Source organism: Mesoplodon mirus, assembly GCF_964341445.2.
Source record: "Mesoplodon mirus genome assembly, chromosome: 13".
In the NCBI taxonomy this organism is placed as follows: domain Eukaryota; kingdom Metazoa; phylum Chordata; class Mammalia; order Artiodactyla; family Ziphiidae; genus Mesoplodon; species Mesoplodon mirus.
Window position 1 is genome coordinate 35,590,496 of NC_138989.1, and position 288,358 is coordinate 35,878,853.

The 288,358-nt window shown below is 37.7% G+C and overlaps 4 protein-coding genes and 1 pseudogene across 6 annotated transcripts in view; 2 read left to right on the plus strand and 3 right to left on the minus strand.

The window, feature by feature from the left end:
* The window catches only part of EMILIN2 (elastin microfibril interfacer 2), a gene marked incomplete at its 5' end in the record, with an annotated part of 52,906 nt that extends 40,501 nt beyond the window's left edge, over nucleotides 1–12,405 (minus strand). The window contains 2 exons of the mRNA XM_082640412.1: nucleotides 11,612–11,734; nucleotides 12,272–12,405. Of these exons, the coding sequence (XP_082496538.1) occupies nucleotides 11,612–11,734; nucleotides 12,272–12,405 (257 nt within the window). The remainder of the gene's footprint in view (nucleotides 1–11,611; nucleotides 11,735–12,271) is intronic.
* A 21,201-nt stretch (nucleotides 12,406–33,606) lies between these two features.
* On the minus strand, nucleotides 33,607–159,780 carry SMCHD1 (structural maintenance of chromosomes flexible hinge domain containing 1). The gene is made up of 48 exons (XM_082640411.1): nucleotides 159,230–159,780; nucleotides 150,538–150,613; nucleotides 149,500–149,661; nucleotides 144,560–144,642; nucleotides 143,768–143,898; nucleotides 128,439–128,553; nucleotides 128,198–128,317; nucleotides 124,116–124,282; nucleotides 122,063–122,153; nucleotides 121,149–121,359; nucleotides 118,658–118,778; nucleotides 118,391–118,574; nucleotides 116,284–116,478; nucleotides 114,435–114,548; nucleotides 113,752–113,858; nucleotides 112,938–113,020; nucleotides 112,630–112,743; nucleotides 108,088–108,165; nucleotides 107,889–108,008; nucleotides 103,657–103,801; nucleotides 98,350–98,446; nucleotides 96,900–96,972; nucleotides 94,769–94,908; nucleotides 94,001–94,135; nucleotides 91,967–92,194; nucleotides 88,921–89,069; nucleotides 87,905–87,993; nucleotides 87,189–87,307; nucleotides 84,500–84,667; nucleotides 81,254–81,379; nucleotides 79,020–79,099; nucleotides 78,636–78,793; nucleotides 76,185–76,300; nucleotides 75,080–75,144; nucleotides 69,835–69,922; nucleotides 68,831–68,962; nucleotides 67,787–67,936; nucleotides 62,852–62,978; nucleotides 62,563–62,682; nucleotides 61,508–61,593; nucleotides 60,754–60,876; nucleotides 58,859–59,049; nucleotides 56,956–57,065; nucleotides 56,501–56,571; nucleotides 50,196–50,367; nucleotides 41,612–41,770; nucleotides 41,217–41,319; nucleotides 33,607–34,663 (listed from the first exon to the last, which is right to left on the minus strand). Exons 1-48 carry the CDS (start codon nucleotides 159,404–159,406, stop codon nucleotides 34,639–34,641), a joined length of 5,994 nt encoding a protein of 1,997 aa, XP_082496537.1. The 5' UTR covers nucleotides 159,407–159,780; the 3' UTR covers nucleotides 33,607–34,638.
* Nucleotides 159,781–162,887: 3,107 nt separating this feature from the next.
* On the plus strand, nucleotides 162,888–163,399 carry LOC309814600 (chromobox protein homolog 3-like; annotated as a pseudogene). Its single transcript has one exon. The product of its transcript is annotated as a chromobox protein homolog 3-like (transcript).
* A 26,659-nt stretch (nucleotides 163,400–190,058) lies between these two features.
* On the minus strand, nucleotides 190,059–252,390 carry NDC80 (NDC80 kinetochore complex component). Its single transcript, XM_082640539.1, has 17 exons — nucleotides 252,265–252,390; nucleotides 250,844–250,953; nucleotides 249,395–249,472; nucleotides 243,207–243,330; nucleotides 242,930–243,102; nucleotides 242,131–242,233; nucleotides 227,762–227,851; nucleotides 225,465–225,558; nucleotides 223,672–223,778; nucleotides 222,770–222,914; nucleotides 220,161–220,366; nucleotides 217,065–217,217; nucleotides 214,102–214,191; nucleotides 206,393–206,485; nucleotides 205,488–205,618; nucleotides 204,549–204,651; nucleotides 190,059–192,136 (listed from the first exon to the last, which is right to left on the minus strand). The coding sequence occupies exons 2-17, from the start codon at nucleotides 250,942–250,944 to the stop codon at nucleotides 191,999–192,001; spliced, it is 1,929 nt and encodes a 642-aa protein (XP_082496665.1). The 5' UTR covers nucleotides 250,945–250,953; nucleotides 252,265–252,390; the 3' UTR covers nucleotides 190,059–191,998.
* A 180-nt stretch (nucleotides 252,391–252,570) lies between these two features.
* On the plus strand, nucleotides 252,571–285,024 carry METTL4 (methyltransferase 4, N6-adenosine). Of its 2 annotated transcripts, none has more exons than XM_082640132.1 (9): nucleotides 252,571–253,003; nucleotides 253,261–253,654; nucleotides 255,141–255,203; nucleotides 264,203–264,572; nucleotides 266,709–266,778; nucleotides 270,680–270,854; nucleotides 273,223–273,329; nucleotides 273,715–273,806; nucleotides 279,588–285,024. In XM_082640132.1, exons 2-9 carry the CDS (start codon nucleotides 253,268–253,270, stop codon nucleotides 279,731–279,733), a joined length of 1,410 nt encoding a protein of 469 aa, XP_082496258.1. In that variant the 5' UTR covers nucleotides 252,571–253,003; nucleotides 253,261–253,267; the 3' UTR covers nucleotides 279,734–285,024. The 2 variants fall into 2 exon arrangements, with proteins under 2 accessions (XP_082496258.1, XP_082496259.1); XM_082640133.1 differs by having other exon boundaries at nucleotides 252,571–252,813.
* The last annotated feature ends 3,334 nt before the right edge of the window (nucleotides 285,025–288,358 follow it).

Consider the following 288,358-nt stretch of genomic DNA (forward strand, 5'->3'; position numbering starts at 1 on the left):
CTCTAGGTCCATCCATCTCACTATAAATAACTCAATTTTGTTTCTTTTTATGGCTGAGTAATATTCCATTGTATATATGTGCCACATCTTCTTTATCCATTCATCTGTCTATGGACACTTAGGTTGCTTCCATGTCCTGGCTGTTGTAAATAGAGCTGCAACGAACATGGTGGTACATGACTCTTTTTGAATTATGGCTTTCTCAGGGTATATGCCCAGTAGTGGGATGGCTGGGTCATATGGTAGTTCTATTTTTCAAAATGCACTTCTATCTTTGGTCACTGTATCCTCCCAATTACACCAAGCCATTTCTTAGAGCTGTGTAACATGAACCCTCCCCAAATCAAAGCTATATCATTCTTCACCCAGAGAGTCAATGTACGCTTACACCTTGGTAAAAAAGCTTTCCAAGGTCACAATGAGATGACCAGTTCAGGAAGCTAAACGACAATGTACATCATTACTTTGCTTGATTTAACTGGAGTCTATCATATCACAAATCCTCATTTAACTGCAAGCCACTGTATTTTCATTTATCATGAACAATCATTTCAAAGACTATACGTATGTCACAATTTCCATTTTAAAAACACAGCCACGGACAGTTGTTCAAACTTATGGTCTCCAGGTCTGAAACCTGAAAACCAAACTCAGCACATATGAGTCTTAACAATGGGAGGAAAAACAAGCTGAACCTTTCTCTCTCAAGAATGAATGCTAATGCAAACTATGGGCTCTGAGTGATGATGTGTCAGTGTAGGTTCATCAGCTGTAAGAAATGCACTGCACTGGCGGGGATGTCGATGGTGTGGGAAGCTGTGCATGTGTGGGGACAGGGGTTTATGAGAAATCTCTGTACCTTCCCCTTGGTTTGCTGTGAACCTTAAACTACTCCAAAAAATATAGTCTTAATAAAAAAAAATTCACATGCTTTCTCTTTCATCCACTCATTCAGTAAACAACCTTTGGGTGCCCACCAGGACCACACTATGGCTTTCCTTGGGCCACCAGTATCTACTATGGAAGAATCATACTTGGCTGGAGCCCATATACTCCTATTATCCATAACAGTCACTGTTCTAGTGCCAACTCAGCCAAAGACCAGTTACATCAGACAGGACATATATAATTATTTTTATCATAAGGCAAAAATTTGCAATAAGACTAAAACTATGGGCTGCTTCTATAAGAATAGACCCAGTTGCCCACATGCAGGATTAGAGTTGATTCCTGATCATCAAAGGTGGTGAACAGTGAGGCCGTGATCGTTCTGTGGATAAAGGCAATACTGCCATAACCTCCAAACAACAGTCCATGAACGAATTCACCTTCTTTCACAAGGTACGGTCCTTTTTATCCACACTGTTGACAACGGACTAACAGATGCTCAGAGACCCTAAATCTCAGCAGTGCTACTGTGCGTGAAGCACGGTGAAATGGTCACCTGGCCGTTCCAACTCGGTCACTGCTCACCCCTCCATGGCCAGACCCACTTCTCCCACCACATCTGCCTCAGCACTGCCCACCAGGGACCCCGGCCAGGCTCCCAACAGGGCCCCTCCTGCCGTCCCCCAGACCCATCCATCCTCTCCCCTCTCAGACCCATTTTGCACAAATTGCCAGATTAACATTTGGAAGCTCTGTTGGTGTCCCTGATCTAAAACCTTCCATGACTCCCCTTTGCCTAAACGATAAAGCCCAAACTCCCAACCCTGGGTTATGGCTTGAATTCTCTGTCACCCCCAAAATATGTTGGAGTCTGAATCCCAGTACCTGGGAATGTGGCCTTATTTGGAGGTAAGGTCTTATAGGGGTAAGCAAGTTACCATGAGAGCATCTGTGTGGGCCCTAGCCCTCATAAATAAGGGGAATTTGGACAGAGACATACAGGGAGACAATGACCATCTACAAGCCAAGGGGAGAGGCTGGGAACAGATGCCCCTGCACAGCCTTCAGAGGGACCAGCCCTGCGGACACTGAGACTTACTCTTCCCTTCACCCCCTCCTCCAGGCCCTGGCTAACATTCTCTCTTGGCCTCTGCTGGTATCCTCTCCCATATGCATATATTTTCAACTGGAACCTACCTTCAAAGCCCTGCTAGGATGTCACCACCCACAAACAAGTTCTCAGATTCCTCCTGGCTGGAAACAGTTTCCTCCACCTCTGAACATCCTCAGCTGTTTGTGCTTCTCTCATTGAAATTCTCTTGCCTACCTTTTACTTTGTAATTATTTCTGTTTATGTCTCATTTCACCTACTGGACATGAACTTCTGGAGGGCAAGAGAGAGGTCGGGTTCCTTGCTGTGTCCCCATGGGGCCTAGTCCTGGGCCAGACAGAGGCCATGACCAAAAATATTTGTTTAATGAAACCAAGGAACCAAGACTCTTCAAATAATAAGTCTACTTTAACCCTACTGAGTTTTGTGCCAATTCGAAATGGTGTATGCTAATTACGCAGCCTCAATCCAACATTTCCCGGGGCGAAAATGTGCAATGTGTTTTTCTTACTCCATTATGTTTTATCCAGCATTCTACATCTGTTATGTATTTACCATCTCAATGGGTCTTCGGAAAAATCAGAGCAGTAACCTTACTATCAGTATAAATGAGTTTCCACACTGTATTTCACCAGGAGTCCTCAGCTATAAAACAACTGTATACAAATGGTGGTGGACACATACAAAGGAACCCTACTGAACAATACAAAGTAATCAGCTATCGTTCCATAGTACAACATGGATGTACCTTAACATAACCATGCTGAATGAAAAAACCTAACGTGATACTACAGACTGTATGACTCGACATAAATCTCTAGAAAATGCAAACTCATCTGCGGTGACGGAAAACAGATCATCAGTTACCTGAGGAGGGAATGTGTGTGGGCAGCTGGAGGAAAGGATTACAAAGGGGTGTGAGGACATTCTTGGGGGTGATGGAGATGCTCCATATCCTGGTGTGATGTTGGTTTCACAGGTACAGACACATGTTAAATTATACAACTTTAAATATGTACAGTTCATGTAAATTATAACTCCATAAAGCTGTTTTATATATATATATATGTACATTTTGTATATAATATACGTATTTTATATATAAACATATATTTTATATATAACATACACCTTATATATATATTTTTATGCATTCAGGTACTTTAAAATCTCATCAGGGACTTCCCTGGTGGCACAGTGGTTAAGAATCCGCCTGCCAATGCAGGAGACACAGGTTCGAGCCCTGGTCAGGGAAGATCCCACATGCTGCGGAGCAAGTAAGCCCATGAGCCACAGCTACTGAGCCTGCGCTCTAAAGCCCGCGAGCCACAACTACTGAGCCCATGTGCCACAACTACTGAAGCCCACGTGCCTAGAGCTTGTGCTCCCAACAAGAGAAGCCACCGCAATGCGAAGCCTGCACACCACAAAGAAGAGTAGCCCCCGCTCGCTGCAACCAGAAGAAAGCCTGCGCGCACAGCAACGAAGACCCAACGCAGCCAAAAATAAAATAAAATAAAATAAATTAAAAAAGAAAAAAATCTCATCAGAATTGCAAAAGCAAAGTGCTAGATAGTCTTGACTATCTGATTATATATCTCAGTGAAGAGAAAACCCAAACCAGCATTATTAAGTCTTTTTCAGAGTTTCAAAATGAGGATTTAACTAAAGTTTTGTTGTTTTGAGTTTTTTTTAATGTATCAGATTACTGTTCAGACACACAACCAATTGTTTTATCTACTGGGAACTCAGGCCTAATATTTATTTTTGTACTTTTGAAGGTATGGACCAATGATTAAGGAAAATAAAACAGAATTTTCCTTTTTATAGCCACCTTCAAATTGCCATTTTGTATAAAATAACACAAAATGTCAAAGATGTAGATGAACATTTTAGACATATGACAAAGAGTGGCTCCTCACCGGTATGGTTATTTCCCACTGTCGATTCTGCTAAGGAGGGCTTAGAGGGCGCCGTGCAAATCGGTTCAGGAAACAAGCCATGAATGGTATTTCTGCCTTCCCTCTCTCCTGCACCGTCAGTGAGCAGGGAATCTGGGTTACATCTTGCTAGTTGTTTTCTGCAGTGATGCAACAGAACGACTCCCAGATACCTTGAGAGTGGCCAGAAGATGATGCAACATGTTGGGATGAGAACAGACACATCGTTTATCATGACGGAGCCAGGGCCCTGACGCTGCACTGTGGTCCTGGAAAGCTGCTGCCCGAGCAGACAGCAGCTGGGGAATCTCCAAGGTGGGCCACCTGATGTATAAACCAGGCCTGAGCACCATCAGGGCCACGGCCGGCCTAGAGATTCTGTAATGTTCAAAATATCCAGACAGGCTCGCGAGGCCTCCCTGCACAAGGCTGTCATCCCCCCAGCATGTGAGAGCTCTTGGGGTTGAAACCAACAAGAGCCAGAGAATCACTTTATTGGTGAAAAGATCTCTAGTGAAGGGCTGGATTGTGAAACTTGTCCCTGCCCTGAGCTCTGTTGCAATCACCACCACAGCTTTCGGACTCCGCTTTCAAGATACACGGAAAAGCTTCAGTTAGCAGAACACAAGTTGCATTTTCACCACCATGGTTTAGAAAAAAAAAAAAAAAAAAATCTAGGTCCTTCTCTCACGATCCTTTAACAGCATCCGGGCTGGGCACATGCAGGGAAGCAGCTTTCAGCAAGAGGGAAATCTCTAGTACTTCATAGTGGACTGTGAGCCAATCTCAGAAAAGATAATCTAGTAAGCCCACACGTTTGGCAGACCCTAACAATCACAAACGTGGAGAAAGATGGGAGAAGTCAGGGAAAAGCTGAGAAGTCTCACGGCAAATTCCCTTTCGTCGGAAGATCAGCTTGAGAAGACTTCATCTAAACTACCTGTCTCAAATTTCTTTGAACCAAATGCTCAGCAAAATACACTGTCCTGAAAGGCTGATGCTGCAAAGAATAATTTTTAGGCGTATTCCTTAATCTTCTAATATTTTTTTAGGTGGAAAAAAAAAAGGGCAGCTGGGTCCTGACACACCCAGAAAAGTTTGCTTCCACGGCATTTTCAAACCAGGAATTTGGTAAGTTTGAACCCTCCCTACTTTTTTTCAGCACCCATCGCTACTTTAAAACAGGAAGGAAAGAAAAAACTTATTGGTGAGCTTCATTTTCATCATTTCATTATTTTTTCTTCAGTGTGAACTGCTGTCGTACTGAAAACTACTCTGGTCCTCTCTTGATCCTCGCAGGAAAATCGTTCATCAGGCAAAGTCACGCTCATGTCGTTTTATCAAGTGGGTCATTGTTATTTTTAAGTCCAGAAAACTGCTTCATCAAGCACAGAAGCAGTTAATTCTGAGTAGTGAAACAGTCATGTAACCAACAATAAATCAGAACATTTGGGTGACAGTCTGGAAGTAATCTGAACACTGGCAGGCAGCTTTCGGCTTTAAAAAACAGTATGTAAAACACTGGGTAACTGTCATACACAGTACCTGCCTCATTATTCACATTCAGTAAACATGAATAACATCTTAATGTTCCCAGCACAAGGAAGAGGAGCTTTTCCAAGAGCAAAGAATTAAAACAGCGTGTTCTTGGCTGGATGCAAGATGGCTGGGCCTCAGCAAAGGCATCCTTGAACACCCAGCTGACCTCGCTCTACGGCCCCGCCATGGACACCCAAACACCTGCAGAACCAGGAACCAAGGTTCCCATGGCAACCAGAGCACTTATTTAAATCAACTGTAACCACTTGCGTGCTTTCCCCAAAGAAACTCTACGACTGGCTCTGCTTCCAAAACAACCTCTGAGTTTAACTTCACATTGAAAAGTCGATTTCAATCATTTCCTTTTCTTAATTATTATCTTAGCTCACTGAATGTATTTATTTCATTCTTAAGCACCTCAGCCGTTCTCTAACTTGGCGGGAAAGTCAAAGCCTTCAAAGAGGAGACCACCCGAGAAGCAACAAATGGAAACAGTGAGAACAAGGACTGTTCGTTAGACATGGCTAGTGAGCGTACCTTACAGCTCTGTCGCCTCCCCCGTAATGTAGAGATGAGGAAAACGCACCTCAGAGAGGCTGAGTGACTAGCCTGAAGTCACACAGCTCAGCGGTGGTAGAGGTCAGGCCAGAAGCCGCATTTTCTATCTCCTCTTCCAGAACACATTGGCCACACCAGCCAGCCTCGAGGGACTACCTCAGGGGGACACCTGCCCCCTGACCTTCCCCCGCCATCTCCCCTTTTCTCGCTGTCTCAGAACTTTAATTCAATGACCAAGTGCCAAAGTGGTGGAATCACAGATCGTTGGAGGAAGACCAGTTAATGGGAATAACATGAGGTTTCACAAAAACAAACTCCTTTCCTTAAGGCCATAAGCGTTATGTGAATTCTATTCATTCTTTTCCAAGATAAGAAAGCTAGAAAGTATAGCCCATAAGCATAAAGTTCTCTTTCGAAGACCTCAATCTCTGCCCTATCTAATCTCCTGGCTGAGCTTGTGATGAGAATAAAATAAAATAATGAATGTGAAAATGTTCTGGAAACACCAAAGGGCTCTACAAACACAGCATCTTATCTACTGGGACCCTAGGAAGAGGAAAAGAGCAAAAAAAGCAAAAGAGCAAAGCAACTTGAAAGGAAGGCCTGAGAAGCCCAGGGAAGCAGAAAAGACTGGTGAGGACAGGGACCCGAAGAGGGGGATGCAGCAGGGCCCTGAGCAGCTCTAGGCACCTCTGTGCAGGTGCTCCTTCCCCAGGGCTTGATCTGGGGTCCCTCGGTACCAAGGAGCAAGGCTCGTCACAGCCAACAAATCGCAAGATGTTGGCTAAAAAACAGAAGGAAGAAACACTCTCTCAAAGCTATACACAGAAAAGGCACATTTTGAATGGAAAGGAATTCTATTTCTGGAGACATAAAAAACGTAGAATTGGCTCTAGAAGAGGTAAGCCCTCATTTTCCGCCCCCAGTCTCAAGTGTTTTTCTCTTTTTAAGCTTTTCCTGGCTGAGATTGCTCCCTAATAGAAAACGTTTCTTCCAAATGAATGACCATCTGCTCCCCCTAGAATCTAAGGATTAGAGGAGTTTTGGAAACTCGGCACTCAGAACTCACACCTGCTGCAAATTCACAAATTCTCCCTCTGTGTTATCATAGCAGCACAGGCTCCTCGAGTGGGCCTCACCCAGCTCCCCTGCCTGACTGATGAGTTGGTTTTTTTTTTAAGAGCTATTAGGAAAAATTTCACCAAGATTCTACACACCCAAGAAAGGGGGTGGGGGCCGGGCTGGGTGGATGCCGATACACCCCAGTGAGTTTGCAGTATCAGAGGGAAGTGAATACAGGGGAATAACCCTGCCTTACATTTGGGGTCCTCCGTGTTCTTACCAGCAAGGCAGCTGTTCTGCACACTGGACGCCCCCGAACGCCTCAAATACTAACGGCAGTCAGCTGGACCAAGCTGAGTGGGAGGTTTGGACCTATCTGGAATTACAGCCATGAGGCATGAATGATGCATGAAAGGAACAATGCCTAGTCCAGGAAGGAGAAGAAAGACAGTGCTGTTTTCCACCAGCGGTGCACACAAGCATGGCCAGCCCACATGGAGGGGGTTCTAAGGGAGCTCAGGCCCTCCCCCCCCATCACACCAGGGCTGTCAGTGCCACAGCATCACACATGGTCACTCGCACACGTGTGTGTGCACACGCACACACACACACACCCTCGGGCCGCTCCTCACAGGGTGTGGGTTTAGACAGCAAGGGGGTGCAGGGGTGTGGGGTGGGAAGAGCCTAAGGCTTAGAAATAACAGACCTGGATTTGGGTCCAGGCTCTGCTACTTCCTGACTATATGCCCTCCTGTAAAATTGGGATAATGCCCCGGGGTTGCTGTAAAGATGGAAGCTAATGAACATAAAGGGGCTCATCACGTTCCAAGGATGTGCTCTGGGGAGAGATTCTCACCAAGTCAGCCCTGGACACTGTATCAATCCTCCCAAGAACATCAACCTGCCCAATTCCCACCCCACAGAAAGAATTCTAAGTCGCCCACATCCCCATGTCTCCCAAAACGTGTCCCTAAAACCAGCCCATGACCAAGACAGATCCTCTCCATGCTCAGGTGCCGCTGTGGAGAACCCAGACTCGGATATGGATCCTCAGGGACCATCCCAAGTGCTACGTGGTGGGTGTGTGTGGGGGGCAGTGTGACAGTGACAGTCTACCAAACGGGCGGAACTGCCAGAGGTTTTTTTTTTTTTTTTTTTACAATGAATCAGAAAAATTCTTCAATGCAATGAAATTTTAAAAGATTTATGCCTTTCTTAACATGGAAGTGTAAAGTGAAACAATGATCTCAGAGGGAGAAAACATCCTTAGACCCATCTTAAGAATTAGGAGTAAATGGTAAATCATGACCCAACTTTATGCTACTTTAGAGTCTACAGCAGCTGCCCCTCCTCCTCAGCGGATAATTATCACCAGATAATTCCCCTTATCTCCTCTTCAGGTCCAATCAGCCACCCTTAGGAATTAGCTGAGGGAAGACAAAGCGGTGTCTGTTGACACAATCCTGTGCCTTGGGGATCCAGACCGCTCCTCACATCTGGTGCACAAGAGACACAGACCGACAGGGAGAGCCCTAATTTTAAATTGCTAGTGACAGAAAAGTCTTCATAAGAATTAAGAATTCTCTGCACACAAGAATGGTATCACTACCTCACAAGCATCAGGACACGAGCTTTGAATGGTTTTTCCAGAAGCATACTTTTACCTCCATCTCCTGGTGACAAGTTTCAAGGTGGTGGCTCAGCCGGGGGGCACAGGTGTGGCTCCCCCAATGTCTCAAGCTCCACCACTCCAGCCTCCCTAGTAGCATCCTTTAAACAACCAGCCTAACAACCCAAACAAAGAAAGCAAATCGGCCAGTGTTTTCATAACATAAGAAACTGCACAGCATGGTGGACAGTGTGAAAAATGATGTGGTCCACTGCATCCTCACAAATGACCCCCGGGAAAGAGAGTAAAGCACACGGGCGTGAACACACGTGCACATGCTTGCACACAGACCAACGATGCTCACTCACTTTTATATGGGAATTGCCTTCCATGAAAGAAGGTGGAAATGTTCCTAGTAGTTGGGTAGTGTGCTAGCGACAGAAGGCACACACTCAAACACACACACATACACACTCTCTCTCTCTGTCTGTCTGTCTCTATTGTTACAGGGACAGAGGCCGGTCCACAAAGGCCAGGGTTGGAGGCAGCTCAGCCACTTACCTGTCATGCAACCACAAGAAAGTCAGGGAACTTCTTGCCTTGTTTATTCATTGGTAAAATGGGGACAGTGGTATTCATCTTGAAGGGATGTTGCAAGAATTAAACTAACATATGGAATGAACAGCCCTAACACAGTGCCTGACACACAGAAGGTTCTTTACGGCTTCAGGAAAGTGATTACTCAAAATGTCCACAAATCACACAGAAACTCTCTCTGCTCCCAGTTTCACATGACGACACCCAAATTCACAGTCTGGAATCTAAGTCTCTCCATATATGCAAACGGAGCATCGTCTAAACCTTCTGGGAGCATACCCGTGCTAGGTCCCCACAGCCCATGGCGGCTGAGCGCCCAACGCCTCGCCAGGCTCGGAAGTCCTCTCGTCGCAGGACTTCCCCATCGAACCCCTCGTTTCCCTGCCGATTTCCCCTCAGTCTCAGAGCATATTCAGTCTCTCCCTTTGGCTTTTTCACTTCTGTCCTAAAACATGCCGAGTTTTCTAATTCTTCACCTGCTCAACTTCCTTTTTCCACCAAAACCTTTGCAACACATTTGATTCCTGGTAACGGGGTTTCCTCACGACCCCCGTCCTGAATCTCACACAAGTTACAAGGCCTCTACCCCCCGCTGACCTGAAATTGTCTCCTTCTGCATGAGCAAATCTTCCTGCTGACTAAAAGCCCTGGCCTTTCTGGACCCCTCAGCCTTCTGGGCTTCTCCTCCCGGGGTCTCTAAGATGGCGCTCCCTCCTCTGAAGTCTTGGCTTTGCTCCCTCTCCTCTCCGGGCTTCTCTCCCTCCACCGCCCCTAACAAGTCATCTCTGCTCCGACTCCGTGAAGTCCTCACGGGCTCCTACCTGCTCCTCCCAGACACTCGACTGTCACCAGCGGCTAAACTTCACTCCTCACTCAAGCATCTTGCCAGCCTGCACGTCCCACACCCGGAAAGGATCCCTCAGTAACTCCAGGCTGAGTTTCCCAAGAACCTTCACTTCCACAGGTCTCAGGTTCTAAGGATCAAGTAATGAAAACCTGACAACACCTGTGAATTGAGAGGAGTTACTCAGGCTCCTGGACTCATCAGAAACACCTGGGAAATTCCATGTTAAATGCCCCTTCCAACCAGAGACACAGGCAGTGTGACAGCACTGCGCCCTCTGACAGGTTACACAACTCAAGGTGACAGGCAGCAATTCAATTTCGACCTCATGCTCTGCTTACAGCAAGTGGGGAATCTCTTCTAAGTTTCTGCTTGTTTTGTTGGGAAGGGGGGTTGTTTGTTTGTTTTTGCTTAACAGGAATTATCCCTTCCCCGTTTCAGTTCTCACCCCAGCCCATGTGCAATGATCCAGGGACCACTACCACCTCATAGGCCTGAAGGCTCATCTACTGCCTTCTGGAATAAGGTTTCCTGCAGCACAAGTTCCAGTCTGTCCCTCTGCTTTGCCAAACACAGATCCGCCTACTGGCTATTCTTTGCTGTAAAGACAACTGTGCTCTAAGACAAACAGTTTATTCTTAGGGGAAAACAATTAATTTCAACCATCACATGCGTTCCCCAACAGCCAATGATTCACATCAGCTCATCCTCTGATATCTGGCTTACACAAAAACACAAAGACTTGCCAGATGACAACTGAATGAACGTGATGTATGTAACAAAATCTGTACTCTGTTGCTTTGCTTCCTCTTTTTTTTTTTTTTAAGATAGTGAAACCTTTATAAGGAAAAAGATTAATTCTTCCCCTGGTCTTTAAGGACCATTCTCTCCTGACAACCACTTAGCTGAATCCCCCAAATCTAACTTGAAAAAACAACAATCGCACACTTTCAAGCAAGTTGTTCCTGGGGACTTTAGAAATCTACAACACCTACAACTGAAGAGGTCAGTTTTATGGGGACATTTGGACAAAACTCGCCTGTTCTAGAACACTGGCTAGAGCAAACCTTTCAGCTAATCCTACATGTAAGTTTTTAGCAGTATACATTTTGGAATCTTCTCTGTGCCCCAGAACACACAATATGGATCTAATTAGGTCCAGCTGCCTTACGTTAGTAATAAAATTGAAAGAAAAAGAGAGAGAGAAGTGGGGGTCGGTGGCTTTGTTTGTCCCCTCCTATGCCTGGCGATCGCCAGGCCAGAGCATCCTCAACGCTGACTCCAGGCAACACACGTTCCTTAAATACCCCAGCGAGCCTGGTACCCTGCTCAGCGCTCAAACTTTTCAGCTGTTGAGTTTTCACCCGCTGGAAGAGATTTACTGAGCGGCTGGAGCCCCGCGCTCTGACCCCACCCCCGCGGCCCCGGCGCGCCCCGCCCGCCCCTCGGCTCCCGGGACTTACACGAGCGCGGACGGACAGGGCATCTGGTTCCAGGCACAGTTGTACTGAGCCTGAATAAAACTCTCACTTCCTTCCAGCACCGAGCAGCTCACGTTCTTGTTCACGATGTAGGCGCACCAGTTCCTGGGGTGGAGAGAGTGGGAGAAGGGCACGGTATAAACCGGGAGAACAATGAGGCTGGGGGAGAGGGGACAAGCCGACCCGGCGGCTGACCGCGCGAGGGTCGGGGAGCCCGTCGTCCCCGCGGAGGCGGGAGCAAGACCAGCAGATATTCGGACGGTGCGCGGGTGCGCCTTTGGAGAGAGTGCACTTTTATCCCACAAAAGACAGACGGGAAGAGCCCCCACGGTCCCAGGGGCCCCAGTAATTCCCGGGGGGGAGTTTCCTGATCGCCCTGCTCTGCGGGACACTCTCTGCGCCCCACGGCCCCGGAGGCAGCACAGCTGGAGGCGAGGGAAAGGTTGCCCGGGACGCCCCGCGCCGGCCACGGAGCGCGCGGCCACCGCGGAAGAGGCGCCGCCCCGGCGGCCCGAGGGGGAACCCCGGCTGCGGCTCCTCGCCTCGGCAGGGCAGCTTCGGGGCCGGCGGCCGGTCGGGGACGGGCAGGCGGGGGCCCACGGCTGTGGGCCGTCCTGGGGCAAGGAGAGGCCGCGCACTTACTTGTTCCTGGCGCTGGGCCGCGCGGGGTGCCTGGGCTGAGGGCCGGCGTGGCACAGCCCTGCGCCGCCCAGGGCCAGCAGCGCCAGCGCCCAAGGCCAGGGCGCGCGGGGCCGGGGCCGTGTCCGCTGCCACATTCTGTGCGCGGCGGGCGCGACCCGCCGGCCGGATCCGGAGCGCGGGTCGGGCGAGCGCCGGGAGGCTGCGGGCTGCCCGGGCACGGCCGAAGGCAGGAGGCTCGGGCGCTGCGCGGCGCCCCCACCCGCGCTCCGCGGCCGCCCCCTGCGGCTTCTCGCTCCCACTTCTCCTTTTCCGCCCCGTGCGCCCGCGCTTCTCCCCCTCAGTGACGCACAGGTCCCCCCGGGTGCCGCCCTCTTTATTTCACTTCCCTCTCCGGAACGTGACTCTCGCTCCACCACGTCTGTCTCCAGTCCTCTTGCTTCTCGGCAGGGGGTTGGGGGGGTGAAAGGGCTGTAGGGTTTGGGAGAAGGGTCTCTGTTACAGAATTTCCAATTACTCATTCCTTTGGTCTCATCCCAGGAGCGGGGCAACTCCGCCTCCCACCTTCCAGCAGGCGCGCCCGGCCCCTCGGGAAGGGCCGCCGTCAGCGAGTCTGGCGGTCCACACGTCGGGCCTGGGTGCCGGCTTCCCAGGGCGAAGGAGGAACATCTTTATCAGTCCTTTATCAGACTCGGATTTCCTCCTCTGGCAAGACGCGGCCATTCCTCCGCATTTGAACTTAAGAGTTTAGGGGAAATGAACGCGGGTCCCCTTCTCTTTCTTTCCCTTACGCATCCATTAGATAGTTTCTAAGTCAACGTGCGGGGCAGCAGGGGACACTGGAAGCGACAGCCCCACAACTTCCCAGCAGATTCTGAAGCACAGCATCAGGCTCTAGTATACAGATCATCTCTCGCAGCCTCTGCTTCTGATGTCCTATTCTGAACTTTCTTTTTCTATCAATATTAAAGACATTTACTCCACAACAATCGCCTTTGCTTCTAAACAATTCAGACACTGCTAGACATTTGTCTTTTCACTTGCTTGCATATTTTCTGCCTATTTTTTGGGGGGGCAGTTTTCAATCCTGTTATTTAATATGATTATATAATGAGCCATAATTATAATTTACCATAGATCTTAAATTTTCCTTTAAAAATACTACTTAATGGCTATATAATATTCCATTTTATTTCTGCCTATTTTTGAGTTACACTAATCTCTACCAATTTCTTTTGGGGATGAAGCAACTCTGCAGAAGAATGTTACATAAAATCCCCACCAGAGTTTTGTGTTCTTGGGGTGAGGAGAGAAATATATATTGATATTTGAGTTAAATTATTGCATCTAATGAACCGGAGTGGGGTTATTTGTAGACTGCATAGATTAACTGCAATATCTGTGAGTTGACGGGACACTGTTGGCTGTGAATTGTGATGTGGACCGTAACACTTTGCTATGTTCCCTACTGTAACTAGATGAAATTAGTGGTCCATTTTACTTGATATGCTTTGATGATGTTGTAGGGCCTTTTGATTTGCAAATAGAAGAAAATTCCCTAAGTAGAAACTTCACAAGAGCCAAGCAGAAAAATATACCATGTAAGGACATAGTCTGTCCATGAACTCTCTAAATGGAAGATCATGCAAATAATGGACTGATGTCAACCCTGAGGGGGAAGTAACAGAAAGGGATAAAAAGCTGTCTTGCGTAACCCGATCTCTATCTTTCTGTGTGGCTTCCCTATGCTTCCCATCCTAACACTATTTTTGTCCATGAAGTGTCATAGGGAAGAAGCGGAGCACAGAAATGAAGGAGAGGGACAGAAGGGAAAAAAATGGAGGAAACACACAAGTTGTGTATGTCTACAGCTGACAGCTAACAAACCACAACTGCTCTTAAATACTGGTAATTCTCAGACTTGAGAGTGAGTCAGACTGATCAAATCACATCTAGTTTTCTCATTGACTCAAAGTTACACCAGGAAGCTGTCTTCCAGTCCAAGAGTTGGAGGACAACTTTTTATTGAGATGACCACGACACCAAATTTAATCAGCTATAAATGGCATTTATCAGTAAATAAATGTTATTCTGAGCATCTGTTACATGCGAGGCACCTTGCAAAAATAGTAAGTCATGGGTGAGTGAACACGGACGGGGGCTCTGTGTTTACAGAGCTCCCAGGCCTTCCTGTGCAACGAACCATGTGACGTTTCTGATGTGTAGTCAGATAAGTTAGACAATATTTGTCCCATGCGTCTCTCTAGACACATCTCCCCGGGTACCCACTGTGGGGCTGCTCTGGGAAGATGGAAGACTTGAAGCCAAGATCTCAAAAGACCCTTTTCTTTTTCTCTTCTCTAGCCAAAGGAAGGGACCCTTCAGACTCAGGAAACAGAGAGCCTTCCAGAAGAAGCAAAGCAGGAGAGACTTCCTGAGGAGAGAGTGGAAGCACCTCAAGAAACAGTCCAACTGGGCAGATCATCTGGTCCCAGTCATAAGCAATAAAGTGGAAATGATTGGCAGAATGCTGCAAGTGTGAATTCTTTATAAGCCGCCAACTTCCTCAAATAAGCACTTGAAAGCTGTCAGTTTCCTGTAACAATCCAAAGTAATTTCTTTCTCTTTTAAAACAAACGTGCCCCATAGTGATTTATATTCTTGATTGTGTCACCAACTTACTGAACTGAACTTGGGTCTGCTCGCCCAATGAGCAGCAAAGCCAATCTACTGACACCGGGTTGTGGTGAAGGAAAGTACAGCATTTATTGCAAGGCACCAAGCAAGGAAAACAGGCAGCTCATGCTCAAAAGACCCGAACTCCCCTTTGGCTTTCAGGGAAGGGTTTTAAAGGCAACATCTGGGGTGAGGGTCACAGGATGTGTGATCAGCTCGTGGACTTTCTTTTGATTGGTTGGTGGGGAGGTAACAGAGTGATGTGGCAGGAAGCTTAAGCATCAGTCCTCTGGTTCCACGTGCTTATGGTCAGCATCCTCCACCTGGGTTGGGGGGTGGGGGTCTTAGTTCCTGCAGAACAACTCAAAAATATGTGTCAGATTGTTGTGTACATCCCTTGAGGAGGAACTAGGACTCTGTTTTATTGCTCAACTATTGTTTAAGCTACCATTACGTTTCTTGCTTGACTGCTGTTCCTTTGTTTCTGAATTCCCTCACTTCTCTAATTAGTAACTGCTTGAGTCTGCTCTTTGGAACACAGGCAAGGCCTGAGAGACTAAAGCCTTTTTCTCTACAAAGAAGAAACAGTGAACACAGAGGGGCTTTTGTACCCAGGGAGGAATCACAGGGTCCTGCTAGGTTTCAATCTCCACTTTTCTTTCTTTTTTTAAAAAAATAAATTTATTTATTTTATTATTTTTGACTGTGTTGGGTCTTCGTTGCTGGGCGTGGGCTTTCTCTAGTTGTGGCGAGTGGGGGCTGCTCTCCGTTGCGGTGCACGGGCTTCTCATTGTGGTGGCTTCTCTTGTTGCAGAGCACGGGCTCTAGGCACATGGGCTTCAGTAGTTGTGGCACGCGGGCTCAGTAATTGTGGCTTGTGGGCTCTAGAGCGCAGGCTCAGTAGTTGTGGCACACGGGCTTAGTTGCTCCGCGGCATGTGGGATCTTGCCGGACCAGGGCTCGAACCTGTGTCCCCTGCATTGGCAGGAGGATTCTTAACCACTGTGCCACCAAGGAAGCCCTCCACTTTTCTTGGTATGTCTCAGTCTTGAAGGGAACAGGGACTGGACAAGAAAGGGAATAAGGTTTTGTTTATTTATTTTTGGCTGCAAGTGGGCTTTCTCTAGTTGCGGTGAGCGGGGGCTACTCTTCGTTGTGGTGCGCGGGTTTCTCATTGCAGTGGCTTCTCTTGTTGTGGAGCACGGGCTCTAGGCACGCGGGCTTCAGTAGTTGTGGCACACGGGCTCAGTAGTTTTGGTTCGCAGGCTCTAGAGCGCAGGCTCAGTAGCTGTGGTACACGGGCTTAGTTGCTCCGTGGCATGTGGGATCCTCCCGGACCAGAGCTCGAACCTGTGTCCCCTGCATTGGCAGGTGGATTCCTAACCACTGCACCACCAGGGAAGTCCCAAGAAAGGGAATAAGGTTTTGGACAGAGAGGATAATCATAAACTCAGTAGGGGAACTCGGATTTAGGGGGACTCAGTCCCACTAACTAAAGCAAAAATGCAAAGTAGAACTGTTTCATAAAATCCATTCCTTCACTATTGGTCATGACAAAAGAGCTCATCAGGCTCTGTACTTGGGAGGTACTTCTCGTGAAGCAGTGAGCCTGCTGGACCCCTACCACACCCAGACTCCCTTCAGTTGCCTGGAGGAGGAGAGTGGGTGATCATTACAGAGGCAGCAGGCGGGTTCATTGCCTCCACCCCACCACCAGTCATCTGGGCACAAGACATTTGATCAAGATGAACCGATCTGCATCTAGGATGTGGTCAAGAGTCATACGACTTGGCCTGGGTGTCCCAACCTACTCATTCCTCATCTTTTGTTTTCTAGAACTCAAAAAAATGTCTCCCCTGATTTCTAGCTGTAATTTTAGGCGTCTTAACTTCTTTGTGCTGTTTACTAATGATGAAAAATGAAAGTCCTTGAAGATTAGATATCTTGCATAAATTTTGATTGCAAAGCATTTCTAACCTAATACACCCTAAGAAAATGTCTTACACATTCTTAAGTTAGTGATAAGACGTCCTTCATCTTTGTTTGCTTGTTTTTGTTTTTTTTAAGTGCGGTTGGGTAGGGAAGGAGAGACAGAAATGTCTCCAAGGAAAATGAACTGGCTGCACCACGTAGCTTGGTCTCTGCTTTGGAATGCCAAGATTTGGTTGATACAATTTTGTGTAGCTCCATTCGCCACAGGCACAGCATTTGACAAGGCACCTTTGGAAGGAAGTCAGTGAGTCCCCAGACTTCAAAATTTACAAACAAGAGCTACTTTCCCATCTTGTCAAAGGCTTTGCTCAAATAGACCCAAACTGAACAAAGAACAGTTGCTCTCTTCATTTTTTCCTAACTGTATATTTGCAAATATCCCATCAGCTAAAGATTCAAAATCTCTTTATCTTCTGAACCCAAGATTGATCTTATTTATCAATTGATTGATTTGATAGCAGTGTGAAGGATTATGGCCATTACGTTAATCATCTTTCTTGAGAGATGCCAGGAGCACACCTCCCTTTATTGGTCAGGGGTGTGTGCCTTAATACATGCTAAACTATCATCTGAGACCTTCAAAACTGTGAAAAGTTGAAATTATGCCTGAAATCACACATGAAAAAAAATGTTTAGGAGCTCATGCAATGGACTTAGCATACTGTTCAAAACTGGGAACCCTCACCTCCTGAGCAGAATGATGGGGACAAATCAAAGCCTCCCAATCCCCCATTTCCTCTTCTGGAAAGGGGATGCCTCATGTAGCTGTTGGGAGGGTGCATTGTGTTACCACATGTACACTGTTTAGCACAGTGCCTGGCACAGGGTAAGTGGAGGATAAATTTTCACAACCGTTATTGTTACCACTTTGGTACTGCAACGAATTTGCAGTCAGGTCCAGGAGCTTTGTCGTCTTTTTGTTGTGTCCACTGATGTGGGAAGCTGACCATCTACTGCAGTTCTTCTTTCCAAATAAGAAATATATATCAAGAGGGCACGTGCACAACTCAATCAGAATGACTCTAAGTGTGATCGTCAGGAACAGAACACTGGGTTCTTGACTTCTCGCTCAGTTTTCTTTCTACTGCTCTCCAAGAGAAAACGTATAGCTCAGCTGATTGTTTAGGAGATTTCACCCTCTACTTTGCAAAGGAATTTATTTTAGGACAATTCAATGAAATCTTTGGATTAATAACTCTACAAAAATAAACTCAGATCATCAGGCAATTTGATAATAAGTTTATTCTTCTTCCTCAAAAAGATGAAATTAGTAACTTATTCCATTTCCTTTAATTTTTTTCAGATGTTGCTTAGATCTAAAAATGCTTCCTATAGCTAACTGTGGGCCATATACTGCATTTGAGAATTCAGTGCTGTCACACTGATGGTGTGGTTTTAAACACATTTTTTTCCTCATAAGAAATATGGCAAAAATAGGCTCTTAGAATTTTGTTTGTTTCCAAGAGAATTATAATAGCTTAGGCAATAATGCTTTCATATATATGAGTCACATCAAACTATGTTGTATAGTTCATCATTTATTTATGGAATGAGAGTCTGGAAACAACAGAGTATTTTAAATAGGCAGAATGTGTTTGATGATTGTAAAATAAATAGTTAAATTTTAGGACAATCTTGGTCCATACTCATTAGAATAGTATTCATGAGCAAATGAACTCTTCCTAGTATTTCAGGTTGTGCAGTTCTAAACCATGTTTCAAGTATTTAAGTATAGTCAGCTCTCATTATTTGGTGTCGTATGTTCTATTTAGTTGCTGCAAACACTGAATTCATGAATACTGAACAATTGCTTGCAGAGGAAATACAGGAGTAAGAAGCCTCTGGTCAAAATGTTTTTGTCAACCAATCAATACATAACCTTCTTTTCTGTGTGTTTCTATTTAAAGACACCTTGTTTGATATTTATTATTGATTCATTGACAGTGAACTCACAGCCAACTGCACTGTAACCTGTGCCTGAACTAAGCTTATCTCAAACACATGTTTTCTTCATAAGGCACATCACAACCTTCTTGTGCTAAGGAACACAAGACAGCGCTTCAGCACTGCGCTTGGGGGCCATTTTAAACAATGAAACCACCAACAAAAAGCACAAAAATGCAAAAAGCATAGAATTCAATTTTCCATGAAAAGGACACTTCTTTACAGTATGAGACCTAAAACAAGAAGGCGGAGCACTGCCTTGCTGGACCTCAGCTGGAAGTGTGCACAGTTGGGCAAGTCAACTTTTTTGCCACTCTGCTCAGGTCCACCAATGGCCACGAAAGTGCTGTAAGTATTGCTTTTGTAGTTAAAAATAAATTCCGTGAAGAGGCAACTGCACAAAATATAGAATCTGTGAATAATAAAGATTGACTGTATTTCAACTTAAGTCTGGGAACAGTAAGAAAATATTACATCGGGGGGGGAAAAGGCAAAGTTCTTGGAATTTTGTGACCATCAAAAGATTTGTTTCATCAGTAAGCATATTGAGGAAGTTCTGCATATGGAACACTGCCAGGCAATATGTGAGCCAGAGAAAAAAAGATTTAGTTCTTTACCATCTTAATTGGCTGGAAAGCAAAACACACATGTATGAAATGACCTAACACGTACAAAGTTACATTCAGTAAATAAAATATTGCAAAGTAAAAACAGTGTACCTAGGTTATGATAAAGAAACAGAGCTTGAGGAAATCAGAAAAGTTCAGTATTAATTAGGAAAGACCGGGGAGAAATGTGGGTTTGAGTTGAGTATTTCATTTTTTGTTTTGTTTTGCTCTGCTTTAAATCAGCTACAATATCAAAACCGAATGTGATTTGCAAGAGAGGAAGGAGCAATTAATGTGACCTTGTACACTGTATGTGTTTAGTAAATAAAGACAGGGACCAGCTTGTAGATTAGCTAAGCCAAAGCGTGTGGCCTTAGAAGTAGCCAGGAGGTTGCAGCAACATGAATGGACCTAGAGAGCATCAAACTAAGTGAAGTCAGTCAGACAGAGAAAGACAAATATGATGTCACTTATATGTGGAATGTAAAAAAGAATGATACAAATGAATTTACTTACAAAACAGAAACAGACTCACAGAGATAGAAAACAAACTTATGGTTACCAAAGGGGAAAGGGAGGAGAGGGATAAACTGGGAATTTGAGATTAACAGATACACACTACTATACATAAAATAGATAAACAAGGACCTACTGTAGAGCACAGGGAAGTATATTCAATATCTTATAATAACCTATAATGGAGAAGACTCTGAAAAAGAATATATATTTTTTATTTATATATAACTAAATCACTTTGCTGTACACTCGAAACATTGTAAATCAACTATATTTCAATTTAAACAATTTAATTAAGTAAAAAAAAAAAAAGTAGCCAGGAGATAGGTGAGGTGGGGAGGCCAGTTGGGATTGAGGGGTAATGAACACGAGGAAAAGGTGAGGACGTGTCACTGTTAAAAAGTACAATATACGTTGGTGGAAAAAACAAACAAACCTCTAGTTCTTTTTTCCCCTCATCTAAAGAGAGGTAGGGTGACCAGATGTCCCTGATTTGCCCGAGCCAGTCCCAGGTTACTCCTGTTGTGGATTAGTTGACACTGTTAATTATCCTTAGTGTCTCCTTTCATCTTCAAAAGTGCCTGGGTTTGGAAAATAAATTATATGGTCACTCTAAGGACCTAAAATGAACTGAAAATCACAACTCTGTTTAACACCAACATAGTGTTTATAAAAGCTGAATAAAACATTAGTAAATATCAATGCAAATGACAAAATCAGAAAATAGGAATGAATTGGACTGCTGTAAGTCATAACTTTACTCAGGGCAAGTGCTTCTGTTCTGTTATTGCCTCATGCATTTTATTTATTTATTTATTTATTGGCTGCTTTCGGTCTTCGTTGCTGTGCATGGGCTTTCTCTAGTTGCGGTGAGCAGGGGCTACTCTTCCTGGCGGTGTGCGGGCTTCTCATTGTGGTGGCTTCTCTTTGTTGCGGGGCACAGGCTCTAGGCACGCGGGCTTCAGTAGTTGTGGCTCGCGGGCTCTAGAGCACAGGCTCTGTAGTTGTGGCGCACGGGCTTAGTTGCTCCATGGCACATAGGATCTTCCTGGGCTGGGGCTCAAACCCATGTCCCCTGCATTGGCAGGTGGAATCTTAACCACTGCGCCACCAGGGAAGTCCCTGCCTCATGCATTTTGGTGACGTATTATACTTTAGAAAGTTGATTAGGCACTGGAGACTTGGTTTGTTTAGTTGGTTGTTGATGAAGCTGGTTATTATTATTATTATTTTTTATGGTACGCGGGCCTCTCACTGTTGTGGCCTCTCCCGTTGCAGAGCACAGGCTCCGGACGCGCAGGCTCAGCGGCCATGGCTCACGGGCCCAGCCGCTCCGCGGCATGCGGGATCCTCCCGGACCGGGGCACGAACGCCTGTCCCCTGCATCGGCAGACGGACTCTCAACTACTGCGCCATCAGGGAAGCCCATGAAGCTCGTTATTTGCATGAACTTTCCTTGGCTCTGTCTTCTCAGACGTAATCGCTTTAAAACTCATCCCCAAGAGCTACGGAAGAAGAACACAGTGCTGTGGCTACATTCTGCGTAAATGCTCCGGCCCAGCCACAGCTCCTTTAAATAGTGCAGAGCAGGGAGGACCCTACTCAAGGGCGGCTCACAACTTAAACCCGCTGACATCTTTGAACACTTATTGGTTGAAGAGACTAAAACAACATAAATAATCAGCCATGAGCAGGTAAAATTTGCTAATGTCTTTTGACTAACGGTAACTACAATGTGAGACCAGAGTTTCACATTCAGAGAATGTTGAGGGGTCAAGGAAGAAACTGCCTTTGTTTTTTATTGCATTCTCACATGTTTTTCCCCATCTTTTAAAAATATCAAAACAAAATACGGGACTTCCCTGCTGGTCCAGTGGTTAAGACTCCGCGCTCCCAATACAGGGAGCCTGGGTTTGATCCCTGGTCGGGGAACTAGATCCAGCATGCCGCAAATAAAGATTCCGCACTCTGCAACAAGATCCTGCATGCAGCAACAAAGACGCCGCATGCCACAACTAACAGCCAGCGCAGCCAAACAAACAAACAAATAATAACATCTAATTAAAAAAAAAAACTTTATTCCCTGAGTATTCTGAGGTTATGCTTTCCAAAGTGCTGTTTGGGGGCAAAGTGGTGCCAGGATTCCTGGGAGAAATAGGAAGGACATTAGAAAACAGGCACCAGAATTCAGTTCCTATGTTTTTCAACCCGGAGAGAATCTTCACTTTCCTGCTGGGGATTCCAATTTCATAAAGGTTTTTAAAAAATAAATATTTGTAGATTGTCGTTTTCTAATGTAAATTTTATCAAAGGATAGCATTCTTGCCAACAAGTACATAAAATGTGATAACTGAATTTTTCACAAAGTGAAGGCAGCCACATAAGCAGCACCCAGATCCTGAAGCAAAACATGCCTTCAGGGCCCCTCACAGTCCCTGCAATCATTAACCCTTCCTTCCCCAAAGTCACATCAATTCTGACCTCCAACACCATCACTTAAAGATTTGTTGAAGAAAAACTATTGATTTGTCTTATTTTGTCCATAATAACTGGCACAGTGCCTGGCACATAATACTTGTTTAATAACTTGTTTAATACTTGTTGAATGAATGAAAGAAAGCAAACAGTGTCTAACTTTTATAAGACAGTGGATCAAATTAACATACATAATATACTAGGGGGAAAGGGGCATTACATTGGGTGAGAACTGGGATCTGGGGATGCTAACTTGGACAAAAGTTGAAAACTCAAACTTTGAACAGAAGAGTACATTTTAGTTTTATCTTTTAACAAATGTAAACAATTTGAATAAATCTAATCCTCTGCAATTTTCCTTGGGCTTTAATCAACTCCGCTCACATCACATCCACTGTAACTGGTGAGGCCAACCTCCGGAGATCTTGTTTCTCTTTCTCACTTGTAAATGGACCCACGCAGCCAAGAAATGACTATTTTCAGCCCTTCTCCACCCCACTCTGAGGCCCAGTCAGTCAGAAAACAAAATAAGAGTCACCCTCTTCCTCAGCCAAAGCATGTGATCTCTGGCCAGAGCCCTTCCCGCCCTAATGAATGAGGTAATGAGGGGCCAAATAAGGTTTCATATGTATGTCACCTCAGAATTACAGTTTATCTTCACTGTGCTTTTAAAAAGCTGGAATTAAGAATCTAGCGCTGCCAAATCACAGCTTAGAGAGATCTGTCAACTCTAGAGATAACAAATAAAAGGAAAATCCATTTCAAGCTTTGAACTGCTGCTCCTAAATGATTCCCAGGGAAACACAAATAAATTGTCTTCAGAGGACAGATTCATTATGAAAAACCTCATTAAGTTGGGGTTTTAAACATTTCTTTAAGATACTTCCAACCTTTAAAGGAAGCAAGTCTGGAAATGGAAACTATTTTGCTTAGAGGATGAAACCCTCCAATTTACACCACCCCCCCGCCCCTGAAATAAGTCATGCTTTATCATAGATGAACCTTCAAAGGCAAGGTGCAGAGATAAAGGCCAGACTGGAGAAACACACAAATCCACCAAATCCATTTAGTCTACATTAAAACTAGCCTTCAATATCAGGAGTGTTCGATCCAGAAACAAATCTAATTTGCCTGAGGAGGAAGAGCAGGTCTTTTCCCTTTTTTACTTTTTTTCTACTTATTTTGATTGGAGGCCCGTAAGCAAGTATAATCTTTGCATAAACTGTTCTCTGTGTGGAATTTTCTCCACGCCTGGAGAACTTCACCTATGAGACCCTGTCAGTCATTCGTTCTCTGAAGCTTTCCAGGTGCCTCCGAGCCCTCTCACATGTTGCAACATATAACTGATAAAGAATTGATAGAGGAATTGATTTAACAAATGAACAAATCAACAAGAAAAAGAATCCAGGGTCTTCCCTGGTGGTGCAATGGCTGAGAATCCGCCTGCAACTGCAGGGGACACAGGTTCGAGCCCTGGTCTGGGAAGATCCCACGTGCCATGGAGCAACTAAGCCCGTGCGCCACAACTACTGAACCTGTGCTCTAGAGTCCACGAGCCACAACTACTGAAGCCCGTGCGCCTAAGAGCCCGAGATTCGCAACAAGAGAAGCCACTGCAATGAGAAGCCCATGCACCACAAGGAAGAGTAGCCCCCGCTCACGGCAACTAGAGGAAGTCCACGGGCAGCAATGAAGACCCAAAAACAAAGACCCAATGCAGCCAAAAATAAATAAATAAATAAATAAATTAAAAAAAAAATAAATAAGTTCCCTCTGAGGAAGTGACATTTAAAAAAAAAGAAAAAGAAAAAGAATCCAATAGAAAAATGGGCAATCTGCCCTTCACAGAAGAGGAAACTCAAACGGCCAATGAAAAATATGTTCAGCCTCATTAATAATCATGGATGTGCAGAGTAATACCTAATTAATTAATTAATATTGAATGCAAATAGATACCACTATGTACTACCAGATTAAAATTTAAAAGGCTGACAATACCAAGTGTTAGCGTGAATGCGGAGAGAAATTCTCCCTCACTGCTAATGGGAGTGTAAACTGGTACAACTGCTTTGGAAAACAGTTCTGGTGCTTCCCTTGTAGCGCAGTGGTTAAGAATCCTCCTGCCAATGCAGGGGACATGGGTTCGAGCCCTGGTCTGGGAAGATGCCACATGCTGCGGAGCAACTAAGCCCGTGCACCACAACTACTGAGCCTGCTCTCTACAGCCTGTGAGCCACAACTACTGAAGCCCACATGCCACAGCTACTGAAGCCTGCGCGCCTAGAGGCCGTGCTCCACAACAAGAAAAGCCATCGCAATGAGAAGCCTGAGCATACAATGAAGAGTAGCCCCCACTTGCTGCAACTAGAGAAAGTCCATGTGCAGCAACAAAGACCCAATGCAGCCAAAAATCAATCAACCAATTAAAAAAAAAAACAGTTATGCACTACTTTTTACATTTGAACAGTCACATACCCTAAAACCCATCAACTGCACCCCTAGATGCATAACCTAGAGATGGATGAAATAATTGGGGCTGCCAAGGGGAGAGCCTCAACGTTATTCTTTTCATTTCAACAAGCCCAGAGTAAGCAGCAAACCCTATGCCATAGTGATGGTTCTATCTCTGTGCACAATTACTATTGTTCTTTTCAATGAATTAAAACAGTTTCACAGTGCTGTGATTAGAAATAATGGAATATGTTTAGCACAGTTTCTAGGAATTTGTCTATTTCATCTAGGTTATCCAACTTTTTCACATACAATTGTTCATAGCAGTCTCTTATAACCCCTTTTATTTCTCTAGAATCATTAATAAAGTCCTTTCATTTCTGATATTAGTAACTTGTGTCTTTCTTTTTTCTGTAGTCCATCTAGCTAAAGATTGTCAATTTTGAACCAATTTTTGATATCATTAATTTTCACTTTTTTTATACTCTATTTTACTTATCTCTACTCTGGTCTTTATCATTTCCTTCCTTCTACTAGCTTTGGGTTTCATTTGTTCTTTTTCTAGATCTTCAAGTTGTAAAGCAAGAGCGTTGATTTCAATCTTCTTGTTTTTTAATATGAGCATTTATAGCTATAAATTTCCCCCCTCAGCAGTGCTTTCATTGTGTTCCATGTTTTGGTATGTTTTCATTTTCATTAGTCTCTAAGTATTTTCTGATTTCCCTTGTGAGTTTTTCCTTGATTCATTGGTTGTTTAAAAATGTGTTGTTTGGGCTTCCCTGGTGGCGCAGTGATTAAGAGTCCGCCTGCCGATGCAGGGGACACGGGTTCGTGCCCCGGTCTGGGAAGATCCCACATGCCGCGGAGCGGCTGGGCCCATGAGCCGTGGCCGCTGAGCCTGCATGTCCGGAGCCTGTGCTCCGCAACGGGAGAGGTCACAACAGTGCGAGGCCCGCGTACCGCAAAAAAAAAAAAAAAAAAATGTGTTGTTCAATTTACACAAATTTATGAATTTTTAGTCTTCTATTTCATTTATTTTTAAAATTGAATTATAATTCACATACTATACAACTGACCCATTTAAAGTTTACAATGCAGTGGGTTTAGTACATTTACAAACGTGCAACCATTACCACAGTCATTTTTGGAAACTTTTTTTTTTTTTTTTTGCAGTATGTGGGCCTTTCACTGTTGTGGCCTCTCCCATTGCGGAGCACAGGCTCTGGACGCACAGGCTCAGGGGCTATGGCTCACTGGCCTAGTCGCTCCGCGGCATGTGGGATCTTCCCGGACCGGAGCACGAACCCGTGTCCCCTGCATCAGCAGGCGGACTCTCAACCACTGCACCACCAGGGAAGCCCTGGAACCTTTTTATCATCTCATGTAGAAACCCTATATTCCTTAGCTATCACCTCTGGTAGTAGTTTCCTAGGGTTGCCATTATAAAGTACCAAAAACCAGGTGGCTTGAAACAACATAAATTGTCCCCGTTTTGGAGGCCACAAGTCTGAAATAAAGGTTTTGGCAGTGCCGTGCTCTAAGAATCTTCTGTTTTAGTCTCCTTAGGCTGCTATAAGAGAATACCACAGACTGGGGGCTCATAAATGAATTTATTTCTCACAGTTCTGTAAGCTGGGAAGTCCAAGATCAAGGTGCGGGCAGATTTGGCATTTGGTGAGAACCTGCTTCTTGGTTCACAGAAGGCCATCTTTTTGTTATGTCCTCACATGGTAGAAGGGGTAAGGGATCGCTCTGATGTCCCTTTTATAAAGGCACTAATCCCATTCATGTGGGCTCAACCCTCATGACCTAATCACCGTCCAAAAGTCTCACCTCCAGGGCCTCCCTGGTGGCGCAGTGGTTGAGAGTCCGCCTGCCGATGCAGGGGATACGGGTTCGTGCCCCGGTCTGGGAGGATCCCATATGCCGCGGAGCGGCTGGGCCCGTGAGCCATGGCCGCTGAGCCTGTGCGTCCGGAGCCTGTGCTCCGCAATGGGAGAGGCCACAACAGTGAGAGGCCCGCGTACAGCAAAAAAAAAAAAAAAAAAAAAAAAAAGTCCCACCTCCAAACACCCTCACGTTTGTGAATAGGTTTCAACATGTGAATTTGAGAAAGACACAAACATTCAGTCTGTAACACCTTTGTCGTCTCTTCTAGCTTCTAGTTCTTTGGTTTGTAGATGCATCCTTCTCATCACATGGCCATCTTTTGCCCACGTGTCTCCACACGATCTTCTCTGTTAGTGTCTGTGTCCAAAGTTTCCCTTTTCATAAGAACATGTTACACTGGGTTAGAGCCCACCTTAATGATCTCATTTTCACTTGGTTACCTCTGTAAAGACCCTATTTCCAAACAAGACCAAATTCTGAGGTACTAGGGTTTGAACTTCAGGATCTTTGGGGGACATACAATTCAATCCATAAGGTTAACTCTGTATCCTTTGGCTATCAGAACCCTACTCCTAGACACCCCCCACCCCACCACTAAGCAACCACTAATCTTTGTTTCTATAGATTTTCCTAAATTTTCATAGGAGTGGAATCATACAGTGTGTGGTCTTTTGTGACTGGCTTCTTTCATTTAACGTTTTTGTAGTTCATCCACGTTGTAACACGTATAGGTACTTTCTTCATTTTTATGGCCAAATAGTATTTCACTGTGTGGATGTTAAAAATTTTGTTAATTCCTTGATGGACACCTTTTAGTTATTATGAGTAATGCTGTTATAACATTCATGTACAAGTTTCTCTGTGGGCAAATGATTTCATTGCTCTTGGGCATATACCAGGAATGGAATTACTGGGTCATGTGGTAATACTATGATTAATCATTTGAGAAACCACCTGATTCAGATTGTTCTCCAAAGTGACTGGATCGTTTTACATTCCCACCAGCAATGCATGAGGCTTCTAATTTCTATACCTTCTTGACAAAATTTGCTGTTATCTGACTTTTTGATTATAGCCATCCTAGTGGATGTGAAGTGGTGTCTCATAGTGGTTTTGATTTCTGTTTCCCTGATGAATAATGAGGTTGTACATCTTTTCATGTGCTTGTTAGGCATTTGTGTATCTTCTTTGGAGAAATGTCTATTCATATCCTTTGCCATTTTTAAATTGGGTCATTTATATTTTTATTATTCAGTTATAAGGGTTCTTTATATATTCTAGGTATGCCCCTTATCAGTTATATGATTTGTAAATATTTTCTCCCATTCTGCTGTGTTGTCATTTCATGTTGATAGTATGCTTTGAAGCAAAATTGTCTAATCTTGATGAAATCCAATTTATCTCATTTCCTTTTGTTGCTCTTGATTTTGGTGTCATATGTAAGAATTCTTTGCCAAATCCAAGGTCATGGAGATTTACCTCTATGTTTTCTTCTAGGAGTTTAAAATTTTTGCTCTTCTATTGAGGTCTTTGATACTTTTTGAGGTAATTTTTGTACATGGTGTGACGTGGGATCCAACTTAATTTTTGCTTGTGACTGTCCAGTTGTCTCAGCACCATTTGTCAAAAAGACGATTGTTTTCTCTTTGGTTGATTCTTGACACCCTTGCTGAAAATCAGTTGACCATAGAAGCATAGGTTTATTTCTGAACTCTCTTTGGATAACCGTTGCTTTCTAGAAAATTGTGAAACTGAAAAATACATCTGCCTACTTCATTGTTGCACATTTTCTCTTAGCCTCTGCTCATTTTTCTTCATTCTTTTTTTCTCTGTTCAACCTGCATAATCTCTATCCATCTATCTTCAAGTTCACTAATTCTTTCTTCTGCCAGTTTAAATCTACTGTTGAGTCACTCGAGTGAATTGCTTATTTGTTATTATACTTTTCAACTTCAGAATTTCCATATCGTTAACATTTTTCTTTTTATTGATATACTTGATAAGACATTGTCATTGCACATTTAATTCCTCAAGTTTTCCTTTAGTTCTGTGAACATATTGATAATGGCTAATTCAAAATATTTTTCTGTTATATCTGACAACTAGTAGCTCTCATAGGCAGTTTCTGCTGCCTTCATTATTTCCAGTGTAGGAGTCATACTTCCCAATTTCTTTGCATCTCCTAAGTTTTTTGTTGGAAATGGCACATTTTAGATAACATATTGTAGTAACTTTGGGTACTGGTTCACCATCCTCTGGGGCTTATTTCCTTACTTAGTGACTGGTTGGATTATTTTAGTGAAATCTGTGCCCCACCCCATCCCCCAGTGTTAAGTTGGATGCTCCTCTTCAGCGAGGCACAGCTCTAGGTGTGCCCCACAGTCACTCTGGGAGAACAGTGGTGGTGTTAGGGCTCTCTTCTCTTTCCTCGATCCTACAACCAGCTGTCAAACTCCATTAATAGCTGGTTGACTGCTCTATTATTTATATCAATGCCCAGAGCAAAAATTCCTGCACAAACTAACTTAATCAAAGTATGGCTTTTTTGATGGGGATGGAAGTTTCTGAGGTGTTTGATATTTGTTCTAACCCAAGGTGGGCTTCTTCCAGGTGTCTTATTGCTCCGTTCTCTCCTGAAAACTAGCCAGCCTATAGACTATATCTTCATTAGTTCCATGGACCTCTTCCCAATTCCCTATACAACCTCCACTATTTTTGAGAATGCTCTTAGGTTTAGATTTCTCTATGTTGTGAACGAAGCCAGTTCCTTTGCGAAGTGATTAGGAGCTATTTGTTTGACATGTTTATCTCCCCTCCTCCCTCCCAAACAAAATCTCAGAGCCAGGGCTCTGGCTGGGAATGATGGCAAACTTCTGAGTAACACCTGTGCCCTAGGAGCTAAACGTGGTAGAGGCGGCAGTAGCCCAAGATCCTCTTGGCTTGCTTCTCCTGGGGTGGAACCACCACCTCATGAGCTAGAGGAAGAGCTATCAAGGCTCCACTATTCTCAGCATGCCAGGTCCAAGGCAGAGCCTCCATCCCACAAGTGGGGCCAGGGAGGAAGGAGACAGCCCACACTTCTTGACCACACTGACCTGGGACTTAGCTTTCAGCAAAACGCAGTTGTGGGCATGGTAAGAAACCACTGAAGTCTTGCTCCTCCTGGAAAGAAAGCCCTCTGGCTGGGAGATGGAGGGTCAAGGGAGCACAGGGTTCTTGGCTGCAGCAGTCTGGACTGGGGTCTCTGCCTTGCTGAGCTGAGAGGTCGGAGGGGGACAATGAGGTTTGCTTTAAAATGCCACAGATCCTAAACTTTCTTACAGAATTTTCAGAGATTTCCTTGAATAGATATTTCTTCATTTACTGTTTGTCCTTAGGACCATTCCAAGAGGCTTTAAATGACTGCTTTTAATACTTCTCACCAGCTACTGAGGAGCAGGGTCAGCAGAGCTCCTCAGGCTGTCTTAGCAAAAGTTGATCTCCCTCCACAATTTTTTTTAAACAAACATCACCATGGAATTTCTTTTCTTTTTTGACCACACTGTGCAGCATGCAGGATCTTAGTTCCCTGCAGGGATTGAACCCCCGTGCCCCCTGCAGTGGAAGCACCAAGTCCTAACCACTGACTGCCAGGGAATTCCACTTTTTAAAAATTTAGTTTTTGGCTGCATTGGGTCTTCGTTGCTGCATGCAGGCTTTCTCAAGTTGTGGTGAGTGGGGGCTACTCTTCACTGCGGTGCGCGGGCTTCTCATTGCGGTGGCTTCTCTTGTTGCAGTGAACGGACTCCAGGCTCGAGGGCTCAGTACTTGTGACTTGCAGGGTCTACAGCGCAGGCTCAGTAGCTGTGGTGCACGGGCTCAGTTGCTCCGCAGCATGTGGGATATTCCTGGACCAGGGCTCGAACCCGTGTCCCCTGCATTGGCGGGCGGATTCTCAACCACCGGGCGACCAGGGAACCCCTTCCCCCCCGCCCCCCACTTAATTCTTAAAGCATAGGTTTGATTAGGACTGCTGGAAAACTTGTAGTTACTTGTACTGATTCAGTATTTCCTTAAAAGCCCAAAGTTTTAGAGGTCTGCTCCCAAATTAGATCTAATTTTATTTCCCATTGCACTCGAGTCAGACTGAGCTCCTTCCAAAGACATGCTCTTTTGTCTCATTGTCTTCGCTTATAGTGTCCTTTCAGCTCCTCCCTCCTTGCCCAAACTGCAGCATATATAAATCCTACATACCCATCAAGGCCCAGTTTCAGTGTCACATGCTCCATCATCTCTCTGCAATTCACTTACCTCTAGTCAGATTTAGTGATCATATTGTCTGTCCATGTAATTGCCTAACAAAGGGAAGAAAGTGATATCCATTGGAAACTCACCAAATGCCAGACCCTATACTAATCATTCAACTAACTGTTTCATTTGATTATTAATCAATCTTACAAAATAGGTACAATTATCATTTTTAAGATGAGAAAAACTGAGATACAGACAGGTTAAATAATTTGTCCTAGTCATAAAGCAGGTAAGTGTTAAAGCCTAGATTAGCATAGGCAGAGCTTACACAATGCTTCTTTAGCTTGGGGATCAAACACGTATGAAAAGAATATATATAAATGTTTTACTCGGCATATAGAAGCTATTATCTCCTTTCACAGGTCAGATACACTGGTTTGCAAAAAGCACATATATGTATTTGCTAAATTAATGAATTTATGAATGTTCCAAAAAAAACCATTCTGTATTTCAAACAACTAAGGCCAACTACTTTATAATTTTACATTTTGAAACATCCCAATAATCATACTTACAAATGTCTTATGAAACTGGCACTCCATTCTAACCAATAGGATAATCTATATTCTATTATAAAAACATCAGGCAATCAGCACATGAACATTTAACACAAATGTAGCCAAAGCTCAATATATTATTACTTTTAAACACATATGACTGGTTTTTTAAAAATGATTTTTGACTTTTCATTAACATTTGATACAGGGATCACAGGTGAACTGTCAGCAGTCCTTTTTTTCCTTTTTTTTTTTTGGCTGCACCCCACAGCTTGCAGAATCTCAGTTCCCCGACCAGGGATTAAACCCAGGCCACAGCTGTGAAAGCCCAGAATCCTAACCACTAGGCCACCAGGGAAGTCCCAGCAATTCTTCATACAAGAGATTCACTCTGCAAAACTAATGAAGAAGAGAAGTATGCAATATGCTTAACAAATCAAGACATAATTCTAGTCTATGAAAACATGGAAGTAAATTTTTTCACTAAATTTGGTAGTCATTTATCAATATATCATAGCACTAGTGAAATCAGAAGAAATACAAAGTAAAAGATTTCTCTTTTAAATATCATCCTATAATTTCTAGCCCAACATAACAAATGGTCTTGTATAAAGCATAAAAGTGAATTCCAATTATGTTTAATTATACCTAATAAAAAATTCAATTCTTCACCAGTGGACTATCAAATAAATAGGTCAAGGTACGTAATTTTTTATTTCCACTAAAGTGAAAACATAGAAAAATGAAATGCTATGTTCCATTTCCACCAAGAATTTAACAAGAGGTTAAGAATAACTGAGGAGAAACACAAGTGGAAAAGATGTAAGCAAATTCTATTAGTAAGATTTAAATATGGTACTACATAAAGATATAAATATTTTCTAGTCCATGTTATTTGTTTTATTGGAGTGTGGTCTAAAGAATCAGAACACTAGGAATTTATATTATCAGACATTATTTTACTTTGAAATTAGGCTTCCTAACATTAAAAAAATATAACTAATGTCTCTTTATTGCTTGTCACTTGGGATAGTGATTCTTTTTTTTTTGCAGTACACGGGCCTCTCACTGTTGTGGCCCCTCCCGTTGCGGAGCACAGGCTCCAGACGCGCAGGCTCAGCGGCCATGGCTCACGGGCCCAGCCGCTCCACGGCATGTGGGATCCTCCCGGACCGGGGCACGAACCTGCGTCCCCTGCATCGGCAGGCGGACTCTCAACCACTGTGCCACCAGGGAAGCCCGGGATAGTGATTCTTTAACACTAATTTGATCTCTCTCCAAAATACTTAAATAGTATTTTCAGATACTCAAGTTATTGATGAATTCATAAATGAAATAACTGCTTGCATAAGGTGAGATGTGGAGAAACTTTACCTTATATTTAAGATAATTAATATTTTAAGGCCAAGTATTCTACCATGAATTTTAATGCTGCTAACGTATCCCTAAATATATACCTGCTAAAAAGAAGCAACCTCTTTTTGAAGTCAAAAGAGGTATTATGTGTTCAAAAAAAAATGAGAAATATGAAATTAACATGTATAAAAGTAAATTTATAAATATAATTACATAACCATGAAGAGATGATACCATGAAAATGTTTAGCAGATATAACTGAAAAGACATTATGACAGTAGAAAAATGATAGAAATTAAAAAGTTTTTACTAAAAAGTATTATGTGGAAGTTACATACTAAAAATATTAATCCTACTCATTTCATAATGACTGTAAGAAACCAAGTCATAACCTCAAGAAGTTAAAAAACTCAGAAGGTGAAACTTACCTTTCTGTCATTAATATTTAACAGTTAATAAGTAGTAGTTTTACTTACAAGAAATCCAATCTTTCTTTCAGTTAATTCTTATTACTGCCATTTTGTTTCTTTCTTCAACAAAACAGTTAAATGACTTCAAATTATAAAGAGAGGTTAAATATCATAATATTTTACCAAGGTAACTTTTATGGAGCTTTAAATTTTAAAAAAGGAAAACGCACCTATTCAACAGGGAAGAAACAATCTTCTTTATTAACCTCACTGTATAGTCAGAAAGGATTAAAAAACACACAAATTTCCTGGGCCACAAAACTGTACCAAAAGTATTTCCTTATAAAATAACTTCACAATCCAATAGTCCTGGACTGACACAAAGACATATATTGACGTACATTAGCATGAATTAATACAAATTTAAATGTTTTTGCAGCAACTTTCTAGTAGACCCTTATTCCCTTAACGAGGGAGTGTACAACTTCTCTAACCCCTTAAAAATAGTAATAAAAAATTACAAAATAACGTAAACATAGAATTAAGGCTGAGACTATATAATCTAGCATTAATAAAGTCAAACAATACTTATAAAATTGCTGCTGCTGCATATTATATATATATACACATATATATACAGGGTAAGTCTTTAGAAATTTAAAATGCTACTGCTGTTGTCACAAGTCCACCCATCACTTTAATGTTTTTCCATATATCTTAACATTTGAATTCCCAGATACCTGTGCTTGTCTACATTTATTCTGAATTCTTAAAAGTTTCCTTGCATATTTACAATTAAATACCTAACCTCTAGAACTTTCCTTAAACACAAAAGACATAACAGTTATGTTAAATAAATTCACACAAAAGTAATAAAAAGGTTTGCTTTCAAGAAATAGTTGTAGCATATTTATGATAAACATACTGAAAAATAGTACATACACTTTTCTTCAGGATTAATAAATGCTATGTGTCAGTTTTGCAGTCACTACCATAGTTGCATATCTCTGACACACCTGCAAGATAATGACAACCAAAGGGCATGATGACTGGAAGAATTCCAGTAAACCCATATTGTTCGGAGATTCACAAAACTGAATGGTTGTTTCCAGCGCCATCTGGCTAGACATGGAAATACACGTCTAGATACTTGTTATCATCCCCAGAAGTGTTCGTCTGTAAGTCACCCTCTTGGTCTTCTGAAACAGAGCTGCAGAAGGCAGGGCATTCTTAGTGAGACCATAGGCCCCCTCTTCTGTCACCTCTCACACATCTGTTTTGGTCATAATCCTGATCAAAATGGAAAAAACACAGTAAATTTTATGTACCAAAGTTTTCCTTTCCTGTAACTCCCTCATCAGACCTGGACTGTTAAGTATCCAGTGGAACTATGTTCTACTAATTATAATAATTCTTGGTATAAACAGACAATTAAATCCTTGTATATAACCACTTCTTTCACATGTATGCAACAAACAAATAAAAGCTTAACATAAAAACAGTAGTTAACATATACAGAGGAAGGGGTAAGTAATTTGTAGCACAGTTCTCTGGAATGGTGTATCCCAGACCCAAATTCTGCAGATTTTTGCCTATTTTCCCCTTTCCTAAAATGAAATGACCATTTAAAAAATTAACAAGAGTTACAATGCTCATTAGAGAAAAGTCACAAAGACAAGCAAAAGGAAAAACACTTAAAAATACCCACAATTCCATTCACGTAGAGATGAACAGAACGAACATTTTAGTATATATTTATGCAGATATTTCCTTATTCAGATATACTTTATTTTTTATTTTTTTTGCGGTACGCGGCCCTCTCACTGTTGTGGCCTCTCCCGTTGCGGAGCACAGGCTCTGGACGCGCAGGCTCAGCGGCCATGGCTCACGGGCCCAGCCGCTCCGCGGCATGTGGGATCTTCCCGGACTAGGGCACGAACCAGTGTCCCCTGCATCGGCAGGCGGACTCTCAACCACTGCGCCACCAGGGAAGCCCTATACTTTATTTTTTAATAATAGTTCCCTGAACTGCCATCTCCAAATAGAAGACACACAATTTTGATAAAGAGCTATTTTGTAATCTTTATTAGTAGAAAATCAATTAGAAAACTGAAGCCTCTACTGAAGAAAATGAGTCTATTGCATAGTATATATTGCTAAGTATATTTTGTTGACTCTAAAATCCACATTTTTTCCACATTTAACATCTCTGAAATCTACCTTATAATGTCATGAGTTAATTTGCAGTGTTTTAACGTTTCATGAAAAATGGTGTTTCTAATAATTACTGACATCCTACAGTTGATGAAATATGGTATATAATCCCTATAAAAGCTAACAATAAATATATAAATAGGTAATAGCCACATATTAATATAAATAATAACATATAAACACACACACATTATGTTACTATTTCCTACTACTGAATTTGTTTCCAATTGTATGGATGAAATATATCACTATTTCAGTACTGTTAAAGACACTTTAATTTCAAGTGCTCTAACATTTTTGATATGGTGTGATTTATGGAGAACAGGCAGAGACTGGGGCAGAGGCTGGGGATGAGGAAATTACTAATTAAACGGTGACTTAAATTTTAAACTGAAATTTAAAGTGATTTTAAGTTTCCCAAAGGTAAGCAGGATGCAAAAGGGAAGCCATAGGCTAGAATACACCAAATTTGCAACTTAAATCTTCTCACCTGCCACCACAAAGCTAGACGTTTGTTTTCTGTGTGCCCAAAGCTGTACTGACAATATGGTCTCTCTCTATGAAAACATTTACACTCCTTCTTTTCTTGATATTCTACAGTTTTGCTATGAATTATCTTGGTATATCTTTTGTCAGTCATTGTGCTGGGCGTTCAATGGACCCTTTCATCCCTGGGAATTCTCTTCCACATGATTTTTCTTCTCCATTTTCTTCTTTCTAGGATTCCTGATAGTCTCAGTTGGTTCTCTACATCTCCTCTCCTTTCTCTTCACATATTTTCCCTATTTTTCTGGGAAGTTTCCTTTACTTTAGTCCTTTGAATTTTTTTCCCCCTTCTCGCCTGGCTTCCCCCACCCATAGTCCTTTGAATTTTTATATTTCAGCAACAGTATCTGTAATGTGTAATCTTGTCCTGGCTGTTTTTTTCTCCTAATACCCTCTTAGTTTCATGAATATAAATCCTTCTGCAATCTAATCAGGAATTATGTACAGTTTTTTTAAAAGAGTTCGGTTGAATCATCTTCCAGGGTTGGTTTTGCTATTTATCTTGGATTTCCCCTCACATGTTGTTGACTCCCCTCATATGCCACCAAGTACACCAGAAGCCAATATACCAACATTTAACTAACTAATTACCATCATTATCTAACTTCCTGGTGGGAGCTTTAATACCTGGAACAAGGGAACAAAGCTCTCAAAGTTTGAGGTTGAAAATTTGGCATGTTCTAGGCTAGGTTTCCTCTCCTTTTCCATTCTGCTCCCATCCTTCCTGTTTTGGGCTGGACTTCCCTGACTGAGTCCAGGGTTCCACCAGGCACTGTGTCCCACTGTCTCTCGACTATTCCCAGTACCTTCTCCTTTACTATATTCCAGCCTTGTTTCTATCCTGTAATTCCCAGAAAACCTCAATCAAATGTGAAGGCAGAAGGAAGACCGTTTCAGACATGCAAGGGCACCAGTTTCTTTCTACACACTTTTTCATAAGGAAGTTATGAGAGAAAGGAAGACAAGGAATCCAAGAAACAATGGATTCAACCCGAGAGAGCAGCCAAGGAGGACCCAGAAGGCCTACATGGTTACTAGTTACTAAAGCAGGTGGAAGAATACATGATCAAGTTACATACTGAAGGAAAAAAGAAAATTAGAAACTCCACAGAAGTTAACAACATCCAAGAAACAGTCTAAATAAGAACCGGATTAAAATTTAACATGATTTTAAGAACTGATACAATACAGAAGATTTATTTGACTTTCATGCTTGGAACACTGACTGGCGGCCTAAGTAAGTGTCATGACGTTAGAACCTTACAGAGAGGGAAATGTAATCCTAGTACACACTTTGCCTACACTAAATATTTACATAGCCATAATAATACATGTTGTTTATCACCTTCTACCTTTGAAAAAAGCATGGAGGACTGGGTTGATGGTTACAGGAGAGAATATAACTAAATAATCACGAGAAAGGGTAAGTTCTAAAATAATTCAGAACAATTTAGTCCAAAAGTCATGAGGTGGGCCAGGCAAGACAGACCTCCACACCAAGGTGTTGGGTGGGCTGTGCTGTCTGAAAGCTGATAAAACAAGACCAACATAATGTATACAAAAAATGGAGGCAACAACAGAATAACCAGAACAGTTAAAACAAAGGTTGCCTCTGGGAAATGGGACAGGGTAAGGATACACAGGAGCAAGATTTCATCATCATAAGCTCTTTCAATACCTGTGCTGTCCAATCTGGTAGCCACTAGCCTTGTGTGGCTCCAGAGCACTTGCAATGTAGCTAGTCCTAATAGAGATTTGCTGTCTTCTGAATTTTGAAGACTTTGTATGAAAAAAGAATTTTAAATATCTCATTAATAATTTACTATTTGCAGTATGTTGCAATGATAGTATTTTGTACACTGTGTTCAATAAAATATACTATTAAAATTAATCTCGCTGTTTCTTTTAAAATGGCTCCTAGAAAATTTTAAATTACATGTGTGGTTCACATTTTACAGTACAACACTAAATCTATACACCAATTCATTTATATACATGTATTACTTTAATGAAAATGATACTATTACTAACAACTTAAATATAAACTGAAACTAAAAAAGAAACTAGCCCATACCATCTCTGAATTGCTACAAAATCTTAACTAATAAGATCCAAATTAATGACATCATTTGTAGTTCTGTAGAACTGTAAGGTCCTAGGCTAATTCAGTGCTGAGGCTGCAGGGTAGCCTCAAGAATATGTACTTTAAAACTGCCTGACAGGAATTTCCTCACTTGGTCTTTTAAAAAACTGGAAAAATGTTTCCCATCTTCCATAAAACACTTCTTTAAAAATTCTGGCAAACCTACAGAAAAGCAGAAGAAATAATATAATAACATTTTGCCCACTCTTATTTTGATATGCTGTCACTTTTTTTTTCATCCTGTAGTGTTTTAGAGTATATCCCAGACATCATGTTATTCAACTGGTAAATACCTCAGTACACATTTCTAACTGTATATTTATCTTATAAACTCTATGATGCTATTATACACAAAATTCACAATTCCTTAATATATCTAATATCCAGATGATTTAAAAATTTCTCCAAATTTTTCCAAAATTGCATTTTAAAGATTCAAATCCATATCCAAACAAGGTCTACAATTTGCATTTGATTGTTATAACTTTCAGTTACTTTTATTCTATAACAAACAGTTCATCCTTCTCCCTATGCTGCTTTTTTTTTTTTCTTTTTGCGGTATGCGGGCCTCTCACTGTTGTGTCCTCTCCCATTGCGGAGCACAGGCTCCGGATGCGCAGGCCCAGCGGCCATGGTTCACGGGCCCAGCCGCTCCGCGGCATATGGGATCCTCCCAGGCCGGGGCATGAACCCGTATCCCCTGCATCGGCAGGCGGACTCTCAACCACTGCGCCACCAGGGAGGCCCCCCTATGCTTCTTTTATGTCATTAATTTATTAACAAAACCAGTCATTTGTCCTGTACAATGTTATATTCTTGACATTCTAGATTTGGCTAATTGCTTCCTGATGGCATCATTTAACTTGTTCCTAAATTTCCCTTATTTCCTGTACACTTGGAGTTAAATTGAAGGCCCTTCTCAAATTCGTGAGAGATTTAAGCTTTAATACCTTAAGGTATCTATTGTATGCAATGAATTAACCTCCTTCCTGTGCATCTAGAATGTTAGATGAACTACCCTGGGGAAAAGTCACCCAGTTTTCTGCAGTGCTTATTTCCTGCACAGAACCCCAGCTGAGAAAGGCTGACTGGAAGCTTCATTAGATTCAGGTTATTTCTCTACTGAATCACATAATAGCAAATATCCTGCTTTTTAATCAGTGGGTTCAGGAATGTCCATCTGATCTTTCCATTATTATCATTACTATTATTTTTTTTCAGGCAAGGCTTTATTGGGGCCCCTCCTACAGCAGGGGGGCCATTATTATTAAGTTTCCCCCTCAACTTTTTACCTAATCATTTGGGTATCCATTGATTATTATTTCCTAAATCTATTATTTTATTAGGAGTGGCCAAAATGTGATGTTTTAATTCTATCATGCTTCTTATACTTTATTCTTATATAAAGAACTTTATAAAGAAGACCTTCTATAAAAAACTTTCTCCAATTATTTGGTTACCCTGAAAGTTCACGTAAGAAAGAATGAACATGTCTTTTCTATATGAATATATCAATGAGTTGGTGTCATGATCTCACAATTTTTTTGCAAGATATTATTTTGGGGAGGGGAATACTATGGCTTCAGTTTACCTCTCCAACCACGTCTTGGGACTTTCTCCCTCTTACCCACTATATTTTAGACTCACAACCATCTTTTCAGTTCCTCAAATATGCCAGGCTTGTTATTTTCTCAGAGCTTTCATACCTATTCTCCCTCTGACTGAAACCAGTCCCTACATGGATGGATTCTCATCCTTCAGTTCTCTGTTAAAATGCATCCATCCCAGCAACCAACATCGTTTTCCCATTATTCTACATCACTTCATCCTTTGTTCTTTTTTTTTTTTTAATTTATTTTTGGCTGTGTTGGGGTCTTTGTTGCTGTGCGCGGGCTTTCTCTAATTGCTATCAGCAGGGGCTACTCTTCGTTGTGGTGTGCGGGCTTCTCATTGAGGCTGCTTCTCTTGTTGCGGAGCACAGGCTCTAGGCAGGTGGGCTTCAGTAGTTGTGGCACGCAGGCTCAGTAGCTGTGGCGCACGGGCCTAGTTGATCCGCTGCATGTGGGATCTTCCCGGACTAGGGCTTGAACCCGTGTCCCCTGCACTGGCAGGTGGATTCTTAACCACTGCACCACCAGGGAAGTCCTATCCTTTGTTCTTTTGTAAAACTTAACATTATTCTATATTTTTATATATAGAAAAAGGATTACTTTTTTGAATTCTTCTTCTGCAAAGGATTGCAGACCTCCCATGGGGGCAAGAACCATGTCACTTTTATTTACCTAGCAACATACAGCACAAAATAATCAAATGGTTACTGAATAAATGTAGAATATGTAGATGGACAGGGCATAGAATACCAATTCTAAATACCACGGTCTCAAAGGAACTCCTCAAAGGTCAATACGAGAAACTTATTCAGGCAGAGTCTATATTTGAACCTTTTGAAATAATGTATAATAAATCCCAGTACTATGGTATCTTTCTGTGGGATGGCCTTACTAGCATCTATTCTGAAACAGATAATTTTCTTCACTGAGTTAGGATGCAGATGGCTTTGGTGGCTTCTTGGTGAGCTATATAAATGGTATCTGATTTTCCAAACCACATATCATAAGCAACTTTTATATGAGTAATGTACAAATGATTCTGCATATTCTATATTCTATACTTAAGTTGCTGATCCTATGAAGCAGAATGCAGTGTATTAGAAAGTTTCCAAATTATTTGCAAAAATCATTTAGAAAACTGGAGCATCCTAGGAGAAACTAATGATTACATCTTATCTTCATTATCCATCATCACTCAGTTCAGTTAAAAAGAAACAAAATTAATTCTGGTTCAAGGTGGGTAAAATACCCTCATGCTATATTTAAAGTATAAAGAGCCAAAACCTTGACAAACTAAGCAATCGTAACTTTCGGGTCATAGTAGACTCACCTATTTTGTCTTGTAACTTCTCTTCTCATTCTCTTAGGAGGAACTGGACATTCTGTCATTGGATGACGCAGTGAGTCATTACACTTACGTGTGGGAGTCATACCTGTAAAGACAGAAAATGTAGAAAATTATCCTTTAAAAGATTGGAATTATTATAAGCAATAAAAGTGAATGTCTTAATTTATAGAAGAGTAATTAATAAATAATACTGAGAATGATTCTTACTACTCTTGCTGACCGAACAGCTTACAAACATTTGTCAGTTAACTTGGAGGTCAAGAGTGTCTGTAATTTAAGTTCTGGATCATTTGCATGCTTTTTTCTTGTAGCTGAACTCTCTCTAATCAGGAACACTACCTTCATGCAGAGAAAGATGTTAAAAGAAAGTACAATACCTAGTTTTTGCTCTATCAGTTTGAGATTCTTCTCTTGTTCATCAAGTTCCTGTTTTTTCTTCTTCATATCTGGAGTGTGAAGGTATTCCAACTGCCCGTTAAGGTCCTTGTTCACACTGCCCAACCTGCACACAGCAGTGCGGTACTGCTGAAGAAGATCTGCAAAGAAACCAAAGACATTCGATTAAAAGTACTGATATCTTATCAAAGCAGTGTTTTAGAAAAGAAGAATCAGTAACACTGAGTGTTGTTATAGTAACATGTGGGAACTACTTTTAACGTTCGGTGTAAACAAATAAAATAAAAAAGCACAGTTTAGACCCCAGCACAAGACTGGTGCTTGCTAAATATTAATTTTCTTCAGCTGCTTGACTTTAATAAATTTCTGTGTCAGGAAAGTTTTCTATATAAAAGCACTCTGAATTAAATCACTCTCTCAGTCAGTGTTTACATCCTGTTTGATACTCAGTTTTCAATCTAACGCCACAGAAATTTGTGAGAAGGGGAAGAATGCACTAAATATAGAATTATTAGAAAATCCCTGCTTCCCAGTACTGATGAACATAGTGGCAGGGCAGGAATAAAGATGCAGACGTAGAGAACGTACTTGAGGGCACGGGGGGGAGGGGAAGCTGGGATGAAGTGAGAGAGTAGCTAACATATATACACTACCAAATGTAAAATGGATGGCTAGTAGGAAGCTGCTACATAGCACAAGGAGATAAACTTGATGCTTTGTGACTATCTAGAGGGATGGGATAGGGAGAGTGGGAGGGAGGCTCAAGAGGGAGAGGATATGGGGATATATGTATACATATAGCTGATTCACTTTGTTGTACAGCAGAAACTAACATTGTAACAACACTGTAAAGCATTTATATTCCAATAAAGATGTGAAAGAAAAAAAAAGAAAATCACTGCTTCCAACAGACATGATCATTACCTTAAACACGGCTTTCAAAAACACTCTTGGATACTTAATTTTCAGAAAGCTTAACTTGCATTACTTTGTTAAAAAACTTATTACATTGGTCAAGTTTGAGACTATTTATTGCCTGTTTGTATGATTTATTAGACACCAAAAATAGAATACATTGACTATACTTTAGTCCAGGGGTCAGCAAACTATGTAGTCTATGGGCCAAGAATGGGTTTATACAGTTTTAAATGATTACATTCTAAATGGTTATATAAATATGTTTATAACACCCTCAATTTTGCCTCCTGGCTCACAGAACCTAAAATATTTACTATCTGACCCTTTGAGACTCTAGTCACACAAAGATTATCAATATTCATGGGAATGGGCATACAAACACCCAAATGTTTAATAAACATATACAGTGGGTTTACATATAAAACTGTGGAAGAAATTATTTGAGTCAGGGTACACGAGATATGAGATATTCTATACTTTAAGGGTCAATAACAGTATTTTTAAAAAACTATCAAGCATTCTGGGAATGAGTGAACAAACACACACCTGTGAACACTTATGAGACTATTCATATATTTAAATATGAATTCCATATGTGTAACTGAGTGATGACAAGGTCCTTATGTTTCTTAACTCTTTATGATTTATTGGGAACGCAAAGGTAACTAAAAATGTCTGGTTTTCTGGTTTGATAGTATTTCTAATTTCATGTTAAAGTTATGTTTTCTATATGCATAAAATTATATTTATTTTGTATGTGAATGAATTACAAAATTATGTGCAGATCCATATGTCAGGGATGCTGCCTAATTCAGAAGATGATACACAAAAATTTCAAGTCGCTAACAGTTGAAATCCTACTTCTTAACATAAGTTAGTTATGAGGTTCTTTTACCTTTTAAATACTCAAGAAAAAGTATGTTCAAAAGCTTTAACAGAACATTAAGTCAACTTGTTATTTATAAACTGAAAGATGGATTATTAAATACTTCCTATTACATGGAGCACTAATATTAAGTTCATATTTTATGCATAAGGTGGACAGAAGCAACTTAATTTAATATGCCTTAGCAATTCCCAATTTTTTGTATATGAAATGTAGTTTCTATTTACCATAGGGTCTATAAAAGTCTTTTCTAAGTCATTTAATAAAATTTTGCCAAAGAGAAAAACTAAAAATTCATATTTAATTCTGTTTATAAATGATTTTAGAACTCTAACATTATGTTGTCTGAAAATTTGAATTATCTAGGAAAAAAATTAATGATGCTTTACTGTGAAAACAGCAAAATACTTTAAAATAAAAAATTAGGGACTTCCCTGGTGGTCCAGTGGGTAAGAATCCACGCTCCCAATACAGGGGGCCGGGGTGCAATCCCTGGTCAGGGAACTAGATCCCACATGCATGCCACAACTACGAGTTCACATGCCGCAACAAAGACCCTGTGTGCTGCAACTAAAACACGGCACAACCTAAATAAATACATAAATATTAAAAAAAAAAAAGTTAGTGTAGCTTAAAATTAAAATAAAATAAAATTAAAAATTAGTTCATGTAAAGGGACAAAAGCTCAAATTACAGTGTGTTTATTTCTCTATGCTATGTATTAAGAAAGATATATAGATTATTTCAATGTATCCAGGGGTAGACTCTTTGGGAACAAATCAGAGCAGAAGTTCTTGTAAATTTTGTCACTTAATTTTTAGGTGACACATTGTTCACTGAGGCAGATCTGGAAAAATATATAGAAAAGGATAACAGAGAAGTAAATTATCTCAATTATGTAATTCAGGAAAAAACACATTTTTCTTTCTACTCTTTTGTGTCACTGTGTAAATGAACACATACACTGTCCTGAACTTGGCAAAGTTATCCTTTTTTTTTTTTTAAAACATCTTTATTGGAGTATAATTGCCTTACATATCTAACATTATGAGGTTGAAATTCCTCATCTGTAAAATGAGAACAGCAGTAAATGAAATAATTCAAGTGACAATCTTAACAATGTATGTGGGACATAATAAGCCCTCAAATAGTAACTATTATTATTCTCTTGAAAATCGCTTATTCATGTTATCCACCCATTTTTCTATTAGTCTTTGTCTTCTTTCTTGATTTTTAAAGGTTGCTTTTAATAATAAGACTATAACACCTTTGTCTACCATATATGCAATTTTCCCCAGTTTATCATTTGCCCTTCCATTTTCTTCAAGGTGCTTTAAAATTTTTATGTAAACTTAAAAAAAATTAACTATAAAATGTTTTCTCACATGTGCCAGTACTTGTCTGTCAAAAAGCCCTTCTCTCCAAGGTGGGTGTTTCTATTTTAGATAGGCTGATCAGGAAAGTCCCTGAAGGTGTGACATTAAAGTATAGAACTGGAAGGAAAAGAATCAAGCCATGAACATATCTGGGGCAAAACCATTGTAGATAAGGGAACATTAAAATAAAAGTGTTCCTTTCAAGATTAAACTTTCTTATTTCTTTTCAACTGTGCTAAGAACTTCCTGAACACAGCTGAAGAATGATGGTACTGTAAGTTTTCTTTGCCTGTGCAATTTGGGAAATAGGTTTGTTATTAGTTTCATAAGATGCCCTGAGTGATCTCCATGTTTATCTATACTCTGCAACAAATTTTATTTGAAATTCACTTATGAAAAACCTATACGATGGAGTTAACTTTTCGAACACTTCTTCAGGCAATGGTCTGTATAAGTTTTCTTCCTTATTTAAATCAATTTTGTTCATTTGCAATTTTCTAGAATTTAGTCCACTTTATTTGGACATGCTAAATGTATTTATAATTTTATGAAAACCTAAGAAATCTCTATATCTGAATGCATCCTTTGAGCCATTACTCCTATTGTATTTATTTTTGCCCAAAGACTGTCTTTACAAATTATATATTCAATACAAGGGTTTTCTATTTTGCAATCCATTTGGTTGTACTTGTTTCCTTTTTTTTTTTTTTGGGTAGGAGTTTTTTATTAATTTATTTTTATTTATTTTTATTTTTTATTTTTTTTGCTGTGTTGGGTCTTCGTTTCTGTGCGAGGGCTTTCTCTAGTTGTGGCAAGTGGGGGCCCCTCTTCATCGCGGTGCGCGGGCCTCTCACTATCGCGGCCTCTCTTGTTGCGGAGCACAGGCTCCAGACGCGCAGGCTCAGTAGTTGTGGCTCACGGGCCTAGTTGCTCCGCGGCATGTGGGATCCTCCCAGACCAGGGCTCGAACCTGTGTCCCCTGCATTAGCAGGCAGATTCTCAACCACTGCGCCACCAGGGAAGCCCTGTACTTGTTTCTTGAGATGTATTTTTTCCCATTTCAGTTGAATGGTTAATTTGTTTTTCTCATTTAATAAGAAAAGTGTTAAGCCTGTAGGTTTACATCTGATCTCAGCTGTCTTCATGCCTCCTATGTATAATGTGTAATATTCTCATTCTTTTTAATATTTAAACTTTTTTTTGACAAAATAGTTGTTTCTAAATATCCACTATTTGAGCTTACTTTGGGAGGAAAGAAATAAGTTTTTTAGTTCTGTTACTATCCTAAGTAAATTTTGCTTTTTGTAATTTGTAGTCTCATTGTAATTGAGTAGCAATTTGATCAACTGAATTTATGGCCATTTTTTGTGACATATTACCTTCTTACCTAAGAAGGTACTGGTATTACAACTTATTAGGTAGAAAATTCCTTGTTTTTTTACTAACGACCTGTCATGGATTAATGGTTTCTCATAACAATATTTCTGCCTGTATAATCAACAGTTTTAAGAAATTTGATTATATAATTTATTGCATCAAGTTAATTAACTTTTGGACCTCTAGTATGGAATATATCTGTTATCAAAATGAATCTATCTTTGTCCTTTTAGTGTCATTGCCTTGAAGTTAACTTTGACACTAATACTGTTACTTGTAATTTCGTCTATTCAATGTTTACATTTCATCTTTGTTAATTCTTTAATTTTACACTGTATTGGTGTAGAAGGGTTTCTTATAAAAGATATAAAGCAGTGTCATGGAGAGATTAGCCTTCAGGTACAGCTGCTCTGGGTTTGAGTTCTGTTCTATGGCTTATGGACCATGTGGCTTCTCATGTCATTTAAATTTCCACACTTCTCAAAAAAGAAAAAAAAATTCCACACTTCTCTTTACTCACTTTATTTAACTTTACTTCCTGGCACATGTTAAGCACTCAATAAATGGCAGCTATTTTTAATATATCCTAGTACTAGATTTTTAAAATCTGAATGTCTTTAAATGAAAGAACTTCATGTATTCACATGTTATTCAAGGTCTTATTTCTAATCATCTTATTTTACAACGTGTAAATACTCGTCTTTTTCTTCTGTTTTATGCTCTATATTTATTTGCTCTTACTTCATTATCTCATATCAAATGCTATAATGCAAAACACGGTCTAAGCAAAATTAGAAGACACTGCTTTTTTTTTTTCTTTTTTTGTGGTACGCGGGCCTCTCACTGTTGTGGCCTCTCTCGTTGCGGAGCACAGGCTCCGGATGCGCAGGCTCAGCAGCCATGGCTCACGGGCCCAGCCGCTCCGCAGCATGTGGGATCTTCCTGGACCAGGGCACGAACCCGTGTCCCCTGCACCGGCAGGCGGACTCTCAACCACTGCGCCACCAGGGAAGCCCGACACTCTGCTTTTAATTGTGCTAGTAAGCAGGCAATTTTTGTGGTGGTAGTCTAGTTCAAAATTGCTTTTTCTCTGCAAACAATCCCATGATACACAAGGAAGAGTTTCCTCAAAGCTCTGTTCTATCTGATCCTTACTATGGCTGGCTGATTCCACAGGGAACTTCTATCTCCTAGGAGTTGCGGGCTCTGAGTCATGTTAAGAGATGCCCTTCTAGGTGAAGATGCAAGGAGCTCAGGCTGCTGAATGTCCCAGAGCCATCCTTGTTTTTGTCTTGGCTGTTTCCAATCTCCTTTGAATGTGTGATTTCCTCCACTTTCTTTCCAATACATTCCTGTTTCACTTAAAAGTGGTCAGGCCTGGGCTTCCCTGGTGGCACAGTGGTTGAGAGTCCGTCTGGCAATGCAGGGGACACCGGTTCGTGCCCCGGTCTGGGAAGATCCCACATGCTGTGGAGCGGCTGGGCCCATGGCCCATGGCTGCTAAGCCCGTGCATCCGGAGCCTGTGTTCCGCAGTGGGAGAGGCCACAACAGTGAGGGGCCCACATACCGCAAAAAAACACAAAAACAAACCAAAAAAAGTACCTTATACATATCCAGTAATCTTAAATTGTCTCATTTGATTTTTCAAACCGTTTGTCTAATATTTGAGTGCTTATTGTTGAATCATTAGTCTGTATGTGGAGTGTATCTTTGAAGATATTTATCAAGAAGAAAAAGTAACTGTTATATTTTTTAAGTCCTTGCATTATCTGTTAACTTTACATGTTTGACAAACCAATAGGGGACAGAAATCTTTAATTATAATCTTTTCATCCCAAAGATCTATAGATAAGGCCTTACTGTTATACTGACAGTCAGATGCCCAGGTAAACTGGAAATTCTGTCAAAAATACCTGTGCATTTTTAAAGTTCCACAGGTAATTCCTTTTAGTTTGGGATCCACTGCCATAAACTGTAGTGCTGGAGTGGTAAGGGTTGAGGGTTTGTATGCTGATTCACTGCCTCTAACTAAATTGTTTTCTCTTATTTCTTAAAAGTTTGTTTAGATGTTCACTTATTTTCTATAGAGAAGACTTTTTCATGCATTCACTGCCATCATTAACAGAAGTATGAAACTCTGTATTGTTTATAATTTAAACTTTCTGTATATTATGATGTTTTGACATCTTAAAAAGCCTTTCTGGCTGGCGAGAATTGCCTTGCCTGGGACAAGCCAATTCTTAGAGATAGCTAAGGGTCTAGCATACCTTTTATACACAAACTAACCAATCCAGAGCCAAGCTTCCCCTATCTGGCACCTGCACCCCAAGGAGTAACATTCCTCTGCCTTAATCATCTCAGAGCCAGGTACCAGGCAACTAGCTAGAAACCACGCCTAGAGCCCAAAGACCACTGCAATTATTCAAGCAGGTCAACCCTAAACTGTTGACCTTGTCATCCCTTTGCTGCAGAGACCCCAGTAAAGGCTGTGGCTGAAGTACTCTCCTTGTTCCTGTCTTCTGCCTCCTGACCACCCTGGTGTTCTTCCATATGGCCCCTGTATGGCAGGCTGTGCCTCCTGTCCCTAGGACCTGTGAGTATAATAAACTTTGTTTTCCTGAGCCTCTCGTGTCTCCTCTTGCAGCTGCACCTGACTATCTCATAAAAGAAAATATGAGATATCCTACCATCTTTCTCAATTACTATTTTAAACATTGCTGGGGGCTGAAGTAATAACGCCAAACTGGATACTACCCAAATTCTTCAACAGCAGAATAATAAAGAAATAAACTGTGGTATATGTACACAGTGGGATACTATCCTGCAATTAAAATGAACTACAACTACATACACAGTGTTGAACAAAGCCAGACACACAAAAAAGCATGGATTGCATAATTCCATCTACAAAAAGTACAAAAATGGGAAAAACTAATCTATGATCTTTTAAGTCAAGAAAGTTGTTATCCTTTGGAGAGGGGGTCGGGCTGTGACTCGAAGAGCCCTGAGAAGCCTTTTGTGGGGCTGATAATGTTCTATTTCTTAATACAGAAGCAGTGTTCATTTTGTGAAGAACCTGTATATTTATGAAATGTGCATTTTTCTCTATGTATATTACACTTAAAAAAATTAACAACAAAATGTGGTATATACACACAATAGAATATTATTCAGTCTTAAAAAGAAATTCTGACACATATTACAACACTGAAGCGCCCGGAGGACATTATACTAAGTGACATAAGCCAGTCACAGAAGGGCTAAGACTCTGATTCCACATACATGAGGCGCCTACAGGAGTCAATTCACGGAGACAGAAACCTGGGCAGTTGCCAGGGGCAGGAAAAGACTTCTGAAGATTGGCGGCAGAGGAGTGTGAATGTACTTAACACTAGTGAACTGTACATGTAAAAAAAATTAAGATGATAAACTTTGTTATATGTATTTTATTACAATTTACTATATATTTTAAAAGTTAACAACAAACTACTTTTTGCTGGAAAAGTAGATATCCAAGTGTATTAGAAGTATATAAAATTAAGAGCAAACAGGCTCTTAGATGATGGCCTGCAGGGGACCCTCCTGTAAAGTATAAGCACTTCAGAGCACAGACGTACAGACAATTATATTGGTCAACTAGAAACAAGGGGACACAGCCTGCAGAAGGGAAAATGGGGGAGGGAGGTCACATGTCACACACACTAAAAAAGATATATCTAGATAGTTACCAACTTTGATATAAAAAGAAGTATTATGATTTGATGACATACTGGTTTCCTCAACAAGGGAATCTTTTACTTCAAGATAAGAATGAAAATATGAAGGAAAACCTACTTCCTATATACGTATTTCAAAACTATTTGGTGTAAGAAAGCTGAAAGTACTGGACAAAAACATCTTATTCATATCTGTTACTGGTTACCTTTTGATGTTAGAGTCTCGATAAACAAGGTCCAAATAAAGGGTTAAAATCAAATGAGAAATTATTAAGTACTTATTTAACCTACCTATTTGTTCCCCTAAGATCAGGCACTGTTTTGGTACTGGAGCTCCAAAGACCATTCCCCGAAGTTTATCCATTGGAGGAGCTTTATTCTGAAGGCCCCCAAACTTTCCATTACTTCGAATGCGATCTCCATCTCTGGTCAGCAGTGTAGGACAGTGTGTAATTTTAACAACCTATTGTAAGTAAATGGATATTAATTAGCGAGTCTATAAAACTTATTTCAACTGCTCTAAGAGAAATCACTTAAGGGTTCTGAGATAAGAAATGACATGATCATGGCAGTATTTTCACAAAATTAATTACCTAGTGATGTGTAAGATGACTGGGGGAAAAAACAGAGGCAGGGAGATGAATTAGACTACCTCTCAAGTGTTAGCCTAAACTAGAATAGTGACAACACAAATGGAAAAAAGTGAAATTGATGACCTGATTGATGGCTTGATTGATAAGAGGAAGGAAGAGAGAGGGTCAAGCCAGAGACCTGTGTGCTTCTGAAACCCAAGGCAGTACCCAGCCTGTATCACTAGCTCAGTTTCCTTCTGTTAGACATAAGTTTTCCAGATGACCAAAGGCTAGCAAAAAGGATATTATATTAGACCGAAGAGAATACAAACTCAAAAGCAAAGGGACAAATCTTCAGAGGACAATACTATGAGTTCAGTTGCAGGAGGAAAGAGAGCTAGTGTGTTGAGAATTGGGGGAACTAGAATTATATAGTAAAACCTAAGTCATGGAAAGGGAAGTAGAAAGTGTTAGTCAAGAACTAAATTCTTCAGAGAAGTCAGAGAATAAAAGAAAAACACTAGATTTAGTATTTTATTATCTTCAAGAATATTCTTTCAAATAAAGGTCTAGGATATACAAAAATAAAACGTTCAACTTCACTGGTAACCAGAAGTGGAAGTGAAATAACTTGAAGTAGAATTCAAATGAGATATTTTCACTACTCAAAAATGTTAAAATACATACACACACACACCACAGGATGTTGGAGAAAGGGTCTTCTTGTACTAATCTGCTCTGGAACAGTCTTTCTCAAAGCAAATGTGACAAGTGTTTAAAAGCTTAACAGTTAGGGACTTCCCTGGTGGCACAGTGCTTAAGAATCCGCCTGCCAATGCAGGGGACACGGGTTCGTGCCCTGGCCTGGGAAGATCCCACATGCCTCGGAGCAACTAAGTCTGTGCGCCACAACTACTGAGCCTGCACTCTAGAACCCGAGAGCCACAACTACTGAAGCCTGCGCGCCTAGAGCCCGTGCTCCCCAGCAAAGAGAAGCCACATCAATGAGAAGCTCATGCACCACAACAAAGAGCACCCCGTTCGCCACAACTAAAGAAAGCCCACGCACAGCAATGAAGACCCAACGCAGCCAAAAATAAATAAAATATATATATTTAAAAAAAGCTTAACATTTTGCATGACCCAGCAATTCCACTTCTAAGAATATTCTGAAAAAAACATCACAGATGTGAACAATGTGCACTGAAAACATTGTTTTAATAATGAAAAATATGAAACTTGCACGTTTCAATAAGTTACATAAATAAATTATGGCACATCCACATAATGAAACAGAATGCATACATTAAAAAAATGACTAAAGAAGAATAATTTAATAACATGTAAAAACACCTAATCCAATCTAATACTGTGGATTAAGTAGTTTCTGAATTATAAAAGATTAAATAAAATATAATTTTTAAAAATGAAAAGCAATAGGACATGTAATAGAAAATCATGACTAGTATTTACTCTTTTAATATAATTCCAAGGTAATTTACAAGTATTTTGCCATCAAACTGGATACTTTTATAAAATTTAAATGCAACAGAATGTCTATTTCAAGAAAATCTGTGGTGAATTCTTTGGTGAAATGAATCTTTTAGTAAAACAAACTATCACACCTTACTTTCTTAGTTTTGGTTTGGATTTGTATGTTTCCTAAAAGTGAACATTAAAAATACAGACTAAATTAATGTACTATTACCATATTATTATTATTAAATTGTATAATATATAGTAAATTAAATTATTCTTATTAAATTATCAAATTTCAGGCAATGTTTTTACAGATTTATTAGTACCATCTTAAATAACAAACACACTCAAATTTCTTGTCTATTTTCTTGTTAACACACTCACTGACAGTATGAGTTACAGGCCTCTGGCAGAAGGGACAGTTTTTCAATTCTCAAATGGCATGGAAGAAAGGGGAAACGACAAGTTGCTATCTAATGGGTACAGAGTTTCAGTTTTACAAAAAGAGAGTTCTGCAGATTGGTTGTACAACAATGTGAATGTAATTAACACTACTGAACGGTACACAAAAATGGTTTAGATGGTACATTTTGTTATATGTATTTTACTATAATTTACCATTAAAAGAAACTTCAGTCCTCACTAGGCACTATATTAGGACAAAAAAGATCATGACAGCTTTTACAAATTCAGTGAGTGAACAACAGTGCTACAGTTCTGGGCAATACTTATTCACAACTACTGTAAGGATTAGCAAGGGATGGAATCAACAAGGGGTTGAAGTAGTATAAATGGCATGAAGAATTTAGGAAGAGAAAATGATAACAAAGACTACTGAAACCTAACAAAATCACCAAGAGATGTCATAACAGCCTTTTCTTAGAAGAGCTTTAAAACAATATTTAATAGGTGGAGTGACCTCATTAAAAACTTTGGAAGCAAAGAAATCAGTATGTGCTGTTCCAGGTGTCCCCAACCCCCAAGCAGCACAGCAGAAGGTGAACAGTGGGCAAGTGAGCGAAGCTTCCTCTGCCGCTCCCCATCACTCGCATTACCGCCTGCACCATCCCCTCCCTCCCAACCCATCCTTGGAAAAACTGTCTTCCACAAAACCGGTCCCTGATGCCAAAAAGGTTGGGGACTGCTGTGCTATACCAATTATGAGGAACAAATGCTGTCTCCGCTTTTGTCACATATGCTGTTACTTAAAAAAAATTTTTTTTTGGATGTGGACCATTTTTAAAGTCTTTCTTGAATTTGCTACAGTATTGCTTCTGTTTTTGGTGGGGGTTTTTTGGCCACGAGGCATGTAGGATATTAGCTCCCGGACCAGGGACTGAACCCACACCCCTGCACTGGAAGATGAAATTTTTTTTTGGCTACATCAGGCAGGTCTTAGTTGTGGCACGTGGGCTTCTCTCTAGCTGTGGTGCACGGGTTTCTCTCTGGTTGTGGCGTGCGGGTTTTCTCACTCTAGTTGTGGCACACAGGGTCCAGAGCGTGTGGGCTCCGTAGTTTGCAGCACGCAGGCTCTCCAGTTGAGGTGTGCGGGCTTAGCTGCCCCGCAGCATGTGGGATCTTAGTTCCCCGACCAGGGATCGAACAAGCTTCCTCTACATTGGAAGGCATATTCTTTACCACTGGACCAGGCAGTCCCTGAAAGGTGAAATCTTAACCAATGGACTGCCAGGGAAGTCCCTCTTACTTTTTTTTGAAGCTATGGATTGGTGTCTTTCATCAGTTCTTAAAAGTTTTCAGCCATTAGTTCTTCAGGTATTACCTGTGATCCTTTTATCCTCCTCTTCTTGGCACTCTGTTTAGACTTTTTAAAAAGATTTTCTCATTCTATCCTTAGTGACTACTCAGCCTCTTTCTCTTACATTCCTTCTCTCTGGGCTGCAGTCTGGATAATTTTTCTGACCTATCTTCCAATTCACTAAATTCTCTATTAAGCTGTTAAGTCTGCCCAGTATTTAATTTTTATTATATATTTTTTTTTTTTTTTCTTTTTGCGGTATGCGGGCCTCTCACTGTTGTGGCCTCTCCCGTTGCGGAGCACAGGCTCCGGACGCGCAGGCCCAGCGGCCATGGCTCACGGGCCCAGCCGCTCCGCGGCATATGGGATCCTCCCAGACCGGGACACGAACCCGTATCCCCTGCATCGGCAGGCGGACTCTCAACCACTGCGCCACCAGGGAGGCCCTGTTTTCTCTTAAGTAACTCACTTTCAGCTATAATAATTTGCAAGCCTATAGTGATAACATACATGTTTATCACCTATTTCCAAGTCCCTAACACCATATTAAATGTAATACTTCTTCTGTATCAAAGAATTCAAAGACCTCTGGATTTCAGATCCAAAGAGACCATTCCTCTACTGAAATTTTATTCTATTTCTTATTTTCTTATTTTATTCAATCTTTACATCAGCCCTCTGAAAGGTGTTTCTTCACAGTAGATTGCCTTTCTTTTCTCATTAAGTAAAACTTAGAATATAGAAGCGATAATCTTTCTTAATATATACAACAGTATACAATATATTCTCCCATCTTGTTTAAATTACATAAGCTTATTTTTAAAAGGGCATCATCCTATATATTATCATTTGGCAACTTTTCAACAAAACAATATATTTTGTACGTCTTCCTTATTAGGACATATCAATCTGCTTTATGTCTTTTTAACAGCTACATACTACTCTATTGTATAAATTACTGTAGTAGAGTTGTGCAATCCCAACTGATGGACTTCACACTGCTTCCAAAGTGTCTTAAAAATTCTTAAATATTCTAATGAATATTATTTTTTTAAACATGTTTATTGGAATATAATTGCTTTACATCTAATGAATACTCTTGTACATATCTTTATATACTTGTGGGAGCATGTCTGTAAGATAAATTATTTTAATACGTTGTGATGGTACAAAGATGGCGGCAACTTCTTTGACCCTCCCATGGAGAGGAAAGAGTCTATTTCAAACTCCCCACTCCCCAATGTGGGTCTGGGCTGGCCAGATTCTGAACCGAATGTACTTCCCGACGCTGGGACTTAAGAGACCTGCAACTTCTGCCATCACTGCTCTAACTTCCCTTCTTAGGTCCCAGATGCCATTTGAAAAAGCCCCAGCAACCACAAGGAGAGGTCTGCATAGAGAGATCTAAGTCTGCCAGCCTACCAAGTGCCTAACCAGTAGCCAGTATCAACTAGCCAGTATAGGTGGGAGATAAACTAAGTAGGAACTAATTCATTTTCAAAAATAATTTCAAGGAAATATTTCCAAGCCAGAACTTGCTGGGTTGGACTGTTTTTCCTCCCCAGCCTGTTCAGCTAACAAAATGTTCTTGAAAAAGAAATGGAAAGCCTCAGGGCTAAGATCAAATCCAGGGTACAGCCAGTAAAATGTAGCCTCAAAGTCAAAAATCAAGTGAAGGATGCCCCTAAGTTAAGACCTCAGAAAGATTTAAGGCACTACTTTCCAGATCCTCTTAGCTAGAAAAAGGTTTCTAAAAGCCTTAATGGCATCATCTCACACACCTGTGAGTGGGGGTGAGAACAATGACCCCAGCAGACAGCACCAGCTGAGCCTCTAGCCAACTCTAGCTGAATCCCAGATGGCTACCAGCATCAACTGCCAGCTACGTGAGTGAGGCATTTTGGAGCTTTCACCATCTCAGTGCAACTAGCTAACACTACTGGGAGAAACCCACAGAGAAACGAGTACTATATATGTTGTTACTGTTTAAAGCCACTAACTTCTGAAGTGTTTGTTATGTAGCAATAGATAACGGAAACATTTATATTGCCAAACTGCTCTCCAAAAGTATTATGGGTTGAACTGTATCCCTCAAAATTCCTATGTTGATGTCCTAACCCCCAGTTCCTCAAAAATGAGACCTTATTTGAAGACAGAGGTAATCAAGTTAAAATGAGGTCATAACAGTGGGCTCAAAGCCAATGAGTAGTTTCCTTATACAAAAGGGAAATTTGGATACAGATATGCATAGCTGTGAACAGCCACAGGGAGAAGATGACCATCTACAAACCAAGGAGAAAGGCATGGAACAGACCCTCCTCTCACAAGCCCTGGAAAGAACTGACCCTCTCACACCTTGAATTTCGGTTTTAAGCCTGCAGAACTGTGAGACAATACATTTCTACTGTTAAGCTACCCAGTCTGTGGTGCTTTGTTACAGCAGCCCTAACAACTAATAAACAAGGGCTAAGTCAAATTACATTTCCAACAACATTATCTGAGTGTACTCTTTTTCAATACCACCATCAATAACAGCTATTGATTTTGAGTCTTAGGACAATTTCATAAACATCTCATTTTAATTTGCATCTTGGCAAATTCATTCCTATATTTTGCCCAATTTTATGCTGCTTATCAATCTGTAGGATTTAAATTGGTTTTGACAAGGTTACTTAGTCATTTGCACAAGTATCCTAAAATAAAATTATTTCTATACAGAGCTATATATTAAAATTTTAAAGTACACATTAAAATTGGAGCTACAAATTAAAAAAAATTCAAATACATACCTCTTTTCTATAATGATTAGCAGCATCCAAATTATCCAAAATAATGGTGTCTCCTAACAGCATACCAAATACTAAAAAATTCAGTTAACAAATTATTAAAATTATGACATCTTTTTTGGTTATATTAAAATATTAACACAAACTTCTGGTGGTGAGCATTCTGTTGTGTACTCAGAAATTGAAATATAATGATTGTGCACATGAAACTTACTTTTTAAAAAACTGAGATATTTAAAAAAATCTTAACATAATTACAAACTTTTATTAGAAATAATGCTAATAACATAAGAATTTTATTCAATATTTTCCTCTAACAGGAAAAATGAGAGAAGTAAATATTAATAAAACTATCACATATAAACTAAATAAGAACACAATTTTCCATAGTCAGTAATTTATGTATCTGGATCACAAATGTAACATCTGTATAAAAAAGCCATCATAATTTCCTTTACCTGTTTCACAATGTTCTATGTTATCTGGAAATGTTAACAAATCTCGGGCAAAGATGGGATCTCCAATGGGTTTAAAATATAATTTTCCATTTCGGTAATGAGGCAGAGGTCTGAATTTAAAAAAAATTTAAACAAAACATGTAACTTTTAATCAAAAAATATATATATATACTATGAAAAACATATGAATATACTGATTATCTTTGTGATCATTTAATCATCTCCCTATGCACAAGTAATAATCCTAAATTATTAACCGTTATGCCTTTAGAAATGAAAACAATATTTACCATATAAAAATATCTTACTGTACTGCTATTGTAAATTAGTTTGTAAAATCAATATAAACTAACCTTTGTTTAGTTTGACAAGGAAAGGAGAGAAGCAGCCTCTCAAGCTGGCCCTAAACAAGGATGCCAATGATATGACTGTCTCATGTGGAGAGTGGCCCTAGAATAGATGGGGGGAAGGGGCAAGGCCCAAGACTGAGCATACGAGAGGGAAACAGCCCAGTACTCTGGCTGCCTGTCCTCTGACACACTGTACAGAATGAGCAACGCAAGTCCAGGGATAACAATGAGATTCAAGAGATGGAGGCTGACTGGGGTGTCAGGGCTTTCCCCTTCCACATACGGTAGCTTTTCCCAAATCTTGTAGGTAGGGGATAGAGGTTGGGGTGGCTTTAAGAGCTAGTTAACTCAATCCCAATAACAGGCACAATACCAGAAAGAGAGAATAACTAGCTTTTAGAACAAGCATTAGCCTTAAATACCAGATTCATGCTTTCCCTAAACCAAGAATTCTTAACTTGGTCCTCAGGGATTATGAAAAAAAAGAGAGGATCTCCTGGAGATAAAATTACTTTTACAAAAATTATTACCCTTATAAACACAGTCATTATGATTTGACAGGATTTCCCATGTTGTTTAAAATGGGTGCTGACTGGTAGCAGAGAAGGAGATTTTAGAAGCAGATAGATTTGAGTTCAAATTCCAGCTGTTTCCTGAATCTATTTTTAGATTACAAAGTGAAATAAAATGTTAGTTTAATGACACAGTAAGCTCTTAATTTTAGTTTCCATTCTCCTTCAAGTACCCATACCTACCCAACTGTACACCTTGCAAACTTTGTTTAAGAATCTGAGAAAATTATTGGTCAATACTCTGTTATACATTTTAATTTTTTTGTTTTGTTACTAGCATTTCTTTTAGTCTTTTAAGGCAGATTTTTAAAAATAGCCAAAAATTAGAGAACACATAAAATATTTTAAATTTTAGATTAAAAATGCCTAATTGGTTTGCACGGTTATTTCCTAAAAACATATTTTGAAAAGTAAATGGGAAAACACTTAAAGAAACCAGATTTATATTAAAACAAAGATGTAACATCCTTAAAAAAAAAAAAAAGGGTAACATCCTAAGTAGATGGTCTCTTATATTTCAACTTTGCTAATGGCAGTTCCAATAGAGAAACCTTCTCTACCTAAATGATGGCTGCTTATTTTCACAGGACATAAATAGGACAAAAGACATGAATCTATACTCTTACTCCAAATAAAGGTGTTCCATATTCTGTTAAGGATAATGACATCTTACCATCCTTCCTGTTGCAAAGGCCAAAAATTCGCTTTGGTTTTGTGTGTTTGTGTGCTTGCATGTGTATCTCTCATACATACAAATAATTTAATTGGCAAATTAAACTTGGCCAGCATATATGATCAAATACACTGCAATACTGATCTTAACGAAGATCATATTTGTGATGAAGGCAAAAATAATGCAGATACTTTGAGTCACTTCTCTGTTTTTTAAGCATCTTTTAGAGAAATTTTAAAATTCGGCGATTTGATAAAAAATAGAAAAGAAATTTCTGAAAAAATTCATTACTTTCACTTTTTTCTAACCTTTTCCAATCTGGAAGAGTCTTCTTATAAATAGAATCAAGGGGCAACACCTGCTGACGACCTTGGGTTTCGTCATAGATACGACGTGCAGCATCAGTGGTCAGGGTGACCACACAGTCCATGTCACTTGCCAGATGCCAAGAAATAACCATTGCAGCTCTATCATCTTCAATTTGTGCCAGGTGTGCAATCTATAACCCATTTTAAAAATCAAGTTAAAAAGTTTTAAATATATATAAATTTGACATTAAATATTTTAAAAGCCCAAGTCTAAAGCAAAAACACTTTTTTTGAAACACTCACATAAATTAACAAAAAAAATCTCAAACTGTAAAAGCTTACTGGCTTAAACATATTAAACTGTCTCTTCTGCTATTAAATTTTAAAAAACTCTTCCACAGGGCTTCCCTGGCGGCGCAGTGGTTGAGAGTCCACCTGTCGATGCAGGGGACATGGGTTCGTGCCCTGGTCTGAGAAGATCCCACATGCCATGGAGTGGCTAGGCCCGTGAGCCATGGCCGCTGAGCCTGCGTGTCTGGAGCCTGTGCTCCTCAACGGGAGAGGCCACAACAGTGAGAGGCCCGCGTACCGCAAAACACAAAAATAAAACAAAACAAAACAAACTGTTCCACAGATTAAACTACAGTAAATTTTGCAAATAACCAAATAAAAATATTTGGAATATTATCAGCTAGGTGATGTACTTTTTCCCCCACATTTAATATCTCTACTATTGGGGTGTGTCAACTGATAAAGTAATCATAAAATACACTTAAACCTAAATATATTTATATACTATACCCTTCTAAGTAGATCTTTTACTCAGATGACTTCTCAGAAAACAAATCTAAACATCACAGAGAAGAATCATTTCTTCTGCTTATATAAACACTTTAGAGCTTAGAATTAACAGTCACTCTCCTATTTACAAATACAGTTGACCCTTGAACAACGTGGAGGATAGGGCCACTGACCCTCCAAGCAGTCGAAAATCTGCATATAACTTCACAGTCGGTCCTCCATACCCACAGTTTCACATCCGAGGATTCAACCGTTAGGCAGCACTGTAGTCGGTATTCAGTTAAAAAAAAAAAAAAACTGTGTATAAGTGGACCCTCACAGTTCAAACCCATGTTGTTTAAGGGTCAACTGTATAGCAGTCCATCAGTATCCATAGAGGACTGGTTCCAGGAACCCCCTCAGATACTAAAATCTGTGGATAGTTAAACCCTTTATATAAAATGTCATAGTATCTGCATATACCATCTTGTACACTTTAAATAATTTCTAAATTACTTGTAATACCTAATACAATGTAAACGTTATGTAGTTGCCAGCATATGACAAACTCAAGTTTTAGTTTTTGAAACTTTCTGGAATTTTTCCCCAAATATTTTCCATCTGCAGTTGGTTGAATCTGATGATGCAGAACTTGTGGATACAGAGAACCCACTGTATTTTAGTCACAAGCTTGCTCAAAGTCCAACAAGGTTGAAATGTTGTGGCAGATTTCAAAACCTCATTTATTGCACTGATATGGTCACATCTACCCTTTATTCTTACCTGATCTGGTAGCAAAAGCCTGTCCTAGCAATGAGAACATCACAATGTCTACTCTTGTACAGTAGTCCCCCCTTATCTGTGGTTCCTCTTTCCCCAGTTTCAGTTACCCACAGTCAATGGCAGTCTGAAAATATTAAATGAAAATTTCAGAAATAAGCAATTCATAGGTTTTAAACTGCACACCATCTCAGTAGTGTGATGAAATCCCACTCTGTCCTGCCTGGGATCCCCAAATATCGATATCGTCATAGCTCCATGAGCTAGGATCACCCAAAGCAGGTAGAAAACAAGATAATAAAATGTAATGCCTCTTAAAAGGCTTAAACACAAACCTTTCCCAAAACATCTCCACTGCCTTTAGTATAGTTTGGAAGAGTACATGATCTTCTGGGTTTTTTCTTTAGTTCTTCCTGTTCTGATACCTTTTTCTTCAAAAGTGCTTCAATTTGTGGCATCTGTAATTTAAAAAGAAAAATGAGCTGCAAGGCCAATTACAGTTACTCGTGTACCAGGCAGAGGAAAGAGCAGAGAAAAACCAACAATTTAGACAACTCGAGAACATAAAGTTACAACTCAAGAACATAAAAGTTACTAAGTAGCCATTCCTTTCTTATAAGAATACGATCATAGTAATGTAAAGAGTCAACCTCACTGATTCTTTTTCTTCTTAGTTAAGAAATATATAACGTATAATAGGACTTACGAGTTATACACATAAAGAATGTAAGCTTTAAAAAAAATCTATTGTCTTTTGTTACTTTCCCTCATTTTCTTTGCCACAACATATACTGATTACCACTTAGGCTTCTTCAATGCAAGTTCTCAAGTTGGTGTATTATTAATTTAATTTACTGGTGTCATTAGATTAGAAACACAAACTGCAATTTCTTTGAAAAGAGCACTCCATCATTGTTAGCCCATTTTAATGTCTAGTAAGTGGCTAGATTATAATCCATATATGGCTTAGTACCCTAAAACAACAGTGTACATAACATTCCTAATAAAATATGAATGGTAAAAAAAAAAAATTATAGGTTAGAATTTAATTAAAAAGAAAAAACTTTCACATATACTTGGAAACTGTACCTGTTGTGTTGTAGGAATGTCAATATTGTGTGTTTTTAGTTCATTTCGCAACTGGGCCTCTTTTAATTTTGCTTCTTCAACTTGGCCTAAAATTAAAAACAAACAAACAAAAACTATCAATTTGTGATAGCCCCCAAAATACAGTTTTTGAAGAACGTTTTCAATCCCTTGTTTTTTTCCTTTTAATGATTGATGCTAAAATGCAAAATGAAGAGTATTATAGAAATTTTAAATTAAAATCTAAAATTAAAGTTCATTTCTAATACACATAAATAAAAAACAAAATTAATGAAGCTAAGGGAGGTATTATGATATGTTGCAAACCACAAGTAATCCTGGAAAAGCTATTTAATTCTAGTCCACATGACTATACATAATTTATACATAATTGCATAAGGTTATTTTAAGAAACAAATAGGACTTTTTAAAAACAAATTTTCAGTGCTACCAATTGTGTATTATTTCATTACTCTACTTAGTTCCTATTATCCTCTAAATATCCTTGACCTGTGAAAAAATCCGACAAATAGAGCACAACTCAGCAAATGCCTTGTCTTAAACAGTATACAGTAACATTATTAAAAATTGTAGCAAATATTCCGTGTATTTATTAAAAAATAAATTACATATTTCTTGATTTTTTTTGCTGCAGATATTTTAAAATTGAACTACACACAGTCACATGGCTCAAACTAAAACTTAAATTACATATCACTCTTCAGTGATACTGTCATCCAATGTCTTTTGCCAAATGCTAGAGCTAGATATAAACCTTATTACTGTTATGTCAAAACCTTTAAATTTCTATAGATTCAGATTTCTAGTAAAAGTTTCAAATTTTTGTAGGTAAACAAGATATACATTTATTTAAAATGCAGGAATACTTCATCTTAAGAAGATCGAATGATGAGTAATATAAACCATCACTACCACCTTTCTGCCGTGTCCTGCAGTTTACTTCTAAGTTCAGGAAATTAGACAATGTTTGTGTCTCATGGCCTCAACCTTCTACCTCACCATTCCCCAAAGCATCATTTGAACACAAAATGACTTACACTTCATCTCATCAAGAAGCTGTTTGCTGGCATCAAATAAACTTCTATACATTATAATAGACTTAGATAATTGGTCCTTTTCTTTTGTAAGTGCTGCCATTTGTTGCTGCTTCTTAACATCTAAGAAAAAATATTCAGATAATTTACTTCAATTTTTAAATTGTGACTTTTCCAAAATGTCATAACATGATTAGATAACTAGTAAGCACCATGTTAATGGAGAGCAAAACGAGGTTATATAAAGTACCACAAACTTAAGAGTTTATCCTCTATTTTCCTAGAAACTTACCATTGTAAAACATAAATGGTAGGATATATGATTCTAATGTTCTTGATAAGCCTGGCAGCCGAGGCTCAAACACAATAAAATACTCAGTGCTATCCCTTCCAGGACTATTTTCTGCCAGAACTAGACTCTGTATAAAGAAAAAAGCAGTAAGGAAAAACGAGATTTAAAAAGGTATTTGTAAATGTATAAATGTTATATATCTCATTGTACTCTGTTTTCAAGTAAGTGGTAAATTTTAAAGGCAAAAGGCAAAATTGACTGACCTGTGAGATTCATTAAGCATTCATTAAAACATCAGCAGCACCATCCAAGACATAGAGCTCTTTACCTTTTGTTATTGGTTTGAAAGTCAAATTATCTTATCAATAAATAGCTTATGCAAAAATTATATACAATGGAAAACTATAAGAAAAAGTATCTTTCCAGGCCAGAAATATCAATGGCCACTTATATCCTGACTAGAAGTATCTTCCTGATTCCAACCTTTAAGTTCAAGCAGCGTAAAACAGCTGACGGTATGAAAGTTATAAAAATAATCACAAAGAAATGCACAAAGCCCAATGCTGAGTTTAAGTTACAGCTGTTACCATGGAAGTAGACCCAACCAGTCCCAGGTGACCAAACAAAAGGTCCTGAAAAGCTCTGAAGATTTGTTTTTTGTCTTTTTTAATGTATTTGTCTTCATTAATGAGCGCGCACACACACACACACACACACACACACACAAACTTCTGATATACTTTGAGACCATAACATATAACTAGTAAATAATGCAATATAAATATTTATATCCGAAATAACTTTTTCAGTCTTACAAGGAAACAATAGGTACTAGTTGTTTTGTTTTTTTAGACCACAATAAAATTCAGATGTAAAATTTAAAAAAATCTAAATTGATAGAACACTGTAAAACAATCCACGAAATAATAAAATTATAAGTCCATCATTAAACCAAGCCCCAATCCCACCACTTAGTTTCTGAAAGCTGTTTTCAATGTATTTACCTGAATATAAACACAAAAATAAAACTGTTTGCACTTTAAAAATAACATATACTTTACACTGTAGCAATTTGCTTTCAGCACTCATTTTGATCTGTCAATCAATTCAAGTGAATGTTTAAATACCAATTTTTTACATTTATGCATAATATAGATACAATATGCTATAATATCCTTTCACTGGGTGATGAACATTTCATTTAAAATTTTTTAGCTATTATTTATAATACAGCAAAGAAAGTAGCTTTCAGTACTTCTTGGTGTGTTCTCTAGAATAGAGAAATATAATGACTTTTTCCCCCATAAATTTATCTATCTATCTATCTATCTACGGCTGTGTTGGTTCTTCATTGCTGTGTGCGGGGTTTCTCTAGTTGAGGTGAGTGGGGACTACTCTTCTTTGCGGTGCGTGGGCCTCTCATCGCGGTGGCTTCTCTTGTTGCAGAGCATGGGCTCTAGGTGTGCGGGCTTCAGTAGTTGTGGCTCCCGGGGCTCTAGAGCGCAGGCTCAGTAGTTGTGGCGCACGGGCTTAGTTGCTCGGCAGCATGTGGGATCATCCCAGACCAGGGATCGAACCTGTGTCCCCTGCATTGGCAGGTGGATTCTTAACCACTGAACCACCAGGGAAGTCCCTATAGTGACTTATTGAAAGTTTATTTTAATAGGTAGTATCAAATTTCCCTTCAAAAAGGCTACATCAATTTATCCTCTCACCATCAGTGTATAAGAATATCCAGTTCCCCTGATGCTTGGCCAACACTTACTATTAATCAAATACTTCTTTCTTCTAAAACGATGTATTAAAAACAACCAGTCATTATTGTTTTAACTAGCATTTCCCTGATTAGTACTGAGGTCATGCTTCCTGTTTATTAGTCATTTATACCTTCTCTTCCATTAACTGCCTGCTTCTGTTCTTTGGTCATTTATTTTTCTACTAGATTGTCTTTTTTCTCACTGATTTGCAGGAAGTTCTTTAGGATGTTTTAAAAATATGTTCAATATACTGTACTAGTATATTGTTACACCAATATATTATTAATCCTCTATTTATATATATAGTTAAATATAAAATCTTTTCCTTTATGTCCTGTTTAAGGAGGCCTTTCCTATCTCAAAGTTTTATAGTTTGTAATCTGTGATGTACAGTTTACCAAGATACATGGAATAACAGAACTGAAGAGAACTGAGGAGTCCAAAACTGCATCCATACACAAATGGCAATTTGGAATATGAGAAAAGGATAAATATATAGCAGAATAAAACTTAGACATCTCTTTCAGAAATTCCCAGATCAAGTAGGCAAATAATATAAAGAATTTGAATAACACAATTAACAAACTTGAATAATTATAAATTTAGATTAAAACTTTAAAGAAAGCAGTACAAGTTCTTTTTAAGCAAACGGAACATTTACAAATGATTGTGTTTTATACCAGTGTTTCCTAAACGTCCCTAATGATAAGAATCACCTGCACAAATCAGATTCCTAAGCCCTGCCCCAGACCTACTAAATTAATGTATGGGTCAGGAGCCAAGTAGGACCTGTGAGATTTCTGCTTATTCAGTGTGATATCAGGAACCTCTAGTGGAAATTCATATGCATGACATGAAGCTGAGATTCCATATGCAGCTGTGGGGGAATAGCTTAAGTCACCGTCTTAGCCTCAGAAATGTGTACAGCAGGGTAACTAATTTCAAATGCCTGTGGCGGGGCCAAGGAAATAGGACAGAGGTAACCAGGATATAGGTAGTGGGCTACGCGTGTTCTTCCAATACAAACCAACTCTGCATGTTCAACATGTCTTCCCCACCCTTCTTTGTTTTTCAACCTGCGGTTTTCATTACCTAATTTTTGTTAGGGTACAAGAAAATGTCACTTTACCCTCCACTATGATAAAAATAAGAGAACAGGGCCTCCCTGGTGGCGCAGTGGTTGAGAGTCCGCCTGCCGATGCAGGGGATACGGGTTCGTGCCCCGGTCTGGGAGGATCCCATATGCCGCGGAGCGGCTGGGCCCGTGAGCCATGGCCGCTGGGCCTGCGCATCCGGAGCCTGTGCTCCGCAACGGGAGAGGCCACAACAGTGAGAGGCCCGCATACCGCAAAAAGAAAAAAGAAAAAAAAAAAAAAAAATAAGAGAACAAGTGTAAATATAAGTAGCAACTGACACTTGTTCTCAATGTCAAGAGATGAAAAGAAGTAGCATGGATGCAGCTGACCGGAAAATCCTGCTGCTTTAAGAGATCTTGGCCCCGAACTGCCAAGTCTTTAGAATTCTCCAAGTAAATCAGGAATGCAAATCTCTTCGTGAAAACTCCAGAATTTTAAAAATGTTGAGAACTAATTAAAATGGAAATGCTGTAATGTTCGGTTACTGCCAGACCAACCAACAAGTTGAACTGTAGGCCAGGTACAAGCTGGCAGTTTCCCCAATTGTAAGCCTAATATTGCTAAAACAATGTGATTTTAGCACTGGATTAGATAAAAAGATAAACACCGACAACAACAAAAAAATACAGAAAAGGTGAAATTTCATATTTATTGGTACAGGAAGAATTATTCAATAAATGATACCCAAAAATTTAGTTAATGAATTTGAAAAAAAGATAAAAATAAAATCAAGACCAATAAAAAAATTAAAGGCCTAAGAATACAAGAGCTATCACTGTGAATACAACTATTCCTCCTGCCCTGATATAAACAAAGCTAAAATCTAAAAGACAAACTCAGGAAAATGCTACTTATACACAAAAGAGCATTAACATCTTTAATATAAAATTAAGAAGAAAATGATGAATCTCCCAGAAGAAAAACAGTTAAGGAATTTAAAGCAATTATACTCCAATAAAAATGTTAAAAAAAAAAAAAGAGTTAAGGGCCAATCCTACAAAGGTCAAAACCATGAAAAACGTTCAAACCTTCCTAGTAACAAAGAAAATATTTAACAATAGGAAGAGTGGTTGAATTTTAAAAACCATTCTATTCAGGGTTGGTAATATGAGAATGTACACGTATTTCTGGTGGGAATATAAACTGAAAGGCAATTGGCAATAACTACCAAAAGGCTAAAAATGTACACTCCCTATCTCCAATTCTATTTCTAGCAATTTCTTAAGGAAACAGATTTGTGCAAAGGATATACATAGAAGAAAGCTGATGGAAGCACTGTTGAGAAAACTTTGCAAAGAAACTAAATTTTCACTTAGGATTGATCAGATAAATTATGATCAATACAATGATGTAGGTTTATACTTGCTGGTAAAGAAATGTATCAAGGATGTGTTAAATAAGAAAAGAAGATTTTCATGAAAGCAGAGTTCTATTATATTAATGAAATTTTACACCCTCCTCCATGTCTATATAAATCATACTCACACAGGACATCCATGAAGTGTCAGTGCATACACAGAAAAGTGTGGAAGGTTATACACTGAATTGCTAATCATCAATATCTCTGAAGGGTGATAATATAGTGATTATTTTTGATGTTCTTGCACTGTGTTATTTTTTATAGAAGTAAAGCTATTTCCATTTTGGAAAAAAAATGAATAACAAAGGTAAGCTGGTTTTACTAAACTTTCCCAGATACATGTACATTTTACCTGGGCTATGTTTGATTCTATTTTTATCCACAGAATGGTAGCTTTTCAATGAAACATGAATATCAAACTGTCACTGAAGTTAAAATCACTCCAGTTACAGAAAACAGTCATCCACAGGGGAAAAGAGGGTCTTTCTAATAGTAACAATGATCATGGGTTCACTGTGTAATAGCTTAGAGCAAAATCTCAAAATATTTTAGCTGACTTTCCAACTTAATGCTGTAATTAGGACATCTTCATAGCTATACATACAAAATAACAGGTGTTGTAATACTGTGGTTTAAAATATTAAATATAGAAACCTTATCTACCGGAAGACAAAAATATTACCGTGATTTCAGCTGAACCTTTCACAAAGGGAAATTCAAGTGTTCTAACTTTCCCAATAAAGAGTGGGGTGTCATCTTCCTCATTAGAACCTTTGATGGTAGCCATTACAGTGCCAAGCAAATCAGTTCCAGTATGATTGTTGTAGTCATCCTTAAAGCAAATAACAAAAAGTAACTAATTAGAAGAAGTAGAAAAAGACTAAACCCAGAGAAGGGCATGGACAAATCAGAAATATGACCTATTTATAAAGCCCCAAATATTAAATCATCCTGATCCTTCTTACTCCAAACACAAAATTCAGTTTCAGAGTAAGTGCTCCACAGGCAGGAAGTAAGCCCAGAAACCATGGAAGAACCATCTAATACAATGGCTTCCAGCTAATACAGTGGCTCCCAACTCTATTAAAAGGACTCCCATTTAAAAATTAGTTATGTACTATACCTTCAGCATCTATATATGACCTAGGGAAGACCAGTTGAAGAACAACTCATGTGTCTAAAACAAGAAAACACACTGAAGGATTAAGTACTCTATCAGCCAAACTTTTCATAAAAATGAAGTGCCACTAGTGTGTCTCACAAGTGTTTGTTAATATTCTTAGCAGCACTACTGCTGCTTACCCTCTGGGTAACTGGAAGCTTTGAGGAGCTCATTATGATCAGCCATGAGAGCAGATCTCTTCAAAATAAATACTTTAACTACTTCCCGCCCCTCAGTGAAACGGACATTGAAGAATCAACTTACTTCACACATTCATAAATGCATATATAAGATAGTGGATTAAAGACATATTAGGAAAGGTAGGCAGATTTCTGCATTTTTGAATATACTTAGTATATCTGGATTTTACGTATAATGTTAAACATTCTCTCTTTGTATTCAAGTATAAAGATATTGATAGGTATTGCATTTATCTTCACAAAGTTTTCCTATAAACTTAAACTGAATAATCCAGATATGATTCTATAACAACTATCTTGTACCCTAAAACTAGGAATAATTTTTCTTGTTACCTTGTGTAATTTGGAAGTAAATAAACATTACCGTGATACGAAGATATAAATCTTTGACCAAGGTCCTACTGGCAACTGAGCGAACATTTGAAACAGCTGGTGTAGCTGGCTGAATTTCAGGAACTAACTTCACAGGTTGATTAGGTAGAACATCCACTATAATCTAACAAAAGAAGCACTCTGATTAACAATACGTTAATGGTTTAGTATTAAAGATGAAGAGAAGAAATAGAGAGCATATACTAAATGAAATGAAATATTACCTTCTAAAACGTATTTCCATTAAATTCTTAAAACTAATCAACTTGTGGGGCTTCCCTGGTGGCACAGTGGTTGAGAGTCCGCCTGCCAATGCAGGGGACACGGGTTCATGCCCCGGTCTGGGAAGATCCCACATGCCGCAGAGCGGCTGGGCCCGTGAGCCATGGCCGCTGAGCCTGCGCGTCCGGAGCCTGTGCTCCGCAACGGGAGAGGCCACAACAGTGAGAGGCCCGCGTACCGGGAAAAAAAAAAAAAAAAAAAAAAAAAAAAAAAAAAAAAAAACTAATCAACTTGTAAAAATTGAGGATAAAAGGCATATCAGATTAATTTTTGAATGTTTACCATCTAAAAACAAATTTAGAAACACTTAAAAATATACGTAATTAAAAAAATTTAGTGCAGTAGCAATAATGAAGATAATGTATGTTAAACTACCTTAAACTTCATTATCTAGAATCTTAGTACCTGAAATGTTATTAACTGAAACATTTTCATGTACAATTGATAGGAGCAACCTTACCATGATATAGATTAAAATGTTTACTAACTGAGTCCTCGATATAAAGAGGGATGGAAAAGTAACTTCTGCATCCGGTCAAATTTAATCAACATAATTTAAGTATGTACTATGCTAAAATTCCTGAAGATGGCATTATTTATACCTTTCAACCAATAATTAACTCACTTGTAAACAAAACAACACACTCCTCAACCAAGCAAGAAAATGTGAAGCTAACTAAAGCTAACTGCCATGCATAAGAAGAATAAACAAACCTGCTCACTGTTAAGGATATTTGCTTTATCCATCATAAAACCAAACTGGATACAGTATGTCCCCACTTTGTTAGGAACTGCTTTATCCCTAAGTTAAAAAGAAAGAGACAAGATCACTGAAACCTTTTAAATAAAAGGGGAAGAAATTCAAAACATTAACATTTCTTTTCCTTCCACAAAAAGTAAATGAGTAAGAGGAGAGTTACTATTACTACATTCACCTTCATTCACCAAATATTTCCTGCAATATCAGGCTTAATTCCAGATCCCTCTTACCTGGACATTCCATCCCAAAACATCTAGAACACAAACTCTGTGTTCAAAAATGAACACAGTGGCAAAAAATGAAAAAACAGGAATACAAAGTTGACAAAGTAAACACAAAAAATGCTGAATTATATATCAAGTGAATTTTGCTTCATTTCTACACAAATTTCCTACTCAGTTTTACATTGTGAATTTATAGATTATCCAGCTGATCTTTTTATGTTGCTTTGTTTTCCATTTATATATTCTAAATATATAACTATATATATAGAATATATTTATTGTGATTTAATTATCAATAAAGAACTCAGTACCTAGTAAGAGGTAGACTTGCTAGACTATTTTGGTCACAAACACAATGCATATATAAACGACAGTCTACGGTATACCTTGTCTGATACGTGCAATGTGGTTCATGACCTCGAAGTTGGCTCTGCCATGTCATTCATATTCTCAAAATATTGGCATAATGTAGTAAACAAAGGCTGTGAACACACATCTGAATTGAAATTCTGCCTATAACATACACACAACCTTGGAGAAAATTATGTAACCTTTCTCTAGGTTGTGTTTTCTCTGAGGATAATTCCTAATAGAGTTCCAGTAAGAATGAAACAAGACTTCTGCTCCCAAATGGCAGACCAACACTTCCGGATGAAGGTAACCATATTAAAAAAGACATCTGCTTGAAAATGTTTGAGAGATAATAAGCAAAAGTGAAAAAAATGACTCAGAAGGATACAAGATAGCATGGAGACCCTGGGAAGTGAGTTTCATATTTAAGGTTGCTTGACTCCTGGGAGAATATCTTAGGAGTAGAGGTGGACCTAAAGCAGACAGGCTCCCAAGGGAAAAGCAACTGAGCTTAGAATTATCTCAATCTCTGAAAACGGACCAAAATGATAATAGACTGCTAGTGTCTATCCCAGACAACAGACAGAAGCAAATGTAAACTCCATCTGGAGAAAGAGAACATCTTAGACTTCAAATTATTTCTATAAATATGCATAAATAAAAAGTATGGTAAAAAAAAAAAAAAACCCAAATAAATCGGTACATGAAGAGGCAAGAGAATCAGAATGAAAGCCAAAAGAAACAAGAGACAATCAAAACAGACCAAAATGAACTCCAGATTTCAATAAACTCTGATTACTGCTCAAGGTAATAAAAGACAAGACTGAAAATTCCAACCGAGAACTGGACCTTTAAAAAAAAACTAAAAATACCAAACAGAAATTAATAATTCAAAGATGAATTTAATAGCAATTAGATACCACTGAACAGAGAGAGATTAGTTAATTGAAGGTAGCTGAAAGTATCTAGAATGAAGAAAGACAAAAATATGGCAAATAGAGAAAAGAGGGTAAGAGAGAATACTATAAGGACTAAGAGCATGTAAATAAGAGTGTAAGGAGGAGAAGAGGAAAAGAATAAGGCAGAAGCAGTATTTGATGAAATAATGGCTGACAATTTAAAAAAACTGAACAAAGACCACAAAATCAAAGGCTATGAAAACCAAACAGGATAAATTTCAAAAAATCCAAACATAGGCACATCACAGTAAAACTGCTGAAAACAAAATTCAAAGCAACCAAAAAGGAGGGTAAATGATGACTTTTCAAAGTAACAGCAGTTAAAACTGATCGTTAACTTCTCAACAGAAATGATGGGACAGTGAAAGATGGCTTGGAAGTACTGCAAGAAAGAAATGGCCAACCTAGAAAATCATGTCCAGAAAAATATTTTTCAAGCATGAAGATGGAATATATTTTTAGGTAAAAATTAGATAATCTGTCACCAGCAGCTGTGCACTCGAAAATATTAAAGGAACTTCCTCAGATGAAAAATGATCCCAGGTGGAAGCCCTGAGTTGAAGATTAACAGAAAGGATAAATGAATTACAGTCTAAATGAACACTGACTATATAAAATAATAATGCCATGAAAGACAATATACACAACAACAAAGGCATGTTAAGTTGGGAGAGAGAAAATGGAACTTAAGTGTTCTAAGATTCATGCACTGACCAAAAAGAGGGTACAAAATGTAAATTGCCATTTAGACACTGATATGTCAACTATGCATGTTGTAATCCCTAAATTAATTAATTTTGAAAATAAACAGAATCACTTAGAAAATAGTAAAAAATTGCAAAACTACCAAGTTAATGAGGAATAGAAAATGAAAATAAAAACAATAAATTTTTTTAAAAAAAGAAAGTAACAAAGAATAGTTGGATCAATAAAAAACAGTAAGATATAGACTCAAAAAGCAAGCATTGGATCATTCTCAATGGTGAAAAACTGAAACTATTTCCAATAAGATCAGGAACAAGACAAGGTTGCCCACTCTCACCACTATTATTCAACATAGTTTTGGAAGTTTTACCCACAGCAATCAGAGAAGAAAAAGAAATAAAAGGAATCCATATTGGAAAAGAAGAAGTAAAACTGTCACTATTTGCAGATGACATGACACTATACATAGAGAATCCTCAAGATGCTACCAGAGAACTACTAGAGCTAATCAATGAATTGGGTAAAGTAGCAGGATACAAAATTAATGCACAGAAATCTCTTGCATTCCTACACACTAATGATGAAAAATCTGAAAGAGAAATTAAGGAAATGATCTAGCTTAAGGAACTAAAAAGGGTTGTTTATAGATGTTGATTTCAATGTTATTTATAATAATGAAAATGGAAATAATCTAATTAGCCCAAAATATGTGAATAGTTAAGTATATTATGATGTATTTTCAAAATAAAATAATCTCTCTATTAAAAAAAAAAAAAAAAAAGTAAGCATTGGACTTCCCTGGTGGTGTAGTGGTTAAGAATCCGCCTGCCAATGCAGGGGACATGGGTTCGATCCCTGGTCTGGGAAGATCCCACGTGCCACGAAGCAACTAAGCCTGTGTGCCACAACTACTGAGCCTGTGCGCTAGAGCCCATGAGCCACAACTACTGAGCCCATGTGCCACAACTACTGAAGCCCACGCGCCTAGAGCCCATACTCCACAACAAGAGAAGCCACCGCAATGAGAAGCCCGCACCCCGTGACAAAGAGTAGCCCCTGCAAGCCGCAACTAGAGAAAGCCTGCACATGGCAACGAAGACCCCCCAAAATAAATTAACTAATTTTTTAAAAAGGCAAGCTTTTTTCTTTTTTTGCGGTACGCGGGCCTCTCACTGTTGTGGCCTCTCCCGTTGCGGAGCACAGGCTCCAGATGCGCAGGCTCAGCGGCCATGGCCCACAGGCCTAGCTGCTCCGCGGCATGTGGGATCTTCCCAGACCGGGGCAAGAATCCGTGTTCCCTGCATCGGCAGGCGGACTCTCAACCACTGCGCCACCAGGGAAGCCCCAAGGCAAGCATTTTTGAAATACATAATAGCTAAACTTTTCAATTAAAAATTATTATCATTATTATTATTTTTTGGCTGCACTGGGTCTTTGCTGCTGCACACAGGCTTTATCAATAAAGAGAGAGAAAACTTAAAAGGAAACCAAAAACAAATTCTGCAGCTGAAAAGTACAGTAACTGAAGTGAAAATTTCACTACAGGTATTCAAAGGCAGATTTGAGAAGGTAGAAGAAATAGCAAACTTGAAGATAAGACAGTGGAAATGACAGTCTGAGGAACAGAAAGAAAAATGATTGAAGGTAAGTGAACAGAGCCTAAGGGACCTGAGATGCTATCAAGTGGACCAACATACACATTGTGGGAGTTCAAGGAGAAAAGAGGGAAAAGGGGGCAGAGATCATGTTTGAAGAATGGCTGAAAAAAAACTTCCCTAGGTTGATGAAAGACATGAATATAAGTATAAAGATGCTCAAGGAATTCCAAGTAAGATAAACTCAGAGACCCACACCAAGACACATTATTACAAACTTTCAAAGGACAAAGAAAAAGAAAATATTAAGAGCAGCGAGAGAAGAGCAAATCATTACATACAAGGGATCCTCAATAAGATGATGAGATTTCTCATCAGTAAGTTTGGAAGCCAGAAGGCAGTGGGCCAATGTTTTCAAAGTGCTAAAAGAAAGAAACTGTCAACGAAGAATCCTACATCTAGCAACTGTTCCTCAAAAGTGAGGGAGAAATTAAGACATTCTCAGATAGGAATTCCCTGCAGTCCAGTGGTTAGGACTCTGCACCTCCACTGCAGGGGGCACGGGTTCAATCCCTGGTCAGGGAACTAATAAGATCCTGCATGCTACACAGTGCAGTGACATTCTCAGATAAACAAAAGCTAAGGGAGTTCATTACCACTACACCTGGCCCGGAAGAAATATTCATGGGAGTCCTACAAGGTAAAATGAAAGAACAAGACACAGTAACTTGAAGCCACATGGAAAAATAAATACCTCAACAAAGGTAAATACACAGGTGATTGTAAATGCTGGTATTATTGTAACAATGATTTATATCTATACTTGTACCTTTTGCTTTCTATATGGCTTAATAAACTATACACTTAAAGAAATAAAACAAAGCAATTATTAGTCTAAAAGGAAAGAAACATTTCTAATAAATAAAAGAAACCTTAGACACCATCTCTCAAAAACCATTTTCAGATTTCAAAGTACAGGTCCAGACTAAAGAAGCAACACTCAAAGTCACATAGTTAAACAATAAAAACCTAGTTCAGCTTTTTTACTTCATAAGATCTTAAGTTTAGAATTACAGAAATGTTGTATAGAATAAAATATAAAGTGCTCTGATGACAGAATTCTTCTGATGTTTTTGATAGTTTTGAAAACAAATATATCTATCACAACAATCTTTCCCCAAACCGTTTCACAAAGTTTGCAAACAAAATATTTTCTCAAAAAACTTCCTGACCAAAAAATTAAGAAAGTAACATTTTCTATTCAATCATAAATTATTTCTCCCTAGCTCAGCAGGCAAATGTTGCCAAGGCTGATTAACTTCATAACAAAATATGCATTAAAATATGAAACAATTTGAGAAATACCTGAAGTAGAAGCAGCCATCTTCCTTGTCATTATCCTTTATTTTATTACAACTAAATATTTCTGCCTAGAAGGAAAAGTAGGAAAGAAGGGGGAGATGGAGAAACATTAAACACAGTGTATTTACGATAAAAATTTATTTTTCCTTTCACCAAGTGTGAACCCAGATCACATCTGGATTGATAAATACACACAAACACACCCCTACATGTATATATCTTTACCATGCATGTATGACACAAAAGTGAGATTAGTTACGATGGAAAGATATACCATTAATTATTAAAGGGCACAAAACAGATCTTAAAGGTGGTGACATAATTTTAAGGTAAAAGCAGCTTGATGGGACTGATGGTATAAATTCAGGAAGCTAGTTTCCTAAACAGATGACTAAACTGAACCATAAATCCTGAAAGATGTCATTAAATCAGGACCCCTGATATAGCTTGGTTTAGTTTCCAATTTGAGATTTATTTTAGATTGGCACTGTCTGTTATGGTAGCCAATAACTACATGTGACTACTGAGCACCTGAATTGTGACTGGTCCAAATAGAGGTGTTGTAAGCATAAAATACACACCAAATTTCAAAGACTTGGAAAGATACAAGAATGTAAAATATCATTATTAAATTTTAAAGTATTGAGTTCATGGTGAAATGGTAACTTTTTGTATATTAGTTTAAAACTATATTAAAATTAATTTTATTTCTTTTTATTTTTTAATGTGGCTACTAGCAGAATTCAGAATTTGAGTATCACGTGTGGCTGGTATTATATTTCTATTGGACTGTGAGGCTTCGGACTCTCAAACTGTTCTCTCCACTCTACCCCCTTCTTTAATTTACTCTGTAGTCTATCAATCACTCTCCTTTTCTCACTTTCTGTATTATCTCTTAGTGGTATTTAGTTTTTTGCCTTGTGCTACTGTTCTTTAGACTTAATTCTGAAACATACTCTGAAGCATCTTTTAAAAATCCTAAGTGATGGAATGGGTTACTTTCTAGTTCTCCAGGATATACACACTGCATTTTTATATTAAATTACATTTAATTTTATGTTAAATGTAAGAGCTACTTTTAATTTCTAAAATGCTTTCTATGACTCACATTTGCTGGTGGTCGGTTCCCACTGTTTGACAGTTTCCACATTTTCATGGAAATACGTGCTGGATTAATATTTTTAATGATACTGTCATCTTCAGAAATAACAGTAATCATAAAATCTGTAATGATCAACATTAAAAAATTATTTTCTTTCTAGTTCAATTAGTGGATTTGGCTAAATAACTGTATGTCTTAAAGCATACATCTTGTTTAAGTGTTAATAATAAAATTCTAATGAAGAAATAAAACTATTCTTTAATTAGTCTTCCCCAACAATTTGTCTACAGAACTTAATCATAACAGGCTCCAGTGCTCAATCTCCCACAAAAATCTAATAAATACATCTTTGCTATTAATAATCCTTTGTCTTATCTTCACAGTCTGCCAAGCAAGACCAAAAAGGTTAGACTGTGTTATTTGTAGCACAAGGAACTATATTCAATATCCTGTGATACTATTGGGCATATACCCTGAGAAAACCATAATTCAAAAAGAGACAGGTACCACAATGTTCATTGCAGCACTATTTACAATAGCCAGGACATGGAAGCAACCCAAGTGTCCACTGACAGATGAACGGATAAAGAAGATGTGGCATATATACAATGGAATATTACTCAGCCATAAAAAGAAACGGAATTGAGTTATTTGTAGTGAGGTAGATGGACCTAGAGTCTGTCATACAGAGTGAAGTAAGTGAGAAAGAGAAAAACAAATACTGTATGCTAACACATATATATGGAATCTTAAAAAAAAAAAAAGGTTCTGATGAACCTAGGGGAAGGACAGGCATAAAGACGCAGACACAGAGAATGGACTTGAGGACACGGGGAAGGGTAAGGGTAAGCTGGGATGAAGTGAGAGAGTAGCACTGACATATATACACTACCAATTGTAAAATAGATAGCTAGTGGGAAGCAGCTGCATACCACCAAGAGGTCAGCTCTGTGCTTTGTGACCACCTAGAGGGGTGGGATAGGGAGGGTGGGAGGGAGGCACAAGAGGGAAGGGATACGGGGATATATGTATACGTATAGCTGATTCACTTTGTTTTCCAGCAGAAACTAATACAACATTGTAAAGCAATTATACTCCAATAAAGACGTTAAAAAAATATATCCTGTGATAAACCATCATGGAAAAGAACATGAAAAAGAATGTATTTATATGTATAACCGAGTCACTCTGCTGTACAGCAGTAATTATCACAACATTGTAATTCAACTATACTTCTATAAAAAATAAATTTAAAAAAAGGTTAGACTACAGATATTCAGCAATCTAGAATAGGCCAAATGGTTACAAACCTATATGCTTTATGTAGTCTGAGAATACAATGTTTACTTTCTTTTATGATTTTCAATAGCATACAGTAGCTAAACTATTATTACTTGTAATAGTCCCTTATATTTATCACCTGTAATATTCACTTGTCACCTATTACAGTTTTTTTTTTTTTTTTTTTTTTTTTTTTGGCAGTACGCGGGCCTCCCACCACTGTGGCCTCTCCCGCTGCGGAGCACAGGCTCCGGACGTGCAGGCTCAGCGGCCATGGCTCACGGGCCTAGCCACTCTGCGGCATGTGGGATCTTCCCGGACCGGGGCACGAACCCGCGTCCCCTGCATCGGCAGGCAGACTCCCAACCACTGCGCCACCAGGGAAGCCCCACCTATTACAGTTTTTAATCACAAGAAATAGATCTTATCTCCCTTAACAGATTTCAAAGGCTATAATTATTTAAAATTATTGTTAATATTTCAATCTTAAATATTTCTGGTCTGCTTCTTTCACTGCTTGTAACTATGAACAGGAATTCATCCTCTCAAGAAAACCAAAGTCTTCAAGAAAATTACCTATACAAAGCAAATACGATTTCCTATTGACTTGGCTCCTCCCATATTACACTGAAATCATTTGCTTACTTGATTATCTCCTACATTAGACTGAACTCATTGAAAACTGTCATGTTCATTACTGGAATTAGGAGTCTAGCATAGTGGATGGACATAGCAGGTGTTCAGTAAATGTTTGTTGTTCTGAAGTATCTTTAATTGTAAATTATGATGTGATGCATTTCCATCCAAATTAAGCTGAACAGTCCTGGTTCTGTCTGGTTTAACAGTGCAACAAATTTAGAACATACCCCCACAGTTTTGCCATTTAGCAGTTCATACTTTTGCAGAATCTCACAATTCAGCGAATGAACAAACACAAACTGATTATCTTAAGCTATCAGTTTATATATGAACTTTTAGTTCATTCTTGACCGTTAAAGGAATGTAGGATATAGGGGAGAGGGAAGACATAGCTAAGTCAAGTGTACTTTCTTATTTGAAAGGCCACAACATGCTTGCTTTTTTATCATGCTGAACACCCAGGATAAATAATTTATTCCACTAATGTAAGAGGTAAATTAATACTACAAATTTATTTTAAAACTGTGAATTACTCACCAGTGAAAATACCCCCTGCTAAAAAGGAAGCATCTTTGTCATATTTAACATTGAGACGAATGGGTTTTTCAGGATCTGGAAGAATCATTAACTTAATTATGGGTCCTTCTATGGTATTCTTGTTATAAATGGCTTTAACCTGCATAATATGTTCTCCTCTAAAAAGAAAAAAGGGGAAGGGGGTTCAAACTTCATTAGTTATAACTAAAAATTCTGAGACAATTTATACAAAGTTTAACTCATTTAGGAAACCTCTCTTCTCCTGTTCCATTCCAACTCCTGACTATCACTAAATAGAAGGCTAGTTATTACTCTTAACTTAATCAAGTAATAACAAAAATCAACCTCTATAATACCAATAACTATCAAACTTTCAGTTCTTACCTAGGGGCATAAACACTGAACACTCCCAAATTAGCCCTGCCCCTTTCATCGGTTTTATGCTGTTGGTTTGAAGGAGTGAGCTAAAAACAAAACAAAACGGTTAATTAGAAAATTTTAGGAATCAAATTCTTTTCCTCTATTACTATTTAAAAAGCTACATTTGCACACAGTCTAAAATCTAAAGTTGTCTAATTTGAACTAGTTGAAATGATATAATACGTAATCACATAATCCAAAGGATAATAATCACTCATACTCAATTAAACTAGAATTTTGTGTATTTCAATTAAGTTGCAGAATTCAATGTTCAGTTTCAATAACGCTGATATATCAAGTGAAGTTTGGTCACACAAACACTGAAGGTATATTCCAAAACTGGGGGGTTGTGAGAGTCAGCGCAGGAAAAATAAACATAAATACACATACATAATTTCAAGTCAAGGCATAATACCATGTCCATCATTAGTTACTTCATCTTTCTCTTAATATTTACTCAGATGTGCTTCTTAAATCTTTGTTGAAATACTACTTTTGCATTGATAACCAAGCTTTTACTTTTAAGTGATTAAGAATCAGTGGCCACATTTCCTAATCATTGGTTAGAAGAGTCTTTCAGTCTTTTGCAGATGCTTCTCTAAAAAACTAGGATCATACTCTTATTACCAGTAGAAAATAATCACTATTTAACTCTCTTGGAAGCAAACATTAAGAACAAAAGTAAATGTGAAGACTGTAGAAGCAGGAAAATCAGACTCTCTCCTAAATCCTAATACCCAATTTCTGTTTAATGGAACCTGAAGATTAGGTAATTATGGTACATGCAGACCAAAAAAAAAAAAAAAAGCAATAGTTGGTGAGACAAAAGTGAGAGAGTAATTGAACTGCTAGAATAAAACCCTATATTTGTACCTGTCTCATTTACCCTCCAATCCATCTTCTCTCAAACTTATCTTTCTCAAAGTCTTTCTTCCATCTGGGTCCTAAATCTGTTGCTAAGCCAGAGAAGTAAGCCTTCTATTTCAGGCTATATAGCAGCAATAGTGTAGTCTTTTTTTGACAGGCTAAGACCTCTGACCCTTTCCACTTTACTCTGAAAATAAGTTCATGTGGATCACAAGTCATTCTTGGCACTTTAATCTCCTGTATAGCTTTTATTTATTTATTTTCATTTATTGTCTTTTGGCCACGCACATGGCATGCAAGATCTTAGTTCCCCGACAAGGGATTGAACCTGTGCCCCCTGCAGTGGAAGCACGTAGTCCCAACCACTGGACTGCCAGGGAATTCCCTCCTGTATAGCTTTTAAGATAAACTTGTTGAGTCCTACAAAATCCCCACTGGGATTCTTAATGAACTAATGGATTAATTTCAAGTGAACTGTGTATTTACATAATACCAACTTTTTGCATCCACTAAAATTATAAAATTTGTGGAGGGATACTCAAGCCTGGCTAAAGATAACTCCAAGAACTCGCTTCTGTGTTGCCTGGCAACAACCTGGCTGGGACAAATGAATTCCCTTCAACCAACAGGAGAGACTTGTGAAAATATAACTTTGCAAGGGACTGGCAGCTCCTTTCCTTCCCCCTTGCAGGAGGGCATAAACTTTGTGCCAGGCATCCAAAGTCCCCCCTACATCCTGGTTACCCCAATACTAATGTAAACACTTGGTACCTAATCTTGGACTTCCCAGTATCCAAGCACTATGTCTGTGCCCAAACATTACGAGGCCATGTTCATGTTTGCTGAATTCCCTAGAACACAAGCCAGTATAGGTCCAACAGCTATGCCCAGGCCCTGGTAGCTCTCCAAAAGGTAGGTGGAGTACAGCTACTCGCATGACTCTTTTCCCTCACCCTTAGGGCTTGTAAGTTTCCCCAATAATACGTTTCATAACCCATACTGCAGGTCATTGTATCTGCCATCATTCACCTGACGTCAGCATTATCTATTCTTAATCTGAAATCCAAATATTATTAATATTGTGTAATAAACACTCAGACATAACTGCAGAATGTTGCCCCTTGTTACACTGTTTGCAAGATATAAACTATACTTCCTCAAACTAACTATTAAAAATTTTAGGTTAACTTAAACTAAGCAATAATGAAGATTATATAAGACTATTTAAAAAAAAAAAAAAAAAAAGAAATGTGACACCTAAAGACATGATCCTGAGGATGAAAGCCAGAATTTTAAGTAAGTGAAAATATTTAAGAATGTTTAAAACTTACCTTTAAATTGTTAGCTTTTATAAGATTTATTTTAACCTGTGGCACAAGTGCTGGATTATCCCACTGATCACAAAGTTGAACAATGAGAGGATTCTGTAGTTCTCTTCCGTTAATCACTGGAATGGACTAGAACAGATATAATAATTTTAAGAAGCACTAAAACATATAGGCCAAACAATATGATTACTATTTAAGTGAAACAATCACTTAATATATCTGTTTTATTTACAAATAGCTCCTTTCATCAATTAAAATAAACTTCTGAAAGTCAATCATGTTGTCACAAATGATCCTCTTCTTAGAGAAATGATTGAAAATTTGATAAACGGGAAAATATCATTTGACATTACTGGCTTCTAGAGCCAGTCAAGAATTCTAATATTTACATATTAGAAGGACTTCCTTGGAAACAGAAGCTTATCTTAGGTTCTCATCTTTAGCACTGTCATCTACAGTTTAACTCCTCCATCAATTGTCAGCACTCTACCAGTCTACACGAAGCAATAATGCACAGCTTTCCAACTCTTGGTTAAACAGGACTAAGTCACAGATAATCTACACCGTCTTGTTGGCTTAAGATGTTTCTTGCTTTTCCATTATTTCACGTAAGGCCTGTGTAACTCTGCGAATTTGTGTGCCAACATATGAATACTGGATATATCAAAAGAAAACACATTGTCAAGCAAGAAACCTGTGAAAGTCCAATCCTCTGTGTCAGATTTTAAAAGTTAAAAAAAAAAAAGAAGATAGTAAAGATATAACTAGCGAAAAAGGAAAGCTGATTTATCATCTCTCTCCTACTAATAATGTTCCCTCCGCTTCCTCCACCCCTCACCTTACTTGAGGAAGCTGTTTACCAAATTACATTAGGAGGTTGCTAAAAGTGGGAGAAAAATTAATAATGTGTTAGGGCTAGAACTTTTTTTTTAAAAGATACCCTTGAAGCTGGTTCAGTTTAAATGCTAGACTACCAAAAGATATTCATGGCTAGACTGTATTTTACCTGCAAAAATTTATAAAAAGCTTGAATATATAAAAAGTGCTGATGTTTCCAAATGTAAACACTACAGGGTCTTTATTCCTAATTACATAATTGTCTATCCATCAAATAGTAACTACTTTTAAAGAATATCTTTCAGTAAATGACTTGTAGCAAAAGCTTTTAGTTGAACATTTTTCTGGGTAGTAGTGGGGAAAGCAAATATCCAAAATCAAATGTTCATGAATACAAATCTGCCCTTTTCCACTTTGCCACTTTTTAATACTGTCGTGTAATGTAATATTTCAGAACTTGTTTCCTATTTATAAAGAATGATAATACATCATAATGTTGCTGAAGATTAAATGAGAGAATATATGTGTATATTTAATATATTTTTTCTGTTTATCATGCTTAGGTGTTAAATCAGTTCCTCTTTTCTATTAAAGATCCTATAGGGGGACGGTAGGTCAAAAATTAAATTAGGAAATTCTAGGAAAACCACATATTCAATGACTACGTTTTCAAGCTCACCTACATATAATGTATCTCTTAACAGAATGAGAAATTCGTTTTAGGTTTCATTTTTAAAACTGTTGGATTTCAATGGTATCTGCAAATAAATCTTGTAATAAGTTTTTGAGTTAACAAGCTGTCATTATTTTTTATATTCCCCTCCTACAAAATCATATAAAAACATGAACATGTAAAGATTTTTTCCACCTCAAATGTATACAATTATTCCATGATACAGTCAACAAGTCCTTTATTGACATCATTAGGCACAAAGAATGTATTGATTTATGCAATATATGTGCTTCCAGATAAAAAATAAGTACACTCGCCTTTCACTGAAATCCTTCAGTCAACACAGTATTACAAAAAAAATTGTTTTTAAAGGACATTCATATACTAGTTTATCTGTTTTTTTAAACTCACAAATCAAAAAAGGGCAATCTCAAACTAGGGCGCAGTGTATGTAAGCTTTTCTTAGATGATCAGTTCCTTTACAGGATAATTTCATTTACTACCACGGTCATGTGAGATCATTTCCCATTAGAAAAAAATAAGCTTTCATACCAACAGATAAGGCCCTGCCACACCATAACTGAACACCAGAATGTGAACATTTTAAAATTAGAATTCTAAAAATTGAATGAAAACTGAAAGGTAACAGATTTGACAGACATTTGCAAAATTAGTATTTAAGTATTAGTAATTAGTATTTAATTCAAAAAGAGTCATGTACCACAATGTTCGTTCCAGCTCTATTTACAATAGCCAGAACATGGAAGCAACCTAAGTGTCCATCGACAGATGAATGGATAAAGATGTGGCACATATATACAATGGAATATTACTCAGCCATAAAAGGAAACGAAACTTAGTTATTTGTAGTGAGGTGGATGGACCTAGAGTCCGTCATACAGAATGAAGTCAGAAAGAGAAAAACAAATACCGTATGCTAATTCATATACATGGAATCTAAAAAAAAGGTTCCGAAGAAGCTAGGGGCAGGACAGGAATAAAGAAGCAGACGTAGAGAGTGGACCTGAGGACATGGGGAGGGGGAAGAGTAAGCTGGGATGAAGTGAGAGAGTGGCATGGACTTATACATACTACCAAATGTAAAACAGATAGCTAGTGGGAAGCAGCCACACAGCACACGGAGATCAGCTCAGTGCTTTGTGACCACCTAAGGGGTGGGATAGGGAGGGTGGGAGGGAGACGCAAGAGGGAGGAGATACGGGGATATATATATACGTATAGCTGATTCACTTTGTTATAAAGCAGAAACTAACACACTATGGTAAAGCAATTATATTCCAATAAAGATGTTAAAAAAAAAAGATTTAACTATTTGCATAGGAAGGCAAACTGAAGTTTTTATGGATATAATGAATGACTTGATATCTGGTATGCTTTTAAAAATTCCAGCAAAAACATTTTTTTAGTAAGTCAGTGAGAGAGAACAATGAAATAAAATTGGGCAAAAATCAGTAACTGTTGAAACTGGGGGTTTATTATACTTCTTTTACTTTTATGCATATTTAAAATTTTCTATTATAATAAAGTACTTATAATTTGAAGTATTACACTTTTTTAAACAAATGAGGGCACAGTGATGAATTAAATAATGAAGTATTAAAATTCATATTACTTTGTCCTTTTGTTACTGTTATTACTTCAACAACAAAATGTAAACATTTTGAAGCAATAAGTCATGTGATATTAAATTCTGTCAATCAAAGCAGGAAGGTACTTACCTCCTTTAACTCTGGCCAGTCTACAAGGAGAAGTTTGGCTGGTGGCCCAGAAATTAGCTGCACTCGAATAAAGTCAGAAAACTCACGCCAAGTAAAACAAAGATCCTTATTTCCAGGGGGACCTGGAATAAATTTGATGCCTCTCACACTTATACTTTGTGTATTTTCCTAATGAGGAAAAGCACATTGAAAAGAAACAGGGAGATAATGTTTGGTTTCCAGAAAAATGAAAGAAAATGTTGTCACCACCCACGTGCATACAGATGTGTTTCTGGTATAACAACAGCAAGTAACTTACACATATGTCAATACTGGAGTTCCTTGAATTTCATCTCCTTGAGAGGAGAAACTGAAATTCTTTTTTGTGAGGGAGAAATCTAGAAGGTTCAAGCTATGTCCTTTTTCCTGATATTTTCCTAATTTCCCTCTTATTTACAGTTGCATTGTCTCCTTTCTATTCCCCAAATAGCCATGTACATGCTTTTCCAACACCCTTTGCACTCGCTCCTTCCCTGTGATTGCAACTTTTTTTTTACCTACATGGCTTTTCTTCAGGTTTTTGCTCACAGAATACCTTAACCAGAGGGGTTTTCTGTGACTACCCTATATGATGGTACCCTATTCCCACAGCCCACTTTAATTTTCTTCCTGTCACTCATTTCCTACCTGTTATATGCTCTCCCATTACAAGGTAATCTCTGAGAAGGCAGGGGCTTTGACTTGTCACAACCCCATCGCTGGTACTTAGAATGCCTAACATCTGTCAATGGGAATCAATGACACTAGCCTATAATCTTTGCCAAGTGACTGAAGTAGATAAACTGATTCCATACTGGTATGAGCACTGTAGTATTCGCATTTTAATAGTGACCCTTAATGATTTCATCATCTTAAATTTCCATTAAGTACAAATATATTCCAGCAGATTTAAAAAATCAGTTAAAATGTCATGTTTTATGATCTGAAACAACTGTTTGTAGAACATTTTCTGTAAAAAGACATTGCAAAACAATAAAAATTAATCTCCCCCCAAAGCCCACTGAGTGCAGGGGTGTTTTTTCATTATTTGGAAAACAAATTAAGCATTCATTAGTACAACATATTGAGAAGTTCAAAATATGTGAAGTCTATAGAATCCCACATTTATTAGTGAAACACCAAATGCCCTTTTTTTTTTTTTTTTTTTTGCGGTACGCGGGCCTCTCACTGTTGTGGCCTCTCCCGTTGTGGAGCACAGGCTCCGGACGCGCAGGCTCAGCGGCCATGGCTCACGGGCCTAGCCGCTCCACGGCATGCGGGATCTTCCCGGACTGGGGCACGAACCTGTGTCCCCTGCATTGGCAGGCAAACTCTCAACCACTGTGCCACCAGGGAAGCCCCCAAATGCCCTTTTGAAGAGGTGATGTCTTAAGTAATCTTGAAAGTTATTCTGGTTTTACCTCCTATCTTAAAAATAAAATTTGCATGCGCATTAACAAATTGTAGATGAGTATAAACAGAATTAAACACAAAATTCTGAAAGGCACTCTCTACGGTCTAATGTTGATATTATCAAGGGAATGTACTTCAGAAGAGCAGTACATTTTATGAGGATGTGGAGATGATTTTAAGAAACAATGGCATATTAAAACCAGTTTTTTATTTTATTTTTATTTATTTTTTTTGCGGTATGCGGGTCTCTCACTGCTGTGGCCTCTCCCATTGCGGAACACAGGCTCCGGACGCTCAGGCTCAGTGGCCCAGCCACTCCACGGCATGTGGGATCTTCCTGGATCGGGACACAAACCCGTGTCCCCTGCATCGGCAGGCGGACTCTCAACCACTGCGCCACCAGGGAAGCCCCAAACCTGATCTTTCACAGTAAACAAAAGACCATTAAAAGTTCCTCAGCAGTGCTAAGATATAGTGAAAGTGGTATTCTGAAAACTAGAAAATAATAGCCCAGCAGATTAGTGGAAACAGAAATTCTAGGTGGGAGGGGCAACAAGGAGGCTATTATGATCATTCTGTCGGGTAAAAGGTATAATGGAGGCTCCAAAAGGAAGAACAGTTTTAAAAACAATTAAATGCCTTAAATGGATTCAACTTTACTTGGGCCTTAGAATTCCTTCTTTTTGACCTACTTGAGCCTGGTAGGTTCCTTGAAGGCTCAACTCCAACATCTTTTCTCGAAAACTGCCTTTAATCTCTCCAAGAAGAATACATTGTGTTTCCTTGCTTGTTTTAAACTGAAATAATTCCACCAGGGTTCTTATTTTTCAAGCTAATCTCAATTAACTGCACAGCTGCAAACTTTCACCACTAGTTTTCTCCCAGGCATTCTATTTAATGCAAGGACTGAGCACCAAGAAATTTTACTCAAATAGCTACATGAAAAACTATCTTTATATTCATATCAAAATATTTAAGGATGAAATGATATGATGTATGGAATTTGCTTCAAAGTGATAGATAAGGAGGAAGTGATGAATGTTGAAGCTGACTGATGGGATCATGGGAATTACTTATACTATTTATTCTATCTTTGCCTATGTTCAAAATTTTTCATTATAAAACTTATTTTAATGCCTTTTATAATTTCTCATTGTAAACACTGAAATCAAGTCTCTCTTATTTTTGTTTTTCCCCTAACTTTTTGTTATATATAAACTGAACAGAATAAGCCAACTGTTATGGAAAACAGCCATACCTGAAAAGTAGTTTGCAAATGTGAGCTATCAAGTCCAACCCCAGCAATTCCCAAGGCAGATAGAGAACTTGGTGAAAATGCTTGAATCTGATTTCCATATTGATCTGTAACTATTATAACTATAAAAGGGGGAGGAAGTTTAATTTTAAAGCATCAATAAAATATACAAATATCCATAAACACACTTATATACTTAATTAAAATTATACTTAGAAACTCATTCTAACTTTGTTCTTGTGTATTTTTTTGGTAAAAAGTAATTATAATCACTTCTTTAATAATCACTATAAACATAATAAGAATACACATAAGTACACTTATATTTACATATTTAACATGATGCTGAGGTTAATCAAGTTTTTTACCATGAACATTTGAAGAAAATAATTTAGTATTATGTAATATTCTAGATATAAGAAAAATACAGGATACATATGAACCCACTAATATATTTACTTTTCACTCTTAATATTAACTATTATCATTTCTAACAAAAGTCAACATTCTTTTCAACAAACTATTTTTGCCAAACTGATTTCACAGTTAGGTCAGCATACGCAAAGACAAGGAAAATGCTTCAATCTTTCCAACAATGGAATTTAAACCATAGACTGTATATAAATCCCAAGTTTTCCTTTCAGATTATGTATGCCAAAACATGAACGTAAGGAAATATTATAGAAGTGTTTTAAAGAAAGAAAGCAGGCCATACTAACCTATTTCTCCTTGAAGCTCTTGGCCCATCTGTACTGTTTTTCCTCCTTTTAATTCACATTTTAGATGTTTAGGTTCATCAGGAAGTGGTCTGCAATTGATTAACAAGTTAAAGGCCCTACTTGCACCATTAATTGTAGAAAAAAATTAGTTTAAACATGCTAAAGAGTAATAAATACAACACTCATTTTCTAAAACTTAAATAAAGTAACACCCCTCTAAATACCTCCATTTATATAATGTAACTATTAACCCAAAAGGAAACAGAGAACATATAGCTTGCAAAGAGAGTAGAGAATACTGACAAAAAACAACAACAACAAAAAAAACACATGTGTTAGATCACAGTTATCTACGCTGGATTAAAAGGAACTTACGCCATGAGAGCACTGAGAAAGAAAACAGATGGGTCTGTAAAAATGACTCATCAAGAGATCTGTCTCTGGCTGAAGAGTTGTACATCTTACAATTTTATCTCAAACGTGGAGCTATTCTAAGTGTTGGAATAGTATGGAAATGTGTAGAGGAATTAAAGTGAAAAAGGTTATTAAAAAAGAGGCAGCCGAGGAACTGACAGGCCAGGGTGAGGACAGGTTTTCAATATAGTTACTTAAATCTTCCCCTTTTCTATCAGGTGGACTCAGCTTTGAAAATCATCACTAACCAATGAAAACATTCTTCCTTCTGAACAACACACTGATCACACTGTATCTTTTGGACTTTTCATGTCTGTCATTCTGCATGAGTTTTCACTGTTGCTTGTCCTAGGAGGGCTTTCCTTTATCAAAAGTTCTAGTTCTGACAGATACTAGAGGGTCAGTTAAGCAGAAGCTTGTAACGATATTAAGAATTAATCACTATTTTCAGTGAAGCTTTATTCCGAAGACAACCTATTTCCAAAAAATTGTGAAAATTTCTATATTAAAGAACAACTTTGGCATGTGTGCTTTGGAGAAAAGCACTTTTGTCGCCATATGCTGAATTTTGAAATACCTCAAAATATAATATGCCCACAAACCTTACTGTAAATGCACTTTCCAAAGACACATGATCATCTTGGAATGAAACCTGGCAATAGCGCATATCTTTTACAGATGTTGGTACTTGTACATCAGGAAGCAGACCCTGTAGTAAGTGCTCTTTGTTAATCTCAGGAGTCCAATTAACCTAGAAGAAAAATTATATACTTAAGAATAATATAAAGCTTAATCTAATGCCGTCCAACTGCCACTTATCTTACCAAAGACTCTTAAAATTATAACCCATCCTCTCCACCTCTAAGGAAAAAGAAAAGCCCCTTATGACCAGAAATGATGGTCGTTCATATATTACTATAATAAAAAAGTATCTTCCTCATTGTCTTTCCTGATAATGTTGCCACCATATCTTTCAATGCAATAAAATAAATATTCCTAAGTCATTTCTTTAGCTTTTGCCTCAAGATTATCACTGTGGTCATTATAGTTTTAAAAAAACCATGTTGATCAAATCATGTGATCAGTTCTGAGAAGTAACAGTCAATCTTTTTTTTTGAAAAGAATCTTATTAATACAGGTTTTAAATGAGATCTAAGTGGACCTGATTCAGCAAGGTGAGAAAACAAGTTAAATCCACTAATGTAATTACCATCCTGGCCACATCTTGATCTTAATCCACTCTGGAATGTTTTCAGCTCTAATTTTAACTTTACATCTCTTAAATTCCATATTTTGTTATCTGATCCATTTTTTAAGTTGATTACCCTAAGCTATCCTTTTAAACTTCCAATCCTTTCTATTTAAGAATTTTTACCTCAACTTTATGCTTTTAGCCTTCTACAGTTGTGATTCTTAAATCATTGATATTCTAATATTTTAATCCTAGTTTATGCTGTTCTTTCTTAGTTACCTTTTTTTAAAAAAAAATAAATTTATTTGTTTATTTTTGGCTGCATTGGGTCTTCATTGCTGCGCGCAGGCTTTTCTCTAGTTGTGGCGAGCGGGGGCTACTCTTCGTTGTGGTGCACAGGCTTCTTGTTGTGGTGGCTTCTCTTGTTGCGGAGCATGGGCGTTATGCGCGCGGGCTTCAGTAGTTGTCAATCGCGGGCTCTAGTGAGCAGGCTCAGCAGTTGTGGCACACAGGCTTAGCTGCTCCGCGGCATATGGGATCTTCCAGGACCAAGGCTCGAACCCATGTCCCCTGCACTGGCAGGCGGATTCTTAACGACTGCACCACCAGGGAAGTGCTCTTAGTTACCTTTTTATCTTTTTAAACCGTCTTTTTCTTCTTTATCATACCTTTTCTTCATTTTTTTTAAATAATGGAAGCAGCAAGCAGGAGTTACACAAAAAGGCTTTCTTCTCTCACCCTAGTTGTGCTCTCTCTTCCATGAATTCCTAGGTCAGTTTGGGTTGACTTTCCTCAATACTGGCGAATTCTCTAAAGACTACAAAACCACTTTAAGCATATACATTTAATAAAAAGTATTTAATATCCTTTATTATCAATAAAAGTGCATGTTTTAAAATCTTTGGAACCCAAGAAATATATAACTACTAGAATTGAGGCAAAATGTGTCAAAAGCTGGCCATGAGCTTAGAGAATGGCAAAAAGAAGGCTATATACAGAAAAAGGCTCTGAAGTCAATGTTTCTCCTTACCCTTAACATGAAAGTAAACTGTGGAAACATTACGAGAAAGCAAGGAATCAGTTCAGAACCTAGGTTGCTGGTACCACTTTTAAACTACTTGCCTTCAAATCTGCTGACACAGATAAAAATGGCTTGCCTCCCTTCCAAGCAGGATAAGGATTATTTATCTCGAAATCCTCCCTTCCCTCGTTATGGAGAGGTAAATAAACTGGCTGGAGCAAGGGTTATTCCAAATAATATTTTAAAAATAATGTCAGCTGAATCCTGGTAAACAATTCTTTTAAAATATCAGATCCTATATTTGGAGACTCAGGATGGCTACAGAATACAGCAGTGCAAAAGAGCGGAATTCCCTGGTGGTCCAGTGGTTAGGACTCCACACTTTCACTGCCGAGTGCCTAGGTTTGATCCCTGGTCGAGGAACTAAGATCCCACGAGACACATGGCATGGCCAAAAATAAATAAATAAATAAATAAATAAATAAATAAATAAATAAATCTAACCATTTTGATTTGGTCCTCTGTTAAGTGAGCTGTTAACGTTTCAACATATAGATTTACCCTATCAAGATACAAATGATACATTTAGATAGCAAGTCTATATGAGGACCATCTGAAGCTACTGAGAACTGACAAAAGCATTGTCTAAGGATCACACTTTTAGAGATTGCTATACCAATTTCAAATGGCCAAATCAGGAGTCTGTAGTTAACAATACTGTTTTACCATTTTCTTTTAACAGACTTTATATTTAGTGTCTTCAGAATAGCTACAAAAACACTGCTTTGCTTGGGGACTTCCCTGGTGGCACAGTAGTTAAGAATCTAGCTGCCAATGCAGGGGACACAGGTTCGATCCCTGGTCCAGGAAGATCCCAAATGACACAGAGAAACTAAGCCCGTGCGCCACAACTACTGAGCCTGCACTCTAGAGCCTGCAAGCCACGACTACTGAAGCCCGTGCTCTGCAATGTAGACAAGCCACCACAATGAGAAGCCCGTGCACCACAACAAAGAGTAGCCCCCGCTCACCGCAACCAGAGAAAGCCCGTGTGCAGCAGCGAAGACCCAACACAGCCATAAATAAATAAATAAATAAATAAAATTAAAAAAAAAAAAAAAAAAACAAGACAAACACTGCTTTGGTCAAGTGGTGATCTTGATTGTGAGTATAGAAATACAGTTCATCAGGACTGGAATTTTGTTTAGGTGTCAAAATCATTTTTCTAAGCATGAATTTGTCACACATGAATCATTCAACATTTCAATCTAGTGCATGAAAAAATATCTTATTTAGCCCGGGATTTTATATAACAGTACTATTTTTCTTTGATAAGCTTCTTCTTAGAGGATAGCCTATAAAACCTGTGCAGTGTCTTCCAAGCAAAAAAGTGAACAGAATTCTTGCAAATAAACAATCTGTTTGAGATACTTACTTTAATTTTCTCTGCTAAAGCTGATGTTATATGGATTTCTCTTTCTCCTTCATCATACATTTGAAAAATAAGGTTATGCATAATATCTCCTGCTATCCAATTAACCTCATCCTGATGTTTGATCTGGATTGCCTTTTGTCCTTCTACACTGAGTATCTGTAATCTTGCAACATGGCTACTGGGAAGCAACTTAATAGTCTTCTCCACAGGTGCCACATCTTTACAACTCTAGGAAGAGAGGAAAACACAAATATATACTGAATGACATCTGTACTGAAAACACAGTTTTTGGCTTTAATGGTGAATCTTCCATATTGCTTAAGAATTTATTTCCAATATTATGGGAGATCATCTTATATACTGTTAACATTCATAGATTTTCTCATTAAGAGGATTCTACAGTATTAATAATTCCATATTTTATACCATCAAGTTATAAATAATGACAGTGGCCACATTCTTAAAACCAAAAACTAGCATATTTGGACTTAAAAGAACTTCCTTCCCTTTTATTTGTAAATTTACTTAAAAGTGTTGCAAACCTGTGAAATTTTAATCATATGACACAGATTTGGTGACCAGCATTTATTAATAAAAATAAAGGTGTAACAAATTAAAAATTTTCCATAAATTAAAGATAAATATTGCCATAAAATATATTATTTAATGAGCTTCTAGAGCTTTTTCAATTCATTTTACATTGGAGTGAGTGGACAGAGTTGCTTGTAGCTAGATGAGGACTCTAGATGCCCCTAAAGGTTGAGCTGGCATATTTATAATTTGTTATGGGCACATCAGCATTCCAAAGATCAGTAAAGATGAGCTGGCATCATTTTACTATAGCCCATTCACATGAACAATGACATATTCAAAATTCCTACCTCACAGAGTATCAGGCAAATAATCCATCCCTTATTATAAGCACATCTTATTTGCCTGGCTCAAACTTAAGAGTCACTGTTTTTGGATAATATGTTCTAACTGCAGGTTACAAGATATACCTTGGTCTTTGTCTTAACTGACCAGGACTCTTGGTGTTCTGCCTGTTGCTGCTCTGCAGTATTTACATAATTATATGTAAATGCTCTCCTGCTCTCAAGCCCAGATTTCTCCCTAACTCCAAGTCTTTTTCCTGAATCTCCTGATCTTTTGCAAGATGGTATGTTCAAAAATATGTTGCCCACATTATTGAAAAAAGGAAATGTGTAACAAATATTTGAAGATCATCAAATATAACCAGCTTCAAAAGAAAGGAATTAGAGTAAAGTCGAATCATTTCATTCTAATGTAAAAAAATTAAAGCTTTTACTCTTTTGAGACTCAAGATATGTTAGCTGATATATACTTAGTAGGAAAAACATTGGTTAATCAACTGATCAGGTAATTTATCATCTACTAACAATAACAATTATGAAGAAATCACATTTAGGTATACTACTTGTATAAGTATTTGTTATCCCAGTTAGCAATCTTAGGAAACCAAATGCTTATATCAACTGCGTGTCCTTCTCTAGGCTGGCTTCACCTTCAGCCATGATGTATATCCAATAACCAGTATCCTACTGGCACATTAACACAGCAATCTCTTTATAGGAAAACACTAATGAAAAATCATGTATTTATTTTGTTAATTTTACAAACATATTAAATGTTCATATATCTTTCCGTGGTGGTTCCATAGGGACATTTACCAAACTTTCTAATAAACAAGTGTAAACTGTAAGAAATAAGAAAATAAAATAAAAGTGGTAATTGTCACATTTTAATATAGGAAAAAATCAATTTTAGGAACATGTAATCAATAATAGCTATAGATATTATAAACGGTTTGATCAAGAAAATTACTAATATTTGATACAAAATGTTATTTACTATATACCATTTCATTTTTGCCTTTTCTTCCCTCTGGCTAAAAGAATCACAAATATCTCATTTTAAAAAGTCAAACAACTTTACATAAAATATTATAAAGCTGTTAAAGAATATTTGTATAAACACTCAATATAATACCAATGAATAACAGTAACAACTTACAGGTATTTCAATTTTTGCTTTAAGCGTCTGGTCTTTTTTGATATTCTGAACTTGAATTGCTGGTCCTGACAAAATACTGGTTCCAGAACTACTGCAATCCACAACATAGAGTGGAAGGTTTGGAGCACCTGAAAACTATTGGAAGCATACAAAATAATTTAAGACCCCAATCAAATGTAACTTATTATTCAATAACTGTTATTTAAATTTTCAAGCAATTTAGTACAGCTACTATTTCCGGCTATAAATTAGAAAACTGTAAATATAATTCACTAATATACTAGACAATTTCTGAATGAAAAGAGTAAGTTTCTACAATTCTAGGTAAAATTTGTTGATTTTGGAAGAAAAACCAACTTCCTCAACCATTATTCTTTCTTTTTTTAACTCCACCTATTTGGGTTTTCCTTTCCTTTTTGTGCTCTTTTACTCATATTCATTTATCCATCCATTCCCATTCCTAAAGGATATTTCCATCATCCTACTCATAAATTAAACACTTCATCCGAAATGAGGAGGATGGACTAAGGAAGGAGAGGGGAGGAATCTGCAGTCCAATACTTGGCACAGCTGGCATCATTACTGGCTTAGGGATGCTGAAAACTATTGACAATGAGATAGCCCACAAATTTCTCCATGGAATAATCATTACACAATCTATACATAGATAGATATAATATAAGGCTTACTATGAAGGAGCCAAAAGATATAGTGATTTCCATTTAGTACCACAGGACTCAAAATCTACATATTCTTATAACAGCTTACCTTACAATGAACAATCAATTTTGGTTGTGCTGTTATATTGTCTGATTCATCCAAAACTTCTACCTGAAATGGGAAAGCTGTTCCATTTTCTATAACTAAAATTTCAGAATCAGGTTTCACTTTCAATCGATGAGGGGGACCTACCAGAAAATTATATAATAAAATAGAGATTCAAGTTTCTAAAACTGAAATGTTAAAACATCAAAAGAAACAGCTTTTAACATTTCAAGTTTTAATATCTTTTAAATAATGCCAAGAGAGAAAAAAGAAATATCCATGTTTAATCATTTCTATCCCCCAAATGCATATATTCTATACATCACGAGAGTGATCTCAATCATATTAAAATGTTTGATGTCTAGACTTAGTTTTATGTAACAAGCTAAGACACGGTGATAACTCATGTTAGAAATCACCCAAACATGTGAAATACTAAAAAGATCCTGGAAAAAAGTATTCAAGAATAAAAATAAAAGTTTATTAAACTACTTTTTAATTTACTACTTTTAACTTTACACAATGAGACTGATTTCTCAGGCACAATACATACCTGTCTCAGGTAATTTTGTTCAAAGGATCAGTTCATATAATGACATAACCAGATAACTTACTTGTTAGACTGACCACAACACTTTGATATCCTAAGCAAGCTGCAGCACAAGTTTCCTCTAAACTAATAAAAGAGGGTTTATACTTCTGCAGCAAGATGACCTGATGTACCCTATAAACACTGATATTTTAAAATACAATTTATGCTAAATACTGGGAACACAAGTTTACAAAGAACAGTTATATCAGTTAATATTTGTGTTTTTACCATATGCCAACTCTGTTCTCAGAATCCTTACAATGATCTTGATCAAGAAGGTAATATTATTATCCCCATTTTATGGATGAGGAAACTGGGACCCAGAGAGATTAAGTATTCTGTCCAGGTCACATGGCTACTAAATGGCAGACTCAGGTTAGATCCTAATTTTGTAATTTGAAACCTCTAGACCATTATCACTACACAGTCCCACTTCCTACTTTACCACCTTCACTCTCAAATTCTAAAAAAATATTAGAACTATCTGGTTAGTAAGAATTTCCTTTGAGTAGATTTGAGTAATCCATACGTTTTAGCTAACCTCTTAAAATAAAAGCATTGTAAGTAAGTATTAACACGTAACAATTTTTTTCTTATACTTCTACCAATGGGCCAATCTTTACTTCTGAATCAAATCATGTCTCAGGGAAAGCTCAAACTACACGAATTTGTGAAAGGAAATAGCTATTGTTTCTTTTCATTAAAACCAGTACAAAAGGTCATATATGGACAAAGATATGATCACAGTATTGTTAGTATCACAGCTAAAACTTTCATAACAAGTCCTGTTCTAGGTGTTGTACAGCATATGCACTTCTCACTCTGCATAGTACTGTGTTAATGAGAACTCAGGCATATTGGAAGTGTATCCTCCACTCAGTTACCACCGAAACCATGCAAAGTAAGGGCTGCCCATATTAACTCATTTAATCCTCACAAAAACCCTGTGAATTACGTATTATCTCATTTTACACATGAGAAAACTGAGGCACAGAACAAGTGTACCTCACTGGGAAGTGTCAGAGCTTAGATTTAAACGCAGAAGGGCCGATGCCAGAATATACTCTTTGAACCTCCACAAGAGACTGATTCTCAAATTAGCTGGCTTTTTCTACCCTAACTTTACTGCAACTTCATTTTCGAGTTGATAAATCATTATTCAAATTAACAACATAAAAGCGTAAGAAACTTTTCTTCTTAAAATATTAAATATTTAGTTATATCTGAAAAAGTAAAGGACAGATCCAGTTCTAACGTAAGTCTAATTAGTATATCCTTAAGAACAGTTCCCCAATATAGTTTCAATATTCACATTTTTCTCCCAAGATTATTTTTAGAACTTCACTCAAGTCTTTCTAAACGTTTTCCTGTCTTTTAACTGGTCATTTCTGTTAGCACTATGTTTGTCATTCAAATGTATTTTCAAGATTTGTACCATAACCAAACCAAAAAACACTTCACCTTTATAAGTGTCATTATATTTTATCATAAGAATATTATTTAAAAGGTAAATATTAGGAATATTTCTTAAAGTAATATTACCTGGCAGTAATCTAATTTTCAGAATCTGTGAGTCTTCTTTTAAACCCGGAAGAATAACCTTCAGATTAAAATTCTGTTGAAAAAATTATTTTAATTAAATTCAAGTCCTAAATAAATACTTAAGTAATTTACTACCTCAATTCTGATTTACTTTTTGCTTTTCATTTTCATACCATTATAGAAATCTACTCAGCAAATTTATATTGACTAAAATTATCATATATATGTATGAAAGAGATGCAGGTGAAAAAACTGATTTATATTGCTTCTTTATAGATAATACTATCTTTGAATTCAAAAGGCATAACATAACCTCTGAATAATTATCAGAATTAGGATGGGCACTATAAAAAATGTGGAAAGTAGTGAAATGGAAAGAACCCAATATCTAGACATATCTAAATACAATGCAGTGTTCTAGATTAGATCCTGGAATAGAAAAATAATAGTGGAAAAACTGGGGAAATGCTAAAGCCCAGAGTTTTGTTAATAGTATTATATCAACGTTAACTTCTTAGTTTGGATAAATATATAATAGTTGTATAAGATGTTAGTAGAGGAAGCTGGGTGAAGAGTATATGTGAACTCTCTATACCATCTCTGAAACTCTTCTGTAAAACATAATTATTTCAAAATAAGAAGGTTTTTAAAATCTAGAAATCTTTTTAGCAAGTTTATCTTACTAAAGTCAAATTTTCCATGCATTTCAAGTTCTTTTTCCAGAAAAAGCTTAATTCAGAAAGATGTACAGAACTTGCTCTTTAATATGATTTGGTTATATAATGCAGTATAGTATACAGTACTTAAACTCACATGCTCTATTTTAAAAATTATTTTGATAGGGAAACTTTTTAAAATATATATTGAAGGTAATGATACAATGGAAAAGAAGTAACATAATACTTGAGTTACTAGCTACAGTGTTCATATTAGTCATATTAATCTATTACCTACTTTATATACTTAACTGAAAAATTACCTTATTGGAGTTCGTCTTTATTAACTCTAACCTTATTCCTCCCAAAACACTTCCCTTATCCAAATACCAAACCCAATACTTTTACAGAAGTGAGCTAAAGTTTCTCATATTTTTGTTCCTATTCTAAGAAAAACATTGAAAAATGGAAAAACTTACAGAGAAAAAAGAAGCAACATAGTACTAGATAACTGTTGTAAATGGCTTTGAATGCAAAAAGACTGGAATGAAAATGAAGACAGTTGAAAATATTTAATTCATAAACATTTAACAAACAACAGCAGCAAATATGCTGGGCTTCTCAGAGATGTAAATGGTAATGGTATGTCGGGTGACATGATCCTGATTAATTCCTAAGAACTTGACATTACTGTCATCTTGTCACAAAAATAGGTTATTCAATTTTAAATTTCCAGTTTCATTTTTACCATATAAGAAATAACATGCATTATAACATTTATGTACAATGCTTACCTTGCCTTGACAAGAGTTTACAGGGCCCTTAGCTGTAACACCTCGAATGACACAATTTGGTCCATTGGTTATTTCTTCATAATGTAAAGATAAACCACTGGAAAAAATAAATTATTTTTAAACTTTCCCTCCATTACCTACAAATAAGCTGCAAATGTTCTTTTATCTTTTCTTTCTTTTTTTTTTTTAGCTGTGCCACATGGCTTGCAGGATCTTAGTTCCCTGACCAGGGATTGAACCTGGGCCCTCAGCAGTGAGAGCATGAAGTCCTAACTGCTGGACTGCCAGGGAATTCCCGCTGCAAATGTGTTTGTCTTCTCATATGACATTCTTATTTTTAATTCGTTTTTCTAATAAAATTGTATTTTTTTAAAAGAGAGAAATAAATGAACAGAAGCAAATTCCCATGAGATTTTTACAAAGAAAAATGATCCAACAAGTATTAATAAGTGATACCATTCGTGCAGTGAGTAAAGATACAAGGTAGGAAACAATCAAATGCTAGACCATGTATACAGGCCAAAGAAAATGAAACATCCAAATCGGTCAGGCTTAAGGATGTCTTCAGACTTTGCCCTGGATTCTTTCAAATCCTTCACCCACAGGGATTTTAGAGACTTTCTGGCACCTATTATTAAACTAAATGGCAATTTTAGATAAAGTCCAAATAATTAAGTACAGCCTTGTGCTAATGTAACCTTGCTAGAATGTATACTGAGACCCTCTAATCTACTACCATGAGCAATGTGATTCCTAAACCACCTTTGACCACCTGTAGATCCTTACAGTGTCAACATTTTACTCTGTAAGGAGTAAGGTGATAAAAAAGGAGGAAAGATATACCATGATAGAGAAAAGACCTAATTTTTCTGAAGAATGAAATTAAATATTTAGATATTATCTGAATAAGTTGTAAAAATTAAATAACATGGCTTGTTTGAAAAAAGCTGTAAAGAGGCATGTAAGGTAAAATAAACTCCCTGAGAAAGATGGACATTAACCACAGACATCTACTTTCATTATCTCTTAAAGCCTCACTAATATAAGAACGAAGGGATTCCTTTTATTTACTTTTAAAGGCAAAGATATGGGAGGTGTGGAAGAAGAGACAAGGACAATAGAACTTATCTGCTAGAAAAAAGGACAGACAAGTGGCAAATGACCTAGTATCGTCCCAAGAAAACTGAACTGTGAAACAGCAATGGAAGAAGCTCAAAACCAATATATACCACAGAATTCCCAGGTACCATTAAGGAACTGGTGTTACTAGGTACCCCTAGAAGCAGGGCCAAAAAAGAAAGCCCCCACCCCAAAAAGGGGGGGAGTTGATTACAATTTCGATCCTCAGATCTCCCCTCTCCACCTCTGGCAGATGACTGGAAAATTATTCTCTGAAAAGGTTTAAGCAAAGAATCTGTGAACCTAGGCACAAAAAGTAAGTTGCAGGAAAGGGTAAAATACTAAAAAGAATACAAGGGTAATCCTGAACGGACTGCATATGGATACTGAGACCTTTTCATTCCCATTCCTACCCTAGTCTTGCTCCTGGACTGGCTAGGAACCTGGACAGCCAAATTATTCCCCTCCAGGCAAGAGACTAAAGATTGTTCTTTGAGCAAACTACCCAGCCCAAGAAAAAGACCTCAAGATACAACAGGATTTCCCCCAACAAAATGTTACAGACAGATCATCCTGTAGTGGAGTTCACACTCAACAGCCTCTCCCAAACTCTCAGGATCTCCTATGTGCATTTTAGTTCTCCATCAGATATAAAAGGAGATGACCAAAGATTAACCAGATATATGAAGAAAGAGATCAAAATCCAACTAAGAAAAAGCAACTAACTTGGAGACAATAAAGACTATCAGTGTAGGTAACTTTTTAAAAAAACTACCATTTATTTATCAGCAAAAAACAAAAAAAATGTATTACATTCATAAAACAAGAACAGAATCTACAAAAGAACATTCGGAGAACCAGGAAGAACACTTGGAAATTAAAAATATAGCAAAAGGACAAACTCAATGGAAAGATATAAACATAAAATTGAGAAAGTCTGTCCAAAAGTAAAACAAAAACACAGAAAGATTAAGAAAAATGGAAAAATTAGGAAAATCAGAGAACCAGTCCCAAAGGTACATCATCAAATAAATAAGGATCCCCCCCTCAAAAAGAGAAAACCGTGATGATGGAAGGTAGAAAATGAAGTACTTCAAATAATGAAGAGACCTATACAAAGATGTACCATTATAAAATTTTGCCCTGTTGAGAATTAAAAGTGGGTCCTATAAGCTTCCAGACAGAATACGTAGGAAACATAAAAAGGAAAATTAATCAGAACAAGTTTAAATTTATCAGCAACAGTAGAAGCTAAAAGGCAAAAATGGAGCAATGTTTTTATAATTTCGATGGGAAGTAGTGTCCAACTTTCAATTCAATCAATCAAGTAGAATAGAGACATTTTCAGAGCAATAATTTTATCTTACATGTAAATCCTTTCTTAGGAAACTAGGGAATAATGTACTCCAGCAGAAGGTGAAGGACAAGGGATTCTTTCAAAATTGGAGACCCAGGGAAGGTTAAATGCTAAATAAAATAAGCTACTTAACAATCTCACAAATTCAGGAATGTTTCCTCAAGGACCTGAGAGCCAACTCTACGAAATTTAATCATCAATGAAGGTAAACTCCTATCTCCCAGTTTCCTGGGTCTAACTTCTGATCAATTGACTCCAAATTGCAAACTCTACTCCCAGTCATAAAGATACTTAGCAATTTTTCTTGAAAACATGAATGTGATAGATTATATTCACTTACCCATGTAACAGAGTAAGATTTCGTTCCTTGCAATCTCTATCAGATTGTGATGAGAATCACATTCTAGTTTACTAATTATTCAATCATAAAATTGTTTTCTTTCTCTTCTACCTTTGTGAAGAAGTTTTCTAGCTTTACAGTAGGTTTTGTTTTTACTGTATTTTCCCAACACGAAAGACAAAGGGAATTTCCAGGATGAAGGTGAAGGAAGATCACAGAAGGACAAATGTAACAAGTGTAAGAACAACTGATCCAGACCAGAGCACATGGCAAAGTTCCAAGAAAGATGTCTACAAGAGTATGAAACTGAGGGACTTCACTGGAGGTTAAGAATCTGCCTGCCAATGCAGGGGACATGGGTTAGAGCCCTGGTCTGGGAAGATCCCACATGTCACGGAGCAACTAAGCCCGTGAGCCACAACTACTGAGCCTGCGTACCACAACTACTGAGCCTGCGTACCACAACTACTGAAGCCCGCGCGCCTAGAGCCCATACTCCACAACAAGAGAAGCCACCACAATAAGAAGCCCACGCACCGCAACGAAGAGTAGCCTCCACTCGCCACAACTAGAGAAAGCCCACGTGTAGCAACGAAGACCCAATGCAGCCAAATATAAATAAAGAGAAAAAAATATGAAACTGATAGGTTATCTAGGTACCAAGCATCTTGAGAAGAGACCAGACAAGTGGCAGACAGTTACTTAGCAAAGAAAAAAAGAACAACAGTTGTGCAATGAAGAAAGTAATTAGCACTTACATAATTATAATAAAGCAAGCACTAAATACTGATCAAGCCAGAATACAACTTTATTGAAGAATGTGGGAATAGGAAGGTTTATTTGTAATGTAAGTGGCAACAAGAGAGTGTGTCCTCATCTTCCATAAGTCAAGAGATAATGCTTAAAACTGAAGAATCAAGAAGTAACAATATGAAAGTTACTTAGATATGTGGCAATAGGTACCAAAACATTCAAGTAAGAAAGCTGAAAGTGGTTCTGAGAAGTGGATTGTGGGTGGGGTGGAGAGGGCAGAGGAACTACTCTTTTTTTATATAAGCCTCATCTAACTATTTGATTCCTTAGGCTATATGTGTGAATGATTTTTTGTTTAATTAACACTGAGAAAAAAACAAACAAATAAACAAATTTACTGAAGGTAAATTCACATAGCCAGGCCACCAAGATTTTTTTTAAGCCCCAAATCTTAATTACCAGTATGTATGTGTGACAGAGACTTTGTGTGTAAGAATGTCCTATCAAGGATAAGAAGGAAGTTATAATTGAAAACAGGGGTCAACTAATGCACGAATATTTTCCATTTGTGACTAGACATTACTTTTAGTGTTTTTTATTAAGCACATAGATGCTTAAGTATTCAACTCTTCCATTATGGTTTAATATTCAAATGAATATAATATGTCAAAATCACTTTTTGCACAAGAACCACTTTTTGCAACTTAAGAGAACATTTAGAAAAACTCATTTTCAATATTTTTTGTAACTCTGTTTTGTTTTTCAGGAACTTAACCATGGTATAACTCTGGACACTAGTCTGTGAGCTTCTAGAAGGCAAATGCTATGCTCTTATTCACTTCTATATCTCCAGCTGGCAAATGCCTGGAATACAGTACACAGTCAAACGATTAAAAGAGTAAATGATTACACCAACAGGGGTAAAAGGTACACGGCGATAGCAAAAGAAAGCATACACTAAAACGTGGGCCCAGGGACTTCCCCGGCAGTCTAGTGGTTAAGACTGCGCTCCCGCTGCAGAGAGCACGGGGTTCAATCCCCAGTTAAGGTATGATCCTGCATGTCTTGCAGTGCAGCCAAAAAAAAAAAGTGTCTCCAAAAAGACAAATTTGGCAGAAATTTGAAAAATAAGAATTCTTCGTAGGCACCTCAAAAAAAGGTAATGGAAAGCAATGAACATCCTCAATTGTATAACTGGACACATTGTTTTTCAGGGCTATTTTTTAATATAAGCCAATCATATTACTCTATAGAGCTATTAAGTAAAGGCAAATTCTAAGGAAGGACCAAATTTCCATGGAAAGTGTAAACTTTATTGCTACGGTTTTAAAAGCAAACCAAAATAAATTTTATTAGCAGGTTAAAAACCTACCAGTAGGTAACCACTAAGTTTAAATGGCCATAATTTCTAAGCAAACAACAAAATAAACATGGTATGGTTTATAGAATTGCCAGGAGAAGTCATATCATACTTGCAAAAAGAAATGGACTAAGACAGAACTATATCAGTCTCACCTAAACAACTGTAACAGAAAATTCAGTCAAAACAAACTTTATTGAGGTAATGTACAGCCACAGAGAATAGATTGGGACTAAACAAATCCCCCAGATATCATAAAATATCCACTAAGCATTTTAAATAATAATAATAATAAATCTGAAGTTAACCGAACATAAATAATTTAAGCTAAAAAAAAGAAAAAAGTGAATACTTAGCAAATATGAAAAGTCAGATTACCTTGCTTCAAAAACTGGCTGAATATCAGTTGATAGTTGACTAGTATGACCAAATTCATCCTGAAACTCCACAGGGATATTGAATGGGACTCCAACACGAAAAGGAGGATCCAAAAGACCAAATGAAAATTTCTCTGGTTTACCCTCTTAATAAAAAAAAATAAACATGAAAAGAAAATTCATCAGTCAGAAGATTCATTGTAGGTAGAAACATCCATTATATATATGGAAGATTAGACTACAATAAAGATGGCATTTTACATCTGTGCAAAGTTTATATAAATTATATCTATAATCCACCTGTGAAAATAATAAAGTTGGAACTTTATCTCACACAATGTATAAAAGTCTAGAGATAGAGATAAATGTGTTTTTAAACTATGAAATTTTCGAATATAATAAAGGAATATGTCTATGATTTTATCGTAGGAAAAACTAAGGCAAAACACAATACTCAATAGCTATACAACGATGTATTTGATAAAGTTTAAAATATTTTATTAGATACAAAGTTAACAGAGAAGCTCTATATGAGAAAATACTTGCAACGTATGCAATAAAGGATTAAAATCCACAATACATTAAAACTTCCTATAAAGATAACAGTTTCAAGTCATCCCCTGGGAAATTATTAGAAACGCAAATTCGAGGGCTCACATCATCCTACTGAGTCAGAAACTCCAGGAGTGAGGCGCACCAGTCTGCATTTTAATAAGCCCAGCAGGTGGTTCAGGTAAAACTTAAATTTGAGAACTACAGCTTTACACTATTAAAATAGGCATAGTAGGCAATTCCCTGGTGGCACACTGGTTAAGAACCTGCCTGCCAATGCAGGGGACATGGGTTTGGTCCCTGGTCTGGGAAGATCCCACATGCCGCAGAGCAACTAAGCCCGTGTGCCACAACTACTGAGCCTGCGCTCTAGAGCCTGTGAGCCGTGACTGCTGAGTCCAAGTGCCACAACTACTGAAGCCGGCACGCCTAGAGCCCGTGCTCCACAAGAAGAGAAGCAACTGCAATAAGAAGCCCGTGCACCACAATGAAGAAGAGCCCTCGGCTCCCTGCAACTAGAGAAAGCCCATGCGCAGCAGCAGCAAAGACCCAGCACAGCCAAAAGTAAATAAAATAAATTTAAAAAAATTAAAAATAAAATGAAATAGGCATAGTAAAGGAACAAACTGTCACAGATGACAATGTCCAATAAAGGCTAGAAGAGGTATACACAACCTAATAATTAAATAATTTAACCACCAACTAGGCTAAATATTACAATATAGGTTAGCCAAGAATGAGCATAGGGAAACAGGAACCCTCAGTCTGCTGATGAGGGTACAAAACCTTTTGGGAGGGCAACTTGACAGTAAATATGTATAAAATGTTAAAGCACACACATTGCAGCTTGGCAATTCTATTTCTTGGTATCCACTCTAGAGATCCTCAAGCACTTGTACACAAAGCACCATAAATTTTTTCCGTATAGAAATGTGATTTGTAACAGCCAAAAACTTGGAAACACATGCAACGTTCATCAAAGAAAACTGCTAAACTACAGCATGTCCATACTGTAGAATGTTCCACAGGTGTATTTAAAGAACATGATAGATCTGTATGTACAAAAAGGAACACTCCCCAAGGTGGTCGTCTGACTAGAGAAGGCAAGATAATCACAGGCACTTAAATCAGCTCTCTAAAACCCCATAAAGATGTGGCACTACAGAGATTTTTTTTTAAAGAGGCCTAAACCTACAAAAACAATGAAGAAAAAAGACAACAGTAACAGAATTTGAAAGCTGGAGAATGGGCAAGTATATGGGCAAGTATAACTGACTTAGCAGAAAGACTCAAGAAATCAAATCCTCAATCATCAACAAAGCAAGCAGGGAGCCAATTTAATTCATACTCAGAAGTCTCAAGAATGGCTCTATCAAGTAGGAGTGAAACTGAAATAAAAAAGGAAGACTCGTTCAAGTTTGTTTGAGAAACAGCTCCTCAGATCCCCACCCCTCAACACACAGAGCCAGTCAACTGCCTTCCTCATCTTCAGCAACATCTGGAAGGTTTCTTCTCCAGGGAAGGTTAAGAGTAGGTCCAAGGAGTAAGGGACACAGCACTACTGAAAGCATTACAGTTTACTGAAAATAGGAAAATCAAGTGAAAGATCAATACTGAATATGAGCAATCCCACTACTGGGCACATACCCTGAGAAAACCATAATTCAAAAAGAGTCACGTACCACAATGTTCACTGCAGCTCTATTTACAATAGCCAGGACATGGAAGCAACCTAAGTGTCCATCGACAGATGAATGGATAAAGAAGATGTGGCACATATATACAATGGAATATTACTCAGCCATAAAAAGAAATGAAATTGAGTTATTTGTAGTGAGGTGGATGGACCCAGAGTCTGTCACACAGAGTGAAGTAAGTCAGAAAGAGAAAAACAAATACCGTATGCTAACACATATATATGGAATCTTAAAAAAAAAAAAAGGTTCTGAAGAAGCTAGAGGCAGGACAGGAATAAAGACACAGACACAGAGAATGGACTTGAGTACATGGGGAGGGGGAAGGGTAAGATGGGACAAAGTGAGAGAGTGGCATGGACATATATACACAACCAAATGTAAAACAGATAGCTAGTGGGAAGCAGGGGCATAGCACAGGGAGATCAGCTTGGTGCTTTGTGTCCACTTAGATAGGTGGGATAGGGAGGGTGGGAGGGAGACACAAGAGGGAGGAGATATGAGGATATATGTACACGTACAGCTGATTCACTTTGTTATACAGCAGAAACTAACACACCACTGTAAAACAATTATACTCCAATAAACATGTTAAAAAAAATATTGAATATGAAACCTCTAACAGTCTTCCCCAGCTTGGCTCCCCAAATGCTGGCACCCAGGTGTTTACACCCCACTCTGGGGAATCTGAACAGCCAAAGAGAAAAAACCCTAAAATTCTCTTATCATAATCTCCCCAAATGATATAAACACTCTCGAATGTTCTATTCTTTTTTTTTCCGGTACGCAGGCCTCTCACTGCTGTGGCCTCTCCCGTTGCAGAGCATAGGCTCTGGACGCGCAGGCTCAATGGCTCACGGGCCCAGCCGCTCCGCGGCATGTGGGTTCTTCCCGGACTGGGGCACGAACCCGTGTCCCCTGCATCGGCAGGCGGACTCTCAACCATTGTGCCACCAGGGAAGTCCGAATGTTCTATTCTTAACTGTGTGCAAATAACTAGTAATGTAAGAGGGTATCTAATTGGAAGGACCCAGAGCAGACGTGAAAAAAAAGCAACATGGAGGAAACAAGCTATGAATAAAGTTTGAAAGAGTCAAGAAAAAATGCCACTATTGTTAATAGCCTCAGAGAATTAATAAAGATACTGAATCCATGAAGTCTGAGAAAATACTTTGAAAAGGGAATAACCAGAGAATATTTCAGAAACTAAAAAAATTATAGCAGAAAGGAAAAATTCAATAGAAAGCGTTGAACATCATGTTAAAGAAGTCTCTTGGGCTTCCCCGGTGGCGCAGTGGTTGAGAGTCCGCCTGCTGATGCAGGGGACACGTGTTCGTGCCCCGGTCCGGGAGGATCCCGCATGCCACGGAGCGGCTGGGCCCGTGAGCCATGGCCGCTGAGCCTGCGCGTCCGGAGCCTGTGCTCCGCAACGGGAGAGGCCACGACAGTGAGAGGCCCGTGTACCGCCAAAAAAAAAAAAAAGTCTCTTGTAAAGTACAGAAATAAAACCAAGAGATGTAAAGCAGAAAAAACAGTATTAGTACACCAGTCAAGAGGTCCAACGTCTTAACACTAGATGTTGTACAAAGAAAAAACAGAGTAGGAAATCAAAGGAACTCAAGAAAAATCCCTAGAATTTAAAATTTCAGAAATTGGGACCCCCCCCTACAAAAAAAAATTATCCAAACTTCTGGGGATTGCGGAAGAGGGAGGATAGGGGCGGTTGGACTGGTAGTGGAGGGTGTTTAACATGCAAAAGTTAGGAATCAGAATAACTTTAGACTCTACCAGTAACAAGGGAAGCTGGAAAACAATGATGTTTTCAAAAGTTTATAAGGAATATGATTATCAAGCAGAATTATAAAGCCATTCTAAGACCAAGATGGTTATACAATTGGTCAAACATCTTTTATTAAATTACCTGTTTTCTTCTTGATTTAAAATGCCACCTTTAGCATACAGAGTTACATACTGGTGTTTTGCTTACCTTTGACAGAAAATTTAATTGCTTTAGATGGTAGTGGTCTTCCTGCATAAGTGTCTGCATTACTTTCATTCAGTACAACTTGTAATTTCAATGTATAATTCCCCAACTTTTGAATATTTTCTGGACAAATTAAGAAGAAATTAAAATTCAAGTAAATGTAGTAGTGATATAATTTTTAACATTCAGAATAATAACTCACCCATTTTTTTAAACCAGTAAGGCCATTTTCCTCCATGTTGACTAATATGTGAAATGATTTCTTTATTTCCACTTGGAGCTTAATAAAAGAAAAAATTTTATATTTTGAGAAATTAAATATAGAACATGAATAAGAAATGTCACACTGGCATCAAATGTCTACCTGCTATACATTTTTTATGGTAGTTTTGAAACCTCAAAAAATCTAAAGCTATCCTATTCAAGTCAATAGCATAATGAAAATTTACTCATTCAGCTGATTAAAATTCCTTTATTTCAATTCTTAAAAATGTATCTGTAAATAAGCTTAACTGGCACAAACAAAAGAATATAGAGATAATTTTCTTTTGATATTGAAAATCATTTCTTTAAAAGTTTTCTTCAAGAGGAAAATAGCATACTTTATTTACATAGAGTAATCTCTAAGACTTAAGTGCTCTATTAAGAGAAAAAAGCAAGACCTAAAGTAGAAGAAAGAAAACAAATAGAAGGATTATATTACTTCTCTGAAATATTCCTTGCTATTTATTTTTGACTTTGGAATTACCTGACTTAAAATATTCTCAAAATAGAAGTAAAATAAAGCAATTCATAAGCAAAACCAAAATGTAGGTAGGCTATATAACCATATTAAAAATTTTTTTTAAATTATTTCAACTGACTTCAACTTTAGAATATATAAAAACTTTAAGGACAAATAGCGCTTCAAAGAAGTCAAATTTAATCTAATAGTACTATTAGTAATTTTATAAGTATCACTATTTTGAAACTATATTATAGGATAAAGCAGTAAGTAACTGTTAATGTTGTTAAGAATCAAGATTTTCAACATAAAAGAAATGAAATAAAAGGATAAAATCAAAGTGGTTAAATAAAAACTCAGAATATCGATATGAATTCATTTTTTTTCTTTTCCAAAAATATTCATGTTTAGCTATCGATCGAAAAAGCTTAGAAACAATTTCGCCCAGTGGCCATGAGCAATCCTAACACTCAGGCCTCTAAATGCCATTCCCCACTGAAAGGAGCTGGGACAAAGTTAGAAAGTGGCATGTACATATATACACTACCAAATGTAAAACCAATAGCTAGTGGGAAGCAGCTGCACAGCACAGGGAGATCAGCTCGGTGCTTTGTGACCACTTAAGAGGGGTGGGATAAGGAGGGTGGGAGGGAGATGCAAGAGGGAGGAGATATGGGGATATATGTATATGTATAGCTGATTTACTTTGTTATAAAGCAGAAACTAACACACTACTGTAAAGCAATTATACTCCAATAAAGATGTTAAAAAAAAGAGTAATGGGTGAATCGAGGTTTAGGGTAAACATGTACAAGAAGATTCTAGGATGTCTTGAGCCAGAAAGGAAGAAAGCTCAAATCAAAGATAAAAAGGGTCTTATCAAGAGGACAGAGGGGCAAACATGAAGGCACATCAAAATCAAAGAAGCATGTCAAATCTATAAAACCCCATACATTCACAAAAACACATTTATGAAAATCAAAAAAAGTCTCTGAGCACCACAGTACTGTACCAATTCCTGACTGGTAATTTGCAATTAAAGAAAAAGGATTAAGCCTTTATACTGCCTTTCCTATAAAAGCTGTGTTTCAGAGTAAACCAATGACCCTAATTGAAATTAATTACTAACAAATAAACTAGGAAGGATAATAAACTGGGATAATAAATTAGGAAGAAATAAAAGAATGGGAGGATCACCATTTTGCATACCAAATAACTAAGCAAAAATCATTAATGGATGAAACCATTACATCATGGATGAAAGGAGAACTTTATAATCATATTAGCCAAGTGAATTCAATAATCCATTTTAGCAGCATTAAAAGTAGGACAATTAATTACAGTCATCAAATGCCTCTTTATGTAATACCCTAAGAAACACAGATTCACTATGGAGTATGGATTCTTGCTTTAGGGGGGAAAAAGTGGTGAACCTAAATCTGTTTAAGCTTTTGGGGTAATTTCCAGTCTTCAGGAAATAGAACAAACAATGGAACAAGTTAAATGACATTCCAAAGAAACAAATATGTGAAACACTCTACAGCAAAGTGTACATTTAAAAAATAATTGAAATGGTAAATCTATTATATATACTTTAACAAAAAAAATCTTCTAATTAAAAAAATATATATATACAGGCAGACCTTAGAGATATTGCAGGTCTGGCTTCAGACCACCACAACAAAACAAGTATCGCAATAAAGCAAATCACATAAATTTTTTCATTTCCCAGTGCATATAAAAGTTGTTTATACTATACTGCAGTCTACTGAGTGTGCAAGAGCATTATTTCTTTAAAAAAATAAAATGTTCATATCTCAATTAAAAAGTACTTTATTGCTAAAAAATGCTAACCTTCACCTGAGCCTTCAGCAAGTCGTAGTAATAACATCAAATATCACTAATCACAGATCACCGTAACAAATATAATAATGAAAAAGTTTGAAATGTTGCCAGAATGACCAAAATGTGACACAGAGACATTAATTGAGCAAATACCATTGGGAAAATGGCATTAATAGACTTGCTCAACACAGAGTTTCCATAAACCTTCAATCTGTAAAAAATGCAGTATCTGCAAATGGCAATAAAGCAAAGCACAATTAAACAAGGTATGCCTGTGTGTATTTTTGTTTTTGTTTTTAAATAAGACAGAGGCAGGAGGGGTCAGAGTCACAGAGAGGCTGGAAGATGCTACACTGCTGGCTTTGAAGGTGGAAGAAGGGGCCACAAGCCAAGGAATGTGGGTGGCTTCTAGAAGTGGAAAAGGCGAGCCTTCCCTAGAACCTCCAGAAGGAACACTATCCTGCTGACACTTTGATTTTAGCACAGTGAAGTACACCTGGGACGGACCTAGAGAACTGTAAGATAATAAACATATGTTGTTTTAAGCCATCAAAAAAAGTTGGAGAAATATAGAGTGTCACAGAGGCCAAAAATAAGAGTACTGCAGTAAAATTAGTCAAACTGTTCAATGCTGCCAAGGCTAATAAGACATTTATACAATGAAAGTATACATTACCACTGACTAGTTTATAAATGTTGGAAATAAACGCATAGTGAATAAAACATCTTTAAAATCCATGGACCAGACATGCAATATATAGTGACAGAACAGATTATTGAAAATATAAATTGAAAATACTTTCAGGCAGTCAAGACAAAAACAAGAGACAAAGAAAACCGTAATTCAAAAAGAGTCATGTGGGCTTCCCTGGTGGCGCAGTGGTTGAGAGTCCGCCTGCCGATGCAGGGGACACGGGTTCGTGCCCCGGTCCGGGAAGATCCCACATGCCGCGGGGCAGCTGGGCCCGTGAGCCATGGCCGCTGAGCCTGTGCGTCCGGAGCCTGTGCCCCGTAATGGGAGAGGCCACAACAGTGAGAGGCCCGCGTACCGCAAAAAAAAAAAAAAAAAAAAAAAATCATGTACCACAATGTTCATTGCAGCTGTATTTACAATAGCCAGGACATGGAAGCAACCTAAGTGTCCATTGACAGATGAATGGATAAAGAAGATGTGGCACATATATAAAATGGAATATTACTCAGCCATAAAAAGAAACGAAATTGAGTTATTTGTAGTGAGGTGGATGGACCCAGAGTCTGTCATACAGAGTGAAGTAATAAGTCAGAAAGAGAAAAACAAATACCATATGCTAACACATATATATGGAATCTTAAAAAAAAAAAAGGTTCTGAAGAAGCTAGGGGCAGGACAGGAATAAAGACACAGATGTAGAGAATGGACTTGAGTACATGGGGAGGGGGAAGGGTAAGCTGGGACAAAGTGAGAGAGTGGCATGGACATATATACACAACCAAATGTAAAACAGATAGCCACTGGGAAGCAGCCACATAGCACAGGGAGATCAGCTCGGTGCTTTGTGACCACCTAGAGGGGTGGGATAGGGAGGGTGGGAGGGAGGGAGGCACAAAAGGGAAGAGATATGGGAACATATATATATGTATAGCTGATTCACTTTGTTATAAAGCAGAAACTAACACACCATTGTAAAGCAATTATATGCCAACAAAGATGTTAAAAAAAACAAAAAACAACAGACAAGAAAGTTAACAAACAAGGTGATTCAAGTTAGGAAAATACAAGATGAGCAATAATATGTAGTTCTTTTCCTTTACCAAAGAGTGGGCCAGGATTCTCATCTGAAACAAGTACTTCCAGCCCATAGGTTCAGAGACACAGTATTTTTGATATAGAAGGGATCTTAAGGATTATCCAATCTAAATTCCTATTCAGTACAAACTACTACATGTATGCACATCATATCTTTATTTTAGCCCATAGCTACCTACATAGGAAAATTCAGAATAAAATGTTAAAAAAAACCCTCAGAAAACAATTGATTTTTTTAATATGAATTATTCACACTTTTGAAACTCCTAACTTTAAACAAATGCACTATCTATCAGATTGCTAGCTCATAATTACACAAAGATATTAAAACATATGTTATATATTTAAGAACAACAATAAAGATCCAAATTAGTTTGTATACTTACAGTGTAGTATAACTTTGAGCTCGACCAGGAGTTTCTTTGACCCTCCATGACTTGTTCCTGGAAGCTTTTGCATTGCTTCCCCCTTTTTATTCAATATTTCAATTCTTAATGCACCTATCAGTCCAAAATTAAAAATAAGAATGTCTGAGTTACACCCAAAGAATCTGATGAATCTGCTAGGTCTTCACACAGCACTTTAATTTTTCATGGTCTTTTACTATGAAATGTAAGATGTAAGAAAAGCATTTTTCAGTATTTAAAAACAAACAAACAAAAAACAAACACACACAAAAAACCCAAAAACATACCAATGGGGGTTCCAGCAGGCCTAATCTCATTTGGCAATAATTCATCTCCTTCAGGCCAAGTTACTGACAATCTATCAGGGAGCCTATTAGGAAACCAGCATATTAATGATTCATGAACTGTGTTAATTATGGTCTTATTTTTAAAAATAAAAGTTACTAGAAATTTTAATATTTATTTCTATTTTTTTTGACAGGTTAAATCTGAAATCCTGTATGATTAATACTGTAAACATTTCCTTCTCCTCAACCACTGTTGTGGCTACAGAGTAAGACAAAATCTCCTGGTGTTAACAGCCAGGAACTGTGCTTTTTTTTGAGATTTTTCTATTCGTTTATAGTACAAGCTACCTTTGGGAGACAGGATAAACTCTACCAATAAAAGAATTACCAGTGAGATTCAGTAGGAATCAAAATGACAGCATCATTAGCTATACAAGAGCCACAAACCGTTTTGTTTTTCGATTTCCTTTTACTTCTTTTGTACTAATCTTTACCTCTCAGCAGTTACTACCATTTTCCTCTAGATGTAGGCCAAAGTTTTTTTTTTTCTTTAACAAACTTAATCATAGTGCTGATAACAGTGATACTGTAGATATAAGATTTCCTCATTTTTCTATGAAATACAGGATTCTGTTTTTATAACAGAGAGCTCTCAGGTTTTTTTTAACAGCAAGAAGTTTGTCACAATACACACATCTAAGACTACAAGTGCCCAAATAGAAGAGCGTAACGATACACTCAATAACTGCTAAAAGGACAACTCCTCTTGATTTTTCTTGTTATTTTTTACCATGCATCTTGGAATGTAAATTACCTTGCCATTTCATCTTCTACATATTTTTTCACAGCTTTCTCAGCAACTGTCCTATCCAGCTTTGCAATTGGCACAGTTTTTATTTCATCATACAGTGCCTGAGGTTCCTGAATAAATAAAATTTATACCAACATTTCAAAAAAACTACTTAAATTTAGCTGCAACAAGAACACTTCTTCCAAAGAAACATATTTTTACCCTAATTAAGTATATAAATCATATTAGCTATTATTACATTATACCACAGTGTTTACTTCCATTTTTCATGTAAACTCCTTAGGCCTAATTAAATAGGCCTTAGGCCATTCAAATTTTAACAAGAGCATAGTATAAGGATAAAACCAGCTCTAGTTTTGAAGTTTTTCATTCTTGAGATAGAAGTCTGGCTCCAATGTTTATGTTTGTGGGCCTTGGATGAAATGTGCACTTTACAAAATTACTGTGTTAACTAGCAATAATATATGTAACATTTATTAAACACCGGGCACACAGATGTTAAGTTCTATAGATTATTAAAAACATCAAATATGAAACATAAAAATTCATGCTACCACTACTTTAACCAATGGAAAAGCCAAAGACAAGGCAAAATAGAATACCGTATCTTTATTTTAACAATTAAGCAAAAGAAAGTAGTACCAAGAGACTTTGAAGAAATATTTTTTGTTATTTGGGGGTCTTACCATTGCAATTTGAACCTCTCCTCCTGTAGCATATACTTCTCCATCATGATCACCATAAAGAAAAAATTTTACAATGCTTCCATAAAAGAGAGGAAGTGTCTTGATTGTCTTGACCTAATATTTAGTTTTAAAACAAGGATTTAGTATTAATATTTACTTTTAGAAAAACAGGTTTAACAATACTTAACAGAACTACTTTATGCAAGGGGAAAACTCAGCATCTATCATTAGAAAAATTAACAAAAAAAAGCATTCTAATATTCTAATGAAGTTATATTTGTGAAGTTCTCCACTTATTTGTAACATATCTTTGAAAAGACACAGTGGCTTCTTCATACAAAAATGTCACAGCTATGCATGTGTCTAAAATGCCCAAAGCCTTCCAAAGTCAATTATTATTAATGCAAATTATCTCAAACCCCCATAAATGTTGCTTGCAGACTGTGAACGGTGACTTACAAAGTTATCATTTCTTTCAAATAAATTAGCTCAAAACTTGCCTATAATGTATTTCTTCCCCTTACTTGGCTTGAAAAATCTAAGGGTAATTTCCATTAGTCCAATTCAAAACTTCCCAACTACAAGGACAACAAAAATTTACACCCAACCTACCTTCCAGCCTCATTTCATTTCTGAATTATTTCTCCTCACACACACAATAGGTTGCAGCAACCCAACTCTGTTGCTTGCGGTTTCCCTGCATTTACCTGTTTTTGTCTGTGCTCAGATTATCTTCTCTGAGAAAGCATTTCACTTGACTACCACACAGAATTTGACAAAACTGATCACTCCCTCCTTGTAACTCTTCACAAATACCTTATTCTCCTGGTTTCCTTCTATCTCACTGTCTTATCCCTTTCAATTCTCCTTTGTCAGCTCCTCCTCTTTGTTTTCCTAACCTCTAAATGTTGGAAAAGCAAGCTGTAGCTACACATACTACTTCGAGGTGACCGCATCTGATTCCAAAGCTTTCGATATGTGATGATGAGAGTGTCACATTTGTGCATTTATTACCTTCATAATTACCTCTGCAAACCTGAGCCTTTACCTCTTTCAAGTTCCATACAAATGCCACTTCATGCACAAAGAATTGCATGATTTACCCTCTTCTCCCAGGCCAATCCGAAGTCAGAAAATTCTCTCCTCCTAAACTATGAGCACTATTCATTCTCTCTTTTCATAGCACTTACCCCCTTCTTACCTATGATTATTCTGCTTAGGTTATCTCTGTTTTCAGGCTGTAACAGCCTGAAGGACAAAGGACATCCCCTAGATCTCTGCATTCTCCACAATGCAGTCAATAGCACAGTAACTCACGAGCAGCACTCAATAAAAATTTGCTGAAAAATAATTTCTCCATATCACAATTAAAAAAACAAAACGGAATTCTCCATTTGAGTAAATTTTAGTGCAAGAAACAATAAAAACCTTGTTAATTGAGCCTTTGGCAAAAATCAAGTTTTTTATAAAATGTCCTGTTAAATTACGTAATTAAAATCCATTTGGGGCTTCCCTGGTGGCGCAGTGGTTGAGAGTCCGCCTGCCGATGCGGGGACACGGGTTCACGCCCGTCTGGGAAGATCCCACATGCCGCGGAGCGGCTAGGCCCGTGAGCCATGGCCGCTGAGCCTGCGCGTCCGGAGCCTGAGCTCCGCAACGGGAGAGGCCACAACAGTGAGAGGCCCGTGTACCGAAAGAAAAAAAAAAATCCATTTGGCCTTTTTGTTCTTTTCTGGCTCCTGAGGAGCCAAGAGTAAATATATTATTTTTGGTTGTTGATAAATTCTAATACATCTAATTTAGTTTCAAATTCTACTAAAAATTAAATCTAAAAATAAGTTAAACTTACCAGCTGTCCTGCTTTGTATATTTTTCCATCCCATTCTATTGCTGAATAAGTCGCCCAGGGGCCCTGCTTTTTAGAAGGAAGATCAGGACGTGTAATTATTCCTTTAAAAAGTGTAAATTTTATTTGTTTGTCATACTTTTCATGACAGTCCTTCAGCCATAAAGCAAATTCTCTGTCAATTTTCATTCGCTGCTCCTGTAAAATTTTAAAATGTTCTATGAAATACAGCTACTAGTAAACAAATACAACCACAGACACTTCTCATTCATTTCATTTTTCCTTCCACATACCTGCCCACCCCAGAATACCTAATAAAAAAACTAAAATATTTTGCTGGATCCTTCTCCCATATGAATTTCGATTTCTATCAAAGACATTACTAAAGAAAGAAAAATCTTTGCTACTTCCTTGGGTTCAAGGTCTCAACGGTCATTATCAACAACGATTTGCTTCCCTGTTTTAAATCCTAGGATATACCAAAAAATGACAAACACTGGCTGCCTAGGATAAGGAGAACTAGCTGATTAGGGGAAAAGGGTAAGTGGAAGCCTTCTTACTGTGAACGATGCACATTCTCAATAGGGCAATAAAAATATCTTTTTATGTGTCAGGCACAGATTTAAATACATATTGTACTTAAACATATATATGGTATATCTATGGTATTAAAATGTCATTGGGGGAGTGATTAGGGGGAGAAAAGGTCAAAAAAGCTCTTTTATATAGTGAAAAAAAGGTTGAGAAACATTTCTATGCAAAACACATCTTTCCTTTTAATTATGTATTATATATCTATATTTATTCAGAAAATAAATCATAAAATAAAAATTGTTTTCTAATATATAAGAAGAAAATGTGCTATTGCGTATCATTCTTCACCCTGATGGGAGACAGTATAGAGATTTACATTCCAGCATAAGGTGCTATATACTTGTTTAATGCCTATCTTTAGGAGAATGAGTAGGGAAGATAATCTTTACATCACATGCTTTCACAGAAGACTTTGCATAAAGTTATAGAAGTTCATTTCCCCCTATATACCTTATTCCACAATATACCATTTCCAAATGAAAATGGGGCAAAACTAAAACTGATTTCAGCTTAAGTTTTTGCAGCTGATAGTCAAAGGGCCAGTATGTTAACCATTAAAAAAAAAAAAACTTTGGTTTTAAAAAGTTATTTGAATAAGTAGTAACATGTACATGGTAAACACTCAAAAATGGCACGTATCTTCAAGGAAATCTTCCCCCTAATCTGTTCTCAGAACTCCTTCCTGAATCAGCAAATTACTGTTATCTCTTTGTCAACTTGACAAGAATATTAAAATTATTAACTAGGAATGGGACAGTCCGTCTACCAAATTTTTATGCTGTAATTCAATGTACAGCCCTTGTATTCGATAAAATTACATAAGATTCAGTATCTTTTTTATTAAGAGCAAAATGAATTTCAACATGTAGGGATGACTGACTATAAATACTGTGTGTCATGTATTGTGCTTATTGCTTAAGCAATTTTAAGTTCAGAATAAATGCATCCATCTCTTGGCAACTTAACATTAAACTACTGAAAGAGTAGTATCAAGTAAAAGTTTCTGAGGTGCTTAGGTAGAATAAAAGTACACTAGTTCTATCCTACTTTTTAAAAAATTTATCATTCTTTTTCTATTGATTAATGCAGATTTTAATACTGATCAATCTCACAGCACCTTTTAGCCCAAAGTATTTCATAGTTCTACCTCAAGTTTACCCCCAAGATTAGATTAAAATTGCATATGTAGGTTATTAAAATATAAACACAGCTTTTGTATTAGATAAAATTGTTCTTATATGCTCTTATCAAATGGACGTGGTTCTGTAGCTTCTATTTACTATGTTAAGGTACTGATGAAGATCTGACAAAAGATCTGTAAATGTTACCTGAACAAGATCTAATCAGTTTGAAATTTTTGAGTGAACACATAAATGCTCATGAATGAAAATTTATACTCCTGATTAAATAAAATGAAAAGTATGCAAATTGTCAGTACAAATCTACACTAGTGGCTTTCGTTGTACTTAAAATAGAACACTTGCAAATATTCAAATTTTGATACTTAAAACCATACCTGTCCATTTAAAATCCTTGTAAAAAGGGTGTTCTTATCTTTCAATTTTAGCTCAAGATCCATAAAGGTCAGTTTATTTGTGCTGACCTGGAATTTGTCATTAGTGAATAATGCACCAGATATCCTATTGTAGCACTCAATCGGTGCAAGCCCTCTCTTCTTAGGAGGAGTACACCAGTCAAAGCTTGAACAGAACAAAACAAAGTATTAGTTAGTAAAAAGATTAGATCACAAAACAATATAATTTCAGTAAAAATCAGAACTTACTCTTCAACAGATGTATATGGTATTAGTCGTCCATTCCAAAAACATTCAAAAATAGGTCTTTTCCCTCTTGCTGCTTTCTCAAGTATCAAACAGTCATCATCATCATCTTCATCTTTTAATTCTAGAACAAAGGAATATTGGAACAAAATATTTATTGCTATAAAGTATATGCAATTTTTACCACTGAGAAATCAACTTCTGTAAGTGAAACGTTAAAGCTACTTCAGAGAAATGGTAACAAAAATTCTTATGATCTTTAACATTGCATTCTATAAAACCTAAAGGTGGCTTTATTCTGTTTGCCCTCAAAAAGGCAGATTTTCAAAGTGGTTCCACATTACCAATAGTGTTTCTCATTACAAAGTCAATAATTACTTACATACTAATCAATCTGTGTTAGGAGTACTATACTAGATACTGAGCCTGCAATCTTTAAAACCTATTTATAAATATGGGAGCTTGAATCCTGTACCTAAACCACAAGCTTCACAACTCTGTCAGAACCAGTTTACTTACATAAAAATCATCTGGAAAATCTACAGTATCTAGCAACAGCAAGTTTACCTAGCTTGGACAAATTAATAACACTGAATGTAAGTTTACTTTATGATACAGCTAGAATTATAACCTATGTTATAAAGAGCAACTGTCTACATTTTTATGTTTGTTAGTAACACATTTTCATATATTCAGATAAATTAGATTCAAACGTTATGATCCTGACATAGTAAAACCTCAGTTATTCTGGCATTAAGTCATTCCCCCCACCCCCAATAAAGCCTTCTTCTCCCAAAAAACCCTCACAAGTCCATCACAAGTAAATATTCCTTTCAATCACACCATTTCACTTGCTCTTAGAGAACCCCTCTGATCTCATTCAACTTACTGGCTATTATTTTAAGACATCATTTGAAGAACTTTATCTTTTTGTCTATAAGCATGCAAAAATTACAAATGGCAAATGCTAGAGACTTCACTGGAGGGAAGGTCACTAAGTAATAACATATATGAGCACTTACTAAACAAAGTCGGGCACTATTCTGAGGACTTGAAGCAGTTTCTTATTTAACCCTCACAACACGTCTATGAGGCAAGAATTATTACCCCCCCATTTCACAGATACTGAGGCAGGCAGTACTTTGTCAAAGTTTACACAAAATGGCAAAGATAGGATTCAAATCAGGAAATCTGGTTCCAAAACCCACAATACTAAGGCTATACTAAAGAATTATTCTGAATGAGAAAATTTAACATTGTTAATCTATGAAAATTCAGTGCAATCCCAATAATACCACTAGGATTTTTTTAAAGTGAAAGTACAGTACAAAGTGATTCCGAAGTTTATCCAGAAGAGCAAAAGATTAAGCATTAAGAATTTTCTCAAAAAAGAACAATAGTGTCTTGCCCTATAGATATCAATATACAGTATAAAGGACAAGAGAGTATCATTACTCATGTATAAAAACACAAAATAGGGACTTCCCTGGTGGCACAGTGGTTAAGAATCCGCCTGCCAATGCAGGGCACACAGGTTCGAGCCCTGGTCCAGGAAGATCCCACATGCCGCGGAGCAACTAAGCCCATGCGCCACAACTACTGAGCCTCCACTCTAGAGCCTGCAAGCCACAACTACTGAGCCCACATGCCACAACTACTGAAGCCCACGCACCTAGAGCCCGTGCTCCACAACAAGAGAAGCCACCGCAATGAGAAGCCAGCACACCGCAACAAAGAGTAGCCCCCGCTCACAGCAACAAAGACCCAACACAGCCATAAATAAATAAACAAATAAATAAATTTATAATAAATAAATAAAAACACAAACTAGATCAATTCCTTACAGTAAAAATCCAGATCTATGCACTTATGGGAACTTTATATTATTATGAAAGTGGTATTTAAACTATTACAAAAATCATAACGTTCAATAATTGGTGCTAGGAAACTGGAAACCCACATGGAAAATATTAAGTTAACCCACACGCAAAAAAAGATCAGAGATGTGTTAAAGATGTAAACATAAAATGATTAAGAAAAAAACCACAGGATCTTTTTTATAATCTTGAGGTATAAGATACCTTTCTATAGCAAGGCAAAAATCAGAAAGCATAAAGAAAAAGCTAGTATGACTAAGTAAAGTTTAAAACTACTTTATAAATACCTACAAAGATAACAGGAAGACAACATGGAGAATATATAAAGGATTACTATGCAGTACATAGCTAAAAGTGTAGTTCAGGAAGAGATCTATGATAAAAGAATATATAATCTTTCTTAAAGCCACTGCTTTATTCATCTGGAAATGAATATACACAAAAATTAAGAATTATAAAAATTATAAATACTTAATAACTTAAGATTTGCATGAGGGAAAAAAGTTTCTAAATTTATCTAACCTCAACAGCCCAACTAATAATTATTATTAAGAAAACAAATCACTATCCTAAATCACAACTTCACATTTTGTAGCTAAGATAACGGATTAACATACTTGATGGAAAGCATGGATCATCAGGATATGTTTCTCTATCATATAAAAAAGGGTGATATCGGATAATCCCTTCCACTACACCATCTCCTTCAACATGAGCCTTGAACTCAAAACTATCGGCTGCTGTATTTATATACAACGTCTGCATGTCATCTTGTATTTCCCTTAGGTTGATAATCTTAGGTGTCTTCCCCTTTTCAAACATAGAAATCTAAAATAAAAATAAAACAAAAACAATTAAATTCTATAGTGACTTTACTTTTGTTCTCAGCTATGATCCAACAATAGAACAGGCAAAAACTACTTTTATTTGTACAAGTAATCATCTAGCTTATTGAAATACATATATATTTTTATTTGGATTAAATAGCTTTAAGTAGCATCTCAAAAAAAATATACTACAAAAAACTGAAAGTAAGCAAAGAAAGAGCAAAGCAGAGCTGAAGGATATATTAAGTGATGAGTACATTTAATTCAAGGTTTCCTGCTAGAGGTAGGAAGTGGGATAAAGATGTACATGAAATTCTTCCTGACGTGTGGGCAAGGATACTGAGAACTCAGCACTCAAATATTCTTTTCTTCTAAATCTTACTTTACCGTTATAAGACTTCTGTGAACAAAGGAGAAACTATTTCTTTTCTTCCCTGCTTTTGAGACATGATATTTAGTAACAGCTCATATCTCTAGAGAAGACAGAGAAAGGAAAAACCATATACTATAGTAAACAAAGGTTCCACAAAAATACATCTAGGAATAATCTCTTTACTTGGATATCAAATTAGGGAAGTGTTTTGGTAAAAGACAAGGACAGAGAAGTTGCCTATTTACTGACTGAGTTTTCTTGTCCAGAGTTACTTGGAACTAGAACAGATACCTAATAATTCACAATATTTTAAGAAAGAATTTTATCTTACTTCAATATCAATGTTGTTGAAAGGTCCAACTTCTTTTGATGTACATTTTTCATTTCCTTTTGGGCCATGAATATAGTAATGATAAATATGCCTAAAACACAGAAGAATAACTTTACACTTTTAATTCACATAAAATTACAGTTCATCTAATCTTCTACCAAAAAAAATTCTATAACTACTATTTGGCAGTACCTACTAGGTGCCAAGCACTATATTAAGCATCTTTACACAGAGTAAACCATTTAATGGTAAAAACAATCCTGAGATTCAGGTATTATTACCCTTCATTTTATATAGAAATTGGAATGCAAGAAACGTATATAATTTAATTTACTTAAGGCCACAGAATTATAGAGTTGGGGGGAGGCTTCAATCCAAGTCTTTTCAACTTCAAGGCCCAAATACTTTAAGTACAGTTTATCAGAAAAACTAAAACTAGAAGTTAAGAGGCTGTAATTCTACTTGTTAAGGATGTTCTACAAAGGACTCAAATATCAGGGAGTATACAGGATTGAATATCTTTAACTTATGTCCCCAACATGAGAGTATCATTCTGTAACTCTCATCTTTCTTCTCCTATGACACTGAAACAATCTTATGCCAATACTCCTAAAACTAATAAATTCAACATTATCCCATCAAAAACCACCATTTCAGAAATCTTTGTTATTTTATTTTGGCAAATGTTTCAAAAGATTTTATTTGGAGGAGATTTTTCACCTCTCTCCATATCCCGTATCACATGTGTAATTATTCCTCAAGCAGGAATTTAAAATATTCCTTCATATGAATTTTAACTTTTTAAAATTACATTAGTTGTCCTAGTTTAAAACACTACTAAGATAAAAGGAAATCACTGAAAATCATGAGATCTTTCTTCAGACATCTCAAAAGTGTTAACATTATAGTCAACAATAAGTTTACAACCATACATTAAGAAAGAATGCTATAAATAGCTTAGCAAGTGTCTATTTCAAAGAATGGTTAAAGTTATACGTCATTCTTTTTAAAAGCAAGAGTTAAGTTATAATTATGTCATTAATGTACACTGAATTCCTTCAGTTAAGAGAAATAATAAAATAACTAATAAAAGATGTTCTTAGAGAAGAAACATTCCAAAGTCCTATTTAAAACTCTTGTGTTACAGAGCCAATAAACATCAATATTCAAGAAAAAAAGGCATTCCTAAAATCAAATTTATTTCCCCATAAAAAATTTTAATTGTTTATATATATGTATAAAATAGAGAATCTCAAAGTAAGTACAACAGCCCTTTGAAAAAATAAGAAAAGATACTTTCTTTAAAAACATGAATTTTGTACAGTATACCCATTTTTGCAAGACTAATTAATTCAGGCTAATACAAATTACGGAAACAATCCAGTCAAAGGTCTATACTGTGTAACTACAGAGGAAAAAACTTAAGAGCCATTAAATATATATACTTCTGATTTGATCTAATGGAATATATACTCCCTAAAAGTTTTCCTGGAATAGATACACAAAGATTTATTTTCAGTATTACTCATGTCATACAGGCACATACAGATTTTTTTTTAATTTTAATAGACTCAATACATTCATTCAGTAAACTTTTATTGAGCATCTACTATGTAACAGGAAACACTGGGATACAGCAGTGCATAAAAAATGACAGACATTCCAAGGTAGAAGGCAGACAAAAATATAAGTAAATTGTGTGGTATGGAAGATTATAATACATGCTACACAGCAAAAGCACAAAAGGGGGATCTGGGAGTGATGAGCTGAATTGGATGAACTCAAGTTTATTTTAAATGTTATCACAGTTGTCAAAAAGCATGGGCCTCATATTTGTATTTGTAATGACCAATACATTACCGGTGATAGGTACATTATTTACAGAATACAGAACCATTTTAACACTAACATCAGAGTAATGATCCCTGTACTGAAGGGAAGGAAATGGGATAGGAGTAAAGCAGACAGCCAAGAGGCTTCAGTATGTCTGTAATATTTTCCATCTTAAAAAAGATAAGAAGAAACATGTCCTGAATCAAATGTAAATACTTACGCTAACTGTCTTGTCCAAAGAAGGAAATAATTTTTCAAGTACTGTATGTGTTCTGGTTGTACTCCTGTGATAACCACAGCAGTAAAGCTATCTTTTTCCTTCTCCTCTGAGATAAGATGATGTAGAAATCTTTCATCATCATTTGTAATGTGAACAGAATCAGACGGCTATAAGAGTGAACATAAAGAAAAACACATTACATGCACCTTAATTGTAATTAACAAATAACATTTACATCAACCTTTAATGTGATTCACTTGGATAATTTCAAATACAGGCTTCAAAAATCTTTTGGAGGAAAATGGCCAATTGCAAATCAGCTGAGTGTGTGACAATGCTGTGAGGAGAGGGAAACTTTTACATAGATTGCTAAACTGGCACACATCAAGGAGAATGCTACACCATAATGCTACACGGATTGGAGAATCATAAAGAAAAGGGTAAAGAAAAATAAATACTGAGTTTAAAACTGCACCCCAAAATTGAGAACAGTTACCCTAAGGTTAAGGTGGAATGAGTCCTTGCTTGGGGTACCTACCACTTAACTTGGTCAGGACCAATGCCCAGCCAGCCCTCCAAGTTCAGGAAAACGAGGATGCAGCCTGAACCCAGCTGGCTTAGCCCAAAGGCACTCTGTTTAAAAGGGAGTAAAATCATCCTGGGCCCCAGTCCACTTTAAGAGGGAAGTGGGGAGGGGGGAGTGGGGGAATGTTTGAGGATAAGAATTACAAACTTCTCAGTTTTTACTATGAGTCTGTATGTTAAAAATTGCATGCATATATGTATATTATATAAGCTGTACACATAAAACCTTATAAGGATAAAGATACACACTAAACTATTACGTCTAGGAAACTGGTTTTCTTTTTTTAGTAAGTGTGCATTATTACTTCCTCAAAAAAAATAAAAACCAATGCTCCAATACGATTCCAATGCATCCCTACACACTAAATTACTAATATTATAGCTACAATACATAATACATAAGTAACATTTTATACAGTTTGAGAGTTAGTAGATTAGCTTGGGTTTACTGATGATGCAGGTTCATTATCCAAATATTTGGATAGCACCTTCTAAGCCCTATGACTCAACTTGGGCATGAGGAAAATAGGGTTCAAGATAAAAGAAAGAGAGCATCCTTCCTCGCTACAAATTCCATCTAATAGATGAGAAACAAATGATTATAAAACAATGTGCCATTAGAAAGCTATAAGCCAAGAACTACAGAGTTAAAAAAATAAAAATGGGGTGACATTCATCCAGCAGATGACTTAATAAAAACATCCCAGACCAATGAGAACATGAAGGATTTGAGACTATAAGGGATACAAGGTAGTTTAGAATATATGTTAAACATATGATGAAGGACGCAGCTGGAAAGGCTGAATCAAGCAGTGGAAATGAGTGGAAGAGAGGATAAATGAAAGGAACTATTTTAAAAGAAATAAATGTGGTGAATGATTAACAACAAGGATTACAATTACTACTATACTGTTAATAGATGGAGGAAAGGGGAAGAAAATAAGAAACGCTTATAGATATTTGATTTCAGATGTACCAAAAGGGAGTTATTTACAGAACCCATGGAGAGGGACATCTAACTGAAACTGGAAATGCGTATGCTAGATAGCATCAATTGGTATTCAGCTGCCATTTGTACCACCTTATGTTGTCCCCTCCCGGGCTGCAGAGGATGGAAAGAAATCCAAAAACGTCTATTTCTCAGACTCTTAAATTTTTGCTTGTGGATGCAAATTAGGTTTCCTCAATTAGATGTACTAGCCAAAGATTTAGAAGGGAAAAGTGAGGCAAAGGCCATCTCCTGAGGTTTCTTAAAAGTTTTCTGTTACCATGCAAGGTACTGAAAGACCAGTATCCAGGTTCCAGCTTAAGCATCAGCACTGATACAGCACTAGTAATGGCCAGAAATTCTGTGTCCACTGTTGGAGCAATTGTGGCAGCAAGACTTTTCCAACTCCTGGATCAGAGGTAAGGTACTGTGTTTCTGAATTCCAGATCCAGCTGTGGTCCCCCAGCTACCCGACTACAGCAGATGTTGCAGCATCCCTAGAAGGTCAGTTTGGAATATCCTGGCATCATTCTACAAGACTCAGCCTAAAGATCATTCCTTCGGCTCTTCCAATAATCATCTAAGCATCTAATTCCCTTTATGAAATCCTTTTCTGTTTAAAACGGCCAGAATGGTTTCTTCCCTTTAAGGAGTCCAGCCTGATTCAATGTTTCAATCTTAAGAAGAAAGTCTTGACAAGAAATACATATTTGAGAACTGTTGGTATTAAGTGGTATATATAAGAATGAATATATATCTATGGGGGGGGGCGTGTGCGTGCTAGCCCCCACAGATCAAGAACTATCAACCCTACGCACACCGTAGTAACTGATAACAGCTTAGGAATAGAGGAAGAGCCCCCAAAAAGTAGGCTGGAAAGGACAGGTGAGAAAAAGAAAAGGACTAGGGACCTACTGGTACCCATGAAATGTTTGCTGGGATGAACTAAGCACAAAACACAGGAAAAGCTGGAAGAAATGATGACCCAAGAGACCTCAGTACTATCTAAGCTTTATCATATCTATACAGTTCTGAAAAAAAATCACTTAAATTCTCTATTTCTATTTTTCACCAGTTTTAACGCGGCAAATAATATTTCCACCAATATACTTTATAAGGCTTTGTGATTTTAAGATAACACAGAAAAGATAAGACAGAATACTGTTACATAAACAATATATTAAGGTATGTAAATTGTTAAATAAATGCAATAAATTTAAAGAGGAAAAGGTGGAATAAGCAAAATGAAGAAGTTTCTCGGACAGAGTATAATGTTCAGTTATAAAGAAAGTAAAAGTAGCTAATAAACATGAAAAAAATTCAGCCCACTACTGTGAAAGAAAAGGTATTATTTTCACTTATCAAACCACTAACATTCTGCTATCATTCTTCCCTCCCTGCTTTGTTCTTTTGAAAAATAAGGAAATGATCCAACAGGCATTTCCAATATACCTTTGTTGGGAGTGTATTTGATTTGGGTTCAACCTTTCAGAAAAGCAACTTTGTAATATACACCATAAATATTTCTAAGTTCAAATTCCTTATAACGGTTATAAAAATTCTAACAATTTATATGAAGAAAAAACTGCAATTCAGGCAAAATGTTATGCAAAGATACTAATGGCAGTGTCTTTACATTTATAATAAAATCCTTCAAGTAAGCTAAATGCTTAACAGAATAGTCAAATTACTGTACATTTAGCCAAAGATACTATGAAGCTATTAAAAGTGTGTTGTGTACCAAAATACTTTCTAAAATGAAGAAATACTCAAAATATTAATAAATCAGAGCTCAAAGCATAAGTATATGATAAAGTTTAAACTAGAAGAAAGTTCAACTAAATATGTCATAAGTACTTTTTTCTGGCATTTGAGACTATTTTTATTTTCTTTATAAAATTTTTTACAATTTGCTTTATAAGCAGCAAAGAATTTTTTAAATCTTACTTTTAAAAAAGGTTTTAAAAAATTTAAAAATTCTAAAATATTTCAAACAGAGAAAAGTTGAATGAGTAATACAACAAATACCATGTGCTCACCACCAAGATTCAAATTTGTGAACACTCTTATTAAAATGAGCATTTGAATGCAAATTTATAACAGAAATAAGTTTCTCATTTACTTATTTCTCTGGAGCTCAGATTTCTTAAAAGTCTATTACCCTATCACTGTTTTCTACTCTGCTTCTATGATTATTATACAACAAATATTTAAAAACTCCAACTCAGTTCAAGGAAAAAAGTTTACAATCTTATGAACAATTTCCAGAAAGCTTACTTGGCTTTATGAGAAAATCTGTTTTCTGAAGACCTCAACCTGAGAAAGCACATAAATGATCACTTTTTCTATTCACATAATTAAAAGAAAAAAATGAAAATTTAATTTGAAAATTCCATATCTTCAAGTTTTTAAAATGACATTAGTATCTTAGAAAATGAAAAAAAAGTTCTTGTCCTATCATCCATCCAAAGTAATGAATCCACAATTACTGAGTTAAAATGTATTGTACCTTTCTGTTTCTAATATATCCGCTATATATTGCCTCTTTATTTTTCTCCTTCTTCTCAAAATCTTCTTTAGAAAGTACAAGTTCATGAACATCCTGGGAATCTGCAGGTTTGCTTATCATCTGTTAAATATTAAAAAGAGTACTTTATAAATTCCCACAATTTAAACTGGATAACACATTTAGAAAGTCAACCTCAAAATATTTTGATCAACTTTCACTTTTAAGAAATATTTTTACTTACTCTGGCTGATTGTCCAACAAAGAAAACAGCCTGCTTGCCCCCAACACCAAAATAGGAAATATCACTATTTAAACTGCGTGGCACTGGTAGTGGTCGAACATATCCTGAATGATCACTAAAATAAAACATTACATTAATGCAATGATGTTAAACAAACTACTCAGGTGCTAAAGGAAATTGTTATAGTAGTTTTATTAAGTGTTAATAAAATGATCCCCGAGCCAGATAACACCCCTATTCAAATGTAAAAGAATTAGAGCCAAAAGCCAAAACATCATCTAGTCCAATGGCTCTCAAAGTTTATTACCCAGACCAGCTGCATCAGCAACACCTGGAAATGCTAAGAAATGCAAATTCTTGGGCCCACCCTGATAAATCAGAAAATCTCAAATATCTGTATAACTCTACAATCTTCCCTTCAAAATTGTTTACTCCTTCAAAACTCATGAAAATATTGCCTCAATACTAATGGGAATTACAGCAAAGAGATTCTTATTTCCATGTATCATGACAAACAAAGAGCTCTGATTGAACCTCCTACTGCAACATAACAACACTCTGGAGAGTAGGCATCCCTGGTCTCTCGAAATATAGGCAAGATCGCTAGGGACACCATTTCCCAGTATCAGAAATAAACAGAATTGGGGATGAGGCTGGAACCACTATTACACCAAATGAAAAGGTTAGAGAGCAGATGCGGCATGGCTGGAAAGATTTAGAGAACACAGAGATACGTTCAAAAACACTTACCCATAAGAAACAAAGAAGAAAAGGAATGAAAAACATCAAGGTGGGACTAAAAACATGAACGACTGAAGGATAATATCTACACAAGTTCAAATGTACTTGGAGAAAGAGAGGAGAGAATAGATAAAAGCTGCAAATATTCTCAAACCACTAAAAGGCATAGATCCACAGATTCAGACTAAAAGAGCCCAAACAGGATACATAAAAAGAAATCTGCATCACAGTGAACACTGAAAACAAAACAGAAGAACTAATAAACAGACTGAGAGAGAAATGGCTTTGCAGGCTTTGACAGCAACAGTATAAGACAGTGGAATATTATCTCCAAAGGGCCAAGAGAAAAGGTCAATGTAGAACTGCGAACTAGGGCTAAATTAAGAATTTACAGACAAAATCCAAGGGAATTTACCATTAAGAGATTTGCTCTAAAGGAATGTTCCTACAAGCACAATCTGACATACAAGGTTATCATAATATGCTAAGTACAAAGGTAATTTTTTAAATATGTGTTAAAAAATTTTAACGTGGTGTTAGAAAAAATGGTGAATATAATTTGTGGGATTTCCGAAGTCAGACTTGAAATACTAGACAACAAAAGTATAACTTTGGGAAGGAAGTGATCAGAGATAAAGTGTTCCAAATTTTTTAATATGGGCGAAGGGAGGTGTTTTTTTTAAATTTTGAAGTCTGATGTTAATATGCATTTTTAAATTTCAAAGACAACCAGGAAAACAAACAGATAAATTCTGAAATATTAAAAGAGAAAAAAAGGTAGAACAGCATTTTCAAAAGCAACAACAAAAAGATGCAATGAATTTAAAAACAGAGAAAACAAAACAGAGGAATAATGGGATAAATAAAAATATTTTAATTGGTATAAAAAGTTCTCACCCATATATCAATAATCAAAATAAAGACAACAATGACCAGGTAAAACACTGTAATACCAGACCTACAAAACAAAGCACACAAAAAATAGCCCCCTGACAACATACAAAGCAACCGCCATACACAAACCCATCTCCACACAACAAAGACACAAACATGCCCCCATGCAAAAAAGCATGCATATACACAAACACCCCACACAATACACAAACCACACAACATGCATGCACATTTACAGTGCTCCCCCAACACAAACACACAATGTATACAACACCAACTACAAAAAGAACATCTTAAAAGAGTCAGAGAAAACAGACACCATACATTCTGAGAAACAAAGATAAGAATGACAATGGATTTTTCATTGTAAACTGTGCAAGTCAGTAGAAATGGAGTAGCATTTTTAATATACTGAAATGTTTAACAAAGTCCACCTAAAATTCTATGCTCAACAAAAATGTTTAAAGGGGGAAGGAGAGTAAGGAATAGATCCAAACTTTATCAGACATACAAAAGCTGAAAAAATTCACTGAGAGCAAACATGAATTATAAAAACTGTTAAAAGACCTTTAGGAATGAAAATGATACTATGGATTTAAACAAAGGAATGAAGACCACCAGAAATGGTAAATATGTGGGTAAACATAAACTGACTCAGGGACTCAAACTAATACTTATATATGAATGTTCATAGCAGTATTATTCACAATATACAAAAAAGGCAGAAACAAGACAACCATCCATTAACCTATGAATGGAAAAATGTAGTATAGCTGCATAATTCAGCCATAAAAAGGGGTGAAGTTCTGATAAAATCTACAACATGGATGAACCCTGAAAACATTATGGTAAGTGAAATAAACCAGAAACAAAATAACAAATATTGTATGATTCCTCTTAAATGAAGTACCTAGAATAGGCAAATGCATTGAAACAGAAAGTAGAACTGTGGTTACCAGCAGCTGGAGGTGCGGAGAATACAGAGTTATCTTTTAATGGTTACGAAGTTTCAGTTTGGGAAAGATAAAAATCTTTGAAAATACATAATGGTAATGGTTGTAAAACACTGGGAATATAATTAATGCCACCAAATTATACACTTTAATTTAATGTTATACTTTTTTTTAAACCACATTTTTAAGAAAACAACCGTTAAAAAGAGAAACTCATAGAAACAGACAGTAGAAAAGTGGTTGACAGGGAATGGGGAGTGTGGGAAATAGGTAGAGGTTGGTAAAAGGGTACAAAATTTCATCAATAAGATGAATAAGGTCCGAGGAGCTAATGTATAACATCATTAAGTACAGTCAATAACACTACTGTGTAACTGAAATCTGCTAAGAGAGTAGAACTGTGATAAATTAAAGATGTATACTATGAACCACAGTTGCCAGTAAAACAACAGAACAGAGTAGCAGCTAATAAGTCAATGAAGGAAACAGTGGAAGCGCGCACACACACACACTCTATTTGAAGTAAGGCGGAAAAAAGGGAAATGTGGGGAAAAAGGGAAAAATAAACAAGTAACAAAGATGGTAACCAAGCATACTGATAATCACATTACATGTAATTGGTCTAAACATTCCAATTAAAAGGCAGAGATCATCAATTTTAATACATAACCAAATGCTGCCTAAAAGAAACACTCTTTAAATATAACGAGACAGTGTGTTAAAAGGTTGGAAAACGAGTTACCAGTTCAATACTTATGAAAACAAAGCTGGAGGAGATATATTAATATCGGACCAAGTTAATATAAGAATATTACCTGGGAATAAAGAACAATGAAACAAATATGCACATAAATAAAATAGACTACCTTTCTCTGCTTGAGTTTTTAAAATTATGTTAGACTGTTGAAATAAAAATAACACGGTCTGATATGGTTCTCAATATATGTAGAGGTAACACTTAAAACTAAATTATAAATGGGAGAGAGTTAAAATACCTAAATAATTTGGTGAGATTTCTGTAATTCACTTTAATTGGCAAAATGTCCATACTAAGAGACTGTAATACAGTATTCCCTGGAGCAGCCATTAATAAATAAATAAATAAATAAAAGATATACTCAAAAACCACTATAAAGAAAACAGTGTAGTAAAATATGTTCAAGTAAACCACAAAAAGGCCAGAAAAGACAAATGCAAAACAAAGGGAACAAATAGAAAAGTTAAAACAGGACATATGAGTCCTAATGTACCAATAATTAAAAATAAGTAAATGTAATAGTACAAATACACTAAATAAAACTGACAGAGTGAATTAAAAACTGACCAAACCAGGGACTTCACTGGTGGTCCAGTGTTTAAGAATCCACCTTCCAATGCAGGGGACGTGGGTTCGATCTCTGGTCAGGGAACTAGGATCCCACGCACCGCAGGGCAACTAAGCCTGCAAGCCGCAACTACTGAGCCCATGCAGTCTGGAGCCTGCGCGCCACAACTACAGAGCCCATGAGCTCTGGAGCGTGCATGCCACAGCTAGAGAGAAACCCATGCACCACAACTACTGAGCCTGCGTGCCACAACGAAGATCCCGTGTGCCACAACTAAAACCTGACACAGCCAAAAAAAAAAATAAATAAATAAATATTCTAAAGACTATAGTCAAAAAAAATTTTTTTAATAAATTTAAAAAAATTTTTAAATAAAAAATGACACAACCATATGCTGTCTACAAGAAACTCATTTTAAATATAATGATATAGGTATTTTAAAAGAAAATGGATAAGAAAAGATATACCATACAAACATAAACAAAAAGAAAGCTGGAGTGGCTACAGCATCAAATAAAATACACTTCAGAGCAAGAAATTATCAGGGACAGAAGCATTATGGGAACTTCCCTGGTGGTGCAGTGGTTAAGAATCCGCCTGCCAATGCAGGGCACACAGGTTTGAGCCCTGGTCTGGGAAGATCCCACGTGCTACGGAGCAACTAAGCCTGTGAGCCACAACTACTGAGCCTGCTTGCTGCAACTACTGAAGCCCACGCGCCTAGAGCCTGTGTTCCGCAACAAGAGAAGCCACCGCAATGAGAAGCCCACGCACCACAATGAGAACCCCACGCACCGCAACTAGAGAAAGCCCATGCGCAGCAACAAAGACCCAACGGAGACAAAAATTAATTAATTAATTAAAAAATTTTAAAAAAGGCATTATGATGAAAGGGTCAGCTCACTGAAAAGTCCTAACAATCTCAATTATGCATACAAAAAATAACACTAGTTAAAAATACACAGAGCAAAAATTCAGAGAACTGAAAAGTTCAGCAAACGTGCAAATAAGTGGAGCTCTTCAATACTCCTCTCTTCGTTACTGCTACACAGAAAATCAGCAAGGATAAGAAAGAACTGAAAAATGTTATCAACAGATGGAATCTAATTGAGATTTACAGAACACTCCTCCCAGCAACAGCAAAATACACATTCTTTTCAAGGACACAGAAAATTCACCAAAATACAGATCATATCCTAGGTCATAAAACAAATCTCAACAAATTTAAAAGAACTGAAACCATATAGAGTATGTTCTCTGAATATAATAAAGTCAAACTAGAAATCAACATAAAGACAAAAAAATCTATTGGAAACATTTGGAAATTGAACAATACATTCCAAAAAAGATCCATGGATCAAAAAGCAAATTGCAAGGGAAATAAAAGTTACACTGAACTGAATGAAAGTGAAATTACAGCATATTAAAACTTGTGGGATACAGCAAAAGTAGTCTTGAGAAGAAAATTTATAACACAAAATATTCATCTTAGAAAAGAAGTAAAAAAAAAAATCTGTAAGATTCCACATCAAGATACTACAAAAAGAGTAAATAAACCCAAAGTAAGAAGGGCATAAATAATAAAGAGCAGATATCAAAGAATTTGAAAACAGGAAAACAGAAAATTTATCAAAGCAAGCACTGGTTCTTTACAAACACTACCAACAACTATATGCCAATAAAATTGAAAATTTAATGAAATGGACTAATTCCTACTAAAATATAACTTACCAAAGCTAAATCAGTTAGAAATAGAAAGCCAAAAGCAATAGTTAAAAATTCCTCCTGCAGGGCTTCCCTGGTGGTGCAGTGGTTGAGAGTCCGCCTGCCGATGCAGGGGACACGGGTTCGTGCCCTGGTCTGGGAAGATCCCACGTGCCGCGGAGCGGCTGGGCCCGTGAGCCATGGCCACTGAGCCTGCGCGTCGGGAGCCTGTGCTCCGCAATGGGAGAGGCCACAACAGTGAGAGGCCCGAGTACCGCAAAAGAAAAAAAAAAAAAAAAAAATTCCTCCTGCAAAAAACATACCACACCCAAATGGTTTCCCAAGAGAGTTTTATCAAACTTTCATAAGTGATTAAGGTATAAATTAATACAATCACTCTGGAAAATAATTCACCATTACCTTGTAAGTTGGAACATTCATTTTTATATCCTACAAATTCCCTCCTAGGCATATACCAGAAACTTACGTAGATTTGGACCAGTAAACATATATAACAGAATGCTACACACATATCCCATATATAAGATAGTACTCCTAACAACTGCTAAAACTTGGGGGAGAAAGCCAAATGCCCACTGACTGGAGACTGGATAAATACAGTGGGATTACTTTTTGGTATATACTAAAGATAACATGGTTATGAAAATGAATGTACTACAGACCCACACAAATATGCAATCTTAGTAACCTAATATTAAATGAAAATGCAAGTCCCTTGTAGATCAACATATAGTATGATTACACTTTTTCATATTATCAAAAACAAGCAAAATTAGATATATACGTTTAAAAAAAGGAAATAGCTAACACATATATATGGCATCTAAAAAAAAAAAAGGTTCTGAAGAACCTAGGGGCAGGACAGGAATAAAGACACAGACGTAGAGAATGGACTTGAGGACATAGGGAGCGGGAAGGGTGAGCTGGGTCGAAGTGAGAGAGTGGCATGGACATATATACACTACCAAATGTAAAACAGATAGCTAGTGGGAAGCAGCCACATAGCACAGGGATATCAGCTCGGTGCTTTGTGACCACTTAGAGGGGTGGGATAGGGAGGGTGGGAGGGAGACGCAAGAGGGAGGGGATATGGGGATATATGTATACGTACAGCTGATTCACTTTGTTATACAGCAGAAACTAACATACAATGTAAAGCAATTATACTCTAATAAAGATGTTTAAAAGAAAAAAGTAAACAAAAATAATTCAAGATACTTGTTAACTTTGGTGGCGGGGATGAGGAGGACACAGATGTAAGTTACAGTATATTCTACTTACTGGATTGGGTGGCAAATTCTGGTTATTCAGCTTGTTAAACTTTTCAATAAATAAACTTTAAAAGGGCATGTCCTGCATTGATACATTGTCATAAACCAAGAATTAATTAAATTCTATGAACAAAATGTCTATTAAGAAAAATAAAGAGTAAATAGGTTCTAAGACTTTAATTACTATGACAATACTTCTAGGAAATATGCTGAAAATACCCTCCCCTAAATATTCTCCTTAAAACACATATGGGGAAGTATATTAAAAGTTTGGGAGGGCAGAACTCAGAGATAAAACAATATATACATACTTAATCTGATTCAAAACTAAGGAATTCTGTTCACTGATTAGGAATGGACACACTTAACGACCAGGCAGTAAGTTTCCTTTTTCAAACTTTTCCCTAAGTTTCCTTTTCCATTCATGAAAGCCTAACCTAAGCAAAAACCCTAATACAGCAAATAAGGCTAAAAATACTAATTTCCAGTAGGTTTTAGATTTGTGTAAATGAGTCCAGAAAATTCCTATATCCACACTCACGGGCTATATAGATCTCCCTTCATGAAGATAAATATAATCTAAGATCTTAAGAAACAATTTTGCATCACAGAAGGAATCCTCTGGAGAATTTAGAAAGTTGCCTCCCTCAAAATAAGTTTCTATCACAGTCTAAAAAAGTTTCAGAAACTATCTCATTCTTATTCTTCATACAATATGAGGACACTATATCTTTGTGAAACAATAGTATTTACTAGAAAAGAGAAGCAAAATCTGCATGAAAATGTATGATAAAAGGTGTAGAAGGTAAGAAAAAGGAATAGGAGAGACGATCAAATTAGTAAAAAGAAACAATGTAAGTGACTGCCAGGAAATATGGTAGAGAGACTATGTATATATATTTAGATCACACTATCTCCAATCTATCACAGGGAAAAAAAATCAGCCACAATGAAGAAAGTGACAAATGGCCATAGGTAACTAACTGAGCTTCTGGAATACACGTGTCTCATCATCTCGATACAGATGTGTCTCATCTGTGAGACACAATGGAAATAACCAAATTAAAGTAGGATGCCTAAATCTACATTCTCTAAATTCAAGTAAGTACAAATATCTACTTGAAAGTTCATCTTAATTACAGAAAAATACTAAAGACATTTGAGCTTTTTCTTTAGGAAAATTAGGGAAAATCTTGTTGGGAGTCCATTTCTACAACCTAAAAGTGGCATGGGAAATGGGCCATGTGGCATGCTATTTTTATCTTCCCAAAAACAGCTGACTGAGTTGAGAGCATTTTAATTGCTGAGCAAGTTTAAAGTGCAGAAAGTAGCACTGATCCAACACACATCTGAATTATGGCCACCCAGCTGGCCTAACTGATGTCACCCTTCTTTCTTCCACAAAATAATTAAATGAACACATAGTATTACAACAAAGTTCTAGGTATCTAATTTAACTTATGATTGTAACAGTGCCTCAGTCATGAGCAAATTTCCTAGGTCCAGGTAATGTTCTTTATCTTAGGGGTTTGGATTAGACCAGTGTATGCACTTGTCAAAAATCAGTTAATTGAGTGATCACTTCCAGAATGGCAAAGTAAGAACCTATGAAAATCCACTCGTTGATAAACACAAAAACAACACCCCAAAAAATTGTCAAAATCAACTTTTTCAGAACTGCAAAAATTAACTTAAGTCTTGCAACAATCCAAGGAGTGTTTACTTAAGACACATTGATGAGTTTTGGTAAAAACTGCAAGCTCTGTTACGTTTTAACATACCCTCTCCCATTCCCCTCTCACCAGCTCCACAGAAGCCTTGAAAACCAACAGCCCTGCAATCATGTTGAAAACTAACAGCTTAGGAGTCACTGGGATGTGTTTGGAGTTCCCCAAAAGCTCCTTCCCCGTAGAATTGCCATTATTGGATCTGACAGTTCCATAGAAACTTCCATTTGCAGGGTTTGTCTTTATTTGACCTAACTCAGAACTTGCTCACTGTGAAAAGCATTTTCCTTGGGTCATTTGTCAAAAACAATCAGTGGCAGATGTTTACCATCAAAGCTGACTAAGGTAATGAAAACAGTGGGAGAAAACAAGAATCTGGGCAAAAACTTAGAAAAAAAAGCTGGGGAATGAGAGGTCCATAGTGATTTTTAAAAGCTCCAACACAGTCATGAGTATCAAAGTCACACTCATGTGCAGGATTGTATACATACTCAAGAAAGAACTGAGAAGGCTCTAATCTCTTATTTCTGGTTGACTTTGAGGTTTGGTGCAACCAAGAGTTAAAGGCTAAGGCAGAGCTGTAAACTTCCTGCTGGAACAATAAAAACAGCCCAGTGGGGCTTCCCTGGTGGTGCAGTGGTTGACAGTCTGCCTGCTGATGCAGGGGACATGGGTTCGTGCCCCGGTCCGGGAAGATCCCACATGCCGTGGAGCGGCTGGGCCCGTGAGTCATGGCCGCTGAGCCTGCACGTCTGGAGCCTGTACTCTGCAACGGGAGAGGCCATAACAGTGAGAGGCCCGCGTACCCCCCCCCCAAAAAAAACAGCTCAGTATGCACACAGAACCCCTTGGCAAAAGCTGTAAGACTTAGTGGTTCCAGACATTCAAGGAAATGTCTGATCACTAGTTGACCACAAAATTAACTGAGCAGAGACTTAAGGGGCAACACAAGATGAAGAATACAGGTTTTACAGAATTAGTTTAGGGAAGTCACTACACAAACAACAAAAAGACAAAAGCAACAGTAAACCCTGGGGAGAGAGATAAATCTGATTTCCAGATTTGCCACACTATATAATTTAAAATGTCCTATTCTAGGGACTTCCCTGGTGGTCCAGTTAAGATTCTGTGCTTCCAATGCAAGGGGCACAGGTTTGATCCCACATGCCAGGCGTGGACAAAAAATAAATAAATAAAATAAAATGTCCTGTTCTAAACAAAAAAACTATGTGCCACACCAAGAAATATTAAAGTCTGGCCTACACACAGGGAAAATAGCACTCAGCAGAAACTGTCCCAGAGAAAGCCCAGGGATTAAGTAGACTTACCAGACAAAGATTTAAGTCAGTTTTTCTATAACGAATGCTGAAGAGGGTGTGGAGGAAAGGGAACCCTGCTATACTGTTGGTAGGAACGTAAGTTGGTGCAGCCACTATGGAAAACAGTACGGAGGTTCCTCAAAAAACTAAAATTAGAGTTGCCATATGATCTAGCCATCCTACTCCTGGACATATATGTGGATAAAAATATAATTCAAAAAGATACATGCACCCCTATATTCACAGCAGCACTACTCACAATAGCCAAGATGTGGAAACAACCTAAATGTCCATCAACAGATGAACAGATGATGAAGATGTATACACACACACACACACGCGCGCGCGCAATGGAATACCACTCAGCCATAAAAAGGAATGAAATAATGCCATTTGCAGAAACATGGATGGAACTAGAGATTATCATACTAATTGAAGTCAGAAAGAGACAATTACCATATGATATCACTTATATGTGGAATCTAAAATATGACACAAATGAACTCATCAACAAAACAGAAGCAGACTCACAGACATAGAGAACAGACTTGTGACTGCCAAGGGTGGGGGTGGGAGAGGGATGGAGTGAGAGTTTGGGGTTAGCAGGTGCAAACTAGTATATATAGGACAGATAAACAACAAAGTCTTACAGTATAGCACAGGGAGCTATATTCAATATTCTGTGATAAACCATAATGGAAAAGAATTTTTTAAAAAAGGAATGTTATATATATGTATAACTGAATCACTTTGCTATGCAGCAGAAATTAACACATTATAAATCAATATTTCAATTTAAAATTTTTTAAATAAATCAGCTATTTTAAATACATTCAGTGAACTAACAGAAATTATGTCTAATGAAGTAAAGGAAAGTATGAGAACAGTATTTTACCAAACAGAGAATATCAGTAGAAACAGAAACTACAAAGAACCAAACAAATTCTGGAATTGAAAAAAAAAAACAACTGAAATGAAAAATTCAGTTAGGTGGCTCATGAGCAGATATGAATTGGCAGAAGAAATAACCAGTGAACTTTAAGGCAGGTTGATTGAGATTATTCAGTCTGAGAAACAAACTGAAGAAAAAAACTCCATCAATGGAGGGGATAAGATGAGCCACAGAAGGACAGGAGAGGAAGAATATTTGAATAATGGCCAAAAACTTCCCAAATTTGATGAAAACATTAACCTAGACATCCAAGAAGCTCAACAAACACCAAATAGTATGAACTCAAAAACTAGTCATGCCACAAACCATTAAAAGCCAGAGAAAAAAGAGAATCTTGAAAGCAGAAAGAGAGAAGTGACTAGTCACATACAAGAGATACTCAAGATTAACAGGTGATTCCTCATCAGAAACTATGGAGTCAGAAAACAGTAGACTAATGTATTCAAAGTGCTGATAGAAAAAGACTGTCAACCAAGAATTCTTCATTCAGCACAAGTAGCTTTCAAAAGTAAAGGAAAGAGATTAAGACATTCACAGATGAACAAGACCTGAGGGAATCTGTCATCAGCAGATCTGCCGCAAAGTAGCTACTGAAGAAGAGTCCCTTGGACTAAACTGAAGAGACACTAGAAAGTAACTTGAATACAAGAAAAAATAAAGAGTAAAGCAGAGATAACTACATAAATAGAAAAAGACAGTATAAGTGTATTTTTTATAACTCTTCTCCTGATTTAAAAGACAGGTGTATAAAGCACTAACGATAAAACTGTGTTGACAGGGTTATAATGTATAATGATGTCCTTTATATGAAAATAATAATACAAAGGAGCGGGAGGGGAATGGAGCTATATAGGAGCAAAGTTTGTATTACTATTATTATTATTAATTTTTTTTTGCAGTACGTGGGCCCCTCACTGTTGTGGCCTCTCCCGTTGTGGAGCACAGGCTCCGGACGCGCAGACTCAGCGGCCATGGCTCACAAGCCATGTGGGATCTTCCTGGACCAGGGCACGAACCCGTGTCCCCTGCGTTGGCAGGTGGACTCTCAACCACTGCGCCACCAGGGAAGCCCTGTGTGTATTATTGACATTAAATTGGTGTTAATCCAAAGTGGACTGTTATATATTAAAATGTTAATTGTAATCCCTAAATAAACAACTGAAGAAGTAGATTAACAACTATTCAAAGTATATTAGTGATTGCAACGAGAGACAAGATTGACTACAAGTGGTTACAGGGTTTCTTCTAGAGTGATGAAAATGTTCTGGAATTACTGGTGATGGCTGCACAACTTTGTGACTATATGAATTACATTACCATAAAAAAAATTTAATGAAGATATACTTAAGACAGATGTGAGCATTTCAATGTAAATTTTACCTCAAAAAACCCCCCTGAATTCTACATAATGATACCGATACTTAAAGCAGCAGGACAAAGTTTACTGACATCTGTAATTTATTTTGAACTGAATCAAAAAATGAGATGACCCGAAGGTTAGTCGGATAAAAAGATACGTGGTAATGCAACTGTCAGTGGTAGAAACTTAGTATGAGTATCTTGGGTGCTAACTGTAGAATTTCAACTTTTCTGTATATTTGAAAATATTCATAAAATTTTGAGGAAAAGAATAGTGTTCAGTAAACATTCAGATCCAGCTTGTGGACTGTTCTACAACTAGCCTGAACTCTACCAAAAAAAAAATGACAATTTCATGAAAGACACAAATGTGGGGAATTATAGAATAAAGGAGAAAAGAAAGACATGACAAAGGGGAAAAATCTGAATATGGACATTAGATATTTTGAATTACTGAGAAATGTCTTGGGTATAAAGGTATTATGGCTATTTATGAGAACATCGCTGTGAAGGAAATAGATGCTACAGTATTAAGCAGTGAAGTATCATAAAGGTTGCAACTTACCTTCAAATGATTTAGGGAGAGAAAGTGTGTGTGCACGCATGTGCACACCCACACATACATGAACAGACAGAAGATAACTAATGTGGCAAAATGTTAACATAAATCTAGGTGAAGGATATATGAGTGCTAATACTGCTCTTTCAACTTATTTGCTGGCTTTTTATTTGAAGTTTTTTCAACTTATTTGTTGGTTTATTTGAAATTTTCAAAATAAAAAAGTGGAGGGAAAGGTAGTACCAAGGTGGGTGAGAGTTATAAAGAATATTGCCAAGTTAGAACTCTCACCTCATCTCCCTCTACCCTCCCCTTCATATGCACTTAACCACACTGGTCTCCTTTCCCTCTTTCAAACGAAACAAGCTGATCACAGTTTCAGGGTCTTTGTATTTGCTGATGTTCCTTCTACTTGGAATACTCTTCGCCCAGATTTTCGCTTGGGTGTTTTTTTCTAATCATTCAAGCCTCAATTCAAATGTAACCTCAAAGAGGCTACCCTCTTTTCTAGTCACCTTACCTAAAGGAGATGGCCATCAGGCTCTAACATATTACTCAATATTTTCTTAACAATCAGTAACTGAAGTGCTTATACATTTTTTGGTTTACTTTTGGCTTTTCCTCTACTACAACATAAGCTACAGTCAAGATAGTCAGCTGTTTTGTATTTGTAGGCTGTCCTTCCTTTTCTTCCACAACCTGTCTCCTACGATACCTATCCTTATATCCAAGAAAAAACTAAATTGGAAGCAGTAAAACAACTGATAATTTTTTCTAAGGAGTAGAAGCTAGAGGAGTGAGGGGGGTACAACTGATGCTAACAGAAACTGGAGTGGGTTAAGGGGCTGATACTGGACTCAAAGACAGTATGAGTACATAACAGCTATAACAACAACTTACTGTTTACTGATACAACACCTATAAAAAGCTAGGACCAGAACATGCAACAGGTAGATTTCTACCAAAAATTAAAATTTCCCTAACATTTGAATTAAGTTTAAAAGTCTGGGTTGTGCTAAAATCTAGAGAAATCTTAATAAACTGTAGGCTCTACTTCTTTCTACTCTTCCACTTGATTTAACTAACATTTTTCTGACCTTTTTGCCCCAATCTTCCAGCTGTTCTCCTTTCATTTCTACCCAATATTTCTCTCTTATGCTAAATTCTATCTTTAGACCATGAAAGACGTGATCTTTGCCTTCTTTATGGCTATTTTATAAATCCTTGAAGTGGCACGTATTCAAGAAAATAGTGAAAAAGAATAGTTGCAGAAAAATCTGAAGCCACGAATGAGAAGTAATAACTAAAATGATAGCTTGTATTTATTGACTGCTTATCATTTGCCAGGCTCTAAGTATTTTACATGTACTAACTCACTTGGTTTTCACAAAACCTTATGAGGTATTATCCCCATTTTACAAACATGTAAACTGAGATAAAGAGAAGTAAACTACCTTGACCAGTGTCATACAACTAGTAAGGCTAGAATTCAAATGAGACCAAATGATTCCAGAGCCCTTGTTCTTCACTTATTGCTGCCTCTCACCATGGCATTGTAAGTCTTTACAATTCTGATGAAAATTCTGAGAGTGCTGAAATTTCAGAAGTGAGAAGGCAAAGGTGTTAACTATATTAATTTTACACATTATTGAGATTGGTCCTTAAATTTGGGTGACTTTCCTTGACACAGCAGAGAGAAAAACAGGACACGAACAAATACTAACCACTTAATAAGAATGCCAACTGATTCTTCCCAAATGTGTTTCCCGAAGAACACAATATAGCTGCCATAACTATTGTATTTAGAGCCATGAGGTTGGATGGAATCACCAAGTGAGGAATTAGGAGAAGATAAGGGACCAAGGACTAAGCCCTGAGGCACTGAAACATTAAGAAGATGGGGAGACTTCCCTGGTGGAGCGGTGGTTAAGAATCCGCCTGCCAATGCAGGGGACAAGGGTTCGAGCCCTGGTCCAGGAAGATCCCACATGCCACGGAGCAACTAAGCCTGTGTGCCCCAACTACTGACCCTGCGCTCTAGAGCTCACAAGCCAGAACTACTGAGTCCGTGTGCCCCAACTACTGAGCCCACGTGCCACAACTACTGAAGCCCACGCGCCTAGAGCCCATGCTCTGCAGCAAAGCCAAGCCACGACAATGAGAAGCCCACACACCTCAACAAAGAGTAGCTCCCGCTTGCCGCAACTAGAGAAAGCCTGCATGCAGCAACAAAGACCCAGTGCAGTCAAAAATAAATAAAACAAAACAAAACAAAAAAACCCTCCTATATTACCTCAGGAAATACAAAAAGAATCATTCAATGGAAGGGCACAATATGATTTATGCAGTTTTGACTATTTCTAAGTATTGGTCATAAAAACCTAAATAAATATGCTGATAACATCAAAACCACCAATGTATCATGTATAACTAAAGAAATATGAGTTCTTATCCTTATTAAAATACCCAGCTGCCCATAAAAAAAGTGAGTAAGGTTTTCTAACCTTTCAAAGTCACCTTGCCTTGTAAATTTTGACAACCTATACACGGCCCAGTTGTTAAGCTGTTTAGAGGTCATTCCTCTTCCATTATCTATCACTGCAACGGCAGGTTTTCCTTGTGTTTCATCAAAATGCTATGAAATAAAATAAGTTCAAAAAGATAGGAAAAGTCAAATCAATATTAAAAACATGAAAAGTTAATATAAAAAAAGTGATTCATTGGGCTCACTCATACATTGCTGGAGGAAGTATATATTAATACAACTTTCTGAAAGGCACTTCAGCGATATGAATCAAAGGCCTTAGAATTCTTCATGTCCTTTAACCCAGAAATTCCATTTCTCAGAATTTAGCTTGAGAAACTAATCAGAGATATGTACAAAAATCTATAAGGATACTCATCACGCCAGCACTGCTTACAATGGCAAAAATATAGGAAAAAAATCTAAAAGTTCAACAACAGTAGACTGATTACATAATTTATATTATAGTCAATAAACCAAACAGCAGCAGTGGTATATTATATTGCAGAATATTCATGATATGGCAGTGTTTACAATGTACTATTAAGGGAAAATAAAAGATCACAAATAACAAAATGTACACTATGATCACACATACATGTATACATATATGCATAGAAAAAGGGCATGTGAAAAAATTTTAATGACTGAAGAGACATCAGATAATTATTTCTACTTTTAGTTTATCTTTATTTCCTAATTTTTCTCCAATGAACCTGTAGTACTTCTATAAAAGGACACGTTAAATTGCTTTAGAGTATTGTTTCCTTACCAATTTGATCTGTATTCTTCTAACACCAGTGTTACGAGAAGTGGCAGACAACGAATTATCAATTAATTCTGCAAGAGCAAATGCTGGAAGAGAATGAGAAAAGGTTATTGCTTAAGTTTTCCCTCCTAAATACTTCATATAAAAGTTCAAAGTAGGGCTTCCCTGGTGGTGCAGTGGTTGAGAATCCGCCTGCCGATGCAGGGACACGGGTTTGTGCCCTGGTCCAGGAGGATCCCACATACCGTGGAGCGGCTAGGCCCGTGAGCCATGGCCGCTGAGCCTGCGCTCCGCAACTGGAAAGGCCGCAACAGTGAGAGGCCCGTGTCCCGCAAAAAAAAAAAAAAAAAAAAAAAAAAAAAAGTTCAAAGTAGAAGAAACTCTGAAGTACCTTAAGCCATCACTTTTATTTTCCAAAGAGCTAGAATTAAAGTATTACCCTGATCCTAATGACACAAACATAATGAAGGCAACACCAATCACCACCAGCATAAAAAAGCAGTCACCAACCAGTACTTGCATGGCACTACACAGCATGAGTCAGCCAGCCATGATTCCTGGCTTCAAGGAGTTTATAATCTAAAGACAGACATACACACATAAGAGACAAACAGAAGACCATAACCATAAAATCAAATAGTAGTCTGTGGTACGTAATTACATCACGCACAAGTCAAACGTAAGCACATTTTGACATATGAGTACAACTATAAAGCAACTATAAAAGTGTCTAGGGGCTTCCCTGGTGGCGCAGTGGTTGAGAATCTGCCTGCTAATGCAGGGGACACGGGTTCGAGCCCTGGTCTGGGAAGATCCCACATGCCGTGGAGCAGCTGGGCCCGTGAGCCACAACTACTGAGCCTGCACGTCTGGAGCCTGTGCTCTGCAACAAGAGAGGCTGCGATAGTGAGAGGCCCGCGCATTGCAATGAAGAGTGGCCCCCACTTGCCACAACTAGAGAAAGCCCTCGCACAGAAACGAAGACCCAACACAGCCCTAAATAAATAAATAAATAAATAAATAAATAAATAAATAAATAAATTTAAAACACTAAGCTTAACTGGAAATCTGATAACCCTGTTAAAAAAAAATAAAAAAAAAATAAAAGTGTCTATTGAGAGCTAATTTAAATACAGATATCTCACAACAGCAACTTGTGAAATGGCAGAATGTATCTGCTTAACTGACACAAAACTGCTCTTAATTTCTTACTACACAACCAGCCCGACCTTCAGTTTATCCCTGGCTCGGCATTGTTCCTAACATTCTCCTTTCTCCAGGGTCAGCACCCAAACTATTCCTCACTTTTATTCCCTTAATTAAAAGGGGGAACATACTAAATTAATGTCTCTTCCCTTGAAGCTTAACCCAACTTAAGCATCATTAACCCACAGAGTAGCACTCCAGCAAGCACTTCCACACTCTCAACACTCAGGGGATGTCTATGTTTATAAGCTAGTTAGAAAGAAGTTACCACAAATCTGATATGTATAAAGACCTGGCGAAGGGTATTAACTAGGAAATGGAGAAGTAGGGACACTGTAGGAAATGCGAGGAAAAAGAGTTAAGAGAAATCTCAAAGAAAGAAATGAGTAGAATTTAGTATATGATTAGATATAAAGGGAGAAAGAAAAAGAAATCCAAGGTGGTTTTGAGTACTTGCTCTAGAAGACTGAATAAATGGTCATATTTTCCATAAAATTTAGAAGGAGAAAAATTTAGAAGGGAGGCAAGAAAAATTCAGTTTTAGATGCGATGCCCTAGCACTATATCAAGCTCAGTGAGTAGAGGTGTTCCACAGAGCTGGAACAGACTATGCTTAATAGAGAGAGTAAAGACAGCCAGAGATAAATGCTTCATTGACACAGAATAGTTTAGGCTTGGGTAAGTTCATTTCAAGTATAAAAAGATCAACATGACTTAAAGAATTATCCACCATACAGTCAACAGTAACCAGAAGTAGCATCAAAGGCTACAGAAAACAGAGGCAGGGAAAGACCCAGGAATTTAATGTGAAGTCACAGAAATCAGAGCAGGAGTTTAAACAGTGATATTCTCTGCCTATTCATATAATGACAGTAGAAATGAAAACCCATATAACCAATCTGGAAGGTACTTAATCTATACCAAAAGTCTTAAAAATGAATGTATCTACTGACTCCCTGATCATACACTTAAAAACTTATCCCCAGAGAAAGAATTAAAGATTCATTCAATATGCAGATACTTAAACCCTTTCACCTAGATTCACATGTTGTTAACATTTTACCACATGGCTCCTATGCATTTTTTAATTTTTATTTTGTATTAAAGTATAGTTGATTTACAATGGTGTGTTAGTTTCAGGTGTATAGCAAAGTGATTCAGTTATACATATATATAAATATATATATTCTTTTCTTACATTCTCTTCCATTATAGGTTATTGTAAGATATTGAGTATAGTTCCCCTGTGCTATATAGTACGTCCTTGTTGATTATCTATTTTATATATAGTAGGGTGTGTATTTTAATCCCAAACTTCTAATTTACCCCCCACCAAATGCATTTTTGACTTAGAATATTTCCAACTTACATGGGTTTATCTGGTATAGAGGGATAGAGGAAACATAGTTTGCAATTTTAAATAGGGTGAACAAGATAAGTTTTGTTGAGAAGGTAATAGATAAACAAGACCTGAATGAGGTGAGGGACTGAGACAGGGGCTATCCAGGCAGAGGGCCCTAAGCTGAGAATAAAGCTGGCAGTGAAGAGGAATGAACAACAAGAAGAGTTGTGGAAACAAAGTCAGAGAGATACAAAGCACAGCTTCTAAGACCATGCATGTAACTGTAAAGACTTCGGCGTTTATCCTTAGTGAAACAATCTGACTTCTCAAACCTTACGTGTACAGGCATGAAAAGAGAGAGACGAGGCCACTGTATAATCTCGGTAATCTATGATGGTGCCTCAGACCTAGTGTTACCAACAGAAGTAAAGAGAAATGCTCATTTTAAGATAAACACTGAAGATAGTGCCAAAATGATTTTCTGAAAGATTGAATGAGACAAAGAAGAATCAATTGGATTTTTGGCTTAAGCAACTATAAAGAACCAAAATTAATTTGGATGGAAAACTATGTGTAGTATATTCCCATCTTAGATATCCTAGCAGAGATGCCACATGGGCAAGTGGACAGACAAAACTGGGATTCAGGAGGTAAGTCTGGCATTATTTTCAATATTTAACTAAAAATGACCATTTCTCACTACCTCCATTTGAGAGTCACTTCCATAACTATGGTATTTAGAGCCATGAGATTGGATGGAATTACCAATTGAGGAATTAGGAGAAGATAAGGGACCAAGGACTAATCCCTGAAGCACTGACACATTAAGAAGATGGGGGGACTTCCCTGGTGGCGCAGTGGTTAAGAATCTGCCTGCCAATGCAGGGGACATGGGTTCAAGCCCTGGTCTGGGAAGATCCTACATGCCGCAGAGCAACTAAGCCCGTGTGCCACAACTACTGAGCCTGCGCTCTAGAGCCTGCGAGCCACAAGCCTGCATGCCTAGAGCCTGTGCTCCGCAATGAAGAGTAGCCCCTGACTGCCACAACTAGAGAAAGCCCACGTGCAGCAACGAAGACCCAAAGCAGCCAAAAATAATAAATAAAATGAATAAATTTATTAAAAAAAGAATTAGTCACAAGAACATTCAGTCATTTGTAACAATTAAAAAAAAACTGAAATAACCTGAATGTCTAATAACAACAGTACACTGTTCAAATAAATTACATTATATAAATACTGTGTAACCCCTAAAACAAATATATATTGACATGCATATTAAAGATGTTCATTACATTTTAAATAAAAAGGTAGGTTAAAAAAGTATGCATTGGGAATTCCCTGGTGGTCCAGTGGTTAGGACTCTGTGCTTTCACTGCTGAGGGTCCGGGTTCAATCCATGGTCAGGGAACTAACTAAGATCCCACAAGCCATGCGGCGCGGCCAAAAAAAAAAAAAAAAGGATGCATCATACAAAACCATTAAAAAGGAAAAAAAAAAATCAAACAATATGAAGAGGTCTGAAATGATAAACACCGAAGTGTTGGTGGTAGTTACATCTGGGTGGCAGAGATAGGGATGTTCTTTATGCTCTTTTTGCTTATCTGTGTTTTCTAATTTTCTACCAACTCTAACGCATATACAATGAAAAAAATTTTTAATAAGAAAGTTTACAGGGAGTTCCCTGGTGGCCTAGTGGCTAGGATTCCTGGCTTTCACTGCCAAGGCCCAGGTTCAATTCCTGGTTCCTGGTTGGGGAACTGAGATCCCACAAGCCACAGCACAGCCAAAAAAAAAAAAAAAGAAAAAGAAAGTTTATAATGAACATCTAAATAGTATTAAACACTTTGGCAGGGTCCAGACAGAAAAGATTCTCTAAATCAACTAGCAAACAATCCAAAGGTAGGATAAAAACTGGCAAGTAGTAAAGGTGGAAGGAAATTATAAAGAAATGATAAAGAACACAAACCACTTACTTGTGCTGTTCAGCTATAAAAAATGTGCAAGGTAAAACAAATATTTTCTCAACTGCGAGAGGTGTATAGGAGGCCAGGAAGAATAAATCAGGAAAGGAGAGTGTACAGGAGATAGATGTGTAAGTACAAGACCTCTTAGGAGTTGAAAAGAAATAAAAAAAAAAAAAAAAAGAAAAGGAATGAATTCTCATTCTACATTAGTTTTAAAGGAGAAGTATCTTTATTATGAAGTAAGATGACTTAGGTAGAAAAAGAAGTACACTGTAATGAGGAGACGAAGTAAGGACACTCACAAAAACTGATCACAGTCTGCGAATAAAGTAGAATGAGATCTTTTTTAAAGTGAAGGACTAGGACTCGTGATCAGGGGATAAAGGTCAGTGATAGTTTATCAAAATTAGTATAAATGGAATACTTACGTAAAGGATTTTGTCCTTCACTTGCATAATATTCATACATGCCACTTTTAACCAATGTGTCATAGTGAGGTAGGAAGTCAATTCGTTCTTTTGTAGCTGTTAGTAGTAACTGACTGACTGACTGTAGCAGATACAGAGTGACTCCATCTTTAACAGTTTCATCTGTAATCAAGAGGTAACATCTTAAGTGCTAAGCTAGCAACCGAAACACAGTGAATTTATAATTTTAAATATACAAACTGTTATCTATGAGATGACTTTAAAAATTGTACAGGCAAATCCCCAAACAATGGATCCATCTATAAATTCAGTTGTGTTGTGTTTTGTTAAGAATATCAGTGAAGGGCTTCCCTGGTGGCACAGTGGTTGAGAGTCCGCCTGCCGATGCAGGGGACACGGGTTCATGCCCCAGTCCGGGAGGATCCCACATGCCGCGGAGCGGCTGGGCCCGTGAGCCATGGCCGCTAAGCCTGCACGTCTGGAGCCTGTGCTCCGCAAAGGGAGAGGCCACAACAGTGAGAGGCCCCCTTACCGCAAAAAAAAAAAAAAAAAAAAAAGAATATCAGTGGAATAGGTTCAAATACTTCCACTCATCTGAAACACTCAATTCTTAAGTTAAGCTGTCACAGAAAATCAGATGAGGAACTATATTAAAGTGGTATCAATATGAATGGAGAAGAATGATTAAATCCAAAAAGGAATCAAGCATGAAAAATTGGCAAGTCTTAGAACATAACTGGGTAAAAAAAGATAATGGAAGAATCCAAGTTGGTCAGAACAATTAGCTTCTTAAGGGCCCAAGTAGAAGATCTGCAGCTAGGTGTTGTGCTGAGCAAGGTCTCATCTTCTGTAGCCATAAATGATGTCAACTCTTTTCCTATAATCTTGCTTGAAAAATATGACCTCTGCACAAACTGGATGCATGTATCCCCAAAACATCACAGTTTTTTGATGCTTATCTATCCCATAAAATAGTCATTGCTCTATGATATACTAGAACATATTAAGTATAAAAGCATAAACATTAACATTGCTTACCAAAATTATCACAGGTAATTTCTTTCCTACTTGTTGTTGTAATAACAAATTTTTCTTCAGGTGAAATGTCAAGTGTCTATCCAAAATAATAGAATAAAATCAATTATTATACAAAGGAAATAAATGCACTATTCAAATTTACAAAAATATGAAAATATTGATAAGGATATTATAATCTTCTAACAGTGCCACATTTATTTGAGAAATATATCTTAATGTTTTAAAATTTTGCCTTTGCATAATTAACCACAAATCTACCTACAAATTACCTAGATTTTTCTGCTATTATATGTCACCTAGGAACACAAGTGATTAATTGAACATTTTGAAAGGGTTTAACATCAGCAGGGCTCTCTTAGACAAAAAACATAATTTTATGTCAATATATAAGTAAACTTATTTGGAACAAAGTATTAACATAACACTTATGTTCATATATATTAAATATTTAAATATGCAAAAACAAAAGTACTAGAAGAAAAGAGAGGTTAATATTTTATAACACTGAGGTAAGTATAGCCACACTACGCAGGGTATCTGCATAAAGAATCTTTATATCTATTATAACCCCTTCCAAAAGTATAACTTTAAAAAATTAAGGCAACGTAAGTTATGGGGGAAAACTACAACAGGAAACAAAGTGTTAGCATCCTTACTTCTGTTTCAGGTAATGATGAACTAGTTAATCTAGACCAACCTTACACAGGAGATTACTAAAAAAATCTAGACTAATGATATTCAAGTCTTCAATACTGATACTAAAAACCCTATTGGTCACTACTGAAACTAACGGAGGCACTAACTCCTTACTCTGAACACTGACAAATTAGAGGGAAAGAACAAAGCATTTATCCTGCTTTCTTGTACCAGTTAGATTTCAGGGTAACCATATATCTCTAATTGATGAGGCGAAGTTGTTCTTTTGCCTCATCGATTAGAGAGGCAAAGAATTCCTGCTAATAAATACAGGAGGAATGGCAATCAGAATAGCACCATCAATGAATGAACCTTAAATTAAAACTTGTTTAAGGAGGAATCCTGCTGAAACCACCTGAATCCCACTAATTCAATCTTAGCATTTCTAAGAGTGGGTAAAATAGCCTTACATTATGTGCCTCCTGATGTGATGTAATACGAAGTAACAGCACCACCTATGAAGTAGTTTTTGCTTCCCTACCCCAAAGAAGCTGAACCTAAATCTTAATTATAAGCCTTTAAAAATAACTTTGAGTTTATAGGATATGTTGAGTTAGAACAAGCTAAATTACACCATAAAGGAGCACAGACAAATCCAGAATGTGGAATATGAGAGACAAACCAACTTGATTTCTTCAACAAGTCAGTGTCAGGAAAAACAAAAGACTGGGGGAAGGTACTTTGCTCAAATGCTCTAAATTTTAGAAGAATTAAGAAACATAAAAAACCAAGTTCAGGGCTTCCCTGGTGGCGCAGTGGTTGAGAGTCCGCCTGACGATGCAGGAGACATGGGTTCGTGCCCTGGTCCGGGAGGATCCCACATGCCGCGGAGCGGCTGGGCCTGTGAGCCATGGCCACTGAGCCTGCGCGTCCAGAGCCTGTGCTCCGCAAAGGGAGAGGCCACAACAGTGAGAGGCCCGCGTACCACAAAAAAAAAAACAAACAACCAACCAAGTTCAACGTAAGGACCCTGTTTTAAACAAACCAACTATAAAAAAACATTTCTGAGATAAACAAATCTGAATATGGACTGAACAATACTATTAAAAATGTTAATTCTGATGGTGTGATAACAGAAGTGCATGTTGAGTATACAGGAGTGAAGTAAACTAAGGTCTGGAATATGCTTCAAAAGGCAAAAAAGAAGCTAGCGTGGTAAATGCTTGGAAACTGTTGAATGTGGATGATTATACGTGGTTTCATTATACTATTATCTCTTTGTGTATGTTTGAAACTTTTAATGACAAGAATTTCTAACTTAAAATATACTATTATAGGGCTTCCCTGGTGGCGCAGTGGTTGAGAATCTGCCTGCCAATGCAGGGGACATGGGTTCGAGCCCTGGTCTGGGAAGATTCCACATGCCGCAGAGCAACTGGGCCCGTGAGCCACAACAACTGAGCCTGCACATCTGGAGCCTGTGCTCCGCAACAAGAGAGGCCGCGATGGTGAGAGGCCCGCGCACTGCGATGAAGAGTGGCCCCCACTCGCCGCAACTAGAGAAAGCCCTCGCACAGAAACGAAGACCCAACACAGCCAAAACTAAATAATAAATAAATAAATAAAAGCCATTTCTAAAAAAAAAAAAAAAAAAAGATAGTTAAAAATATATATATAGGGCTTCCCTGGTGGCGCAGTGGTTGGGAGTCTGCCTGCCGATGCAGGGGACGTGGGTTCGTGCCCCGGTCCGGGAGGATCCCGTGTGCCACGGAGCAGCTGGGCCCGTGGGCCACAGCTGCTGGGCCTGTGCGTCCGGAGCCTGTGCTCCGCGGCGGGAGAGGCTGCGGCAGTGGGAGGCCCACGTACTGAAAAAAAATAAATAAATAAATAAAAAAATAAATATATATATATATATATATATATATATATATACACACACACTATATATATATAGTATATATATATACTAGAGCCCATGCTCCACAACAAGAGAAGCCACTGCAATGAGAAGCCCACACACTGCAACGAAGAGTAGCCCCCGCTCGCCACAACTAGAGAAAGCCCGCATGCAACAACAAAGACCCAATGCAGCGCCCCCCCCCCAAAAAAAACAAAAAAAAACAAAACAAAAAAACTAGAATGAGGTATCCTCTCACACTGGTCAGAATGACCATCATCAAAAAGTCTACAAATATTGATGCTGGAGAGGGTGTGAAGAGAAGGGAACCCTCCTACACTGTTGGTGGGAATGTAAACTGGTACAGCCCCTATGGAGAAGAGTATGGAGGTTCCTTTAAAAATTAAAAAGAGTTACCATAAGATCCAGCAATCCCAATCCCACTCCTGGGAATATACCTGGAAAAGACAAACTCTCTAATTCAAACAGATACACACACCCCAATGGACATTCCAGCACTATTTACCATAGCCAAGACATGGAAGCAACCTAAATGTCCATCAACAGATGAATGGATAAAGAAGATGTGGAGTGTGTGTGTGTGTACACACACACACAAAATGCCATAGTACTCAGACATAAAAAAGAATGAAATAATGCTTGTTTGCAGCAACATGGATGGACCTAGAGATTATCATACGAAGTGAAGTAAGTCAGACAGAGAAAGACAAATACCATATATCACTTACATGTGGAATCTAAAAAAAAAGATACAAATGAACTTATTTACAAAACAGAAACAGACTCACAAACATAGGAAACAAACCTGGGGTTACCAAAGGGGAAAGCAGGGCAGGGGAGATAAATTAGGAGTTTGGGATTAACAGATACACACTACTAGGGAATTCCCTGGCAGTCCAGTGGTTAAGATTCGGCGCTTTCACTGTGGTGGCCCAGGTTCAATCCCTGGTTAGGGAACTACCCGCAAGACGCATAGCCCCCCCACCAAAAAAAAAAAAAAAAACAGATACACACTACTGTATATAAAATAAACAAAAAGAACCTACTGTATAGCACAGGGAACTATATTCAATATCTTGTAATAACCTACAATGGAAAAGAATCTAAAAAAGTGTGTGTGTGTATGTATATATCTGAGTCAGTTTGCTCTACACCTGAAACTAACATTGTAAATCAACTATACTTCAATTATTTAAAAAGTTCTACTAAAAAGACAGCTATATTTTGAAGGACAAAAAAATAAAGTATAGGCCTCCATATAGGGAAGGTGGATCTTACACATTTCGGATAGGCCCGAAAGTCAGTACAACCATATTGAAAAGCAATTTGGTATACTTTAGTAAAATTAAAAATACTCATATCCTATGCAATTCCACCCAAGAGAAATGAAGCTATAGACATAAACTGATGGGGAAAAAATTCTATTTGTTTACAGAAATAAAAATTGTCTCCACAGATCTTAGGCTTTTGTATAATCAAGACAGTCTTTATTTCTCAGTTCTTTACTACTTTATTTCTACAATGTCCTAACTGTTAGATCATGTGGTTACATATCCTGTAGAAAAAAATACATATTTTTATAATTAAATTGAATTTTTAAGATCTATGTACATCTGAAAAGTATTTATATATTTCATAAATCTCTCCATAGCTTTATTATTCAATTAAGATACATAAGCTATCTTTTTTCTGTCTTATCTATAAGCCTTTATAAAAATTATTTCTCAAATTCATAACTTCTCTAAATATTTTATAGCTCTGGTATTCAACAAACATAAATTAAATATTTTTACATTATTCATTATGCTTTTATTCAAGATGTCATACTCTTCTCTCTCCAATTTTTGGTCTAAAAATCTATGTTATCAGACGTAAACTAAAGACTTTCGTATATTTGTACTCACCTGGCCTTGAATACAGATACATTTCCTCTGCCTTTCTCTATAGGAAAGCAGGATGACATTCTATTTGGGCAAGAGTCGTGACTGGGCTTTTTCATTTTTATAAGAGCACTTCAATTCCACCTTTTTCTGGATTAATGTTAAAGCATATGGATCTTCCCAAGTACCAGCCCTACATGTCTTTAGGTTAGCTTCAAAGTATCTGTTGCCCAACTTCTCTCAAAAACCAATTTTAAGAAATATTTATGAAGGGCTAACCAACTTGTAGTCCATAAAATCCTGAATACTTTAAACTTCATCAATGGATTAGGTCACTCAGAAGTTATATAGTTCAATGCATCTCTCTGAACAAAAAACTAGCCTTTAATGATGTGCTTTGGTATTATATCCAATTGCTCTGTCCCTGAACCATACCAAAACCAGGAACACCCACACTGCACTTGGGTGAGAAATTTCTACAAAAGTTTGGGTGGTAACTGCTTAAAGCAGGCTGCAATACCCTAAACAACACATAGCTGTACCTTGCATTAAAAGACAAGATAAGAAGAGCCTCTCCTATCTCTAAGAATGTTGTCCATTTTATCAGGATTTGTGAGGAATCTAGGGAGAAATTTTTCTCAAATCAAAGGTTTGCATCATTAGCAGCTGGAACGTTTTTATTTTATAGACATTGTGGATTCTGTATCAATTACCTTTCCTTCTTTGTTTGGATGCCCAAGAAACTCAAAGTTGATTTCATGGCTCAGCACTGGTATATACTTTAATCAAATGAACTTCCATTTATTAGTTCTCCTCAGGTTACTATTCTACTCTTTCCTACATCTACCTTCTTTTACCTTTTTTCTTTTCATCTTTTGGAATTTTTAACGTAATATACCTTATGTACAAATTTTTTTGAAGGAACAGATTGATTCATTTAACTAACAGCTATAAACCAACTATTAGGTAAGGTTCCTACCCTCAAGAAGCAGAGACTATTTTTTAAGTATGATAGTATAACAAGTGCTATAGAAGGGTGACAAGGAATAGTGGAACCACACAAGAGAAGAAGTAGGCATTTCCTCAAAATTAGGGGTGGAGAGGAGGGTTTGCACATATGGGACTTAATGCCTGGGCATATTAAGAACTAGCCAAATAAGTTATTTTCTAATCTTTGATTCTGCAAGGTCACAAGGGCTCAAGTGAGTCAATAACTGCTTATCACAGGTGTAAGGGCTTCTGCCAAATCCACCTTTTCCTCTTCCTTCCTCTTGATTGCTCCTCTTTTCTACAAAGTGCGCTTTCCCCAAATAACAGTTTAGGACCCATAATACTTTCTAGCACTACAAACACTTATTAGTTTGTTTTCAGTTTTAATGAAAAACTTTAATTTAGTGCACTATCTGCCTCTTCGCCTAAAAAGGAAAATGAAGGCTTTAGTGGACATTGTGGATATTGTTTTAAAAAAATACAAGATTTAGAATCAAACAGACCTAGATTCCAATCCCAGTTTCATTGCTCATGAACTGTATAAACTCAGACTTCATTCAGTAACTTATTTCAGTTCTTCAAGTCTGTAATGGGGACAAAGTTATGGGATTAGGTGGCATAATCTAATGATGTTTTAAACTCTCAAAAAAAAAAAAAGTTAGCCTTCCTTTTTTTACTAGTTCTTCCCTCCCACTTCTAATCAAATTTAACCTTCTCTGTTCCAGCAGGAAAAAGTGGGAAGGAGAGGAAAAGAATTAGTCAAAGAAAATATTTTCCTTGTTAAAATATTGAAGGAATGGAATGAATATATCTGTTCCCTGTAACACAGAACATCATTTGAGGCTGAGTGGAATAACAAAAAGAACTTGGCTTCTGGGTTTGAATTCTAATTTTTGTACTATCTGTTTGACTTAAGTGAGTCACCATCTCCAAAAGTGAGTTTCCACTTCCGTAATAAGAGGTTAATACACTTCCCCTATATATGTAGCAGACTTACTGACTCTTCTCACATGGGAGAATTATTTCTAGAGGGAGGGTAGATTAGTACAACCTTTCTGAAAAACAATTTAAAAATACGTATCAAGAGCTTTAAAAATATTCCTGACCTTTGATCCAGGAATTTCACTTCTAAGATTCTAAACCAAAGAAAAATAAAGTCATAAAAGACTATGCATATAAGGGGAAAGAATTTTTAAAAGAATATATATATATATATATATATATATGTAACTGAATCACTGTGCTGTACACCTGAAACTAACATGACATTGTAAATCAACTATACTTCAATGTTTTTAAAAAAGAAGGAAAAAAAAAAGTTTAAACTAAAAAATAAAAAAATAAAATAAATCTCCAAAAAAAGACTATGCATTCAAACATGTTTATCATGGCATTGCTTAAAATTGAAAGTAATGTAAATGTCAACAAAAAAGAGAGATCTGGTTATGTAAACAGTGGTACAAAACAGACCACTTCGATTATGAAGACTTGCATTAAAACAGAAAAATACTGACAATATTAAGTGAAAAAAATGGACTATAGCCATGCATTATGGTTATTTAAAAATGGGGGGGTGAGGGGCTTCCCTGGTGGTGCAGTGGTTAGGAATCTGCCTGCCAATGCAGGGGACACGGGTTCGAGCCCTGGTCCGGGAAGATCCCACATGCCGCGGAGCAAGTAAACCCGTGTGCCACAACTACTGAGCCTGAGCACCTAGAGCCCGTGCTCCGCAACGAGAGAGGCCACAGCAATGAGAAGCCCGCGGGCACCGCAATGAAGAGTAGCCCCTGCTTGCCCAGAGAACCAATGCAGCCAAAAATAAATAAATTAAAATAAATAAATTAAAAATGGGGGGTGAGGGTAAGGATACAAAGAAATAACTCCAAGTGCTAACAGTGGTTATAAATTTCACAGTGAGTGAAAGGTTTACTTTTTTCCCTCTGGTTCCTTATATTCTTTAATGTGCTAATAGTTTAAAATCATTTTTATATGTCATGACTTTAAATCATTTACATATAATCAATATAAATATTTTATATAATCAACTACAAAAATAATAAACATGAAGAGTTTCCTTTCCCTGATGAATATAAAACATTCATCCAAAAAAAAGAGCATCCATTCATTCACTTTTCAAAGACATGGGAATCTGCTATATCCATACACAGAATGAACTTTCGAGTTTATAAAATTCTGTCTCCATTCTAATTTGGCCATTTACTATGTGCCAGGCACAATTCCAGACGCTGGGAATACAGAACAAATCAAAGTCCTTCCTCTCAAGTCGTTTTTTCCCCTGAGTCTTGATTTCAATTATTTCAGCAACTAGTATACAGAGTCAATAGCACTAAAAACATCAGCCTGCTCAAGTTAAAACACTGCTTCACACCAAGTCCTTTTTCCTTGGAAGCTAAGTGTTCTCTATCGCTTAAAAAGAGTCCCAAGTGGTTAATGCAGCTCACGACAATACCCCTTCTTTAAAGCTTGAGCACCAGCAACACCTCAGATCTAGAAAAGACTTCCCAGTTTAAAGTAGGACTTTGCCTACATAGTCATTAACTTTTAAAGCAAACTAGTACAGGGAGTATATAGGTCCTGTGGTATTCCGCAGATACCCTCGGACACCATTTGAGTGGTTCAGGAACTCCCAGGGGGCTGGGGCGGGGGGTGCAGGAAACCAGAAGGGCAGCTCCACCTGCGAAGCTCTCTAGGTCAAGTGCTTCCACTACGGAAGGACCCCGCCAGGGCGGGCCTGCAAGCCTTCTTGACAGAACGACCCAGGAAATTACTGCATCACTGAACGAACCTGTGGAAAATCGACTCCAGGAATTTAACAACTTCTATCACAACACTCCTAACAGAGCCATCGGGGAGAACTCCGCTCTCTTCTTTAAAAAACAAAACAGAAGTTCCACCCGAAAGAGAAACAAGTGGCTTTCCCGACTGGAAGAAGAGCTGCACGGCCCCAGAGTGCTAAGGTCGCCCCGGGCCCATGAAACCCGCGGCACCAAAGCCCGGGCGGCGCGACTCCCGGTACAGGGCCGGGGCAGAGGGAGGCCCACCGACCGCCGGCTCCGCACTCCAAGGCCGGCGCCCGGACCGGCCCCAGGTTTCCCCGCCCCCCTCGGGCATGGCGGGCACCCTGGAGGGAGAAGCCGAAGCCGCAGGACCGGGGCCGGGTGACAGGTTTATTGCCCCCGGTGAGCAACTTGGGCTTCTCGTCACCCTCCCAACCTCAACTCTACCCGCGCATCCCTCCTTAGCGTACCTGACACACTGAGGCGCGGAACGCCGCGAAGTCCGAGCGCTCCGTGACCTGCAGCGCCCGGTCCCCGAGCTCCGACTCCTTCTCGCGCCGGTCAAACAAGTATACCGTCCTGTAGCCGTCGCCTCCGCCGCCCTCTCCGGTCTCCACCGAGGGCCCGCCGCCGCCCGCCGCTGCCATATTGGGGAAGAGGAGAGAAAACAGCAGCGCCGGCCTCTGCGGCCGTCGCGCTAAAGGCCGAGGTACGGGCTCCGCGCGGCGCCTTCAGCTCCAGCCCCCGGGTCGGCACAAGGCCTCTACCCCGGCGCACTCAGCTCCTCCCTCGGCGGCGGCGGCGGCGACCGACCAACCGCAGGCGCGAGGATCACCCGGGAACCGATTCGAACGAGCTCCTACCCGTACACCACGTCACTTCCGCGGCCCGCCGCTCCCGCAGAGGAGGGGGCGCGCGGCGCGCTCCTCGCAAGGCCGGATCCCGCGCCCGCTGCCGCCCAGGGGAGATCGCAGCGTTCCCCGCAACCAGGCTCGCCGCCTGTAGCTGTGGCGCAGGAGAAAGAGGGGCCGCCGGCGGCGCGCAGGAGGCGGGGCGAATCCAGCAGGCCATGCGGGCTGAGGCGGGACTAAGGAGCCCGCTGCCCGGGGCCCGCCCCTTTCGCCTTCGCGAAGTTGGAGGGGAGCGCGGTCCCTAGCGGGCGGCGGCGCTCTGAGGGAACAACCCGGTATCCGAGGCGAGCGGCGGGGGCAGTCTTCCGAAGGACTGTTTTCTCCCGGCCCAGAGGGTCCTGGTACCTTCCCGCCTCTCCATAACCCCGACCGAGCCTATCCGGCTTTGAGCTCCTGGCCCCGCGGCAACGGCTGCGAGCTCAGGACCAGGTCGCGTGAATGCGGCGGTGGGAAGCGCCAGGCCCGCGGGCCTCGCGGTGTGGACCTGCCCCCGCCACGAGCACGTGGGTCCCCACGCGGAAAAAAACGACGCCGAGACACCCTGAGCCGCTTTTTCAGTCCCATTTCCTAGTGGTTGTGTGTGGGCCGCGGCATGGACCTCCGAGACAAAGCGGGGCCCGGAGAACCTCCCCACCGAGGTTCTGTGACGTCACCGCGGCTTCCAAGGGTCCCGGCGACCATATCTGCCCGGTGTACATGCCTACCCAACGCCGCCGCCACCACGCGTCTGGGAATCGTGCACAAGCACCCCTGTGCCATAGAGTTGTTAGGAATAAGTTAAATAATGTTCGCAATGGGCTTTTTTTTTATTACAGGAGGTTCTATTAATCTATTTTATACATATTAGTGTATACATGTCAATCCCAATCTCCCAATTCATCCCACCACCACCCCCGCGCCACCCCTCGCATTTCCCCCCTTGGTGTCCATATGTTTGTTCTCTACATCTGCCTTGCAAACCGGCTCATCTGTACCATTTTTCTAAATTGCACATATATGCGTTAATATACGATATTTGTTTTTCTGACTTACTTCACTCCGTATGACAGTCTCTAGGTCCATCCACATCTCTACAAATGACCCAATTTTGTTCCTTTTTATGGCTGATTAATATTCCATTGTATATGTATGCCACATCTTTATCCATTCATTTTTCGATGGACACTTAGGTTGCTTCCATGACGTGGTTATTGTAAATAGTGCTGCAATGAACATTGGGGTGCATGTCTCTTTTTGAATTATGGTTTTCTCCGGGTGTATGCCCAATAGTGAGATTGCTGGGTGTATGGTAGTTCTATTTTTAGTTTTTTAAGGAACCTCCATACTGTTCTCCACAGTGGCTGTATCCATTTACATCCCCACCAAACAGTGCAAGAGGGCTCCCTTTTCTCCACACCCTCTCCAGCATTTGTTGTTTGTAGATTTTCTGATGATGCCCATTCTGACCAGTGTGAGGTGATACCTCATTATAGTTCTGATTTGCATTTCTCTAATAATTAGTGATGTTGAGCAGCTTTTCATGTGATGCACATGCCTCCCCTCCGCCACCGCCAACATGCGGCTGAGAATCGTGCACGAGCACGCCTATGCCACAGAGTTGTTAGGAATAAGTTAAACGATGTTCGCAAAGGACTTCACATGCACTACGCTTTCGGTAACAGCCTTTATTGCGCCTCATTAAATAAATATCCTTATCCTGGCCTGTAGTGCCCTAACTCAACAACAAAGAATATTGTCATTGTTAGACGACTAGGTTTAGTCATTTACTCTCCAGGTCTTAAAATATTTAGTGAATATTTTGTGCTTTAGAGTGACACGTAAATTCATTAAGACTGGGGGATTTTTTTGATTCTTCAAAAGTTTGGGTGATAAAGTATATTTTCTGTTTTACTAGGTTTGCCAAAACCTTCATGGTTAATTACATGGATAGACTAATCATTGGTGTATGTTAGAAACCTAGATTTGTTTGTCCAAATAAAGATGCTCCAGAATTGTAGGGTGTGTGTGTGTGTGTGTTTGGATAGACATATAAGGTATTAAAGGTGGAACACACAGTTGGAACAAAAGTGTGAAGGCATGTGTTTGGGAGGAGCATAAATAATAAGGGCTGGAAGTGGGGAGAATGGAACAGTAGATGGTGGAAGATAAAACTGGGAAGCGGCCAGATGTGGCCAAATGCCATTCATGTTCCTGAAGGGAGATATGAGGGAAAGCTGAGACCAAAGTAACCCCGACTCCTATGGGATTTCTTTGACCTCTCACATTTTACCTTACAAATTCAAGTGAACTTTTTGTTATAGTCCGTTATACAATGGTGTTTGATTTAAATGACAAAGAAAAAGTTTTTCATATCTTAATGAGTGAAATGAATTGACTATTTCATCAAATTGGGACTAGAGCTAGAAGTTCATCATCAGGACAATTTCCCATTTCTCTATAATACTAAATTATGCAAATGCATGGGTACAAACAGAAACTCTTTGTATGTCTTTAGAAGAGATTTAAAGATAATCTCACTGAGGAGAGATCCAAAATGCTGCCAGAGAAGTGTACTACAATATTACAGGCAACTATTGGTGGAAACACAGATATGTATCTTCTTGAGCGGTCAACTCTGAATCACTGTCTTCTGTGGCAGTTTGGCAGTCTGAAACATTTGCCAGTCAACTTTTGTTCTCAGAGGGATACTCCCCAGATAACTTTTTCAGCAAAGAAAGATGATGTTTGTTTTTTGTTTTTTTTAAATTAAAGTATAGTTAATTTACAATGTTGTGTTAGTTTTAGGTGTAAGCAAAGTTATTCAGTTATACATATTGATATATATATATATATTCTTTTTCAGATTTTTTTCATTATAGGTTATTTCAAGATATTGAGTATAGTTCTCCGTGCTATACGGTAGGTCCTTGGTTTTTTTTATCGATGATGTTTCTTCTTTAATTTTCATCACAAATAAATAAGAGTTTGAAATGACCCAATGCCACAATTAGTTCTCTTTAATTGACTAATAATTTTTCTTTTCATTAGCCATCTTATCGTATAGAGTATAAATATTTAAGTATCCCTGTATCAGTTATCTCTTGCTGCAAAACAACATACCCCCAAACTTAGTGGCCTCTTGTACAACTCCTCACGGCCCTCCTCCTGGGAGAGAGTGAATAACAGCTCTTCAACTCCACAATTTAAAAACTCCTCCAATAAAACTGTGTTGCAAAAAATGGGAAAGAAACAGAATAGAAAAGAGTAAAATGAGTCAAAGAGGTAGAGCCTGAAGGTTTTGTGATGGAAGAAATATTGGACTGATGTGTAGTGAATGGGAAGGTGGTGTATATCCTTCAGCGGAAGAGATTTACAGGTGCTAACAATACTTGAAAACTGGAAGAAAATTCAGATTGTTCAAAGTTAAAGTATTTCTTAATTCTGAAAAAGCTGGTAAAGAAAAAGATGGCACAAAAGTAAAATCTTTATCTGACAGTGAATCTGATGACAGGAAATCAAAGAAGAAAAGAGATTCTGCTTTGCCAAGATGCTTTGCCAGTGGTCTTGATCCTGAGTAAATAACTGTGTTACACACAGCAGTGGATGATTAATATTTCTCATGAAATGGAAAGATGCAGATGAAGCAGACTCAGTGCTGTAGAAGAGGCAAACATGAAGTGTTGTCAAATTTTAATTGCTTTTTACAAAGGGAGACAAACTTGGCATTCTTGTCTAGAAGATGATCAATAATTGTTTACATACATACAAAAATCTGGTCTTAGTTTATGACTTATTAGTATGAAAAATAGCTACATTCTAATGAAAATCAAGTTTGATGTGTTCATTTTGAGTAGTATTAAGGGAATTGTTGAGTTGTTCCTGTTTTTATTTTTTTTCTATCAAAAGCACTGGTTACTCTGAATAAATAAAACTTTCTGTAGTTGCTTCATTTATCAGAACAGAACTTTTTTTTTTTTTTTTTTTTTTTTTTGCTGTACGCGGGCCTCTCACTGTTGTGGCCTCTCCCGTTGCGGAGCACAGGCTCCGGACGCACAGGCTCAGCGGCCATGGCTCACGGGCCCAGCCGCTCCGCGGCATATGGGATCCTCCCAGACCGGGGCACGAACCCGTATCCCCTGCATCGGCAGGCGGACTCTCAACCACTGCGCCACCAGGGAGGCCCCTGAGAACAGAACTTTTGATACCATGGTTTATTATTTTCTCTGCATTAGAGAACAGCTTTTCTAAAATGTTAGAAAAAATTTCCATAGTCATTACTCAATCAGAATTTACATTTATTATTTTTAAACTATAATGCCCAAGGACCATGCTGGGTTTATTTGTTTTTGTCTGTATACATAAATACATACGTAAATGCTTGTTTTGGGGTTTTGGGGTTTTTTTTTTTTTTTACATTCACCAAAACAAAAAAGGCATTTTTTCACAACCATGAGTAAGTCCGTGTTGTTTCTGGGATGCCATCATTCTGAGCAACCTAGGAAATAGATCACCTCAAACTAAGCTGAAAATTTTCCTGAAGCCATAACCTTTCAAATCAAATAGATGTCCCTAACACCATACACAAAAATAAACTCAAAATGGATTCGAGACCTAAATGTAAGATCAGACACTATAAAACTCTTAGAGGAAAACATAGGAAGAACACTCTTTGACATAAATCACAGCAAGATCTTTTTTGATCCACCTCTTAGAGTAATGGAAATAAAAACAAAAATAAACAAATGGGACCTAATGAAACTTAAAAGCTTTTGCACAGCAAAGGAAACCATAAACAAGACAAAAGGACAACCCTCAGAATGGGAGAAGATATTTGCAAATGAATCAACGGACAAAGGATTAATCTCCAAAATATATAGACAGCTCATGCAGCTCAATATTAAAGAAACAAACAACCCAATCCCCAAATGGGCAGAAGACCTAAATAAACATTTCTCCAAAGAAGACATACAGATGGCCAAGAAGCACATGAAAAGCTGTTCAACATCACTAATTATGAGAGAAATGCACATCAAAACTACAATGAGGTATCACCTCACACCAGTTAGAATGGGCATCATCAGAAAATCTACAAACCACAAATGCTGGAGAGGGTGTGGAGAAAAGGGAACCCTCTTGCACTGTTGGTGGGAATGTAAATTGATACAGCCACTATGGAGAACAGTATGGAGGTTCCTTAAAAAACTAAAAATAAAATTACCATATGACCCAGCAATCCCACTCCTGGGCATATACCCAGAGAAAACCATAATGCAAAAAGACACATGCACCCCAGTGTTCATTGCAGCACTATTTACAATAGCCAGGTCATGGAAGCAACCTAAATGCTCATTGAGAGACGAATGGATAAAGATGTGGTACATATATACAATGGAATATTACTCAGCCATAAAAAGGAATGAAATTGAGTCATTTGTTGAGACGTGGATGGATCTAGAGACTGTCATACAGAGTGAAGTAAGTCAGAAAGAGAAAAACAAATATTGTATATTAACGCATACATGTGGAACCTAGAAAAATGGTACAGATGAACCGGTTTGCAGGGCAGAAGTTGAGACACAGATGTAGAGAACAAACACATGGACATCAAGGGGGGAAAACCGCAGTGGGGTGGGGATGGTGGTGTGCTGAATTGGGCGATTGGGATTGACATGTATACACTGATGTGTATAAAATTGATGACTAATAACCTGCAGTATAAACAAACAAACAAACAAACAAAAAACAACTAATACTAAATTTTCTTTGGGTTATTTGTATGGAAATATGTTAATATAAATATTTCAGACATTACATGAAATTTCTAAAAATCTTATATGTTCTGGTATAATGTTATAAGTCATAATTCTAGTTATTACTTTAAAATGTATATCTCAGAAATAACTAAATTTCCTTGTCAATTGCATTATTATGAACTTTCATCAAATCTTTAACCGTGGTCATTTTTAAGTCTTTTGTCATTTGCAGACAGTTCTGGGTGTACTCTGATGCTTTTGCAAATATATTCCTATAAAAGGGTTTCATCTTCAAGGAATTCACGGAAACGACTCTGACAAGTACAGGTTTCTGGTAACTGACTATACTGCTGAACTGAATGAATAAGCATTTTCAGAACTCTAATGGAAAACTGATGAATTCATGAAAGTGCTAACAAATGATCAAGATGAAAAAAATTAATTACATGGGACTGAGTGAACTGATGAGAATGATTATAGTTTCTGTGACTTTGAATCAAAAAAAAAAAATCCCACAAGGACTCAGAGGCAAAAAATATACAAATCAATTTTCACTGCAAAGTAAAGGAGCTGTTGCAGTGGAGGATTACTGGACTGAATGTCAATATTATGACATAGTATAAGTGTGTTTCGTGTTTGGAAATTGCAATCATTGTTGCTTTTGTCATGGTCATCCATTTACAATGCTTGGTGTCAGTTTATTTATCTCTTGTAAAAATAAAATACAGTGTGTGTGTGTGAAAAAAAATTATGCATACTTATGGAAAGGAAACAAGCCTTTCCTAAAAGAATATGTTGGTTGAAATGAGGGTCCACCAAAGGTGATGAAACCAAAAAAAAAAAACCTGAAATAGATGATTCTGTAATTAGTTGGTCAATTTAAATATAAACAATTTAAATTGGATAATTTAAATATAATGTAAGCAATTTAAATTGGACAATTTAAAGCAGTCTTATCAGAATTCCTATGTATATCTATAGTCATATAAATGCAACAGTTTATTTGCAAAACTCCCTGAAAGGAAAAATTTTATCACTACCAACAACCTCCCCACTGCTTAGGAAACTAAACAAATACTGGTGTGTTTAATTAGCCAAACAAGGCTTTAATGGGCATTTAAAGTTCCTTCTAGAGAACCATTCCTTTATGAAAATTTGAAATCCTTATGTTACGTTAACTAAAAGATCATGAGTCATGGACTGTCTGTTTGCTCATGAAACTAATCAGATTATTAGAGATGTTGGACCCAGTAGGATAAATGAGTGACAAACTTTTGCAATCTCAACTAGCCATCTGCATGTTTTTTCTTTACCTAACCATTCCTTACATGTAGACTCTTTCTTTTCAGTATATGTGTTACTGGTTCAGCAGAAATCAGGAAGAACTAACTTTGTATTAATCAGAATGTTATCCAACTGTATATTGCTTATTATATTGTAAATATTGGAGGACAGTGGTCAGTAAATAGTTTCATATAAAAAAAAAACTTAGTACAATAGCTTCAAGTAGGAAACATTTATTTGCTCAGGTTTCTGTAACTTGGGCTGAGCAAGAACTTGGGCAGTTCTGCTGTGCTCACTTAAGATCACAAGCAGCAGTCACCTGGCAGCTTGACTGGGGCTGCATGGTCCGTGATGGTCTCACTCACATGGCTGGCAGGTAGCGGAGGCTGTTGAGAAGTGAAGCTCATGTTCCTCTATTAGGCATCTCTAATAGGATTGCTTGGTTTCCTACTTAGCTGTCACAGAACTTCAACAGAAAAAGCTCCAATATGCAAGTGCCTATCAAAGTTCCACTTGCATCACGTTTACTGATCTCATTGACCAAAACTAGTCACATGGTCAAGCCCCTGAGTGGTTCCCTCCCATAACAAAGGGAAGCTTACAGAAATCCCTGCTGATCTGGAGGATAGCAATGCTATATGTGTACTGTGATGAAACCAGTTTGAAAAAGTATTACAGATAAAACATAGTTGGCAGAAAGTAGGCGGGGGGGAAGAAATCTTGTTAAGATTTGCTGATGAGACTAAATTCCCCCAAAATAAAAATAAAGAGCATGGAAAGTGAGTTTTTAAATACTCCTATTTTCTCAAATTTATTTATTTATTTATTTATTTTTTTTATTTATTTTTTTTTTTTCTTTTTGCGGTATGCGGGCCTCTCACTGCTGTGGCCTCTCCCGTTGCGGAGCACAGGCTCCGGACGCGCAGGCCCAGCGGCCATGGCTCACGGGCCCAGCCGCTCCGCGGCACATGGGATCCTCCCAGACCGGGGCACGAACCCGCATCCCCTGCATCGGCAGGCGGACTCCCAACCACTGCGCCACCAGGGAGGCCCTCAAATTTATTTTTTAAGTATATTTCTTTCTGAAAATGTAAGGACAATTTTAGTGACGTGAGTTCAGACTTTGCAAGCTAAAACACTTACTTTCTGTAATACAGTTTATGACTCTGAACCCCAATCTACCAGACTGGTAGAGAACATTTAGGGGCTCCTTCTGTTTCCAGTTTTTTTGTTTGTTTGGCTGCTCCACAGGGCATGTGGGATCTTAGTTCCCCATCCAGGTGTCAAACCTGTGCCCCGGCAGTGGAAGCGCAGAGTCTTAACCACTAGACTGCCAGGGAAGTCCCTGTTTCCAGTTTTTTTTTTTTTTTTTTCTTTTTGCGGTATGCGGGCCTCTCACTGTTGTGGCCTCTCCCGTTGCGGAGCACAGGCTCCAGATGCGCAGGCCCAGCGGCCATGGCTCACGGGCCCAGCCGCTCCGCGGCATATGGGATCCTCCCAGACCGGGGCACGAACCCGTATCCCCTGCATCGGCAGGCGGACTCTCAACCACTGCGCCACCAGGGAGGCCCATGTTTCCAGTTTTAACAAGTTCCAAGCTCTGGGTGGTGGCGGAAGAGGCTCACCCTTGTCTATATACCCTCTTTAGACCTGGTGGCTTCCTGTTGCTTTTGTGCCACTTGGGATGGGGGAATCACTTGCAAGCCTTCTTTTGATCCTAACTCCCTAAATGTACTGTATAACTATTTAGGGAAGTAGGGAGGACCATCTCTTCCTACCAGCCTAAAGGAATCTTTTTTAATCTGGAGAAAATTCTTCTCTCTTCATCATTCTTCAAGGTACTTTATCAATGCCTCTAGGTCCTTTTCTCATCTCCAAAGTCCTTTTCTCTATCCCCTCTCCAAAACCCTCTGCATACTCCTAAGAATTTAAATTTTTAGGGAAAAAAAAATTCCCTGGGGGAAGTATCCTTTCTACTCTGCATCCTGTTTCAGTTATCCATTGCTGTATAACAAATTACCTGAAAACCCAGTGGCTTAAAACAGTCATTCTCTTTATTTGCTCACAATTTGGGCAGGGCTTGGTGGAACCTGGTACACATGGTATCAGCCTGGGCAGTTTTTAGAGGAGTCACTTCCCAGATGCCTTTCTCACAGGGCTGGCAATTTGGTTCTGGTTGCTGGCCAGGAGCTCTGCTGGGGCTGTTGCCTCTGTCCCATGCCTCTCCTCATGGCTAGGCTGGGATTCTCACAGAGGGGTAGTCAGACTTCTTACGTGGGGGCTGGCGTCCCCTAGAGCACAAACAAAAGTGGAAGCTTGTAGACCTTAAATTTTAGGACTTGAATTGGAACAGCATTCCTTCTGCCATACTCTGTTGTTTAAGGCAGGTCACAGGGCCATCCTGGATTGAAGGGGAGGGACTATGGCACAAACTGGAATATGGGAAACTTGGTCCTTTGGGGGCTACCAGAGTAATAGTCTGTATCAAAGTTCTCCTGGGGCAAGAAAGCACAGAGCCTGCTATTTTCTTGAATTAATGTAGGGAGTTGGTTGTGGTTGGTTAAAGGAAAATAAAAGAAGAAAAAAAAAAGTTAGAATAAGTTAATATCTCAAGATATACCTCTAGCCATATAGGCCTTTACCAACTTTCTCCTGATGCATTAACTTTAATTTCCATGTCATCTAAGGAACTAACTTTGAAAAAACATCTTAAATTTAAAAAATTAACTGTTTGTGTTTTCACTTTTTGGTTATAAAACACTGATTATTTTTCCTTCAAAAATCCATGCAGGGTCTTCCCTGGTGGCGCAGTGGTTGAGAGTCCGCCTGCCGATGCAGTGGATGCGGGTTCGTGCCCCGGTCCGGGAGGATCCCACATGCTGCGGAGTGGCTGGGCCCGTGAGCCATGGCCCCTGGGCCTGCGCTTCCGGAGCCTGTGCTCTGCAGTGGGAGGGGCCACAGCGGTGAGAGGCCCGCGTACCGTAAAAAAAAAAAAAAAAATCCATGCAGTTGAATTTTTTCTTTATATACAAAAAATAATACTTAGCACTTATTGAGCTCTTCAACTGCCAGTACTTCTACAAGGACTTTACATTTTCTTGCTCAATCTGGCGGCACGTGGAATTTTCCCAGCCCAGGGATCAAACCTGTGTCCCCTGTATTGGCAGGCAGATTCTTAACCACTGCACCACCAGGGAAGTTTTTACATTTTTATATTTACTTCATATATATAAAAGAGTATATATAATCTAGATGTCTGTTAAAAGACAAACACACGTGTAGCCACCACCTAACTTAAGAAAAAGAGTATTCCTGCTACTTTGAAGGCCGCAGTGTACCCCTCCCCAAATGTCATCTATCTACTACTGAGGTAATCTCTATTCTGAAATGTGTAGGTATTTTTTTCCTTCTGTTTATAATAGATTCTTTGGGTTTTTTTTTAATGTTTTTGAATTTATATACCATAAAAGAAAAACAATATACTCCTGCTGTGTGTGTCCTTTGCTCTCAATATTCTTTTTATTTTATTTTATTTATTTATTTTTGGCCGAGCCACACAAGTGGGTTCTTAGTTCCCTGACCAGGGATTGAACCCGCTCCCCCTGCATTGGAAGCACAGAGCCTTAACCACTGGACCTCCATATTCTACCACAACACTATCTCACTTCTGACCCCAGATGTGTAGGTTTTCCACGCATCAAACAATCTGTGACACCAGGTGGGCATCCTACAGTTTAATTCAATTCTGACACTATCTACCTAGAGAAAGTGTCAGATCCCACAGGTTAAGGGTTCAATCCTACAGGACTGCCCCCTTCCCTACTTCAGATGCCCAATCACAAGGCCAGGTTGTTACCTGTGCTTCTAACCCAATGGCTATAAGTCAGAGGGTCCCATGACCCTCTTTGCAGTTTCAATTAATCCTTTAGAGAAGCTCACAGAACTCAGGAACACAATTTACTTACTAGTTTACAGGTTTATTAGAAAAGGTACAAATCAGGAAGAGTTAGATGGAAGAGATGTATCGTGCGAGGTGTGGGGAATGGCTGTGGAGCTTCCCTGCTCTCTTTGGCCTTTTGCTCTCCCAGAACCTCTATGTGTTCATCAACACAGAAGCTCTCCAAATCCTGCCTTTTGGGGTTTATTTGGAGGCTTCACTATGTAGGCAAGATTGATGAAATAAATCTCTGGCTATTGGTGACTGATTCAACATCCAGCTCCTCTGCCCTCCTGGGAGGTACAGTGGAGGACTGAAAGTTCCAACCTTCTAATCTCAGCTGGTTCCCTTGGCAATGAGCCCCATCCTTTGAGGCTTTCCAAAAATCCCCTCGTTAACATAAACTCAGATGTATCCCTCATTAACATAAACTCAGATGTAGTTGAAAGGGGCTTGTTATAAATAACAAAAAACACCATTATCATTCTTATCACTTAAGAAATTCCAAGGTTTTGGGGACTATGTGACAGGAACAAGTGGGCAAAGACTAAATAATATATATTCCATATTATAAATAAAAATATTGCGTATACATTTATACATTCTTCTGCAACTCCTTTTTGCTCAACGTATTTGTGAGATTCAGTCATGTTGATGCGTGTAGCTGTGTTTCATTCTTTTTCTTACTGATATGTAGCATTTCTTGATATGAATACACCACAGTTTTTCTATTTTCCTACCAATGGACATTTTAATTATTTCCAGGATTTGGGTTTCTTGTTTGCCTGTTTTTGCCTCTTTTTAAAAAAATTTTGTTTTTGTTTTGGCCTTTTAAAAATCAGACTCCTATGAATATTTGTGTGTGTATTCTGATGTTCTTATGCAATGGATATACTGCACAGCATATATGTCAAGTGTCATAGAGTATGTGTATTTACAAATTTACCCGATAATGCCGAATTATTTCCCAGTAGGATAGAAGAGTTACTGGTGCTCCACTTTCTTGTCAACACTTAAGAGTGTTTTTTTACTTTAAAAAATTTGTCAGGGCTTCCCTGGTGGCGCAGTGGTTGAGAGTCCGCCTGCCGATGCAGGGGACACGGGTTCGTGCCCCAGTCCGGGAAGATCCCACATGCCGCGGAGCGGCTGGGCGCATGAGCCATGGCCCCTGAGCCTGCGCGTCCGGAGCCTGTGCTCCGCGACGGGAGAGGCCACAGCAGTGAGAGGCCCGCGTACCGCAAAAAAAAAAAAAAAAAAAAAAAAAAAAAAAAAAAAAAAAAAAAAAATTTGTCAGTCTGGTGGATGTAAATTAGTATTTCACTGTGGCCGTAATTTGCACTTCCCTCCTTATAAATGTGATTGAGCATCCTTCCATATGTTTACTTCCTAATTGTGTTTGCTCTTCTGTGAAATGCCTGTTCATGCTCTGTGTTTATTTTTCTATGGGTTTATTTTTTTCCTATTGATTAGTAGGAGTTCTTTATATGTCATGGCTACTAAACTTCAGTTGGTTATATGTCTTATTAACAACTTTCCCTAGTTTGTGGCTTGTATTTACTCTTTCTTTCTGTGATCTTTCAATGAGCAGTAGTACTTGAACTTAATGTGATTAACTTTATCAATCATTTCCATTATCGTTTGTCTGTTTTTAAGAATTCCTGGGAATTCCCTGGCAGTCCAGTGGTTAGGACTCTGCACTTTCACTGCAGGGGGCATGGGTTCGATCCCTTCTGGTTGGGGAACTAAGATCCTGCATGCCACATGGGGAAAAAAAAAAGAATTCCTCTACTACCAAGGTTTTCTCAAATTTTATTCTTCAAGTTTAAATTTTTTCCATTAAAAAATTTTGTCTTTATTTTGTATGGAGTTGATTTCTATGCATGATACTGAAAAGGGATCCAATTTCTTTTTTTAATGAATAATTGTCCGAGCATCACTTATTGAACAGGTAGTCCATCTTTTCCCTGCTATAACCTGTGTAACTTTTGTCACATACCAAGTTTCCATAAATGCATGCTTCTGTTCTTGGATTTTCTAGTCTGTTCTATTGGTTAATTTCCCCCCCCACCCTGCTAACATTGCACTGTCTTAATTATCTGGCTTTATTATGTTTTGAGATCCTATTGGGCAAACCACACCACCTTATTCTTCTTCAGGAGTGTCATGCAGTTGGTTCTTAAATGTCACTGCAAGAATGATGACTTCCTCCTCTTCTTACTCAGTGTTTTCTCACTTTAGAGACACTTGAGATTGTGGTCAACTGCATTTCCATGGCAGCAAAACCCATGGTTCAATAAGGAACTGAGTACATTATAAGCTTTTTTTTTTTTTTTTTTTTTTTTTTTTTTTTGCGGTATGCGGGCCTCTCACTGTTGTGGCCTCTCCCGTTGCGGAGCACAGGCTCCGGATGCGCAGGCCCAGCGGCCATGGCTCACGGGCCCAGCCGCTCCGCGGCATATGGGATCCTCCCAGACCGGGGCACGAACCCGTATCCCCTGCATCGGCAGGCGGACTCTCAACCACTGCGCCACCAGGGAGGCCCCATTATAAGCTTTTTAAACTGACTGTATTGCTTACTATTAAGGACTTAGCTGAGCTCATTATGAGATGCCACAAACCCTTTTTCATCTTGTTCTTAAGTACCCTGTGCATTCTGATTCAATTACAGCACTAACACCAGGTTGCATAACAGCACAGAAGGATCAAATTTTCTAATCACTCACTGCTTATATAAAAATTTCTCCTTCTTGGGTTTTCATGATTTTCACCCAACTGAACTAAATGGGAAAACATGATTCTGCTGATTTTGTTTGTATATATACATGCATGTTGCAATACTTTTTTGTGTGTGTGTGGTACGCGGGCCTCTCACTTTTGTGGCCTCTCCCGTTGCAGAGCACAGGCTCCGGACGCGCAGGCTCAGCGGCCATGGCTCACGGGCCCAGCTGCTCCGCGGCATGTGGGATCTTCCCGGACCCGGGCACGAATCCATGTCCCCTGCATCGGCAGGCGGACTCTCAACCACTGCATCACCAGGAAAGCCCTAGGTGGCAATACTTTTAAGAGGAATAAAGTTGGAAATGTTCTCCCCCCAATTCTAAAAGCAAAATTGACCCTCTGGACTAGAATGATGTGCTGCTTTATCCTGTGACTTCTCCATCCCCTCATGCCCCAAACTGAGAAGGACGGCTATCAGCAGTCAGAAGCAATAGAAAAAATTTCTACATGTGAGTGGCATAATATGATCCATTCTAAAAAATATAACTTTGGCAACAGTGTTACATTCTGTGCAGACACCATTTTGTACAGACTATACCTTATTCACATGATCAGTAAAGTGACAGTTATTAAAGATCTATTATCATTTGTTCACTCATCAGATAGTTATTGTGTGCCAACTAGATGGTGAAGTTACAAATCAAAGTTCCCATCTTCCCCATGCTCATATTCTACAGGGGGAGATGGAAACAATCTAACAATTAAATATACAGAATGTCAGGTGGCGATCAATGTGCTATGGAGACGAATTTCAAAGGATGTGGAGTCCCAGGGGCTGGAGGGTCACAATTTTATATAGTGGTCAGAGAACATTTTCTGATAAGGTGACATTTGAGCAGAAAGCGGAAGGAAGTGAAGGAGCAAGTTGTAAAGGTCTATGAGACGAATGGTCCTGGCAGAGGGAAAAACAAGTACAAAGATCTTGAGTTCTGAGCATGGTGGCATTATGACAGTAATAGAGGATGCAAACAGACAGATAAATGGGGGAGAGAAGGAACAATGGGAAGGGCCTTATAGGTCACCATGATAACTCTGGCACTCATGCTGAAGGAAATGGGAAGAACTGGGGGACTTTGAGCAGAGGTGTGATAGGGTCTGACATATTTTTATTTTATTTTATTTTTGTGGGTGTCTGACATAATTTTTTAAAATATTTGTTTATTTATTTGGCCGCACCAGGTCTTAGTTGTGCCATGTGGATCTAGTTCCCTGACCAGGGATTGAACCCAGGGCCCCTGCATTGGGAGTGCAGAGTCTTAACCACTGGACCACCAGGGAAGTCCCCTGACATATTTTTAAAGAGAACTTCTTTGACTGCTATGTTGAAAACAGACTGTAAGGGACCAAATGTAGAAACCAACAGACCAGTCAGGAGGCTGATTCAATAATCCAGACAAGAGATAAGAGGGCTTGATCTATGCTGGGAATGGTGGAGCTGAAGTGAGGTGGTCAGATTCTGGATATATTTTGAAGGGAAGCTAAAAGATTTGCTAATGATTTGGATGTGTGGCATGTGAAAGAGGGAGGCATCAAACCATTCTCCAAAACATGTGGCTCCCCGGGAAGTGCGGTGCATAGTTGCATATTTTTGGCTACCCAGCCTCTCTATCCCTTCTTATGTTTGGAGAATTCCCCATCATATAAATCTAGGCGTCAGACAGAGCATATCACCAGCTGAAGGTGTGGCTACCAGTGCCAGAAACAACTTGTTCCAGTCTCCCAGGCTGCTGAGGTACACCCATGTGACCAATCAGACATTAATGGGGCGTCCAGCAGAGACACCCTTAGCCCAGTGTGGAGTGGCGTTCGCTGTGCAAGGGGCAGTGGTGTCCTCATGGGACCTGTTCATGAAGTTAACTATGCTCTGGCCAAGTAATTTTCTAGTAGCGTTTGCCAGCCTCCCAGCAAATCTACAAGCTACACAGTTGCCTAGTCAAAAATACTGTTTCTGCTTTTATTTTTTTTAATTATTTTTTAACATCTTTATTGGAGTATAATTGCATTACAATGGTGTGTTAGTTTCTGCTTTATAACAAAGTGAATCAGCTATACATATACATATATCCCCATATCTCCTCCCTCTTGAGTCTCTCTCCCACCCTCCCTATCCCACCCCTCTAGGTGGTCACAAAGCACCGAACTGATCTCCCTGTGCTATGTGGCTGCTTCCCACTTGCTATCTGTTTTACATTTGGTAGTGTATATATGTCCATGCCTCTCTCTCACTTCATCCCAGCTTACCCTTTTTAATTAAAAAAAAAAAATTTTGGCCATGCCAGGCAGCATGTGGGATTTTTAGTTCCTCAACCAGGGATCAAACCCAGGCCCCCTGTATTGAAAGCATGGGGTTTTAACCACTGGACCACCAGGGAAGTTCCTGTTTCTGCTTTTAAAAGAGCCAGAGAGAGTTTCCTTTCCTTGTAAATAAAAACCCCAGTTGATATGTTAGGGATTAATATTCCTACTATGAATGTTATCGTATTAATAGCTGCCATTCATTAAGTGATTGAAGCACTTATACCAATTAATTCTGCTAGATAAGTATTATTCCCATATTAGAATTGAGGAAACTGAGACATAAAGGATAAATCACTTGCCCAAGGTCATATGGCTAGTAATTGACAGAGCCAGGACTAAAATCCAAATTTATCTGACTCCAAAGCTTGAACACTTATACACTACAGATAAGTTCATTTGGGGCTCATATAATATTGTGAACTATCATTTTTCCATTAATTGAGACCTCTGTATAACCTCTATGTATATACACAAGTGTTAAATTTCCTTGAAATCCTGAAGTGCTGAAATAGTAAGATGTGTCATTGTTTTGAAAACTTATCATAGTCTGGTGAAAACCATAAATCTAATTCAAAATAAACACTAATGTTTGTTAGTTTTGTTTGAAATTTGGGCAAACTTTTCTGAAAGTTTCAGTTTTAATAGATCTTATTTTGATCAGTTAGAATTTGGAGGTAAAGTTCTATATTGGCAAATACACCAAGCTCTTTTTCAGATGGCATCTGTTACCACTGAGACATTGTAGTATGAGGGCTGACATTAAGTACTATAGCAGACTCAAAAGTGCTTTTTTAAATAAATTAGCTAAAATATCTATAGTTACCTAAAATACAGGGCTGGCTGATGGTTTTGAATATTTGAAACTCGCTGCTTAAAAAAAAATGTTGCTTACTAATAAGAGGAGTGACTAAAAAGGAGCGAAACTGGATTGTTAGACAAGAAATTGCGGTTTGTGAGCCTCTGAGAAGCACTCAGAGGAGGAGCACCTTATAATAAACATCTTGTTTTAATGATACAGCACTAAAGAAGTGATGTGGTGTTAGGGGCATGAAAACTGAGTTAGAAGTGAGAACACTTGCTCCCAAGCGTCAAACTTACCCCCTCTCTCAGCTATGTAACTCAGGGCAATTCCACAAATACTGAGCACAAGATTAACAAGACAGAGATGAATAAAACAGACAAGAAACATAGAAAACTGTGATGCCTTATTAGAAGTGTTCATTCATTTATTCATTAGTCCATTCAGCATTTGTTGCCAATTAATTACATGCATATCGTGTGTCAGGTGCTGGGGTTTCAAAGATGAACAAGGAAAAAGCTCTCCCTGCCCCCCACCTCTGTCCTCCCAAGGAGCCAGTGGCCCAGGAAATAATGACCAGCCTTGCTGTGGCACTGACATTCTACTCTGCCCTCCCACAGATTTCCGTGGCCCTTCCCAGCTCTTCCTTTCGCTACCAGCCACCTCCCCACACCCTTAGTTTAGCTCACTGGACTCAGTTTAGACCTTATTCCCCAAAGTAAGACTTTCCTGCCCCGGGGGGCCTGCCTCTGCCTCTTCAACACCTCCTGGGCCAAAATGATCTTTAGACACCTCAAGCTCTGAAAATATGACTGTTTCCCACTCAATAGATAAAAATACAAACAATACAAAACTATAATAAGGAAAACTATATATAATTAATCTGCTCTTCCAGATATTCTAAACCTTGCAAAGTCGAATGCAATTTATCATTACACTGAACATGTCTGAGAACATACCAACTTTTGCATACACATTCATGGGGTTCACTGATTTTCTGAGGTCCATCATGGTCCCCAGATGATACTAAAATACTGTTTATTCCAGAATTAAGAAAGGAGTCAGATCCTTAAAGGCCTGGACTCACCAGAAGATTCTGTACTCTGTCAGGGTGACAGTGGGAGCCAGGAGCTATTGAAGGTTTTTAATCTCAGATGGGGCATGCTTACATTTGCACTTCAGCAAGTTCTCTCGAGCTGTAGTATAGAGAATGGATTATAAGGGCTTACCTAATAACTTGTTGGAGGCTGTTATAGAAACCCAGGCAAGAGATTATGGTTAACTGCTAAAGGGTACTGGTTTCTTTTGTGGGGGAGGTGATAAAAAATATCTAAAATCAGATGGTGGCAGTGATTGTGCAACTCCATGAATATACATAAAATCATCGCTTGTATCCATTAAAGGAGTGAATTTTATGGTATGGGAATTATAGCTCAATAAAGATGTTTTCAAAAAAGCAACAGGTTAAAAAAATAAAAACTCTCACCCCTAAACAAATAAATGAATAAATAAGTAAATAAAAGAAGTCATGGTTGGGTTATAGACCTATATGAAAGGCTTTCAGAAGATAAGAGAAGGGACTGAGGAGAGGTAGGAGTCAAGGATGACTCCAGGTTTTGGGTTTAGGCCACTGGGTAGATGAGGAGGAGGAGACATGTAAGTGATCTTGATGCAATGGAAGGGATTCTGGAGGGAACAATACAAAAGACTGGTATTGTCCCAGGAAGACTCCAGAGACTGTTTTTTTTTTTTAAATAAATAAATTTATTTATTTTTGGCTGTGTTAGGTCTTCGTTGTTGTGCGTGGGCTTTCTCTAGTTGTGGCGAGTGGGGGTTACTCTTCATTGCAGTGCATAGGCTTCTCACTGCAGTGGCTTCTCTTGATGCAGAGCACGTGTTTTAGGCATGCGGGCTTCCGTAGTTGTGGCATGTGGGCTCAGTAGTTGTGGCTCGAGGGCTCTAGAGTGCAGGCTCAGTAGTTGTGGTGCACGGGCTTAAATGCTCCGCGGCATGTGGGATCTTCCCGGATCAGGGCTAAAATCCATGTCCCCTGCATTGGCAGGTGGATTCTTAACCACTGCACCACCAGGGAAGTCCCTAGAGACTGTTGCCTTGAAGAAAGGAAGGACAAATTTACTTGCCCTCAGTGCAAGAGTGTTAGACTTCTTTCTGAAGAAGCCAGAAAGACTGGCTTACCAAATTCAAAACACAAATATTTAAAGGGGAAAAAAGGCCAAACTATCCAGGGTACCAAGTTTTCATTAGTCTGTTCATGGTGCGGAAAAAAACCCCACACCAACTCTCTCACACAACAACCATATTTACAAAAGTCACCTGTGCTTTCAGACACCAGCATAACAAAGATCAGGGATAACATTGTCTCAAGAGTCCAGGTTTGTAAGAAAATTTTCAGGGTTTATTATTCTGGAGACCAGAACCGGTCAGGATGACCCTACTATTTTCAGTTTATCTAGGAGTGCAAAATGGTTTTATCATGTTCCTAACTGTAGTATATGACGTGCTTAATCATTTTGGAAGCAGAACAAAGTGCCAGTTTTGTTTCTATAGGAGATTAGTAACAGGATAAAGCATGCAGAAGAAAAGAAAGGATGCAGCAAGGATAGGACTGATAGCACGTAAGCATGGAGTTAGTGGGTTGGCATGGCAGGTGTCTGAGGCAAGGAGGAAGTGTTATAGGGGGAAATAGTCACTGTTAATGGGGCTCTTGTCAGCCCTGTGTGGTCACTCAGGTGCATCATAGGGCCTGTGAAGACACATAGCAGTCAGGTCAAGTAGTTTCTAACATTTGACTTGGGCTCCAAATAAAATGTTGGATACTTGGAAGTATCCAACATTGTAGATACCTGGAAGTATCCAAGATTGTAGTACTTGGGGAAAATGGGACTGAACACCCAAGGGGGATCCTACTCAAATTGTTGCAGAAAGATGTTGCCTGCCTCAAATAGGGTTACCTTCTTAAGGATTTAACAGCCGCCCAACTTGGACGTCTCAGGCTTCATCTGGTGGCACATAATAAATAAGGTATTTCTAGGCTTCTTTAGAAAGAAAGACTCAAAGCTTACAGGAACTCATCACCTCTTGCAATAACAAACTAAAAGCTCCACATTTGGCAACAGAAGGCAAATTTATACACAGGCTCTATAAGATAGAAGACTTCAAAGCTCCAAACTTCCCCTGGGGAATCTCTTTCTGCTGCTGACACCACTAGCTCCTCTTTAAGACTCTAACACCTTCATGAACATAGATCCCTCTTTAATTCCTGGCAGCACAGCTGAGATTCTGCTGGGGTATTCAGACTGTAGTATGCATAAGGAAAACCTGTAAGGGGTGTTTAAGACACAGATTCTTAGCTTCCATACCTAGATATTTTATTTAATTTATTTTTTAAAATAAATTTATTTATTAATTTATTTATTTTTGGCTGCGTTGGGTCTTCGTTGCTGCGTGCGGGCTTTCTCTAGTTGCAGCGAGCAGGGGCTACTCTTCGTTGCAGTTCACGAGCTTCTCATTGGGGTGGCTTGTCTTTGTTGAGGAGCACGGGCTCTAGGCATGCAGGCTTCAGTAGTTGTGGCACGTGGGCTCAGTAGTTGTGGCTCACAGGCTCTAGAGCACAGGCTCAGTAGTTGTGGTGCATGGGCTTAGTTGCTCTGTGGCATGTGGGATCTTCCCGGACCAGGGCTCGAACCCATGTCCCCTGCATTGGCAGGCAGATTCTTAACCACAGCGCCACCAGGGAAGTCTCTTATTTTACTTTTTAATATTTATTTATTTATTTATTTGGTTGTGCTGTGTCTTAGTTGCGGCATGCGGGAGCTTTAGTTGCAGCATACAAACTCTTAGTTGTGGCATGTGGGATCTAGTTCCCCACCAAGGATGGACCCCGGGCCCCCTGCACTAGGATGGTGGAGTCTAAGCCACTGGACCAACAGGGAAGTCCTCATACCCAGATATTTTAAATCAATCAAGTATGGGACTAGGAATTTTTTTTTAAAATAAATTTATTTATTTATTTTTGGCTGGGTTGTGTCTTTGTTGTGGTGTGCGGGCTTCTCACCGCGGTGGCCTCTCCTGTTGCAGAGCACGGGCTCTAGGCGCGCAGAGTTCAGTAGTTGTGGCTCACGGGCTTAGTTGCTCTGCGGCATGTGGGATCTTCCCGGACCAGGGCTCGAACCCGTGTCCCCTGCATTGGCAGGCGGATTCTCAACCATTGCGCCACCAGGGAAGCCTGGGACTAGGAATTTTTATTTTTGACAACTTCCAGGTGGTTCTAACAGAGGTAGTCCAGATATGACATTTTGAGAAATACTGGACCAAAGAAGACAAAAAGCGTGATGAATATATAAAAGACTGTATAGTCTGATTTACAAAATGAATCATTTGCAGCGTATAGCACTTGCCTTCAAATGGGCAGAGAAATCTTCCTCTAACAATTGGTAGTTCCCAGAACATGTCTACATACATATAGCTGATTCACTTCATTGTACAGCAGAAACTAACACAACGTTATAAAGCAATTTTACTCCAATTAAAAATATATATATAGGGGCTTCCCTGGTGGCGCAGTGGTTAAGAATCCTCTTGCTAAGGCAGGAGACACAGGTTCGAGCCCTGGTCCAGGAAGATCCCACATGCCGTGGAGCAACTAAGTCCGTGTGCCACAACTACTGAAGTCTGTGTGCCTAGTCCACGCTCCGCAACAAGAGAAGCCACCGCAATGAGAAGACTGCGCGCCGCAACTAGAGAAAACCCGTGCACAGCAGCGAAGACCCAACACAGCCAAAAATGAATAAACAAATAAATAAATTAATTTAAAAAATGTAGTCCCCAAACAAAGCCCAGAGGGAAAACACAGGTTTTCCCCATGGAGAGTTTCTATTTTCTATCTAGGTTTCACTTTCCCGAAAGAGATCTAAGCTCTTCCTAAAAACTGGATATTTCTCATCCTCCCCCTACAGGGCAGTTGGCCTGTTAGAGAGTTGCAGTTGGCCTGTTACAGAGTTAGAATGTAGCATCCCCACAAGAGATACATAAGTATTATAGCAAGTAGCTCATTTACTTTTACATAACCATATAAATTATGAAAACCAAGGATGGCTTGTACTTTTCACATTCCTCAAGTCTTTTTTTTTTTTTTTTCCTTTAGTTCTAAACACTCTCATCAATAGTTCAAGTTGACCTTTGCCAAGCCCAGGCCAGTTCCTCTTTATAGACCCTCCCCCAGCTTGAAGTGAACATCACTCCTATAATTGCCCCACTGCTGTCCCATGGGACTTAGCTCCTAATACTTCTGGAATGTAATCTAGAGAAGAAATATTCTCCAAAGCAAACGGTAAGTTTGTAGAAATGAAACTGCATAAATCACACTGGATTCATTGCACATCGCATCTCCATTCCCAATTATACATAGATGAAGCCTGGACTTTTTCAAAGAAGTTTAGTTGGAGCAAAATACGCAAAAAATACTCTCAGTTTTCATGTTTTTGTTCTTCAGTTTTAGAGTAGATGTTTCCTGCTTCTACAGCTGTTGGGTGTGTCCTTCCTCCTGTTCCTGTGCTCTAAATCTAAAAAAAAAAAAAGGCTTCTCAAAAAAGAAGAAAGAACTCAAGCAGAATCACATATATACACACATACACGCACATTCACGTGCACATATACATACAGGGTCCCGTGAACGTTTTAGACTTTCAGATTCATAGCATCTCAACCCTTTCCATTTTCAAGAACGTTTTTGCCTTACGTTGCAAAACTAAATCTGTCCAACCCTGTTGCTTTTTCAGAACAAAGGGAAGTTTATACCAAATAGTGTATTGTCTCCAGCTTTGCTAGCCTGAGACAGAAACTCCTTGCTACTCAAAGCCAAATTCCTCAAGGTGTTCTAACTCAAAGCCAACCACAACAGGAAGGGGAAGTACAGTACATGCTCAGTATAATTTTGCTGTTCTTTCCCCATGTGCCTAAGTCTTCTCACAGAGCAGAACACCCGTGGAAGTGCAGGAAACAGCTCCTGGGTATCCGAGGTGAGGATCACCTTAGATATTCCAACAACTGCTGAGTGGCCTGTTATCTCCATGTAAGCTAAATTCCCCATTTTCCTCTGCTCAGCTGACTTTTTCCTTGAGTGCTCTTCTAGAACCACAACCCTACTGAGGCTTTTCCATGGCTTTCTAGTCAGCCAAATTACCTTCCCCAACCAGGACCTCTAACTCTAATTAGGACCTGAGAAAGAGCAAAGCCACTCTGCTAGAAGTCGGACCGTGATAGACAATGTTTTCAACAAGATGCAGTCAGGCCAACAAGACAGTGTCTCTAACCAAACATAACTAAGGCTATGCTGCAGTTGCAAAAATGACTAACAAGCCATCCTTTCTTAGAATCAACCAGCATGAGCCCGAACCCCACTCTGTCTTACTGAGACATCCCATGATTAGTTCTTCCTCACTGCAGCGAGTTCAATAAACCCAACTTTTTTCTATAGGTGTGGCCTGGTGGTCTTTTCTTTGGTTGGTGGCTTTAACTGGCTTTTGCTGGCTCTGGTGGCTTCTTCCTCTCTGAGTGCTGTCTCATAGAATTGGAGTTCCCCAACTCTCCCTGCCCCTAGAAGCCCCCTTACTACCTTCCTGCTCAAAGTGTCAGAGCCACTTCAGCCTCGCCCCCTTCTCCACGGCCAACTTCATTTCTGGCCTGATTCATTTCCACAGCTTTCCTTGCTTGGCTGAGAATGGAAAATTTCAAATAATCAGCTGTTTCACCTCTCTAAATTCCTCTTCCAAGAGGTGAGGCATGAGGGTGTAGGTATAAGAGCACATCTGGGATTCCTTTTCCAGGGTCCAAATAACTTGAACTTTGACCCTCCTGGTGCCTTGAAATTCAAGTCTCTCAAACAGACCTAACCTCATCTCTCCTACTGCAAAGCTGGCAGGTACCTAGAGAACTTCTCTCCCAGCATGTTGGTGGAGTTTTGCATTCTCTACTCTCATGAGCAAAGGACCTAGGGGCCTTCTCTTAAGACCACTGGATTAACTACCTTATCCTCTAATTTGTAGAGAACAGACACTCTATTTCTCAGGCTGAAAGATAAGCAGGGAGTAATTTTTCCCTATAATGACATTGCTCTGTTTGCATCCTCTTTTAGACATAATTCCCAAAGGCTTCCCTAAGACAGACCCATTTCTACCAGTGAACAGACTAGCTCCTTGAGCACAGATATCTTTCTCCTTTCTTAGTTGAAAGACCTGCCAGTGGAGAGCAATTCATCACCCTGCCCTCCACCACAGTGGCGTTGTCACCTCCCTTTCATGGGCAAACAACTCAGGACCTTCCCTCCTTGTATCTTAACCTTGCACTTGTCTGGTGGGTGGGCTCTTCTGCCCCAGAACTGATAATCGTCCTTCCAGTCGGAGGTTGGAAGGTCTGCAAGGGATAAAATATCCCACTCTCATAACCCTCTTACAGACTGTTGGTGAAGCGTGTCCCCCACTTGCTCAGTTGCTTGATATTAGCCACTTACCAGCCCCAGTTTGACCGCATGCACCCTGCCCCTAACAGTTACATGTAACATTTACATTTACATCCCCTAAATGTAATGTTACATTTTGTACAATTACTCAGCTTCCCCGAGAATAACCTGACTTCCCGGATACTTTTCTAAATTGCTTCACAAACTTCTGTGCCTTTTTTATTGGTTTCATGTTGTTCCCCTGGGAGATCTCTCTTTCTCCTACTAAGTTGTTTAACCCCCAAGTGATAACACACAGAGAAAAATCTAACGAATGCCCACAGAAGTCAGGTGGTATAATAGTTCAGAGCTGAGGTTCTGAAATCGTACTGCCTGAATTGTTTTGCCATTGACTAAAGAACTTTTCCATTCACTATTGAGAACTTGGAAAATCACTTAACCTTTCTTTTTCTCAATCTGTGAGAGATCAAGTAAATACAAATAAGCAAATTATGGGAACCTTAGTAACATAATTGATAATGTATAATATATAATTATATATAATATAATTGATAAGGTAGATCTGATTAATGATATATCAAATAATACATCCTAAAAAAGAGAATATGCTTTCAATTGCCTATGAATGTTCACAAAAACTGCTAGGCCACAAAGAAAAATCTCAGCAAAGTGCAAACAATAAATAGTAAAGATAGCATTCCCTGGTCACCATGCAATATAAATAGAAATTAATACAAGTTAGGGCAACAAAGCTCCTTTTATGTGGAAATTTCAACCCATTTTAAACAATTATTTGAATGAAAAGAAACCACTAACTGAAACTGTAGACGATGAAAACACAACATCTAAGAACCTAGGGGACTTCCCTGCTGGTCCAGTGGTTAAGACTCCATGCTCTCAATGCAGGGGGCCTGGGTTCCATCCCTGGTCAGGGAACTACATCCCACATGCTGCAACAAAAATCCCGCATGCTGCAACTAAGACCCCGCACAGTCAAATAAATAACCAAATTAAAAAAAAAAAAAAGAATCCGGGGAGGCCTTGCTTCAGCCAGTTCAGCTCCGAGGGCTCCTGCACTCAGGCTCTCCCTCCTTTGCTCCCAACCTCAGAGGATCCAAGGCAGGAGGAAATCGCTGTGCTTGTCAGCCACCATGGCTTTGGCATGTGCAATGCTGGCTTTGCTGGAGATAATGACCCCTAGCTGTGTTCCCATCCATCCTTGGGCACCTCAACACCAGGGTTTCATGGTGGATGTGGGCCAGAAGGACAGCTACCTGGAGGACAGGACCCAAAGCAGGTACAGTGTCCAGATCCTGAAGTACCTCATAGAGCAGGACATCATCACCGACCAGGACGACGTGGGGAAGATCTGGCACCGCCACAACTTCTACAAGGAGAATGTGTCTCTTACAGGAGCAGGAGCTTCAACCTTGCAGCTCGGGGCATGGGACACACACAGTCCTCAATGGGTGACTGGAAGGGATGGCAGGTGGAACAACGTTGGCTTCCACCCCTTGATTCCCAGTCCCATGGAGCCTTCCTACTGGGGACACGGCTCCGCACAGAGCTCTCTGATTTAATAGATATGTTGTATCTTTTTTTTTTTTTTTTTTTTTTTGGCTGGGCTCCACGGCTTGCGGGATCTTAGTTCCCTCACCAGGGATATAACTCCAGCCACCGCAGTGGAAGCGCTGAGTCCTAACCACTGGACCATCAGGGAATTCCCATAAATGTGTCATATCTTAAAGGATGGGGACCTATCCCTTCAGAGTGTTTCCTCTAAGCTTGCATCTCAGTTGTACATTTAGAAGAAGAGTCCCCTGGATTGTCCAGTACAAGATAGACCGTTGTGTCCCGTGGTCACGAGCTCAATCCTCTATTCCCGTGGTCACGAGCTCAATCCTCTATTTCCTTCATTGATCAGATGTTAAGTGTATGGAACTCCATGCCTATGAGTCAAGAATTCCAAAAGCCCCAGATAGTGGTGTGGTTGATGTTCCACAGGCAGGAAAGGCAAACTCTATTTTTTTTTAAATTTTATTTATTTATTTTTGGCTGCGTCGGGTCTTTGTTGCGGTGAGCGGGGGCTACTCTTTGTTGAGGTGCCTGGGGTTCTCATTGCAGTGGCTTCTCTTGTTGTGGAACACAGTCTCTAGGCACACGGGCTTCAGTAGTAGCTCATGGGCTCTAGACCGCAGGCTCAGTAGTTGTGGTGCATGGGCTTAGTTGCTCTGTGGCATGTGGGATCTTCCCGGACCAGGACTCAAACCTGTGTCCCCTGCATTGGCAGGCAGATTCTTAACCACTGTGCCACCAGGGAAGTCCCAGGAAAGGGGAACTCTTACTCAGAGTAGGTATTGATCCTGGTGAGGATGAACTGCTGCCCTTCCAGGATGGACAGGGCTTCATGTGGTCAATTTGCCACCTAGTGGCCAGTTGGTCTCCTCCAAGGATAGTGCTGTATCAGGGGCTCAGTGTTGGTCTCTGTGGCTGAAAGGTGCACGTTCAGAGGGAGGAGTAACTAGATCAGTCTTGGTAAGTAGGAGTCTCTGTGACTGGACCTACACAGAACTTCCATCTCTGACAGCATGACCATGTCCCTCAGGTACCCATCACAGCACTTCTGTTTAACAACTGGCCGAGTGATTTTGTCTGTGCCTATTCTTTGTGTGTGTGTGTGGTTTATTATTAATTTATTTATTTTTATTGAAGCTTAATTGATTTGCAGTATGTCAGGTGGACAGCAAAGTGATTCAATCATATATATAATATATATAAAAGAATCTGGGGGGAGGAGTCAATATGGCAGTGCAGGAAGACCCGGAGTTAGCATCTCCCTACAACTAGGGCACCTGCCAGCCGCTAGTGGGGGACTGTAACCCCCAAGGAGACGGGAGGAACCCCAGAGTGAACCGGTAGGACGTAGGGGGACTGAGGGGGGAGGAGAAGTGGAGGCCAGACAAGATTGGCGCCCCTGAGGCCAGGGAGATCAGGAGAAGCAGGTGGGAGGGAGTCTCCGGGAAGAGCGGGAGAGGAGCAGAGGGTGATCTGCTGGGGCCGGGAAGCCTGCTGAGCTCCCAAGCCGGTTCCCCGTGCCCCCCACATGGTGGTTATAGTTTATAATACTATATTGTATATTTGAAAGTTTCTAAGAGTAGATATTAAAAGTTCTCGTCACAAGAAAAAAAATTGTAACTACTTGTGGAGACGGATGTTAACTAGACTCGTGATGGTCATTTTGCAATATATACAAATATCCAATCATTATGTTGTACACCTGAAACATCATATGTCAATTACATCTCTAAAAAAATCATTCTTTGGCAACATAGTAATAATTCATTCAAGACACATAGATGTTGAAACTAGTAGGTGAAAACTTGATGAAAAACATTATATTTACATAGTCCTCCCCAATTCCTTTTTTTTGTCTGTGCAGCATGTGGGATCTTAGTTCCCTGACCAGGGATCAAACCCACGCCCCCTGCATTGGAAGCACAGAGTCTCAACCACTGGACTGCCAGGGAAGTCCCATATCCTTAATTACAAAGGGGAAAAGAGTAAACTTGCGGACCACCCAAACCAAGTGATTAAAGTTAACATTAATGGAACCATAAACATCACGTAACTTTTGAAGCAATGTACTGAAAAGAATGTAACATCAGTTCTGTTGTGTCCTTCAAGGAATACGTATCTTATCTAATCATGCGAACACATTAAGCAAAAATTGAAGAACAGTCTATAAATCACTGGACACGTCAAAAATGTCTAGGTCATGAAAGTCAAAGACAGAATAAGGAACTCTTTCAGTGTAAAAGAGATTAAATAGATTTGACAACTAAATGCAGTGTGTGATTCTGAACTGGACCCTGGACCAGGAGAAAAAAAATCCTAATAAAGGACATTATTGGGACAACTGGCAAAATCTGAGTAAGTTCTGTAGATTAGGTAATAACATACCAATATTAATTTCCTGATTTTGAAATTGTCTTATGGTTATATGAGATTGTCATTGTTTTCAGGAAATATACACTGAAGTATTTAGAGGTAAAGGGGTATCATGTCTGCAACTTACAAGTGAGTCAAGATACAGAGCTAGCTAGCTAGCTGAATAAATAAATAAAAAAATAGGGAGGGCAGGGGGAGAGAACGATAAATAAGTGTAGTAAAATATTAGCTAGGGGATTTGTGTGAAGGGGGTTATTTGTATTAGTCTTACAACTTTTTAAAAGTCAAATTATTTCAAAATTAAAAAAGAAAAGAAAAAATATTTCTATAGAGGAAAAACTTAAAAGAGTAACATTGAAAGCAAGGTAAAGTAACAGAGATCAAAGCAATTTGGGAGAGACTGACTTAATTAAACACAGGATCAAACATAACATAAACAATAATAGGCAGTTGATGTCCCAAAGTGGAACTGGAAACTATGACAATCCTACTGTTGTATGACAAAAAGTTGTAACTGGAGGAAGTTACATGAAGGCAGATTTTGGTCCAATATGAGACAGAACTTTCAGGCAAGCAGTGGTGCTTAGCCATCAAATGCTTCGAAGTAACGAGCCATTTGGAAGCAGTCCTATCACCAAAGTATTCAGAAGAGGGCCAGGTAACCATCTACAAAAATACTGTGGGAAGTGTTCCTCATTGATTGGAAGGTTGAATTGCATATCTAAAGGCTTTTCTGACTCTAGGATTCTTGGAACTTGTAACTGGAACATCTATTGTACTTTAATGGTGTTAGTTCTGGAGATAAGCGTGTGCTTAGGAATTCAGAAGAAAGCGTGTAGAGTGAGGTAAAAAACGTGAAGTGAAAAGTGCAAGTACATTGATCACTTCTGTCTCTTGAGCACGTCCCAAGTTGTGCTGAGGTTATCACTTTGGTTAAACTTAGTATAATTTTTCTGTCATTCCTAGAGTCACTATTAAATAGTATCACATTATGGATAATATTTAACTAGTGGTGACTTTTTCTTTTAAAGCAGTGCACCTCAAATTTTAACGTACATATGACAACTCAGAATTTTTTTTTAATAGTAATTAAAAATTTTTATTTTATTTTTGGCTGCGTCGGGTCTTCGGTGCTGCGTGCGGGCTTTCTCTAGTTGCGGCACGCTGGCTTCTCATTGCAGTGGCTTCTTTTGTTGCGAAGCACGGGATCTAGGCGCGCGGGCTTCAGTGGTTGCAGCATGTGGGCTCAGTAGTTGTGGCTCATGGGCTCTAGAGATCAGGCTCAGTAGTTGTAGCGCACGGGCTCTGCTCCGCGGCATGTGGGATCTTCCCAGACCAGGGCTCGAACCCGTGTCCCCTGCATTGGCAGGCAGATTCTTAACCACTGTGCCACCAGGGAAGGGAAGCCCCCTCGGAGACCTTTTTAAAATGCACATTTGACTTCTGATTTGATTTAGTAGTCAAAACTATAAGACTTCTAGAATAAAACATAGGTGTAAATCACAGTGATGCTGGCAAAGATTCCTTAAATACTACACAAAATGCAGAAAGTATTGGACTCCCCTAGTGGCGCAGTGATTGAGAGTCCACCTGCCGATGCAGGGGACATGGGTTTGTGCCCCAGTCCGGGAAGATCCCACATGCCACGGAGCGGCTGGGCCCGTGAGCCATGGCCGCTGAGCCTGAGCGTCCGGAGCCTGTGCTTCGCAACGGGAGAGGCCACAACAGTGAGAGGCCCGCGTACCGCAAAAAAAAAAAAAAAAAAAAAAAAAAGTATTTAAAAAAAAGTGATAAATTGGGTCTCATCAAAATTTAATACTTCTGTTCTTCAAAAGACACTATTAAGAAAATGAGAAGGCAAGTCACAGACTGGGAGAAAAAAAATATAAAACACATATGGTTGAAAAAACAGCACATGAAATGATGCTTAACACCTTTGGTCATTAGGGAAATGCAAATTAATATCACAGTAGATAGAACCACACACCCTTAGGATGGCTAAACTAAAACCATACAGTGTGGTTAAGGATGTGAGCAACTCATACGCCGCAGGTAGGAACATATGATACAACCACTTTAGGAAACATTTTCTAAGTTTCATGAAAGTTAAATATGCATCTACCATACGTGAACTAGCCATTCCACTCCTAGGTGTTTACCCAAGAGAAATGAAAGGATATGTCCATGTAAACATCTGTACATGAACGTTCATAATGACTTTATTTATAATAGCCCCAAACTGTAAACAACACAAATGTCCATCAACAGGTACATGGATAAACAAACTCGATATATACATACAATGAAACACTACTCAGCAATGAAAAGGTATGAACTACTGATATACAGTGCAACATGGACCTCACAATTTTCTGAAAGAAGCCATACAAATGTACATACTATATGATTCTATTTATAGAAAATTCTAGAAAATGCAAACTAATCTATAGTAATAGAAGGGAGATCAGTGCTTGCCTGGGGATGGGTGTCAGGCAGGTGTCAGGTAGAGGCAAGAGAAAGTATTGCAAAGGGCAACGAGGAAACTTTTAGAGGTGATAGATATATTCATTAGCTCGACTGTGATTTTGACTTTATGGGAGTGTATATGTATGTCAGAACTTAATGAAAAGTTTAAATATGTACAATCTATGTCAATACCTGTAAAAGGTACAGATTCTGATTCAGTAGGTGTGGGGTGGGGCCAAGGGTCTGCATTTTTAACAAGCTCCAAGGTGATGCTGATGCTATTTCCATACCATGTTCTGAGTGGCAAAGCTCTGAGTCTTTATTTTGTCATACATATATATCACTTGAGTACACAATAGATTCATATAGCGGGTATCATACAGGATAGTGCAGGCAGAATACTTCCAACATTGAAGCAAGTTCTATTGGATGTTGGAGTCAAGATTGTTGAATACATTGGTAACCTTTAATCTTGCCATACCTATTATCTCCCAGCAACGACCTGTCTTTGTTTCCACGCTGTCAGGCTGAATGCCCTCTCTTCATAAAATGTTGCTGGAATCCCGTTCTGTATATTGCTTACGTTTCATTTTACCATGTTCTTCATTCTGACTTATATTAGAGTTGGAATAAAGTTAAAAGAATAGAAATTCAACTGGAGGCAGATTCTAGTTCAATTTAAGGAGGAGCTTCCTAACAACTTAGACCTGTCTAAAAATCCCACTTTCTAACATGACTCTCTCACCATCCAGAACATTGACGTTTCAGGGCTCCTGTGGCTGTACTCAGGATTGTGTGCAGGTTCAAGAAGCTCAGGGTGGCCTCTAACACTAAGACGCATGACATGAGTAAATCAGAACTTCTCTAGGAATATACTTTCATCTCTAAAATGAGGGGGTTAAACAAGATTATTTCTTCTGATTCTCGCATTCCATATTCTTCTACTTACTTCAGAGTAAAGATGGCATGAAGCCAGAAAGAACTTTAGCTTCTTACCTCTGGATAAGGAGTGGGTCTCTGTGTCCAAAGTGATTAGGAAAGTATTTTAGTCAGTCAGTGCCAACCTTTGTATGGTTTATCCCAGGGATTGGCAAACTTTCTGTAAAGGGCCAGATAGTATACATTTTTGGCTTTTCAGGCACATGATCTCTGTCACACATACTTAACTCTGCTCTTGCAATGGGAAAGCAGTCATAGATGGTATGTAAGTGAATGGGTGTGATTAGATTTGGCCCACAGTTAGTTTGCTGATTCCTGGTTTAATTCAAAATACCTATTTTTCTAACCATCTCAAGTTAGGCAGAGAGATCATGGGAAAAACACACTTTATTGATGTAAGTTTATTAACTCCAGGTACATAATATAATTGGTCTTTCATATCTAAAGATAACAATCCAACCAGTTATCATAATTTCAGGTTATACATACCTTAAGTTAATGAACTAGATTTATAAAAGATATAAAAATATTTCACGGGCTTGGGAAGATGTGGTCATGAGACTTTACTGTAAGGAGGAATATAGGATATGCTAGAGATTTTTCAAACCTACAAAGGACATTTCAAAATTTCCACTGTTAATAAAGTTCTCGCTTAATCAACATTTTATCTTCATTCATCAGAAGCCTTAAGTAGAGCAGCTTTCTTCTTATACTTGTCTCCAATCTCTCTAATATTGTCCAAGAGATCTTCAGACGTGTATTCTTCATACTCTCTATCAGCTTTAGCAATCTGCTCCTCAAGATGTTTCTAGTGGAAACAATTAACAATTGTTAATGTAAAAACATTAATTTCTTTTAAAGTGTTTAATTGTGAAATCTACAAATAAGAGCATAACATTTGTAAGAACAGGAATAAAAAGAATACTCTTGCATCCACCTAGCAGACTCCTTTTGTGCCCTTTCCTAATCTTATACCCTCTTTTCTCCCTGACACAACCATTCTCCTGAAAGGTACTTTTCTTTATACTTTTACTACACACACACAGATTAAATATATAAATGATATACTAGTTTAGTGGTACCTGGTTTTAACCTTCATGTTTATTGAATGATATTAAATGTAATGTGTTATGACTTGGTTTTTTTTCCACACAGAATTTTGAGATTCATTCATGTTAATGCATATAGCTATAGTTTATTCATATACTGCTATATAACATTCTGTTGAATGAATATACCAACATTTACTTATCCATTTTACTGTTAATGAATTTTTGTTTGCTCCCAGGTGTGGTAGGCTGACTCCTCAAAGGTGTCCATGTCCTGATCACCAGAACTTGTGAATATGCTATCTTACATGGTAAATGGAACTTTGAAGATGTGACTGAGTAAAGGATTTTGAGAAAAGGAGATTATTCTGCATTATCCTGGTGGGTCCAATGTACAACAGTCTTTGTAAGAGGGAATCGGCAGTGTGGGAGTCAGAGAGAGAAGACATAAGGACAAAAGAGAGCTCAGAAAGGACAGACGATGCTGTGTTGCTGGCTTTGAAGATGGAGGAAGAGGCTGCAACCCAAGGACTGCAGGTGACCTCTGGAAGGTGGAAAAGGCAAGGAACTGGATTCCTCCCTAGACCCTCTAGAAGGAGTGCAGCCCGGAGGGACCATTTTAGACTTCTGACCTCCAGAAATGTAATCACTCAAATCATTTTCTGGTCTGTGGTTCAGATGAACAATACTTGTTAAAAAAGGATCCATGAAAGGTTATAGAGCCACTAAGTGGTTGAACTAGGAAGAAGTGGGTAGAACCTAGGTTTTCTGATGTAGTATTTATTCCAGGATGCTTTTCTTAGTTCTTACCACTAAGCAGAGAAAAGTACTGGCAAGCAAGAAGCAGTTCATGTCATTCAGGAGAGATGAGGTGATATAAGATCAAATGTTCTGTTTTCAAATAAATGAAAGCCTATTAATGTGTTATTATGAGCTTTTTTTCCCCTTAAACAATTCACAACTGGGAATACATTACCACCTAATAAATTACCAAGGAATTTTAGATTTAGCAATTTATTTTAGTTTTTGGGCTCTGTACAGCAGGTTGGAGGAATAGTTTTATTGTTAAACTTTCAAGCTATGTGAAAGGTGGAGCTAAGGTAAACTTCATGTTTCTGAAATACTATTTTCTGTGTTTATATGAAATTAACAGAAAGGAATGTTAAAAAGAAACAACCGGGACTTCCCTGGTGGCGCAGTGGTTAAGAATCTGCCTGCCAATGCAAGGGACACAGGTTCATTCCCTGGTCCGGGAAGATCCCACGTGCTGCGGAGCAACTAAGCCTGTGCGCCATGAATACTGAGCCTGTGCTCCGCAACAAGAGAAGCCACTGCAACGAGAAGCCCGCGCACCACAATGAAGAGTAGCCCCTGCTCGCTGCAACTAGAGAAAGTCCGCACAGCAACGAAGACCCAACACAGCCAAAAATAAATCAATAAATAAAAAGTCCATAAATATATTTAAAAAAACTTATAAAAAACCAAACAAACAACAGGCTCTAAATGGAGTCACTTGAGCTAAGCCTATGTCACTAAAAGGGTCTTAATACTTAACCTAATTGCAGTTTCAACCTTCCCCAGGAACGTAATCTTTACTGGTCCTTTTGGAATTTCCTGGTCAGCATCAGTGAGGTAATCTGCCTAATAAAAACCTTGTATCCCATAAAGGGAGGTGACCTTGCCACCTTGCCTGAAATAATCCTTTTTAAATTTATGACTTCTTTGTCCCCCGCCACCCCCTACCCTGCCTTTAAAAACCTTTTCTTTTCTGTAGCTCCTTGGAATTCTTTTCTACTCGCTAGATAGGATGTTGCCCGAAACATGAATCACTGAACAAAGCCAATTTGATCTTCAGATTTACTCAGTTGAATTTTTCTAACAGTTTTGGTTGCAGCAACGGGATCCAAAGTGAACTTCTGATAGGGTCTCAGGGACAATGAGAAATGCAGGTGTGGTACCCGTGAAGCCTTTGGTTCACTGTCTTTCTCACTGTTTCTGAGGGCTGTGGGTAAGTTCCTCTCAGTTCTGAACTCTGCTCTATTTGTGTCAAGGCTCCAGATATAACTGGCTTTCCACACCTTTCCTATTTGACTGGTAACTCCAGCCCTTGATTCTGCCCCAAGAATCTATTCACATGGGAACTGTTAGTGGCAGTTCCAAGTTCCCATTTATGTGGAGCCCCTGTCTGCAATCCCATTTGTTGAGGTTTGCTGGCTCAATCCTTTTCCCACCCCCCAGGTGACACACTGGAAACTGTTGTTACCAGCTGGAGTAGGACACGGTCCAACTTAAGAACCAACAGGGTCTGGAACCGGACTGGGTCTGATTTAGGTGGACTGGGTCCAGTGTGAGGCCTCAGATGAATAAAATTTTGTTTTAAGCAAAGGCTATTACTTATAATGGTGATCTTGGAAGAACTGCCCCCCCCAAAAAAAAACCCCTACAAAAACAAATAAAAAACCCAAACAACATACCCCTCAAAACTTAAACTAACAAATAAAAAACCAAATAAATAGAAATAAAAATAAGATCCTTAAAATCAAAAGAGTTAAGTACACTACCTTCAGGCATACCTGCTTATGGTCTCAGAAGCTATAAATATCTACAAAGATGGCCAACATTTTACTAAAGACAACCTGGGATTTTGTGTCTTGAGGACTTGGCTTGGTAACCATCAGATTGCAAGCCCCAAAATATGGCCTGCCTGACAGAAATGTGGGCTGAACTGTATTTGTGGCCAGGATCCTACCAAACTGCCACCAGCCCTCAGGGAAAGTACAGTGGCCATCATGAGGAAAGTTCCAATTAGAGAGATAATTTAAGAAGTGCACTTAAAAAGTATGCAAAAGCCTCTAAAGAGCTTCAAAATTGCAAAATGGTTCATTGAAAGGTTTGTTACAAAAGGCTAATGAAAAAGACATAAGAGGCACCTAAAGCAAAAGACTAGAAGACTGACATAACTCCTGCTGCTGCCCTTTATCCTCCTTTACTTGAGTATTCATTTAGTAATCCTCTCTCTTTCTACTCTGAAGAGACTTACAAAACCATAAACAAAAGTCACCAAGTGAATGGCCCTACAGATGCAACCATGTCTGCCTTCAAGAGAGGTCCTCCATATGGGCCCCTCCCAGAGCTGACAGAAGTCAGGGATTTTCTGGTAAACTGCTATATTATTTCCTTGAACAGCCAAGGGAAATGAAAATACTTAAAAACCCCACTTGGAGTCTGCAGATGAGATCCTGGGAAAATCGGCAGAAGCTTCCTAAGGGTAAGAATTCTTACTATAGTCAGATCTCCTGGACCTCTGTCTGTAGTACCCAGTAGAGAGAGGAATATAAATATCTTTTGCACCATTTTTGGGGATGCCTCTTAATTACAAAATTAATATACAGAAATCTATTGCATTTCTATACACTAATAATGAACTATCACAAAGAGAAATTTGGGAAACAATCCCATTTACCACTGCATTAAAAAGAATGAAATAGCTAGGAATAAACCTACCTAAGGAGGTAAAAGACCTATACTCAGAAAACTATTAGACACTGATGAAAGAAACTGAAGATGACACAAATATTTGGAAAGATATACCATTTTCGTGGATTAGAAGAATATTGTTAAAATGACCATATTACCCAAGGCAATCTACAGATTCAATGCAATCCCTATCAGACTATCAATTGTGTTTTTCATAGACCTAGAACAAATAATTTAAAAATTTGTATAGAAACACAAAAGACCTCAAATAGCCAAAAAAAATCTTGAGAAAGAACAGAGCTGTAAGTATCATGTTCCCTAACATCGGATTACACTACAAAGATACAGTAATCAAAACAGTATGGTACTAGCACAAGAACAGACACATAGATCAATGGAACAGATAGAGAGCCCAGAAATAAACCCATGTACTTATGGGCAATTAATCTATGACAAAGGAAGTAAGAATATAGACTGGAGAAAAGAAGGTCTCTTCATTAAGTGGTGCTGGGAAAACTGGACAGCTACATGTAAAAGAATGATATTAGAACATTTTTAACACCATATATTCAATACAAAAATAAACTCAAAATGGGATTAAAGACCTAAATGGATGACTGGAAACCATAAAACTCCTAGAAGAAAACATAACCAGTATACTCTTTGACATTGGTCTTAGTAATATTTTTTTGGATCTGTCTTCTCAGGCAAGGAAAACAAAAGCAAAAATAAACAAATGGGGCCCAATTATACTTAAAAGATTTTGCACAGCAAAGGAAACCATTAACAAAACAAAAAGACAACCTACTGAATGGGAGAAAATATTTCCAAAGGATATGGCCAATAAGGGGTTAATACCCAACACAGATAAACAGCTCATACAACACAACATTCAAATAAAAAAATCCAAAAAATCTGATTTAAAAATGGGCAGAAGACTGGGATAGACAGATTTCCAAAGAAGACATGCAGATGGCCAACAGGCACATGAAAAGATCCTCAACATTGCTAATTATCAGATAAATGCAAATCAAAACCCAAATGAGATATCATCTCACACCTGTCAGAATGGCTATCATCAAAAAGACCACAAAATAACAAATATTGGTGAGGATGTGGAGAAAAGAGAACCCTTGAACACTGTTGGTGAGAATGAAAATTGGTACAGCTACTGTGGAAACAGTATGGAGGTTCCTCAAAAAACTAAAAATAAAACTACCCTGCAATGCAGTAATTCCATTACTGGGTATATATGTGAAGAAAACAAAAACACTGATTTGAAAAGATACATGCAACCCAATTTTTGTAGCAGCATTATCTAAAATAGCCAAGATATGGACACAACCTAGGTGTCCATCAACAGATGAATGGATAAAAAAGACATTTACACACACACACCAGAATACTACTCACTCATAAAAAGAAATGAAATTTTGCCATTTGCAACAACATGGATGGACTTGGATTGTATTATGCTTAGTGAAATGTCAGACAGAAAACGACAAATACTATATGATATCACTTATATGTGGAATCTAAAAAATAAAACAAACGTGAATCTAACAAAAAAAGAAACAGACTCACAGACATAGAGAACAAACTACTGGTTACCAGTGGGGAGAGGGGCAAGATGGGGTAGGGGATTTAGAGGTACATACTACTGTATATAAATTAAATAAGCTGCAAGGATATATTATACAGTACAGGGACTACAGCCAATATTTTATAATAACAATAAGTGGAGTACAACCTTTAAAAATTGTGAATCATTATGTTGTACACCTGAAACATAATAAATCAACTATAACTCAATTAAAAAAAAAAGAAAAACCTTGTTAAAGAATTTATCGGTGGATCCTTTGATGTTGTTTAAGTTGCAACCGAATTCCTTGAGGAATTCAGAGCAACTGTCCTAATCATACAAATCTTTGCAAAAGTAGAAATGCGGCTCTAGGGGCAGTTCAAAGTTCACCTGTTCCTTTTTTACCAATCCCCTAACCTCCCCTATTTATCTTAAAAGGCTTGTTAGTTGCATTCTTTCCTTGTGCCTTTGAGACGTAAATGTTAAAATACAAAGTTCAGGGAGGTAATTCTTTTTTAATTAAAAAATAAAAAAAAATTTTCTTTGGCCACGCTGCACAGCATGCAGGATTTTAGTTCCTGGACCAGGGATCGAACCCGTGCCCCCTGCAATGGAAGCAAGGAGTACTAACCACTGGACTGCCAGGGAATTCCCAGGGAGGTAATTTTTGTCATTAAACAAACAAACAAACAAGGGGGAAAGGTCATTTCAAACATGGGCAAATGAGAAATCTTAATGTATGGAAGTTATGAGGTCTCTGTGTCTGTCTGTATGTTCATGTGTGTCCACATATGTGCCACAGATGTGTGGTGTCTTCTACCTTCAGATGGTATTACCAAAAATAATTTGTAAAAGAGCCGTATTTAACTGGCCTAAAGAAAATTAAGCCCTTATATGAGTTATATATTCATAAAATTCCTAAAAATTATATAAAAATTAACCCAAGTGCTTTTCATAATCTTTATGATCTAAATAGTCTTTAGTAAATAAAAGCTAGTTTAAATTTGTTGGTTTAATTAAAAGAGGCATGTCTTTGGAGTTATCAGCATTAAGTATAAAACTTTTTTCCTACCTGGGTTTACCAATCAAATAAGTTCATCTTATCTCTGTTACAAAATTTGTTAGCTAGAGAAACAACTTAGGATGATGACTGACATTGTCCAGTGACGCTTTTACTTCTTAATTTTTTATTTATTATTTTGGCTGTGCCGCGTGGCATGCAGGATCTTAGTTCCCCGACCAGGGATCCAACCCATGCCCCTGCAGTGGAAGCTCAGAGTCTTAACCACTGGACCGCCAGTGAAGTCCCCTCTAATGACGTTTTTGGATGAACTTTTTAAATAGTTCCCCAAATCTTTTTGGTAACCTGAAATTTTAAAATTTTGCTAAGTTAAGTTAAATGATGAATTAAGTTAAACTTAGTGAATATTCAGATCATTTCCAAATAGAATAAAATACTGGAACATTAATTACTGAACATAGATTTATCTACTGTTGGCTTCATTTTGTAAGCAGATGAAGTCGGGGGTCCCCAGAGAAAGAAAATCAGGCATGGCTTTCTTGACATAAGAGAAACCATTTTTGGCCGAAGTCATTTTGTGATCTAAGCCTGGCCACAATGCTTGCCCTTGAACAGGTCTCAGTAATTAATGATCTTAAGGGAACAGAAGAATGCTGAAACAAATTGTTATCAGACAAGAGAAATAACAATAGCAAAGGTATTTTATCTGTTGTAAAGACTTCCAGTTCTGTTTCAATGTGGAACATTAGCCTGAAGTGCTCAACCTCCAGATCAACTGGAACCTAAGGGACAATGATGTTGACCTTTTCTGACACCTGTGGCTTGAAGCAAGTAAAGCCTGGACTCTGTGGACTGCCCAAGCCCCTTCATGAATATGTATGTACCCTTAGCTTAAAACTTCCCCAATTTTGCTGTTTGGGGAGACACTGCTTTGGGAAAGATCCCTGGTGTTCTCCTTACTTGTTGCAAGTAATCATAAATCCTTCCTTCCCCCCACTGTCTTGGGCTTGGTTGTGTCTTTTGGCTCAACACCCACCAAGAGGCAAACCCAATTTTGAGGTAACACTTTTACAGAAAAACTAAAGATATTTGGGTCTATTGGTAAACAGGTCCAGTGCCACACATAGAGAAATTTACTATGAGAAAATATGCATTTTTAGAAATTATAAAAAGCATTTATAAATTTGCCAAGCCACAGAATACCAGTGTGAGTCCACAATTGCTTACTTCTTAGTTTCCACCAGCAATTAAGGTTTTTAAGGGTTAAAAATTCTAATATATATGTAATTAAAGTTACTAGAAATATAAAGATAGCTGTAGAAGGTTTATAGAAAAGGAATCTTGTGAAAGGAATTTATGCATGATCAAACTGGGAAAGACAGAATGAATTTATTATAAGGATTTAAAAAATAAGCTTTAAAATCAGTAGTGTACTTATGTAAAATTAAAACTTAAATTTCTGGGGCTTCCCTGGTGGTGCAGTGGTTAAGAGTCCGCCTGACAATGCAGGGGACATGGGTTCAAGCCCTGGTCCAGGAAGATCCCACATGCCGTGGAGCAACTAAGTCCATGTGCCACAACTACTGAGCCCATGTGTCACAACTACTTAAGCCCATGTGCCTAGAGCCTGTGCTCTGCAACAAGAGAAGCCACCGTGATGAGAAGCCCACGCACCACAACGAAGAGTAGCCCCCCGCTCACCGCAACCAGAGAAAGCCCGTGCGCAGCAGTGAAGACCCAACGCAGCCAAAGGTAAAATAAAAAAAACCCAAAATACAAACAAAAAAAACCCCCTTAAATTCCTTTCATCTGTTAAAAGAACAAAATTTTCTTGGACTATTGGTCTGCTTCTAGTAAGTGATTCAAAGGTTTTTCTTGATCTTTTAAGCAATCTGCCAAGAAAAGAAAGATTTTGTGTCTTGTCAAAATAATTTCCTGTGTTTCATGCTTTTTAAATCAGTTCTTTGATTACTTAAGAAAACTGAGTCTTCCTTATTAAAACAGCTATGGTTTTGTTTGTTTGTTTTTGGCAACTATTTAACTTTCTGCATTTGCCTTCTAAGACTCTGTCACTATGGTTAGATAAATAACTTAAGTATTGTTTCACAGTGACATGTCTGACCAAGTATTTTAAAACCTTTTGATAAGAAAATTTCCTTGTCAGTTCCATTATAATAAACTTAACTTAACTTACTTATTATAATAACTTACTTACTTACTTAACTTACTTATTATAATAAACTTTAACTTAATAAATTTAACAATGGCATTTAAAAGAAGTCTTCTGTCATTTCAGATAAGTTATTGTTTTCCTCAGATGCTTTTGTAAAAGTGTTCCTACAAAAGTGCTTCATCTTTAAGAAGATTCACGGAAAGGACTTTTGAGAAGTACAGGTTTCTGATAACTTTGAAGATCATAAAAATGAACTGTGTAAGAATTTCCAGAATTAATGGAAATACAGGATTTAAGCAGAACAAGAATTAATGACAGGGGACTGAATGAACTGAGGAGGATGATTAAAATTTTTATGACTTTTTGTTTTAAAACATTGCTGGTTTCTTAATTTTTTTGTTTTTCCAGATTTAAAGAAACCTTTTCTCTTAAGCCATTTATGACTTAACAGCAATTGGTAAAGTATACCTTTGTAAACTAAGATGAAACATTTACTTTTTCTCCCTACCTGAACACTCCAGAATTCAGAAACTCTTAAATATTCTTTTCATGGCAATATAATTAAGTTATTTGCATAAGTTCAATATGAATCTTTTCTTCTTGTAACAGGATATGACTGGAAACATTGGCTATATTACCAAGGCTTTAACTGGATTGTCATATTTGACAGAGATGTACATAAACTCAGATGGGACGAGACAGTTTTAAGGAATTAAGTTTGACTTTATGGAGCCAATAAAGCCCCTTGAAAACTTGACCTGGTACCTTGCTTACAAGGTTCCAGAAAGCAGTCTTAAAAAGAACTTACATGGTCAATCACTATTCTTGCTGTGCTTCTGTAAATAACCAAGCCAAATTTAATGCAGACAAATTAGTTTTATTGTGATTACCCATGGAAAAAATAAACAGGGATAATTGTAGAGAGAAAAGTTATGCCTGCACCTTTGTGGATATTAGATTCCAGTCCTGTTAATTGTCTTTGAGGTTTTGTCACATATCTGTAAATTGGACTGGATCCTAAATTCTTCTAGCTCCTCAAATATCTGGCTACAACCCTCAAAATTAACATTTCCAAATTTCTCCTACACTTCTAATTTAGAATCAGTAATAACCAAGACTGCCTTGAATTTCCTTGGACGAGAATTATAACAGATCCTCCTCACTACCCAGATGGCAGCCAAATTTCAGGGACGTGAATCTCAGATATACATCTCCAGCTGAAGAAGGCTCCACCTGACATCTGGTCCTATATAAACGCTGGAGACCTCCAAATCAAATTGACAGGAAGAGAAGCAGCTGACACCGAGGTAGAATGCTTCCTCCCAAGATGCTGGATCAAGATTCATGCTTTAACTAAACATGAAACCCTTTTTTCTCTTTCTTTCCTTTATTCTGGCATTGGCCTGAAAAGGTAATGCCATTATCTGTGTCTCCCAGGTCACTGCTCAGGGGGGTAACACTTCAAACTGCTGGATCGGTCATTAAAAAACAAAACACTCTGACAGGTTCATGATGCAAGAGATCCCTGGTCTGTTTCTTCATTTCTGGTTAACAACCCCAAACTTGGGGAATTTGGCGTCCAGGCTCTATACAAAGTGACACAAGGCGAGGGTAACCAGAATAAAGCTGCCTGTGTGTTCTACAGATCCTTAAAATTTTACTGGTCTCAATGGCTGTCACATTTCCAGTACTGAGACACAGATTCAAATGGAAATTACCAGGAGGGATTCATGACTCTGGATTTGATTCCTTTGAGAGAACCCTACCTTCCCTGGGTAGGAGTTACTGCAATTGAGGCTATGATCAGGAACCTCTCGTTAACTCTTGAAAGCATTATGGAATTTGCCGCTAAAGCAACAACTGTCCAACAAAAATCCTTAGACTGTTTGGCTGAAATTGTTCTTGATAACAGGACAGTCCTTGATTATACTTTAGCTGAGCCAGGAACTGTTAGTGCTGTGGCCAAGGCCACCTGCTATACCTGGATTACCACTTCTGCAGAAGTTGAAACTCAGTTAACATAAGATCACTGAGCAAGCCACTTGGCTTAAAAAGGCGACTCCTTCAGTGGGGTCTTTGACTTATTTGGTTTCGATTGGTTTGGGTTTTGGGGACCGTGGCTTCAAAGTGCACTTCAAACACTGGGGATTATCTTGCTTATTATAATCATAATGGTCTCCCCAGTGTGTTACAGTCTCTTAAAAGCTTTAAATGCATGTTTGCAGCTGCTAACCAACAAGCAAATGATTTCCCTAAGACTGGAAAATCAGTAAAGAAGCAAAGAGAATGACCAAATCAAGAATTGTGAACTTGGAGCTGGGATCTGTGAATATTACATGGATTAAGCAAGAACATCATGACCTATGAATACCACACAAAGCATCAACAAAAACTGCAAGCAATAGTTGAGAGTGGTGCTAACGCCTTAAATTTTGATCACGTCTCTCTCAGACAAGCTGAGAGTGTGATCAAAAGGGGGGAACTGTTAAAAAGAAACAACAGGCCCAAAATGGAGTCACTTGAGCTAAGTCCGTGTCACCAAACTAGGACTCGATACCTAAGCTAATTGCAGTTTCAACCTACCCCAGGACTGTAATCTAACTGGTCCTTCTGGAATTTCTTGGTCAGCACCAGTGAGGTAATCTGTCTAATAGAATCTTTGTCCCACAGAGGGAGGTGATCTTGCCACCTTGCCTGAAATAATCCTTTTTAGATTTATGTCTTCTTTGTCCCACTCCCCCTCTGCCTTTGAAAACCTTTTCCTTTCTGTACTCCTTGGAGCTCCTTTCTATTTGCTAGATGGGATGCTGCCCGACACATGAATCACTGAATAAAGCCAATTTGATCTTCAAATTTATTCAGTTGAATCTTGCTTTGTAACAGGAAAAATATTTGTTATTAACACATGCTCTTTCGTCTTAGTCATAATTAAATCTAAACGTACTAATACGTTTTCAGTATGTAGAATATGGCTTGGCACAACATCATTATATACTGTTGATGTAATAAATATCATTGTATGTTGTTTATGCAAATAAAACAGATTATTTTTTATTAAGGGCTTGTACCTTAAGCAACAAGAAGAGTAACTTAATAATTAAATGACAGAGTTGCACAACCCTCACCACAATCTTTGTGCCCATCTGCTCTCATTCCCACCCCAGCTCCTGGCAACCACAAATCTACTTTCCACCTCTGTGGATTTGCCTTTTCGGGACATTTTATATTAGTTAGTCATAAATATGTAGACTTTCACATCTTTCACTGAGCATAATGTTTTTTTTGTTTTTTGGGTTTTTTTTTTTGCGGTACGTGGGCCTCTCCCGTTGGGGAGCACAGGCTCCGGACGCGCAGGCTCAGTGGCCATGGCTCACAGGCCCAGCCGCTCTGCGGCATGTGGGATCTTCCCGGACCAGGGCATGAACCCATGTCCCCTGCATCGGCAGGCGGACTCCCAACCACTGCACCACCAGGGAAGCCCTGCATAATGTTTTTGACGTTTGTTCATGTTGTAGCATGCGTAAGTGCTTTTTTCCTTTTATTGCTGAATCATATTCCAATATATGGGTATATCATTCACCAGTTAATAAATATTTGGGTTGTTTACACTTTTTGGCTATTATGAATAATGTTGCTATGAACATTTGTCTACAAGTCTTTGTATGGACATATATTTTCATTCCTTTTGGTGGGTTGATACCTAGGAGTGGAACTGCTGGGTTATATAGTAAACCTATAGTAAACCTATCACTTTACAAAATGCACATTGCTATACAAAATTCTTCTGATAAATTTTTACTAGATAATATTTTCCACAGAAATAAAATTTATCATTTAATTTCTGTAGAAATAAAACAGAAATACATAAAAGTTTTAAAAAGCTTTCTTAGAATGTAGGAAAGACCTTCACACACTTACCTCTACAGACCCTACGTGTGTAGCAACCATCTCTAAAAGACGCTGCAAGTTATTTCCCACTTTTCGTCTTTCTTCAGTTGTGGTCTGCACAACTAGTTGGCATCTGTAGGATAAAAACTCTTGTTTGAATTGTCTAGGACAAAACCTAATATATGAGTTCTAGCTAGCTCACTTCCTTTTATATTCAATAAAACCAGGCTGTGATTGGTATAGGTGCTGCTTGCCCAGTTTATCATTCACAAAGGTCCAGTTCACAATCATTAAAACAGAAATAAAAACATTTTCAAAGATCCCATGCAAGCAACAGCACAAAACAGCACCAAAACCTCATGCTTTAATATACAAAGCTTAGGAGCAAATTGTTTACCTGAGCCTCTAAAAGGATTGTAAACTTAATCAGGGACAAGACATTAAATACATATGAATGAGGAAACAGGAGTCTTAGGCATTCAAATTTAAATTAAAAACAAAGACTATATGCCAAAGATACCTTCAAATAAATTTTCTGTCCCTAGGCTACAAATAAGGAAATAAAGAGGTGTGATTTTCTTAAGGATTAAGGTGTGATTTCTTAAGGTTGGATACTTCCAACCTCAAAGAAAGATTATTTTGTAGTTTTTTTGAGGGCCCCTTAACACTTAAAAAAAAGAGTGTATTTTAATATAAATTAACATAGAGCCTATGGGTTAACTATTCAGTCCTCTTCTGACTGAAAAGATAGTAGGGGGGCAATAGCTATAACGGTAGCAGAATGTGTTTATCTAGGGAAAGTATCTCAAGTGTCTCAAGCTGTTCTGCTTAAGTTTTACTCATCACTCCCTCTCCCCCAAATAGCTCTATAATATAAATTAAAGCAAATAAACTTAGGCCTAGTTTTATATAAATGTTAAGTAATTAAACTGAAAATAAACATTACAAATCTTGGCGAGATGAACTTACTCCCGCTGAATAGCATCTAACTCATTCATAGCTTCACTGAGGCCCTCGTTAACTGCACTCTCCAGCAGGTGCTTGTGTTTCTCCAAGGACTCCAGCTCATTGGCACATTTTTTGTCCTCTTCCTCAGCTTCCTATCAGGATAAAGTCATGGTTACGTTTTTTCAGTATTCACATTCTATACACTCCAGGAAGATTTAAAAAAATTTATGTAAAGCATTAAAAAAAAAAAAAAAATCAGGTTGGGCTTCCCTGGTGGCGCAGTGGTTGAGAGTCCGCCTGCCAATGCAGGGGACACGGGTTCGTGCCCCGGTCTGGGAAGATCCCACATGCTGCGGAGCGGCTGGGCCCGTGAGCCATGGCCGCTGAGCCTGCGCGTCCGGAGCCTGTGCTCCACAACGGGAGAGGCCACAACCGTGAGAGGCCCGCGTACTGCAAAAAAAAAAAAAAAAAAAAAAAAAAAAAAAAAAAAAAAAAAAATCAGGTTGCACCATCATTTGTATTTGCAGGATGCTTACTGCTTTACATGTAAGAGACTTTTAAAATGGTCTTTTGGAAATTTTATACTATAAACATAAATGTGACCTTTTCAACAGGCCTATACAGAATTCATTTAGCAGTAATTTCAAGTCTGTACTACAAGAAATATACTGAATCACAAATGCAAGTATAAAATATTAATGGAATACTAAACATGTTCTATGGTAAAATAGCTGAATTCTAGAAAAAAGTCCTTTAGAAAAACAAAATAAAATAACTCTTTAAAATAAACTTTGGATGAGAAGATTAAACTAAAGACAAGTTATAGGATATAGCTTAAAAATTGCAGTTTGATGTCAGAATAGATGCCTAGTCCATTAAACATGACATGGCTTTGGATAACCTAAACAAACGGGCAAAGTTCTTACCTTAACTTTTTGTTGGTGAAGATCATCCAGCTTTTGAACTTCTTCTTTCAGAGTTCGTACACTTCTCCTGCTTTCTGTGATCATTGTATTTAACTTGAGGAAGAAAACTTTGGTTGAGAAATCATAACTACACATCAAAAAAATTTTAATAAGTTATAAAACTTTTATGTTATCAATCAACTAACTGATCCATGTTATTTCTTCTAGTTCTTGTGGGCTCTTACCTTTTATTTGCCCTATAAATTTATTATTTCCCAAAGAGAAGTTAATTTCAAGAAGACATGTTTTTTAATACATAATATTTAAATGCAGAGTGGTATAGTAGGGCATTAGTTAGGAATAAAAAATCTGGCCTAATTCTCACTAAAATAAAGATACCAATATCTGTTTTTCCACTAGTAGCTGTGGGAGTACTTTTTAATATCTCATATATATTATACAAGTATTACATATAATTAATATTCTTATATTAACTTAATAAATATAAATTGTTTTGCTCTCTAGTTTTAAGTCTCACTTTATTTAGATTTTATCTACTTGAGTTAGTTATCTAGCTTTCATTTGTGTGTTCACTTTCTGGGATGTTAAAGAGAACTATTTATATTGATTTTGTTTGATAATATTTGCTAATTGGTTATAGTCAATGCATTCTTCCAACGAGTAATAAAGTAACTACATTTAATCTTGTTCAAGTTTGAGCTTTAAGATCTGATGAAACCAAAACTGGGGGAAAAAAAAGTGTTTCTAAAAAAAAAAAGAAAAGTGTTTCTGAAGTTCATTTCCTGTTGACAAGTGCTGATACCAGTTGATATTGGTAATTAATAGAGAATATTTTTCAGCTAGATCAAGATGATAATATTTCCAACAGGAAACAGAAAATAGTTGACATCTTTCTTTAAAAGGATGATTCTACACATACATAAATTAAAAAAAATATGTTTTGGGAAAAATTTAGTGAAACTATTGTTATTTGGCAAAAGATAGGATGGTAAAATGACCAAACTTATTAAAGAAACCTGCACATAGTACTTTTTTTTTCCCCTTTTCTTTTCTTGCATATACTACTTCTCATTCAGTCATCCAAAGTCCCTTTTAAGGGACATTCCTTTCTTATTTACAAGAAGAGAAGAGTGGGCTGGAAAGAATGCTGTTTACTCAGGATCACACAACTAGCATACGCCCAGAACTCAAAACTAACTCCAAGGTCTTTTTCTAATACCACTTGTCTTTCACATTTTAAAGACCAGAGCTACTGAAGCTATAAACTTTGCTTCCAGTCTAAAGATATGCTACTTCTGAAGTGAACAAACTGTTTCATTAAACTCATCTGCAATAAGACCAATCAACACCCAAATAATCAGAACTTCCACTAGGCCCTCCTGGTTGATCAAACGTGTTGTTTACTTTTATCTGAGCAGCTCTACTTTCCATGTCAGCTTTACTAAAGTTATATCAATTAATTAAACATTTTTTTCCCCGACTACAAAAGTACACATTTCCACTGTGGTAAACAGGGGAAGCATTAAAGAAAATAACAATCACCAATAATTCTGCAACCCCTAAGACCTATTAAGATTTGGCTTCCTCCCTCCCTCCCTTCCTTCTTTTTTTTTTTTTTTTTTTGCGGTATGCAGGCCTCACTGTTGTGGCCTCTCCCGTTGCGGAGCACAGGCTCCGGACGCGCAGGCTCAGCGGGCCATGGCGCACGGGCCCTGCCGCTCCGCGGCATGTGGGATCCTCCCGGACCGGGGCACGAACCCGTGTCCCCTGCATCGGCAGGTGGACTCTCAACCACTGTGCCACCAGGGAAGCCCCCTCCCTTCTTTCTTTGCTCTCAAGTTGCTTATAAGCAAAGAAGATACCATTATTAATTAGATGATTTTTTTATTCTATAATTGAGATGACAGAAGCCACTAGACTGCCTCCAGTCAACCAACCAACCAGCATGAGACCTTTCCTTCTTCCTTCCAGTTTCAGGATGTAGGGCACACATTTTCTTCATGAACAGAAGTAACCCCTCCAGCTCTTCTCTGGATCTCATGCCTTTGTATTTCTTCACAACCAGACTCAAATACATCAATGCCTTTCGTTCCTAATTTTTAAAACTTTACCCTCTTTCCATGAACTTTCTCCCTCATCATTAAAACCAAACAAACCCCTCCCATAAACAAAGAAACTACACACAAAAAACCAAAAATCTTTCCCACACACCACTTTCCAGCTACTGTTCCATCTCCCTTCCTTAGATTCAAACATTTGCAATAGATTTGTAGTAGTCCCTGAAGAACTACCTTTTCGGATTATAGTATCTTCCTCTTTTACCATTCAAACTCCACCAGTAATATGCTTTCTGGCTCTTCTGGTTCATGAAGTTGCTCTTGCAGATGTCATGAGGAACATCTTTATGGTTAAAGCCAACACGCACCTTTCAGACTTAATCTGAGTAACATTTGTAGTTACTGATCACTCCCTGCTGAAACCTTCTTCCTTGGTTTCTAAGACCATGGAAACTACTGGTTTCCTCTTTAGGTCTTGGGATGTCCTTCTAATTCTTTCTTATAGATTTCTCTTTCTCTGCTTGTACTTTGGATGTGGATGTTCTCCTAGTATTCTCACCTTGGCTGTATTCTCATTTGCTCACTTAGGAGAGCTCTCTCTCATTCTCACACCTGGGGAATCTCCTGGCTGTAATTACACGTATGCTAAAAATATCTATCTGTATCTATATTATTTCCAAACCCCAACTGCTTACTGGACATTCTCTACTTTGATGTCCCAGAGACCTGAAACAGCATATCCCAGCCTGAAATTCTCTGTTCTACAACCTTCTTTGTATTCTTTATCAAGGTTTTAGGACATCACCACTGACAAAGAATCTCTCTTTGACCAAACTACTCAGGATCTTCTGAACTCTCTTCTCAATTAGGCTGACTTTCGGGCGTTCAGGTTTGTCTCTGTATTATCCAATTTTAAGCAAGAATCCTCCTAAGTCACTTTAACCAGAATCTCCCATCCCGAATAACTGATCAGGTTCCTCATCCTCTACCACGCCCCAGGTGATGGTTGATCACCTTGGCCTGCCTTCAGCAAGAAACCTGTTAGGTTGGTTTAGCCAGAATCCCCCCTTACCCTGATATTTCCTCTCAGTAATTTTCCATCCACTGATCCTCACTCTGCTCCTTGGCTATAAATTCCCACTTTTCTTTGCTGTATTTGTAATGAGCCTAGCCTACTACAAAACCTCACTGTAATAGCCCCCCTTAAATAAAGTCTGCCTTACCACCACTCACAAGTGTCATAAATAATTTTTCTTTAATACCATATACAAAAGCTGGACACCTGGACATTCTTAATTTCTCACTCTTCCTTAACCTTCACATCCAAGTGGACCACTAAATTATGCTGTTTCAATTTTTTTTTTTGGCTGCGCTGTGCAGCTTGTGGGATTTTTATTTCCCCGACCAGGGATCGAACCCCGGGCCCTCAGCAGTGAGAGCGAGGAGTCCTAACCACTGGACCCCCAGGGGATTCCCTGTTTCAATCTTTAAATCTCTTTTCTCCATCCTCACTGCAATAGTGTTGGTTTGAATCCTTATGGCTCAGGATACTGTTAGATCTCTTAATTGTGTGTCTCTAGTCTCATGTACCTCTAACCTGTTCTTCAAAATGTCAACACTGTGAGCTTACTAAGATACACAGCTTTTATTCCCTTGCTTAAAAACCTTCAATGGTCCCTGCTACCTATAGAATAAAAATTCAACCAGTAAGCAAGAACAAGTAAGTCTCTTCAGAATTAGGTTTTTGTTTCTCCAGGCTTCTCCTCTATCCTATTGATACTTAAACTCATGGTAATTCTTCTTTTTTTTTTTTTCATGGTAATTCTTTAACATGCCATGCTATTTGGTCTCTGGGCCTTCAGCAGTAGGGATGTGTGTGTATCCTTTCATGTATCCACTGGTCAACTCCTTCTTGTTATTCATCACTCAGCTCACCTACCACTTCCTTCAGAAAGAACCTTGTGCTTATCTTTGGTGTATTATAAGAATCCACAGCATGCTGTATTTACACTGTAAAAGTATTACGATGAAAGTGATTGTTTTCATGTCCACCTTTCCACACAAAATAAGAATTCACAAAGGCAGATATTATATCACCAACACTGATTACAGTACAGGCATGTATAGCAGACTCTTAAAAAAGTTTGCTAAACAAATTTCAATTGCTAATATTTAATTTAAACTTTACACTTTATTCATAAGTATGATTGGTTTAATTTTCTTCTTTTGTGATAATCTTCGTTAGGTTGCGGTATGAGGGTTATACTAGCCTTATAAATTCCCTCCATATTTATAGGGTATCCATTTCTCATTTTGTTTTTTCCTGCTTTTTCTTGAATGGTTTTGGCAATCATTTTAAAGTACTTATCAGATTGATTAGTTTTGTTATTTTTATTTTTATTTTTTTTTGCGGTATGAGGGCCTCTCACTGTTGTGGCCTCTCCCGTTGCGGAGCACAGGCTCCGGACGCGCAGGCTCAGCAGCCATGGCTCACGGGCCCAGCCGCTCCGCGGCATGTGGGATCTTCCCGGACCAGGGCACGAACCCGTGTCCCCTGCATCGGCAGGTGGACTCTCAACCACTGCGCCACCAGGGAAGCCCCTAGTTTTGTTATTTTAATCTATTAATTTCTGTTTAACCTTTACTATTTCAAATGCTATTTTACCTTATGCCATCTTAACTTGGTTAAACTACTTGTCAAATTAAAAAAAAATAGTTTTAGCTTTTAGTCTCAAGCATATGACGTCACTGATCACTCCCTTTTTTTTCCAGTTTTATTGATATAATTGACGTATAACATTGCATAGGTTTAAGATGTACAGCAAGATGATTTGATATATGTATATATTGTGAAATATTTACCACAAAAAGATTAGTTAGGATCACTCCTTTCTTGAAAAGTCTTCCCTACTTTGCCTTTTATAGCATATCCTCTTCTGATTATTCTTCAACTATTCTGTCTACTTCTTCTAAGTGCTTTTCCTACAGTTTCCTTCTTTGGCCAATCCTTTGCCACTTTCTTCTACAATTATCCCTAAGAAATATCACCCACATCACTGGCTTCAACAATCACATATATACTAGAGACCCTAAAATCTGTACTTTCAGACCCAATATCTCTTTTATGTTCTGAATCTATTGCTTCAACTTCCTTTTGGTTTTCTGTGGCCAGTGGACAGCAAGCTCATCTCCCAAGCTGTCCTGGTTACTCCCAGCACTAGGTTTTCCTCCTCTAAGTTGCCCATCCCAGGAAAATGGAAGTCACTGTTGATCCTTCTTTCTCTCCTAGCTTTCATTTTTTTTTTTTTTTTTAACTTTTTGGCCTGGCTGCACGGCATATGGGATGTTAGTTCCCTGACCAGGGATCGAACCCACGCCCCTTGCAGTGGAAGCACAGAGTCTTAACCACTGGACCGCCAGGGAAGTCCCCTCTCCTAGCTTTCATTTGGCCATGAAATGCTTGGGTCCTACCTCCTTAACATTTCTTAAACCTGTCCCCTTCTTCATTTTCTATTCTAATACTATGGTTTAACCTCTTAATTTCAGTTCCCCTCTACTAAGTCGTTTTTTTCTATGCCCAAAGGAGTTTTGCAAAAAAAATGCAACTCTGATTAGCATAATTGCATATATTGGTCTTCTCCAAATGGGCTTTATATTTCATATAAACTTTAGTTATATTTATCTTTGGAACATTAATATGGGGCCTAGCCTATTGTAGGCATTTCATAATCGCCGTCCCACCCCACCCAAAATTTCCTGCCTATAGCCTTTAAAAAGTTTCAAGTCAGGGACTTCCCTGGTGGCGCAGTGGTTAAGAATCCGCCTGCTGATGCAAGGGCCACGGGCTCGAGCCCTGGTCCAGGAAGATCCCACATGCCGCGGAGCAACTAAGCCCATGTGCCACAACTACTGAGCCCACGTACCACAACTACTGAAGCCCATGCACCTAGAGCCCGTGCTCTGCAACGAGAAGCCACCACAATGAGAAGCCCACACACTGCAACTAAGAGTAGCCCCCGCTCGCTGCAACGAGAAAGCCCGCATGCGGCAATGAAGACCCAATGCAGCCAAAAATAAAGAAAAAAAAAAAGAAAAGAGCAAGCCAAACAAGGCTAAATTTCTTAAAAAAAAAAAAAAAAAAAAAGAATCCACCTGCCAATGCAGGGGACACAGGTTCGATCCCTGGATCCTTGGTCTGGGAAGATCCCATATGCCATGGAGCAACTAAGCCTGTGTGCCACAACTACTGAGCCTACGCTCTAGAGCCCACGAGCCACAACTACTGAGCCCATGTGCCACAACTACTGAGCCCACGTGCCACAACTACTGAAGCCCATGCACCTAGAGCCCATGTGCCACAACTACTGAGCCCATGCGCCTAGAGCCTGTGCTCCTCAACAAGAGAAGCCACCTCAATGAGAAGCCCGTGCACTGCAACGAAGAGTAGCCCCTGCTCGCCACAACTAGAGAAAGCTCGTGTGCAGCAATGAAGACCCAACGCAGCCAATAAATAAATAAATAAATAAAAAAGTTTCAAGTCAGTTGAAAATATGTTTCAGTCAAGACGTTCCTATTGCTTGAAATTCACACCTTTTTGAGAGTCTTCAGGTTTACTGCCCATTCCAACCAGAGAGAAATTGAACTGAAGCAGGCTACAGGAAGACTTTACCTCAAATAACCATCACCCCTGGGGAACACCTGTTAAAGCAGTCCGAATTCCTATCTTCTTTCCATACTGTGATGTTACAAAACCCACAGATTTGTAGACACCCCAAATTACAGTAACAATAGTATCACGAAGCTCTTCACTTATCTAACAACATTTTCTGTTTGTGGGAGGTATGAAAAAATTCTTTCTAATACAAAATTACTTTAAAAGTTATCTGTGAAACGCATAGATTTTATTTCCAGATGAGAGAAAATAAATGTTTCTATTCTCAAAAAAGACAGGATTTCTTTTATATCTTGAAATCTGTTAGCCAGAACACAATAGTTCTCGAAAAGTTGAATTAGCTAGGGGTTTCCTTTAACTGTTTGGTGTTATATAAATAATACCTTTTGCTTGCATTTGAGAAGTTTTTTTTTTAACTTTTCTTAATCAACTATAACAATGTTTACTCTAAAGGTTATTGAATATAATAGTATTCTTTCTCAGGTATATTGGTGATATTATGTTGCAAGTATCTCAGAAGCAGGAATTTTCTGAAACTACTTTTGGAAATAGACTTTTATAGGCATTTAAAGTTGAATCTCCCTGAATTCTATGGTCCTGAAAAATCTGGTAAATGGAAGTCTCTTAATGTATCATAGTTAGTTAGCTTCTAACTGCAAATGATAACATACTTAGTTTTAAGGTAGCCTCCTCAATTCCCTTTTACTATAAAAAGGAATATTACTAAATTATCTTAAGTTAAAGGAGGCAATTCTCCGTTAGGAAAAAAGCAAGCTTTACTCAGTTTCGTATCACTTCATCATCAATGATATGGGAAGCTTAGAATGTTTAAGTAACTTAAAAAGTTACTTCAAGTGTTTCTAGGTCAAGGGTATACCTGACTCTCATTTTTCATAATATTTTATTAAAAATTCATTCCTTATCAATCAGAAAACACAAAATGTTATGTTTGTTTATAATGACTCTGTTTCATTACTTACTTGTTCTAAAGTATCCTCTAACCCCATCTTTTTATTTAGAGCTTTATTAGTTTCTTCTTCAGTTTGGTTCAAGAGTTCTTTGAGTGGTACCTATAAAATACATAGGAATGTGGGTTACATATGACATATGTAATTACAAAATTTCTCTCATGAGGCATCTTTTGGAGAAAAAAAGTGAAGCCATGGTATCTTTAATCTAATACACCATCAGTAAGAAAATAAAACAAAAAAAATTTTAATGCAATTTCTATAACTATAGAATGTAACTTGCTTTTGGTTTTGAATAATTGCAAAATTCTAGATTTGCTTCTCTACTCTGGAAATTCACTGTTATTATTTAAACATTCTATAAGTACACTTAGTTTAATTGAAGTACACTTGAAAACAACTTATATGTAGGTTTTATTTTTATGCTATGCTCTCTAGATGCATCATTTTTCTCTTAATCCTTTTCAATTATTTAGTCTTACAATTATCTGCTTAAATTTCTTCTTTATTTTTACTTATTTATTCTTTTGGCCGCGCCATGTGGCATGCGGGATCTTAGTTCCCTGGACTGAACCCGTGCCCCCTGCAGTGGAAGCATGGAGTCTTAACCACTGGACCGCCAGGTAAGTCCCTCTTCTTTACTTTTTTGCTCCTCATTCTAACTCTGTTGTAATAGCAGAAGACTTGAAACATGGCAAATGTCCATCAGTAAGGACTGGTTGAATAAGCCACAAATGTAGGACTGAGGCTACAAAAGGAATGAGGAAGATCTCGACACTGTCAGGGAGAGGGAAATTCCCCTCTACCCTTCTTGAGTTCTTGTGGCAGGACTTATAACAAAACTGAGAGAAAAGGGACTCTCACCACTTTCCCTTCCACCAGATCCTGTAGTCAGAGACCCTGGAGGCTGACATGGCAAGAAATCTTACTTTCTGCCTGCTTTGGCAGATGTCCCAGGATCTCTCAGTGGCAGCAGTTTTTCAGCTGGTGATTTGTCCAGGCTGGCTTGCCAAAACTGCCTGGGAGAGGGAAACTTCCCCCTCCCCAACAACATACTACTGTGAGAGATCTGGGGTGGGTTGATCCGTGAATAATGCAAGGTGGGTGTCCAGATATAACTCAGGGACAGCCAGATGGAAGAGATGCATAGGGCAAGGTATGTGGGAAGAGGTGCAGCACTTCTATGCTCTCTGGGCATGCCACTCTCCCTGCATCTCCACATGTACACCAACAAGCTCTTAGCTGCTTGCATTTCTTATATTTATCCTCTATTCTACTGATTTTGTTTGAACACAGTACTTCATTCCTTCCCCCCTTTTTTTAATTGAGATGAAACTCACACTTTAAAATGGTTAAACTGAAATAATTAAGTTAAAATATTAATTTAACATAAAATTAACTCTTTTAAAGTGCACAACTCAGTGGCATTTAGTACATTCACAATGCACTCACATTCTAGAACAATTTCATCACTCCAAAAGAAAACCCTGTGCATTACTATGTTTTCAGTAGGTCTTCTGAAGTCACTGCTGAGTTTTAATTTTGGCTGTTCTTTTTTGAAAGATGCAATTGCCTCTCTAATCTCTTTAAGAACTTTTCTCCAAATACTACTTATAACAGTTGGGGCTGCATCTTCTTGATGCTATTTCTATTGTCCTATTATTATGTAAAACTATTTCCAGGGAGCCAAAAAAAAATTTCCCTCTTTTCTGAGCAAATGCATTCTTTTTGAACCAGGTAATCTTTTTTACAGCAATTTAATTTAGGAAATTGTTTTCTTGAACTAGCATGAAAAATTACTCAAAATAGAGGTAAGTAAACTCTATCTGCTTGCCTGCCTATCTATCTACCTACCTAGCTATTGCTTGAGAAACAATACAGTAAAAGATTAAATGTTTACTGGATGCATTTTTTCTATGAAAAATGAGTTTAGCTTTATTTAATCAAAGTCTGTCCACCAACAAACTGTAATCTGGGAAAGTAGGAACTGTATCTTTCTAGGGTTTTTTTTTTTTGGCTACACTGCACAGCTTGTGGGATCTTAGTTCCCTGACCAGGGACTGAACCTGGGCCCAGCAGTAAAAGTGCCAAGTCCTAACCACTAGGCCACCAGGGAATTCCTCTTTCCGCGTATTTTATCTCCAGCATCTAGCGGGTATGGAACGTAGTATGTACTCAATAAATAATTTATGGGATAAATGAGTGATTCTAAGGGGAAAAAAATGCATGGCTTTAGACTTTTATTGACATGCTTCTATTAAAAACTATTTTGAAAACTGACATTTTTTGGGGGGTCACTAAAATACTAAAATCTGTGAATAATTGAGGAGTTGAAATTAACATTTTTCTTCCCCAAATTACACCTTTGACTATATTTGAAAATTATGTGCAGTTTTCTCATTATTGACTCCTGGTGTTACTTAGTGCTCTATTATATCTCATGCCTTCATGTGCATCCTTGCGCCTGAAACTTTTCCACAGACCACCCTCATAAACGTCTCATCTGTGAAGATTTCATTCCAGGTTCACCATCTCTGTGGGGACTTTTCTCTCAATTCTGAGAACTGATCTTGTTACCATACCTTGTAAAGGCTTCTAATAAAGCACATATATAGCATTTATTTTTATGTCTTTCTCCCCTGAGGGGACTAGTAGCAACTTGAGAGCAAGTATCAGGTCATTTTTGTCTTTATAATTCTGGCGTCTATTTTATATGTAATCATATCTTTTATTGGATAGTTGAATAGGTAAAGTATGTAGTGAGGAAGACAAGGCTTTATAATTTGGAGAGTAAGGTACAATAGAGAGCAGATGTCTACTACCAAGAGAGAAGAAGATAAAAAGTTTCAGTGCTGTATTTCTATGTTCAGTCCTGAGCTATGGACATTCTAAAGTTTAAACTGTTACTTATAAATATTATGAGCCAGACATCAACCATATCTTAAAAACCTTGTGAAGTACTCACGATTACGTACATAAACTTGAGCTCTGTATTTGACAAGGCAGTTGGCACCAGCTTCAGGATTAAACTTAATTTCAAAGTCATAACCTTTGGAATTTTCAGCACCCTTAGGGATAAGTTTTAATTTTCTAGCCAACTTATGATACTCTGCTAATTGTGTTTCAATCTGTAAGAAGAGAACACAAAAACAAACATTAAAAAAACCCAGAGCCCCATTCCATATGGTTTACAATTGGCATTTTTTGGCAGTTTTACACAAAATTATGTGTTTTTTAGTAGTTTATAATTTAGTATTTTTATAGTAGTTTATAATTTATTTTTTTAGTAGTTTATAATTTAGTATTTTTAGTAGTAAGAATGGCAGTTTTAAAATATAAAGAATGAAAGAGTTTTTTCACATTAAATTGTAGGAAAGTTTTAACACCATAATTAATTGGTCAGTAATATACTACTGTTCCTCAATTTATCTGACAAAGAGTTTGGAATAAAAGTCCATGTTTAGGTATTAACTAAAATTTACTTTTTAAAGTACCAGAGAAATTATGAAATGAAAACAAACTTAGTTTTGTCAATGTACAAAATATTTCATTTACCCAAAATTAGAGAAATGTAGTCACTTAAGTCTCAAAATATTATTTCAACTGTTTTGATAAAAATATTTTACTAATACGTTCCACATTTCCTGGTCTCCTTCCCTTTGTTCAGGGCTCTGTTCAAATTACATCATCAGAAAGGCTTTCCCTCTAATATAACACCCCCAATTTCTCTACCCTCTTACTTTCCTCTTCTTCATAGCACTTATTACTACCTGACATATATTATTTATTTGTTCATCTCCATTACTTGAAAGTATGCTCCATGAAAGCAGTTGCATCCCCAACACCTAGAACAGTACTTGGAATACAGTACCTAGTTTTTGATTAAATAAATGAATTTGCAGAGTCTAGGCAATTTATTTTCATACTGCTTCCTCCATGTAATACATACTTAGTTTCTCATTGCTGTTATCCACCCATAAAATTGAATACTTTGAAAGAATGAAATGGCAAAAGTACTTATTGGAATCTGATTAAATAATTTGCAATTTCCAAAAATTTATCAGCTCTCAAAAGCAATACTACTTATATGTTAAATTTAAGATTCCTTATTAATAAATCAGGAAATTATTTCAACTACTATAGTAGCTCTCTAGGGACAACTAAAGTATGTAGGTCTATTTGTCCTTACAGTAAATGATCACAGGGGTAGTTTCTTCTGTTTTTCACTAGGATTTTATTTCTGTAATAAAACAGCTTTCTCAAGACCATGCACTTTATCACACCTAACTGCAGGGAGAGCAAACATGTGGCACATTTCTCCTTCCCTCAGCTAATTCAGACAGTGAAAACTCATCACACTCTTTCCTGATGAGTCTAGATGCAGCCTCAATGTCTATCTCAACAAAGAGCTCCAGAAGGACACTAACTTCCCCTTTCCCACACAGTGCTTGAGAGAGAAAATATACTAACCAGTCAGAGGTGGCATGTGGAATAAAAATCAGTCTAGAAACAAAGGTAATGGGTGGAATGTTTATGTTGGCCTTTTGCATTCTGTTACCATTCTTTAATATCTCTCCTACTCAGTACCCTAAGGCTTTCTTCTCACTGTCCATGGCCCTACTCTTGCCCCTCATAGGCCACTGCTTACCCACTTCCCAGATAACTTTCTCCTTTCAGCCTGATCCTCCAAATCAAACATAGCATTCATACAGCTAGATTTAGCTAGTTAAACAGAGTTTGCCTAAGTCCAGAGACTCGTAACTTCCCCTTTCCCACACAGTGCTTGAGAGAGAAAATATATTAATAACTGTTTAAGTGACATTTCAGGTTTCCGACCTAGTCTAACCACACTTTATTTTATAAATAAGGAAACTGAGGCTATGAGAAGTCAGAGGACACTCTGAGGTCACAGAAACATGTGGTGGCAAATCCAGGGCTAACACAGGTTTACCAAATTCTAGGTTCAAAGACTTTTGGGATCACCACAACAGCCTATTTCTTATAAATGTATATTTTTCTCCTTAATACACGGGGACAGAGATTACCAGGTCAGTAGTATGAGGGAGCACAGGTGAATCTCCAATAGCATTACCTACAATTCAGCTTGTTATTTCTACTACCTTACTGCCACAGATACTTACCTGACGGGTTTGCTCCCTTCTACCCATTTTTCACATTACCAAAAATGAGATCTTTCTGAAATGTGATCTTATCTGTTTAAAAATTTTAAAGGCTTCCTGGAGCTTTCAGGATAAAGTTCAAACTTCTAAACGTGAAAAGGAACTTCACCACTTGGTCTCTGCTTATCCTTGAGTCTCATCTTTTGCACATGCTCCTATCCCTTGCTATTAAGCTCCAGCCATACGAAAACCTTAGGGTACCAGAGTGCACCATGCTATTTTCTCCCTGAGCTTTCCCACAGACTTCTTTGTTTGCTGGCTCCCCTAGCCTTGCCATGCTAACTCTCCCTTATACTTCCCAATTCAGTTCAGGTGTACGTCTTAAGGAAGCCTTTCTAAAATCGACCTCCATCCGTCTCCCCACACCATGCACACCAAACTCTTGGTTAGGTGTACTATATGCTCCCTCAGTACACTGTGCAAACATCTATTGGAGGTCTGATCTCATGGCAGAAAAATATCAACTAGAATGGAAGTTTCTTAAGCTTCTATATCTTTTTATCTCCCCTCCACGCCCATCATGGTAAGTGGCACACAGCAGGTGTTAAATAAATGTTTAAGTAGTGAGGAGGTAAATGAAGAAGTGACTCATATCCACTTCTGGAATAAAAGGCTTGGGATTTATGAAAATTATTTTCATGGCCTTAGAGACTTCTTTGCTCACTTCTTGGTTCACTATTGGAAAATACAGGCTACCTTAAAAATGACAGAGAAATTGGGCTGTTATTGAACTGACATAAAGGGATGAGTGTGTTTTTCATAAAATGTCAATGCTGAAAAATTTTACCTCTTTAGCCAATTTATTCTACCCACTCAGTTGTCCTTAACTGGGATAGACTTTTACAAATGTAAGTTTGAATGAGGTGCCACTCTGGGAATGGTATGACATACCGCCTCTTTGCCTCGGGCATATTTCAGTTCCTCATTCCACAACTGCTGTTGTTCAGCCTCTAGGTCCTTGGTTAATTTATTAATGGTCTGCTGCAATTCATTTCTTTCATGATTTATTCTCTCAATGTCTGCAACTGAGTACTTCTGGTTATCAACAATATTCTGTAGTCGAGAATTCTCCTGTTTCATTGTTTCACATTCTAGTTCTGCATTGAAAAAGAAAAAATTTGTTAAGTTCCTTCAATTCCTACAAATAAAGTGATGCCGTTATTTAATAGAGTTGACCTCCATACATAATGATTATGATTAATAATTGTTAGACTTAACAGATAGTCTGCTACTATTCAGTTAAAATGCTTTTAATACTCCTACATGATTCTCTGCAAAAAGTCAGAAAAGCCACAAGTTTTTCACAAACAAAAAATATTTATATAAACATACATCAGTTTATTCTTATTTCACTGATATTTTCAGTGGTTTCATAAGATATTAAGCAACCATAGTGGTTAGGTTCTTGCTTTACCAAAATTTGTAATCATGAACAATGATATTGTACCAAGAGAAGATGGTACATACAAACAGCAAATGATCATGAAAGGGGAAGAAAAGTTATCAAATTTAAAATATTTGGTGTTCTTTAGAACAGTGATGCCAACATTTTATGACTCATAGCTTATAAAAAATATGACAGTATTTTTAAGCAGGCTGGGATAAATGGATGAGGATGCTCATGACCAAAGGGGTCACGGAAATCATCCTGAGGGCTGAGAGGATCAAAATCTCAGCTTTGTTATAACTCAGTTGTATTGTAGTACTGTAGTTGGGAAGCTCCACACCTGAGCTCAAAATGAATTAATAGTTGGTTTAAGTAAAACTTCATTTATTAACAGGAATTGGCACAAAAAATCCACAATATACAATATCTATAGAGTTATATATGTCTCATTCACACTCTTGGCCATGAATGACTTTAAGTAATCAAGAAAGTTAAAAAAATTCAGAATAAAATATTTTAGGTTAACAGTTATCAATTATTGTCTCAAACTAAATCACTGTGCAATGGCAAATGATTGCTGAAGTATTTCTCTCTCTCCTACCCAGTTTGCAATTACTGGAAAAAAAGTCTCAGAAGAAAAGTGGGAAGGATAAAAATTCTCTAGATTAAATACCAATAAGGAAAATAAATTATTAATATTATATTGATTTAATTGAATTACAAACATTGCTATAATAAAAAATTAGTTTATGGCTCCTTGTCGTCATGGAGAACAAACATTAGTGGTCAAGTTTAAACTATTTGAAGAGTTGGTTTACAGCAAAGCTAATATATGTAATCAGACTTATTTGGAAAAAAATAAAACAATTTAGCAAATACTCCAGATAATTACTGTCCTTGATTTTTGACAGATGATCAATATTCCATAGACTGAGAACTAAATCAAATATCCTAAGGACTATCTACATAATTCCTACATGACACAGATACAGCCTGTAAAACCCTAAAAGAATAAAATTGAAGCAGGTAGAGGCCTGGGAAAATAGTATAGTAGGTCCATATAGTTATTTATTTATTTTGTAAACTGCCAGCCAATGGCTCTGTGATGTGTAGGTATCTTTCTTCGATCTCCTTTTGGCACCACAGAAGCATCAATCATTTCATGTGTCACAGTATTTTCAGGGTTTTATGATTAAGATCCATATGTGTTTATGAAAACAAAGTTAGGAGCACACCAGATATAAACGAGCTTTTTTTAGTTGGGCTTTTATAGTACTAGCATCTTTCCATCTTATTTTCAATCAACTTAAGCTGCTGAGTAGCTTAGGAGGTGGTGATAGAGGATAAGGCAAATATAGCAGACTGAGGCCAGCAGAGATTTAAAAATCTGGCTTATTAATTACAAGGTGGAATAGAAGATATATTTATATTCAGGCAGCTTGTGTTCTTAGATAAGGTCCCTCTGGCTTTAAAAAAAACAGGTGTCTGAAAACATGTTAGAAGGTGTAGTAGGTTGAATAATGACCACCCAAAGATAGGAAGTCCTAATCCCTGGAATTTGTAAACATTATCATATTTAGTAAAGGGGTCTTCACAGATATGATTAAGTATTTTGAGATGAGGAGATTACCCTGGATTATCGAGGTGGGCCCTAAATGCCATCATAAATGTCCTTAAAAGATAAAGGCAGAGAGAAATTAACATAGGCAGAAGAGAGAGAGACACACACACAGAAGGCAAAGTGAGGATGGAGGCAGAGACTGGAGTGACAGGGCCATAATCTCAGGAATGTCATCAGATACCAGAAGCTGGAAGAAGCAAGGAATGGATTCTCCCACATAGTCCTGGGAGGAAGTGTAGCCCTGCCGGATTTCCGACCTCTAGCCTTCTGTGAGTGAATAAATTTCCATTTTTTTAAGCCACCAAGTTTGTGGTAATTCGTTACAGCAGCCTCAGAAAACTAATACATAAGTCACTAAAAACTTGGTTGCCTGATACATTACCATTAGAGGCAAAAAAGATACAGATGACAAAGCTGTCTCTACATGTGATAAGTCCCACACAGGTGCCCATCCTGGTCTGAATGACCTCTTTCAGCATTAGTTGTGCTTACCTACTCTAGAAATTTCTTCATCAAGGCCATTCAATTTCTGGTCAAGAATGGCTGAATGAGACTCCAAATTGCTCATGTATGCCTGATATTTTTGAACATCTGCTTGTAAGGAAGCTTTCAGTTTTCTCAATGACTCTAGGCGATTCTTTAAAAGAAGAGAAAGTGCGATTAGTTATTCTCGTTAATAATGATGCCATACTTTACTTGAAAGTTAAAGCAATATTATTTAAATTCATCTTAGAGAAAGGTAAATTAGTTTCCTTTTCACTTTTAGAGGGAGTCAAAAGAACTAAAATGGTAGCTTACTGTTATTACCCAATTAAGAAGATGTACGTACTATTCGGAAGTCAGTTTGGGACAGAAAAAGTCCAGGGCCAGAATGAAAAAGAACAAACATTTAAAATCTGTTATTTTACAGAACAGTCTAGGGGCTTCCGCAGTATTAAACACAAAATAAAATTAGATATCTGGATATTATCATTTAGCCTTTAGAAAGACCTCTGGATACAATATATTATATAAACCCATTTATTACCATTCTCTTTCCACTAACTACAAAACTCAGGGCCTCTTGTAAGTAGTGCTCCCTAGAGGTATATAACATGCGGACCTTGTTCTAAAGATCTTTTTGGTCTTATGTAAATAGGTAAGACTCTTTCATCATATTCTGAACACTATTAGTCCAAGACTGATAGATCACAAGGGAAAACAAAGCTCTAGGGATACCAAACATGTTTTCATTAGGAGTTCTGTCCTATGTAAAAAAAATTAACTTTTAAGAAGCTTATTTTGTTAATGTATTTTTTAAAAAAAATAGATAAAGAAACAGCTGGTGTTGTCCAAGGAGACCCAGTAGTATAAGTAAGTGTATAAGCCTGTTGAAGATAAGCATGTTTACTAACCGGTTCTTTTTCTCTTTCTTGTTCCAATCTTGCAATCTGTTCATTCAATGCTCTGTTTTTTGCTGCTAATGATTCCAGCTTGGAAGCATCTACATTAAATAAATCCTCTGGAGAAAAAAACCCAGAAACTTCATAAGGTCTCAAATCTGCCTAAAAAATTCTCCCCCAGGTTTTTACCATTGCTCTCTCCCTCACTTCCTCTAGTCTCTACTCAAAACATCCCACTGAAGGACATCCTACCGTCTGTGAAACTGCAACCCTTCCCTTTGGCCCACCGCACTCTCTACCTCCCTATCCTACTTCATTTTCCTCCGGAGCACTTATCACCATTTGACTTACAGTTGTTCATTTGATTATTGTCTCTAATAGAAGGTAAGCTCATAAGGGCAGAGATTTTTACCTCTTATTCATTACTGTATCCTTGGTGCCTACATGGTGGCTGGCATACAGTACGTATATAATAAATATTGTTTGAATAAATGAATATAATTTATATGCTTAATTAATTATAACACAATATCAAAGCAAAGATGCTTTCAGTGTTAGATCACTATGAATTTTCCTCTTTTAAAAAAAGACAACATCATTTTCTTTGCTCCCCTTCTCATGTGGACAAGCTGAAATTGTCCCGCTTTTTAAAAAAAATATATTTATTTACTTATTTATTTGGTTACGCTGGGTCTTAGTTGCGGCTCATGGGCTCCTTAGTTGTGGCATGTGAACTTAGTTGCAGCATGCATGTGGGATCTAGTTCCCTGACCAGGAAGCGAACCCAGGCCCCCTGCATTGGGAGCGCAGAGTCTTAACCACTGCAACACCAGGGAAGTCCCTGTCCTGCATATTCTTCAGGAAAGTATATCCCATGGAAACAAAAGAGAATGCTTTCACTTTTTGTGCTAATAGTGGCAGGGTGATCTCCTATTTTCATTGATTCCATAGTCTTTGGAGGATCGCTTTACACATCTTAAACTTATCTATTTTACCTACCACTCTGGCATTTTATATACAAGACTATTACAAAAAAGGAACAACAGGGCTTCCCTGGTGGTGCAGTGGTTGAGAGTCCGCCTGCCGATGCAGGGGACACGGGTTCGTGCCCCGGTCCGGGAAGATCCCACATGCCGCGGAGCGGCTAGGCCCATGAGCCATGGCCGCTGAGCCTGCACGTCTGGAGCCTGTGCTCCGCAACGGGAGAGGCCACAACAGTGAGAGGCCTGCGTACCGCAAAAAAAAAAAAAAAGGAACAACAATGTAAAATAATACTCTGGAATATTTTAAAGTTAGCCAGTAAATACCGAGTGTCACTAGATTAGCTAAGTGGAAAAATAATTTCTTTCTTTGGAAATATCATGGCCCATTAACTATGTGACATAAATTTTGAAAGAGACCATAGATCTTTTGACTAACCAGTACTTTAATTTCTAAAATAATAAAGCAAGGATATCACAGGGATATCATCCCCCAAAAAGAATAACATTTGCTGATTATATTGTGTGCTCCGGGTAGCACATTTGACATTTTATAAACATGGCCACCTAATCCTGCAAAACTTTGTTAGACAGGTTAAGTAGTTTGTTAATGTCACACAGCCAGTAAGGGGTCATGCCTCAGGTCTGACTCCAACACCAGTATTCTTTCTGCTTAACCTTTTCTCCTCTCCACCAAAGAAACAGTTATGATAAAAATTAGGAGGCATCTAAACGCATTTACATTAGACATAGTAAGATAGGCTACAACTCCTTGAGCAAAGTTAAATCATCCAAAGCAAGCACTCTAGGAATGAGAACACTTACTCAGCTTGGACTGCAACTCTGCATTAATCTCTTCAAAGCTGTCGGCACCAGTCATGAAACTCTCATAGCATTTTATGGTGTAGTCCAAAAACAACTGATTGGGTTAAGCAGATTTAAAAACAAAGCCATGATTCTCTATTTAGTTTATTTCAACTTTTCTAAGTAGAAATTTAAATTTGAATTAAAGAAATAAAAGTCAGGAACACTAAGTGGTTACATGAACTCCTGTAAATGAGATACAAACCTAGGGAATATCATTAATTATGCCGCACAGATTTACTCAGTCTGCTACTTCTATAGTGAATAATAAGGATGAAAAGAATACTTCAATTTGGATAAAGGTGATACTTAGTAAATGGTTAAAAAAAACCCCCATATCTTCAGAATTTTGAGAAGGTTAGACAAGGAAGCTTATTAATAAATATAATTCAACGTAAAATGCAAACTTGAGCACCTTTAGGGATAATCCAACTAATTAAAAATTTAAATGAATTGCTGATCATTTAAGTCTAATTAAACTGACAAGATCTAGTTGTGAAAACCAGAACATAATTAATAAAGGCTATAATTTACATTGTAACTTCACGCTAAAACATGGCATGGTTAGTAGAGACCTAAACAGTAGACTATTAGTACTCTTAATATTTATCCAAGAGGAAATAATACTCTATTTTGCAATTCTGAGGTGTTTTGCTTACTGAAGATGTGTACCTTGTTAGGAGGCAAGGATGGCTGATCAGAATTTTCCAAAGCCAGATAAAGTACACATCCCTCAAGATAAACCAATTCCCTTTGTGCTGATTCTCTGCTTACTAAGCAATCTTCTTATTACTTGGTTCATACTGAAGGGGTGCCCTGAATAGGGAGTATGAGTATTTCTGTAACTGGAAAGATGTGTCATTGGTGGTAAATTAATACATTTTTATTCTTCTTCAGAGGTGAATTTGGTAAGAGTGAACGTTTCCTTAAGTTTGCTCAATTGTGATTTTGCAGGTTAAAAAAAAATTGAATTTCTAGATCTACAAAGCTGAGGCTCAGAATCTGATGAAGTTGGATACTTTGATAACTCTTTTTAATTAAATTTAAAATTAATTTTTACTTTAAAATTAAAATTAAAAAAATAAAAATAGCACTTTATAATTTCCCAAGTGCTTCTTTATATATCGTCATCTGAAATAACAGCTAAAATAGCAAGAAGAACTTTTACTGTTTTAACATTTAGGATGAATATCAATAAATTTAATATTTAGTCATTTAGTAGGTATTATACTTTTATTTGGGTGAGAACTGAGGCACAAATAAATCTAGTCTAGTACACATATTGCAACATGGGAAGAGAATTCTCTCAAGAGGATCAAAGGCTTTCTAGCTGCTTCTCCAGCAAGGATCACTGATGAAGTAGTAACGGGGTATCATATTTTTTGTTTGAAAAAAAAAAAAAGCAACACTACCATGCCAGTCAGTTGATACACCTTTCTATTTGAACTATTTCCCAGGTAGTAATAAAAGATGAAGCTGAGGTTATTTCCACTTTCTTTTTATGACAAATGCTCCAAAGAGTGAAGAACAGAGAATTTTTTTTTTTTTTAATCTTTAGGGTTCTACATAGTAGGACCTATATATGCTATAGGACCTATATATGCTAGGGGACATTAATGTTTAATCTCAATACTATAAATTTATTCCTAGGAGTTGGTGTTTGCTCCCTTTGGATATATAAATTTATGTATTTTAGGAAATAGGGTAGGGTTATTTATTTAATAGGGTTAGTTAAGGCTCCAATACAGGATGGTTTGGGAACCAATTGAGACCATCTATTTACTTTTATCTCAATCACTTTTGGAAGTGGAAACTCTTAAATGCAATATGCCTAACTAAAAAGCCAAAACAAACAAAAAACCTACATGCCATCTATTTAAAGACCCAGTCTTTCAGGCTTTGTGTTGACAAAATACTATATTACAATAATGATGCCAGTATTGATATCTTCATTATAAAAGATAGGGGAGAAAGAGAAATATTGCATCTGTACATATAACAATAACATTATGATGTAATTCTAACTGCATTGCTTTTTTAACCTACTTAAAATTTACAAATTTCTGTTCCTAGTTACTTTTAGGAAACTACAATGTGATTTCAAGAGTAATTCCATTGACTAATATTTCCAAAAATCAGTTTTAGCAGATTTTTCAGGAAGCAAAAAGCCAAGTTCTACAAAAGAATATATCAATTTCAATAATAACACATTTATTTAATATTAAGATAACTCTAATGTTTACAGTAATATAAGGTACCTTATTATACATAACTCCATCTTCAGTTTCTTCTCCCCAAGGCTGTCCATCATCAAATACAGGTGAGCTTTCTTTCATGGCATTATATAACTATTTAGTACACAAGCAAAATATTAAGTTGATTAAAATTCTGAGGAAAACACATAGCTTTCATGTTTTGTCAAATTTGTTTTCAGTGTCATTTTTAGGAGCATTCACATTACTGCCTGACAAAGTCTCGTGAGAAGTTATTCTTTTAAACCTTAAAATATAATCCTTTTGATATTTTAGTAACAATCCCTTAGGATTAAAAAGGATAGGCTCCATGTTTAGTTCTATTCTATAGTGAAAAATACGCTGATCTTTTTTATACACTTATTGAGAACCTATACACACATTAAAAAACATTATTTTATTTATTTATTTATTTATTTTTGGCTGTGTTGGGTCTTTGTGGCTGCACACGGGCTTTCTCTAGTTGTGGTGAGCAGGGGCTACTCTTCGTTGAGGTGCACAGGTTTCTTAGGGCGGTGGCTTCTCTTGTGGAGCATGGGCTCTAGGCACGTGGGCTTCAGTAGTTGTGGCACGTGGGCTCAGTAGCTGTGGCTCGTGGGCTCTAGAGCACAGGCTCAGTAGCTGTGGCACACGGGCTTAGTTGCTCTGTGGCATGTGGGATCTTCCCCGATCAGGGCTCAAACCCGTGTCCCCTGTGTTGGCAGGTGGATTCTTAACCACTGCACCACAAGAGAAGCCCTACACACGTTTTAATGCAATTCTGAGAATCCAAAACAGAACTGCCACAAAAGGTAAGCCAAAAGTAATTATTTCTCTTTTATATAAACTCAATTTTAGTGCTCAAATGTTATCTACTGACTCCTTCAGACTGTATAAGCATGCACTTTAGATTGAATTTTACAATATAAAATCTTCAGAAATACAAATATTTAACCTTAAAAGTGATAACAAATAATAAATTATAGCAAACATTCAGATGTTATAATTAACAAGCTAAAAGGAAAATGCCTAAAGGTTTTTAAGGCACATAAATTCCATTTTGGAACACTTGTTTTTATAACTTGTTTTAGAAATATAACCTTTTAAAAATAAAAGCTATACAAGCCTACCTCAAGAAAGAAGAAAAATCTCAAATAAACAATCTAACCTTACACCTAAAGGAACTAGAGAAAGAAGAACAAACAAAACCCAAAGTTAGCAGAAGGAAAGAAATCATAAAGATCAGAGCAGAAATAAATGAAATAGAAACACAGAAAACAATAGAAAAGATCAATAAAACTAAAAGCTTGTTCTTTGAGAAGATAAACAAAATTGATAAACCATTAGTGAAACGCATCAAGAAAAAGAGGGAGAGGACTCAAATCAATACAATTAGAAATGAAAAAGGATAAGTTACAACAGACACTGCAGAAATACAAAGCATCCTAAGAGACTACAAGAAGCTCTATGCCAATAAAATGGACAACCTGGAACAAATGGAAAAATTCTTAGAAAGGTATAACCTTCCAAGACTGAACCAGGAAGAAACAGAAAATGTGAACAGACCAATCACAAGTAATGAAATTGAAAGTGTGATTAAAAATCTTCCAACAAATGAAAGTCCAGGACCAGATGGCTTCACAGGTGAATTCTACCAAACATTTAGAGAAGAGTTAACACCCATCCTTCTCAAACTCTTCCAAACAATATCAGAGGAAGGAACACTCCCAAACTCATTCTATGAGGCCACCATCACCCCGATACCAAAACCAGACAAAGACACTATAAAAAAAGAAAATTACAGACCAATATCACTGATGAATATAGATGCAAAAATCCTCAACAAAATACTAGCAAACAGAATCCAACAACACATTAAAAGGATCATACACCATGATCAAGTGGGATTTATCCCAGGGATGCAAGGATTCTTCAATATATGCAAATCAATCAATGTGATACACCATATTAACAAATTGAAGAATAAAAACCATATGATCATCTCAACAGATGGAGAAAAAGCTTTGGACAAAATTCAACATCCATTTATAATAATAACTCTCCAGAAAGTGGGCATAGAGGGAACCCACCTCAACATAATTAAGGCCATATACAACAAACCCACAGCAAACATCATTCTCAATGGTGAAAAAGTGAAAGCATTTCCTCTAAGATGAGCAACAAGACAAGGATGTCCACTCTCACCACTATTATTCAACATAGTTTTGGAAGTCCTAGCCACAGCAATCAGAGAAGAAAGAGAAATAAAAGGAATACAAATTGGAAAAGAAGAAGTAAAACGGTCACTGTTTGCAAATGACTTGATACTATACATAGAGAAGCATAAAGATGCCACCAGAAAACTAGTAGAGCTAATCAAGGAATCTGGTAAAGTTTCAGGATACAAAATTAATGCACAGAAATATCTTGCATTCCTATACACTGATGATGAACAACATGAAAGAGAAATTAAGGAAACACTCCCATTTACCACTGCAACAAAAAGAATAAAATACCTAGGAATAAACCTACCTAGGGAGACAAAAGACCTGTATGCAGAAAACTATAAGACACTGATGAAAGAAATTAAAGATGATACCAACAGATGGAGAGATATACCATGTTCTTGGATTGGAAGAATCAATATTATGAAAATGACTATACTACCCAAAGCAATCCACAGATTCAATGCAACCTCTGTCAAATTACCAATGGCATTTTTTACAGAACTAGAACAAAAAATCTTAAAATCTGTATGGAGACACAAAAGACCCCAAATAGCCAAAGCAGTCTTGAGGGAAAAAAATGGAGCTGGAGGAATCAGGCTCCCTGACTTCAGACTATACTACAAAGCTACAGTAATCAAGAGAGTTAGGTATTGGAACAAAAACAGAAATATAGATCAATGGAACAGGACAGAAAGCCCAGAGATAAACCCACGCACCTATGGTCAACTAATCTATGACAAAGGAGGCAAGGATATACAATGGAGAAAAGACAGTCTCTTCAATAAGTGGTGCTGGGAAAACGGGACAGTTACGTGTAAAAGAATGAAATTAGGACACTCCCTAATACCATACACAAAAATAAACTCAAAATGGATTAGAGACCTAAATGTAAGACCAGACACTATAAAACTCTTAGAGGAAAACATAGGAAGAACACTCTTTGACATAAATCAGATCTTTTTTGATCCACCCCCTAGAGTCATGGAAATAAAAAGAAAAATACACAAATGGGACCTAATGAAACTTAAAAGCTTTTTCAAAGCAAAGGAAACTAAAAACAAGACGAAAAGACAACCCACAGAATGGGAGAAAATATTTGCAAACGAATCAATGGATAAAGGATTAAAATCCCAAATATATAAACAGCTCATGCAACTCAATATTAAAATGAAAAAATGGGCAGAAGACCTAAATAGACATTTCTCCAAAGAAGACATACAGATGGCCAAGAAGTACATGAAAAGCTGCTCAACATCACTAATTATTAGAGAAATGCAAATCAAAACTACAATGAGGTATCACCTCACACCAGTTAGAATGGGCATCATCAGAAAATCTACAAACAACAAATGCTGGAGAGGGTGTGGAGAAAAGGGAACCCTCTTGCACTGTTGGTGGGAATGTAAATTGATACAGCCACTATGGAGAACAGTATGGAGGTTCCTTAAAAAACTAAAAATAGGATTACCATATGACCCAGCAATCCCACTCCTGGGCATATACCCAGAGAAAACCATAATTCAAAAAGACACATGCACCCCAATGTTCACTGCAGCACTATTTACAATAGCCAGGTCATAGAAGCAACCTAAATGCCCATCGACAGACGAATGGATAAAGAAGATGTGGTACATATATACAATAGAATATTACTGAGCCGTAAGAAGTAACAAAATTGGGACATTTGTAGAGATGTGGATGAATCTAGAGACTGTAACACAGAGTGAAGTAAATCAGAAAGAGAAAAACAAATACTGTATATTAACGCATACATGTGGAACCTAGAAAAATGGTACAGATGAACCGGTTTGCAGGGTCGAAATTGAGACAGATGTAGAGAACAAACATACGGAAACCAAGGGGTGAAAGCAGCGGCAGGTGGGGGTGGTGGTGTGATGAATTGGGAGATTGGGATTAACACATATACACTGATGTGTATAAAATGGATGACTAATAAGAACCTGCTGTATAAAAAAATAAATTAAAAAAAATGCCTCTGCACCTCTAGTTCTTGCGGAGGTTGGCATCTTCAGTGAAGTCTCCTATTGCAGGAGGACCTTCAAGATGGTGGAGGAGTAAGATGTAGAGATCACCTTTCTCCCCACAAATACATCAGAAATACATCTACAGGGCTTCCCTGGTGGCGCAGTGGTTAAGAATCTGCCTGCCAATGTTGGGGACAATGTAGGGTTCAAGCCCTGGTTTGGGAAGATCCCACATGCCGCAGAGCAACGAAGCCCGTGCACAACAACTACTGAGCCTGCGCTCTAGAGCCCACAAGTCACAACTACTGAGCCCATGAGCCACAACTACTGAAGCCCATGCACCTAGAGCCCATGCCCTGCAGCAAGAGCAGACACTGTGATGAGAAGCCCGCGCACCACAACATAGAGTAGCCTTTGCTCGCCAAAACTAGAGAAAGCCTGCGCAGCAATGAAGACCCTACACAGCCAAAAATAAAAATAAATAAAATAAATAAATTTATAAAAAGAAAAAATACATCTACATGTGGAACAACTCCTACAGAACACCTACTGAATGCTGGCAGAAGACCTCATACTTCTCAAAAGGCAAGAAAATCCCTACGTACATGGCCGTGTGGCTGAGAGGGTCTTGGTGCTCCAGCCTGGTGTCAGGCCTGAACCCCTGAGGTGGAAGAGCCGAGTTCAGGACACTGGACCACCAGAGACCTCCTGGCCCCAAGTAATATCAATCGGTGACAGCTCTCCCAGAGATATCCGTCTCAACGTTAAAACCCAGCTCCACCCAACGGCAAGTAAGCTCCAGTACTGGGCTCCCCATGAGAAACAACTAGCAAGACAGGAATACAACCCCACCCATTAGCAGAGAGGCTGCCTAAAATCATAATAAGGTCACAGACACCCCAAAACACACCACCGGACACAGTCCTGCCCACTAGAAAGACAATGTCCAGCCTCATCCACCAGAACACAGGCACCAGTCCGCTCCACCAGGAAGCCTACACAACCCACTGAACCAACATTACCCACTGGGGGAAGACACCAAAAACAACGGGAATTACAAACCTGCAGCCTGCAAAAAGGAGACCCCAAATACAGTAAGTCAAGCAAAATGAGAAGACAGAGAAATACACAGCACGTGAAGGAGCAAGGTAAAAACCCATCAGACTAAACCAATGAAGAGGAAATAGGCAGCCTACCTGAAAAAGAATTCAGAGTAATGATAGTAAAGATATCCAAACTCTTGGAGATAGAATGGAGAAAATACAAGAAACGTTTAACAAAGGCCTAGAAGAACTAAAGAGCAAACAAACAATGATGAACAACACAATAAATAAATTAAAAATTCTCTAGAAGGAATCAAAAGCAGAATAACTGAGGCAGAAGAATGGATAAGCGACCTGGAAGATAAAATAGCGGAAATAACTACCGCAGAGCAGAATAAAGAAAAAAGAATAAAAAGAATTGAGGACAGTCTCACAGACCTCTGGGACAACATTAAATGCACCAACATTCGAATTATAGGGGTCCCAGAAGAAAAAGAGAAAAAGAAAGGGACTGTGAAAATATCTGAAGAGATTATAGTTGAAAACTTCCCTAATATGGGAAAGGAAATAGGCAATCAAGTCCAGGAAGCAGAGAGTTCCATACAGTATAAATCTAAGGAGAAACAAGCCAAGACACGTATTAATCAAAGTATCAAAAATTAAATACAAAGAAAAAAATCTTAAAAGCTGCAAGGGAAAAGCAACAAATAACATACAAGGGAATCCCCGTAAAGTTAACAGCTGATCTTTCAGCAGAAACTCTGCAAGCCAGAAGGGAATGGCCGGACATATTTAAAGTGATGAAAAGGAAAAACCTACAACCAAGATTACTATACCCAAGAAGGATCTCATTCAGATTTCTTTTTTTTTTTTTTTGCAGTACGTGGGCCTCTCACTGTCGCGGCCTCTCCCATTGCGGAGCGCAGGCTCCGGACGTGCAGGCTCAGAGGCCATGGCTCACGGGCCCAGCCGCTCCGCAGCATGTGGGATCTTCCCGGACCGGGGCATGAACCCATGTCCCCTGCATCGGCAGGCGGACTCTCAACCACTGCGCCACCAGGGAAGCCCCAGATTTCTTTTTTTTAATAAAAGAGATTTCCCTTTTTATTTTTAAAAATTAATTAATTTATTTATTTATGTCTGCGTTGTGTCTTCATTGCTGTGCGCAGGCTTCTCATTGCGGTGGCTTCTCTTGTTGCGGAGCACGGGCTCTAGGCACACGGGCTTCAGTAGCTGTGGCACGAAGGCGCTAGAGCTCAGGCTCAGTTGTGGTGCACAGGCTTAGTTGCTCCACGGCGTGTGGGATCTTCCCAGACGAGGGCTCGAACCTGTGTCGTTTGCATTGGCAGGCGGATTCTTAACCACTGCGCTACCAGGGAAGCCCCTCACTCAGATTTGAATGGAGAAGTTAAAACATTTACAGACAAGCAAAAGTTAATAGAATTCAGCACCACCAAACCAGCTTTACAACAAATGCTAAAGGTACTTCTCTAGGCAGGAAACACAAGAGAAGAAAAAGACCTACAAAAACAAACGCAAAACAATAAAGAAAATGGTAAAAGAAGCATACATATCAATAATTACCTTAAATGTAAATGGATTAAATGCTCTAATGAGAATATACAGTCTGGCTGAATGGATACAAAAACAAGACCTGTATATATGCTGTCTACAAGAGACCCACTTCTGACCTAGGGACACATACAGACTGAAAGTGAGGGGATGCAAAAAGATATTCTATGCAAATGGAAATCAAAAGAAAGCTGGAGTAGCAATTCTCATATCAGATAAAATAGACTTTAAAATAAAGACTGTTACAAGAGACAAGGAAGGACACTGCATAATGATAAAGGGATCAGGGCCTCCCTGGTGGCGCAGTGGTTGAGAGTCCGCCTGCCGATGCAGGGGATACGGGTTCGTGCCCCGGTCTGGGAGGATCCCATATGCCGCGGAGCGGCTGGGCCCGTGAGCCATGGCCGCTGGGCCTGCGCATCCGGAGCCTGTGCTCCGCAACGGGAGAGGCCACAACAGTGAGAGGCCCGCATACCGCAAAAAAAAAAAAAAAAAAAAAAAAAAAGATAAAGGGATCAATCCAAGAAGATATAACAATTGTAAATATTTATGCACCCAACATAGGAGCACCTCAATACATAAGGCAAATACTAACAGCCATAAAAGGGGAAATCGACAGTAACACAATCATAGTAGGGGACTTTAACACCCCACTTTCACCAATGGACAGATCACCCAAAATAAAAATAAATAAGGAAACATAAGCTTTAAATGACAGATTAGACAAGATGGACTTAATAGATATTTATAGGACATTCCATCCAAAAACAACAGACTACACTTTCTTCTCAAGTACTCATGGAACATTCTCCAGGATAGATCCTATCTTGGGCCACAAATCAAGCCTTCGTAAATTAAAAGAAAAATGAAATCGTATCAAGTATCTTTCCGACCACAAAACTATGAGATTAGATATCAATTACAGGAAAAAAACTGTAAAAAAATAAAAACACATGGAGGCTAAACAACACCCTACTAAATAACCAAGAGATCACTGAAGAAATCAAAGAGGAAATCAAGAAATACCTAGAAACAAATGACAATGAAAACATGACGACACCAAACTTATGGGATGCAACAAAAGCAGATCTAAGAGTGAAGTTTTTAGCAATACAATCCTACCTCAAGGAACAAGAAACATCTCAAATAAACAACGTAACCTTACACCTAAAGCAATTAGAGAAAGAAGAACAAAAAAACCCCAAAGTTAGCAGAAAGAAAGAAATAATAAAGATCAGATCAGAAATAAATGAAAAAGAAATGAATGAAACAATAGTAAAGATCAATAAAAGTAAAAGCTGGTTCTTTGAGAAGATAAAGAAAATTGATAAATCATTAGCCAAACTCATCAAGAAAAAAAGGGAGAAGACTCAAATCAACAGAATTAGAAATGAAAAAGGAGAAGTAACAACTGACACTGTAGAAATACAAGGGATTGTGAGAGATTACTACAAGCAACTGTATACCAATAAAATGGACAACCTGGAAGAAATGGACAAATTCTTAGAAAAGCACAACCTTCCGAGACTGAATCAGGAAGAAACAGAAAATATCAACAGACTAATCACAAGCACTGAAATTGAAACTGCCATTAGAAATCTCCCAAGAAGCAAAAGCCCAGGACCAGATGGCTTCAGAGGTGAATTCTGTCAAACATTTAGAGAAGAGCTAACACCTATCCTTCTCAAACTCTTCCAAAATATAGCAGAGAGAGAGGAACACTCCCAAACTCCTTCTATGAGGCCACCATCACAATGATGCCAAAACCAGACAAAGATGTTACAAAAAAAGAAAACTACAGGCCAATATCACTGATGAACATAGATGCAAAAATCCTCAACAAAATACTAGCAAACAGAATCCAACAGCACATTAAAAGGATCATACAACATGATCAAGTGTGGTTTATCCCAGGCATGGAATATTCTTCAATATACGCAAATCAGTCAATGTGATAAACCATATCAACAATTTGAAGGATAAAAACCATATGATCATCTGAATAGATGCAGAAAATGCTTTTGACAAAATTCAACGCCAATTTAAGATAAAAACTCTCCAGAAAGTAGGCAGAGAGGAAACCTACTTCAACATAATAGGGGCCATATAAGAGAAACCACCAGCCAACATCGTTCTTAATGGTGAAAAACTGAAACCATTTCCTCTAAGATAAGGAACAAGACAAGGTTGCCCACTCTCAACACTATTATTCAACATAGTTTTGGAAGTTTTCGTCATGGCAATCAGAGAAGAAAAAGAAATAAAGGGAATCGAAATTGGAAAAGAAGAAGTAAAAATGTCACTGTTTACAGATGACTTGATACTATACATAGAGAATCCTAAAGATGCTAACAGAAAACTACTAGAGCTGATCAATGAATTTGGTAAAGTAGTAGGATACAAAATTATGCACAGAAATCTCTTGCATTCCTATACACTAATGATGAAAAATCTGAAAGAGAAATTAAGGAAACACTCCGATTTACCATTGCAACCTAGGAATAAACCTACCTAAGGAGACAAAAGATCTGTATGTAGAAAACTATAGGACACTGATGAAAGAAATTAAAGATAATACAAACAGATGGAGAGATATAGCACGTACTTGGATTGGAAGAATCAACATTGTGTAAATGACTCTACTACCCAAAGCAATCTACAGATTCAGTGCAATCCCTATCAAACTACCACTGGCATTTTTTACAGAACTAGAACAAAAAATTTCACAATTTGTATGGAAACACGAAAGACCTCGAATAGCCAAAGCAATCTTGAGAAAGAAAAAGGGAGCTGGAGGAATCAGGCTCCCTGACTTCAGACTATACTACAAAACTACAGTAATGAAGACAGTATGGTACTTGTACAAAAACAGAAATATAGGTCAATGGAATAGGATAGAAAGCCTAGACATAAACCCAAGCACATAGGGTCACCTTATCTTTGATAAAGGAGGCAAGAATATACAATGGAGAAAAGACAGCCTCTTCAATAAGTGGTGCTGGGGAAACTGGACAGCTACATGTAAAAGAATGAATTTAGAACACTTCCTAACACCATACACAAAAATAAACTCAAAATGGATTAAAGACCTAAATGTAAGGCCAGGCACTATAAAACTCTTAGAGGAAAACCTAGGCAGAACACTCTATGACATAAATCATAGCAAGATCCTTTTTGACCCACCTCCTAGAGAAATGGAAATGGAAACCATACACAAGATAAAAAGACAACCCTCATAATGGGAGAAAATATTTGCAAACAAAGCAACTGACAAAGTATCAATCTCCAAAATATACAAGCAGCTCATGCAGCTCAATATCCAAAAACAAACAACCCAATCGAAAAATGGGCAGAAGTGCTAAATAGACATTTCTCCAAAGAAGATAAACAGATTGCCAACAAACACATGAAAGGATGCTCAACATCACTAATCATCAGAGAAATGTAAATCAAAACTACAATGAGGTATCACCTCACACCGGCCAGAATGGCCATCATGAAAAAAATCTATAAACAGTACATGCTGGAGAGGATGTGGAGAAAACCCTCTTGCACTGTTGGTGGGAACATAAATTGATACAGCCACTATGGAGAACAGTATGGAGGTTCCTTAAAAAACTAAAAATAGAACTACCATATGACCCAGCAATCCCACTACTGGGCATATACCCTGAGAAAATGATAATTTAAAAACAGTCATGTACCACAGTGTTCACTGCAGCTCTATTTACAATAGCCAGGACATGAAAGCAACCTAAGTGTCCATCAACAGATGAATGGATAAAGAAGATGTGGCACATATATACAATGAAATGTTACTCAGCCATAAAAAGAAATGAAACTGAACTATTTGTAGTGAGGTGGATGGACTTAAGAGTCTGTCATACAGAGTGATGTAAGTCAGAAAGAGAAAAATACCATATGCTAACACATATATATGGAATCTAAAAAAAAAAAAAAGGTTCTGATGAACCTAGGGGCAGGACAGTAATGAAGATGCAGACGTAGGGAATGGACTTGAGGACACGGGGAGGGGGGAAGGGTACGCTGAGACGAAGTGAGAGAGTAGCATTGACATATATACACTACCAAATGTAAAGTAGACAGCTAGTGGGAAGCAGCTGCATAGCACAGGGAGATCAGGTTGGTGCTTTGATACCACCTAGAGGGGTGGGATAGGGAGGGTGGAGGGAGATGCAAGAGGGAGGAGATATGGGGATATATGTATACATATAGCTAATTCACTTTGTTATACAGCAGAAACTAACACACCATTGTAAAGCAATTATATTCCAATAAAGATGTTAAAAACAAAACAAAGTCCTAGAAGAAAACATAGGCAGTAAGCTCCCTGACAGTGGTCTTGGCAATGATTTTTTGGGATTTGAGACCAAAAGCAAAGGCAACAAAAGCAAAAATAAACACGTGGGACTATATGAAACTAAAAGGCTTCTGCACAGCAAAAAAATGATCAACAACATGAAAGGGTAACCTATGGAATGGGAAAAAATATTTGCAAAGCATTTATCTGATAAGGTGTCAGTATCCAATATCCATAAAGAAGTCATATAACAATAGCCGAGAAACAAATAATGAAATTAAAAAAATGGGCAAAGGACCTGAGTATACATTTTTACTAAGATATTCAAATGGATAACAGGTACTCAACATCACGAATCACTAGGGGAATGCAAATCAAAACCACAGTGAAAACCTCATGCCTTTGAGTATGGCTTACTTGGAAAAGACAAGAGATAAATGCTGGTAAGAATGTGGAGAAAAGGGACCCCTTGTGCACTGTTAGTGTAGTTGTACATTTGTACAGCCATCACAGAAAACACTGGTTTCCATCGAGGTTCCTAAAGAAATTAAAACTAGAACTACCACATGATGCAACAACTCCACTCTAGGTATGTATCTGAAGGAAACAAAATCACTATGCTGAAGAGATTCCTGTACCCATATGTTCACTGCAGCATTATTTACAACATGGAAACAGCCTAACATCTACTGACAGATAAATGGATAAAGAAAACGTGGTATATGTGTATATATATACACACACACACATGTACACACAATGGAATACTACTCAGCCGTAAAAAGAAGGAAATCATGTCATTTGTGACAACATGGATGGACCTTGAGGGCAGTACTCTAAATGAAATAATTCAGACAGAGAAAGACAAATATTACATGATCTCACTTACAGGTGGAATTTTGAAAAAACAAGCCAACAAAAAGAGATCATATTTGTGGTTACCAGAGGCAGGGGGTTAGGGAGTGGGAGAACTGGATAGAGGTCAAAAGGTACAAACTTATAGCTATAAGATAAATAAGTCCTGGGAACGTAATATACATCATGTGTATATACCAAACACTACTGTTTGGTGTATTTGAAAGTTGCTAAGAGAGTAGATCCTAAAAGATCTCATCATATGGAAAAAAAACATTTTTCTTCCTTTTTCTTTTTGGCATCTACAAGATATAGATTTTAACTAAAGTTACTGTGGTAATCATTTGGCAATGTAAGTCAAGTCATTACACTGTACATCTTAAATTTACAGTTCTGTATGTCAATTATATCTCAACAAAATTAAAGGAAAAAAAAACGAAGGGGAAAAGATGGGTTATCCAATAAAAGGTATTGAGATATATGAGTGAGCCATTTAAAAAATAAAATTTCCTTTTCTTTAATGTTAAAATAAATTGAAGATGGTTTAAGATTTAAACACAATACAAAGAAGCCATAAAAATACTAGGGAAAAAAGTGAAAGCACTTTTTAAAAAACATGGGAGTAAAGGAGACCATCCTAAGTGTGGCTAATTACCTAGGATTCTGTTAAGTGGGAAAGAAAGCATAAGAAACCTATGAATGCTCTCTCATTGATTCTTACATTGTTATAGTGTTCAGTTGTACTACCTCAAGCAAATTAAGATAGGAAGGAGGGGATTTCAACCTATGCCTCCAAGTCTATGTAATGGACTTGGAGGCATCTCAAGAGGTCCCTCCCCGATATAAGCCAAAGCAGGTACTCCATACAGAAGCTCCTGTATCACTGTGGAAATGCTATCTCCCTAAAACATAACAATGACCTAAGCTGCTTAGGCAAACAAGGGTAAGGTGTTCTAATGACAATAGGGGTATTTGGAGGGAAGAGCAGAGAGGTGGTTACCCAATGTCCATGTGTATCACTGAGGAGAGGCAAACTGAACACATAAAAGTTATAAAGTTCAATAAAACTTAAGTTCTATTAATGGACTATGGTAGTGGATTTCTACTTCTCTCTTGAAAATTGGTGGTGCTGAATGTACCAGTATATCTCCTGGGTCAAAATCCATCCCCACTGCCTGCCTACAGTTAGTTATGGGCTTGCTGACGGCCAAGAGAATGTCAGGGGACAGTATTAGTTCTAAGGATTCCAGAACTAAGTAGGACAGGAAACTCAGAAGCTAGAGAAGGAAGAGACTGTATTAGACTAGGTAACAATGTACATATTTACATTTGCAACCAATTAAAATACAGCACATAAATCAAAAGGATAATGAGGGAAAAACATTTGCACCATATACAAAAGAGCTTATTTACCCAATTCAACTCTTTTTGACATACAAAATGGTGATCTTGCAAATAAACAAGATAAAAAAGTCAAAAGACATGAATACGCAGTTATGTGTGAATATTCAAGTTTAAAAACAAAAATTGCAAATACAAAAATATTATCTTTTGCTTGTCATGTTGTCAATTATTAAAAACATCAATAAGCTTAATATGTAAGGAGTTCAATATATAAAGGCTTATAGTAATACTAGAAAGAAATAAAGAAATATAAAATAGGCCAAAAAAGCACATATAAGCAAGTTATAAGAAATAGCAATAATAATGATAAATCATACAAAAACATAATCACTTTAATAATATATTAAAACAAGCTACATTTCCACCTCCCAAATTGGTAAAGATTTTAAAACAATAATGCCTATCATGTGGGAAAATGGGTATTCTCAGACATTGTTGAGGACCTTTTAACTGGTGTAATTTTTCTGGAGGGAAATTTGTCAATATGTATCAAAAGTTGAAAAAATACATATAATTTGCATAGCAAAAATGCACCTTTAAAACTATATCCTAAGGAAATGTTTTAAGTTGTTGCCTCTGAGTTGTGGGATTATGAGTATACCAATTTCTGTGTACACGTTTCTGTATTTTCCAGAACTTTTGCAATGAATATGGACTTTAAATAAAAAGGGGAAGAAAACCAAATGTTATGGGGGAAATTCCTACTGACTTATTTTGCTGTGTTTTTTTTTTCTGTTTGTTTTTGTTTTTGAGCTGTAAAACCTCATGAAAACAAATGACCTCCTTGCCATTGTGATATTTCCTTTCCTCACCTCTGGAATCATATATTAACATCTTGAAGAACTTAAAATTAAACATGCTTTGAAAACGGAAAACTGATGCAGATTTTGAGATAATTGGTAAAAGTAAGATTGGGAAAGAAATAGAAATACCCTGAGGGAAAAAAAAATCTTTCCTATATATATAATTAAAATGAGAAATCAAATACCTTGATGCAGTCTATTAGCCAAACCAAGGCTGCCACAATGTGAGGCCATGTATGAGGGGCCCCCACTGTATACATGGAGCTTTTCGATAATGCAAAAGGATACCTATGAAAAGTCAGAAAACATAAGCCAGTATGTTAATTTTGTAAAAATAATGGCTAAATTAAGCAAGAAGTTACATTAAAAAAAATTCCACATATATACCATGTCTCGACTTGTTTAGAAGCAAGATACTTGTTGAGATTCTCTTCTTCGTCTTCTTACCCTCAAATGGTTTTGTGTATTTTTTGTTTTTTTTCTCTGCAGATTACTTTGTACATATATCCCCTAAGCTGCAGAACTTGATTTACAACCAACATGCTGGACTTCTCTCCTGAAAGATTGTTCCCTCAAATCCAATGTACCCCAAATAAACCACATGTATGTATTTCTCCTCCTGAAATCCATTTCTCCCCCTGTGTTTATTCTACACAGGCCTTTCTGGACTTTCTTACTCCATTTTCACCAGGCTTTCAATCCTATCTTTTCTGTTTCTATAAAATCTGCAGTAGCTAGCCTATTCTATCTATTCCTCATCACATCAGTAGTTGAGGGCTTTATGATCTATCATCTGTAGTTCAGTAATAATCTCCAAAAAGTTTTCTTTTTTGCCTTTTCAATTTATCTTGCATATGTGGCCCATAGTGACCATCTTAAAATATATTATTTCTCTAACTCAAAATCTTTACACACTTATTGAGTTTCATTCTTTTCTGTGTTCCAACAACCTCTCTAGGCTAATGAGACATATAACATACAAACCCAAGATCTTTAAAGATTCTTGGAACCTCTTCTTCAAACTTTGTGTCAGGAAGTTCATACGAAGGGCACAGGAAGCCATAAAGAAAAGTGAAGATCTTTAGGAAGTCTTTAACAGAAGGAGCTTGTAGAGATTTCATGGATACGCTATATGCATAACCGTTTTCTGAAAGAAACTATAATAATTTTTATGAAACATCAAACATTTTACAGTAGGAAAATTACTGAAAAATACTTAAGAAAACACTCACAATTTCGAATAGTTAAGATTATAAAATACCTCACAGAGCTGTCGAATACATTGCTGAATGAATGCTTTGTCATTAAGTGGTCTTGGGTCCTTGATTTTTTCAGAAGTGGAAAATATACCAAATTGACTATTCCGGGATCCATGTCCACTAGTCCTGTAAACATATTTTTAAAAAGTCAGTCAAAATTATTTCCTTCTGTGGTCAAGCCTAAATTATTTCAAGACAATTTTATATTTTAACATCAGCATCAAACATTAAAGTTCAATTCTTTGGTTTTTATTTAAGATTTCTCTTACTCAAAGCAGAGAAAAAAAGAGCAAATAATGAAGATTAAAGTATAAAATGAGGTGGGAAGAAAACTACACTTCTGGTGCTCTGCATTACTAACACATACATCATCCTCTAAAACTGTGCATTTTGAGTCCACTAGGTCTTCTGCACCAACTGTTCTCCAGGTCTATTCAATAACCCAGATTCTTTCAACATCCTACTTGCCCCTCCATGATTGCTCCTTCACTTCCAACTCCTTTATTTACAATTATTTATTGCAGGAAAATTTGAGATGTTGAAACAGATTGTGCTTTTTTTCATGAACGTTATTGTGTCATGCAATATTATGTATCTGATTGTTATTTACCATAAATATATGTTGCTACTTTTTAGTCATTAATAGCTATAGCATATATGCTCCATCTTAAGCCCCTCCTCTCAAAACAAAACATCATTTGTTTAAATCTTTTTTTTTTTTAAATTTGGCAACTTTTCTCTTTTTTATTGAAGTATAGTTGATTTACAGTGTTGTGTTAATTACTGCTATACAGCAAAGTGATTCAGTTTTATATATATATATATATATATATATATATATACACACACACACACACACACACACACACACACACATTCTTTTTTTTTTTTGGATTTTATTTTATTTTATTTTTTATTTTTTTTTTATTTTTTTTTTTGCTTTATAACAAATTTAATCAGTTATACATATACATATGTTCCCATATCCCCTCCCTTTTGCGTCTCCCTCCCGCCCTCCCTATCCCACCCCTCCAGGCGGTCACAAAGCACCGAGCTGATCTCCCTGTGCTATGCGGCTGCTTCCCACTAGCTATCTACCTTACGTTTGGTAGTGTATATATGTCCATGCCGCTCTTTCGCTTTGTCACAGCTTACCCTTCCCCCTCCCCATATCCTCAAGTCCATTCTCTAGTAGGTCTGTGTCTTTATTCCTGTCTTACCCCTATGTTCTTCATGACATTTTTTTTTCTTAAATTCCATATATATGTGTCAGCATACAGTTTTTGTCTTTCTCTTTCTGACTTACTTCACTCTGTATGACAGACTCTAGGTCCATCCACCTCATTACAAATAGCTCAATTTCATTTCTTTTTATGGCTGAGTAATATTCCATTGTATATATGTGCCACACCTTCTTTACCCATTCATCCGATGATGGGCACTTAGGTTGTTTCCATCTCCGGGCTATTGTAAATAGGGCTGCTATGAACATTTTGGTACATGTCTCTTTTTGAATTATGGTTTTCTCAGGGTATATGCCCAGTAGTGGGATTGCTGGGTCATATGGTAGTTCTATTTGTAGTTTTTTAAGGAACCTCCATACCGTTCTCCATAGTGGCTGCACCAATTCACATTCCCACCAGCAGTGCAAGAGTATTCCCTTTTCTCCACACCCTCTCCAGCATTTATTGTTTCTAGATTTTTTGATGATGGCCATTCTGACTGGTGTGAGATGATATCTCATTGTAGTTTTGATTTGCATTTCTCTAATGAGTAAAGATGTTGAGCATCCTTTCATGTGTTTGTTGGCAGTCTGTATATCTTCTGTGGAGAAATGTCTATTTAGGTCTTCTGCCCATTTTTGGATTGGGTTGTTTGTTTTTTTGTTATTGAGCTGCATGAGCTGCTTATAAATTTTGGAGATGAATCCTTTGTCAGTTGCTTCATTTGCAAATATTTTCTCCCATTCTGAGGGTTGTCTTTTGGTCTTGTTTATGGTTTCCTTTGCTGTGCAAAAGCTTTTAAGTTTCATTAGGTCTCATGTGTTTATTTTTGTCTTTATTTCCATTTCTCTAGGAGGTGGGTCAAAAAGGATCTTGCTGTGATTTATGTCATAGAGTGTTCTGCCTATGTTTTCCTCTAAGAGTTTGATAGTGTCTGGCCTTACATTTAGGTCTTTAATCCATTTTGAGCTTATTTTTGTGTATGGTGTTAGGGAGTGATCTAATCTCATACTTTTACATGTCCCTATCCAGTTTTCCCAGCACCACTTATTGAAGAGACTGTCCTTTCTCCACTGTACATTCCTGCCTCCTTTATCAAAGATAAGGTGACCATATGTCTGTGGGTTTATCTCTGGGCTTTCTATCCTGTTCCATTGATCTATCTTTCTGTTTTTGTGCCAGTACCATACTGTCTTGATTACTGTAGCTTTGTGGTATAGTCTGAAGTCCGGGAGCCTGATTCCTCCAGCTCCATTTTTCGTTCTCAAGACTGCTTTGGTTATTCGGGGTCTTTTGTGTTTCCATACAAATTGTGAAATTCTTTGTTCTAGTTCTGTGAAAAATGCCAGTGGTAGTTTGATAGGGATTGCATTGAATCTGTAGATTGCTTTGGGTAGTAGAGTCATTTTCACAATGTTGATTCTTCCAATCCAAGAACATGGTACATCTCTCCATCTATTTGTATCATCTTTAATTTCTTTCATCAGTGTCTTATAATTTTCTGCATACAGGTCTTTTGTCTCCTTAGGTAGGTTTATTCCTAGATATTTTATTCTTTTTGTTGCAATGGTAAATGGGAGTGTTTCCTTGATTTCACTTTCGGATTTTTCATCATTAGTATATAGGAATGCCAGAGATTTCTGTGCATTAATTTTGTATCCTGAAACTTTACCAAATTCATTGATTAGCTCTAGTAGTTTTCTGGTAGCATCTTTAGGATTCTCTATGTATAGTATCATGTCATCTGCAAACAGTGACAGCTTTACTTCTTTTCCAATTTGGATTCCTTTTATTTCCTTTTCTTCTCTGATTGCTGTGGCTAAAACTTCCAAAACTATGTTGAATAAGAGTGGTGAGAGTGGGCAACCTTGTCTTGTTCCTGATCTTAGTGGAAATGGTTTCAGTTTTTCACCATTGAGGACGATGCTGGCTGTGGGTTTGTCATATATGGCCTTTATTATGTTGAGGAAAGTTCCCTCTATGCCTACTTTCTGCAGGGTTTTTATCGTAAATGGGTGTTGAACTTTGTCGAAAGCTTTCTCTCCATCTATTGAGATGATCATATGGTTTTTCTCCTTCAATTTGTTAATATGGTGTATCACGTTGATTGATTTGCGTATATTGAAGAATCCTTGCATTCCTGGAATAAACCCCACTTGATCATGGTGTATGATCCTTTTAACGTGCTGTTGGATTCTGTTTGCTAGTATTTTGTTGAGGATTTTTGCATCTATGTTCATCAGTTGTTTAAATCTTTATAATGGTTTCTTTTGCTTCTCTTTGTGGCCCAATTTACCTAACCATTGTAGTTTATTAAATATCCTTGGGACAATAATTTTTCTTTTTGGACAGATGCCACAAAACTGAGTTACAATGAACACTGCTGTAATGTCTGAACTCTGTTCATCAAAACAATTTCTCCCTGCATGTTTGCTTGCTGCTTTCAAGTTCTTTCTTGACCAGGTTCTAAAAGTTCTTTAGCTTGGGCTCTCTGATGCCACTGCTCTGATTAACTAGCTAATTAGCTAATTCTTCCCCTGAGAATTTGCTATTTGAGATCCACTTTTCTACATACTGCTATTACTTAATCTTTAATATTTTTTTTTACTAGGAAAGAATACATGTATAGATTCAGCTCTTATTCTACACAAAACTGTAATAATAGATAGCTTTTTAAATTATAAAAGAATTTCCCAACCAATCAAAATACTGTATCATTCACCTTATAGTTTAAGAGAATAGGGTCTAGAACCAGAGTCTGGTTAAAAATTCTGTCTCTGTTACTAGTTGTATGACCTTGGGTAAACTATTTAACCTCTGTGCTTTAATTTCCTAATGTCTAAAATGAAGACAATAACAGTATCTACACATAGGGCAGTTCTGAGGATTGATTAAAAGAGATATAAGATAGCACTTTTCTGGCTTACAAAAATGCTCAGCAAAAGTTAGATTTTATAATCATTATCATCAGTACCTCTGACATTCAGCTCTGAGATGAAAGTTACATTACAAAAATGCCTTAAGATTTTTTATCAATTAGAATAAACACCAGAAACAGTTTAACTTGGGTTCATGACAAAGACTTTTCATAAGGTAACAAATATGTCATCTCTAAATATTTTCAAAATAATTAAATAAACATTTGTTTTAAAACAAAGTTATATTTTGTTTTTGGTGAGATGAACAGTTTCTCTATTTTGGAGTTGGAAATTTCTTTAAAAAATTAACTCTATTGAGGTATAATTGCTTAGAATAAAATGCACCTGTTTAAAGCATACAATTTTTTTTTTTTTTTTTTTTTTTTGCGGTATGCGGGCCTCTCACTGTTGTGGCCTCTCCCATTGCGGAGCACAGGCTCTGGACGCACAGGCTCAGCCGCCATGGCTCACGGGCCCAGCCGCCCCGTGGCATGTGGGATCTTCCTGGACTGGGGCACGAACCCGCATCCCCTGCAACGGCAGGCGGACTCTCAACCACTTAAAAGCATACAATTTGATGAGGTTTGACAATATTTATACCTGTGTAATCTCTACCACGATCAAGATATTAAACATTTCCATCATCTCAAATCTTATCCCCCTTACCAGTCAATCCTTACCCTACCCCCAGCCTAGGCAACTACTGATCTACTCTAGACAGTGGTTCTCAAAGTGTGCCCTAGGGGATCGAGAAGTCAAAACTATTTTCACAATAAAATTAAGATTTTTTTCACACCTTTCATTCTCATTCTTTCGTTGAGTGTACAGTGGAGTTTTCCAGAGGCTGGCTACATGATGTCAGATATCATAACAGACTGAATTCAGAAGCAGATATGAGAATTTAGCTATCTTCTATTAAGCCAGACATTAAAGAGATTTGCAAAAATATAAATGTCACTCTTCTTACTGAAATAGTTTTGTTTTTTAAAAATTAAAGCATGTTATTTATATTAACATGTAATGGGTTACTGTTATTTTACTTTTTAAAAAAATATTTACTTATTTAATTAATTAATTTATTTGGCTGCTTTGGTTCTTAGTTGCAGCACGCAGGATCTTCGTTGAAGCATGTGGGATCTTTTGTTGCGACATGCTGGCCCTTCATTGCAGCATGCAGGCTTCTCTCTAGTTGTGGCGTGTGGGTTTTCTCTTCTCTAGTGGAGGTGCACGAGCTCAGTGGTTGTGGTGTGTGGGCTTAGTTGCCCCGCCGCATGTGGGATCTTAGTTCCCCGACCCGGGATAGAACCCATGTCCCCTGCGTTGGAAGGTGGATTCTTTATCACTGGATCACAAGCGCAGTCCTGGGTTACTGTTATTTTAAACTGAATTAATACATACTAATTTTTTTTCTCAGTTTCATTTTCTAATATAGTTAATATCAATAGATACAGCCCACAAGATAAAAGCTCTTTGGAGTCCTTAATATTTTAGTATAAAAAAGTCTTTGGCTAAGATGTTGGACTAGATGATGGTTCCTAATTTTAAAATGCTATGATTCCATAGTATGTGAAAGCTATGTGTAGAATTTTCAATCAAGTATTCACTTGTAACAATGAAATACTGGTCTAAATGTGCTGATATATCTCAGCATAACCTAAAGCAAATATAACCATTTTAACCATTTAAAAGAGAGGAGGGGCTTCCCTGGTGGCGCAGTGGTTGAGAGTCCGCCTGCCGATGCAGGGGACACAGGTTCGTGCCCTGGTCCGGGAAGATCCCACATGCCACGGAGCGGCTGGGTCCGTGAGCCATGGCCGCTGAGCCTGCGCGTCCGGAGCCTGTGCTCCGCAACAAGAGAGGCCACAACAATGAGAGGCCTGCGTACCGCAAAATAAATAAATAAATAAATAAATAAAAGAGAGGAAAACTAGATTATAACTTTCTCTTGAAAGGGACCATGCCATCTAATTTTTTGTACTTTGACAACATCTAGCTCAATCCATGGCTATAAGAATCCCTTCCATTAGAATTAATAAAAAAAGTAATTACCTTTTACCAAATACAGAGGCTTTTCTTTCAGATGTGGGTTTGTTTATATTCAATTTTCCAAAGGTTGATTTCTCTTTGCTTTAAGAAAAGGAGAAAAACAAACTCTTTAAATAAGTGGAAAAATATTAGTTCAAGAAACTTTTGTAAATACATTGGAACCAACCCCTCTTCCTCATTACCTATAAGAATAATTCAAAATCATGAAAATTTTTAGCAGCAATCATAGCTATCAAAAATAGGATAGGCTTACAACATAGTATGAGTTTTAACACTAAAATGTTAAGAGAAAAGGAGGAAAAACCCCCATATCTACATTGTAATTTTAATTATCCTAAAATATGTACATTTATGGATAACAACTTCAAAGGAAAAGAAATGACGTAAAAATAGATATTTTCAATCATAGAATGATAGCCACACTTAAAATTTTTTCTTTTGAGGCTCACTCTTTATTAGACTGCAGCTACACTTAAGAACATACATTACGTCAATTACAAACCAGAAACATTGACAAAGGCAGCCTTTTAGCTTTGAATGCAATTCAAGGCACAAATCTTTTGGAGTAGTAATGTGCAACAGTACAAAACATTTCTCTGATTTCAGAAGAAAAAAATGTATAAATATTTCAAATTTCTAAAAGTAGCAGAGGCTCATACTATGTAAACCCAAGTAACTTAAGAACAGTTAGCAAGTAACTTGTACCTTGGTAATAGAGAAGGACTGATAGCACTCAACATGGTTACAAATAGCCTTCTCTTAATTGTAAGAAATTCATTCATAGGGAAAAATTAGTTTATGATTTTAAGTTTTTTTCCCCTCATTTTATTTTTTATTAAAAAAATTAAAAAAAAATTGAAGTCCAGTTGATTTACAATGTTTCAGGTGTATAGCAAAGTGACTGAGAGATACACACACATACCCATACTTTTTCGGATTCTTTTCAATTACAGATCATTACAGGATATTGACTACAGTGATAGCAAGTTCTTTTGGGCACCTTTCTTTCCCAGTGAATCCTGAGGAAATAGTTTGGAGAAGTGGTGTTCTGTAGGCTGCTACTCAACTGCAGCTAATTGTCAGGGCAAATAATACCTTTCATTGAGAACTGTGCTAGTTGGATACACCTCAGTAAATAGAAGTTACAGCAGAGAACCTGCTCAAACAAGCAGCTCTACGGTAAAGGGGGAAAATAAAAGAGTGAAAGAGTGCTGAAAAGGAATTAGCAGTCCCTCAGGGATTGCCTAGCAAAAGACGTGGCTTTGGAGATTTAACTATCAAATGAGATAAAACACAACACCTAGTAACATGCCCACTTTTAGCCTTCACTGACTCCAAATTAGGTACCACTGAGAACAGATAAGATTCATCACAATATCACTCATACTACATCTTTGTATTAACCTCCTTTACAGATTTCTTTGCCAAAGACAATAAGGCATAGGTACTCACGTTTGAGGGGTATGGAGGCCTGGTTTATTTAAGTCCTGGGATCTTAATTCCTGCATAGAGAGGCGGCCAGCACCACCGGTGGAAAATGAACTGCGTTTCATGCTTATGACCTGCATTCACGAATTTGGTAATGAACAAGTCTTTCCAGACACAGATGGTACATTAAGCAACAACTATTATCTTTACCCTCAAACAGAAAGGCAGCCAAGTTTCACTGTTTTTTCAAGATAATCTTTCCCGGGCTATCTTTGCTTGTTCATGTAAGGTGAAGTCCTCATTTGCAGGGAACATCTATCCATTTAAAAATATTCAACACACATAAACACTTACTAACTGCCTACCATGTACAAGGGAGTGTACAAGCAATGCAAACAATACAAAGGTGAATAAGGTATGATTCCTACCTTCACAGGATATTTATGGTAGTTAAACTCCTAAATCCTAACTCAGACCACATCACCACTGTTGGCTGTGCCTATTTCAATGGGAAGTCAGAGGCTACTGACAAGAACTACCTCTGATGTTTCCTTTTCTTTGGTCTTGGAACAGAGCTATTCAGTTTTCTTTTCCTAATGTCCATCTCCCCTGCTCTGTCCTTAACCTACTGTTTCCCATTTACATTATTCAATTACTGCCCCTCGTGCTTCAATCTCCCTCTCATCAAGGATAAATTATCTGGTCTACAGACTGCTTCCATTTTCTCAGACCACATTCACATCTCATTCCCTTCCCATCTACTGAAACAGTTGCCTCCTGAGATACTCATGACTGACAAATCTTTTGATCCTATCTTAACTCTGAGACATTAGACACTATACACCTAGCCCTTCCAGGTCCTGTCCTGGTTTCCAAGAAAGTGAACATCTGTGGTTATCCTTTTACTTCTTGGGGCTCTCCTTTGTCTTTTAAACTGATTACACTCTTTTCTTCTTTGTTTGGCTATTTCTTCTTCAGTATACGCTTCTGATCTATTAAACTTTTCCACTCTCACCTATCTGTCCACTCCCAATCTCCACTTAAAATGTACTCCTAAAATCTGAGGTTAAGACTTTCAGATGTACTCCTTACACGGCCACCAGGATGTTACACTAGTATCTCAAACGCACCATAGCAAACAGTTCTTCATCTCGTCCTTCCTCTCCCTGCTCCCATCCATTCTTCCCCTTTTCCTCTCTCCATGTCCTCTTCACCCCACCAGTGTCACCTTGGCCTTCCCCTTCTCCCTTGGAAAATCACTGCCATAAGAAATTTATTGGACTCCGGGAAACTAGCGCCTCGAACAGATGGGGCCCGGGGGCCGGTTACAACAGCAAACACCAAACCGTCGCTCCTCAGGGCCCGTGAATCTAACTTTTTGGCGCCCTGGCGTTCTCCCTCTAGCCCAGTGCTGCCGGAACAAAATTAACGCAGTCATTAGTCACCTTTCTTCCAGCTTCCCGATACGACGCAGGGACCGAACTGTTGTAAACCGTGCTATTGCCCGCTGGACAAGACGTCAGCCGCCAAAACACAACCACCTTCCTTCACCCGCCGGCGCCGTTCGAATTTTAAAATCTCCGGCGGCGCTGACGTCATCGCGCACGACATGCGCGCGCGTGCGCAACTCTCGCGCGCCGCTCGTCGCCGGAACTCTGCGTGTTGGTGAAGTGCCGCCGCCTCACGGGGGCGCTCGGGCGTCTCCCGGCAGCTGTAAGCGTCCTCTGCGAAGTCTGGTCCGACCCTTAAAATTTAGCTGTGAACACCCGAGCGCTTTACGTCCCTGAGTAGCGAGAAGAGCGCTCCAGGCAGCCCTAGAAACGTTTTTTCCGTAGAGCAACATGGCGGCTCCCGCTGACTGTTAGAAAAGGAGATTTTTTTTTTTCCTTTGCCCTGAAAGGAGTGTCTTTCAGGACCACTGTTTAGATGGGTGCTGTTTCATGAAGCAAGTCTGGGAAGGCGGGGTGCACTTTTCTGACAAGGGAGGCGGCGAGGTAGGAGATAGGGACGGCCGAGTGTGGGGGCACAGTCGGCCCCAGGGTAGCGCTGCTGAGGCCGCCGCCAGGGTTCGGGCTCAGAGCTTGAGCGCTCTCTGGGGTTCCAGGTGCTCTAGCGGTGGCCTGCGGAAAGCTGGAGGATCCAGTGTGGAGCCGAGAATTAGGAGAGAAAAGTGACCTGAGCACAGTAGGTTACTTTGCTAAAATATGACATCCCCCCTTCCCTGCGTTTGAGGCAAACACAGCCCCAAACTTGGAGAGTGGTGGGTGGCGGGAGGGGAGCTCAGAGCCGAAGTCTGGATACCTGGGTTTTGTAGCAATTGTGCCATCAACCAGTTGTAATTTTGGGCACGTCACCTTTCCTGTCTGAGTTTAGTACTTAATTAGGAAAGTTGGGTTTTACTTCTAGTGTCTAATTCTCAGAGGTGCTTGTTTGTTTTAAAGGAAGAGAATGTCTGTGGTGCGTGAGCTATCACCAGGATGGTTACTGGATCATCTTTCTTTCATTAACAAGATAAGTTATGAACTTCAGCATCATGCGCCTTGTTGCAGTAAAAATGAGCCTACTTCTTCTGTTCACCTTGATACTCTTTACGTGGATTCTATGTCCTCTTTTGGAGCCTCTGCTACCTGTATTGCTTCTACCACTAAGCCAGAAAATGATGATGGAGGAAATTGTGAAATGTTCATACAAAAATATGTTTTTCGATCTGAACTGTTTGATGTCACCAAACCTTATATAACTTCTGCTAGTCACAAAGAATGCCAACAAAGTAATGAAAAGGAAGATGTAGTAAATGATGTTAAGAAAGAAATCTCCATTTCTGTTAATGGGAAGGTAATAAGTTTTAAGAAATTTAAATTTTTCTACAGAGAACACAAATTTATTATTCCAGCATCTCAAATATCTTGTGATTTACTAAGTATAAAGAATAGTCAATAAAGCATAATAAGACTTTAGCACATCCAGAGTGATTTTTAACTTTTTGCTAACATTCTACCATTTTTAGAAGACCAAATTTACGTATTTCAGAAGTAAGCCAAGTTGATTCAAAAGTGAATGCTCTGTAAATTAAACAAACAAAACTAAGTAACAAAAAAAGAAACCCTGTCTGCCTAGGTTTTCGTATTAATTGCATGTTTTTACACCTATTTTTGCCCAAAAGTATGTTTCTTTCTCTGTAAAATTCTAAAGCAGTATATAACAGTATAAAGGGAGAATTTTAGAGATTTATCCTTTGGGGATAAGCTTGTATAATAAATGTTTGGAAGAAGGGTGATATTTTTGAAAAATTTCTAGTGATAAAATTAGACAGCTACTATGGAAAATATATATTCTTAAAGTATATATATTTGTATACACATTGGTGCAATCAAAAGTTTTGAGAGTGCCATATAGAGTCAAATTAATTATGCTTGAATACTTTTTATGTATTTGAAGAGCTCAGAGGTGATTATACAAAGTCCATTTCAGATAGATTATATTAATATTTTCTTTGTTAGAGATAGGAATTACATTCATTATTCTCCCAATAAATGTTTGAGATCTTTCTATGTGCTGTTGTACAAAGAGTGATGAAACAAGATAAATATAATCTCTGCCTTTTTTAGATCTTACAATTGAGTGGGGAAGAAAGATACTAAATAAGAAAGCATGTTGAAAATTAGAATAAGGAAAGTAATAGAGAGTCCATGTATTTATTCAGCCAAAGAACTTTTGTTGTTAGCCTGCTAGGAGTTATGCCACCATGTAGGCACTGAGATTTCAGCAATGAAAAGTACAAAGTCCCTGCTCTATATTGCAGACTTACATGTTCTTTGCTATGGAGTTGTTAGATGTAGAACAGTGTTAATATATCTTATTTATACCTAATCCTCAGATTACATATAAAGATCTATTAAAAGGACATTGCAAATTGTTTTTGTTGTAGAAATTAAGAAAGTTCAGAATAATTATACCGTATATCAACTGATAGATGACACTGGTGACTCATACAGTGTCACAGTTTCCTTGTGTTCTGTGGATGTCAGTGCCATTTTATTATGTCATACTAGTTCTTACTAATAGTAGATAACGCCTACATGGCCTTTTATCACCCATTAAGTTTGTAATAATAATGATTATTATTATTTGGGAAATCTTACCTCCCCAGTCCATACTCTTTGCACTTATTTCGACCTCAGTAGTTAATTATCACCTCTTAAAGAATGAGATACACAATATGGAAAATGTGATAAAGAAAAAAGAAGTACTAATATATTTCAAAATATCATTATTTTGATGGATGGCCACATAATTTTTTTCCCTGTAATTTACTCTTTAGAAGCGTAAGAGATGTGTTGTTTTCAATCAAGGTGAATTGGATGCTATGGAATACCATACAAAGGTACGGTGTAAAATATTCATTGATAACTTTGGAAGTTTAATGTGAACTAGTATAAATAAATGGACAACATAAATAAGGATGTTCTTAAAAATCAATCAGTCATTAAAAAAATATTATTATTTATTTATTTATATTTACTTTTGGCTGTGTTGGGTTTTAATTGCTGCTGCCGGGCTTCCTCTAGTTGTGGCGAGCCAGGGCTACTCTTCATTATGGTGCACAGGCTTCTCATTGCGGTGGCTTCTCTTGTTGCGGAGCATGGGCTCTAGGTGTGCGGGCTTCAGTAGTTGTGGCTCGTGGGCTTAGTAGTTGTGGCTTGTGGGCTCAGTAGTTGTGGCTCACGGGCTCTAGAGCGCAGGCTCAGTAGTTGTGGCGCACAGGCTTAGTTGCTCTGCGGCATGTGGGATCTTCCTGGACCAGTGCTTGAACCCGTGTCCCCTGCATTGGCAGGCGAATTCTCAACCACTGCGCCACCAGGGAAGTCCCTCAAGCAATCATTTTGATCAAGGTTAGAATTTAACAGTGGAGTGATTTATCATTACTTTTATTGTAATGAACAATTTAAACCAATTTTTATTAAAATCTCATATACTTCTCATTTACATATTTAACATAAGTAAACTTATGCTATATTGGTTAAGTCCAGAAATTTTCTGAGTTATAAAAGCCTACTGTCAGTAGGTAAAACAACTTAAGATAGTGGCAGAAGAAAGTGAATAATATGAAGGATGTATTTCTAGAACTTAGAGGTTACTGAGATCTGGGAGTTAAAGAAATGAGAGGAAACAGAGGGTACAAATTGTTTTAGATCTCATTGTCTTTCCTACTTTTATTTACTTAATCTTTAATTGCTGACATTTAGGTATAGTATGCACATGTCATTTTCTGTATTTATGTGTGGTATCTGCAGGATAAATTTCGACAAGTCAGATTTCTGGGTCAGAGGGTTTGAACATTTTGATAGATACTGCCAAATCGCTGCTATGGAGATTGTATCATCTTATTAGCACACCAGAAATGTATAATTTTGCCTGTTTTCCCACATCCTCACCATTACAGTATATTATCATTTTTGATGTTTGCCAATCTAATAGTTGAAAAATAGCATTTTAGTATGGCTTTAATTTGCATTTCTTATTATGAATGTAGTTATGCATTGTAATGTATGTTTAAAATTCATTTGTATTTCTCTTATGTGAACTGTTTGTTTCCTTTGCATACTTAAAAAAATTGTATTCTTCTTTTTCTTACTGATTTATAGGAGCTCTTTATATGCTAGGGAAGTTAGGTCTTTGTCTATCATGTAAATTACAAGCATATTTTTCCCAGTTTGTCATTTTAATTTTAATTATGATTTTTTTGGGTTTTGTTTTGCCATGCAGACAATATTGTATTTTCATTTAGTTGAATTTATTCATTTTTTCCTTTTATGACTTCTGAATTTTGGAATCATAAGTAGAGAAGTATTCTTTCTTCAAGGTTTTAAAATAATTTCCCATGTTTTATTCTAGAACATTTATGGTTTTACTTCAAATTTATATCTTGATCCATTTAGACTTTATCCTGGTATACAGTGTGAGGTATGGATCCAATTGACTATCTATATGTCCTACCATTATTCATGCAGTTTTTCCCTCCTTATATGAGATGCTTGATATACTAAATTCACCTAAGTATTTGAGTTTATTTCTGGACTTTAAGTCATACTTGTTTGTCTCACTATTTATTTGCCAATCTCTTTTGAGATTTTATAATGTGAATATGTTTTAATATCTTATCTGGTAGTACTTATTCCCCACCCTCCACCCCCCCCCACCCCCAACTCTGGGCCATCTTCTCATTGCTACTTTTTACAGAATTTTCCTGGGCTTTTTGTTTATTTTCCCATATGAATTTTAAGATCAATTTTAGTGTCTGGTTAGAAAAAAAAACCTATTGGAATTTTTATGGCAATCAAATTTATAAACATTTACTATTAGCATCTTTAAGATGTTGTGATCCTACTCCAAAACATAAATGTGTCTTTTCATTTGTTTAAGTTTCTGTTGTTAGTCTGTAAAATTTTCTTTATATAGATCTAGCATTAATTAAAAAAAAATTGAATGTCTTGATTTTTGAGGTAATAATTATAACTCTTGCAAATATTAATAGTTTTACTTACACCTCTGTAATTATTATATCCCTAATTTATTTATCTTCTCTAATTGTATAGGCTGGAAAATATGATACAATATTAAGTAACATTTGTGAGAGTATCTATCCTTGTCCCTGACTTTGTAGGAGATGATTTCCTCTCCACTGGGTTTTGGGCTGAGTTGGAAATAGCATGTTAAAGAAGTTTCCGTGTATGCTTATTTATGAGTGTTATTATCAACTGTGGTTACTGAATTTTATCAAATGTTTTTTGATATTGAGATTGAATGGATGATTTTTCTCCTAATATTTTCCTTTGATTTTTAATCATATGTAACCACCTTACATTTGTAGTATATATTTCAAATGACCATGATGTATTATTTTTTAAATGTTCTGCTGGATTTTGTTCGCTACTATTTTATTGGAACAGTCATAAGTGAGACTGGTCTGATATATTTAATTTTTTTGTTTTATATATATAATTATATACAGATATTTACATATTTCAGTGTTGGAAGTTTTTCTTTTTTTCTCCCCAATTCTCTGGAGTAATCTGTTCTTTAAAAGTTTGGTAGAGCTCCCCTTTGCATCCATCTCAGTATGTTGCTTTTTTGTGGGGATACTTCTTTGACAGCTTTTCCTTTTTCCTCTTTGGAAATTAATTTTAGATTAGAAAAAATTCTTTTGTAGTCAACCTTGGTAAATTATGTTATCTTAGAATATTATCCATTTCATCTAATTTTTCAAATTTGTTTATGCATAGTCTGTTTCTATGGTTATTTTGCCTTCACTATTTATGTTGTATGTTTACTCCCTTTTCCTTGATAGATTAGTTAATGCTTTGCCTAATTTATTAGTTGTTTTTGAAATTAATTTACCTTAAAAATGTCTAACTTATTTCTGCTTTAATCCATTTTAATTTATTCCTTCTGCTTTTCTCTTTTTTTGACTTTTTGAGTTGTCTTAGTTCATTTTTTTTTCTTCTTTTTTTTTTTGGATGGAAGTATTCAATGTTATGATTTTTTTCTCGGGGCACTGCAGCATACCATAGGTTCTGATATGTTGTGTTGTAATTGTCATGATGTGATATTTCATTGATATATCATGGTTTTCTAGAGATTTGCTTAAGAGTTGTTTGTAATAGAGTTTTAAATTTCCATGTTGGAATGGTATTTTTGGTTTGATGGTTAATGTTATATTTATCCATAAAAAAATGCCAAATTGCTTTCCAAAGTAGTTGTACTGTTTTGCATTTCCCACCAGCAAAGTATGAGAGCTCTCTTTGCTTCATATCCTCACTAGCATTGATATCATCAGATTTTTGATTTTAGGAATTCTTTTAAGTGTGTAGTGGTATTTTATTGAGGTTTTAACTTGCATTTCCTTAATGACTAATAATGTTGAGAATCTTTTTTTTTTTTTTTTTTTTTTTTTTCTTTTTTTTGCTGTATGCGGGCCTCTCACTGTTGTGGCCCCTCCCGTTGCGGAGCACAGGCTCCGGACACGCAGGCCCAGCGGCCATGGCTCACGGGCCCAGCCGCTCCGCGGCATATGGGATCCTCCCAGACCGGGGCACGAACCCGTATCCCCTGCATCGGCAGGCGGACTCTCAACCACTGCGCCACCAGGGAGGCCCAATGTTGAGAATCTTTTCATTTGCTATACATCCATATACATCCATCTGCTATACATTCTTTGTTGAAGTTTTCATAGGGTCAGTGTTTTTTCATCCTTGAATATTTGAAATAATTCACCAGTGAAATTATCTAGGCCTGGAGTTTCCTTTTGGGGAAGGTTTTTAGGAACAATATAAGGTTCTTTAATAGATAACAGAGATTTTCAGATTTTCTGCTTTTGCTTATGTCAATTTTGGCAAGTTGTATTTTCTAAGAAATTTGTTTCATCCAACTTGTCAAATTTATTGGCATGAAGTCGTTCATAGTATTCTCTTATAATGCTTTTAATGTCTGTAGGATTTGTGATGATAAGTGATACCCCTTTTCATTCCTGATGTTGGTGATTTGTATTCTTTCCTTTTCTTGCCAGGGGCTTGTTATTTTGTTGTTGTTGTTTTTTCAAAGAACCAGCTTTTTTTTTGTAGCTTTTCTTTTTTTTTTTTTTTTTTTTTTTTTTTTTTTTTACTGTGGCAAAATATACATAAAATAAAATTTACCACTTTAACCATTTTTAGGTGTACAATTCAGTTGTACTGAGTACATTCACATTGTTTTGTAACCATCACCGTTATTTATCTCCTGAATGATTTTTTTTCCCCCAACAGGGAAGTGCCTATTTATATATATTTTTGTAAATGGACATTTGGGATGTTTCCACCTTTTAGCTATTGTGAATAATGCTGCTATGAACATGAGTGTACAAATACAGTTCCAGTCCCTGCTTTCAGTTTTTTGGGGAATATACTCAGAAGTGGAATTATTGGATCATATAATAATTCTATTTTTTTGAGGAACTGCCTTATTGTCTTCCACAGTGGTTGTACCATTTTACATTCCCACCAGCAATGCATAAGGGTTTCCAGTTTCTCCATATCCATGTCAGCACTTATTTTCTGTTTTTGTTTTTTTAACAGCCATTCTAATGGATGTGAGTGGTGTTTCACTGTGGTTTTGATATGCATTCTTCTGATGATTTATGATGTTGAGCATATTTTTATGTGCTGTTGGCCGTTTGTATGTCTTTTTTGGAGAAATGTCTGTTCATGTCCCTATTCATGTCCTTCACTCATTTTTAAATTGGGTTTTTGATGTTGTTATTGAGTTCTAGGAGTTTTGTTCTTTTTTTTGGCCGCACTGCACGGCTTTTGGGATCTTAGTTCCCTGACTAGGGATCGAACCTGCGCCCTTGGCAGTGAAAGCTTGGAGTCCTAACCACTGGACCGCCAGGGAATTCCCTAGGAGTTCTTTTATATTCTGGATATCAATCCCTTATCAGACACATGAACTGATGTCAAGTATATTCAAAGAACCAGCTTTTAACTTAGTTAATTTTCTTTACTGTCTATCTATTTTCTATTTTGTTGATATCTGTTCTCTATTATTTTCTTCCTTTTGGTTTACTTTGCTCTTTTTCTAACTTCTTAAAGTAGAAGCTTTTGTCAGTGAATTTAGATTTTTTAAAATATAAGCACTTAAAGCTATAAGTTTGCCTTGAATCATTGCTTTAGTTGCATTCCACATATTTTGATATTTTGTATTTTCACTTTCATTCACTTCAAAATATTTTCTAATTTCCTCTGTGATTTTATCTTTGACCTATATGAATTATTTAGAAGTCTGCTGTTTCATTCCCAGATATTTGGGGTTTATCTTGATATCTTCTTGTTATTGATTTCTAACTTAAATCCGTTGGGGTATAAGAATATATACTCTGATGATTTCAATCCTTTTAAATTTATCGAGCCTTGCTTTATAGTCCAGCATATGAATTACCTTTGTGACTGTATTGTGTGCTATTTTTAATGTATTTTTGAATACGTATTCTATAGTTGTTGGATGCAGTGTTCTATGAATGTCAGGTTAAGTTGGTAGTGTTGTTCAGAACTTCTATGTCTTTATAGATTTTTGGTTTAATTGGTCTAACAATTACTGGGTAGATTTTTCTTAGGTGAGTTTAGAATGATGTTTTTAGACTAAGGCTGATTATTCCTTTTTACTGACACAAAATCTGTTATCTACCCAATACCCCTGTCAAGAACTGGGATGAACTGTCTGAGATTTTACTCTATTTGGAAGCTAACAAGTTAGCAAGTTTAGGTCTCAGATTTTATTAAAATAGATTTAGACCTAAGATTTTATTAAAATAAGGAGTTTATTGCTCCCTGCATAGCAGGAATCATATACTTTTTGTTCATAGACTTCCCTTATACTCCATGGGGACAATACCAAGGAGCCTTGGTGTATGCTCTGCATGCAGTAGATTTGGTTCATAGCTAAAGAACCCCAAGGTTAGGGAACCCCAGTTTTTTAAAATGGGTTACAAACAAACCTGTCCAACCTTTTGTCCCAGAGTGAGCCTTTATTAACCTGGACAGCAAACAGATCTGCCTTCTGGCTTGGAGGGAGACATGATCTCTGTCTTCCATGCTATATGAATATCCTTGTGTTGGAGGAACTGATCTTGGGGATATGACCACTGGTTGACCTGGACACTTGGAGGCTCCTCACCCCTCCTTTGTCTTTGGACTGTACACTCTGCCCACTGTTCCCACAATGGGAGCTGTTTTCAAGGACATAGCCTTGAGAGAGTAAGCTGTTGTTGAGACTATCTGGACTGTGTATGTGACTGAACCCAGTTAAGAACTCTGTATAAACTTTTAGGATTCTGGGCGACAGGTACAGAGATCTACTTGTCTTGCAGCCTCCCAAGACAAGCCTCGTTTGTAAGTTCTCTTGTTGTTAAACCTGCCATCTTCCCATCTAGAGTGGTCTGCCTCTTTTCTTTGGTCTCTCCTTGCCCTCTGTGTACGGGGGCCAGTTTCAGATTTCACCTGGGAAGCTCTTGAGGTTACAAACCAACACCTTGAAAATTTATTCTGGAAGAAAAGCTATCCATGCCTCTGCTCACACAGAGAGACCCATGGTGAAATGTCCTCCAATTGCCCTGTGAATCATGATGTTTTCTGGTCTGAGTGTTGGAAACAGGTACTATTCTTGGCCCTGTGAGAGCTCAAGACACTGTTTCTTTTGGTCCTCTTGGGTGGTTCTTTTCTTGGCCTTGGGTAGTTCCCCCACACACTTGGAGTGGTCAGTATTTAGGGGAATTTCTCCAGTGTGACTACCTGCAGATCTACAGAGTTCTCTCTGTACAGCTCTTTCCTCTCTGATACTCTCCTGGGTACTCTGTCTTGGCCTCCCCATATTCTCAGCTCTGTCTCCTCAACTCTGAATTTCTTCTAGACTCTGCCCAGATTCTTCCTGTGCCTTGGAAAATCTCCAGGCAGTTAGCTGGGGCAGTCAAAGGGCTTACCTATGATTTCTTTCACTCTCCTTTGTTGCCTGATGTCCAGTGTCTTGAAAGCTTTTGTCCCTATTACTCCATCTTGGTCGGAAGTGGAAGTCTCTGGCTGCTTTGAGCGTTTTCAGCAATTTAATTGTGATGTTCCTTAATGTAGTTTTCTCTTCCTACTCTTCCTCCTCCTCCTCCATTTGTTGATCTTCTTGGATCTGTGAATACTTAGTCTTCAACAAATTTAGAAATTTTTGGCTGTTATCTCCTCAAATATATTTTCTGTCCCCTTCATTTTGGGCACTTTTATTGCATTGTTTTAAAGTGCATTAACCTTTTCTTCTTCAGTGTCTAATCTGCTGTAATTCCAATGTAGTGTATTTTTCACTTGTGCATTGTAGTTTTTAATCTCTAGACACTCAGTTTGGTCTTTTCTTATAGTTTCCCTATCTCTTCTTAACAGGTTCATTTTTTCTTTACATTTTTGAACATATGAATATGGTTATAATGAGTGCCTTAATATCCCTTTCTACTTTTTTTTCCTAATCTTTAAAAATGGGCTGCACAAGCCCTGTGTGAACTCTGGGGGTTTCTCCCTCTGATCATTTTATCTGGTTCTTTCCCTGACCTTGGGTATTTCATCACATACATGTGCTGATCACTACTCAGCTGGAGACTTGACCTTCTGCAGCTCTCAAGAGCTCTCTGTCTGTGCAGCTCTCTCCTCTCTGGTATCTTGCCCTGCAAACTCTAGCTGCCTTGGCCTTTCCAGACCCCCAGCTCTATCTCCTTGACTCAGAGAGACTGCTGGACTCTGAATGGGTCTCTTTCCTGTACTGATACCTAGAAATTTTCTCAAGGCAGTAAGCTGGAGCAACTGGTTTTTCCTTTTTTAGGGACTACTGTTCTACACTGCTTGACATCCATCCAAGGCCTGAAAACAGTTTTTTAAAAATAATTTTTTAAAAGTAATTTCAGATTAAAAGTACTCCATCTTGTCCAGAAGCAAAACTTGGCTTTTAATTTTATAATTATTTTGGTTGTATTATTGAAAACCTTTGTTTTATATTCATTTTATAGAGTTAATTCTTTTCTTTTCTTTTTTATTTTTTTTTACAATTCAAGCTATATTTTATAAAATCAAAGGTATATTTATTTTAAAATTAAATTACTAGGGGGACTTCCCTGGTGGTTCAGTGGCTAAGACTCCATGCTCCCAATGCAGGGGGCCTGGGTTCAATCCCTGGTCAGGGAACTAGATCCCACATGCTGCAACTAAAGATCTCATATGCTGCAGTGAAGATCCTGCATGCTGCAACTAAGACCTGGCGCAGCCAAGTAAGTAAGTAAATAAATAAATAAATATGTAAAAAATTAAGTTACTAGAAAAATTTAAGATTAAATGTGATTTAAACTTAATTCTTTTTTTTTTTTTTTTTGGCCACACTGCGCAGCTTGCGGGATCTTAGTTCCCTGACCAGGGACTGAACCCGTGCCCTTGGCAGTGAAAGCATGGAGACCTAACCACTGGACTGCCAGGGAATTCCCTTAATTCTTTTTATAAATTAGAAATTCCACTTTCTTTTAGAAACATTATCAAATTTATCTTATAAAGTTTTAAGGATACATTTTCTACGTATTCAATATATTGTTTGGTTAGTTAATTTTCAGTGAGTTTATGAGATTTGTTTCATTCCACACTTAAGAAATAGCATTTCAAAGGTATATTCACACTTTCTAACTTTTTTTGTAGTATAAAGTTATTTTCCTGTAAGCATTAAGAATGTTGATTTTAATCCAAGAGTTGAAATATTCAAAGCATAGTAGGAACTTTATTATTTAGAAAATTGTTTTAATGTCAGTGACTTTTTAATGTACTTAAAAAAATTCTCTTACAGATCAGGGGGCTGATTTTGGATGGATCTTCACAGTTAATCCAAGAAGGTCTCAAAAGTGGCTTTCTTCATCCACTTTATGAAAAACGGGAGAAGTATAGTGAGCCCATTACTTTACCACTTGACACCTGCAGTTTGTCAGAATTATGTGAAATGGCAAAGCACTTGCCTTCTCTGAATGAAATGGAACTTCAGACGTTACAATTGATGGAAGATGATATATCTGTTACAGAGCAGGATTTATTTTCACGGATTGTTGAAAACAACTCTAACTTTACAAAAATGATTACTTTAATGGGACAGAAATACCTGCTGCCACCAAAAAGCAGTTTTCTTTTGTCTGACATTTCTTGTATGTACCCGCTTCTGAGCTGTAAGTAATTATTATGTTCATTATTAGAAAAAGATAATATTTTTGTGGCCTCAGAAGTCAAGAACAAGTCTGAATGTTGAATGAGCACCAGCATTTTGTGATAGGGTAAACACTTAATTTTCTCAGTATATTTTTTCTTTTAAATTCAATTTTAAAGTGCTGACTTCTGTCTTAAAAATTAAAAAAATTCTTATTACAAACAAAGGGTCAAAAACTTAACTAGCCCCCAAGAGAGTAAACATAGTTACTGTTCTGTACTTAGGAATTCAGGGTACAGTTGGGGTTGACCAAATAACTTTATTTAGCTTTTATTCATAGCAAAGTAGAAACACTTCATATACAAATGTTAATTCCCAAACCATTCCTAGCCTTTTAGGTTACATTTTAAGCTACTGTTCAAGTCTATTATCTAAAGTTTCTCAAAATATTTTCCTGTATAAAGTTAAAAATTTAGATATTTAAGTCCAGAGTCATATACACCTGAATTTGAATTTAGGTTCTGAAGCTTAACTATGAGTCTTTAGGCACTTCACAAAACTGAGCCTCAGTTTCCTAGTTTATAAAATGGATATGATAATACCTACTTCCAAGGGTAATTTTGGGGATTAGATGAGATAATCTGCATCATGAGCTTAGCTCAGTGATTTATGTGTTTCTAACAAATTATAACTTATAATATTCTAAGGGATGATGTAGATAAGAGGTATATTGATCAAATTGAATTTAATCTGCTGTTTAATGTTATTTGGACATTTTTTAGCAAAATTTTACATTATTAACATAACATAGCTTATTAATGAAAAGCTTCTTTTAATTACTTTCAAACCGTCTTATAAATGATTGGTTATTCATGTCACAGTGTCAAATTCTTCAGGGTAAATGACAAGATAACAAATTAATGAGAAAATCATTCTATATTTGAACATTTTTCCCCATTCTTTTTGATCTTTGTTACTCTAATAGTTTAAAAACCATCACTTCCTTATTTTAAATTGCATTCTTTTGATCACCTATGAGATTGTACATTTACAAAAATATACCTCTTTATAAAAGGAAAAGGGACAGCTCTTCCTCACAGTAAAATTCCAGTTAATAAATGTAGGTAGAATGATGTAACTAGAAAATTTCCATTTGGCACACATCATAGTATTTGGGTGTCAAAATAGTGGATGAAAAGATGAGATGCAGGTTATTTGCACAGTCTTAAAATATCTCCCTGCAAAATACTTATTAATTACAAAGGTAAAACTGGAGAAACTTGGCTGACAGCATTTTAACCAAATGATCAAAGGTAGTATCACGAATAATGAGACATTTTGACACTGTGTTTCCTGATAATGTTGCTCTGATAAGGGCATGGTGGTACTCTTGCCAAAAATAAAGAGCCTAAATTTAATCATGAGGAAATACCAAACCCAAACTTGAGGGACATACTATAAAATGACTAGCCAGTAGTCTTCAAAAGTATCAAGGTCATAAAAGACAAAGAAAGACTGAGGAACTTTCCCAGATTGGAGGAAATTTAGGAGACATGGCAACTGAATGCAATGTGTGATTCTGGTCCAGAGAAAAGGGCACTAGTAGACAATAGGGGACATTTTGTTGTGGTCAATATATCAGTTAAAAGACAAGTTTTATTTCATGTAAAAAGTTGAAAAACAAAAGCAAATAAACCACACCTACCCTATCTAGGCTTGGAAGGACCATGTTAATATGGCTACCAAGACTTATAGGACATTTATAAATCATTGATGTCTAGCTAAGGGAGCTGTAGTTATTTTTAGGAAGTCTCTGAAATTATGTTAAAATCCCAGAGGTACTAAATTATAAGGAGAATCTCTTAATTTTTTTAGATAAATTATTTGAATAAATGCCACATATCCTTTTCTTGCATTCCAGTATATTTGTGTCTGTAGTAAATGCACTTCATTGTTGAAGAACATGTTTAGTTTTTTTTTTTTTTTTGGCCATGTGGCACGTGGGATCTTAGTTCCCCAGCTAGGGATGGAACCCATGCCCCCTGCAGTGGAAGTGCAGAGTCCCAACCACTGTACCGCCAGGAAGTCTCAGAATATGTTTAGTTTTTAAAGTGATACATATAGAAGATATTTTCTGAAATTGTCTCTTTGTTTTCAGGTAAGAAAACATATGATGTAATTGTGATAGATCCACCATGGCAGAACAAATCAGTTAAAAGAAGTAACAGGTAAGTATAAATAATTTATCTATTAGATATGCTTTCTCAAAGCTATTGTCCTTTGTACATTCTAGTTATATATGCTAAAAGCATTACTTTATGATAATAGATTGTCTGAAACTACTAAAACACTTTCGTTTTAAGATTTTAATTCCCTTAAGTAGGTAATTCTCTTGAACTAGAACTATATGTAGGTGTAGGTTAAGAATGTTAAAAGTAATATATTTATTAATGATTAAGTTTACTGACTGTCCAGTTCAGGGATGTTTCTATCACACCAAAAGGCAACATTTTTGCCTTCTTTGATATCAAATTCTAAAGTTTAGAAATATGTGCCAAAATATAGTATTCCTTAATACTGTTATGAATGAATTGGTCTACTTCATTCTGAAATTTGTTTTTATTTATGCCACCATTTAGTTTATGTAACCTTTTAGAGTGATAAGTTCACTTAGTTAGTAAGATGACATTTCCTTTTAATAGCTTTTTAAAAAATTAAATTTTTCCCTCTAGTTCTAGTGAATGTCTTCAGTTGTATTTCCTCTCACTCTTCGATTTTCTAGACTGAACAGTTCCTACTACCTTGACTTAAACTTCATATGAAATTTCTTCTCCACAATTATCTTGTTTTCTTATGCTTTTTGTTTATGAGCTGTACCAGTAATTGGACTTTTTTCTCTTAAAGTTTCAAGGATCATACAAAGAATTCCTGTAGCTATTCTCTATATGTGTGTATTTGTGCATGTGTGTAGATATCTATGTATATATAATTTTTTTCTGAACTGTTTGAGAATAAATTATTTAGGAAGAAGTAAGTTACTCTGGAATATTTTATTCTGTATTTCTTGAAAACAAAGATATTAATTTTTTTTATATAATCATAATGTAATTATCAAAATAGGTAATTAATTTTCCTTTTTAATTTTCTATTTTTCCTTTATTAGTCAGAATCGTATAGGGAGATACTGTGATATATGTAAATATCTTGTTACCAGTTTTAGCATCTGTGGTAGGTAGAATACTGTTGTCCCCCCTCCCCCCACACCCACCTCCATGTCCTTGTCCTAATCCCTGGAATTTGTGAATATGTTAGGTTACATGGAAAAGGGGAATTAAAATTCCAAATGGAATTAAGGCTGCTAAGAAAAGGAGATTACTATGCATTATCTGGATAGGCCAGTCCTTAGCTTAGCTGTAGACAGGAGACCTAACTGAGAGTATTTCTCCCTTTTTTCTTTTCTGTTATTTTTTCTTCTCTTCTTTTCTTTCTCCCTTCTCCACCCTTCCCCCGCCCAAGTCTTCTCTCCTCTTTTTTCCTTTAAAAGTATATAGTATATAGAAAAACTAACCAAAAAAAAAGAAAAATAAGAAAAGAAAGTAAAAGTGTATAGTATAAGCATATTTATAGGCTGATGGTAAGGAACTACTAGAGAGGTTGAAAATGCAGGAGGAGAGTAATTAGCATCACTAATAGACTAGAAGATGGGAATAAGAGAACACAGCTGGAGGGATAAGCTTTAAATATATGAAGCCATGCCATCCTTTAAGAGGAAATGTATAGCAATGGGTAAGTGAAAGCGTATAACCAGGTGGGAGAGGGTTAGGTAGTTGAAGCAGTCCGATGGCTTTTTTTTTTTTAATTGATATATGCGTTAACTTCATCTGCAAAGAGTGAGTTTGGGCGAGACTTGAAAAGAGATGAAGGTTTGTAGTAGTTGACCGAGGATAAGTAAAAGAATTGATGAGTAGTTTTGTGAACCTGAGAATGGACTTAATTTAGCAGTTTAGCATTTTTCTCCACCTGATTTTGTCCTTATGAAGAAGTTGAATTGAATTGTGTTGAAATTGAATTGAATTTAAGATTGGAGGTTTGCAGGAGTTATGGGGTGAAGGAGTAAAGGGGAGATTGGAGTTAGGGGTGCTAGTGAGAAGGCAGTGAAGTGATTGGTTGTTGGTAGTATGTGAGGAAGAGGAGAAAGTGTGGGCAGGAAGAAACCAATAGACTCAGTAAAGTAGAGGAATGGGGCACTGACTGAATGCTTTGATAAAGTCAAAGAATTAGTGACGGAGAAGAGGTAATGGCCAATCATCAGAAAATCTAGAATCAATAAATGCTGGAGAGGGTGTGGAGAAAAGGGAACCCTCCTGCACTGTTGGTGGGACTGTAAATTGATACAGCCACTATGGAGAACAGTATGGAGGTTCCTTAAAAAACTAAAAATAGAACTTCCATATGACCCAGCAATCTCACTACTGGGCATATACCCTGAGAAAACCCTAATTCAAAAAGATACATGTACCACAGTGTTCATTGCAGCACTATTTACTATTGCCAGGACATGGAAGCAACTGAAATGTCCATCGACAGATGAATGGACAAAGAAGATGTGGTACATATATACAATGGAATATTACTCAGCCATAAAAAGGAACAAAATTGAGCTATTTGTAATGAGGTGGATGGACCTAGAGTCTGTCATACAGAGTGAAGTAAGTCAGAAAGAGAAAAACAAATACCGTATGCTAATGCATGTATTTGGAATCTAGAAAAACGGTACTGATGAACCTAGTGGCAGGGCAGGAATAAAGACGCAGCATAGAGAACGGACTTGACGACACGGTGAGGGGAAGGGGAAGCTGGGACGAAGTGAGAGCGTAGCATTGACATACACATACACTGCCAAATGTAAAATAGATAGCTAGTGGGAAGCAGCCGCATAGCACAGGGAGATCAGCTCAGTGCTTTGTGACGACCTAGATGGGTGGGATAAGGAGGGTGGGAGGGAGACACAAGAGGGAGGGGATATGGGGATATATGTATACATATAGCTGATTCACTTTGTTGTACAGCAGAAACTGACACAACATTGTAAAGCAATTATACTCCAATAAAGATGTTAAAAAAAAAAAGTAATGGCTAGAGATCAGTGTATATGGTTTCAGAAATGGAGCAAGTTTGAGTGATGTCAAGGTCCAGGTTTTGGCCACTCGAATGGATTATTGAAGTGGGGTGAATGCAGTTGTGTTTATTTAGGGGAAGAATAGGTGAGTGTGTACATTATTTAGCTTGTGCTTTGAAATTGCCCAGGATACTGGCAAGATTTATGTTGGTGAGGTAGAAGGATCTCAGAACTTAAATCCTCATTGAACATGGAGAGTGGGGATGTGTAATAGGTTCGATAAGGAACATTGGAGGCTAGATAGCGTACTTCTCAAAGAGAAGGGGATTTTACACAGAGGTAGATGACTGATAGCCTGGAACTGGCAATAGGGGAGCTAGGAGAATACTGACCTCTCCTGTCTCTGTTGTGTGTGTTGGGTGCTGGAGAAAGGGCCGCGTTGGTTTGATGGGGTATTGTAGAGCAAGTAGTGTTTTAGCAAGAGAAACTAGACTTCATACTACTAACGACCAGGAGGTGCAAGACTGTAGAATTTTTTTTTTGTAATGAAAGCATGAGAGTTTCAGAGAGCCCAGTAGAACTGATTGGGAAGGATGAAAGAAACAAGATGATAGATTGAAGATGTTGGTGGGATATTGAGACAGTAGTTTCAAGACTGTTAATGGGGTCCCTTTGTAATGTACAGATGATCAAACCATAATATTTGCTTAATTTTGAATGTTAGAAAAGCATATAGAAAATATTATTAAAATTACTGAAATGTAATACATTTAGAAATGATAAAGAAATATGGCTTCATCATTTTAAATTAGTAAAAACTAAAAATATTGTTTCCGACTTGCATGTAATAATGTGTCCACTGGGTGTCAGTGTGGCTTCATATTTAGTTGCACAAATAAATATAGGAGCTTTGTGTTTGTGGAGTCAATGTTATAATAACAGGTCTTCTCCCTGCTTATTTTTCTTTTTTGCAGCAAATTTTGCTAATATTTTTTTCTGTTTATTTTTAGATATAGTTATTTATCACCACTTCAAATAAAGCAGATACCTATCCCTAAGCTGGCTGCTCCAAACTGTCTTGTTGTTACTTGGGTGACGAATAGACAGAAGCACCTACGTTTTGTTAAGGAAGAGCTTTACCCTTCTTGGTCTGTGGAGATAGTTGCTGAATGGCACTGGGTAAAAGTAAGTTTAGAAGTTACGTATTTGTTAACTTTATTTGTTAATAAGGTGTGACATACAAGTCACATAAAGGTAGCATCTACTTTTTAATGCTTAACATGACACTGCTCTACTCCTTCAACATGGTCTAATGAAAATGTTTACTTTGCTGCTAAATACCTTTGTCTTCTTATTCTCAAGACTTTTTACCTATTTGTTCTGTATATTTTTGTAGTAGAATCCCAAACTGCTGGCCTTCAGAAATCACTCAGAGATATCAGGGTGACATTTTAAAAAGCTCTGATGTCTGTAGTTTAAGAAACAACAAACAAAAACTTTGGGGGATTTGTCCATCACTAAACATAGAAATTGTCTTACTCTTCATCTTCTTCCTCTTTACTCATCCAAAATTTCAGCTGCCCTTTGTGACTTGTGTCCTTCTTTCTTTTTTCTTCTCCTTCCTCCCTCCCTCCCTTCCTTCCTTCCTTCTTTCTTTTTTTCTTATGTTTCTGGGGATGAGAGGGAGATAACAAAGAAACCTACCATGGAAGAGTTGGGAAAATGCTAGAAGCAAGGACCTTTTATACTTTAAATCTTAACTTGGTTCCTCAGTGCCTGTTTTTGAAAGAAATGATTCTAACTCTTGGATTGGTTGAATGATCTTTAATATCTTTGCTTGGTATAAAAATACCAAAAGATACAAAAATATAAGGCATCAGTTCAGAGTTCATTGGACATCCTTTTAAAGATACATTGTCTACCAGGTGAATTCCACAAAAGCCCTCCTAAATTTAAAAAGGTAAACCAGGTTATTATGGGTTGAATGTTTAACATTTATATAATATTTATATAACTGTATATTCATTTTAGACACAGGTTCTATTTTTATGTGCTTTGTGTACTTTGTAGTGTACTGGAATATCTTCTAAAAGCTGTGTACATTATTTATTTGCACCTATTTTGTGAGACTTGACAAACAAACACTTACAGTTGTGTCTTTGCTTTTACAGTGGTGCTTTGGGCTTAGCTTTGGTTGATTTGCTGTAGGACCATAACAGGAATATAAAACTCCATTCCACTCTGTCTATTATGGCAGTTCTTTTATAATCAGAGACTGAGGCCAAAGTCACGAAAAGGTTACCTTCTGAAATCAAAACCAGTAAAATGTTAATACATGAAAACTAAGACTGTTCATTTCTGGTAGTAATCAGTTCTATGAGATGGTATGATATGACTATAGCTTAAAACAAAAATATGTTTTATGAAACACTTATTAGGTAATTGAACATATTGTTATATCAGAAGGAGTAGTCTGCATTGAGTATAAAGGATATCCAAAGAATAAGAATTTGCCAGTGTTTATACAGTGCTGTGTGGAATAGATGCTGTTTCTCGTGGGCCCTAGAGGTGATAAAAGGACTTTCCTGATTTGGTTTTTTAGATACCTCGATATAGGGTAAAGGGTTCCACAGAGAATAGATATGAATATTCTGATAGTGAAAATATTTTCTTCCATGCTTAATTAATGAATTGATATTGTTATTATAAATTGTGTTTTGAGTTTGATTAGCTAAAGTGAGTCTTTGGGAGTCTGATCACTCCAGGATGAAATGATAAGATTGAATTTCTGCATTTATAATGCCAAGAAATTGACCATGTATTGTCTATCTCATCAATCCCTGAGCTTCTTTCATTATTAGTTTTAGCTCTGACAGTATTTAATGCCATTGTTTCCTATAAGTAAAGGAAAATACTTTATTGTAATCGACTTAGTCACATTGCCAGTAATAGGTAAATGTTATTTGAACAAATAAATGAATTAATGATGGCATGGTTTCCAATAATAAATTTTAATGAAAAATAGAGGTTTTTGTGTGCAAGATGATAAAATGATACTTAAAATTTTTTAGTCCTTCATAGCTGCCTTGTCCATTATGGTAGTCACTAACAGTGTGTAGCTCTTCAGCACTTGAAATGTGGCTAGTCCAAATTGAGATGTGGTGCTAAATGTAAAATATAAGTGTTTTGGATTTAAAAGACTTAGTATGAAAGAATATAACATACCTCAATAATTTTTTGAATTGATTACATATTGAAATGGTAATATTTTAGATGTGTTAGGTTAAATTAAAAATAATTAAAAATAATTTAAAACTTAAAATACAATTAAAATTAATTTTGCCTCATTCTTTTTGATTTTTAAATGTTGGTACTAGAAAATCTAAATTACATGTGTGGCTTAAATTTGTGGCCCACATTATATTTTTATTGGACTGTGGTACTTCTTTTTCTTTGGTGGAAATTGTATAGTGGTAGGAAAAAAAAAACCAATCATTTTCCTGGATATTTACAGATGTATGGGTTGTTTTTGTTTTTGACTCCTTTTTGTCAGATCACCAGTTCAGGAGAGTTTGTGTTCCCATTAGATTCTCCACACAAAAAGCCTTACGAAGGTCTTATACTGGGAAGAGTTCGAGAAAAAGCTGCTTTACCATTAAGGTAGGAAAGGTGATTTTTCAAAATTGTATAAATGTATTGATTTTAAGGCTTTTAAAAGTTATTAATACAGTGATCATTAGTTTTTGTTAATTTTTACATTTTTGAAAATCTGAAAATGGCCGAGATGAGAAAAGTGTGAATGGTATGGCACATGAAATTTTATATTATCTTTTGCTTTATCTAATGTGTAAGAGTCATTATTGTAGAAAGGAAACTATCTGAAATTTCTTAATACTTAGGTTGTTGATTTCCATTATTTCTATTCTTAAATTTATTATAAATTCAGATACTATTGGAAAGGTGAAAAAAAATCAAAGCAACTGTGGCTTATATGTAAAAAATTGTCCTCTAAAATATAATTTACGTTTCTGTTCTGTTTTAATAGGAATGCAGATGTAAAAGAGCTCCCCATTCCAGATCACAAGTTAATTGTCAGTGTGCCCTGTACGCTTCACTCACATAAGCCACCTCTTGCTGGTATGTTTTTATAAAATAGTTATGCCTTCTGTGAAATTGACAAAAGGGTTGAATGTATTGATAGTATTTGAATAGTCTAGAAATTTGGAAATTAAATCAGGTATATGTTATTTTAATTAATATTTTAAAATCATATAGCAGAATTTATGGAATAGAGAATAGATTTTTTTTTGCTACAGAAAGTTTTATTGTTTCCAATTGGTCTGTAGCTTGGGAGAGGGCTTCAGGTGGTTACATAGCTGCCTAGTGGCAGCAGGGAGAGGCTCAGGCAGAGGCCCTGAGACCAGGAGGTGGAATCGGGCCCTCAAGGGCTGCTGGGCTCGAAGGCTACTGGTCCTAAGTACTCGCCCAACCTTGGCTGGGGGCCGGCCAGCCTGCGGAGGTTGGTCAGGTGGTCACCCATCTTCTTGAGTCTCACCTCCTCATCCAGGAGGTGGCTCCCCAGGAAGGCACAGAGATGGTCTGTGTGGGCAGAACCCAGGGCATGCAAACCCAAAAAGGCCTGGTTCAGGTTCTTCTCCAGGCCCATGGTAGCTTCTGTGGCGTCCAGGGCTTTGCCCCACTCATCTTGGGGCAGCTTTGGTGTGTCCTGGAATAGGGTGCTGCTGCCATGCTGGTTTTGCATCTTGGAGAGGTGCTGGGCCAACCTGCTGAAGGAGGCAGGGCCCTGGCCCTCCAGAGCCGCATTGTGGCGCTCGGAGCAGAAGCCCAGAGAGAGGTAGGTGTAGCAGGCCAGAGGATGCAGGTCCACCAGGCGGGTGACCGCACCCTCCACTTGGGTGGAATAATTTGCACGAATCTGGGAGGTCATTGTGGGTGGCACTAAGGAGCTGACCGCAAAAGCGGTGTTGCCTGGTCCCAGAAGTCGCAACTGGAAAGGAGTCTGGAGGGTGGTTGGTGGTTGGAAAAAGGGTCTGTTATATTAAAACGCTGTTGAAGTGGAGACGGAGCCGCGTGACCACCCAGCGCACCCGTGCAGATTAGTCTTACATTACCTCAACCTTCCTCATTGCCATTTTTTAGGTTCCCCTTACTAACCGGGTTGTTATCCCATCACTGCCCTCAGCAGAATGAAGACTGATGGTGCATGTCAGGACTAGTTCTGCTAGGTTGTACTGTCAGGGTTCTATCCCTTGCTGGCTCTAAAGCCAAGAGTGCAGAAAGCAGTCAGAGAGATGGTTAGAATTCCCTTGATAGTTGGTAGACACTCTCAGTTTTATGTTGAGGTGGTGTTGCTTTACTGAACCATTGGAAAGGTAATTGCTGCAGCCTGCAATTCTTACTAGTCTTAATGCTTTAGTAGTCCGTCATTTAATGAAAATAAGCAGCAAGGAATAGTGGAAAGCTTTAGCTTTTCAGATTGACTAACACGAGTTTGAATCCTGGTTCTGCTACTTGAGCAAGTTACTCTAATAATTTTCCACCTCAAAGTCGACATTTGAAGGGGGAATAATGATATTTAATCTTTCAGAGTTGTGAGGATTGGTTATATTTGAAATTCTGTAGCATATAGTAGAAGATCAGTAATTGCTAAATTTTTCAAGTGAAAGAATAAAAAAATAGGAATGTAATAGGAATAGGAATATGCGAGATACTGACTTTGACATTCAAAGTTTACTATTAAAATTTTTTCTTTAGAAATATATATTTTATTAATTTGGTGGTCCTGGCTTAAATAAACCAAAACTTTCAAGCTGCCACTCAGGAAGACTATAGGCTATCAGCTTATCACCTGATTTTGCAGAATGTGGGATAGTTCATGAGCTAGGATACATAGGAAGGTGAATTCAAATTCCCAAGAGAATGCTTGTTGGTAGCATTTAAGATTTCTATTATCTTAAATTGCTTATACAGAGAGTCTTTAGTGTTAATTCATTTGAGAAATGTTCAGATGTCTACCTGTTGATCCATTCTTTGACTTAGGGGGATTCTCAGTGAATAATTGCCTGTAAACTTTGGACTGTTATAGATTCTTTAATGCATTAAACATTTGACTTAAATGAAAAGTGAAGCTGTACTGTTCTTTGAGAAAAAAATTATGTTTGCCACCAGTTATACTCATTGGAAGAAATCTAATTTGTATTCTTCTCATTTGAATTTTCTTTATCATTTGGTGAGTACCAAAGCTTAATTTAGGGTTTGTCTTAGGGCTTATTTTTTTACTTTTAAGAATCCAAGCGCCAGACTCAAAAAACCTTTCATTCCCAAATGATAGTTAAACTATTTCTTAATTCATTTTACATGGATTATGTTTAAAGAGTAGTCTTAAGATATAAGGCTTTATAAAATAGTGATTAAAATTAGTCTTCTATTAATACTAATAAAAATTAGTACATATTACGGCCTGTAGTTATGAAGTGCAGTTCTGCTGTATTCCCAGTAGAGGGCAGCACAAACACATTTTTAGCATTGAGAATATTTAAAAAGAAAAGTTAGATTTTGGGGAGGAAAAATCTTGTGTGACTCAATATATGTTATTCTTATGTTTTGGTTAAGTACTGGTAGACAAGAAGTATGTATAATCCTTTATTTTTGAGTTCATGTTACTGGATAGCAAGTGCCTGTATTTTGGATACAGAGCCACACAAAGCCATCAGAAAGCAACTTGCAGATTTCTGCAGTATATTTTACTCTGAAGTGAGAGAGTGGCATGGACATATATACACTACCAAATGTAAAATAGATAGCTAGTGGGAAGCAGCTGCATAGCACAGACAGATCAGCTCAGTGCTTTGTGTCCACCTAGAGGGGTGGGATAGGGAGGGTGGGAGGGAGGTGCAAGAAGGAGGGGATATGGGGATATATGTATACATGTAGCTGATTCACTTTGTGATACAGTAGAAACTAACACAACATTGTAAAGCAATTATACTCCAATAAAGATGTTAAAAAATAAGTAAATAAAATAAATAAAATAGTATTTTACTCTGAATCATAAACCTAGGATTTGGGTAATACATGTTCTCTATATAATGCTTAGAACTTTTACATGTAAATGTTCTTAAACTGCTTTATGCCAATTCACAAAATGAAATGTTCCCTCTTTTGCTTCTAGAAACACCAAGTTTTTTTTTCTTTTAACGAGTTTTAATTTGTTATTTCTACTGCAAAATGTAAAAAACACCAAATTGGAAGCATATTCTGTTTAAAAATGAGACATTTACTCTTTTTAAGTTTTGAAATTTCTTCCTATAGACTGAAACATAAACCAACAATAGCTATGGCTTACAACCTAACATAAATGTATAATATTTTAAGTTTAAAGATTTAAGGTAGGAAAATCAGGAAATAAAAGTATTTGAATGAAAATTTTGTTTTTCATATTGTACCTTAGAGGAATTTCTACTCCTTTTTACTACTTTACTCGCAACAATTTGTATCTGAACAGTTAAATATAGTTTGATGAGATTCTATGCACTGACATTTGAGCCGCTTTTCCCCCAGCCATGCCCTTTGCTCCCAAGCAGAAGGGGAATGATGGGCTATGTATGAATTACTTCCTTTCCATTGGTTACAAGTATGTTTTACTAATGCCAGATGTTATGTAATTATTTATATATATGTCATACTCATATTTAAATTTATACATTTGAATTTGCTTTTTTAAAATTGAGATAATTGACATATAACATTGTATTAGTTTCAGGTGTACGACATAATGATTCAAGATATATATACATATTCACTGATCACAGTAAGCTTATACATAGCTACAAAATTTTTTTCCTGTGATGAGAACTTTTAAGATCTTGCATTTTCTTTTAAATTGATATTTAAAATTAGTAAGAATAAAATATTTCCATTAATTTGCCTCTTTCTTTTGCTTTGTTTTGAAATTAAACATATGTGGTTAACATTACAAAAACATTACTCCTTGATTTTCTCTGTTTCTCAACTAGAAAGGAAAAAGGCCATGCAGAAATGTGTTCCATTGATAAAGTAGAAGGTGATAAATGGGTTTAGGTTTTATGTATTTTTCCACTCCAAGTACCTGGCCATCTTTTTCTATTAGCTTCTGAACTCTTAGAAGACATGGATATCTATTTCTTTTGTTAAGTCCCATAGCACTTATAATGGGTGCTCAGAAATAGTAAACATTAAAAAAACTGTATTTATTTTTTTATTTATCTAGGCTGTGCCAGGTCTTAGTTGTGGCATGCAGGCTTCTTAATTGCAGCATGTATGCAGGATCTAGTTCCCCGACCAGGGATCAAACCTGGGCTCCCTGCATTGGGAGCACAGAGTCTTACCCACTGGACCACCAGGGAACTTCCTCAGAAATAGTAAACATTATTGACTGGCTGATTCCAGTTTAGACTCCAGTTTAAAATTCCAAAATAGAGTTGCTAACATCTTTGTACCAAAGAACTGAACAAGCAGAAACAAGAAAACAAAACCTTGCCTTCAGTATAACCTTAGACCACATTAAAAGTGAATTGAGGCCAGTAAGGCATTGAATTCATGGGGCAAAAATGGAAAAGTGATATAAAAGTTTATTGTTCTAAGACTCTGGGGAAATTTTTCTCACTCACGTTTAATAGCATTTAATTATATACTTATGAAAGGACTAGAAGTCTCATGTAAGCATCACCTAGAAGCTATCAAAGCCCAGATTTGAGTTTGGTGAGTTATAGACAATGAATACTTTAAATTCTTCAATTTTTGATAATCAGGACCAGTGCTTTCAGACAAATGAACAATTATTTTGCTGTGAGAGCATCTGAAGAACATGAAATATACATTTTAAAATATATTATCTTTTTTTTTTACATCTTTATTGGAGATATATTATCTTTTACATCTAACCTATGTCAAGTATTTCTAAGGAACACTTATCATTGCTAAAGGGAATTTGATGGGTTTCTTCCAAGCTCAATCTTATATAGCAATTAAGAACTATATTTTGCCAGTTCCAGTGACTTTTCATCCCTGAATCGTTATTTTCATACTCAGTTCCTTTTGTAGAATATACATATATCAAAAAAATATAGCTAACCAGCAACGTGATCAAGGTTAAATTGATTTAACTATTTGTCATTCAAATGAGCATGTACTTTAAAAAAAAGCTTCTACGGTATTCTCTTTTTTTCTGTTAGTGTAGATCACAGCTATTTAGCCAAGGTATAGATGAGATGCCATTTTCCTAACAAAATATAATTTTCAGTAGTTATGAATACATAGAATAAGGAATACTTAACTGTGGAAATAATATGGTGAAATTTTAGGTAAAGAAAGATCTGTAATTTTGTTCTCAGTACTACCAAGTTATAGCTGAGGAGGTAGAGTTATTTGTTAGATATATGTTCTGAATATTTCTCTGTGTTTCCAACTCTTACACTAAAGTATGTTTTTGCAGAGACTTATGTTTTATCTTAGTTTTTAAAGTGGGTTGTCTTTGTATTGTTCCTATAGACTTTTTTTCATGCATGGATTATATTTATTAAAAAATAAGTTAGTACTCAGGAGCTATGTCAGCATTATTGGAAGACTGAAAAGTTACTGGTGTGGGTGTTAAAATCCTCATTGCTTATCTACAAATGAAAACTGATAAGTCAGGACTATTGAAAGTTCTGATGGTATTGTTCCCAATCTCAAGGGTTTTTATTTCAAATGACTTTCTAACTATAAATAGTAAAGCCTGTGATGAAATCCTTGAAATTAACTTGCCTTTTTTTTTTTTTAAGGAAACATCCCTGCTTTTCTACTCTTTACTGCTAAAGGAAATTGATTCCTTCCTTAATAATAATTTTTGTGTTTTTTTCTCTTTTTTTTTCTGGACAGAGGTTCTAAAAGACTATATCAAGCCAGAGGGGGAATGTTTGGAATTGTTTGCTCGAAATTTACAGCCGGGTTGGACTAGTTGGGGCAATGAAGTTCTCAAATTTCAACATGTGGATTATTTTGTTGCCCTGGAGTCTAAAAGTTGACTATGTTCTTAAAATTGTGTTTTTCTTCAGTTTTTCCTCACTCCTTCTCCCTTCATTCTAATAGATTTTTCCTTTTATTACCAACCAATATGCTTAGAGATGTAAACAGGACTTGGTTTTTCAGCAAAATGATTAGAAGTGACTAGCTGTCACATAATTTTGAGATGAATTTTACTTCAGTTGCACTAGTATTTCACATTATTCTGGGCTCTACAACTAAAGAGGTAAGCAGTTAGAATGATGGCAAGACTTTGTTATTGAAAAAGTTCAGAAAGCATGCATTATGGACCTGAAGTCACAATTCTATGTATGGGTGTGTTTTGTTTGGCCCATATCGTGTTGTAAAAAAAATTGGAGCCATCATTCTAAAAAATCAGGAAATTTCACATAATAAGTCCATATTTCTGCCTTTCTTTAAACATCAGAAACTCTGACTACACTGCAGCCTGTGTTCTTTCCTGGCATCAGTCTGTGGGACCCAGTGGTGGCAGCTCATTTGGGAAGGGCCATGTACTCTCCAGTTTACCACAGTAACCCTTGTCCCATACCACTCACTTATATTGTCTACCTGACCCCTGTACAACCTGGATTTAGAACGTCTAGTATGCTGCTACATTCTGGAAAATGTATTCAAAGACCTGCTAAGTATTGCATCATTGTACTGAGTTCATGAAACATTTTTTGGAGGGTTTTAAATTTCATTCAGGGTCACTTTTCAATTACTTTTTAGTTTTGCTTGTTTTTCTAGAAGAAAAATAAATTCTTAATAATGTCAGAAAGTAAACACTGCTTGGACTTAATTGATATTTATAGAACATTCCATCCAAAAGCAGCAGAATACACATTCTTCTCAAGTGCACATGGAACATTCTCCAGGATAGATCACATGCTGGGCCACAAAGCAAACCTTGGTAAATTTAAGAAAATTGAAATCATATCAAGCATCTTTTCCAGCCACACTGCTATGAGATTAGAAATCAACTACAAGGAAAAAACTGTAGAAAACACAAACATGGGACTTCCCTGGTGGTGCAGTGGTTAAGAATCCACCTGCCAATGCAGGGGACATGGGTTCGAGCCCTGGTCCGGGAAGATCCCACATGCTGCGGAGCAACTAAGCCCATGTGCCACAACTACTGAGCCTGCATTCTAGAGCCCATGAGCCACAACTGCTGAGCCTGTGTGCCACAACTACTGAAGCCCGATCACCTAGAGCCAGTGCTCCGCAACAAGAGAAGCCACCACAATGAGAAGCCTGTGCACTGCAATGAAGAGTAGCCCCTGCTCACTGCAACTAGAGAAAGCCTGCATGAAGCAATGAAGACCCAACACAGCCAAAAACAAACAAACAAATAAATAAAAATTTGAAAAAAAAACCCCCACAAACGTGGAGGTTGAACAATGTTACTAAACAACCAATGGATCACCTAAGAGGAAATAAAAAAATACTTAGAGACAAATGAAAACAAAAACATGACAATACAAAACCTTTGGGATACAGCAAAAGCAATTCTAAGAGGGAAGTTTTTTACCAATACAATCTTACCTCAGGAAATGAAAAATCTCAACTAAACAACATAACCTTACACCTAAAGCAACTAGAGAAAAAAGAACAAACAAAACCCAAAGTTAGTAGAAGGAAAGAAATCATAAAGATCAGAGCAGAAATAGAGATGAACAAAACAATAGAAAAGATAAGTGAAACTAAAAGCTTGTTCTTTGAAAAGATAAACAAAATTGCTAAACCTTTAGATTCATCAAGAAAAAAGGGAAAGGGCTCAAATCAAAATTAGAAGTGAAAAAGGAGAAGTTACAACTGACACCACAGAAATACAAAGGAATCATGAGACTACTACAATCAACTATATGCCAATGAAATGGACAACCTGGAAGAAATGGACAAATTCTTAGAAAGGTACAATCTTTCAAGACTAAACCATGAAGAACAGACCAATCACAGACCAATATGAACAGACCAGTCACAAGTACTGAAATTGAAACTGTGATTAAAAAACTTCCAACAAACAAAAGTGCAGGACCAGATGAATTCTATCTATCACAGGTGAATTCTGTCAAACACTTAGAAAAGAGTTAACACTTATCCTTCTGAAACTATTCCAAAAAATTACAGAGGCAGGAAAACTCCCAAACTCATTCTGTGAGGCCACCATCACCCTGATACCAAAACCAAACAAAGATACTACAAAAAAAGAGAAAATTACAGGTCAATATCACTGATGAACATAGATACAAAATCCTCAACAAAATACTGGCAAACCTAATCCAACAATACGTTAAAGGGTTCATACACCATGGTCAAGTGGGATTTATCCTAGGGATGCAAGGATTTTTCAATGTACTCAAATCAACTAGTGTGGTACACCACATCAACAAATTGCAGAATAAAAATCACGTGATCATCTCACAATAGATGCAGAAAAAGCTTTCGACAAAATTCAACACCGATATATGATAAAAACTCTCCAGAAAGTGGGCATAGAGGGAACCTACCTCAACGTAATACAGGCCATATATGACAAACCCACAGCTAACATCATACTTAGTGGTGATAAGCTGGCAGCATTTCCTCTAAGATCAGTGAGATCAGGCTGACAGCATTTCCTCTAAGATCAGGAACAAGACAAGGATGTTCACTCTCACCACTTTTATTCAACATAGTTTTGGAAGTCCTAGCCATGGCAATCAGAGAAGGAAAAAAAAACAAAAAAACAAAGAAATCCAAATTGGAAAAGAAGTGAAACTGTCACTGTTTGCAGAAAATCCTAAAGATGCTACCAGAAAACTACTAGAGTTCCTCAATGAATTTGGTAAGGTTGCAGGATACAAAATTAATACACAGAAATCTCTTGCATCTCTATACACTAACAATGACAGATTGGAAAGAGAAATTAAGGAAACTCCCATTTGCCATTGCATCAAAATAATAAAATACCTAGGAGACAAAAGGCCTGTACTCTGCAAACTATAAGATGCTGATGAAAGAAATGGGATATGATACAAACAGATGGAAAGATATACTGTGTTCTTGGATTGGAAAGATCAGTATTGTCAAAATGGCTGTACTACCCAAGGCAACTACAGATTCAATGCAATCCTTATCAAATTACCAATGGAATTTTTCATGGAACTAGAACAAAAAATTTTAAAATTTGTATGGAAACACAAAAGACCCCTAATAGCCGAAGTAATTCTGAGAAAGAAAACTGGAGCTGGAGGAACCAGGCTCCCTGACTTCAAACTATACTACAAAGCTGCAGTAATCAAAACAGTATGGTGCTGGCACAAGAACAGAAATATAGATTAATGCAACAAGATAGAATGCCTAGAAATAAACCCATGCACCTATGGTCAATTGATCTACGACAAAGGAGGAAAGAATATACAATGGAGAAAAGACAGTCTCTTCAATAACTGGTGCTGGGAAAACAGCTACATGTAAAAGAATGAAATTAGAACATTCTCTAACATTATACACAAAAATAAAATGGATTAAAGGCCTAAATGTAAGACCAGATACTATAAAACTCTTAGAGGAAAACATAGGCAGAACACTCTGACATAAATTATAGAAATATCTTTTTGTATCCACCTCCTAGAGTAATGAAAATAAAAACAAAAATGTACAAATGGGGCCTAATTAAACTTAAAAGCTTTTTCACAGCAAAGGAAACCATAAACAAAATGAAAAGACAACCCACAGAAAGGGAGAATATATTTGCAAACAAAGTGACCGAGAAGGGATTAATCTCCAGAATATACAAACAGCTCATGCAGCTCAATATCAAAAAAACAAAAACAATCCAATCAAAAAATTGGCAGAAGATCTAAATAGACATTTCTCCAAAGAAGACATACAGGTGGCCAAAAAACACATGAAAAGATGCCCAACTTTGCTAATTATTAGAGAAACGCAAATAAAAGCTACAATGAGGTATCACCTCACACCGGTCAGAATGGCCATCATCAAAAAGTCTACAAACAATAAATGCTGGAGAGGGTGTGGAGAAAAGGGAACCCTCCTACACTGTTGGTGGGAATGTAAATTGGTACAACCACTATGGAGGACAGTGTGGAAGTTTCCTTAAAAAACTAAAAAAATTAATAGAACTACCATATGATCTAGCAATCCCACTCCTGGGCATATATCTGGAGAAAACCGTAATTCAAAAAGATACATGCACCCCAGTGTTCATTGCAGCACAGTTTACAATAGCCAAGACATGGAAGCAGCCTAAATGTCCCATCAACAGAGGAATGGATAAAGAAGATGTGGTACATATATACAGTGGAATGTTCCTCAGCCATAAAAAAGAACGAGATAATGCCATTTGCAGCAACATGGATAGACCTAGAGATTATCATACTAAGTGAAGTAAATTGGACAGAGAAAGAAAAATATCATATGATATCACTTATATGTGGACCCTAAAAAGATGATACAAATGAACTTATTTACAAAACAGAAAGACTCATTGTTTTCAAAAACAAATTTATGGTTACCAAAGGAGAAAGGTAGGGGGAGGGATAAATTAGGGATTTGGGATTAAGAGATACACACTACTATATATAAAATAGATAATCAACAAGGACCTACTGTCTAGCACAGGGGACTATACTCAGTGTTCTGTAATAATCTATATGTGAAAAGAATCTGAAAAAGAATGGATATATGTACATATATAACTGAACCACTTTGCTATACACCTGAAACTAATACAACATTGTAAATCAACTATACCCCAATATAAAATAAAAATTAAATTAGAAAATAAAAACAAAGAAAAAAAGAAAGTAACTACTGCTTATGATTGTGAAAAATTTTTTAATATTATTTCCAGATTTTCTACAAATAAATATTTGTTTACTAAGTAAAATATTTTTACTGAAATGGTTCTTTGAAAAGCATGCTGATTTATTATATATAAGCTTAAAAATTTTTTTTGAGGTATACTTTTCACATAATAAAATTCTCCAATTATCAGTGTCAAATTCAATGAGTTTTGAAAGCATACATATATATCTACCACCATAATCATGATATAGAACATTTCCTTCATCCCCCAAAATTGATATGTCCCTTTGCAGTCAATCCCATCCTCCCACCCTTGGCCCTTGGCAAATGATTTGTTTTGTATCATTAGTTTTGCTTTTTAGAATTTCATATAAATGGAATCGTAGAATATGTAATCTGTTGTGTTTGGCCTTTCACTTAGAGTTTTGAGAAAAGAGTTTATTTACAGATTTTCTACAAATATTTATCTACTAAGTAAAATGTTAGATTGAAGTGATTATCTGTCAAGTTTGCCAATTGATTTACTGATTTTGCCAAATAAAATTGTTATTTTTGAAGTTTGTTCAGTCTTTGAGTATGTGAATATCAGAGGCTTAACTTTGAGCCTTGCTTTAGTTGCTGCCTTTTGCTCTATCCTCGCTGTAGGCTCTATCTACCTTGTCCTGTTCTAGTCATCCAAATTCTATGGCTCAAACTCACTCTTACCAGAAAACTGTAGGCCCTCAAATCTTACCTTTTCAGGCTTGGTACTCTAGAGACATATATTTAGCAAATTTGTGTTTTCAGCTTCAGTGAGACATTGGATTTTGTACTGATTGTGATTCAGAGGAGGATTATAATCACCTTCAATGGCTTTACCTTCCTTGAAGATGCTGCTCAATTTACCTCATTTGACATATCATGTACCGTTGGCTTACCACATGCTGGGAAGCACCACAGCACTGTTGCCATAGTTTTCTGGTTATCAGAGTTCTTTTACTTCAATTATATCACTTTATTCTCAAAGCAGTCTTATGAAGTTGTAGTTATAATGAGAGAACACGTTCATAGAGGTGAACTGACATGGCTAATAAGTGAACCAAGACTTGAGTTCTATTCTGTTTCCTAAATTAAGACACTTTATGTTGTACCATGTTTGCTAATGAACCTGAGATCTTAATAGGCTCATCAGCTACTAATCAAAGGATCCACTGTTTGGCCTGAAGCAAATTTAGAATGGTTCATATGTAGTCATCCAAACATACCTTTCTCAATATGTGATATCATCAGTCTTGGCTAATTAACACAATATTTTTTGTTAGAGATTTAGTGACATTAGTTGAACTGATATCCTGAGTGCAACTCAGAATCACTCAGAATCACATAGCCTGCTAAACCCTTTGACATAAGCTGTTAGCACATTTACCATGCAATTGTATTTATCTCAATCAGATTAGCCATTTTAAATTTACATTTTTTAAGGAAGCCCTTCTGCAAGATACAGACTTGGACTTGAAGGTGGTTGTTCAAATTGTTAGATTAAGTAACGTAAGTACAGGTGCAAATTATTTAATGCACCATGGTTATCTGCTATCAGGGTATAGACCAACCCAAAACTCCAGTGAGGGTCTTAATTAAATTCATGGCTCTATTTTTAGAAACTTTATATTGATTTATTTATTTACTTTTGGCTGTGTTGGGTCTTGTTTCTGCGCACGGGTTTTCTCTCTAGTTGCCACGAGCGGGGACTGTTCTTCGTTGTGGTGCGTGGGCTTCTCATTGCGGTGGCTTCTCTTTGTTGCAGAGCACAGGCTCTAGGCACGCAGGCTTCAGTAGTTGTGGCACATGGGCTCAGTTGTGGCTCGCGGGCTCTAGAGCGCAGGCTCAGTAGTTGTGACTCACGGGCTTAGTTGCTCTGTGGCATGTGGGATCTTCCTGGATCAGGGCTCGAACCCATGTCCCCTGCATTGGTAGGCAGATTCCTAGCCACTGTGCCACCAGGGAAGTCCAAATTCATGGCTCTATTGACCAGTCTGCTCCAGCTTGAAAGCAAGTCAATACCAGAATACCATGATAATTACACTAAATATTTTCCTCTAAATATTCCTAGGAGTTAACCTAGGTTTTCTAGGGCTTCTGTGAACTTGAGTGAACTTGTTGGATTTTTTCAGTATCAGTCCAAATTCTTGGGACTATATAAAAACAAATTGATCTCTAGGAGTGGAGACGATGAGGAAAATTTTTTTTCATCAACTTTTTCTGATTAGACTTTGTACTAATTATCAGATAACTGACATAACAATGGGATAACTTCGGATGACTAAGGCAAATGAATGGTCATTTACAATGTTAAAATCATTTTTGGTCAATATCTTTAAGGAAAAACATATGGTACTTAGCTTGATTTTTAGCTGCTTCTCCCAACATTCCCATATATGCCTTAAATGTTAGTCTAACTGGATATTTGCTATTACCTGAATTTAGGACTCTGCTTTTGCTCATGGACCTTCCTCTGTCAGGAAAAAACTAGGCTTTGGGATCAGCTGGATCTATATATTGAGTCTTAATATTTAGCTTATGAGTGAATTTGAATAATTATTTAAACTATGTTTTCCTGTTTTGTTTCCTTTTTTGAGGTTAAGAGGCCTAATCTTTGGACCTTGTAGGATTATTATGAGGATGAAGGGAAATAACATATGTGAAGTGCCTAGTATAGGGCCTGGTACCTAGAAGGTATTTGATATATATGCTTATTTCTCTTTATTCACAGTCTTCTTGACAGCACCTCTTATTTTGTGATCCACCTTTTTTTGTCTCCTAAAGGAAAGCCTTTATTCTTGCTTTTAGAGCCACTTTTCACATACATGGATTATCTAGCTAGTTTTTTCCTCACATTTATCATGAAATCAGAAAGTGGTTTATTCTGTAGGTGGCTCCCTTTTTTTAAAAAAAAATAATAGATTTTACATCTCAGTAGATTATGGGAGGTAGGCCAATTTTTCTTTTTTTTTCTTTTTTTTTTTTGCCGTACGCGGGCCTCTCACTGTTGTGGCCTCTCCCGTTGCGGAGCACAGGCTCCGGACGCACAGGCTCAGCGGCCATGGCTCACGGGCCCAGCCGCTCTGTGGCATGTGGGATCTTCCCGGACCGGGGCACGAACCCGTGTCCCCTGCAGCAGCAGGTGGACTCTCAACCACTGCGCCACCAGGGAAGCCCAGGACAATTTTTAATATATGTTTCTCTTATCAGCATATCTAGCACTGCCAATATTTAATGAATGAATGAATGGACTCTTGGCCTTCAGGTATCTTTGAATTCAATGGAATAGACAAGACTCCTACAAGAAACCATGAGAGCTTAATAAACCACAGTATACAGTAAACACTAAGCTGGGGAACAGATGGAAAGTGATGCAGAAGTTTAGAGAAGCACATCACTTCGAGATCACTGAGCAATGTGAGAAATGGAGAACAGGAACCACATGCTGATTAAATTTTGGTTTATTTTCTAATTCTAGGTAGTGGCTGTAATGTTACTAGACAGTAGGCAGCTAAAATGTGCAAGTTCAGAAGAGTTACAAAGGAAGCATTTTGTTCTTTGTAGATTGTAAGCTTTAAAAATTCTTTTTATAGAAATATAGAAGATAGTGCACACTATTTTTAAACTGGAGGCTAAATTAACAGGATTAAAAAAATCTGCTCTGCATTTTCTACCTTTTGAATGAAAATGTTATTTGGGCATCTTTTCTACAGTTGTCTAGGAGGCTTACTTTTAACATTTTTACAGCTGTATTGAGGTATAATGATATAAATTGCACATTTTATAACATACAG

What these genes read in the sequence shown, in the direction of transcription:
- SMCHD1 (XM_082640411.1), bottom strand. Translation starts at nt 159,406, where the DNA reads ATGGCAGCGGCGGGCGGCGGCGGGCCCTCGGTGGAGACCGGAGAGGGC. An exon ending in GAAGAATACAGATCAAATTG is followed by an intron (nt 143,899 to 144,559) that starts GTAAGGAAACAA and finishes TTTATTTCATAG; the next exon opens with CATTTTGATGAAACACAAGG. An exon ending in AGCAGGGGGTATTTTCACTG is followed by an intron (nt 76,301 to 78,635) that starts GTGAGTAATTCA and finishes TGATCATTACAG; the next exon opens with ATTTTATGATTACTGTTATT.
- NDC80 (XM_082640539.1), bottom strand. Translation starts at nt 250,944, where the DNA reads ATGAAACGCAGTTCATTTTCCACCGGTGGTGCTGGCCGCCTCTCTATG. An exon ending in GCCTCTGTATTTGGTAAAAG is followed by an intron (nt 243,331 to 249,394) that starts GTAATTACTTTT and finishes ATATGTTTACAG; the next exon opens with GACTAGTGGACATGGATCCC. An exon ending in TGAAGAAATTTCTAGAGTAG is followed by an intron (nt 220,367 to 222,769) that starts GTAAGCACAACT and finishes TTTTCAATGCAG; the next exon opens with AACTAGAATGTGAAACAATG.
- METTL4 (XM_082640132.1), top strand. Translation starts at nt 253,268, where the DNA reads ATGTCTGTGGTGCGTGAGCTATCACCAGGATGGTTACTGGATCATCTT. An exon ending in CTATGGAATACCATACAAAG is followed by an intron (nt 255,204 to 264,202) that starts GTACGGTGTAAA and finishes ATTCTCTTACAG; the next exon opens with ATCAGGGGGCTGATTTTGGA. An exon ending in TATGTACCCGCTTCTGAGCT is followed by an intron (nt 264,573 to 266,708) that starts GTAAGTAATTAT and finishes CTTTGTTTTCAG; the next exon opens with GTAAGAAAACATATGATGTA.